The sequence below is a fragment of the Passer montanus genome, unplaced genomic scaffold (assembly GCF_014805655.1).
Source record: "Passer montanus isolate IOZ18808 unplaced genomic scaffold, ASM1480565v1 scaffold18, whole genome shotgun sequence".
Classification (NCBI taxonomy): domain Eukaryota; kingdom Metazoa; phylum Chordata; class Aves; order Passeriformes; family Passeridae; genus Passer; species Passer montanus.
In genome coordinates this window covers 6,496,459-6,781,172 of record NW_024365381.1, presented here as the reverse complement: position 1 = coordinate 6,781,172, position 284,714 = coordinate 6,496,459, and the positions used below count along the sequence as shown (strand labels likewise).

General features: G+C 39.5%; 5 protein-coding genes across 6 annotated transcripts; 3 read left to right on the top strand and 2 right to left on the bottom strand.

Moving 5' to 3' along the window:
* The first annotated feature begins 58,111 nt into the window (after nt 1–58,111).
* Nucleotides 58,112–61,659, top strand: SRP14 (signal recognition particle 14). Its single transcript, XM_039704834.1, has 5 exons — nt 58,112–58,199; nt 58,652–58,724; nt 59,411–59,523; nt 60,067–60,099; nt 60,439–61,659. The coding sequence occupies exons 1-5, from the start codon at nt 58,176–58,178 to the stop codon at nt 60,526–60,528; spliced, it is 333 nt and encodes a 110-aa protein (XP_039560768.1). The 5' UTR covers nt 58,112–58,175; the 3' UTR covers nt 60,529–61,659.
* A 923-nt stretch (nt 61,660–62,582) lies between these two features.
* Nucleotides 62,583–100,458, bottom strand: EIF2AK4 (eukaryotic translation initiation factor 2 alpha kinase 4). The gene is made up of 39 exons (XM_039704920.1): nt 100,318–100,458; nt 98,538–98,653; nt 97,282–97,384; nt 94,546–94,719; nt 93,621–93,701; nt 93,018–93,166; nt 92,584–92,699; nt 91,776–91,933; nt 90,812–91,347; nt 90,360–90,469; nt 89,680–89,837; nt 88,934–89,337; nt 88,153–88,222; nt 86,943–87,026; nt 85,633–85,755; nt 85,076–85,180; nt 84,774–84,831; nt 84,007–84,086; nt 82,145–82,246; nt 81,540–81,590; nt 80,304–80,540; nt 79,625–79,700; nt 77,897–78,018; nt 77,442–77,491; nt 77,182–77,350; nt 76,568–76,684; nt 76,088–76,153; nt 75,415–75,585; nt 74,688–74,822; nt 74,481–74,588; nt 73,609–73,737; nt 72,185–72,271; nt 70,782–70,894; nt 69,223–69,281; nt 68,065–68,162; nt 65,983–66,051; nt 65,322–65,366; nt 64,115–64,239; nt 62,583–62,901 (listed from the first exon to the last, which is right to left on the bottom strand). The coding sequence occupies exons 1-39, from the start codon at nt 100,456–100,458 to the stop codon at nt 62,847–62,849; spliced, it is 4,950 nt and encodes a 1,649-aa protein (XP_039560854.1). The 3' UTR covers nt 62,583–62,846.
* Nucleotides 100,459–104,662: 4,204 nt separating this feature from the next.
* Nucleotides 104,663–141,947, top strand: GPR176 (G protein-coupled receptor 176). 2 transcript variants are annotated; one of them, XM_039705584.1, is made up of 4 exons: nt 105,511–105,571; nt 131,094–131,161; nt 137,858–138,110; nt 139,016–141,947. In XM_039705584.1, the coding sequence occupies exons 3-4, from the start codon at nt 137,866–137,868 to the stop codon at nt 140,121–140,123; spliced, it is 1,353 nt and encodes a 450-aa protein (XP_039561518.1). In that variant the 5' UTR covers nt 105,511–105,571; nt 131,094–131,161; nt 137,858–137,865; the 3' UTR covers nt 140,124–141,947. The 2 variants fall into 2 exon arrangements, with proteins under 2 accessions (XP_039561517.1, XP_039561518.1); XM_039705583.1 differs by lacking the exon at nt 131,094–131,161 and having other exon boundaries at nt 104,663–105,571.
* A 2,992-nt stretch (nt 141,948–144,939) lies between these two features.
* Nucleotides 144,940–214,277, top strand: FSIP1 (fibrous sheath interacting protein 1). The gene is made up of 13 exons (XM_039705289.1): nt 144,940–144,957; nt 145,859–145,982; nt 146,322–146,508; nt 147,335–147,484; nt 148,871–149,043; nt 149,906–149,990; nt 151,421–151,519; nt 154,411–154,502; nt 155,195–155,302; nt 158,751–158,918; nt 162,917–163,054; nt 210,660–211,206; nt 214,129–214,277. The coding sequence occupies exons 2-13, from the start codon at nt 145,890–145,892 to the stop codon at nt 214,149–214,151; spliced, it is 1,863 nt and encodes a 620-aa protein (XP_039561223.1). The 5' UTR covers nt 144,940–144,957; nt 145,859–145,889; the 3' UTR covers nt 214,152–214,277.
* Nucleotides 214,278–221,124: 6,847 nt separating this feature from the next.
* THBS1 (thrombospondin 1) lies at nt 221,125–237,032 on the bottom strand. The gene is made up of 22 exons (XM_039705027.1): nt 236,874–237,032; nt 236,618–236,712; nt 235,320–235,897; nt 234,770–234,845; nt 234,326–234,522; nt 234,028–234,153; nt 232,387–232,480; nt 231,863–232,036; nt 231,315–231,491; nt 230,841–231,014; nt 230,541–230,668; nt 230,272–230,424; nt 229,555–229,773; nt 228,959–229,066; nt 228,414–228,573; nt 227,906–228,024; nt 225,988–226,222; nt 225,379–225,606; nt 224,903–225,174; nt 224,344–224,441; nt 224,094–224,233; nt 221,125–223,462 (listed from the first exon to the last, which is right to left on the bottom strand). The coding sequence occupies exons 2-22, from the start codon at nt 236,685–236,687 to the stop codon at nt 223,455–223,457; spliced, it is 3,534 nt and encodes a 1,177-aa protein (XP_039560961.1). The 5' UTR covers nt 236,688–236,712; nt 236,874–237,032; the 3' UTR covers nt 221,125–223,454.
* Nucleotides 237,033–284,714: the final 47,682 nt, after the last annotated feature.

Below are 284,714 nucleotides of genomic sequence, written 5' to 3'. Positions count from 1 at the left end.
CTCTTTTTCATCCAGCCTCTACTGTGGCAAGATGTACTTTAGCTCCCTGAAAGAGGTTCCCAAGCCTTTTTCACCCTCATATATTCACAGTCACTCTCTTCTAACATAAGGAGAGAGTTTATGTGAGAAAAGCTTTTTTTTCTCTCCTTTTGTGTTATTTTTCTAGCTAGAGCTAGAGTAATATGTTTGTCCATGATGGTTAATTCATATAAATGAATCTCAAGTAATATTTTTGGGGGTGGGTTTTATGGAGAGGGAGGGTGGGAGGTTTGTTTTAGGAAGGGGAATTGTTTTTGGTTTTGTGTTGTTCCTTTAAGCATGTGCACTACAGAGTTACCCAGAGTGATCTAAGTGATAGCTGACTGCTGCAGCAGGGTGGAAGCTGCTCTCTGCCCATGCTGGCAGAGACAAGGCTTTCCATACTTTGCTTTGCACAGTCTGCTTGATGTAAACGCTGGTCATTGGAGAAAGAGGACTTAAATGGTGGGGAAAGACTGAGGTGTAGTGCAAGCACAGATTGAGCTGGGGACTCCTGAGAAGCCAAATGTTAACGAGAAGACTCTTAAATAAGAAGCTTTTTAAGAGGCAGAAGTGGAAGTGTGGAGGCTCAGGAAGCAAGGCAGCAATGATGCCTCCCCATGTGGCATGCCATGGATGTGATGCTTGCATTTGCCTCTCTTTGCCAGGACCCTTTTATCAAGAACAGTCAATGTTACATCATAACAGCCCTGCAAACTGTGAAAAAATCAGCAACTGCTTCTGACATTTAAAAATCATTGTGAGCTTTCCCCTTTCCCTCTGCCTTGACTTGATGGCCAAACAGGCCAGTAAGGCCTGTTTTCTGGATGCATAAGCTGGAAAGATAAGTCTGGTACTGCCACTTTTAGTGTTAAGACCCGACCAGTTTATCTAGGACAAGAGTCTTCTTACATGGAGAAACAAGTACCTGAAATGGTTCCTCAGTCAGGCTGCTGGCCTCAGTAAAGTCATTTGGCTCAGGGAAAGACACATCTTTGCCAGTCCGTATTTCCCACTGCAACAACAGACTTATCAAAATTGGTCATGCCAGGGTCTCAAAACCTCCTTGAACAACAATACTTCATTGGAGACATAGAGCTAATGCTAGACAAAGGCCGACTTCCTGCAATCTGTGTGTTGGTTACTGGTGCCAGAGATTTACAACCACTGATAATATATTTTAATTATATTCCATATCTGCGTATCTCAGAGAAAGGAAATATGCTCTGTCAACCCAAAAGTCTTACTTTGCTTCACGTAGATTTGGAGGGACAGGCTGGTTATTCGCTTAGGGAAAAGCAACTACTTCATACTTAAAGTCTCACCTACTTGGGGAAATAGTGGGAAGGTTTCACACATTCATCAACAAACACATGCACAGCACTCATGTATGTGTCACCCATTCTGTGTTTGTAAGGCCCCTTGAACACCTGCTGGGGAGATCTCCCCTGCAGAGTAGATACTGCAGCGTTGCCAGTGACATTTGTCGATTTTTTTGAGAAATGGTTTCAAAGAACATGGTTTAAATCCTGTGCTGAAGGATTATGCTCAGGTTTTTAGATATGAGTTTGTTCTGGTGTAAAGAATGGGACGCTTTCTCTCTGTGCTGTAAAACTAGAGTCTAACAATTTAGAAAGAAGAGTTGGATCTTTCTCATAAAACAAATTCCTGTTTTTAATGAGCAGCTCTTAAGAAAACCTTGAGCTGCTGCTGATGGTGCCAGCAACCTTTAAATATCTTACTTGCCTTCTCCAGATCTCCAAAATGGCTTCAGAACTCAACTGTCCTTACTTGAGGGATGGAGTTCTTCCTATCCCTTCCCAGCTTCCTACTCTTTTGATTATCTTGTAACCTGCCCATCCTAGGATCCAGCAAGCCTGGTGCTAGTAGCGAATAGTTAGCTTTACTTTTGTTTCCTGCAATTCTTGAAAGCTGAGCCAGTAATCACAAAGTGACTGCCCAGGGATAGCTGCAAACTGCTGCAAATAGGATACAAAAAAGGCAGGAGAGGATGAAATTGCATGGAAAGTGCTGCTGCTGGATCTGTATACAGCTGCAGCCTTTTCTCAAGGTGCTGATGATCCCTGGTAGCATTGAATTCCTGCATAACTGATCACATATTTCAGTTTAAATAGGTTGTTACTAAATATTTGTTGGCTGAACTCTTGTTTGAGGAGTCCTGAAAGAAACTTCCTTGTCAGCCTTTGTTTTGGAGCTGTGTGTCAGCAAAGAAATAGAGGTGAGGAACTCAGTCTTCCTTGGCATAGGAAGTGTGATTGCAAAGACATCTTTCTTTCTTTCTACTGGCTGTTTATTTTGTCCCCTCAAGCCTGGATTAAAGGTATAGGCAATGTGTGTATGTGAAGTTACTACAGTCCTGGAGTTGCTCCATAGCAGTCACCAGACCTGTACCCAAGGTGGAACTTCATTTGGTGTGGCACTCTTCTGGGAAACAGCAGATCCTGACCATTAGTAGACTAGGAAGACTGGTTTATTGGTTTTGTTTCTTTTTTTTTTTGGGTTTTTTTTAAGAAAAAGCAAAATTACTTGAGGCAGTTATTACAATGTGACCCTAGCAACTGTTCAATGAATTCCACCCTTCTACTGCTGGTCCTGACCCATATCTCTGCTGAAGCTGTGGGAATGGTGAGACTGTGACATGCTGAATGGTGTGATATTGAGGGTATTTTTAAAGGGAAAAATAGGGAAAGCACTCCGTGTATGTGCTAGAATCAAACAAGAATGCAAATTTGTGGAGGTCTTGCCTTGTTTTACCAGCAGTATTTACTGTGGGATCATAAATAAAATAATGGAATGCTGGTTCATATTAATGGGAGGTCTGCCCATGAACCGAGCACTGTTGAGTATTAGCATAATTTGACAACAAAGGTTTTAATAATGTCCTTCAAAAGAGTCTGTCTTTCAAACTGGCATTTGTGATCATTTGCCTACCTGTTGCCTTTGATTGTTTTAGCAAGAAGAAATACCTCAAGGAATTGATAAAAGATCCTAGGACAATCTTTTACAGTTCCTAAAGACTTCAGTGGTCTCTGTTTCTTTGGTTTGCATGTGTTCACACAGGTGTTACACAGCTCAGCTCTTCTCCACCAGGAAAAGCAGAAAAGACCAAACACATCAAATGCACTGGAATGTAATTGTGTGTGTGTGCGTGTGTATGTGTGTGAGTGTGTGTGTGTTCTTGAACTGAATGCAGTCTGACACCCCTTACCCCTTCTTTCTTCCATGTGCCTCACCTTCCCCCTTAGCCACAGAAAGGAGGGTCTCTTCCTGCGAATCCCATGCTGGAAGTTGGTTTCTGGGAAGCGAAACCTAATGTCTGTGGGCTGTTTTTTAAAGCCATGTTTCAGTTCTGTCTTCAGACTTTTTGCTGCCTTTGGGGAACAGAGGGGTGGGAAGGGTAGATTGTTAAACTGTTTTTAAAATCTGTTATGGAAATTTTGCATGTATAAAGTTATTCTTAAATCTAAAGGAGTCTCCCCAATTTGTGGACATGGCTCCAGGAGAGCATCATCACAGATTCCTCAACTCAGTTTTAGATGAGACCATCTATGCTCAAATAGTCTGTACTCCTGAAAGGAGTATTTGGTGACAAAAGGAGGAGGGATTGGTGTGATGGAAGGACAACATTGTCAGTATGTCCTTAAATGCATGTCAGAAGTTAGGCTTGTAAAAGGGAAATTTTAAAACAATCCAGGATATGTATGTCTGTTTCTACTGGGTGCATTTGAAAATCCTGCCACTAAATTTGAGTTTGGTATGTAAATGTTGGGGGTTTTTTTGGTTAAAATAATCGTGGCTCTCTTGTGTTCTCTTCCTTGGTATGTAGTACAGTCTCCCATGTTTCTAGGTGAAATTCACTGGTAAGAATACTGTGAAATGTGGATTCACATTTTCTTCCCCTCCTTCTCCCCCTGATTTCTGCATGACTGTTCTTCAGTGGGAAATTTAAAAAAAAACAAAAACAACAAAGTTGTTCAGAGTCCTTCATCTGGAAAACAAAAAGGGTAAGATGAGCTAGAATTTGCAATGTACTTAATAAATTTCCTCTCAGTGGAGGGTTTCCCCATGACTTCTGATTTTCACCAGAATATGATACTGTCCTGCTGCAGAAGTAAACCTGATGCTCTCCTGTGAGATTTCTGTCTGGATTAGTCCTGAAGTGCACACACCTTCTTTGCCATGGACTGAGACCCAGTGAGAATGTAGCATTTTGTTTATCCTGGTTGTGTGCCTCCAGGACTCCTGCCTGTACCAATGGTGACTGGGCAGAGCTCCTTTTTTGTATCTGTGCAGTATATTTGCTTTGTGCTTTCTTCTTTGGTGCTTTTTAATACTTTAATACTTGGATTTTTTTTTCTAATAACTGGTACAATTTTTAATAAAATTGTTAAATTTGTCTGTGTTCCTTGATTTATTTTTTAAGGGATGAAGGGCATTTACACAGCTGACCTATTCTGGAGTTACCTAAATCAGTGATACTATTTGGGTTGTTCAACCTTGAAAATATCCGGTAGGTCATTTAATGTGCACCCTAATATCAGGCTCTGCGGCAAGGACAAGATCTGCTTTTGAGATTGGACTGCTTTCCTTGGGCATAATTTGATTTATAAAATAGTCTTTCAAGAAGATATATTTCCGTGCTTGGACAGAGAACTGCTGCTGCTTGGAACTGCACAGTTAACCCACTTCAAATCAGGAAGATCTTGTTAAAATATATGAGGTACATCCTTCAAATTTGCAAAACCACTGCACAGTTAACCCACTTCAAATCAGGAAGATACATGACGTACATCCTCCAAATTTGCAAAACACAATCTTTGATTGATGACCACTTACCTACTGCCTACAAAGGTACATTCAAAGGCACAGAGGCCTTAAGCATAAAGACTTATTGCTAGATAATCCTGTTAAAGAAATATGGTTCTCACTGGTCTTCTGAGGCAGCAGAGGAAGGTGGGAGTGCTTGTAGGGTGGTAATGACTCCCTCAAACACAGGCTTGTGAATGTCTTGGCCATCCCAAGCACAGCAATCATCAGGCCTGTCTTCAAGTTTTCCTCTGTTCCTATTAGGAAAAACTACCTCCACTAAGTAAAGGTAGCTAACCTGGGTGGAGCAGCAATAATGATATGCATATTGTGAATTATTTGTAATATAGCTGGTCAAATTCCTTCAACCCCATTGTTTCTCCAGTGCAATACTGCTGCAGTGTGCCTGGGAGGCTTAGGGACCAAGTTAACAATCCTACCCGATGTTAAGTTGCCTTGACTGGTGTCTGCGTGTTACAAAAGGGCCTTTCATTCCAAGAACACATGATGTGTGTGGTATGAAAAGCCACATGTGCATCTAAGACCACAGGGGGAAAAAGACAGTTTTTCTTTTCATTGTATTAGATCTAGTGAGAAGTGTGTCCCCTGGTCAGCCTCATGTGACCGTGAAAGAGCCTGTTGTAACACACTGATACGAGGGACAGACGTGAGATGGACTTCGATGGGTGGGTTTGCTCAGAGTTTCCTCATTTTCATGTGGTTAAATTGTCACCGTTAATTAAACTCTCACTCTTAGAAGCTTTAATAATTCTTGTACCAAAGAGAAGAATGGCTTTTAAAAATGAATGGTTTGTAATGCTACCCCAGAAGCATTTGCCAAAGCAGCAGCATGCACTGCACCTTGCTCAAAGCAAAGGCAAGCATGCGGATGTATGATCAGCCTCCCTTCCTCTGAGACCTGCTAAATTACTCTTGACTCTTTGGTTTGGCTCTGTCATGACCTACTGGCCTTACTTGCCTGTGGCAAAGTAGACTCAGGGTGCATGGAAACATTTTCAGGGTTAGGCATCAGGACCAAATAGTACAAGCTGGAACATTCCGATTGCACATTAATACTTCTTAAATTATTTTTATTTTATTGTTAGTTTGAAAGACATTTGATATCCTAGAAAATGTGCTTTGGAAAACTTCTTAAAGTACTAAGCCTGCATACTAACAGGGCAAGTTTCCAGCCATGGCCCCTTTCATGACAATCACATGTCCCTCACTTTCTGTACTAACATGACTAGCACTTTAAAGGAAAATGAGTTCTGTTATTAACTTCCTAGCTGCATGCTGTAGGGACAAGGTAAAAAGTTTAAGTAGGATTACTGCTTCAAGGAAAAAATGTTTATCAAGAAGTGCTCAGCCTGTCTCGTTAAAAATAATAAAGCACTCTGAGGACAAGAAAGTTCTTTGGTTGCGCAAGCTACTGCACAAAGCACTCTATTTTCATGACTCTGGCTGCTGAAGTTGAGAAGCCACTATAGTGTATTGATTGGGGAATATTTTTCAAGCACTCATAACATTGTTTTATGGTGCAGTAAATGTGCTTGTCCTTGGTATATGCAGCCTTGGAAGCAGCTCTACTAACCAGCTTTCTCCTTGTGCTCTCATACTTGAGTAATTCAGACATGATACAGCCCCATTTCCTCATTTTGTTTTCACCCCACTGCCTCCTGTTTCTGGTTATGAAGAGATGGGGTTTGGGGAGGAAAAAGTGTCCTGAAAGCTTTTGACAGCGTTGGGAGGTTGGTGTTAAAATGCAAGAGCTACAGTTCTTTCATTATTCATATTACTGGTTTCTGTCAAGAGGCTTGAACTGAAAGAAACCTGTTTCCAACAGGAATCTATAAAGGAGGTGACAATAATTTCTGATAGTGGGTTGCCTTCCACCTGACATGATGCCTGGTGCCCTAACACAGCTAGAGAGCCTGACAACAAACCACCAGGCGTGACACACTGACATCAGTATTCATATTGCCCTCTATAAGTCCTTTAAATCTTGATTTCTCTTAAATGAATTATGTTCTCTGTAACGTTCATAATGGACTCTTTTCTTTCTCCATTAAAGTCTGTGTCAGCATTCTCCTTCTCTGTGTTTTGCCTCAGGGCTCTTGATGTATACAAAGACTCCTCTGTTTTCTACTCTTAGTCACACGCTTTCACTCTTAACCTCAGCGCTATAAACTAAACATCCACCCACTATGGCTGGAGATGACCCTGTTTACGTCTGCTGCTCAAATCACGACAGCAGCAGTCATGAAACATTGTTTTCATGCAGACAGTTAGCTCTTAGTAAGAGGACAATGAGGCTTGACTTCTTTCAACACTGCAAGTTTTTGAAAAAATTTCAACAGAAATAAATAGCTAGGAAAGATTAATGGAATATGTAAATTAATTGGTTGTTTCAATCATTTTACATCACCCTCTTTTAAAATTACCGTATATGATTTGTTGTAGCAAGTCCACTATGGTATTGGAACACAGCAACTCAATGTGAAACGCTGAGGGCACAAGCAGGAGAATGGGACTTATGTTTACATTTCAGGGCTGGTTATGATGATCAGCCTGAACCATGACTCTCTGCAATCCAGCAGTGAGTGTAGAACATCAGGGTCACCCCCACCACTGAGAAATTCCCATTTTCAGACACCTTTGCTACCAGACTTACTGCCATGACGACTGAACAGGGAGCTGTTTGGGAGGATGGCTCTTCCTAAGGAGACCTTAGTAAACAGGGTGATGAGTGACCAGTTTGAGAATCTGAAGGAAAGTGTCAGGAGCACTGCTAACTCACAGTGGAGTATCCCCTCCCTTCACCTGCTGGCCATGCTCTTCCCAATGCAGCTCAGGATCCCGTTGGCCTTCTTGGCCACCAGGACACACTGCTGGCACAGGGAGAGTTTGTTGTCCATCAGCACCTCCAGTCCTTCTCCCCAGAGCTGCTTCCCAGCAGCTCAGCCCTCAGCCTGTGCTGGCCCAAGGACCCTGCACTTGCCTTTGTTGAATCCCAGGCAGTTTCTTCTCTGCCCATCTCTCCAGCCTGCTGAGGCCCTTCTGAAGGGCTGCACAGCCCTCTGGGGTATTGGCCACTGCTCTCAGCTTTGTGTGCTCAGTGACATTGCTGTCATAATTTAGCAAGAAGGTGTTGAGATGCTCTCAATATAAAACATATTTCAATGTCTTCCAATGAGTCTTCCCTGTGACCCTGCCCAACATTTCCACTACTGGGGCAGCAGCTTCCCAGAGCTCTCCACACTACTCCCCTTCACACAGGGAGGCTCAGGGCTCTGCAGCTGGCAACCAGCTTGCCCAGTCTCTTAGGCATTTGCACAAAGCCCTCCTTCGACAGGACAGGGTCACAGAGCTCATTTTGCCTCAGTACAAGCATGCTCCCCATGGAATCTTTGCTGGCACTTTCATTAGTCTAATTTTAAATATCCCAAGTGAATGGCTCTCTACTATTTCCCTTGAGAGACTGCTGTACCTACTAATAAATCTTACTGACAAAAGGTTTTTCCCAATATCCATCCTAACTTCTTTCTCTCTTAATTATATTCCAATACCCTAGTTGTATGTCCTTGTGTCACTTTGCAAGGAAACCTTACCAAAGTCATTTCTATAACTAACACAGAGCTCTCTGAACTCCTTGGCAAAAACTCCTGCTGACTTCAATGTACTTGCAGCCAGCTTTTGGTCAAAGCTCTGTGTTTCTCCTCAGTGCAAGCCTGTAATCCTAGAGCCAGCATGGTGTGGCATAGCAAGGCTCAGTTAGTGTTGCTACCCGGCCCTTTCACTGCTGCACTCAGTCTTTCTGCCTGGGACCACCAAAGACTTCAGTGAGGGTGGGAAAGTGGACAAGACATATAACCCAGGATATTCTTCAGGTTTTCTGAGGTGCATAACTCCCCTGCTTGCTGGCACTGCCCCCCTCAGTGGGGCTGGCAGCCTGTGGGATTCAGGACGGAGGCTCCAGTAGGATGATTTGGTATGTGTATCTTGGGAGCAGCTCACCTGGGAACAGAAACGTGGCTGCACCACCCAAGTACTGCTGGTCTGGCAGCCTGGCTGTGTCCCTGCATGGCAATATCCCTGCCTGGGGTTACAATAGTAACAACAACATGACATTCATTCCTGCAGTGTTGGATGTAGTAAAGCATTTCCCCTTCACTTCCTTCCCCGCATGATTGTGAGTCATGGTTCTTGGGAGCTGATAACATGGGAATCCAAACGGTGCTTCAAGTTGTGCCCAAACACGAACAAATACTTAATCAGTCAGGGATTTATCAGAAAAAGTAATGTTTGTTGATGTAAGCTGTTATTTGGAGCTGATGTGCTCATGTCATGTTATGTGGTCTTTATGCCTCCATCTGAACTAGGCACTTTTCATTCAGGTAAAGTATCCTTCCTTATCCAGAGAAACAGAACCAGTCCCCTCCTCACTCCTGCTGCAGTAGTTTGCTTGCCCTTTACAAAAGGAAAACCAAAGCAGAATATCCAGCTTTGTACCAGCTGCCTGTGAGGTTGGCCAGGGGAAGTTTCCCTTGCTGGAGAAGGGGTTACCCCAGGCCACACCTACAGCTGAACTCTCCTTAACATGGTAGATGTGGCCTGTCATTGCGAACATTCCACTCTGCTGTGATCTTTAGTTAAAGGTGTGTGGAGTCAGTCAACCAATTTGACACTATATCAGAGTAGATAAAACAGATGATGATGGAAGGTGGGCAAATGGATTATTGCTCCTGGGTGTTAAGTTCTCTTGTAACATAAGGCACAAAATCAGAACCAGGCAAGGTGTATTGGTGCTTACCTATCCCTTTTGAAACCAAAGTCCAACCCCACAATCTCATCCAGCTGCTGCCTAACCCTGGAAGGGGTTTTCACATTCCCCACCATCCTAAAATTCTGCTGGAGGCACTGAACATCTCAGGACCAATCTCATGCCACAGTCCTGTGTGATCTACCAAGCTGGTGCTTTCCTGACTCTCTCATTTGAGATAGCTTTTGTTGGCAGCCTGTTTCAGAGAGTGCCACCAAAACAAGGTTCACAAAAGATGCAGAGGAGAGTGATCCTTCCTCTGCTGTCAACCAATAACTCTCATTTGAACTCTCACCCAGAGTTACTGTCTAATGCCAGAGAGGATCTGAGCCTGGTGCTCTCTGTTCCCAGGAGGGCCCAACATATGCAAGGATGAGCTCTAAGCTCCTTCTGTCACATCTATAAAATATCACAGATATTTTGGAGTCCAAAGAGTGGGGAAAGAGAGTGAATGCAACCATCTTAGGGCTAGCAAAAGCATGGTGTGACTGTAAAATCTGTGTTTCTGTTTACAATCAGTTGAATTTGAGGGTTCAATTTTTGAACCAGGTTGAGAGAGGTTCTGAATACCAAGGTTTTGAATACCTTGTGAGGTATTCAAAATCTGGAGAGAAGTGTTTTATTGACACTCTTCTCATGAACTCTATGCCTCAATGGCTCTCCCAGCTGTCTCCCTGCTGTGGGTACCAGTGGATGTTCTCTGCTCTTAGACATCTGCTGCTTCCTACATTGCCTGAGGGGCAGCTCAGGCACCTGGCTCAGGGCAGTGGAGCTGATGGAGACAACTAAGAGCTGGGGCTGCAGAATTCAAAGTTAAGATGTTAACAGCCTTTTATGCTTCTCCGTGCTCATTATGGTGGAAAACAGGGTAGTGCATTTTGTTAATCTCAGAATAGACACAGTTCTATAATGGGACATTACTTCTGTGCATTGCACTTCTTTGTCTGAGATAAGATATGGTCTCTAATGTCTCTTTTTTTTTTCTTTTTTCGACTTGGTACTTGTCCAAAGCACTTCTTCATCTTGCCAACTAGTGATTAATTGGCTGTACTGAAAGGTTCAACACTTTTCTGTACGTTTACCAGAGGAGGTAGAGGAATGTGTGCTCTATCTAGAGTAAAAGCATGCCCTAAGTGGATTCAAAAATGGGTCATCATTTGCTCATTTTAGAACCTGTGCCCTTAAAGCACATAAGCAAAGGTGCCCTACCTTTTTGATACCATTTAAAAAAAAATTCATGGTGAGTGGGAATGTCAGTGGGAAGTTCCAAGACTTCTGTTTATCTTCAGTCAAACACTGTACAGGCAGCTCAATCACAGACTTCTTTGTGCTATGCTGGCGTTGTCAGCTGTCACATAGAATGTGGTTTTGTGCCTTGCTGCTGGAATTTCTATGCTGATTATACAGTTTTACCTCCTGACAGTCCAGGAGGAAAAAGTTGTTAAAAGACATCGGCCTAGGCAGGGCCTTGTCAGCTGTAGTTTCAGTTCCTGCACCTGGTGTCTTTCAGCATTTCCAGCCCTACAGTAAGGCTTTGGAGGGTTAATGGTCCACTTAACAGAGAGACTTGAGAATGCTTTGAGCAAAGCTTGGAATGGGACTCAGCTCTCTGTTTCACAGAACTGCATCTCAGCTACTTGATACATATCCTTTTGAAAGGAAATCCCAAATTAGGGCCTTCTACAATTCGTGTTGTCACCCTTCTGCAAAAGAACTTCATGAAGCAATTTGACCTTGTTCCTACTTCTGTGTTAGCATCTGATTCATTCGCCCTTAAGTTGGAAATTCATGCTCTTGCAACCAGACATCCATGGTTCATGTCTTACAGATGACCCAAACATGGGTGTGTTTCAGCTGGCCATGATGCTTGTAACCACCAGACCACAATCTACTCCCAGAGCCAAGAATAGCAGCAGGATTTCTGATGTTCAATTTTCAACAAAGCTGTCTCCCTTGCAAGACATTTTGGAGTATTGGCAATGTTGGTAAACAGACAAGACCCAGGAGTGGGCAGGTTGAATTGGAAATGAAAGGACAGAACAAAACCAAAATAGTATTTTTTAAAACATTCTCTAGTCTTGTTTTTAGTGTTTCGGTTTTGTTTTGATTTTTTTTTTTTTTGAGTGACTCACAATTTTTAAATTTGTGGTAGGTTATAGTGTTGCCAAACCTAATATATCTTACCCTTCATCTAAACCTCTCTCCAAAGTTTTCATGCTTATTCAGTCCTTGATCTGTCTTTTGGGATGGCTTCTAAGGACACCAACTGGTAGCAGATGTGATAGTATTTTTTTTATTGTGGACATCTCCTGAAAGTATTTTACCAAAATAACAAAACAGCAACAGCTTTTGGGGGCTACCAAACAGTCTCCAGACAGTCACTTCTTTCGGTCCTTGCCAGCCTAATGTGATTTGAACAGAGAACTGATAAAGAAATGTTGTCAAGCCCAGGCAAGTCGTGTTTCTGCTTCTCCATCTGAATCATTTCTTGACTGCCTGTTGAATGCTTGAGAGCAAGTTGGGTGCCTTCCAAAACAAAGCAAAGATAGCCTCCCTGTCCCAGAGAGGTTACCGTGCAAACAGAGACTACCCAGCATGTAACAGCAGCCTTGTGTGCATACGGGAAGCAGTGGAGGCAGTTGATCATATGGACTGTGTAGACAGGACTTAAAGAAAGATGTGAAGCCATATTAGTTGCCTGTGTGTGCTATTGGCCTGCTGGAGCTCCCAGGGCACAGCTCTGGGCATCCCTTCCTCCCAGGGGCAGGAGGGACGCAGCCCAGGCAGGTCACTGGGCCCACTGGGCACACTGTGCTCATGTGTAATGCTTTAAACTGAGCTTAAAGGGGTTTGCACGGATATCCCAAGTGATCCAAGTGACCAAGACTAAATTACCAAGCTTTTCAACAGGAAAGCAGGCTTCTAGATCAAAAATTATAATGTTTCACCATACATAAATTACAGGTTCATTTCTCTACATACTGACAGTTATAAACAACACTATTTTGGCCCTAGGTCAGAGGTATGGCTTTGACCATAATTGCATTCTTTGTAGATAACTTATTTTTGTTTTGGTTACCAGAGCTTTTGCAATGGATCAGGCCCTTGCATTACTGTTTGTGTCCCATGCTCCCAATTTTCTGCTGTGACAGCCACCTCCTGTCACCAACACCACCTGGGTGCTGGGCACAAAGGTGGGGCAGCATGGGTCATCATCAAGGGGAGGGGAGCTCAGCAGAGAAAAGCTCTTGAGTTTTGAGTAGGACCCATGGTGGCAGAGCAGTGAAAAACCCTGGTGTGGTGGTGTGTAGTGCAAGGTGCTTTGCCCCGCCAAACGAGGAGGAGGAGGAGGAGGAGGAGAAGGAGGAAGCAGTGTTCTTTATCACTTTTGTTTCCCACTGTCCTGCAGTCAGATTTTCTGCTTGTTTTTCACTGTGCCCTTCATGTGTTTTCTATCTCTCCAGAAATCACTGGCTTTGTTTAAAATAGACTTCGAGTGGCTGCCAAGACTTTATCCAGAGAGGGAGAAAAATGCACAGACGCCAAGTTCCTATAGAGTTATCAAAAGCTTTCACTCCCCATCAAGAATACACCAGAAGCCTGGTCTTCTCAAGGAGAGTTCTGAATACCCACTACAGGTCATCCTGCAAGAGCCACCAAAGCATTTCTGCCCAGGAGAGCAATCCTCAGATCCCTGAGGATTGGTGGTGTCTCCTAAGATCTGCTTGCAAGTGCTCTCACAAACCTCTCACATCCCTGGGATCCTGGCCTTTCTTTGCAATGTATTGAATCTACATAGAAATATCACATCACAAAGTTAGAGGAAAATGGCTTGAGGATGTTTGACTCAAAAACATTTAAGGGTACCCTGCTCATAAAGCAATAGATTTCATCAAAGCACAACTTTGTGCTGTAGGCTTGCAGCCAAGGAAGATTCACCTTGGAGGGGTTTTTCTGGCTGTATTTGCTTTCTCTTTATGCTTTACCACCTTTTTCTAACCCAACCCTAAAGGGATTTCCTGCTCTGTCTCCAAAAGGAGATGCTATTGTTAAATAATTCCCAGCTCAGAGCTTAGCATCTCCTTCTCTCTGCAACAGTTCAAGTCAGCAAGATAAGTGTGTGTAAAATTGAAAACAGGATCAGCTCCTTCATCACCAGGGCAAAAGGTATTGAAATAGAGACAAAAACAGATATTCTTCGCTTTTAGGTAGAGCAGTGTGATGTAACTCTGGCTTTTGGGCTTGTTTCCTAAATTTCTTGATTAGAAAAGCTTACTGAAGATACTTGAGATGGCTGATGGGGAGAGACTTTCCTGACAGAAGCAGCTTTCTGACAGAAGGTAAACAATCGCAGAGCAGGCTTCATGAACAGCACTCCTCCCACCAGGAGCGAAAACACACCAGCTCAAAGCCAGCAGCTCTGATGCTTTGGTTGATACAAAAAGCCGTGGTGTATAAAAGATACCAGGAGCAAAGTGTTGTCCTTGCACCCTTTGGTTTCCAAGGGGCAGCAAGGTCTCATTTTGACTAAGGCATGCAACAGCCTCTTGTCACCTGCTCTTTTACCTTGCAAAACTGCATCAGGGAGGGAAAGCTGCCTTGGCTGAAAGAAGTGTGTAGTGGATGCCAGACTTCCTGATGTTTTAAAGGAGGGGGAGACTTACAATTTTAGATGAAGTGAAAAATTATGATCTCCTGTTTCTCCTGTTGCTCATCTCCCTGCTCCTCTTAGAGGCTGTCCTCTGCTCTCTGCTTTGTCACAGGTAGTCTTGGTTTGCTGCAGCTGCTTTTGTTATGTTCTTCCTCTTACTCTTCCTAGGAAAATAGCATCAACTCATCACATTTTTTCCTGCATGTTGAAAGAGACTGATACAAGCAAAGTCTTCTGCAAATCCTGGCCGTAGATTAGTGAAAGCCATGTAAGTCTTCCGTGAGGCCTGAGGGAGCTGGATGCTGAGGTCCTTCCTCGCATCACCACCAGCAGTGATGCAGTGTTTTCAGGGAAAATGGAGTGTCCCCGACTATGCTACCCCTGTACACAGGGGTATCCCTACTGTGATTAAGTCTGCAATTATGGTAAGCAAACAGGGAACTCAATACACAAAATATGAACTTGTTTTGAAAGTCTGGGCAACAACATCTTGATGACTCACTTTATCTCTGTAAAGAATGACTGAAAAATACTTATTTCTCCATAGTATTGTGACAAATCAGAATACTCTAGAAAGCATCTTGGAGGAAATTGCTGCTCCTAGTAATATTGTAAATTAAATATTTGGTCATTCACCTCATTCATGGTGCTAATGCTCCATAGGAAAGGAGTAGTACTTTCACTGCTTTTTTCCTGTTTTACTGCCACTTCCTATGTATGCAGGGAATGCTCATACAGCCCAAAGCAATCCTGCATTACAAAACATCTTTCCATCTAACCTGGTTCACTGAATCCCAGAAAGCTGAGTTTCCACTGCAGGAATTAGCCTTAGCTGTTGTTAAGACACACAGCTACTCCTCAGTTCATAGTGGGGAGGGGGGAAGGAAGGGGGAGACCGAGTAACAGAAAACCCCTGGTGCTGTGAAAAATGGAGTGAGGTGTAAGAGGAAAGAGATACAGCACATGCAGCACCCAAGTAACCAGCAAGAACAAAGGACAAATTCAGCCTTTGCACAGCAAGCAGAAATTTATAAAAAGGCATCAGACCAGGATGCTTCTTGCTTAGTTCTTTTCGAACAGCTCTGAAAATGAAGCGAATTAATAGTTTCCAAACCTAAAAGGTAAGTTTGCAGCAATCAGAAACATGAGAATAAAAAGGGTGGTGAAGCAATATTGAGAAAGAAGATTACATACTGGAAATTGGGCTCTGTGCAAAATCTTTTTTCTGTCTTTTTTTTTTTTTTAAGTTACTGTAACTATAAGCAAGAAATGTGTGCCAGAGGAAATGAGAATTTAAGAATATATAGACAGTTTGGCAGGGCCACAAAATGAAAGCTTTAAGGAAAGAACATTTAGAGAACAGAAGGAAATATTAGTGGGAGAAATGATAGCAGCATAAAAATATCACCTTTTGAAAGATATCATTTTGCACCCAACTTTTTAACATCATTTAACATGCATATGGTAAGTTTTATCATATTGATGCTTGGACAGGAAATTATGAGTGTGTGTTTTTTTAACCTGAAGGGAGAAAAAAGTGCATACAGAAAGGCAGGGAAAGAAGAAAGCATTTCCAGCAACTTAATAGTTAAGCTGTTGGAATAGTTACCAGACACTGTTTCTGTAGGAATGATGAAGCTGAGATTTAGAAGACGTTGAAAGAATTGTGATTCTGAATGGCCAAATACACATTAGTGCCCCCACCTTGACACAAATAAACCACAGCTGCCTGGACAGCATAATTCCCTTTTGGCTTGAAACTGTATATGTTATTTAGAAGGCTCTTTGAGAATAGAAGTAGCCCAGTGAGAGATTCATAGAGAAGCCAGGGATCTAAAGCTGACCCAGCAAATAACTGCTTCTTGCTGTCTGTGCTAGAAAACTAAGTCAGTTGGATCCCTAGCAAAGGTAGCTGGAAAGACAGAAAAATAAGCCCTGATCCTTTCCTCTAAGAAGATAACAAAGAGATAGCAGGTGCTTGGAAGCTGTGGCGAAAAACCTCGTTTTGAATCCTTGTGAGCATGGAGCTTGTGCTGCCATGTTTGCCTAGTTGGATGTCAGCAAAGAATGGAATTTGGCTCCTCTTCATTCTGCAGTGTGTAGTTTTTATCTCTCCAATATGTGAAGTCACCAAACCTTCTGACCTGTTTACTGGGTGCTTCCAGAGGCACTGTTCATTTCAAAACATTACCACATTACAGGTACGTGGAGTCCTCAGTTCAACCCTTTATAGTAGTTATTTATTACTCTGGTTTGGTCTGTGATTGCTGAAACCACAGTTTTTTCTGCCTCAGCTGGCCCACTGCAGGGCTTCACCCTCTGCCTTTGCCACCCAAAACCCCCTGGTCCTTGTGCAAGAGTAGCTTCAGCAATCCATTCAGCCAGCTGGTCCTGGTTCCACAGCCCTCAGCCTGCACATCCATATGCAAACAACGTGCTGGCCAGACAGGAGTATCCATGGAAGGCATCATGTACATCATGCCAGAGGTGTGGACGTCAAATGTTCCACAAGGCCAAGGATGGAAAGGGCAGCCTGCCTGTGGTTGCTTTTCATGAAACTTCACCAAAAGTTCCTGTGGAGCATACTCAAGAAAAAAGGGGAAGAGCTTGGTGGCGTGGTGGGAATTTTGGATTGCTTTGTACTTGTTCACATACCAGCTTCCAATCATTGATTGAGAAGTGAAAAACTGAACAGCCCTTCTGTCCCAGGACAGTGGTGGAGTTTGTTTAGGCAGGGTCTGTCAGAACTTGCAGTCTACCCATAGTGATGTGAGACTCAGCCTTGGATGGAAAACTGGCCCAAGAAAACTAAATATTTGAGCAGCTAATCTGTGCTGCATTATCAGCACCTGAGATAGGTAATTAAAGCTAGCTCTTGCAGAGCTACAAACTCTCTGGCCTTGCCTTTATGTTGCAGTGTTGGCATCCTCTCAGGTGCCTGAGAGTCTTTGCTTCCAGCCTCCCTTTGGAATTACTTAGTGCTAGATGCATCAAATATATGGTGGTGTTTATTTAGTCAAACATAAATATCCCTGTGGATATCGTGGTGGAAACCCTTGATGCAAATCACTGCCATTCATGCTTTGTGATATTATGCTCCAAGATGCTGCATGTGCTGAGACAAGCAGGTCACTGCTTTCCAGAAGGAAGCAACCACAAATGCACTGCACTCGCCATTTGTCCCTTTTGTTTGCCCTTCAGGCTGCCAAGTGCTTTGGTAGCCTTACAACTGCAGGCATCACATGAGCAAATCTTTGGATGTTTGCTCCTGTCAGGCCTGTTGGTTAAATATTTGGGAAAGGTGGCTACAGTGTGCAGGTCACTGAAATGCAGGAAGGGTCCCGAAGTGCTTTACAAATGGTGTTTAACTCATGGTTCATCCCATCTAATGTAAGGGTTTTGTCTGGAATACTGAAATTGAAGCTTTGTCACTTTGGCTTAGTTTCTGTCATCCAGAGAAGCCTTCTAGTTCCCAGCAATTTATAACTGATGGGGTGCTGAAAACCCAGCCCAAAACACCACCTGCATTGTGCGCGAAGAGGATGAGGACCAGGAGACACCCATCTTCATCCCACTGGGAATTCTCTTGCTTGCAGAAGCGTGGGTGGAGGAGGGAGGTGGTGTCTCATGGAATACCCAGGGTATGGGCAAACCCCTGTGGCCTTTCTGTTTCACATCCCTGTCAGGTGTGACCTAGGACACAATAGTGTATATTCCTTGAAATAGTGTATATTCCTGGCAGATCTTACAGCTGAAAACTCCCTGGGATGTTGGCTTGCTTAGCCACAGCTGGGAGAGCAAGTTGCTCTTTCACAGAAAGACAGGAAAACCTCTGACTGCAGAGGGAAGGGTCAGAGGTGCTGCCAGTGGAAGCTACAGAGATGAGCCTGGGTCAGGTAAACCCACTGGCCCCTGCAGGAAGGTTAGAAAAATGAGTCAGGAAGTGAGGAACATGCTCATGTAAGCTGTGGCACCAGTGTACAGAAAGGCTCTGTGATTCACAGGACAAACTACAAACTTTTGGAAACAGGTTCTGGACCTTCTCCTTCTGCCTGAGCCCAGCTCAGAGCTTCTTCTGCAGTGTAGTGGAGCCAAGGTGGGGAAATGCTGGTGACATTCACTACTGTCACCAAGGTCTACATATTGTGCTGTCACTTGTTTTAAGGTGCTGGGGAAGGTCTGCACACTATGTGCTGTATTCAGTGTGTGCTCTGTGAACATTTAAACCATCCTGTGACACAAGCCTGGAGGTTTGGGGCAGGGTGTGCTGGAGATACCACAGTCTCTCGAAAGTTGGACTGGTCCTTGAGGCTTAGGGCAACTGGAGGTACCAGACTTTTTGCCTGGAAAAGGGGAAGAGATAGAAAAGTGAAGGCACAAACAGTGCTGTGGCCATTTAAATCACAGGATTCTTAGATGAATGGATTACAGACCAATACAGCCACCAGGCCCCCTTCTGGTCTTACTGCAGCAGCAGTGCACACCAAGCATGCCTTGCTCAAGAGAAGTGACTCCTCTGTGCTCTTTTATATGGAGCTTGATGGCTGCTTTGGGAATGCCAGTCCTGGTGGACACACAAGGGATGCCCTGTGCTTTCTGACCCTACTGGTCTGGCAAAATGCCCAGAGTTTGGCATTGTGTCTGCACATCTCTCCTGAGTGTCTGTGCCTCAGGAGGGATGGAGGTGACTTTAGTGCTGTGGTGGCAGTCCATTTTCACCACTCCACTGCTGGTCCAGTGGTATGCTGGGCCACCTAAGCACTGCCTTCATTTTTCAGATACAGTATGAAATTAATCAGCAGACTTACTGCCACATAACTGTGTCCAAGAGTGAGTAAATGAAGCTAGATGGTCCTGTGCAAGAACATTGACTTGCAACATTAAATTAGAGATGTGATATGAAAAACATAAATCAAACTCTTGCTATTGGTAACAGAGAAGCCGTATTCTCCAGGACAGATCACTATAGAAGATTTCTTGCATCTTCTGGAAAAAGAAATGTTGGCTGCTGCCAGAAAGATGATATGAATAAACAGACTGTGAACAGGTATGGCAGTTCAGGCCCATGAGTGAATGGGCCACAGTGCCATCGAACGGCTCCCACCCACTGCACTGCCAAACACGCTTCCTCAAGTGAGAACCAAATACCATTGCCTGTGTCACCAAACTCAGAGGTAATAAAGATCAGCTGGCCAAGTGAAAAGCCACGCTTGTTTTGTCCTTCCCCTATCTGCAGCAAACAGCCTGGGCTACTTTCACAGGAGGGCAACAAGCCCCCTGTTCCTCATCACGGCTGCTGGGGTCCCCTTGCCCCCAGGCTGCCTCCTGCCCCATGGCCAGGCTGCCTCCCCTGGGGAGGGGGAAGCTCAGCTGTGTGTAATCTTTGATGTGATACAGCTACAGGCTCAGTTAGCAGGTACCAGCAGTGAAGGTGAATATTAAGAGCTGCTTAGAGGATTGACTTTTCATTAAGATGAATCTATTGTAATTAAGCCTAACAGAGATGTTTGTGCTAATGCTGCATTATTAATTGCCTGAATTCAATCCTTCTTTTTTTAAAAAGTTTTTAAGCACATGAAGTTTCTTTACCTTTTTTTTCTTTCAGTCTTGTATTACTTCTCCTTCTCCCTCTAGAATATATATTGGTGTGCCTTTTCTTCTTTCAATGTCTGTTTTCTCTCAAGACCAATTTTTTTTCTGTTGTGTTTAATTGTTTTTCTCCTGATTTATTATTCCAAGCCCATGCTAGGCAGTCTGTTTATTTATAATTTGGATTATTTTAAAATGGATACAGAGCTCTAGGTCAGTGTTTAAAAATTAACTAAAAAAATACACAAATGAGGCCCAATGGTCAACATAAGATTACACATCCTCTAGCATTCACATGCTACTCCAAATAAACCACTGGGGAATACCAGCCCCCCCAAAATTAGTGGAAAATCCACTAATCTGGACTGAAGTGGGCTGGTATAGAACTTATAGATGGGAACCCTTCACGAAAAACACCAGGCCACTCTTCTTAAAATTGAACCAGCAGGTGTTAGTATGAGTCCTTGGGACGAGTGACAGTGATGGTGTGCTATGGCAGAGAAATGCTGGGCTCTGCCCAGCCCAGTACCCACTTCCCAAGAGCTGATCCTCTCACTTCTAGGCATTCTGGGAGAATGCAGCTCCCAGAAGAATAACATGGCCCTCACAATAGTAATCAGAAGACCAGAGCATCCTGAACTTCTACTGCACCTTGCTCCTTCCACCATGGAGGCTGCCAATTCCCAGTGGAAAGGAAAACCCAGGGAAGGTGATGGGTGTTGTTCTGCACAGAGACAGAGCCCACCCCTCAGCTCCGCCCTGCAGTGGCACTACCCCACCTGTGGTACCCTGAGGTTGTATCCCTCTCCTCACACTCCATTGCAAAGCTTCTCCAGTAAACAAACGGTGTCAGCCACTGCGTGCACTTGAGAGGCAGCGCTGCCTGTGGAGGAGGAGGAGCAGCCCGGGCTGGCAGGGCAAACGAGCAGTGCAAGCGGCCCCGCTGGCAGAGGCAGAAGGGGCGGCCATGCCGCAGCCGGGCTGGGCCGCAAGTGGCACGGCAGGGAGAGGGCCCAGGCATCGCACCCCCGAAGGGAAACGGTGCCGTGGTCAGCTGGCCACATAAACACCATCACCCCCAGGGAACATGGTTTCGGACACATGGTGCCATCAGTGCCCTGAGGTCCCTCGTCCCTGCATAACGAGTGCGGCGCGCTGAGGGGCGGCCTGAGGCAGCCGGGAGGAGGCAGTGCCCTTGTTCATGCCCAGAGAGGCCTCGCTGGCAAGGCCAAAGGGAGAAGCACTTTGGGCTTTCCCATGCTGGCTTTACAACTGGGCACATTTACTTGGTTTGCATAAAGGTATGAAGCAGTAGCATGGGGTAGCCAGTGCAGTGTGTGCCGCTCATCCCCCTGCAAAGGTGGGGGCATGTCCACCAAAGACAAGAAAACTGGAGATGCAGGAACTAAATCCACCTGCTGTGTCGGTCACAGCCTGGGCTGCTGCTGAAGACACCCGGATCTTTCACAGCGGTGCAGAGGGAGTGGAACCTTCCCGGGGAGGGCTGTACCGTGTGCCCTGGCAGAGCAGGGCCCGTGTGTGGGGATGCTGGTGCTGGACACGAAACCAGCACCGCTCCCGCTGCAGCACGAGGGTGATTTAGCTGCTGCCCCAATGAAAACAAGATCGGGCTTTTTAGTGCGGTGTTAACAGCTATGTTAAAATCCTCACACTTTCCAACAAAAGAAAGGCCCTCAGAGAAACCCAAACAAACACTCATACAAGCAACACTGGAAGTTGGCTTGAGTTACAAACACAGGAAATTAAATACAAAACCATGTTACAATAGCATTGAGGATCTGACTTAAAACAAGCCAGACTAGAGCATGCACTGTTCAGATGGCCGTATTTTTCCCTACCCCCACTCCCAGGGGGATTGTCTCTATAAATACATACATGCATGTAAGTAGTTGTATGTTTGTATATGCACATACATGCATGCACAATTCCTACCACATTGAATAAAGCAGGGAATTAAAGGAATACAGTAGCCTTTTCCTGGACTGAGTTGGCCCAGTATGCGAGTACATGAAGGTGTTTCAGCCAAGACTGCAAATATAGTATATTATGGGGAGAAAGTTTGTTTGGCTTTTTTTTTTTTTTTCTTCATTCCCAAATAGAGATTCTTGCAAAGATTCGGTTCACAGCACAATTTCACAACAAATGAAGGTGCAACTGAGAGCAGTGTGAAGGTAAGAGCAAGAACAAGAATACAAGAGTTCCTTAAACAGGTTTTATTGCTGAAGAAAACATCGTCAGTTTCAAGTGCATTATCAGAAAACACGTTTATTCCAAGAGAAATTCACCCCACGGGTTATGCCAGTACAGGAGGATTACCTGGAAAAAATACTCTCCTGACTGACAAAGCTTTAATGGGCTTTACAATTGGTCCTCTTGTGTGCCCCTCGGTATGACAGCCAGCACGCTGCCATCGGGTGCCACTACATGTCCTCAGCAGGAGGCTCTTCTCACCTCCAGTTGCAGCCTCACGCTGCTGGAGGCCAGTGGAAAGGGGAGGGTGGCCTCAGGTTAACATGTCTTGACTTGTCCCTTTCTGTAGGCAAAGCCCTTTCCCTTTGCTGCAAATCCCTATCTCGTGGCCTCAGTCCTAAGGTACATGCTTGTTTTTCTGCTTTTATCTTCAAAACACTCACAAATGTATTTCAAATGAGAACTCTATTATGTTTTCCTTTCCTTTATTACACTTTGCTACAGTTTGTCAATACTGGCTACCGGTGTTATTTGAGGCCACACTTGGAAAAAAAATAAAAGGTCCTTCCCGAGCTCTGCACATTTATCTGAAGTTCTGCATAAGGTCACATGTCTCCTCCAGCAGAAGGTCTTGCAAAGTTAAACAAAGTCCCCTCGCTTGCTCTGTCTGAGTAAATACAGACCATATTGGAGTAAATAAACAGCCAGGCAGTGTCCCAGACAATGGGCCTTGGCGATGAATTAATAAACTCTGCCTCTCGCATTAGTAGAGTGTGACTGGAACTGGCAGGAGGCCCTGGCGGGACTCCAGAAACGATTATTACTAGACAGAGCCAAAGGAGACTTGGCACGGCGCGGAGCCCACAGCTGGAGATTAGGTAACAGAGCCCGCCCGCTCGCCAGGCTGCCAGGGCGTTGGTTACCCTGCCTGAGGAGAGGGTCAGGGCTCTGTTTTTGTAGCTCACATTCATGTAGGTGCCTATCTCTGAAACTCACGCTGCTCCGATCTGTAATCCATGGCTTTATTCTGCAGGATCAAACTACCATCCCAGACCCTGGCAGCTGACCAAAATGCCTGTCTGGTGAAACTGCAGGGGATGAGCCTGCACCATCCCTGTCCTGTGCAGCACCCAGAGAGTCTGGTACCCGTGGGGAAAAGGGCTTGGTGGCACTGCACAGCAACACAGCAGGGCAGCGCTGTTCTGGGTGAGGTAGCAAGAATTGCTTCTGTGGAGAGAAGACGTATCTGGGCTTGTCTTCTGAGCTGGGGGTTGACTCCAGAGGCAGGAGGTCTGCTGAGGATGTAAGGTCCTAATGATGGCTTGCTCTGGGGGTTGGCTGAAATGCATAGGGAGCCACTGCTCTTCCTGAGCTAGACAAAATTGTCACCCAGACACACTGATGAAGGAGGTGTAAATAGGAAGGGACCTATTCCCTCTGTTCCCACCTCCAAAGAAAAGGTGTCTGTGTTGCTTCATGAGCTGTGGTGTTGCAGCCCCTGAGCTCTCTCCCAAACCCAAAGAACCATTGCCTTGGAGCTTGGAAGCCTGGCAGACACGTTGGATGAGCAACCTCAGGTAGCAGGTTTATCATCTGGGCTACCTCCAGCATGGATGCCCTGCTGGCACAGCTCTTCTGCTTCCAAGAGCTGAGCTACTTTCTGCACCCAGTGTTACCCTGGTCTATTTAGACCTGCTTCTTGGATCTCTGACATGGGGCTGCTCATTGCCATGCACAGACATGCCTGTGTTTGCAACTCACATCCCCACAATCAGCTGTAAACCTGGTAGCAATCCATCAGGTAGGATTGGCACTTGTGTGCTGCAGTATAGGTGGAGGGGGAAGTGATGCCTACTCCTGCTGTGAAGCAGTTTGAGAAGTATGACTGCAAAACTCAAACTTTGTCAGTGTCTGCTGATCAAGAGAGGCTGTATGCTAAACCACTCTCATTCATATATCCATGGTGAGAAGATGGTGGTCTGAACTCCATCCCTGAGGGCCCCACACTATTCTGATGACCCTAATTTCAGGAACATCTCTTTTTGGTGCCCATGTCTTTTATATCTCAATGACTGCAGCTCTGAAAATGAAAAAGTAGAAATCAGCCTTTCTGAGAGCCATTAGCATGAATAGAACTACCTGGATTACCTCAGAAATACGCTTCGCCAAATATAAGGTGGTAAGAAAAGTTACCAAAATTAAGATAATTAAGTCTTTATTTCACATATATGCTATGGTAAATGGCATTTTCTTATCCTCATTTACTGCTGAATCTCCAACCTGTCCTGGACTGAATGCCCCCAGAGAAGAACAATAATAGTTCCCAGCTCTGAATACTGCCTTTTGTCATCAGGTTTGAAAGCCTTTCACAAAGGAGAGGAATCTCATTTTCTGTGTATTTCCACAGGGAGAAAAGGGGTCACGCAGGCAGAGCCGGAGCACCGCTGCACTCAATGCCAGCCCGCTGTTGTGCCTCCTTCCCAGGACACGACCGTGCCCTCGGCTGCCACCCCGCTCCGGGGGCTGCAATGCTGCAATGCTGCAATGCTGCAATGCTGCAATGCCCCTTGCGTGGGCACAGACATTGGGTCTGTGCGGGAGGCTGCGAATGCCCCCGGTGTGACTGACTAGCTGGTGCTTGAATCAAACGGAGGAGTTTCCACTGAATGCGGACCAGGGCTAATGTAAAACCGACTCCGCAGCCCTTTGCTCGCTCTCCAAGCTCCTCCTTCCTCAGCAAGCAAGCGGGTTTTTTCTTTCGTAACAAAACTTGTAGCGAAGAATTGCTTTCCATTACCTAAAGCGCAGATCTTGTCCTTCTCCTTAAATCACCTTCAGCTTGATGAGCGTGGGCACTCCTTGCTGGTGCCTCTAAACATCGCCTGGAGAGAAAACCTCTGCGGAAAGTGAAATTCAGAAGAGCTAATAAAACATTTTCTGAAGAGTTTGAATCTCTCATTCCAAAGAAAACAAAAAGGTCGGCTGACCTTTCAACCTGACCCTTTTCTCTTTTTTTCTAAGGCATTAAGAAAAACATTCTGCAAACAATGAGTGCTCGTGGTAATTGTCCCTCCCCTGTGCCCCAGTTCTTGCCAAAAGCAACATTTCAATGGCTATGGGGGGTGGAGGTTGAAAGCAAATGGGTGAGCAAGCAAATGCTGGCTTTCACACATCAGTGGCTGGCTACGCCCTGACCACATCCAAGGAGGTTCAAGGTGAGGGAGTCAAGCTCTCAGGCTGCTCCTCACTGAGTTTTACAGTTGCAGTGTCTGAAATATTGCGATTCAAGTATGGAAATCTGTGTCGGAAGCATTCAGAAAGTCCAGTCAAAGGGTAAGAAAAAGGGTCATACATCCTTAAAGTGAAGTATAATTTAGATCAACATCTCTTCCATCAGCACCTTCATGTCACGTGCCACATCTACTCATTCTTCAGCCTGTCACAGTCCTTCTAGTGTTAGGGAGAGGCCTGTGTGAAAACAATTTCATGTTAGAAAAGAAAAAAGTGTGGTTTTTATATGAGAAAAGCCTTCTTGTACCATTTATCTCCATTGTTTTCCAGCACTAGGACCTGCAGTGGATCCTGCTGTGACATGTTTCCAGCTGCAAAAGGAATCAAAAGATTTAGGGTTGAGTTCCCTCCTGATTCTGGAACATGTTCCACTGTGCAATCTTTTGTAATATCTCTCTGCAATAAAAGCACTAATGCTCTCCAAGAGGCCTCCCCCTTTCACTTTCCTCATAAGAGGTGATGACAAGCTCCCAGCCCAATTGTCTGCACACATCCTTAACTGTGTGAGCCAGAGATTTAGCTACCTTTCCTGGTTCTGATACTAACCTGCACACTGGTCTAGGGCAAACCATTTAATCCTTACCCCACCCAGGCAAAATGTCTATAGAAATCCCTTCTTACTAGTTCCAGAGCAGAAGCATTAGCACTGCTGGGAGATGGTTTTAAACAGGGGGACTTTCAGCTGCCTTTGGGACTCAGCTGCCAGGAAAGCAGACCTGCCTATGCCAGGGCTCATCTTGCTAATTCTGAGGCAGCTGAATCCATTCTGTAAAAGCACACTGGTAGTGTCAAGGTCCTGCTTTTGAACGTGTTTCTCCAGCTGTAAAATGTGGATAGAAGCACTGAGCGAGCTCTGTAAAGGTCTGCTGAGATTTCAGCTATGTTGGCATTCTGCTCTTCAGTGTTAGTAGAACTGGCAAACACAAGGAGAGAGCAGGAGGGTTTCTACTTTTCCTTGAATCGTACTGTAAATCTTCACAGCCCTGAGAACAGACCTTGTAATCTCCAACAAGAACACAAATGGGTTGAGGTGCTGGTGTGGGAGGAAAGAGGTTGAGGGGGGTGGTGGTGGGGTTGGGGGGGTGTGTGTGTCACGACATGGTAAGTAAACAGTGCATCCAGAATCTCTTTGTTACCCTTCAGATTTACTTCTCCTCTTCAGTAGGGGTTTGTACAGCAAAGTACAGTTTTGTGGCTCTTCTTCAAGACCATTAACTCAATATAAAAATATCAGCACTGTTTTTATTATCTGAAAAAAAAGAGCTCAGAGCTGAGTTTTTGTGAGCAATGCTTGGTTCATTATACAATGACTCAGACTAGGTTTTGTGGTGGAGGATTCAGCTCTTCCTTAGTGGTAGGATCAAGATGTTCTGTTTCCATGATAATCTACCTTTCATCTCTCTCATGTTGCAAAATTCATTTTTACCTTGATCCCACACAAACGTCTTAGTTTCTTGCCTTTGTTATTGTAAATTATTTACTTTAGAAATGCTGAATCATGACACTGAGGTTAGAGAAAATTGCACTTGTATTTAAAGTAAGAATTGTTCCCACATCTTCTGAAGATTCCTGGACTATTATTTTTGTGTGTCCTTACATTTTATGGTTCAAAAAAGTTCAAGTGGCACTCGGCTTGACCCCCCTCAGAGAGGTCCAAACCTGAACTTTTTACCCTGGTGGGATATTTAATTCTAGCAAATGATGCCTCCCCAGTGCTACGTGGGAGAAACTGTGCCTGTGTATCAGCAGGAGAGCTGCATGCCCAGTGACAGTACTGACTTCCTTCAGGCTTCCTCGAAGCCTGGGTGGCACAGCACCACCCAGGTGGGTCCTCGGGCAGCTGTGTGGGCCTGTTTCTGTGAATGGTGTGGCACCTGAACAAAGGCAGCCTGCAATTCAGAGAAGTGCTCCAGAGTTTGTGTGCACACCTGACGCTTACGGTAACACCTTAGGCCTGCAAAGATGGGCTACAATTCTCCTGAAGAAAAAGATGATCATAGTTCTTGGGTTTTATTTGAACAGAAACAGGGAAAAGGAGCCAGAGCCCCAGCCCCAAGCATGCACTCCAGCCCATCAAGCAGCCTGAAAATACATCACAGTGTGATGCCATGGCTTGGTTATTGGCCCACAAGTGGCAGGGCCATCTCTTGCCTCTCCATAAGCTGTGTTCCACTGGCTGCATGACAGCCAGTGAGCAGACATGCTGCTTCCCATCCTCCAGTGGCACACAGCTCCAAGGCTCCCTCCACTGCGGTCACCAATGGCACTGAGAACTCGTTTGTGTGTCACATCCTGCAGTGGATGTGAATGCTGGGACAGGCTGCCGTGTGGTGTGTGCTGCCTGCCGTACTGCAGTGAGTGGGTACCAGCAGCTAACAGCCAGTCTGACCCAATAACCTTGCTTTTCCCATTTTTAATAGGTTTTTATGAATGCGAGGAGGAGATGCAGGAGAGTGATTAGAAGACAGTGTGCATAATTTTCAATTTTCTTTTCAATTTTTTTTAAAGCCATATTTCACATGTTCCTGTGCTCCATATACTTACAGGTGTCTGTTTTACCACCCTGTGCATTTTCTATAGGGTTACTGCAACAGCGGCAGTGCTTTGAGAGTAAACTCTGATGAGATACAGCCAGTGGGGTGGGGCCCGTGGCCTGGGGCTGGCATGCAGGGCTCCTGCCCTCTCTCCTCTGAGCCAGCTGGTTGCCCACTGCCTCTACCAGCGGCCGCCACCTCCGCTCCACTGAGCACTGGCTGGCGCGCAGAGAGCCAGACAGGGGCCACCTCGTCAGTCATTTAATGAGTAAACAAACCATTTCTCCAGCCTTCTCCAGGATCATTCAGCCTGAGCCAGAAAGCCAGCCTGGCAGAAAAGGGTCTCTTGTTCTGGCCCCCTCTGCAGCAGGTGACGAGGGGCTTCTCCCACGAAGTGGAGCAGGGCTGCCACACAAGCAAGCCCACTGTACACAGCACACAGGACCACCCGTGCCAATGACTTCTTCCAGAGGCCAGCTCAATCTGCATCAGTTAATCCATGTTTTCTGTGCATTAGATCTCAGATTCTTTTATATTCCCACTGATAATTGAATTCTCCATTTTAATGGCTCTCATCTTCTGTAGATGTCAGCAGTGCTCTGTAACTGTGGATTATTTAAGCCTCAGCACATCTTTAAGGCAGGTTTAATACCCTCCATTTACAGAAGGGCTGGGCGAGGCCAGGCAGCAGTCAGAGGGTACGTGCCAAACTGCACCATGGCCAGGGATAAAGACCCATTTTCCTCTGCTTCTGAAATGGGATGTTGTCTGTTTAATCTAGGCAACTCTGTCAAAGGATGGGGTTTCTCATCAGGATGGTAGGATGGTTTCTGTGCATGTGAGAGCCCAAGCCAAAGTCCAAAGCTGAAGTGCTTTTGGTTTCTCCAGTATCAAAATAACTATTTAACCTGTTAGTTGCCTTGCATTTTACAACCATTCACATCCTGTGTGACCTCACGACTTCATGGACGGGCTCTCAGAAAGTGCTAGCCTGCTTACAGGCACAGCTATAGGGCAGCCACTGTTTCAGCTCAGGCTGGAAGGAGAGGTGTTGGGGTGCAGAGCTGTGGGGAGTTGTAGGACAGCAGGAACATCACCCGTCTTCTTTCCTCCCAGGGTTTATCAGGATGCCATGAAGGCACTCGATGCTTGCTCTTGCTTCATGCGTGAGGCTTTGCCACCCTGTGCAGGAGTCACATGGGTGCTGTCCCTGCCAGCTGGGAGGCAGCGCTGCAGGCAGGCAGACCTCCCTGCCCTGCCACCCGCTCTCTGGAGGGGTGGTGAGGGGAGAACTGTGTGCTGGAGGATTGGAAACAATGCAGGATGGGGGGGAGAGCATAGGACTCGTGAAGCAGGAACATTTGGGTCGCGTGTTAGCACTAGAAACCTGCCAGAAATGGGACAAATGCAGGAGTGCAATTAGTGACCCGTATTCCTGGCTGTTTCCAGGGAGCGTTCATTCCCCTTCCCAGCTGTGCTGGGGTGGAGGTGAATTTGCAGTGCAGCGGGAGCACTAACAAGTTAATGTTTAACATTATTATTACCTCATCTTCCAGAGGCTCCTTCTAAACATAACAATTGACGACAGGCTCCTGATAGTTCGGAGAAGACCGACCTCAGCCCTAAGACTATGATGAATATGATTTCCCTTCCCCCTCTGTTTTGATTTTCTGCTCTGTTACTCCAGAGCATTGGCTGGCCATGACCCCTGGCTGCTTTTTCTGTAATTACCAGCTCCTGCCAGATTTACTGTGGAAGTTAATGTCTGTTCCAGCCAAGTCAGCCCCACTGTTATATTGTACGAGACAGTAACCCCTTCAGTACAGGCAGAGCTCTGGTGAAGCAAAACAAAGAGTCGGGAACAGGGCTTCTTGGGGCCCTGGGGAAAGTTTCACGTGCTTGACAGGGGTGCTGCATTAACAGGAGCACTTTCATTGTGCAATGTTCCTCAGGGGCTTTCAAATCCTTTGGAGCACAAGGGGTGTACGGTGTGGAAACAACAAGAAAGCAACTTGTACAAGAGTTTACTCTGACAAGCTCTCAGCATTTGCTCTCAGTCCACTGTGCGCCTCTGGGCCATTTCTTCAGAGCCTGTGCATGGTCTGGTGGGACTTGCTTTAATAAATTAACATGCTGGACATTTACCCTTAAAACTGGAAGGATTTTTTTCAGATGTTGTTTTTGCAAGCAATTTTTTACATGCTCAAACGAAGCATGCTAAAAAGGGCAAGCCTCAGGCTCAGATGGCTGTCCAGCAGACGCACAGGTCTCAGCTTTGGTCCAGCCATCAGAAACACCCAGTTCTGCACCGACACGTTCTGCCCTGCTGATCAGAGCAGCTCCTGGGCTGCACTCACTGCAGCAGTGTGCAAGTGCAAGGGCATTTTAAATGTCTGTGGAAGGTGAAACATAATTGAAACATAGTCAGGGGCTAAATGTGGTTAAAATACAGTCCAGATTCTGATAGAAATTATATTCAGCTATGTCTGGAACAATTCCATCTAAGCCATTGGAGCTGTGGGGTGCAAATCCTGTGCCATGAGGTCATGGGGAAATTAGATGAGTAGCCTTCCTACGGTGTGCACCACAGGAACAAGAAGTGGCCACCACAGCAGTGAACAATGTCAGAAACTTCTGCTTCAGACACAGTTGGGAGATAATAATGAGGAATCAAAGAGATCACGCAAGTACCAGTCTGTTAACATGACCCATTACTGTGGAGGGGAAGACACTAAGAATAGACCAAGTAGGCTTGAGTAACGCATTTGCAACAAATTCTGCTCTAGGGCTCCCATATTTCTTTTTAAGATTTTGCAGACAGATGCACAGCATGTGTGTGTCCTGTTATTCTTTGCATTTTAGACTGATACTTACATGTTTGGGGCAGTACACACGCATTAGCTCTGTGCATTGGACTTATTGGGGTGACTCCTGGACACCTGTCTGAGACTCTTGAGATGTGCTGCAGCACAGTAAGGGGCTTTGACCTCCTGGGCCAACCAAATATTTAGAAAATCATGAGAAATCTATAAAGTTTAAAGAAAAGAAAAATATACAAAAATATCCTACTGGAGATATTTATCCATAGAAAAAGAGGACACATCTGAAAATGTGTAGGTATGGGCACCCCTAGTCTTCACCATAATTTAAATCTGTGGTTCATGGCAGATAGCCCATTCTTGAGGGAAAACCAGCACTCTCTTCTTCACCAACGCCATCAGAGCCCACTTTTGGGTTTGTGGGGCTGTGAGTGGGACTGGGCACCAGAGCTGCTTAAAAGGAGAGGCTGTCTGCTTTATTCCTACTGTGGAAGCTGGGACTAGAGCCATGGCAGGACAGTGGGGCTGGAAGGAGCACTTTGATGTGGGGAACTCACAGAACGCAGCTTTTGAGTAAAAGATCACCAGTGACTACAGGCACAGCTGAGGTATAAAGAGCCACTGGCTATCTGCATCCAGATTTGAAAAGAGCTCACCTGCACCACTGTCCCAATGGGTGGGTCAGTGTGGGTCCTGGGCTCTCCTGGGCTGGCTGCCTTTTTGCACTGATGGAAAAGGGAAGGTCCCTGGTGATGTTGGAAGTGGATTGCAAAACAGAAAAAACAGTAAATGCAGAGTATCCCTATCAGAAACATGGGGAGATGAAAATCATCTGCAGCACCCTGGGCACCAATTCTTAACCAGAACCAGGAGAAGGCTCACCCACCAACCTCTCCATACCCCAGCCTGAGTGAGGACAGTGAAGGGGACCCTGCATGGGCCTCTCAGTGATGAAGCAGACCTTCTCCAATCTTTTCTAGCCTGTGAAACAACCCAGTGGCCTGTCACGCGACGAGGGGACGTGTCTGGCAGGCTGGCCCTGCGAGATGCAGGGTCTGTGGCAGGAGGCCACGGCGTCCTGGCTGCCCGCCAGCCCGCGAGGCTCTCCTCCTCCAGCAACCTGCCAATCTGCCGCCCCTGGACGTGCTGTCGGGGAGCTGAGAGCAGCCTGGCCCCACGCTGTGCTCAGGCGTGAGGTATTTATTATCCCAGCAGTGAGAAGGTGGGAGTTGGATTTGTGAGGAAGGCAGGGATTGGCTCTGCCCTTGGCACAGGGGATGCCTGAACTGGGGACAGGAGGGTGCTGCAGGAGCCATGGGTAGCACTGTGGATGGAGGTGTCTGTCTTCTCAAGGTACTCCAGTGTGCACAGGTGCCTGTTGTGAGTTGGCTAAAATAATCCATGACACCTCAGCTTAGTTCCCAGGAGATCACCCCACAGCTCCTGCCCTCGCCCCCCAGGCTGGCAAGATCTACAGCACTGCCTGCAACATGCTGCGTGCAGTGTGCAGGACACGCTCAGGCACATTTGCCTGCCCTCTGGATGCCACCACAGGTGTTTGGGAGCGCCCCAGGCTGCCACTGTGGGAGGCTGTGCAGACATGAAGAGAGACCATCAGTGTCCCTGGGTGAGCTGTGAATGGGGTCATGCTCCCCCTTGCTGCTTTGCAGATGCAGAAGCCCTGCATGGATGAGCATGAGCTCAGTTGTTTTGAGGCACGCTTGTGAAGCACCCCGCAGGATGTCAGGCATCACCAGGGCAGGGCTGATCACTTGTCTGGTGCAGCTGGCTGGGTACCTGCCCCTGGCTGTGGCTTGTACCCACACTGCTGAGAGGAAGGAAGATCTGGCTCCTGCATCAGGGCAGTGATGCTGTGCTGGACTTTGCAGGCAGGGAGCACCCCAGGGTGCTGTCCACCTTGTGAGGGAACAGGGCTATTGCTTCTATGCTTCATCCCCTCTCCCTTTGGTATGAGGTACATTGCTGGACATGTGGGAATCTTTCAGGTATTTCCATGTGAGGAACAGCACAGGATAGATAAACGTGTTACAGGCCATTTGCAACATCTTCACTTTACCAGTGCAGAGTTTGAGAGCCTCAACAGCTGCAGCCTGGCATCCTCTTGGGTCCTCAGTTTCAAACCTTCAGCTTCACAATACTGAGAGAGCTGGATTGGCAAAAAATTAGTTAGGCTGTCTTGATTTTATATCACTCTCTGATTTTTAAAATATATTTTCAACCAATATTGAAATATGAAATATATTGTCAGTATCTTCTTAAGTGTCTTCAGGTGCAAGTAAACATGACTGGAAGCCCTTGAACAAGGGCAGGAGTGGGAGGTAGTTCTGTCAGTACTATTTATGATGTTGACTGGGATTTGCTTAATTTGTTGAGTTTGACTGCATTTTTCCTGCCATTTTGGGGTGGGTACATTTTTTGTTTGAGTAACTATATTAATAGTTACAACCTAGGATAAGAACTTTCTGTGTCTGTAAGTGAATGGTATAGATGGGCAATTTGTCAGCTTGAAACACTGAAGAATTACACCTACACTGCTGTGCTGATATATACAAATACCTGTATGCAGACTATTTATTGTTTATTATTGGCAATTACACATCCTGGAAAGCCTGTGTAGTGAAACCCTTGCTGTCATAAACACACTCAGCTATCTGGTCATCAGGCTGTGGGGTTTTTCTTGTTGGGTTGGAGGCTGACACCAAACCCAGCAACAGAACAAAAGCTTGGTCAGAGGGTTTGCTGTGTATGAAGTAAGTTTTGATTCATTCCCAAGCTCAGATGTTGCTTTGGGAAATATATTCTCTTCAGGCCTCTCGCTGTGACTCTATAAACAGAGGCAGCAACGGGCATTTGGAGGCACTAAAAGTGATTTAAATGATCCAGCCTGGGACTTTTGCCAAGCAGCACCTCCTTCTGTTTGCTGCAGAGGCTTTTCTGCCCTCCCCCTTGCTGGTGGGTTGGTTGTTGTTTTTTGGGTTTTTTTTTCTTCTTGCATGCAAAATTTTTTGAGACTATCCTTTGAGACAATCTCTTTCTCCTAAAAGAAGAAGAAGAAGGAAAAAAAAAAGCTTGCTTCTCCAGATGGACAGCTGCTCCCTGCTCCTTTTGATGTTGCTTTTATCTGCCAGGCCAGTGCTCTCTCACCCTCTCCCCTCCCCCGGAGGCAGTTTCCATGGGGGTCTCAGGGGAGCTTTGTCTCTCACATGTGTTTAAAGAGAAATGTGGAGCTGACACAAAGGCTCCACAGCTCGACCTTTCGCCCTCCAGAGTTATGAGGGCCATAAAGCTCGAGTCCCTGGTAACAGTGCCGATGACCAGGGCAGTTCTGGACACAGACAGAGCTTTTTTGGCAGAAAATTGTTTAACTAAAAATAGTTCTAGGAAAGAAAATAAAAGGTTGTGCAAACTAAGCAATGTCTTTTATTGCCTTATTTGGTGTTACTGCTAATAACATGAATTTCTTTGGTATGGCCAGAGGCAGATGGCTTCACTGCATTTAGTACCAGTTTTGAAATGTGTGGGGCACGGATAAAAAGTGGCACCTGCTGAGGTGCTGGGGACCGAGCCTGAGCTCGCTGCCCTGCAGATGTAAGAGGTGAAGGTGGCTCTGCTGCAGCACCTGACGCCAGGCAGAGCTCAGTGGAGGCCCTGGCTGAGGCAAAACCTCCAGGCATTTCTCTACCAGGCCATGGGAGAGCTGCTGGAGAGGATGGGCCAGATATGGAATGAATGGGAGAAAAATTCCTATGCACGAGTTATATCAAGTGGAGAAGCTTGGAAGCTCACAGGTGAATGACTTCCCCAGCTGGAGCCTAATGACAAAGCTGCTCTCCTCAGAGCTGCTGAACACCAGAAGAGAAATTCAGAGGTGGATCCTTCAATTCCTTAAGGGAAACTCTAATGCTTGGAAGTGAAAAAGGGTTTGTGACAATGAAGTCCTGTTGCCCCAGTTTTCTCTCCTCCAATCAAACTTGCTGCAATGTGGCCTGGCCTTTCAGGCAGGGTTTTGACAGCATACATGAAGATGGAGAAGGAGTTAAAAGATGTTTATGGAATCTAAATATTGTGAGAAAATGCCTCACTGTCTTTTGGTAGCAGGTTGTTTGGGAGCAGTGGCCACCTGTTACATTTGTATGTGTGGGTGTATCAGCTTGATGGAGTTCTTATCAAAGCTTAGAGCTATAGCAGTAATAAGACATTTGCCAGGAATCTTTCCTATAACTTTTGTTCTTCTAAACCAGATAAAGTGGGGGTCAGTTGCTGTGCAACTTGCTTTTCCTACTCACAAATAAAATTCAGGAGGCTTTTATTTTAGATTAAATAAAGCGAAGCCAAGAAGCAGGGGGGAAGGGAGGAAACCAAGTCTCCAAAAGAAGGAAAAACTTCAGTGATTTATGCCGAGACATTTTGTGTTTTTAACCTAAATACAGCTACTGTTAAAGCAGACAGGGAGAATTTTTACACCAAAAGGTACACACACAAAAAAAAGGCAGCATCTCTTCCACTTGCATGATCTCTCACCCTGGTAGTTTTTTGCTTGAAATGAGTAGCTTTGTGCTTCAACATAAGTAAAACTCCCTGTGCAACCATGCACCAACAACCACATGCAGTAATTCTTCATGTAGCCACGTTTGTCTGCCTGTCTTGCATGATAAGGTGCACATATGCACTATCATATTTCTTCCATAAATCTCCTTTTCTTTTCAGAAAGTTGTAAACCTAAAGATAACAGCACACACTCTCTTAAAAGCAAGGTTGACATTGAAATCCTTGGCTTAAAAATGTTGCCTGGGGGAAAAAAGTCTCCATCAGTCCAAAAGCAGCAGATTTGGCTCATGAGCCAATTGTCACTCTCCCACCACACCACGGGGAGCATGCTGGGGGAAGGAATGGTGCAGAAAAGGAGTGTGAAGGGCAAGCAGTCCTTCAACTCTGGCGATCCTTCAGTGGTATATGAGCCTTGAGGGGATCACATGATGGGAATAGAGCAAAACAACCATCTAGCTCCTCTAAATCACATCACCTTGTGGAATCAGTGAACACAATCTCTTCCCTCCCATATATCACCCTCACACCAGACAGATCTCGAATGCAGAGGAGAACTGAGCACTTCTGCTCCAAAGCATGCGTCTGTGGTTAATAACAGATGATCCTAATCACTGCTCCTGGAGCCCAGGGCTAGCTGATAACTCTCTCTTCTGACTACTGACCCCCATAATCATCTCATTCCTGAGAGGGAGCAGATATTGTGAATGATGGGTTTTACCAATTGGGACAAAAATAGTCCTCCTTTTGCTCAAGGAATTCAGATATCAGCAAACTAAGGGAGAAGCCAAGAGGATGAACAGCCACACTACAGGGCTGGGAAAGATCTTCATCATGTATCTGGATCTGTCACAGGTTTGCTCTCAGTGACCCTAGGCAAATTAGTTAGTCTCACAGCCTCATTTTTTTCCTCTGGAAAAATCAAGATAATAATAGACAGCAGCTCCAGAATGGCATTGTGAGGATACATCATTAATTGGTATATTTATAAGAAGTGTTGAATTTTCCAGAGATATTACATTAACAGCTGAGAAACACACTTTGCTGAAGCCACTTCTTTCCTCAGAGAGTGGTTTCAGTGCTTCTGCAGCAGCCCTTGAGGCTGCAGTGCCACTGAAGGGCAGCCTTACCAGCTCTCCATTTACACTTTAAAACCTCTGTGCAGGCAGCAGCAGTCACAGATGCAGCTGCAAGAAGAAACCACACACCACACTTGTGCAGGTGCATGTGGGCCCCAGTGGGGAAGAATATTAACTATTTCCTGGTAATAGGGACACAGAGATCCTTCACACGGCTCAGATAATCTCAGCACAGTTCCAGGACACGGCCCGTGTGGGAAGCTGCTATCCAAATGAATGCACAACTGTGCTTAACAGATCCTGGCTTCTTAACTGCACACTGTATTCTGGATTCTCTTTCAAATTCATCTAGGTTTGTGCACTGTGCCTTCTATCTTCAGTGTGGCAGGGAAAGCTTTCATCCTATGGCTTCCATTAGTGTTAGTTTCAAGCTTAACTTTTAGAAGGCATAGTTGATATTTACCCAGTATTTCGATCAGATCCATTTTTGTGTAGCAGGCTAATCATGTTATTGCATCTCTGCTTGACAAAAAGTTGCAGCAGGATCATTCTTTGTTTCCACTCAGTACATGGGAACTAGAAGAAAAATTTATAATTGATGCTTTTTAAGAATAGTTTTATGTCTTTAGGAGAAAATAGTTTAATTATATTCTTCTAATATTTTCTTTAATTGTAATTATTATATGAAATGAAAACTGCATGCTTATTTGCAAAAGTAACTAGGCAAGTTTCCCTTCTCTGAAAAGACTGAAGTGAGGATGAGGCCTCCACTATGAATGTATGCAGCTACATTTAAAAATAATTTTCTATGAAATTGCTTCCAGTTATCTGGTTTTCTAGAATATTAAGATGCAAATCTAGGCAAAGTAGATTTTTTTTTATACACTAAATATCTGTGAACCTATTAGGATTGGCTGAGCTGAAGCTGCTAGAGGAGATAATGATGTTCTGTTGAAACACAGCAATGCTTCAGTGAACCCTGATGATGACAATACATTGAAATAACAACATGTGGCATTGCAATCCACCCACACATCATCATGCATCACACCAAAAATGTCACATTATGCTGATGGTAAAGTTTCGCTTCTAAAATCACAAAGCTGGCAGTTCTAGCTGCAATGCTCACAACAAACTGTCCCTTTTCACTTCATGTCTTGCTGGTTTCAACTATACCCAGGATTTTTCTTGTTGATGGTGGATGCCTCAGAGCATTTAAAAATGGGGTTCAGAAAAATACTTAACCATCCATGTTTCTACTCTTACAGAGCCCCACCTGAACAGTAGGAGGCTATAAATGAGGCAGAAAAGCTAGCAAGAAAGAAGTCTGGCACCAGATTTCCATGCTGTCTTGCTTTCAAGCAAGAAGTGATCTCTATCTTTCAATTCTACTTGAAATATAACTTCTTCAGGTGTTCCAAATGCCTTTGCACTTAAAAATGTTTGAAAGCTGAGATTTGGCATGAATTTCAGAAAAGGATTCAGGGTGGTAGTTATTGCTATGATGGCAAAAATGGGATTTTATCTTTCATCTATGCCATCATAACAATTTCAGAAAAGGATTCAGGGTGGTAGTTATTGCTATGATGGCAAAAATGGGATTTTATCTTTCATCTATGCCATCATAACAAACTAGTTAAGAAAACTTCTTTTTGTTTGCCTCCTTGTCTGGTAAATAAGACAACACATTTTTTCGCAACCACCTTCAACATTTTACCACTGATGGAGCTAAAGATGAAAGATTTTAGGAAAAAAATGCTGAAATGGATCAGGCAAAATCCAAAGAGGGCCTGCCTGTATTAAGGTTGAGATCTGGATGGAGTTTTGGTTTCCATACCATAAATTTTAACATTGATAACCTTACTTATACTTAACTCTGCAAATACCTCCAAATACCTTTCAATAGGTGTTTCAAGTCTTAACATCCACAGAAAAAAACCTATTTAAGCACTCTTACAGTGATTACTAGCACTTCAGTGTTTGCAGGCCGGAGAACTGTGACTTCTACTCCATATTGACAGTAGCGGAGATCCAGACACAAAATATTTCTTCTCTCTGCCATTCCCTCCTTTCCCCTGTTGGGCTGGATGATGATGCTTGCTGGTTTTTGTTGGGGATTTTTTCCCCCCAAAACAACACTGATGATGGTGATGGTGATGATGAACCTGTGTTTTTACAGCAGAGCTTGGCAGTTATGAGTCATCCCAGGATATACATTAGATGCCACAAAGTAATTGACAGTGTTAAACATGGTTGAGTCCATTAGACTTTTTCCATTTAACCAAGGAGAGAGATCTCATTTTATATTTTTAAGGTACTGTGGAGATGGACATAATTCCCTTTAAAAAGGGTTTACAATTCACATTTCCCACCTCCCTAGAAAGTGTGACAGCGATCAGGGGAGAGACTGGGGTGGGACATTCCTTCTCTTGGAGGTCTTCAGCTGGGAAGGAAAAGAAAATTGGATATGTCAGAGAGAGTTATGGTTATGATGCCTACTGGCTAGGACACACACTAGCCAGAACCGTGGCTTCCCTGCCCTGCTCAGGATTGCTTATGTATTTCCCTTACCATCTGACTACAAACTAGACAGCTATACACTTTCCTTAAGGTCCAGCTATTATCTAATCCTTTCCTAAACCTGGCTTTCCCACAAGAGAGTTTAGGAATACTCCCAGTCTTGTCTGGTGGCCAGAGTACTGTAAGAAGCTGTGGCTTTATTTGCAGGGTAGGAAAGGGCAATAAGGAGGCTTCACTGCATTTCACACCTCTGTCCTGCTGGGATATCACACACACGAATTACATGATGTGACAGTGGCTATGTGACTGACTGTGTGCTACATATTTCCTGCTGCACTTAGATCCAGGTTGTGTCTACCCCTGACTCCTAGAAGGTCTGAACCTCCTCTGGGTCCTGGCTTCTGCTCAATGGGACTGAAAATTAGGTATCACACAGCCTTGCCCTGCAGCGACAACGTTTCTCTTTTGGACTCAGAAATTATAGTCTGTGAGTGAAGCCTAATTATATTTTAGTGCCATTCAGCCCTCAGTCTTTTAGGTGATACTGCCAGTAATATTTGCAGTGATTTAGTTAGGGCAGTGATATTTTGTTATGGGAACTCCCATCCACTGGCACTTCAAAGGCAAGAAGCAGTTCCTCAGCAGAAAGAGCTTTGGATGGCTATTGTGCACAGATAGATTTAGAAACAGGGAAGAGTCTTATGGACCCCATTACTGATCAATAGAGCCACTGTTTCCTCAGATATGGCATGGCATACATATAAAATAAAAGGTAGTAAAAAAAAAGTAAAAAAGAAAGTAAAAAAAAAAAAAAATATGTGACACAGTACATGGACTTCTTAGCAAAAGGACTTTGGGTTCGGGAACTTCCTGTACAGATACATGCTGCATCTTCTCCTTGTTCATATGGCAGGGGAAATGAAAGACGAGAAACACCAAGGGTGGGAATTAAGACTGTTTTCATTTCCTCTTTCTTGTTTGTTACTTGGTCTTTCTCTAGTAAAAGAAAAAAAAAAACAAAAACAACCCGACAACAAAAAACCCAGCTGCACCTGGGGTTTTACATAAATGTTCTCTTGCACTTCAACTCGTTCACCTCCTGGCAACACTGAACTCCAGCAAAATACGGTGTACTCTCTCTTTAAGAGAGACTGCTCCCTGCCCAGCTGTTGACTTGCCTGAAGGTGAGACCTCTGCTTAAATTCATGGCTCCAGCTGTCAAAAGCAAAGAAAAGCAGCTTTTCCTTGGCGGCTCTCTGCTTTGGGTAGAATTTGACATCTTCCTCAGTCAGCAGAATTTAATCAGCATCAAGTGCCCACAGCCACTCAGCTCCACCACTGCTGGGGCTGGGGCTGGGGAACCAGACCTGCGAAGGAGAAGAGGGGGAGAGTCTTCAACACAGGCACAAAGACACAGGCACAATCACGCGTTTCTTTGGGAAATCCAAAGCTTGTCACCATCTAGGGAGAGCCCCATTATCCTATTTGACTTAAGAATTGCTGTTATCATGCAGTAACCTTACCCGGCTCAGAGTCTGCCATGTCCTCCTGAGCAGCTGAGAGCAGTAAATGGAGTGCGTTATTGACAGCCAACAATTATACTGATTTCCAAAGTAAAGCTGGTGAAATGGGCTCAGGGATATGTTTTCCCAGACCTGAGCTGACAAGTAAAGCCAAGGGAGCGACTTTTGATATTGTTATGCCTTGTTTGCCTTTCTCCTGGGGAAAAGAGCACCTTAAGTTATTGTAACGTAGATGCCAACAAACTAAATGATCCAGCATATGTCAGAAAACTGTTAATTTTCTGAGTTTAATTTCCAAGTGCCTAACCTATAAAGCCCAGCATCTGATCCATTCATGAACCTCCAAGGATCAGATCAGACCAGTGTGTGCACACGTAGGTACCCTCAGGCTTGCCTAAGGACATATTACAGCAGGAGGGCATTTGCCTTTCTTGGTACTGTCACCTGCTTCCCACAACCAAAGCCCCACATCCTGCAGAGGGAAACACACTGGGGAGACATCAGAATAAAGTGAGGTGAGAGAGTGGCAGTTCCCAGTCCAAGAAAGAAGAAACTCTTTACTATGAGGGTGTTGAGACACTGGAACAGGTTGCCCAGAGAAACTGTGGATGTCCCATCCCTGGAAGTGGTTAAGACCAGGTTAAATGGGACTCGGAGCAACCTGGTCTAGTGGAAGGTGTCCCTGCCCATGGCAGAAGGTTGGGACGAGATGATCTTTAAGGACCCTTCCAACCCAAACCATCCTATGATGTTGGGGCCTCAGAGCAAGACAACTGCTGTTACAGCAGAAGTGTGCATGGGGTGCTTTGTCAAAGAGACCTTGCATTAGTGCTTACCTATTTAGAACAACCTATTCACAGTAAAAGTTATTTGTCTGTATATTTTTGACACTCAAACTCCAGGCATTCTTATACATGTAGTTCATTTTCTAGCACCTGCAGCTATTACCCATTTCCTGACAATATCACTGAGGAGAGGAAGGACACGTTGGGTTGCTCAGAGGGGTTTTTTTATAAATGTTTACCCCTTCCACCTGTTTGATATTAGCCTGCATAATAACCAGAGTTAAAGCAAAGGAGGTGGCTGCTAGGAGCAAACAGGAAATGAGGCAATACCAAGGTAAGGCAGGCAAGGGCAGCAGAGAAACAAGCCTGTGGGGGTATTAACTGGTGAATATCCACATGCCTCTAGGCAGAGGGGTGATTTGGCTCTCCCTAGACACAACCTGGATATCAGAGGGACACTAAAGATCAGAATGCCCTCAGCTAGGAAAGTAGAGGAGTAGGAAAGAAGGAGATGGGTGGGTGGGGGGAAGATGCTGCGAATGCAGGTGGGAGTGCAGGTAAAGGCTTGCTGCTCGGGAGTGGGGGAGAGCTCGCAGGTGCATTGCAGCTAGCAGCTTGACAGTGATCAATGGAGAGCTCCGGCTGTGAACTGTGCACTCTCGCAGCCTGTAGCCATGAATGTGGTGGGTTTTTTTCCCCGTCCCTTTGTATTTGGGGAATGAACTTCATAAAACCTGCATTCATCGTTTCTGCTCAGCCACATGATAAACTTCTACTGAACTGTGTCCTGGAGGGGTGATGCAGCCACAATAACAAGATCCCTCCTGCTCCAGTCATTAAGAACATTGCATTTCTCATGTCACAGAGCTGGGGGAGGGGACCGAGCGCAGCCGAGGAAGCAAATCCCGCTGAGGATACTGTTTCAATATGAAAGAGACCATTAACCCAGTGTATTTACCTACAGAACTCATCCAGGGCCCTAACCAAAAGACATACTTTTAATCTTATCATAATATCGCTCATCTTTCTCAACATTTACCTTCCAAAAAAGCTGTTACTGATAAGCAAACTTAATCTTGCTCCCCTCTTTAAACCTCTTCAAAACGTTGCAGTGCTAAAGGCACAATGCTGATCTTGTGTAGTGTCTGGAACGTCTTCTTCTCAAATGATCTTGCCTGTATAGAGCAGCTAATTGAACACATCTGTTGAATGTAATTTGAATGCTGCATGTTTGTTCTATATGTATTATCTTCTATATAACTTGGACATAATGGGTCTAATTTTTTTTTAAATGATGATATTATTTGTGAAGGTGATTTTCTACTGTCAGCCAAGTTCAGTGAGTGGTCAAACACTGTTTGCATTTTTTTTAGTAAAATTTTGTTATTGATTGTGTATGTATATGTGTATGTTTAATTCTTTTAATAGTTCTTATATATATGTATAGAATATATATGTGTGTGTTCTTACATATATGTAGATGTGTATGTTTAATTATTTTAATAGTTTTTCCCTGCCTCCTATAACTAGAAGAGGTGATATGCTCATTGACAAGCAGATCCACAGTTATCATTCACTATAATGCAGTTTTATGGAAGAGATGAACTGTGACAAGCTTTGTGTCTGCAGGATTACCTGCTGTACAGCATTCTGCTTGTGGGAAATGGCCAACTAATAATGTTGGATTAGAGAATAGATGGAAATGACTGAAATGTATTTTCTTTTGGGATCAGGAATATTTTGCCAGAAGTCTTAGAACTTTCATTAAATTTAGTGACAGCAACTGGCATGGACTATTTTAAAAAGTACACATTCAGCAAATGTCTGCTGAGAACTTTTCTCTACCAACTCCATTTTATCTGTTTTCTAAAAGAGGTCCTATAGACTCTGACACAGCCAAATTGCTGTGGCATGCAAAAATACTAGTGTTAGCTGAACCCTGGTAATTGTACAAACATGTGCTTTTAACTGGGGCAAACACAGGATAAATGACATTAACACTTCTCTTGGGTATAGACTAAACATACTTCTCCTCTCAGGAGGAAGCCTGATTGCAGGTCCAGCAGGGCAGCCTGGCTAATGGGCAGTAACTATCTGAGCTTAGCCTGAAGATGTGTCCCAGCTCGATGTGAAGCCCAGCTCCTTCCCAGCAATGACAACAAGGGGCCTTCCCTCGTGCCTGACCTGGTGAATAGAGAGGGAAAGTGCATTGTAAGTGTTATTTAATTTGAATTACTGTGATACTTAGGAGCTCTGGTTTGGATTAAGGACTCTGTTGTGCTAGGCTCTGTTTAAACACACATAAAAACATGACACTGTCCTCAAGAGCTGCCTGCCTTACACTAACACACGTGGAAGTCAGGTATGGCTTCCCCCTGTGGTTGAGCTTTGTCTTCTTTAGTGCCTTGTGCTGTGCCAAACATATTGCCAGTTGTTGCAGGCCCTGCATGTCTCAGAGCCCACACCTCTGCCTGCTCCTGGCTGAACTGGTAACTCAGAGAGTGCCTGTGTTTGTGTAGTATGCAGTGGGGTACCCAGAAAGATACTTGAGGCCAAGTGGGACAGTCCTCCTATTTCAAGGGTAGCTACAAGAAGACCCCAAGTACTGCAGTTCTGATTGGGAAGAGCTTGAACTGGCTCAGCATGGAAAACAAGCACCTAGCACTAGGTAACTCAGGGGTCAGAGAAGGAAGAGCTGATCTGGCATGGGCAGTACTACAGCACCTCTTGGGAGTGCTGCATGCTTGATGCTTGCAGGATGACTAAAGGGCTGCAGGGCTTGTCATCCCATGGGAAGTATCTCTCCATCAACTCTGAGGCAATCTGTTGAAAAACAACAACAAAACTGCCTTTGGAGGCAGCAACCAAAGTAGGACCAGTAAGAAGCAGTTAGTTTACCCTGTGAGAAATGTGTATTTGTTTTGCCTGTAGGCTGTTCATAGGACTTCTGGCTTTGGCAGAAGTATCATAGAATGTTAAGGGTTGGAAGTGACCTTAAAGATCACCCAATCCCAACCCCTGCCTTCCATGGGTAGGGACACCTCCCACTAGACCAGGTTGCTCAAGGCCTTAGAAATCCTACCTTGTTCCCTAAAGCTTCCTCAGTAAAGGTGAGTTATAAGCAATATCTGTCTTTCAAAGCAGCAATCCTTCCTTTGTGAAGGAATGGTGGCATAATTTCTGAGAAGGAACTGGATAAAAACCTCTGTGGGTAATACCAAAGAGTGTTCAGTGTCCTGTAGTGACAGACTCATAGTGGTGTGCATCCAAATGGTACTTGGATTTACCATTTTCTAAAATTAAACAAAGACTTCTCTTTGCAGTAATCTTCTAATTCCCCCTCTTTCTCTCAACATTAAAGAGCTGACTATATTCCTTCTCATAAACCTAGAACTCATAGAATATGCTGAGTTGAAAGGGATCCACTAGAATCATCCAAGTTCAACTCCTGGTCCTGTGCACAACACCCCAAGAATCACACTATATGCCTGAGGGCACTGTCCACAAGCCTCTAGAAGTTTGCCTGGCTGGTGCTGTGACCATTTCCTTGGGGACCCTGTTCCAGTGCCCAAACACCCTCTGGGTGAAGAACCTTTTCCTAATATCCTCAGGCCATTCCCTCAGGTTGTGTCATTGGTCACCAGAGAGAAGAGATCAGTGCAGTGCCTGCCCCTCCAATTCTCCTGATGAGGAAGCTGCAGGCAGCTATGAGGTCTTCTCTCAGTCTCCTCCTGGATGCAGACCAAGTGATCCCATTCACTATTTTTCTGGTTTCCCATCTAGACTCTTACCCATCTTTGTTGCTGTCCTTTGGATGCTCTCGAACACTTTATATCTTTGTTATACTGTGGCACCCAAAACTGCCCCCAGCACTGGAGGTGAGGCTGCCCCAGAGCAGAGCAGAGCAGGACAATGCCCTCCCTTGCCTGGCTGTGATGCTGTGCCTGGTGCCCCCCAGAACACAGGTGGCCTCCTGGCTGCCAGGGCACTGCTGACTCCTGTTCAACTTGCCATAACCAGGACCCCAGGTCCCTTTCCACAGCATTGCTCTCAAGTGTCTCGTTACCCCATCTGTATGTACACCTAGTTTTGTCCTGTCCCAGGTACAGACCTGTCTTTGTTGAACTTAATTAGAAAACTTATTTAGAAAAGCTATATTGCTTTTTATAGATAGCCAGCCAGTTTGGTTGTGTTCAAGATCTAGAGTGCCCATCTGGATGAAGTTCATTAATATGGCTGCAGAATCATTTACATTAAGTTGTATGTGATGTGCTGCTTGCAACTACTCTGTCTTGTAGGTTAAACAGGTTCTGTGGGCAGACTGATTCCAAGAAAGCATTTACATATCAAAAGATGTCAGAATTCTCAAAACTGGTATAAGCTTAATAAACAAGTGTCCTCAGGTGTTGTTCAAGATGGTTTGGTTTTGTTCAGAAGGAAGGATGCAATGCAGTCAAGGTATTGTGGTCTGACTGATAAACCAATTCTGGTCAAGATGGGGCACAGAGTCTACACCACTTAGCTAACCTCACAGAAGTGAAGCAACTTGCCTTTTCTTTAATGTATTGCACTCTGGCTCACTCCTGTGATCAGTCACTCCCCAATAAAAATACACATTTTTACTCTTGTAGACAAAATGTATAAACATTTGACCCCTGGAAATATGATATACAGCTGGAGACAGCCCTTGAAAAACCTGGAGTATGTACGTGCATTATAAATTTCCCCTATCTCACAGGACAGCATGGTAGAAAAAAAGATAACCAGTTGTCTCTCTTGGTCTCCCTCTCCATCCTGCTCCCTCACGCCCTTGCACTCCCCCTCCCTTTTACTGCGGGATGTGCCAACTTGTCTTGGCAAAAGCCAGTCTTGGGTCTTAAAACTGAAGAAAGTTCCAGTGTGTTTGTGACTAGCTCAGCCTTTACCAGGCCTCTTGTCCTCCTGCCCCACAAGCAAAGTGCGAGGTGGTGAGTGCACTCTTGGGAGATGCAAGGGACTTCTCTGGGCTCAGGCCAGGTAACATCAGCTGATGGCTGTGTGATTTCCACCCAGCACTCTCCACTGCACTGCACACAGATACTGCTTGTTTGTTCTCCTTGTCCAGGCAATCTTTGGCATTGCTAGAAAGATTGCCTGTAAATCTTACCGCCATCCCCACTTTTGGCAGTGGTGATTTCATGATATAGAAAACTGCCCATTTGGAGCTGCAAAGCGGCTCATTTTCCAAAGAAGCTACCAACCAACAGATGGGTGTTTCTCCTTCAGCCAGACTCAGTTTGGTCTGAATTTCAAGCAGGAACCAAGATATGACAGCTTCCCATTCTCACTAGTACCTCACAGTGTCCTGTCCTGATCATTAAAAATTAAATCACCCTGTGACGAAAAAGGTCTGGTGGGACCTTATGCATCATAATATGTTAGTAATTTGTGAAGCTCCATCCTAAGCTTGCTCTCTCTATTTTTTCCTTGTTAAATTTAATGGAAATTTTTCATATAATCTTGTTCCTCTGGTCATTATTTCATATACCATCTTGTTCTTGTGTTAAGGTCATGATTTAGTTTAAATTACTAATTCTCTCTCCCCATTGTTTTCTGACATATTTAAATACTCCTGTCCCTGCTGTCCATTCTTGTTTTGTTGCTTTCAAATCAGTTTCTTTTACAGTCTTCTAGGACAGTTTTCATTTTCCTGATCATCAGGAGTTATGGTCTGTTTTTTTAGTAAATATGGGTGACAAGGGCTGGGTGCATTGTTCTGGATGAAGTTTTGATACTGCCTTACACAATGGTGGTAAATGCTTTTCTAATCAGCTGCAGTATCTTGTCTAATTATCCATGGCTGTGTCACACCGGTGGCTCAGTTAATCTGTGTCCAGTGCATGGACAAGTTTTGGTCTCTGTTCACTACTGTTACAAATACTGTGTCTTTGCAGCAGGAGTTTCTGCTGCCTAGGTGTATGACCTTCTATGCTGTGAATTTCAGAAGTTATCACATTTTTCCTGATATTCTACTCATCCTCTCTGTTGATGTGCCATCTCACCTTCAGTAAATTTCAGTAGCACACTATTATTATTAATTTTGTGCCTCCATCAGCTCTGCTTAAGACAAGTAATAAATAACATCTCCTTAACTTTTGTCTTATGTTGTTCCTGGTGGGAATCTCATCCTTAAAGCTGTAACACAAACCTCTGTTGCAGCACCTTTTCATCAATGGCTTAAGTTGTGCATGTGCCTTTGCCCATCTATTTCTGCTTTTCTCCAGTGCAAGAAAGGCAGGAGGAAAGCAGACTTTTCATCATGCAGAACATAACAGAAGCGTGCTGTGATAGGATCAGCCCTGAGCAGTGCTGAGGGTGGGATCCCTAGAAATACTTGGCAAAGCAGTTGACATAGTGATGGAGGGGGACAGAAAAGGATTTCTGCTGCTTGTAAAATATTTCCAAATATGCTTTGGGAGCCACTGAGAAGGCACATTTTACTAGTGCTCTGCAATACAGAGCTGTGGCCTTTACTCCATGCACAGAAGAGGCTAGAAAAAACCAAAAACAGTCTCAAGTTTGTGTGGCAGCTCGTCTTCAGTCTGGTCAGTTCCATGGAAGAAGTCTCAGGGCTTTGAGTGCAGCATTTCCAAACACTGAGAACAAACCCTGTGCATCTGCAAAAACCGCAGAGTGTACAGTTAATACACCCAGATGTGCTGTCAGCTCCACAGCACTGCACTGGAGTGGATGGAGTGTGTAAATCTTGGAAAGGTTAAAGCTGAGAGACCAGTGATATGCATAAAGACTCATGTTCCTTCCAGGAGAAGGAGGAGGGGGGTGAGGTGTTATCATTCTCCATTAATCACTTACATCTCCAACCTGCCTAAATCCTCTGAAAAGAACCAGCAAAGAAAACACCAGCTGCTGTAGCTCCTACTTTTTCCTCTGTAACCACCGGTCTCCCTCCCTCCTCCCTGCTTTCCCCAGACTGTTTATTTTTACTGCTCGTGAATCAGCCAGGAACTTGCTCCCTGCAACAGGATCAGCTGAGAACAAGCTGCAGATTGAATGTTCCCTGGAATCCTGGGTTTGTTTTGTAGCTTAGGACCAGGAGCAAAACAGTGGAGAAAGGGAGAGAAAGTGATACCTGTCTTCTTCCTCACCCAGAGACTTTCATTCTGCAGAGAGTGGGACTTTCCCAACTTGCTCTTCAAATGCACTGCAGCTTTCACTAGAGATTCTGAGCATGCTAAGCTTATGAAAGTCACTTAAGCTATGGGTGCATTGGGTAGGGAACCATTGTTTGATACTGATGTGCCCAGGTCCTACAGCAGCCTGAACTGCTGCACCAGAATACCATGCCACAAGCAGCACAACGCTCTCCCTTTGGACACGGCTGTGCTGGGATGTGAGAACTGCTCTGTCTTGAATAGCAAAAAGATTCACCTTCCAAGCTCGACTGCTCCATGGCTACTCCAGCTCTGACATTAGTGCCTCAGCTTGCATCAGAGGCAGGGGCAGGGAAGTCCCCACATTAGTGAGGTCACTGCCCCTCTTAGTGAAAGCCATCCTGGGTGACAGCCAGGTATATGACTGTGGTAGAGAAGAATGGCAAGACAGAGAATGGTGAAGAGTGGTGACAAAGAAGTGACTGATAGGGAAGAAAAAGCTGAGACAGAGAGAAACAAGAGGGGAAAACTGAAGGAAGGAAAAAAGGAACTGAAACAATCCCCCCAAAAATTTTGTGCGAATGGAGGAAAAGAAAAGGTAAAGTCATTCTTGGGAGAATGAGTGTCTTCCTCAGCCAGGATGGGGTTGTCTCTCTGATGCCTCTCTGAACCCACACCAACCACAGCACCCATGAGTGCAAGACCTGTGCATTCTCCTGCCACACTGCAGTCCTAGTCCCTAGGAGGATGACACTACTGATCCACTAGCAGTAGAATTTGGGGAATCAGTTTGGAGTCCTGTCCTCCACAGAGCAAAAAAACCAAGGAAAACCTTATTTACACAGCCCCCCCAAGTATTAGCTTTCTCCAGACTGTTGTGTTCAAATAGTCCAAAGGCCACCCTGACATTTGCCATCTGACACATCATGTAATCCAATTTAAATCCAGCATTTCAATTTGTACTCCTCTGAAAGGCATGAAGGCATTCCCTTGTCACCAAGTGGAATGGAGCAGCACTTGACTTGTGCAGAGGGGTGCATCCCCCCATGCAGCACTGCCACTGCATGCACCCAGAGGCTGAGCTGTCACTCGGCCTCTGGCCTGGTGCAGAACTGCTAATCTCACACCGAAGAGGCTACTTGCTGCCAAGACTTCTCTGCCAAAAGATAACTTTACAATACTGATAATCAGGTGCCCTGTGATGATTGAATGCCTGTTGCTTGCCCCTGTATGAGGAGTTTCTTGCTGACATGCTGTTTATTACAGCAAACCACATCAATTACAGAAAAAAGCAGTCTTTTACTGAAAAGAGGCAACAAAATCTTATCTTAGCCTAGAAGTGGAGAAAGTGCAATTAATTAATTTGTTTCTGAGTCTAACCTCTAGACATAATAGATTTTCTAGCACGGCTATATATTGTAATTACAGGATGGAGCAAGTCTATACTGTAGCTTGTATTTGAGTGTGTAATGAGGAGTGAAAGATTGATGTTCACTGTGGTCAGATGACTAATACACTGTTAAGAGCTGAACTGGTCGAGCAAGAGTAACAGGCACCAGAGATAGCATTTGATGTCTTGCTGAATAATGATGTTGTTTCCTATGTTAATTATCTTCCTCTAACCTGATAATTAACTTGTCCTAAGAGTACTGAGTGCAACACAACACTGAAGACACTGCTGTTCCATGGGTAGCTGGTGTCATGCCACTGCTCATCCCTGTGGTCTTTATTCTCCCTCAAGAACACTAGGGGATTTTCCCAGACTGCACACAGTAGGCATGGATATATAAACACATGTGACAGATGACAGATGCCTTCTGAGAAATTGCGTTAATGATACTCTTCAGTCTTGTCTGGGAAAACAGCGAAAGGAAAGACCAGGGTGAGAGAACACCATACCTTGATTGCAAAACAATGTTAGGTAAACCTTTAGCATAGACAAAGTCACTTTCATCCTAGGATTTGTGGGGGCTTTTTTTTTTTTTTTTTGCAAACATATCCCTTTTGTAATGTTCATCATAAAGACCTAGAGTACTCTTCCTCCAATGGAGTTCAGTGGGGTTTTAGCTCTCCTGCTGTGTTCAAATGATCATAAAACAATGTTGGGTCATTATAAGGTTTAAGCATAATAGATGCCCTACATTTACTGTGTCTCACTGGCTGAGTTCTCTAAAACTTCTCTCTGTGCTTGGCAGTTTAAGTCCTGGAGATTTTACTGCTTTTTTTACTAGCTTTGAAACCCAATCATAACTTCTCTGAAAAAAAAATCCCATACCAAAACCAACAGGTGGGATTGAGGTTTCACTGCAAAAGCAGACAAACACACAAAACTTTTAACGAAATAAATTCTTCGATAAGGAGGTTTCTGGCACAGTATTCTGTAAATTTAGCACAATACTTGCACACTGTATCTTCAAGCAATGCCACTCCTGAACTTTGAAAGCTGTAGGGGTCAGTTGTCGCAGAAGTTTTTAAGGCTACAGGCAGTAACAAAGGAACTGCGTTTGTAATATCTGCATTGCTGCTGACAATTTCCTTGTCAGGATTGCATTTAAGGCTCTGTGAGCTTGATTGGCAATGTCTAGGTTACCCGCTCCTGCAAGCAGGGGTGACTCACCTGGGATTTCTATAGCCTGAGCACTAACAAAGAGCCTGTGACTTCCAATCTGCCTGGGGCTCCTGTCTGCTGCCCTGTGTGCCTTTGAAGACAACATGTATTCAGAAACAGAGGGGGAGGCAGAAATAAAGGGACAGGGAGAGCAACAAACCCAGATTTTGGTTTGGGCACCTGTGCCTCCTGTTTCTGAGTAGCTCCACTCAGAGTTACAGTGCTTAGATTCTTCTGCTTTACAGAGACAGTTCCCCCTGCAACCCTTAATCCCAGAAGAAGCTTTTGATAAACAAAGCCAATAAGTAAGGTTGGATTTGGATATGGAGAGACATCACCAGAACCAAATTATGTCAGGGTTAGCAAGGGATGTTGCCTGAGTGTGTAGGCAAGTAGGAGAGTAAAAACACTCCATGCGCTGATAAGAGTGGATTAAGGATTTGGCACTGAGCAAATCACTAGAGAAGAAGGACATGTTTCAGAAAGGCAGAATGAGAAATCACGGCCAGTGCTGTTCCTGCCCCAATGAACTGACCACTGCTGGAAATGGTTATCACAGGATGGTGTTGAAAACCATCTACTATGATGGACGAGATGTTTTAGGTGTTGTAAGAAGGCACGAGTGATGCTTGCTGACACTGAAGCTCCAGAAGCACTGCACATGATTCTGATTTTCTCTCTGACAGGAGGCAGAAGAAAATACACAAACTAGTAATATCCAGCCTGCTGTTTCAGACTCATTTACATGGGGTCCAGGCTGTTTATACGGCAGAGATACCTTCAAGCCCTTGTCACCTCAGCCTCGAGTGTCTCTGCCTCCTCTGCTGCGCTGCCATCCACCGGGGGATGGGCGTGTGAGGTGGGGGCGTCCGGAGCACAGGGGGAAGGCAGGCGCACAGCTCATGTAGAAAACAGCTTTGCAATGCCTAGATCCTGCAGTTTTTTCTTTCCCCCTATTGTTAAGTGGCATTGAGCACCAGCAAAACAGGAAACGGCTTCCTCCAGCCGCTGACCCAGCCAACCCAGGGCAGCTGGCTGTGCAGCAGCCTCCCCACACCACCCTGTTCCTAGAAAGTGTCGGGACATTTGCAGGAGTGTTTAAGGAAGAGCAAAATGTGCCACTGTGCCACTAAATCTTGAAGAAGTAGGTGTGTTGGGCAACTCTTACAAGAAAGGAATCATACTGGAAATATCTGATTAAAACAGTTAAAAAAACCTCTCTGCTTTTCCAAAACTGGGGCTTATGGAAGTGAGAGCAATGATATCTAAGCCAGTCTCTGTCATCTCACTCATCTGGTAACTAACTTGACTGTCTTTTCTTTGTGATGTGCAGATCTTGTATTGGACATCATTACTTGAGCTATGAAGAAACTATTGTTTTACAGGCACTGCAGCTTTTGTTGTGATTCTTAAACCTCAGAAGTTCAGCCAGGTCTCACTTTGCTGGGCATCCTCAACAGAGGCAGGAAATAGTGCTGGCGAGGTGATAGGTGACCCTTTTCTTCCTGAGACAGCAACACCCCATGGTATCAAGAGAATACATGCTGCTGGGGTTTCTGTCCTTCTGATGAGACTGCAAATGGAGGATAGCAGTGACATTGTGGCTCCCTTTCTAATTACACATCCCCAGGTGATCTCTGGTATCAAGATCAAGATTATCCTCCCTGGTGCCATTCTGCTGATCTAAATTCCCGTTGATTTGTTTTAGTTTAGTTTTTGGGGTTTTTTTTGTTTTTTTTTTTCTATGTTGTGATATTTTTCATTTGGTCTTTTAAAAACTTATATAGTTTAAGAAAATTCCTTTAACTTCACTGGGAATGTCTGGTGGAAATTTTTTACAAGTGCACTTCTGTCTTTCTGAAAGTAGGACACATTGATGTGAAAGAAATGATGCTCAATCTAATCTCTGTCACCTCATTACTCTTGAGCTTCAACTTAATTACCTCCCTGATGCTTTGCACAGCTCTTAACCACCCATTTTGTGTCATTCATACTAAATGAAGTGATGACTAGATATACTCTTCCCACTGGAGAGAGGAGATGTGAGGTTTGGTTGAGGTTTGAAACACCATTTCTAGAGCACCCAGAAGGAGCGTCATATGGTACAGGCTTGATCCTGCATTCTGGAGTTCACAGATGACTCACACAGACCCACTGAAACCATGCTGAGCGCTTATGTCACAAACCCACTCATGGCCACACCGTCTCTGGCTGATGTCTGTATGTGCAGAGCAGTGTCACTGCAGTGCTGGCAGCAGCCACAGGCCGAGGCCCGAGAGGAGGAGGGGACAGGCAGGACAGCTCAGCTGTGCCACCTCACAGGTGCACTCCTTCAGCACAGGCTGTTCTCGCACTCTGCTCTGCTCTACTCACAGCTGAAAGTTACCAGGACCAATCAAAACACAGGGTGGATGTTCAAATTGCATTTCTCTCCTTTTTTATCTGACCATTTTCCTCCAGTGTTTTGCATTGGATTTGGAGGTATGTGAGATTGTCTTTTGCTTGTTCTGTCCTTCATGCTAAACACATATGATTGACATGTGCTTCTTGTCCCTCGGCCCTTCCTCACACCTTGGGAGTTAAATGAATTGGCTCTTTAATTTTCTTGTTCCCAGAAGTATGTCGAGCACTACAGCAGTATTCATGGACTCAGGCCATTGCAGGGTCTTACAGAGCACAGATGACACCATCACTTGTACAGATGGACAGCTCTGCATCTGTGCTTTTCTTCCAGCTTTTTCCTCCCCATTTTTTGTGAGATGGGGGCTTGCCACAAAACCCCTTCAAGCATGTGTGAGACACTTAATAATAGGGTAAATACACATCCCTTATCTTCTTTGACAGGGAAGCTTTCTAAAATCTGGATGGTACTTCAAAACCATGTAGGTCTCTTCCAAAAAAAATCTTCTTGTGCCTCACTCCGATAGGTTTTGATTTGCACTACAATAGTAATGTGGTGCATTGGAGTTTTAAGAACTGTATCCATATCTATTTCCTGGTCTCCCTCACAAAATATAAATCACTGTTAACATTGCTATTACACAATGAAAGTCAGTGCCTGTTGATCTCAAGGTTACACTTAACCTATCTTGAAACTCATTAGGCGTTAATATGACATGATAATAAATAGAATAGGAAGGATTCACTAAAATGAACAGAAATGCTTAGGGAAGAGCTTAGGGTAAATGAATCAGTTCAGGCTTTCTCACCAGGAGAAGCTTCTCACTCAGCAGCTTTCTGGTGGCATAATGTGGTCTCAGAAAGATCTTTCTAAAATGCCTCGTTTACTTCTCTGTTGGAATCTATAAGGTATTCAGAATCTTTTTCTTTCTCTACCAGCTGATGAGGTGAATAACACTGCTTTGTACCTCTGTATCTACCTTGATCAAGAGGTCTCTGTCATTGTCCCCTTGCATGTCCTTTATTTCTTTTCACAAGGGCCACTTATAAAGAAGGTTAAGACCCAATCTCAGGACTGACATTCACCTGTACAAATGTAACCAACTGATTGCTTTGTTGGAAATCCACCTAATATCAGAAAGAAAGAATAAGTGTTCCTTCCTCTTGTTAAAATTTTTCTTCTCTATTCCCCTGGCACAGAGCTTAGAGATGTTATATGGTAGCTCTTCCAGGGTTAAGAGTCTTTCTGCCCAACCAGCCTCTGTTAAATGTTGGCTCTAGAAGGCTTTTCCTTTGCCTATTAATCTCAGATCTGGTGAGGCCAGTAAGGCAGTGAGGTGTGCATCTCTGTTTTTACAGTGCTAATGATAGATCTGTAAAGGGTGGGGAGGCTGTTACTGGGCTCTTGCTCTAACACTGACTCTTTTTCCTGTGCATATACTTTGACATGGTATTCTTGAACTTAGAGATCAAAGAGAATTACCAGAATGATCCACTTGTGAATTGTGGGCCATTATCTGTTATTAACTCATCTTGAGCACTGTGGTGAGCAAACTGTAATTTACAGTATGTTATTACATTTCTGCTCACTGTGGTGCACAGCAGCTGAATATGTGTGAATATGTGTGCTAGTCCATAACTAGTAGTAATCCTTGCTGGCTAATTCAAATAGATCTTTGCCAACCTCTACTAAGGCTGATCAAGAATTTAATTTACTTCTAATAGTTTTGTTTTTCTGCTTCCTGCCACTCCCACCACATTTAGGAGCGATTTCACCTTCTTCTTTTCTCTTCTTTTGCTTCCAGGAAAACTTGGAAGTGCAGCAACAACCGCCTCCAGTTCTCTGCCAGATTTCCTTCAGGATTTAATGATTCAGGTGGCTTCATTTGCTAAATTTTTGCCAAAAAAAAAAAAAGAAGAAAAAAAAAATCTCCACTGACACCATATAATAAAGTTGAGCAAACAGGAGGGCTGGTAGGAGACTTATTTTTATTGCCTGGCCCTGGTCACATGACAGATCAGGTTACAAAATACTAATACCCCTGCCAACTCTCAGGATCCACCAATTCCTCTTGCTACTGTTTTAATCCAACCTGCCTTTTCTTATTTTTTCTTTTTTTTCCCCCCCTATTTTTTTCTATTTCCCCCCCCTTTTTCTTCTTTTTTTTTTCTTTTTTTTTTCTTTTTTTTTGTGTGTGTGAGGGCATGGGGTGAGGGGAAAGACATCAGACTGGGGCAAGAGATACAGTGAAAAGCGAGTATATCATGATTGGGAGTATCCCTTTAGCTCCTTCAGTGTTTGTTCAGCACTTTTTCGCCAGCTGAATAGCTTATTCCCTCAGAGTGTTGGCAGCCTTTGGCAAAAGTAAAGCAATGTCAGCATTCCCCTGTTCCATCTACTTTTTGGAAAGCAATCGTTAAAAATGTTCCATTTTCACCTTGTTTGCAAGTTGTGATTAAGGCTTCTCCCCCAATTAAATTGTGACATTCTGGCTTGAAAAACAGCTTCAAGATCGGGAAGATAAGCTAACACACATGCACACATGAAAAAAAAAATCCTCCTCCTTTCTTGTGGAAAGAAATTCAGCAGTTCAGTGGAGCCACTTCTTTTATTAGCAGTGAGACAAATATATTTTCCAAAAAATTGCTGATAAAACAACAGATTTGGAAAACATAAACTTCATGCAACTCTCTGGAGTTCTTCACAGCAGTTTCCTCTTTGTCCCTTCTTCCAGCATACAGCAGAACCAAAGCTTTAGTGTCACAGATTCCTGCAAGGAATCTGCCTGGAGAGGTGGATGCCCTGTATCTTTGCACAGTCTCTGATGTGGCAGCTACACTGCTACTGCCACCTCGGCTACACCAAGTGGGCACCACTACAGCTGGGGAAGGTGCACCTCAGCAACAGAGGCAGCGCCTTACAGAGGGGGAGATTCAGGGAAAAAGCCTCTGTGGTGTCCTTCCGACAGACACTGACAGTTTTGGTTGTGTCAAAGGTTTGAGAGGATAACTACATATAATGTTTCTCCACCTTTATAATGAAGAGCTGTGGCGCAGAGAAGTTAGGAGAGCAGTTCATGGCAACACGAGATTTCTCTAGTGAACTCAACAGTGAGAATTCAGGTGACAGTGGTAGTCCCTGTGTTTCAGCTATGAGACCACCCATCTTCTCTTTTGGCAAGCGTGAGTGGAAATGTACTTCTGCCTTCCAGTGCCTGTGACCAGGGTAGTTTCCAAGGGGGAGTGTGTTGCAATTGTTTTAGTTTTTCCATTTCTGCTCTTCTTTCACAAGTTGCCTATAAAAACCTGCAACACTCTTACACTGACCATGTTCTGGACTCTCTTGAAAACACAACCCTACTCTGATTTCTGACAAAACAACCCCTTTAAGTCAGGAGTGTGGTACGACTTCTCCAGCAAGCAGGCAGGGTTAGAGGAAGAAGTGTCAGCAATGACTCCATGCACGCACCCATGTTCGCTTGGCATGCCCACTGACTGCAAGCTGGCAGGGGCAGGGACCATCACTTACGGCACTGCTACAGGGCTTTGGCCTCTCAGTACTTCCAACCACAGCACTGATGGGGTCCCCTTACAATGCCTGTTTTCAGGAGGCTTCAATAACACATATTCCTCTTTTTTCATATGATTTTTAATGCCATGAGAAACACTGGAATTTATTTTACTGAAGTCTTCCTCCTCAACTGCAAATAGTACAAGTGCAAAAGCAGCAGGAGGATGATATCATCCATGATTGTGGGGAAAGTAGTGCTGGATCTCTACACTTCCCTTGTGGAGTTACCTTAATAATCGGGTAGATTTTCATAAACCATGGCCGTGTTGTAATGACCTGCTTGTTGGGCATTTGTTTCCTTGTCCTTTAGGCAGCTTCAGTTTGTGTGTGCAATCACAGCACCCTCTACTGCCTCCCGCTGAACCTGCAAAGGGACCTTTGGAGTGACTAGGCTTTGTCATTATCACGTGCTGTTTCATATACGAAACAACACCCCCACCAAGAGAACAATAATGCAGGAGGGCACTTCAGTTCTGTCTAGAACGCAGAGCAGAGCCCATAAATGAACAGTATGATTTCCCCAGGGACTCCAGCACCTATCAGCCTGAGAGAGAGCAGTTTTTTTAATCTGTCAGGCATTATCTTCCACTTTTGTTATGTCCATGGAGGAAAAATAGATTATTTCCTAGCGATAAACACGAAGAGGCATTGGATTACGTGCTGCTGCTTCTGTGTGCTCCTGCTACGGGCCTGACAGAAAAGTCCCATTAGAGTCCAGCCCTCAGGAGCTTCAAGTGTCAGGCGTGAAGTGCTCTCCCGGCCCTGCCAGGAGCAGGTTTTCGCTCTGCTGTTTTTGCACAAATCGAGGGGTTCGTTTGGTCTCACATCCCGCCCTTCACAGCCAGCCGCGCTCAGCGGGGCCCTCTGCACCAGCCCCGCCACACGGGGGGCGACGGGCCGGTCCCAGGTGAGCCCTCACAGCGACTCCCGGGGTCCGGGCACGGACACCGCGGCACGTGGGCCAGGCAAAGCGGTCCCGGGCCGGTCCCAGGTGAGCCCTCACAGCGACTCCCGGGGCCCGGGCACGGACACCGCGGCACGTGGGCCGGGCAAAGCGGTCTCCGGGCCGGGCCGCGGGCGCGGCCGCAGGAATTGCGGTCTCCGGGCGCTGTCAGCGGGCGGGGCCGCCCGGTCCCTCCCACCCCGGCGGCTGACGTGGCGCTGCCCCCGCGCTGCGCGTGCGCGCGCGGCCCTTCCGGAGCGGAGCAGGATGGTGCTGCTGGAGAGCGAGCAGGTGCGGGGAGCGGCCCGCCGGCAATGGGGGCGAGCCCCGTGTGCCCCGCGGAGCGGGGAGCGAGCGGGAGAGAGGGGGGGGCCCGCAAAGCCTCGCGGAGATGCCGGGCCCGCGCCGGCCCCGGCGGTGTGGGAGCCGCTGCGGGGGAGGGGAGCGGAGCGGAGCGGGCGTCGCGGCTCCCGGGCACTCTCCCGGCGGGGCCGAAGCGCCGGGGCCGCGAGAGGTGCGGGGGTCTCAGAGCTTGTGCTCGGAGTCAGAACCGCAGGCCGAGCCGCCCCCGGCTGGGACTTGGTGTGCTGCAGCTTCAGCGTGGGGGAGGCGAGAGTTCGTCGTTCCTCGGTGCTGCTGGGCGGGGGGGAGAGCCCGGGCCCGGGCCCGGCCGGCGCCGCGGGGAGCGGAGCTCGCTGCTCGCGTGGTGGCCCCAGCCACGGGCGCGTCTCTTTCTCTTGCAGTTCCTGACGGAGCTTACCAGGCTCTTCCAGAAGTGCAGGACTTCCGGGAGCGTTTTCATAACGCTGAAGAAATGTAAGTTTTGCGTCTGTTACTGGGTTAAAGAGGTGTTCCTATAAACCTGACTGTTGTCACCAGGTATTTTAAGTGATAAGAGTTACAATCCAGGGTATCCGAAGACAAGAGTGGTCATAGGGACAAACCCGTCAGCGGGAGCACTGATGGTACCACTTTTACTATTAGTCCTACAACTATGAGCTGTAGGACTAATAGTACTAGTAGTATCAGTAGTAATAACCTTTTGAGTCAGACTGTATTTCAAACTGCAGGACTTTCAAACTGGGACTTTCTGATTGTTAAACAGTAAGTTAAAACCGTTTGTTTTCTATAAAAGGAGAGTTCTGGTGTTGCTTTTGTGTGTTCATGTTCCTCTGGTTCCTGGCTAGCTGGCACCACCGGAGAGGCCATGTAGTGAGTCAGGAGGCAGCAGGGTGATGTGCATTTAAAGCATGCTGCTGCTCGAGCAGGCAGGGCATACAGCACGTTGAGGGGAGGATTTACTTCATTTATTCTGGCAGATATTACAGAACAGGTCTTTCTGGGGTTCTAGAGTAAGAGCAATTTGGCAGCGGTATTAGTTCACTTGGCCTGAAATTCCAAGGTGTTTCACAGATTGGCTCATAAGCAGTTTTTAACATCTCATATCAGAAGGCATCTGTTGTTTTTAATGAAATAAGAATAAAAATTCTTTTTCAATACAGACGATGGCCGAACAAAACCAGTTCCACGCAAAGGCCACGTAGAAAGTTTCGAACCAGCAGACAATAAGTGTCTCCTGAGAGCGACTGATGGAAAGAAGAAAATCAGCACAGTGGTAAGTGACAACTTTTAAGTTAGAAAGGCCAGTTGCTCTGTGTGTTTTTGATTTAATGCTCCATGTTTTAAGTGAAACTTGAGAAAACGTTAACTGGTAGTTGAAAACCTGATGTGTGTTTACTTTGAATGGGGGATTGGGAAAGACTTTAGCTGACTTTAGCTCTGCGCTGTGATAGGACACAAGGAAAAACTTACTTAAGAGAAATAGCTGAGAATGTGAACTGCAGCATTTTTATGGCTCCACAAGTGAATCAAACCTTTCTTTGAATGCTTTTACACATTCTTCCCAAGTGAAAGCATGTGACTTAGGGATGAATGGCGTGTGGAGGGTTTTGTTAATCGAGGAGTGTTTTCAGTTTTCTAAATCAGTGAAGTCCTGTGCCATACCAGTACAGCACATTGACCACTGAATATTTTAAGTTGATCCAACTGGTGCTAAAAAGACCAGATGGTAACTGGTGGGTAAACATGTACTGACTGATACTTGGTCTGTAATAGAAGCCAGAGTTTTCATGGTTAACCTCCAGTATTACTTTTGTAGGTGAGCTCAAAGGAAGTAAATAAATTCCAGATGGTAAGTTTTTTATGTTTTTTATCGTCCTTTTCTGTAAGTAGTAGAAGTGGTCTATTGGAAGCACTGGACAGCTATGAACTGGTTGATTTCTTGCTGAACTGACACAGAAACTAACTTAGAGTACCCATTTATCTTAATCTGTTTTAAAAAATCTTGGTTTATTTTATCTAACCTTGTACATTGGTTTAGAAACTGTATTTTCCTGGTGCAGGGTGTAAGAGCATGGTTATCTGGGAAAAGACTGATAATTGGCTGTGTGTAATACGTATAATGTTACCTCTTGCATATTGTCATTTAAGTATTTGGGGTTCTTCTAAATGGTTCTAATTATTCTTTCAGGCATATTCAAATTTGCTAAGAGCTAACATGGATGGCTTGAAGAAGAAAGACAAGAAAAGCAAGGCCAAGAAGAGTAAAGCAACACAGTGATGGGACAGTGTGCTACCATCACTATAATAGACTTGCCCTTGCTCAAAGCAAAGTCCATTTCTTTTTGAGTTACTACTTGTCTTTGGCTTTCCTTCCAGCAGGAAACTGGGATGTGATCAGTACTTTTGTTTAAACTGAGAGCAGAGGTGCTTTCTTTGGGTTGTCGTATGGCAGGAGTATGTACAGCATTCTACTGAAATAGCTTTACACTCAGCTGGTTTGTACTTACACTGCTGCTGTGTTCTCTGCAGTGTAAAACCTGTCTGGAGGGTGGCACAGGGTGAAGAGAAATGCACTGTACCAGAAGCAAAACAAGACTGGAGCAGGTGCCTCAGTGACAGATGCCCAGTTTTATAGATGAGCCTCAGTAATTCTAGGGAAAGCAGGTGCCAACGTATTATCAGGAACAGCTGCTTTCCTGTTTCTGTCTTAATCTGAGGGCCACGTCTACATGATGCAGTGCAGATATCCCCAAGGCAGCCAGCACAGTGCTCAAGTTCTTGCAGAGCTTTCACTCCATGCAGATGCAGCTGTTCTGACCTGGGCTCAGGGTGGGGGGAGGTAGGACTGCATCATGTTCCCTTCAGACATAGCTTAAAAATGGTCATGTCACCTAAACTTTTTTTTTTAAAAAACATCATCCTTCAGTCTATTCAGGGATCTGAATTTTCCTTCCTTCATATGAACAGATGTAAAAAGTAAATATGTAATTGCTCCTATTAAACATAATGAGAAATGGATTGGGTGTAATGGCTGATGTGACTTGTCATGGTGAATTGCTAGGAATGGCACAGTTATCTGTGTTTTTAGGGTTGCCTGCTGCTTTGGACATTGCTGTTGGAACCTTCACAGTTCTCAAAGTTTTGTGGTTTGTCTTGCAAGTTAGCTCTACATGTTTTAACTTAGCCACCTTCTTTGCTACAAGAAGGGTAGATTAAGTAAGTAGGTATTTATTAATATAATGAGCCTACAAATGGCAATCATTTGCCTTAGAGAAAGTTTTTAAACAAAAGGTACCAAGAGGGAGGGAGGGTAAGCACCAGTGTAGTTTCAGAAATCCTTAATGTTTCTGCATTTTCCTCCAGTGTTTGATGTGAAATATAATATGTAGTTAACTATGACTGCTGTAAATCATAATTTCTCAGCTTCATTCTTCCTGCTGGGGTTGTGTTACAGTATAGCTACAAGAAGGTAAATATGATACTTGCATCATTACTGTGACTTTAACTTCAAACCTAATCTGACAACTCGGGTAAAGAAAGTTAGTTCAAAACTCTGGTTGTGCCTCAAGCACATGCCGGTTACTGTTTGTCTTTGAAGTCTTTGGTTTGGGCTCTGCAGGTCTAGAACAAGCGGTTTATTTTATCAGGTCTTCAGCTCACAGAAGCTGCTACTTGATTCAAATACAAAAGTACAGACAGGATGAGCACAGGCAGCCAGGCTTGTAACAACTCAGCCTGAAATCTACCATATTTTATACATAAATTAAAATAGTAAGTTAAAAATACGCAAATGAAAACGGCACACAAAAGGCTTGTAATGAGTATCTCAATAAGGCTCAGCAGTTTTTATTACATAAAAACAATTTTTTAAAGGTAATTCATTCTTTCATAATTCTAGAACTGACATTTCTTGTTGCAGTACTATTGTTGCATAAAAGGCATTCTGAAACTATTTTGTAAAAAAGTAGTTTTACATCTGTACAGCTGATTTGTGTAGCATAAGGGGCAAGAAATACATGGTAATACATATCTGTGGCTCTAGTCAGACTTGCTCCTTAATTGCCTATAAAACAACTACTTCCACATTTTGAAAGCATTTAGTTTTCTATCTGTCGTGGTTTAGGAATGTCATTCTCTAGGTTAGTGCTCCAGCTGACTCCACATGCCACCCACTCGCCCCTCCCCCTGCTGTGGCTGGAGAGGAGAATGGGGAGGCACAGAAGATCCAGAGCTCAAGTTGAGGTAAGAATTTACTGGAAACAGTAACAGCAACAATACCAGTGGCAGAGAGTACAGGAAAGGTGAACGAGTCCAGAGAAACAACAGGACCCAACTGCTCTCTGCCACGCTGTGCCCACCTGGGAGGCCCCCAGCAATGGTGTGAGATCAACCACTGGGTCCTGGCCATGCCTCCTCCTAGCTACAGCAAGTATTAACCTTGTCCTGAGCAGAACCAGGACAATATTATACATGAAATGCAATCTGGACACAAAGGCACTAGTTGCCTGTCTTGCATTGTTACAGCTTTTTGAAATTCCTTTTGACGAAACGCTGTTGTCCATTTGTAGAAGCATCCCATAAAAGATGCTTTAAGTACTAAAACAAAACCTTGTACTCATCTCGGTAACTGTACAGGATAAGTGCAGGAACCCTGCAGAGGGAAGGAAAAATGAGTTTTAGTATTTTGAAACTGCAGGTTTGAGAGCTGCAATTCCTGTGACAAATCCTCACAATAAGATAGCAGCAAAGATTTAGCAGAAAATCAGTAAATTTTAGTTTGTTTGGCTGTGACTGCAATTTTGCCCTCATCCTCTTTCTATTGGTCTTGCCTGTTCAGTTTTCACTCCCGTGATCTGAAGGCTTATGACTCAATAATGCTCAGGCCCCAGCTGGGATGGGAAGATAGTGAGGTACTGTGTTATATTCATACCCAGCATTGCATGGAGTATTGTTTGGGTTCTGTTGCTCACAGCCTTGCAAGCCCCATGAAGACAAAAAATTATTCACTTGCTAATGTAGCTGTCTTAGTAAACAGCAAACCTGGAGCAATTTTGATGCTTCTGAGAAAAGGGAACCAAAATTTTAGTCTTATTTAAAGGTTAAGTAGTACTTTCAAGTGGAACAAAGATTTAAGAAAATGAAAACAAAATGAAACCCATTAGGCATAAATACCCAGGGTCTTAAATGGACCAGTACATGCAGCATTTAACAATTTGAGGTTTTAAACTGGACATAGTGGATGTGTCCAGACTATCAGCCAGAATCCAACAGGCAGACTGTGAGTTCAACATAAACATTTTTATGCTTACAAAACAGAAATGGGCTCTACTGTACTTTCTGGGAGAGCATACATCATGTTTGCATGGAACTGAGCACTCTCCCACCTGTGCCTGACTGCCATGGTATTTCAAAGCACGAGGAATTAAATGTGCTCATGAGTTTTCAAAAGACAAGCTGAGTCCCTCTCATCAGAAAAGAGGGCTTTTATGTAGCAGTATAGATGTATATATTATACATCCATGTATACTTACATATATAGAAGTATATGTACTATGTATGGCAGGATACCTGACTGTTCATAACTGTCTGCTATTCATTTTTATTAACACAGCAAGTGAGATAAAGTGGCAATATATTCTAGAGCTTCTTGAAAAGACTTCTAAAATGTAAATTCTTCATTTTTCTCAGTGAGGGTTAGTGACAGTCCTATAGTTCTGAAGGAACTACACATTTCCTGAGTATTTTTCGTCAGAGAGAGGGGAAAGTGAAAGACAAGTTAGGAGCAGCTTATCTTCTAGTTTGAATACAGAAAAAAAATGAAAAAAAATCTAGTTTATGTACCTATAAGAGCTTAACAAATTTACCTCTTTTCCATTTTGAGACTGTAAATTTCATCACAAATTGCTTGTAAATATGAAGATCTCTGCTTGGGCCATCGTGACATCAGTTGTCTCACAGTAGCATCAAAGGCTTGTCTATCTCCATCAAGCTAAGAAAAAAAAATTGACAAGGAACTACGCTAGTCTCATATTCTTATATGAAGGAAATACTTCTGGTAGGATGCAGCCTTCTGAATACTGTGTAATGTCAATGCTCTTTAATTGAACAGCTTTGAAACATGATAAATGTCAACAACTGAGCAACTTTATTTTTTAAAGAAAATAAAGTTAATTTAACGATCAGTTTCTTAACACATTTCAGCACAAGCAATGAAAAGGGCTATGTCAGCTTGGCAGTGCTGGAGAGAATACAATAACTGTGATGTAATGGTGATCAAAAGTGAATGATGCAAGCTGATCATGTGCACATGTATTTAAATTTTTTTTTAAGCAAAAAGTGATAAAGTACCTCCATGATTTATACAGACTGGATGAACTAAGTATTTTGAAAATGTTTTGAAATGTTTCACTGGGTTTTGGGTACCAGACAAGCACTGCTTCAGAGCAGCAGACAAAAGGTATGAAAGTACTACATGCACTTCTAGTACAATGCCATTCTTGAATTTGAGTTTTTAGGGGGTAGAGAGGCATCCACCTCTCTAGCAAGCTAGTGCTTGGAGAAAGGAAGAAAGCTTTCTTTGGTGTTGTCATCTTTCATGCACCATTGACCAGCTCCTGAGTTGTTAAAGGTGTTGATATAATAAACATCCCCTTTATATCTTGGCTTCACTAAGGGATCTTTCAGCTACTCTATTTGAAATAATTGCCTCTTTATTTTGGGTTCTCCTTCATTAAGGGCTTCAAGGAACACCTTTGTTGAAACTGCTATTAATACATAACTGCTCTTTTTCAGAAACTAACACGATTTAATTTTAGATAACTATTCTTGGGGGGAAAAAAACCTCAGAGCTTTGGATTAGGACTTCCTAATGTTGTCTTGTGTAACTTGGACATTTGACAAGAAGTTTTTCTCAGTCAAGCTTCCTAGGTAAAAAAGATCCTTTTAAATTTTAAACCTAATTCAGACTTGAAAGAGAAATCTGGAATGGGTGAATTTTACACTTCATTGGGAACAGAATTTATCATCTATTGTGTTCAGTTAGAGTTTTAACAACAATACTTAATTGCTTACCTCTAACGATAAGAAGTGTGTCACAGTTGCTTTTGGCAGATCAACCTGCAAAAATACCAATAAATCAATACTTAACCGTTCTCTGTTACCAGTTTGCCAACTAGAGATGAGCTATACTGAAGGGAGCCAGATTTTTTGATTTCCAGAGAAGTACTCATGCTGCTAAAACTGTGAACTTAGTTTAAAATTATTAAAACATTTTAAACTATTAATGACAGACCCCATTATGGAAGGTTGCATGTAGGTGCAGGCAAACAGGCATTTATGTTTCCTGAAAAGCATACACCATTTTAAACTCCTTTGGACATGGTCAGTGAAGTCTAAAAGCTACATACAGACGAGCTATGTTTACTTAAATGGAAGTGCAAATCCAGCAGGAACAAGTTACTACATCCACCACAATAGTTGGTGCAATTACAGCTTAAGAACTTACAACTAAATGCTTGTTAAATTTTATTCCATGCAGCTGTCCCATACACACAGTATGAGATACTTTTTAAGTATCAGAGAAACAGACCAGGGGTCTTATTTAACCTCAAGTTTGATTCATTTGGGTATCACTAAAGTGAGGCAATTAGCAGTTGTTTGTTCCAGATAGGAAGGGCATCATCCACTGCAAATAAGAATTCAGAATTAGTTCAGGCTTCTGCCAAATACTTACTGCTAAAATCTCAATGTCACTTGTTTTCTGTTGTAGGCTAGAAATGAATGTCTGAAGTCTTGTTTGTACCTGGAAACAAAAGATGGGCAAAAGTAAAATACACAGCTTGTGGGTCACAAGCTGGGAACACTGATTTCATATGGCATAGATGAGAACAAAAGAGGCTGCTTCTAACAAGATGTAGAACTACATCATATTTAATCTCTAATATAATTTTCAGTAAAAAATTCACAATAATCCTTGATGAGCAGAGAGGAAAGGGACTGGAGCTGAGACACTCTTGACTCAATGGTACACACTTGACAATACTGGTTCTAAAGCAGACAGAACAACATGGATGCTTGCATAACTAGTGAAAACTGCCCTCTGTTTCTGGGTGTTAGATAACTTTCAAAGGAACATGAGAACCTGTGACTGGATGCAGTGAATCACCTCCAGCTAAAGAAGGAGGATGGCTTTTGAGAGCCAAACCAAAATATGGGTCATGCCTTGTAACGCTTTTTCTCAGAGCAATCTAGTGGTCCTGCAAAGGTAGCACTTTACAAATGTAGTTGCAGGCTTGCATTATGTTGTCTTTGTACCTTGGAAAAGTTGCTTTTACATATTCAAAACCTGAGAACAGTAAGTTTGTTTAGCTCAGAGAGTAACATCCATTTCTTTATTTGGGTTCCCAGAACTATTAATTGGGGAGATTTTTTTGTTGCACATCCTAGTTTGGACTGAAAAGGGGATAAGATGACAGTTCTGTTTTACCATGTACTCTAAATATCTTGACCCTAATAATGCTAAACAAGAAAATTCTGACATTTGTTTCTAGCATTCCTGAATGTTTTCTACATTACTATAGTATCATGCTTTAGGCGGGCTGTAGGGGTTTTTTTTTGGTTATTGTTTTAGTTTGGGGTTTTTTGTGTGTTTTTTTAAAGCCACAATTTTTTCTTAGGCCTTTACTTTGAGACAACTTAATGAAATAAATATCAAGTACCTTTTACAGACATACTACAAATCAAAAGTATGATGAACTTCGTGCAGGTTTTGTCTCGGGTAGAGTTAGCCTTCTTCACAGTGGCTGTTATGGGGCTATGTTTTGGATTTTTGCTGAACCCAGGATTGATAACAGATGTTTTTGTTATTGCTGAGCAGTTAATCACTGATAAAGATAAGTAAGGAAGCAACAGATGGTACAAGACTATTAGCCACAGATGTAGGGATCAAACACTATTGTAGTAAAGGAATTTTCCAACATCTTCCCCCACTGCTGCACAGACTGCTTCTTTTAAAACAATGTAACTTGTTTGATAACAGAGCCAAGGCCCTTTCTGCTTTTCATACAGCCATGCTGGTGGGGAAGCTCGGGGTGCATGGGAGGCTGGCAGGTGACACAGCCAGGGCAGGTGGCCCCAGGTGACCAGAGGGACATTCCAGACCATGTGACATCATGCTCAGTATATAAAGTTGGGGGAAGAAGGAAGAAGGGGGGACATTTGGAGTGATGGTGTTTGTCTTCCATTCACCATTACAGGTGATGGAGCCCTGCTCTCCTGGGGATGGCTGAGCACCTGCCTGCCCATGGGCAGCACTGAATTCATTCCTTGTTTTGCTTTGCTGGTGTGCACAGCTTTTGCTTTCCCTATTAAACTGTCTTTGTCTCAATCCAGGCATTTTCTGGCTTTTACCCTTCTGATTCTCTCCCTGATCCCACTGGTGGGGGAGAGACCAAGTGGCTGCATGGGGCTTGGGTGCTGGCTGGGGTTAAACCACAACAACCTTTAACACACTTCAGCATTTAGAGAGGAAGAAAAACGAAAGGGAAGCTCCAGAATCAGCAGTGCCTAGGAAAGTAAGATTTCTATTATGCATGCACAATGGTAGCTGAGCCACAATGTCACAGATAATCCCTAAGATCCAAACTGTTAAAAAGGATGGTCTTTGCCTTGAACAATTTGTGTTGTTCCTAGTCTAGTTTATGCATAAAGAACAAACAGGATGAATTTGTTTAAGTTAAGTGGTTATCAAATATGAATTCTACCATTTCTTAGCTTCTAAGGATCACTTCTGAATACTTATTTGATATGTGTGTACCTGAATTTCTTGACGACGCCTGGCACTGGCAGATAATTTTTCAGGAGCTATAACACTAACGTTAGGCACTACAAGAGTTCCATGTGCTTCAAACACACCTAAAATGCAAACACATCATTTTAGTTTGTAGTATTTCTTTATACAACAAGTATCAAGAAACAAAATTCACAAATATTAATATGCTAAAATCAGTGTAGTACAGTGATTAAAAGGCTATGAAAACCTCCAGAATCTGACAGGATAATAAGACATGCACATAAATTCTCAAACACTGACTTATGACATTGAAGGACTGGCTGTTAAGACTAAGAAATTTTGTATTTTACATAACTTTTCCCTGAAACTAAGAAAATGTTCCAAATGACTTGCAAAATTTCACAAAGGAATGCAGTTCACCTAATATCAAATAAAGAAAAGCCATTACAAGAATGAGGTGACTAATGCTCAGTCCCATAGCAGAATCACTGACAAAACAAACAGTACACCCCAGCTTCCCCAAATAACAATAATTAAAATTTGAAATGGCTTATTTCAAAATGCAAATTTCCACTTGTGGTAGTCACAAACACCCCCCAAGTTAAACATGGCCTCTCTCCCTCCCTATTATGCAAAAGTGTGTGTGTGTGTGTGTGAAGTGTTTCTTGAAGAATCACCACCACCACACACTGTATCAGTGCTCAATAAAACAAGTATCAAAAATGCCAAACTTCAGCCACAAAGTAAGCACTTAATAGTATTCTTTAGATACAAACTTATATTATCAGAATACGCAAATCCACAGCTAGAAATGTAAAGGCATTTTCATTTGGTCTCAATACTCTAACAATCACAGATGAAGTTATTTTTCATCAAGATGACATTTAAATTTCTCAACTAGGAAAAACTGGTGCATTTTGGCTTTCCCAGCCTCTTGGATTACTGCATCAATGAATGCTTGTATCGAGAATATTCTGCCCATTGGTCTGGGCACTTAGTTTGGAGAAAAGGTCAGTTTTAAATCACTTGGAACAATCTGAGATTAAGAGGCAATGCCTCTAATCAGAGCTCTGCTATAAAACATTTTCTTACTTTGCCTTTGGTACTATTCTCCTGCAAATCAGTTTTTGAGCAGAAAGAGGAACAGTTAGTTTGTATGTTCTGTAACTAGATATTAAATACCTGAAATATTAGTAAATGATCCTTTTTGATTTGGTATTGAAAGATTATCTGCGGTTTCTCTAAAAATAAACAAAGACAGTTAAGGAATTTACAATTATAAAGAAATACTGTAACATGACAGTAGTTCAGATTATCATAGATACTTAAACTTGGTTCCAACAGACAAAGATGCCTGCAGATACTCCCCAGCACACATTTATTATTAATGAATCAATTCTATTCACAAATTGACAAGAAATGATACAAAATTACATTTAAAAGTGAGGTCTAGAAGCAACGTTCCCTATGGATACAAAAAATGTCCTCCCTATCATACAAGAGTGATTTATATCCTAATATAAAAATATATTGTGAGAGTATTCACTCTAATTATTAATTTAATCTGCTTCTCACAGGTTTCTGTGACATAATACTGAAGTATAAAAGTAGTATTTATACTTAAGAGCACACATATTCAAAGAAGTCTTCAATAATTAGTTTGGATACCTTTACTTTCCACATTCAGTAATTAATTACAAAAGAAATTTGCCAGGGCTATTACAGTCAGCTATTGCATTTCTCTGTTTAGTGGTACCATGCAAGAGTTTTTCTATTCTGTTTTTGGGATTTAAAAACTTTTTCTAAATGATTTTAAAAAATCATCTAGAATGATTTTTCTTTCACAGCTTCTAGTAAATCTGTCACAAAGCACCTGAGGATGAGGTTAGTTGCAAAATTAAATACTAAGACTGGCTGAGGCCATAAAAATGAGAATGAGAAGTGAATAGCAGGAGCCATCAACTGCTTGTATAAACAACTGCTTGACTTCAGCATTGTTAAGCCTAGTCAGAAAAACTGGATGGCAAATCTGTTACCATTCTGAATTCTACTTTGTGTGACTAATGCATGTCTATTCCTGCTGTCAATGCACACATATAAATATATCTGGGTGCACGTATAACTACAGACTTACAGTGGGCTGTGTGTAAGTAACAGCTGTACTGCTTAAGCACACAGATATGACTAGCCTCTCTTGTCATTTCTGTACTAAATTCCACTGGTGACAGTAAATAGTAATTTCAATGAAGCCAGGGTGAAGGGGTTTTCCTGTGTACCTCAAGTCTTTGCCAGGTGTTACTTTCACTTGTGCCACCGGAGCATACAGAAGTGCAAGACTTCCACTTTCATTTCACCATACCAGTACTGCCTCAGAATGAAAGGGATTTGCTGCTTTAATTCTTTGATTACACACTACACACATGCAGTGGACTTCTGCTCAGTAACAGGAACTTGCAGGCAGCCAGACAAACACTATTGCTGTTCTAGCAGCTTTGGGATAACTGTGAGGCCTTGTAATTTATGAAGCTCTATGGATGTGTGAATGCAGCAGCAGCTAGGGAAATCAGTTTCTTTCTTAATCTCAATACAATTCTATAACAAAGCCTTTTGCTTTCTTTTCTCCTCAAAAGAAATTCAGCACTTTCTTTACCAAATAAAATTAAGGTGTAACTCAGCACATGCAAACATATATTCACTTCTGATTTTGACTACCCACATTATTGACATGTTATGCTGCTTACCTGCTACATCTTTCGTCACCAATTTTCATTTTCAGTTTCTGGATCAGGTGATCTACTAAGTCAGATTCCAAAATCCTTTTCTCTGTCTGCCTGTCTTTCTCAAAGGATTTCACCTATGATGTAGTTCAATGGTTCTTAAGATTATTGAGTCTTAAAATGACATCTTATCAAACTTATCAAACTTAATCAAAACCAAACTGTTTCACCCATTAAAGGTGAAAGAGTCAAAGGTAGGAAGCTATCATACCAAATACCATTACCAATCAATCACTGCCAATTAAATATTTGATTAGATTTTTCTTCTGCCAACTACTTATTCTGCATTCCCAAAGCAAGCTTGGCTCCCTGCATCTAATGTGATAATTAAGTTCTAAACAATAGTTTATAATTGTAAGTACCATATTGTTAATATTTTTTGTAAAGCAATTATATTAGAATAAGGCTTGCCTTTCAATTTGCAAGCATTAACTCAAACATTCAAAACTTAGGAATCTGCACCATCTTTATTGGCAAGAGGTCAATCAGCAACAACACCGTTCACCTCATTAACATCTCCTTTATTGGTTTTGCTTCAATAAAGCTATATTTAAAAGAACACTCACAGTAGGCTTGTAGAGGACTTTGTAATATCACATTGTCATCATCAAGATTTACTTATTCTTGCAATTATTGTTGTTACAGTAACAGAGTGAATAAGAAGTGAAAAATGTTTTAGTAAGGCACGTTGGCTGTCCTTGCCATATGCTGTCAAATGGTTAGTAATTTTTTCAGTCAAATAATGAATCTTTATTAAAAAAATAATGACTTTTTTCTACAATGACCCAGAATATTTTAAAACTTTCAACTTCAAAAAACCAAAGGTACCAGAACCACAGGCTGCAAGAGCACAGAAGTACAGAGAACTTTCATGTTGTGACACAGTCCAGCTTTTGCATCCTAATCTGAGTTTACAGAGGTGAAGAGTGTGGCTCTGACTGTCTGCTGGAATTACTCTGAATTTTTTATATTTACATTTTAGTTGTACTTATTTGTAACATGAAAAGGTGCCAACTGCAAAGATCATTAAGTCAACTCATTCATTTGGTAGATTTAAAGAAGTCAGAGACAAGAGAAACCTTTTTCCACGCTAAGCCATCGATGGCACTGTCAAGCAATGTTTGCACTAGTTTTTGGACTTTCCTAGAGGGAAGGATGTCTGTGAATAACAGTGTTATGCAGGGATCAAAAATATTTAAAGTGTTGAAATTGTTCAGAATAACATTTCTACGACTTAACAACCAAAACTGTATTTACTTCAACTCCACTTACTTAATTTACATTGTATTAATAATGACCTTAAAAAATGTAGAACAACAGAGTACAAATCTGAAACACCATGAAGCGTCCCCTGCTCCCATGCTTACCTTTACATGACTTCCTTCTTTCTCTGACACCAGAGCCACATATGTAATCCCAGAGCATCTGCAGTATTCCTGTAGTTCTTCCTGGGACTGAAGTGAGAACAAAAGAAGGGGAATGAGACATTAATTTGACAGCTTATAAAATGACCAATTAAGTAATCAGTCTCCCGTCTTTATTAAAGTAACTTGATATACAACAGTCACACAGCTTCAGAGAGAGAAAAGCTTTATTAACAACTTACAACTTTAGCAGATGAAACTTCATTTTTATGCATGTATTTATCCACCCAAGGCTTGCTAAAATTCAATTCAAAGTCTATGCTTAGAGAGAGAGAATGCCTAGGTCCTGCAGCCCAAGTTCCCACACAGAAGGGCTACCTATACCTAGAAGTGCAGAGTCCAAGTAACTGTAAAAATGGGCAGTGTAACATCAGGTTCAGTCACCACCCTGATGCCTGCAGCTTTCAGTCCTGCATGGCTGGAGGTCTGCTACTAAAGCTGACTCCAGCTGGCTTCCTGTATAACCAAGGCTATGCTGACTTACTCAGCACTGGCTTGCAGGACAGCATTAGACAGAGGCAAGAACTATCCAAATCTTCATTCCTTATGAATCAAACAAACAAGCCCCAAATCAAGAACCTACAGCCTAGGTGCTCATAGGAAAAGTATATAATCTGGGGTTTTTTTGGTCCCAAGGGATTGAAACTGTTAGAAATGTTATGTCAAAAAATTACAAAAAGGTCAGACAATAAACTGAATGAGCTCAAAACCTCCTGCCCTGCAGCACATGATGTGCAAGGGGCAACTGCAGAGTCTCTTTTGTTAGTCACTGGGAACTGGGACACTTGAAGGTGAAGCAGACTCATAATCCTTAAGTAAGTGCCACCACCTCTAAAAGGAACTTGAGTGTTGTCATGTAGCTCACTGCACTTTAGTGAAGTAGTGCTGGCTACAGCTGTTTGCTTTCAGCTGGACATAAAAAGGCAGAGCTCAGCTTGCCACTCTCTCTTCCCCTCCTACTACACATCTCTTCAAGGACTGCATGGGGACCCATCTAGTAGCTCAGCTTGCTAAACTGTATTTCTAACAGTAGAATAATGTCAACATTCCCTCTGTACCTGGGTGTCTTTGGCCATCTGGCTATTTAAAAGTTGATGCTACTGTTCTGTTCTTGATGTACCCCCGTTAAAGTATTAAATTTATTGATAGGAGGGATCCTTCCTCACACTTTTAAATACTCTGGAAGAATGCTGCAAAGCCAGTGAGATTTTCTCAACATTTTTGTATCTGAAGAGCACCCTACATGCTCAGTATTATGACTCTCCACCTCCATAAAAACAGAAAAATACCCCAAAAAAGTATGGTTTCAGTCTGCACTGATCTTGGAAAACAATAATACAGTAAACACATGGAGATAAAAATTCTACCTGGGACCAGTCATACATTATTTCAGCTGGAATTCCTGCAGTCCAGAATTTCTGAACAATGTTGATAGCTCTACCCATTGACATCTGACCAACACTTACAACCAGCAGGTCACAGGAGCTGACAGACACCTGAAGGGAAAGTAAAATCAAGGAGACAATATTAGTCACAAGACCACTTTCATAAGGCAGTTAAAGTAATGAAGATGGACAAATATGCCAACATTTGTCAAAATGCATCAAGCTAAAAAGCAAGAAAGGGATTATATCCACCTCTTTTGAGAGCTACAATCCACCTAAGCCTGTCTGAAAGTCACTGAAACTCAATCTTTGATGCAAAGCACCTCCACAGCCTCATCTTGCCAAGTATCCCTGCCTACTCTGTTCTTTCCTTCCCAATCTCCTTGGCAATGTTAATTTATTCTTATAGAGAAAAGAGAATAAAATACACATTTCACAACTAAGTGAAGGTGTGTGACACTGTACAAAGTAGTCAATATTCTTAAAGTTTCTTTCCATGTCTATCTTCTATCCTTTGATAAAGGGAGAAGTAGTAGGAGAAAAATAACACTAAGTACCTACAGTTGTACTCTTGCACCTGAAAGAATACACAAGCTGATAAAAATATCCCATTCAAATTGAAAATAAAATGGTGTAAGCCTGAAGATCCTGTCTTCCCTTAATTCTCATGTAATAAATAGTTCTATGTAAAGAAACACAAAAGGAAAGAGGTCATCTTGATGTCTGTCTTCTATTTCAGTATGGTATTATATTGGAACACATCTGAACATCTTATTTTTTGTCCATCTCTAGCTACAAGTAGGTTATTGAACTGTCAGAAGTAAACAAATTCCCCACTTCCCAAAAACACTTACAGAATCCTCCACACTGGAAACAGCAGCAGTTATTTTATCTATAGCTATGCTGACTCCAACAGCTGAAGGAACTGGTCCTACTGTCTGTGGCCCTCTAAACTGTGGAATCTCAAGACAAGAAAAAACAGAATGGAAGACCAGTTAGTTATCTTGGCAAAATGGGTTAGAAAAAATAATCAAAATTTACTAGAAGAGATAAGTACATACCAGATGATCATATCTGCCTCCTGCAGCAAGAATTTCAGGCACAGTTCTTTGTCTTCTTTTGATGTATGCTATAAACTGAAAGATAATACCATTGTGCTGCTGTATTTTGTAAACTAGTCCCAGATTTATAGAGATCTGTAAAATAAAAATGAATATGTGCACATATATAATTAATTTCCTGTTAGCAACATGGATTTAAAACACTGTTTTTACCTAAGGAAGATATATGGAAACACTTCTTATCTCCAAATATTTAAAATACAGTGAAAAATAGGAAATTAAAGGTGCTTTAATCTTACAGCATCTCAAGAAACCTGTAGCACAAAACCCAACAGCAAGTTTCAAGGAAGGTGGAGGCCTTTAGTAGTCATTAGATTTCTGTTTTTTTTTTTAATATTTCAGTTTGTTTCAAAATTTATTAAACCCTCTCTTTCATGCTGTAAGTAATGCCTCCAGTCTTGGGTGGAGAAAGGAAAAAAGTCTGAGTGTCACTAGATAGAAGTTAAGCCAGAGACTTTTGACTGGAAGAGGTCTCATTTTTAAAATGCATCTTTAATAAAGAAAAAGGGGAAAAAAGGAAGAAGTATAAATTCGGTACTATTATTTGCCATCAAAAAAGCACACTTGCATGTGCTTTTTTATTGTAAAATATCTTTATTTCTTGGCATATTACAATGCACAGCAGCCCTGTAATTCCATTAATTTATTAGCAGAGCATTTTACAAACCTGGAGTTTTATTCCCAGTTGCTTTAATAGACCAATGATTTCCTCTAAATCCTTCATGCCATGCTTCAACAGCTGAGTGACACTTGGCTTTTGTTTTATCATTGAGTTTAGAAAGGGAAATACATTACTTGCTTCTCCCTTCTGCTCAATGAATTTATAGAGTCGAGAAAGCTAAAACCAAAAAAAACGAAATAAGCACACATAGCAACACAGACAACATTCATCATAGGTCCCATCTAAAAAAAAGAAAAATATCTGACTTTATATTTGTGGGAGTAAGACATCTGCCTTTTTTGGCTAGCAGGCTGTTTTTACCTAGTAGAGTTGAGTAAAGAATAGACAGATAAGTCTGTCAGAAGTTAAAGTTAACTATATGCACATTCAACATTTGCAGAGAAGTTTCTTTTAGAGTTTCTCTCAGTTTTCTGTATTAAATACCTTTCTCAGTATTCCATTTACCCTTTATTAGTTTCCACACGTTTAAAGAACAAGCTGCAATACCAGAGAGAACAGAGAACAAAGTCAGACCACTTGCAAAGGGACTGACCTATTCTGAGCAGCACATGTAACAGGTTATTTTTCTTACTCTGGTTGATTAAATTACAAAGAAAATAAAATATTACTGAGTTATGGCAAATAACAGGGAAATCAGCTCTGAATTAAGATCACTTACACTAGATGATGTGAGAGAAAGATTACAGAACTTGGCTTCTACTTCTCTTTTAGTCAGCTTTTCAGTCTACAACAAAAACAGATTAAAACAGTATTTGATTGTGTTTAATGCTTTACTGTAATTATTCAAATTAATTTCAACTATATTCTATGCTTGTAAAGTAGAAAAGACCTAACTGATATTAAAAGACATTTTAAATTTAATTTTTAAAATGTTTTTATTGACTAACCTGTCAGTTATTGATTAGACAGGTGAATAATTCTCTCATAAATACACATTCAAGAATCATCTTAAACAGAAGTAATAAGAAAGTAATTAATCTACATTTACTGCCCTAAGATAGCCAACCTTTTTATGTATCAAGAGCATACTCCTAGTTAGGCTGGCAATGGGCTGTCATTCATTTTTAGAGATAGCTCCACAAAATAGAATATTCTGCAGAGATGATTACAGAGGATAGGTTAATAACTAATGCCTTACCACAGCATCATAGAGAATGACATAGACTTGATTGAGTTTGTCCTCTGGTATCCCACAGTGCAAAAGTATAGCTTTCAGTAAGGCAGTGTGGTTCAGATAAATACTGTAATTTCTTTCCTAGCAAAGCATAAATAAAAAAAAAGGGAAGAAAGAATGAAAAAGCCAAATTTTACTTGCATTCTGTTTTCTTAAAAAAACCCCAACCCCCACAAAACAAAGAAGCTTCCAAAACATTTAATAGTAAAAATAGTTCAAAATTAACTTCAAACCTCTTCTTTCACTACCTTACCTTTCATCTCTAACTAAAGAATGGCAAGTCTTGTCCCATTCTACAGTAATCATTTATGTGACAGAAGAAAGACATTACTTCAATGGTACTACAAAAAAATTCAGTCATTTCCTTTGCACATAAACCTATGCCTCATTTTGAGTTTACCTAGGAAACGCATTTTTTATGACAGTGGTCTATAAGTGACTACAGATTAAATGTGAAAATAGCTCTCTCCTGGTTAAAGTTAAAGGAAGTATCCTTTTACAACACATCAAACTAAATATTTAGTTAAACTAAAATTTTGGGTGGAAAAGAGAGGAAAGGGGCTGATTAGAGAATCTACCTGTAGCACTGAAAACTCTTGAATGATTTCTGAAATTGCATAAATTGTTTCTGCTATAGGCAAAAAGCTATTTCCAGTAGATGTAATGATGTCAAATGCACATTCTAGGAGTTCTTTGGGATGACAGCGGTCTAACTTCCGAGGTCTGAAAACTCGCTCTATACAGTATCTAAAGGAAACATTGAAGAATGAATCAGCCTCTTCACAAGTCACTGTCAAAGCACAGTATCAGTGCAAAGTATCACCTCTATGTCTCTTACCTTTTCAGGTTTGATATGTTATTTCTAGCTACAAATCTTGCAAAAGGAATCTGAAAAACAGAATAATTGTTGAAACAGAACAGTTGGTCTGACTGAGCTCTGCAACTAGAGATAAATTATCCTGTGTAGTTACACTTGTACTCTCCCAAGTGTAACATAATGCCCAAAACACCTGACATAGCCAAGTAATATTAATCTAACCATCCTTGCCACAAGTTTTAAATAAAAACATTATTTTCACCTATGTCAAAACAAAAACAAACAAACGCTATTTCTTCAATACTTGGTCAGGTCTCCAGCTGTCAAGACGAGGAGTACAGAACTCAGGAGAGCAAGAATAGACATTGAAAGATACACTGCTTCAGCAGCCAAAAGAAGCGCAAGCCTAAACCAAATTCCACCACAGCACCCTTCAAACCCTCTAAAGTTTTGCCTGCGGAGATAATGCTACTTACTCTGAGGTCGTAAGGAAGCATTACCAGCATCCCACTGTGATCCATGAAATATGAGGCTTCATTATGTTCATATAGTTTTTTATTTCTGGGCATCAGAAGTGGAGTATGCAGCTTGATGGCTCCTGCACAAAACCAGAAAACACTATTATCTCTCATTTCAGAAGTAACACTTGCTCTTTACAAGCTCACGAACACCCTTACAAGGCATAATTATGTCAACCCATAAGTTCAAAAATTACATTAAATGTCCTTAATAGACTTTCCTCTTCCATATTTAAAAAAAGAATGTCAAAGTTTTTTTTATGCCTATGTTGCATGCTTCCTGGACTCAGCAGGGAAGCCATAGAAGAGGGACCTGCCAATTCCACAGCCCAGCAGAATCCTTACCTTGCCCTCCCTCTTTAAACACCACCTTTCACAAAGCAGGCATATGAAACAGATGAGAAACTCTGCAGTCACCAATAGTAAATACTGCTTTGGTCTAGAGACATTTCCATATAGAATATATTTTGTTCAGACATGTTGCATCCTCTGTCTCAAAAACATACCAGAAGTGTTTGTGTTTCATTTTAAAACCTAATGAATACCTTTTTTTTCCCTGGCTACATTTTGTCACCATCTACCTGTATGAATCCAATCTTCATTGAAACCTTAATATTAAAAATACCACTTATTACTGAAAAATAGTTTCCTGTTTTAATATTTGATTGAGAATCACTGGAAAATTTATTTAAGCTTAACTCAATTTGATTTTAACTCAACATTAACTTTTAAATGAGAGAAGAAGTGCCTCAGATAGAAAGAAATTCTTCTAGCCATTACACATGTCAGATACAATCTAAAGGAAAAAATTAATATCCAATCCCCATTTTTTTTTCCAAAAGTATGAAAACATTTCAGTCTCTAAAATTTCCCAAATCTGTCAAGGTTTAGAGTGGCAGGAGAGGTAAACTCATTCTTGACTTTATTTCTCAGCTTCTCACTCTTTTGTATTACCAAATTTTGATCACGCTTAATTAGATTATTATTTACTTGGAAAATGCAAAGTTTCTATTTCAAAATTCAGTATTTTTATATAAAATAGTATCATGAACACCTGGATGACAACACAATTTATAACAATTCAAGTGTAACAGTGGCTACATAAATTTCCTTCCCAAAAAATAATTTTAAGCAAATACTATTATTAATGACTGGATACATTCCTGGAAATGAAAATGAAAGACTATTAAATATCATGGCATTAGCTTTGGCTCAGGAAGTTCCTGAACAGCATAGCATTTCCAAGAATACATCACTGGAAGTACCACTACATGCCTGCTTTGTTTCCATGCTCTCCCTTATGCTCTTCCCATTCTGGCTGTTCAAAGAGAAGTTACTGTGGCCATGGATGCCTGATCTCCCACTGCAGAGCTAGCCTTGTATTCAGATCCAGATTTTGTGTAACAGACTGTGCCTCTAAAACCCCATATGGATTTATCAGAACAACCATATACATTCAAAAATATAATTCAGATTTTCACTCTTCTTTCTGTAGAAAATGTAAATCATTCATATTTGATGCTAGTAGCTAGAATGACAATAACAGAATAAAACATCATAAAAACTTCAAATGATCAACTAGTTAACATGTTTTCTGATTTCTCTTATAGCAGTAAATCCATTCAATTCTTTTAAATCCATTCAATCACAAAAAAGGAAATTAATGACTTTTGTAAACACACCCACCGTGTCTTTTAAATATCCGGCTGACAATGTCACATACATGCTGCTGTATCTTGGCTGCCCAAATAGAAAAACTACCCTGAAACCATCACAAATAAAAAGTACATATATAATTCATGTGTGATGAACACTCCATGTAGGTAATCATTCCATGTAATACAGGCAATAAACATTCTACTATCTCATCCCACTACAAAAAACTGCAATGCTTACATAATAAAAAATAACTATAGCTATATGAAGCATTATTGTACTGTGTTGCCTTGAATTTATTTAAATTTAGAAAGATTCAAGAGCTGATAAACCAAGAAAAATCACATCAATTAAAAAGAGAAGAAAGCATCCAGAGGCAATACTTTCTGCTGACAACCAGTCAACCATTAATTTGACAGGAATTCAGAGTAAAGAAAGTCATCACCTGGACATAAGCTTAAAGCTTTAGCTGCTACAAACACACACTACTGGTTTCTCCACTGAAGAATGAACGTAAGGCTCAAATGGGAAGTGGCTATTGAAACCCACAGAGCAGAGACTGTAGTTTTAAGTGGGAACCAATGTGAGGGTGAATCTTGATAATGCAATTCACTCAGAAATGCTACAGGTTTACCCATATAAGCATATTTTTAAAAAATTCAACACAGGGTAAAAGCCAAACCCACACCTCCCCTCAACACCTACAAACCTTCAGCAGATCACTGTCATAAGTATAGTCTATTGCTGGAGATATGCGCTGGGCAAATATCTGACTCATCATCGTCCGGTAGGCCTTGCCGTCCACGTTGGCCAAGGTGTGGTGGAGGACTTCATGGAGTTCAGACTCTTCCATTTGTGGTGGTGGAAGATGCTCACTTTTTAACAGCTCCACAGCTGTTGGTCGTGCTGCAGGATCATGGTTCAGGAGCCACGTAATAACCAGTCTCTACAAATTAAATCAAAATTTTACAGATTAGAAACATTTTGAAAGTTAACAGCTTTTGCAACAAACTTGGTAGTTATACCAATTCAGTAACAAACTGGGGAAAAACCAGAAGAATCTCAATCTTTGGGATGGACATTATTTGCTTACTAAATGATGAATGTCTTTTTTATAATCTGAAAAAATTTACTCAACCACACAAATTATTAGAAATGTGCCTCCTGGGATGACAAAATATGTAGTATCCTTTTCCTTTCTTGTTCCATGGTATGCTAGCTCTTGCATCTCTCTATTAACAAAATTAAGAGAAAGTTAAGAGAAAAAGCAGAATTGCATGCATGAAATGAAAGATTTGAGAGGCACAAGTGTTAGAGTAGGGGGAATCTTCCTGGTGTATTTCAGTGAAACGTACAAAATAGAAATGTTTTGCGGTACTAGTAACATGCAGATTGCTGTTTTACAAGCATAACACACTAAAAGTTAATACTAATGGTTAACAAAAGAGTTGATTAGCACAAAGACACCTAGATGGTCCAGAAAAGATAACACTGATCCTTATCACTTCTTTACTCTGCCATGGAGGCCTCCAGAACAGCTCTTGGCAGCTCTGTGAAGCTCTGAGCAGCCAACTGAGCTTTTTTACATCTCTCTCTGTTGTGTGGCACGTATTTCTTTCAAAAAGTTTAAGTAAAAAGTTAAACAACTGAGCCATTTCTCTGAGCATGAAAAATTAAAATTGTCCCTCTGAGCTTTAAAGACGTGCCAGTGAACTCTTAATTTGTTCATGACTGTGCTCAGAGAATTTTGTGGGTAAATATATTTCCATATCAACTTAAGAGTATTCTTTTGAGGTTTTATTTCCTTACTTTGTTCTAATATCATGTAATAAGAACTTGGCAGAGAATACGAGGTGGGGAATTAAGTGGGAAATTAAGGGGCAAAAATTATAATCAATGTTTTCTGAGAAGGAATACCTAATAGTTAAAATATCTTCAAAATTACCTGCTTTGCATGCTTGACTTCATCAAAGTCCTTAGGAAATACAATTGCAGGCTAACAAAACAAAAACCAAAATCCACATTTGAATTTTAACAAGCAGTCCAGATTGCTCAGATTAGTCTTACTTTTAAGTTCTACGTATTAAACAGAGAAACAAAGCATTTCCATTGCCCATGAAAAAAACAAACAAACAAACCAACCCCCACATAGCGATTTAAATTTATTTGAGGAGCTAAAAGGAAGACAAATGCTTTGATGTTGTTTTGTACAACGAAAGTACAACCCACAATCACAAGCATTTACCAACTACAAATACCAACTGATTCCTGAGAAAGGCCCACCAGGCCTAAACCGAAGTACACTAAAGGGATTATTCCTTTATTTGACATGCAATAATTAATTTCACAGACAGAACACAGACTGATGGCAATACCATTAGAATCCACAGTGCATTAGTGGAATGTATTCTTCATTTTTCATTATATGTTTTACAAACCTTGTTTTTGAGCACTCCCTATGGCAACATTTTTTGCTGTATTTTGCATCCTTTTGCTTCTCTTAAACTATTTGATGCATAGAATTAGTATGTTTCATATCTGTGTACTTACCAGCCTTAGCTGACCAAGAACAAAGATCCTTTCTGATGCAGTATTCATAGGATGGTAACACATTTCAAAGAATATTATACCTAGGCTGAACAGGTCCACTTTCTAAGACAGAAAAAAAATGAAAACTTGTGTGTAGTACCTATCAATTCTCTGAAGACAAAATTAGCAGAAGAAAAAAAAAAACCCTAACAAACATTTAGGTTAAATGTAACAGTATATTAAAGCTGGAGAGAAGGCTGGGTTTTTTTCTGTGTCTTTTTGTGTGTTTTTATTATTATTTGTTTTTAAAGCTTTTTTGTTAGAAGACACAATCCATTAAGATTTGGTAGACTTGAAAGCCTTCTATCATCACAGCATTGCTATGACATAAATGATGGTTGCACTCGAGTTGTGGTCAGCAGCTTAACAGCAAAGTGAGGAGCTGATGTTCCTCAGGGTTGGCACTGGGACTGGCTCTGTTTAACATCTTTGTTGGTGACATGGACAGTGGGACTGAGAGCAGCCCCAGCAAGTTTGCTGGTGACACTGAGCTCTGTGGTGCAGTTGACATGCTGGAGGGAAGGGATGCCCTCAAAAGGGATCTTGACAGGCTGGAGAGGTGGGTTTATGTGTGAACCTCGTGAAGTGGCCCAAGTGCAAGGTCCTGCACATGGGTTGGGGCAATTCCAAGCACAAATACAGGCTGGGCAGAGAATGGATTGAGAGCAGCCATGAGAAGAACCTGAGGATATTGGCTGACAAGACTCTCAACATGATCTGTCAGTGCACTCATAGCCCAGAAAGCCAAACATGCTTTTGCTGCATCAAAAGCAGTGTGATCAACAAGTTTAAGGAGGTGATTCTCCCAGTCTACTCCACTCTCATGCTATCCCACCTGGAGTGACGCATCCAGCTCTGGGGCCCCCAACATAAGGAGAACTTAGATCTGCTAGAGCAAGTACATGGAACAAGTCCAGAGGAGGGCCACAAAGATGACTAAAGGAACTGAGCAGCCCTCACATGAAAGGCTGAGAGAATTGGAATTGTTTAGCCTGCAAAGAAGACTCCATGGAGTCCTCAGATCAGCATTTCAGTACCTCAAGGGGACTACAAGAATGCCAGAGAGGGACTTTTTACAAGGTCATTGAGTAACAGGCCAAGGGATAATGGCTTAAAAATGAAAGAGGGTAGGTTTAGACTGAATATTAGAAAAAAACTCTTTACTGTGAGGGTGGAACAGGTTGCCCAGGGAAGTTGTGGATGCCCCATTTCTGGAAGTGGACAAGGCCAGGTTGGATGGGGCTTGAAGCAACCTGGTCTAGTGGAAGGTGTCCCTGCCCATGGCAGGATGTTGGAACTGGATAAGCTTTGGGGTCCCTTTCAACCTAAACCATTCTATAACTCTACGACTCCCACTTTGAAATTATTTCCTTGCTTTGAAATACAGTTTGTCTCTGCATATATACAGGGTTCTCTTTGATGGAAAAAATACACCCTCACCTCCCACAATCACAGTCTAGAAATCCAGAACAGCAGTTTACACTGTATTACCTTAAGTAATATTGTGTGTAAGTAAGTGTATATTATATAAAAGGTAAGATTTCTATCCTATTCAGTTACAAAGGTCCTCTATGATTACATGCTTTCAGCTTGAAGTTGCTTGCATCTAGTCATGATCAAGCATAGGCAGAAAAATTAACTTGCCCACATGGTTCTATCCTTGGTTTCCTCCAGAAGGAATGTTGAATTCCCCTGATTAGCACAGGAGTCACCGACATGCTGTTCCACACTGAATTCATCTTGTCAAGGAGGAACGACCCAAATCGTACCTGCTACATCTTAGACTCCATGCTACCTTTTCATGAAGTCTACTCCAATCATACCTGGTTGTATGTAGATTTAGTGCTTCCTTGGACCTCTGGGCTGACGTACAGCGCGGTGCCAACCATTCCTGTCAAGTTACCTATGTGGAAAAAAGACAAGAATGCCAGTTTCAAGAAAGCCAGAGAGAAATGCAGCATCCATGTCAATAAAAAACTTGTTCTTGTTCTCTTTCTTCTATGTGGGAGTGCAGTCCTTACTGAGAGAAGCCCAGCTGAGAGTACTTTGACAAACAGACAGTTCTTACCCTCACAGGTCAAGTATCCATGTCTATCTGTAGTAACTAAAGCTATCTATTGCTTTACAGATTTGTAGTAGGTCAGCACACAAATGTTACAACTAAATTTCTCTACCATTACATTTGCCTTTAAACAGTACAAAACAAAACACCATATTCAGACTCTAGCAAAAAATCAAACCAATCAACCAAGGACACAAGTCTTGAAATTGTCCTATAGACAAGAGAACACAAGTGCAGATGGAACAAATATAGAGGCTCTCTATATACCTCACCATGAGGAAAGCATTGATCTAAGGCAGAAGACTAGCAGAGGAAGCTAATTAACTCTTAAATAAGAGGCAAACCTGCCAGATCATAATATAACTACCCAACTTGGTGGCTGCAGGGGGTCCCACCCCTGGCTTTAATAAAGAGAAATTTTACTTTCAAAGAACAAATGGAAATTTTACCAGCCCATACAAGACCACAGAATAAATGGTTGCTTAAAATAATTTATAACAAGTTTATAACAAAAAATTTATAACTAACCTGATGGGTCAGACTGAGCAGAACCACCCGAGAGATTCTCCTCTTGTTTAGAGACCACCTGAAACCAGCAAAACAGTCATATTGTAAATGACACGTGAAATACTTCTGTTGGCTGTTCTTGTCACTTGGGTTGGCAGTGCATGGTTTAATTGCAGAACCGTAGACATTTAAAAGAAGTTTATAGCATTCTCAATATATAAGCATTGTGGTCATTTAACTTATGGGTTTGTTTTTTGGTATTTTTCCAAGTAACTACATCACCAAATTCAACAGTCTTTTCATCCACTTTAAGCTGTACTTACTGCATTTGCTGGGTAATCTGTAGCTAAACCAAAATCACCAATTTTCACATGATCATCTGAATCTAAAAAAATGTTCACAGGTTTCAAGTCTCTGTGGATCATTCCCTGTTACAGGAAGAGAATAAAAAAGACCCACAGAATATTAAACAATAAAAATTATTCAAAACAGAAGTCCTTATAATGGACTGGAAAATCATATTACATACTTTTAATACAGTGGGAGACCTACTGCATTAAGTCACTGAAGATCAGTCTTGAAGACAGACTATCATTTGTAGCCCAGAAGCTAGAAACAATTTTCAGTGCTATCAGACACCTAACAGAATATTTTTAAAAGATGGTCAAATTTTTATGATTAATGGGTAAAATCTTAAGTAGTTTATTATAAAATTCATGTTCATGACAAAATATAATAAACCTCAGGAATAGACTAGTAACAGAAAGGGCAAAGAGAGGAAACTTGCTAATGCCTGCCCCAAAATGAATATGACGAACCCACAGAGAAAGAGGCATAACACAGATATTATGTACAGGTCATGACTATCCTATTTACTAACCTTTTCATGGATGTAAGCTAGTCCATCCAAAATTTCTCGGAAAAGCCTCCAAAGCCGACTGGTATCTTCATATAACCCTTGGTCAATAGTGTCCCTTAATGTGCTCTTTTCACAATATTCCATCTTCAGTTGTGCATACACAGGGAAGAAAGAACAGTTAAGAAAAGACACTATCAGAAACTTGTATCTGTACACATACTACTGCCTGGGCACAGGAGCATATAGTATCACCAAAAAAATCAGCTATTTGGAATTCTCCTGAGAGCTGTCTTTTACCTACAAACATGCATTCACTTCTGGGTCCTACCTCATTTTCTGGGACAATGGTATGAGCCTGCAGAGTAGCATATTCTCTAACATAAACATTAACAACAAAGTGAAACCAGCCAAGCTGTAATATGTGATAAAGCCAAACCACAAAGAATCTCTGGCTTTATTGCACTTGGTGTCTTAACTGCTTTTATTATGAATATACACAACACATACAAACAAGCTTATTAAAATCTAATTCCATCTACTTGTAACTTCCTTCCAGACAAGCCCTAGCATTAAGCACATTATAAAAATTGCACATCACCACAGAATAGTTAACTATGATATATAGCTATAAACAGTTTCTGGGAGAAGTTGACTAACTCCTAACACAAAGGAGGTGTCAGTAGAATAGCCTGAAGTTGCAACCCTGCAGGAGTTTAATTGTGTCTATTGTTAGAGTCATACAATGGCTTTACAGATTACTGATTTCTATTAAAATAAAGTGCATACACAATACTGTGCTTTTGAAGAGAATGAGGAAGTTTCACATCTGTGAAAGACAACTTCCCCTCTGCAATTTAGCATGGCAGACTTCAACTCGGAAATTGACACCAATTAGCAACCAAGGCTGAGGAACACCACCAGCTATGGTGTTGGGGATTGGGACAGATAGTCTCAACAAAAAAGCACAAGGCAAAAGAATGCTTTGAAAGGCATGGACTCAAAGGTTGGCAGGTTGGGTTGTTCTGTGGTTAGATCAAGAATTGCCAACTTCTACTTGTGCATGAGCAAAACCAGTTATCCCATTATGCACTATGGCATTGCAAAACTTTGTTCTCTTCAGGCACAAATATAGAGCCTTGGAAAGCACAACAAACCACGTGCACTGCACCTTCCACCAGCCAAGCCTTCAGAAAACCAGTCTAATGCAAAAACAGCACTGAACTTGTTTGCATTTTAAAAGGTCATTACTTTTCTCATGAAAACCAGCAACTAGTCTCTGCAGGTTGAAATAAACTGTATCCTTTCATGTGAACACAGGAGCACATTTGTACCTGAATGTACAGATAATGCACTGTCTGAATGACTGGTGTCCTGTCCTCTCCTCCATGGCCATTCTTTTCATTGCCTTCTTCATTCTTTATCACAATGAAAGTAACAGAACAGTTAGCTACAGGAAGATGTGCTGACTTCTTTATTACACATATTTTTAATGGCTGGAATACATCGATGAGAACTCTGCTTATATAGACAGTTTGAAAAAGAGCAAAATAATACAATGACATTTTGTAATACCACTGCATCTAAATAAACTAGAAAAAAAGGTGTGACCAACTCTCAAAGTTGAAAATAAATAGCATTTTACCATCATTAGACTCTGAAGGAAAAGAATTCTGGAAGAACTAGATGAATTCTAAATCTCAAGCTGTGTCATATTAAAAAAAGGAGAAAGATAAGATTTGAAAACTAGAAGATAGAAAGCTTTCTTGATAAACAATGCAACCCCCACCTTCAACCAACAATTTTGGTATGGTGTGTATACATATATGTATATATAATGAGAAAAGAATGCACTGCCATATTATTAAATTATATACTGAAAACCTTTTCTTGTCAATGTACATTATAACAGAAAGAGGAAGGAGATGCAGCTTTAAATAAAAGCATGCTACAGATCATCAGGGTTGGCAGTGACATAGTGTAGATTCTGTAGAATAGTGTGCATTAGCTTTCTAGTGATACAGGACTGACTGTTCACAGTAAGTGCTGCGATACAAGCATAAAATCAACTAACACCTTAGTCTAAATCAAGGAAAACCTTACTGACTTCCCCCCTCTTTCAGACTGCTAGCAGTATGTATTTCATCTGTTTTAAAAAGTGGCATCTGAACACATACAGTGGTTAAAATCATCTAAAGGCAGAACAGAATTTCAACTGTGAGAGGTGTAAGACCATGTAATCCATATGGCAAACTGTTACATCATAAACACACTGACGAACTTGCAATAACCTGGGTCATGACTAAAAACCCCCTCATATTTAGCTCAATAAACACCTTAGGAAACAGAATCCAGATTAGCTGCACCAGACTGATTTCTATGGGATGCAGCTCACAGTGGCACAACACTTACTCTAACAGACAGGTAAGGTTATGTTTCTGTTATACCAGCAGAAGTGAAGTAAAACTTCTCAACTGACCTGTTTACTTGTCATAGACTATTTTATAATGTTTTCATTTTCACTCACTTTATCTTTACACTTACTGGAGAATGACCTTTACTATTTTCATCTTCGTTTTCAAAAACTATTTCACTTTCAGAATCTGTGGTTGGCCTGTTTAAAAACACAGAAAGAAAAAAAATCTCAAAAGTTCTGCATACCAAGAAATACTTACTAAAGAATTTGGAAATTATTTTGGGGGAAAAAAAATCCAAGCTTCTGCTGAAAACTTGGTATACACTTTGAACAAAAAAGCAAAACAATACCCAGAAAAACATCCTGCTTCCTTTGACAGTCCAGTTCTAAAAGGGAAGGTGTGTATTTGCCATCAGTAAAATTTACTTGCTATATCCAGTAAGCAAAACTGAGATAAATTTACTTACTTGCTTACACAAAAAAGCCACTGAGTGAGAGAATTGAACCATACACAGAGGAAGGTATGGAATACACTAATAAAAACCAAAAGAAAAAAGGGCAAGTTTGATATTTTTCAAGATCTTTAATATTTCTGTTATTCTTTATTAAAAAACTTTATTCTCAAGGCTGGAAAAGACAGTCAAACAAAGTAAGCAGTCATGCATTCTGGCACAAATAAGCAGCTTCAAGAAACCTACACCAAAAAATTTTCCACACAGATTGACAATCCTTAGCTAGAAAATTTCCTCTTCCTGGCTATCTGCTGGGAAATATACTGGTTTTGAACAAGGGGACAGAATAAAAATGCAGTGAACTACTTCTGACAAAAGAAACAAGAATGGTAAGACAAACTTGGAAGAACTAACTCTGCTCAGGCTCCCTACAGTGCCAGTACTGAAGCCTACTTACAAAATTGAATGCGAGAACACGCCATCACCGTCATCATCGTCATCACTGGACTCCTGATCAGCTCCACTGAATTTGTTGCTGGAGGATCTTTCACATGAAGTACTCCACTCAACTGAACTTGTCAAACACGGAGGAGGAGCATTAGTTTCCACATCATTTGTCTCCTCAGTGGAAAGGATGAAGAGACCAGCTTTGGGGGGCATTCTTCTCTCGTCGGTCATTGACACAGTGGGAACAGGACTTTCATGTTTTTCTATCCAAGCATTGTAATACCTCACAATGTTCTCATGGTTCAAACGGGAAAGCAATGTCACTTCCCCCTTAATCCTCCGAAACTGCTTGCTGCTGGGGTTTATGCGAATACGTTTCACAGCATAATAGCAACCATCAAGCTTATTTCTCACCTGCAAAATTCAAATTCATCTAAAGTCAAATGCTTACAAATGTCTTACCAAGCAGAGCCAGAAGAATTATTTCATGAAACAGGAAGTCTTCCTTTCACCTGGAAAATGACTACAATTCAAATGCAAGGTTCCCAATACTGTCAGGCTTCTCCCCAGTCTCCCAGGAACCTCTCACAAGAAACTTTTCAGACTATTCCATTCTAGATAAAAACCTCAACACAGGCACAGCACTAGCAGACAGTAAATAAAACCATGCAAACATTGAATATATTTTTCTGCTTCAGAGAAAACAAACATATCCTCAATAGTGTTTCCATAGAGGAAACAATTTTTATACCATACCTTGATGACTGCTCCAAAAGCCCCTTTACCAAGTAATTTTAGCTCTTCAAATTCATTGTAGTATCGTGAAAATTGTCTCTGTGTTTCTGTGAAGAACGAAGCACTGGATATCTGACTGCTGGGTACAACTGTCTCCATGCAATCTATACCTGCTGAATCTGCAATGAAGACAAAGTTACCATAACTGGCAATATGGGGGTAAGGCTCTAGGGACTGTCAAATAAGGAACAAGGAGGAGATAAAACCTAAATAACTTCAAGTGCAACTAAACCCTAAAATACATAAGTGCTCTGCTGTGTAAAGTTCTAATACAAACATAAATCTTAATACTGCTTAAATTACTAACGTGAATTATGCTGGACAAAGGAATGATTTTAACAAGAACATAAGAAGGCAAAGTCTCATTGGAACACCATCTTCCAAGGAAAAAGTTAAATCTGTATTTACACCATGTAGAAGGGATGAGTTTACAGGTTTCTTTAAAACATGAGCTGCTTCTGGAGTAGTCAGTCCACCTCAGCCAGTCTTGCACAGAGAAGTTAAAGATCACACTACCTTTTAAGTCAGTTAATGTAACATACTTTTACAGTCTTGTGAAGCTGTAGCACAGCTCAATTCTTCTTACTGCAGGCATGTAGTCCATTTACTTAACAGTATACAGGAAGAACCAAGTTGCTTACCATCTAGATTTTCTTCAGCTACAGGTATTTTTATTCGTGGAATGTTTATAAAACTATGTTGTAGCAGCTGCTGAGGAGTCCATCTTTCTTTATCTTCCAAGCAAACACACCTGTTAGCAAACCACAGAGAGAACTATTTCATGTCTGACATAAAATGCTAGAAGAGTTCTTATTTGGATGGGAATCAGAGGCAAAGACAGACTAAATGGCTTATCACAATGATATACAGTTGGTGGCAGAGCAGAGAAAAAGAGAGCACCAAACCTGCTCTCCCAAATCTCAGATTACCAGCCTGAGCCATAAGATCAGCCTCTTCTATAAAAACTATAACTAGCAACACAGGAACTGTGTAGCAACACAGTAAGACCTATCTATTATTTAAAAAACTATTAAAATATTTTAAAAAAAAGGAAAATCAAATACAAAAATATACAGGAATGTGACAAACATACTTTTCTAGAAAGTCTTGAAAGTCAGCAGGTAAATTGGTAGGCACAGCAACTGGGAATTCCTTGGTTACTTGGCCCTGGCTGAGTGAAAGCAGAAGCAAGCCCAGACGCCACACGTCTCCTTTTTTTCCAGGTTTGTTGGGAAGACCATCCTCACTAAAACGAACCTTGGTTTGCTCAAAAACATCAGCTTTGCAGATGTCAGCTAAGCGCTTGGAAATGCTGTAGTCTGTGACCTTGATGTTTCCTTCAGCATCCACCAGGACACTGGAAGCACAAAGGACCTTGTGCACTACTGAATTATTGTGCAAGTAGTCGAGAGCTGACAAGATCTGGATCACATAATGGCGCAACTGCTCAACTGGAACTGGAGTCTCTTTGTCTAGGTATGTAGAAAGGCTGCAGCCACTTATGTGCTCCACTAAAATATCCACCACAATTGAGTTGTCCCGTTCTTGGAGGTTCATACATTTGTAATGTACTATGTTTGGGTGACTTAGCTTCACCAGTGAGTTGAACTCTGTTTCTGCTCCCTGAAGCTGGTAGAGAAACACAACATAGCATGGATTTTGTCATATCTTGGGACACACTACTAATAAAATATGTAACAAACAAAATACTTATAAAATATTTGACAGACTCATACTTTTCTAAAAAGGAAGTACTGTGCACTGGAGGAAGTACAGCTTTGATTTTAACAGGTAAGCTTGATTCATTCTTTCTTCAGAATTTCAATATTTTATTTATGCATACTTGCAAACATGCTTTCTTGCATTTGTATTATTGTAAAGGCACCCCTGAATACCCCAATACACTCATCTTCATTCATGCTTAGATACTCTAAAAGATTAGCATTTTCAAGTGCATTACAACCCTCTCAGCTTAATATAAACTAGCAGCCTAAAGAAAAGCACTGAACCTCACCTAATGTTTGTTTATTAAGCCAAATGCAAAATACAGGCTTTACCTGTTTCTTAGACTTCTCAATCTTTTCTATTTCCTGAGTTGTAAGAAACTTTCCCATCTTTTTTTGCCAGTGCAGAACCCACTCATATATTAGAACAAAGTCTCCACTGTGAATTTCCAAGGCATTGTAGACAGATTTACCAAGCTGTTCATCTTTGCCTATACACAAAGGGACAGAAGAGGAACATGGCTTATTTTGTTTCTAAGGATTTGACAAAACCTCCTGCAAATGCTAAATAAATACCAGTAAGCCTGTTTTCTAAAGTCAGAAACAAACCTACTTACAACTAGACAAGACATGTATCTATCTAGTATGTATGGAAAATATCAGGCTTGATGAGACTGAATGCTATGTAACAGTACTCAAATGAAAGCAATTACATGTTGACAAAAAACTGCTGCACATTTTCAAGAATTTCCATTTTTAATAAAGGAACAACTTTCCTGCTTAGCAAATGCCAAGTTCTACACCTAGTAACACAATTGTTCATCCTCAAACTGCAAAATAATAAAATTTTACATTCTCAAGAGACTTTCAGGCTGTTCATCCATCCACTGAGGAAGTGCTATGTTGAAAACATCTGATGGTCTGTCCATGTGGGCACTCCATGGAGGTTTTCCAACTCAGTTTCCTGTCATGTCCTCTGTTAATGTTTCTGCTAAACCTGCTGGTTTTATGCCATTGCTATCAGCAGCAATGGAAGGGGAGTAAGTATCCATTTCCAGCCCTGTGCTTACCAGTGGTTTCACATGTTACTGAAAGCATCCCAAACCTCAGCATTTCAAGTTGCAATTGTAATTTTGCTTACCTAGACATTTTCCTTTATGGACAGTAAGTTGTCCAGCACCACTTGTGCTGAAGTTCAGAACTTCGTGATTTCCAGGGGACTCTTCATTATTACTAACAGAAAGCTGGCGTTCTCGTCTGCAATGTGAAGAGAACATTTTCCTCCAGCTCAGAAAGATAGTATATTTAAAGTCAGGAGTTGAATACAAACCTTAAGAATTGGAAAGTTCCCAAGTAATCCACAGAACATAGCTTAATTAAACCATGACAAATGAAGGTAAGGGGGAAGGTGGCAGGGAAGAGACCAAAATGAACTATTCAACAACATGGCACACTATTCTATTGCCTTCAAATTTCACTTTGTAATCTAATGTTTGCAACAACCACAACAAAAATCAACCAAATAAACAAACATAAATAAATAAATCTAAAAAATCCACATGCAAACTGACATACTTCGAACGTCCAGCTGAATTTGGTCGGTGTTTATTATTCATCCCATGTTCCAAAGAGCTCCCATTTAAGCGTGAAGCAACTCTATGTCCTGCAGTATCTCTCCTGTGAGAATCCTCTTGATTTGTCAGAGCAGCTATTTCCAAACGTTCCTATAAATCAGGAAAAACACCAAGTAAGTGCAGAAACCATTCCTATCATCAAAATATGCAAGTACTCAGTTATTATTCTATGAAGTCATGCAGATAACAGAAGAAATATGTTTTCATAATAAAAGTATGCATGAGGCCAAAGAAAAAGTGCTAAGATTTCAGAAAGTACATTTTGGCACTGTCCATGGCAAGGATGCAAAGAAACTGGAAACATTAAATATCAGTTTTTTTCTATGTCTGTTTGAAAACATCCATCTTAGTACACTCAAGATGCTAGTATATTCAAGAAATAAACCCCAGAAATAATCAAGAACCCATTTTAATTTAGATCTACTACTAGAAGCCCTGAAAAAGCAAAGATGTCCAAGAAAATTTCAAATTTTTGCAAGCACTGTTACAGTACTGGGAAGAACTTACTGCAAAGTTTGTTTGCATGTCTGCTTAGAAAGAATACCTGTTTGGCAATCTCCTTCTTTTTTCTTTCTTCCCTCTTCTCTTCCTCCCTTCTCTGAATCTCATTAAGGATTTCACGTTGCTGAAATAAATTTCAGTTGTTAGAGATGCAACAGCACATGCAATGCAACTGCTAAAATCTTATCCTGATTTAAAAGTAAAGAAGTTGCAATGCCGATTTTTTGGAAGTGTTGAAAGAAGACTTAGAAGATGTCACAAGTAAAAAAATAGAAGTCAAATTAGCTCTCCTGAGGAAGTTAATAGCATCAATCGCATGATACAGGAGAATGAAATTGTAAATTACTTCTACTGCCAGACCCAACAATAAACTTTCATGCACACACACAAAAAAAAAAAGACGGAGATAAATCCAAATGATCTTTTAAAAGTCAGAGCTATCCATATTCCCCACACAGTGGAGACTTTACACTACTAGCCCCTGTGAGACTTGGATGAATCCCCTCATTTCTACTGAAGGATGTTGGTGGTCTGACATCTCTTTAGATTAAATTTGCTGCTCTCTAGAAGTGCCTGTCACAGTGAATGTTCCAGTCACCCTAAGAGTGAAAGAAGGTATGATTACCTGTCTTCCTGGCTAACACTTCCTAATTTATGATGGAATGCACTTAATATGTACATTTACTTTCACTTTTGGATAAGGTCCTCTTGATAGGGGACTTTTTTTAGGACCAGGAATCAACATTTAGGTTTGTTTCAGGCATAATATTTCCCTGGGTTAAAACTGCATCATTAAAATATTACAATTACAGCAGCAGATAGTTAATATAATACACATTGGTCAACTCATACTGGCAGGTCTGACAAGTTAATAATTCATTAAAACTCACCATTACGCAGAGTGAGTTTAAAATCCTGATGATGTTATTTTAAGAATATATGGTTATTCACACTTTGGTTTCTCTTACCTCCTGCTCCTCTCTTCTCTTAACTTCTTGTGCCTTACGCAATTCCTCCTGAGCCAATCTTTCCTGTTCTTTCTGATGATTTTTTAGCATTTCTTCATGAAAAGACTTGGAAGGCGGTTTATTATACTCACTGAGAAATGACTGTACATGGTCAGCAAGTTCAAATATCATCACCTGAAAGAAAATAAGTATGAAAGACATGCAGAGTCAAATGACAGCCTCCCCAAAAAGCAACACAGCAGAAGCATGACTGCCAATTTTGTTATTTATTAGGGAGAATTTACCATACTTCACTATTTTTTGACAGAACTATTTATTAATAAATTGTAACAGGAAAAATCCCTGACCACAGTAGCGACAATGGCAAAAATTACTGAAAGACAGACAGCCTAAGCCATCTTATTTTTCTAACAGAAAAGTGAAATTTAAAAATAATTTTCTCATCTTCTTTTAGGTATAATTTTTCTACTCCCACACATATGGGTTTATGACACACAACCTACAAAAGAACAAATCCTTTGCATTTATCTGTTACTGTACCTACTGCTAAGAAAGTTATTATTTCACTGCTAACCACAAATCCAACCCTTCCTCTAGTAGTCTCCCTGTTAGAGCTGTAAATTCACATAAAGTGCTCCATATTCATATAGCCACAACTACTAAAATAAGAACTGCACTGAAGACTCTGCTACACGGCTTGCCAGGTTGGAGTCAATTTTCAGTTACTGTCTACTTGAACTGTGTATGTATTGATGAACTATCAACCTTTCAGGGCTTAAGCTTTCAGCAGTCTAGTAGCATCCCCTTATTAATTCAAGCACTCCACAGTGCTAAGAGACCATTTTAGCTCTAAAATTAAAGAATAGTACAGGACAAACATGCAGTCCTGTTTGTCAGCAGCACCACTGAGCAGGATTTGCATGTACAGGTGGGAGATCAGCCAAATTAAATTGTACCACCTGCCTATAATGGGGTGACATTTAGAAGATGCTCAAACACTGAATCCTCTGCTTGAAAGTAAGAATGAAGCCAGGAGGCAATTCAAAATAGAAAGAACAGCACAATATGCATAATTCTGACACGTGCAACTAGAATATTGCACTATTGTTACTATTCAGAAGGCAAGGTAATCATTGCATGTACACCTATGTATTTAAAACCACCAAAAACCAGACAAAACTCAATAATTAAAAAAACACTTAAAGTTTGTGTTCAGTTTCAATAGGTGGTTGAGATATTGTCAAACTTTCTGTATCACAGAATACAACTTAATAAGGAAAACTCTTCTCTCTACCTTGATAGGTAATCTCCCTTTTTGCTGCAGATAAAGTAATTGAGGATAGCACTGCATATGCCATTCATACAAAATGCGTACCATACATGTAACTCACAACCACATCTACACATTGCTGGAGCAAGCATGACTCTCTCTTTGGAAAATCAACACTAGCAACATGTATGACATATATTTAGGTCCTTTCAATGAGATCGGAAGTCAAACTGGGACTTGGAAGCCCTACAGGCTAACAATCCTTGTGGTCACTTGTGAGCAAAGTATATGTTGCATGGTTTTGTGGGTACTTAGAGAATTTAACCCTTGTACTTCCTATGAATTGTCCATAGCACTGTCGTTAGGAAAAAACCAAACAGCAAACAACCTCCCTAAATTCCAGAATACTTTATTAAACTGCTAATTTCCAAAGATACTGAAAATTTTGAGGAAATTTTTGGCTACTGAACAGAATATATCTAGCTAAAACAATTATTTTGAAAGTATCTACAGAAAAATTTGCAATCAAAATACAAGTATGGTATTCAAATGGAAAAAAGGCTTGATGTGGCAGGAGTGAATGACAGATAACTTTATAGATTTAGCAAGAGCTAACAGGCTTGGGAAACTGAAAGCAAAATATTACCTACTTCAGCCTATTATAATGTCCACAGCTGTGTAATATTCACTTTTAAAAAAACAAATGGAGCTATTCAAACGTATTCACTTGCAAAATTTCCAAATAGTGATAAGAATCATACCAAACCCCTGCTTTCACCAAGAAATCTTTGTTTGCTTGCAGTTCTTTGAATCACTTCAGTCCTCAACAACAGAAAGGTATTGTTAATACTAAACATAGCCAAGGATGTATAAAATCCTTTAAAATAGATAAAAGGTCTAAGTTTCCCATGTTTCTCCATCCTTCCTTTTTTACCCAGTTCCAGGGAAATTCAAGTATCACTACTCCTAAACACAGAAAAAAAAGGGCACAGTGGCATGGAGTGACTGTACTACAAAGTGTTGGGCTGGTGTTGGAACAAAGGCCTCTTGCCCTCCAGTTCAGCATTAGGTGAACAACATCACATGGAAAAACTCCCCAGCTAACCACTGTTTGCTTAAACAGATAGAGCCTCATATGATATTCAATTAATCTGAATTGTGCAGAAAGCTCTCAGTTTTACAGTCAACACTGCTTTTCATACTGGCAAATAACTCAGAACCTTTAAACCTAATAATGAGAACCTTTAAACAGGAATAAAGCTTGCAGTATTTATACATGGATTTTGAGAGCATCCATAGTCTCAACTTCCATTAATTAGAAACATTCCTAAGAAAGACAGTCCCTCCTTCCTTAAAAGCAATGCAACTTACCCTTCCATGTGGATGTACTCCACTGTATTATACCATACACCTTTAGAACTATTTAGGCCCAGAGTATATTTCTCAAGGAAGTGAAAAGCTCTTACCTCGCCACAGCGCTGTTTTGCTAATTCAGCTAGTCTGGATTTTAGTTCATTTATTTTCTCATTTGACAAACCTTTTGAATTTTTTAGTTGTATTTCAGGAACTCTGTGGGACAGCAACAAAACATAAAAAAGTCCTCATTAGTAAAACTGAGTGTAAAAAGCAACAGATTGTTGATAAAAACTGTGTGAGGGAAAAGGAGTGGAGTTCATAGTCACTTGGCAATTAGTCAACACTCAGATAAGCAGATAAATGTTACATATACAAGATAAAGTCAGAAATACTGTATTATATTCCCTATCATCAAATTTTCTGGTTGCAGATTACCTCTTGGTAACACTTAACAGCAGAACTACCGAAGAAACCCAGCAGACTCTAATACTTCAGCTCTTAACCACTAACTTACTGAACAAGCCATTTAAAACATTACTAACATAACATTTAGATGTTTAAAATCTATTTATCACCACTATACAGGTAACACAAACCCTAAGAAACAAATACAATAAATAAATATCAGCTATATTTAAAAAATATTTAAAGTAAACAAGCAAAATGTCTGTAGGTGTGATATTTTAAACTAAAACAAACAAAAAAAAGAAGAGAGCAGCTGTTACATCCTTGTATTAGGGTACAACTGAGCTACCACTTAGTAAGGAATAGCATTTCCCTCCTACAGCACTCATGTCACAGCAGAAATGGATGGACTGAAGGGAGTTATGTTTTGGACCATCAGTGGTATATGGACTGAACAAAATAGGACACAGAGCAACATTTAACCCAGAAATCACTTGCCAACACAAAATGCTGGACTAGGCTGGTCACCTGCAACTCCTTCTACACTCTCTATGGAGAACTCTTCCAAAAGCTAATCCAGCAGAAAACAGAACAACAGATGGCTTTAAACAGAAAGGAGATTGAGTCTATCTCAGGTGAAAGAGTCAGGAATTCAGGAAGTTTAACAAGGGCACTAAGATGGTGGCAGGTGCACCTCTGGTTATCATCTCCAAACCACAAACTGGGGCTGCAGTTCTGCACTGACAAACTCATCCCCATTATTCTCCATTGCACAAAAGACTAAATCCAATTCAGATTGGCGCCAAAGTTTGGAGTTGCATATTATAAAATACCCCAGGCTTAATAAATACTGACATGCAGAAAGCAAGACTAAGAGTGATGAATAAAACTACATGTCTTTTCAACTCACACTTTGCTACAAAAAGCAGAGAAAAAAGATTATAAGTTAATGTTCACTTACGTATCGGGGTAAGTATGTGGACACTTGACCCACAGGTCAACTTTGGCATACACTTCATTAGCACCAGTCAATCCCTGAGGACGCAGAACTAAATTAATTTCAGGAGGCTGTCGCACCTGAAACACAAACCAAAACTTCTGATTGAAAAGGATTGTTTGGTTTTGCTTTAATGAAAACACATAACTCTCAATCTATATTATACTAGAATACAGCTCAGACCATCCAAAATATGAAAAAAATACATTAATGTGTTGACATTGCTCAGTAGGAGTGAACTAGTCCACTGACTATCATGGTTTATCCAGTATATTTTTACAACTTCTTCAGATAAGTCTAGTTACAGTCATTAGAAAGATGATTCAGACTGAGCAAAAATGAGATTCTATAATAAAACTTTTGAATTCTGCTTACTGTAAGACAGCACTAGAAAAAAACTAAAGAAACTTAACACAGGTTATATATATCACAAGATAAAGCATTCATTATAAGAACAGCATTTTTCTTTAGTGTTTAGATTACTAACCCAGGCATTATTTTATTTTCCAACAGGGCAACAGACCATAATGTCACACTGATATACACCTTACATGGCCAAATCAATGGACAGTATTTTTTTTCTGTAGTTATATTTAGCATTTTGCCATAAACCAGAATTTTAAGAAGCAGTGCCTTCCCCATCCCTACCCTGTTCACCTACTCAAAATCAGAATAAAGTAAAATATGCCCATATAAGTATTCCCAACTTTTTCTTTTCAATTAGGTTTAAAAACAAACAACAAAAACCAACAAAACAACAGTAACATGAAAAACAGGGAGGGAAGTAAGACCATATGGAATAACAAACACTGAAACAGATGGCAGCTATCCCCTTTGCTTTTCTAGCAAGGAGAACATATCAAGTGAGGAGGATATCAGATATGACCTTCAATACAGAGGGAACACATCTGGAAACCCAACAAATTACTAAGAGTTGTCTTACCAAACTTTATACAAAGCGAAAAAAAGTTGTAAGTTGCTGCAAAAAAATTAAGTTCAAGTCTCTGGCACAAAAGAAAGCTGAGGATATATAGTAGACATTCAAGATGAAAGAATGCAAAAAGAAACAACAGAAAAAGTGAACCTGTGGAACAGAACAGTGATCATTACCTCCAGATACAGGAAAACAGAATCATGGACACACTGGAAAGGAAATGTCAAATTGATGGGGACACGAAAGACAAATGGAAGAGAGTCATGAGTACCAGGCCTGCCTGAGCACCAACTAGCTGTAATTAAAAAACCTCACACCTATGAAAATGAAAGCAAAACTATTATCATGGAAATAGGTGCACTGTGACAAAACCACAACATATAATTACTATGTAATTATCATCATGTATACTGACAAAATGAATTAATTAAGCATGTATGTAATTGCCAGGTTAAGGAATGAATAAAGCAGCAATTTTAGAAAAGCCTGACAATTATTTAGAATGCAATTTATGAGCACAGCACTGATTATCGAGCGAGCGCTTCTATCTCGAGAATCAATCGCAAAGGTGGCCGGTGGCAGGGCTGAGGGAAGGACCACGGGCACGCAGCGAGAGCCGCGACACGTCAGGCAAGGGAGACCGGGAGCGGCCCCAGCGGCAGCGCCAGCCGCGCCCCCGCCGCTGTCCGGTCCGGTCCGGCCCCGCTCCGCACCGGTACCCGGCCCGGCCCCGCTCCGCTCCGCTCCGCCCCGCACCGGCACCCGGCCCGGCCCGCCGCGCCTCCGCCCCACGCGGACCCCGCTCGCTACCTTCCAGGCCTGGCTCTGCCGCAGGTCCTGGAAGTCCTGCCCGTAAATGGACTCCAGCACCTGGAGCTCGTTCTCCTGCCGCAGCTGGTAACTCTCCGGCGGCTCCGCAGCGAGCTCCGCCGGCAGCTGCCCAGCGGCCATGGCGGGCCCCGCGCTGCCGCCGGGCCTGGAGCCCGAGCGCGCCCGGCACCGCCTCCGCCGCGGCGGCAGGAGGAGGAGCCGGGGGCCCGGTGGCTCGTCCGCAGGAATGTGTCGAGTTGGAATAATCCCATAAGGATCCCGCTCCTCACGGGACTCCCTAAACTAAACAGTGTGACTGAGAGCACTTGGTGCCATGGCCACTTCCCTGGGAACCTGTTCCTGTGACCAACCACGCTTTGGGTGAAGAACCTTTTCTAATGTCCAGTCTGAACTCCCTCAAGATATGCCTCCAAGTATATCTGCATTACAGAGATACACAGCAAAGACAGTTGGATACTGTGTAGATATTTTTTTAAACTGACCTTGAGGAAGAGTCACAAAAGGGAAAAAACAACCAAGAATTTCAGTACAGATTTCATGCAGAGCTGGGGCAGGATACAAGTCCCTGTGAAAACTGTAGAAAGGTTCCCACTGACAATTGCTGTAGTGAGTAATAGCAGGGGGAGGGCGAACAGTCCTTGGGTGAACTGAAAACAAAAAAGTGAGGCCGGCTGTCCTTGGTGGGACCTGCCAGAGAGAGGCAGCTGGGGGTTGTCAGGAGAGCAGCGACAACCAGAAAAACAAATGAGCTTCGGTCATTTCACAGGGCAACTGCTGAAAAGGACTGCCACAAGAGGGAGCCTTTAAAGTTTTGGGATGTTCATAAAGAAACCCCAAGTAAATTCATACATACAAGCTTACCTATTAGGTGAGTAATCACCAGACAAAGAAAAATGTTACAGTAGTCGGCATCTTGCTACCACGCACCCAGATATAGGAATGGAGTTTTGGTGACTTTGACTTTACTCCCTGACCTTTGAGTACAGGCTTTTTGTTATAAAGAGACCAATCATTTACACGAATGATCGGTTTCTATAGCCCTCAATTTGTACTTCTGAAATTGAAAGCTTGTTCCACGCATACTTTATCTTTCAGTTCCACTTAAATAAGGTCGTTAGTATCAAGCGAAAACCAAGCGTTAAATTGTATCACTGTTGTGACGCTGGTCTCTGTTCTTCACCATTCCTAGAATGTGTCTTTAGTGGCAGGGTATTTCTATCTCATCTGCTTTTCGGTGGGAAATGGTCTGGAAACAGACCAAAGCTGTTTAGTGTTTATCTAGAAACAACAGAGACATCCTTTTTGCTCAGTCATCTGTGACCTAGGGCAGTGTAACTCATCCTGGAGTTTCCTCTGGTACAGTTGGGTATGCTCATTATCAATTTGCATATAATAAAAATGATTTTCCCTGTGTTAAAGACTGGAAATAAAAGTGTCTAGGCTACAGTTTCATGTTCTCTCCCACACAAATACACAGCAAGAATGCCTTGGTGATGCAGTAAGTAATTAAGAAATGTCAGCAAAATTTCCTTTAACAGCAATTATGGGTTTGTACTTCCCAAGCATGTGGTGTGGGACACACATGGGAAATTTCTCTCCTGTTACACTGTATAGCAGTGGGTGAACCAGATAACAGTATGCCTTTTAAAGCTGCCCTACTTTTCCCTACTTTGTGACTTGGCAAAATTTTAACCAGTTAAGATGAAGTAGTCTAGACCAGATGTCTACCTCAAGCTATTTTTTCCCCTTAATTACTTCTATAATGATTCATTGTTTCTAAGAAGAAAGCCAGAGTAAAATAACATAATCATACAAACATTCTAAGAATTTGTTTTTAAAAGTCTTGTACTCCAGCAGGAGTGTGAAAATTTGAGGAGGAAGAGACAACCTTTTTTCAGTGCTGTGGCTTTGCTAGCTAACCTTCTGAAAACCTGCACAAACTAAACCAAATTACATTACTGCAGGGAGACTTCACATGCTCAGCACAGATTTACTGGAATAAAATGAACATCCACCTGCCTCAAACATGTGCCAGACTGCATGTGGACAAAAGCTTCCCTTCCAAGATTTAAGGCAAAATTTGAAACTCTCTCCCACAACATTAAAATTTAATTCTAGCAAATAAAATTTAAGTGATTTGTGAGAATGTGCTTTCACTTCCCCATGTGCATGGTGAGGGGGAACTCAGTCTTCCTATGAAGTGCAAGAGGGAGGGAAAAGGTTCTGAGTGTTAAGAGTAAGAAATTTGGCAGAAAATAAAAACTCTTGCATTCCAGCTGGTCTCCAGAGATCAGAGGAGCTGTGTGCAGCTGGGCTTATTCTGATTATAACCAAATTGGCATTACACGTCTGGTCATGTTCAATGGGAACTTCCATGAGCACAGATTCACAAATAATGTGATTTATTGAAGCAACAGAAATACAAAGTCTGAATAAATGCACAAGCTGTGATAGAGCTCCAATGATAACCATGGTGTTATTATGGGTAATAATAATAATAGCAGGTTACCAAGTTTTTTACCAATTTTATTTTTACCAATAATAATAATACACGCTTACCAAGACAGCATCTCCACTTGGATGGAGTTAGAGGAGAGTAGCCTCAGAGCTGTCTCTGAGGTCTTTAAGAGTCTTTCTCCTAACAGACCTGCCCTCCTTACATACAGCACAGTCTGATCCCCCTCCTTCTATGTTATCTGTAGCATGGTCTAGGCAGAGTGCTAAGTTGAGTAATACAGTAATTTATGTGGTAGCATGTACTTCCTTAAGCTTATTAGCATATGCAGGTGTATTTTACTATTTAAATTACTTTTAATCAGGCAAAGATTTCTTTTTTTGGCCACATTGTCCTTCAAAGTTCCAGTCGTACAACTTACTTCTGTTCTGTTCCATTCCTAAGTAAAACCCAGACCATCCTATGCCCACAGGACCTCTTCCTTTAGCCAACTCAGTCTTTCTTGACTATGCAGATCGGTGCACAGACAATGCAGAGGGTACACGGTGTAGGCTGTAGATAGTAAGCATTAAGTCTTGCCTGGCTCCTTGGTCGTCATTCCATATGGATGGAGGAACTGAAGAAAGGGACAGCTGGGTGAGGAAAAGCACCTTGCAGGTGACTGGGAGGTGAAGGGACTGAGGTGAGACTCTGGTTAAAGACACTGGTCACAAGAATGCTGGAGGCCAAAAGGATGAAGAAGCTTGTTCAGGAAAGGAAAGGTAAGGGGAAAGCATGGTGAAAGCTTCTGATTATTACCTGGAAAGTGGGGAAGAATGGGACTGCGTGGACAAAGTGAATGAGTTGTGGGTGAGAGGAAAAGGTAGGAGGGCGAGTGAGTCTGAGGCCACAATCAGAGTGAGTCAGAGACGTGAATTACTAGAAAAGTGGCTGGAGCAATGAACTCCCAGAGGAATGAGAGGAGGCTGCAAATGGCTGGGCCCAAACACATGGAGGTACAAGCAGAGGCTTGTACAGCCTCCAGGATCTGTGGTGGGATGGGACAATGGCAGTCCCCTATTCCTGTGGTCAGCAAATGCCTTTGAACCCACGGCACAGCACCTAGCTCTGTCCTGGATCACTAAAGTTCACATCGCAGGAGACCGGGCGAATGTCACTGGAACACATCTCGTGGGCTTTGGGTCCCTGAGGAAGCCTTGCTGTGCAGGGGATGAGGTCATGGATAGATCCTCTTCCCGGGGCACTTCCAGACTGGCCGCCAGTGGATGAAAAAACCTTTTTGGCTTAATTTTTAACTAGCACTAACCCCCGCCGCCAATGTCTCCAAATTAAAGGCTAATCCATCCACTGTATGGATGCACACCATCAGTAGAATCAATGCCGAAACTCATTACACCCACCGAATTGCTTTTCTGGAAAATTACACATTTAGTAAAATATTTATTTTAACAATAACACGCGTATCTGGAACCCAGCACCGTCTTTTGAAAGTCTATAACCAGAACCAGGGACCTGTTTGAAAACACCGGTTTAAAGCGCGCCCTCCCGCTCCCACAGCCCCGAGCGAAATGGCGGCGCCGCCGCGGCTGTGTGATGGCGGCGCGCCCGCCTGGGCAGCGAGGCGGGCCGGCGGCTCCTGCTTCGGCCCGGCTCGGGATGGCCGCAGGGTTTGGGAGTGCGGGCCCGCAGCGGCTCGGGATGTGGGAGCACGAAGGAGCAGGGGTGTCGCTGCCCGCCGCGCTCAGTGCGGGGCGCGCAGCGATCGCACGGAGCCGCCTCGGTTCGCTGGACTCTCGAGCGCCCCCGCCTTGCGATTTAAACCCCAGCTCATTTCCCCGAGAAACAGCGGAGCGCCGGGGCAGCCGCTGAGCACTCGCTGGCCTCTCTGGACGCTGTGTGCGAGGGTTTTCGCGGCGTCCAGCGCCGCGCAGAGCCCGCCGAGGGACGGGAGGGAGCCGTGTCTCGCCACGGGCGGAGCGGGCAGGAGCAGAGGAGAGAGCGGGAGCAGGTGTGCCACGGGGAAAGCCATGCTCTTCCTCTCTCAGGGCTGTGAGCAAAGCCAGAGCCAACGCTGAGAGTGCAGTGAGGGGACAGAGTTGGTGGCCCCCCAGTTCTGCAGGCCGGCTTTGCTGTGCAGCGAGCCCTGGCCCTGCGAGCGTGTGCGCGACCCTCGGCACGGAGGGAGGATGAGCCGCGGTGCGGGGTGCGATTCTGGGGACCGTGGTTCCTTCTCTCTCGCGTATTGCGGTAAAACATGCTGAGACGACCTGTGGCAGTGTGAAGGAAAAACTATGGCACAGCTGATCGGAAGGAGAAGCCTGGCTTGTTTTCTGCTTTTGTTTACTGGCTGTCATGACTTACAAGGTGAAAACGCGAACAGCCAGCCCTGTTTCTCGGGACACAGGCATGTGGTGAAGATGCCTCCGAGAGGCAGAGACCGGGCTTTATCCTCAGAAGCATCCTTTTGCCTGTGGGCTCCATTCCTTCACTAAAGACAAGGGCTGCACAACCTGTATTATTAGGTGGCAGCAAGGCAGGCGAACTTCGCCATGGGGTACGACAGAAGCTGGGTGTTGGTGAATGAAAGCGACCATGCCCCGTCCCAGGCTGTCACCGGGGCTCTGGAGACGGGGAACGCCTCGGCCGGGCGGATGGTGTGGCAGGGCGGGAATGTCAGCGAGGCGGGCGCCGTGGAGAGCGAGGAGCACGGCGAGGAGCAGAGCTACCGGCACTTCACCACCACCGTGCAGGTTGTCATCTTTGTGGGCTCTCTGCTGGGTGAGTGAGAGTTGCTGGAGTTCTTTGTTGATTTTTGTTTTTTTTTTTAATCCTTGCGGTCAGGGACTGCAGACCAAAAGGTGATTGGCATCACTGGTTGCCTTCGTGACTCTTCTTACTGCATTTCTGGTCCTCAGGTGTATGATTTCAAGTTCCTTGTAGGTTTTGATGGGTAAAAGCTGTTTCTATAAAATGTATTCGTCCCGGATAAGAACTTGTACATTAGATGTATGTATTACTTAGTAACCTTTTCTACCAGAACTTAAACGGGCAAAAATCAGATGGGTTGATGACATGCTTATTTTCAGCTGCAACGGGATCTGTTCTCTTTAACATAAACAAGGGTGTGGAGTGTTTTGAACAAGTTTTGCTGAATTTCTGTTTCACTCTGCAGTAATTTGGTATTTGTGTCCTGCAGATTTTAAATAAATCCTTTGGAAGTACTTTATATTGTAAATATGTATAACTATGTACAATCTTGTCTACTTACAGCAGGAATCATAGATTAGATATATAGTAGTAAGGTACTGCTATATAATTTTACGAATGTGTGTACATTTGCTTTCTTGATGCTTATACCACATTTTGTTAGGAATATGTGCACATTTCTTAGCAAAAAATAAACCAAAAAAAAACCAAAACAAGGCAAAATAAGCCTTAAGGTGAGTCAAGTTAGCACTGTTCGGGCGACAAGCTGGATTTCAGTAAAATGTCACTACTATCTCAATCATTCAAGACTTTACACACAGGGCATCACTGAGAAAACACCCAGCTTTCTTAAGGGAGTTCATCAGGAATATGCTGATGGTCATTGGCTCATTTTATCGAGGATTTGTTTTGGATTTTTTGGATTTTCCTGATCTTGAGTAATGCTAAAGTCCATTTTTGTGATCATGGTAATAAATTCTAATATCTATCTCATTTTGATAATATGTAATATCACTTCAATAATTTCTAAGAAGATGGTAAGCATAGGCATGGAACAGTGTTGAGTCCCAGTCAACAATGCACCTACTGGCTATTACTGTAAATCACTGAGTCTTTTGGCATCAATTATTCCTCTGTGCAGTGGAGATAATCCTCATGATTCTTGCTTTTTTTCTACTTCGCATATAGTGTGGGGAAAGGATACTTTAAATATCATAGGTACTCTGTGTTGTTCTGTATGTTGGATAGTACCTGGCACAAAGCAATAGCCAGCAGTGTCCTAAAATAACAAGACTAGATGAGGAAAGTCAGAATTTTAATTCTTTTTCGTGTTTTGAATCTTACAGAGAATAAATTTGAGTCGTATGTCCAGATTTAGTTTCATGAGCATCGATCCTCCAAAATTATTTGAAGAAAAAATCAGACATTATCATGTAATCATTCCTTCAGCAGCTAGGACTTTAAAAAAAACCAACCAAACAGAAAATGCCATAGGTATAAATATTGCAAGATTAATGTAAGTTATGGTTTGGCCCTCCTGCAATTTGTTTTCAGGAGGTGGACTGAGAAAACATTTAAACATTTCAGCATGTCACAAGAGGTTTATTTGCTGATTGGATGGCTGGGAGGCTGATGAAACTTCCAGATCAATAACTTTTCCAGGCCTATCAAAGAGCTAAACAGGGGAGGAAATAATATACTTTTTAAATTATGAAAATGCACTACTCCAATGACAAATGTTAGCAGGGGGCCTCACTCATTTACCGTGATGGAAACCAATTTAAACTATTTTTTTAAACTAGTAGCCTTTACTGCTAGTCTCCCTGTATCCCTGAAGTGCTAATTTGAAACATTGATGATATGCACTATCATAACAGCTGAAAACTTTGGGGTCTTTAAAAAATGTCTTCCCATATCAACCCAATGAATGTACTACTATTTCTTCTTTACTGGAAAGAAAGCCACATCTCTCATATGTGCCAGAAATTTTGTATGTTCACATGCTGGACAGTATCTCTGCATCAGCAAGGGGTAACAGCTGGGTATTTGCCTCACACCTAATGCTCGCAGAAATGCTGTTAATTAAGTTATCATTTATCCTCTGTCATGGTCCTTAGAGCGTGAGTGGCATCCATCAGGTGAGCCCCCCAGTTAAGCTGCAGAATAGCAGTTCCTTGTTCTAGTGAGTCCCAGGTTCCTCTTTGCAGCGGGCAGCCCTTCAGTAGGTGGATAAGACTATTCTTCTCCCTAAAGCCTGAGAAGGGGATCACACCCCTCCGGGATAGGATGTGGGTGTTTGAATCCTTTCTGGTTTGGGTGGATGTGCAGCTTGTGCATTTCACATCATCAGTGCGTGCCTAAGGCACTTTGCTGTTGATAAAATAGCATTAGTTACCCTTTTAAAGGAAGAAATTAGTTTCAGCTTGAAATGGAACAAACCTATATGACTCAGTCTTGATAATGATTACAGGGGTCTGACATTAGCAGGAGTCTACAGCTTGGAGAAATCCAGGTCCTGCAAGAGGGAAGAATCACAGTCGGTGTTGTGAATTTAATTTAGGTCCCTGCTGCACAGAAGAATGTTGTCAGCTGTGAGAGAGATGCATGTTATGGTTTTCTTTTCTCCCATTTAAGACCTCTATTTGAGTCCTGTGGGAAGTCTGGGACACTAGGATAAATTCTTGTGTTAGTTCTCACTGTGATATGACAGAAAGTGCTGTTTTGAGTGTTTCATTATATCTGCTGAAGGCAAGGAAGAGTCAAATTTGTTTTTCTTTTTCTTTATTTTAAGCTTGGAATGACATAGGGCTCCCTTTACAAGTGACTAAATTTTTAATAGCTTTCTTTTTATCAAAGACTCTTGAGATCAGTTTTGTGGTGAATATAGGAGTACAGCAATACTGATCTGCAAGGTGTATTTTCCTCTTGCCATTAGAAGGAATCAGTATGCAGAGAATAATCATTACTTCAGCTTTGAAGGAAGAAAGAGAGTGTATAATTTTTGAGTTTTGGTGGGGAGAGGTCACTAGAGGTGGCTGCAGCCTCTTTCAGTTGAGTGCGAGCAGTAGGGTGAGATCTGGAAAATGAAGAGGGTCTCCAAAGAGCTCTTGGAACCAGTGTGCACAGTGAGCTTAGTTTGAAAGGGAGATAAATATGATGGGTGAAAGGCAGTGGACAATAGCACCTTCTCAGGAAAAGGGAAAAGAAGACCAGAAACAACAGTTTTGAGGTAGATGAGGATGTGGGCTCTCTCCCTGAACATGGGCTTTCCCACAGTTTACTTACTCACATATAAAGTCACAGCAGGTAAGTGGAGGAACTTATGAGTTGTGCTTGTACTGACAGGCATAACTGAATGCTCATGTCCTGTCAGGTTTAGGTGAGATTAATCCCATTGTAGAATAGATAGCAAAAGGGACCTTAAAGATCATCTCGTTCCAGCACCCCTGCCATGGGCAGGGACACCTTTAGTTAGAGCAGGCTGCTCAATGCCCCATCTAACCTAGCCTTGAACACTTCCAGGAACAGGACATCTACACTGTTTCAGTGTTTCACCACCCTCACAGTTTATTTTTCATATATCTAACTGAAATTTCCCCTTTACTGGTTTGGGGTGTCTGTTCTTTTCATATTTCCAAGGTTTAAGAATCAACATTTGTTCCTGAGGCTGAGTATGTTCACAATTTTCATGTTGTATAAAACTGAATTTCTTCTTTAAAAAATAATTATTGTCAGTCGTTTAGGAAAAAGAATCCACACACACAAAATTGATGCAATTTACAATAAGAAAGAGATGTCCTCAGTGCTAATGTCTATTTTATATGCATTTTACTTTCTATGCATTTTTTACTGGCTGTATCCCACATAATCCCAAATCCAGGAAACTTTCCCAGACCTTTTAGATCAGTGCCTTATTTGAGGTTTGGGGAATTAGGCTCTACGTTACTTGCTCTTTTGGCTTCCTAAATCTGTCCTGTACAGAAGGAAATTTAACTGGAAAGGCTGAGGATGCTCTGCTAAGGTTTCAACTCTATTTCAGTGTTATAGCACTTTTTGGAAAGCCATGGGTTAGATTGGTTACCTCCTGGTTTTTAGCCATGCTTTGAAGGAGAATGATGTGCTTTGAAAGAGGTATCCAATATCACAGTGCAAGTGAACCTCTGCTGCCTTCCCAGCGTCCTGTAGGACAGGCTTGCCCCTTTTCATGAGGATTTCCCAGTCCCTCTCTGTCCCTGAAACTGATCTTCTTCTCCTTGTCTTGTTATCTGTGCAGAGAGATGTAAAACAGTATTGCAGCAACTAATTTTTAAAGGGATAGGTCTCTTACGGGGTACAAACCTGAAGTAAGACAGCCTAGGTCACAAGCATTTACCTAATGTTTGTAAAGGCAAATGTATGTCAGCATAAGGAATAAAATACCAGTTTTGAATAGCTACCAGTAAAGATTGCCATAGGCATCTTCTGTAAAGAATGGAAAAGGGAATCTTGAAGTAAAAAATACTGCAGATATATGAGTCAAGGCTAGACTGGGAGAATTTTGAAAGAATCAGGGTCATGTCTGCAAGAGCTCCAGCCAAAATTTATAGCTATGCCCACAAAAAGGGTAGTGCCATCTGAGGGTAAGAAGCAAAAAGGTTTGGGGATGGGAATTATGATGTTTTGTTTCACTGGTATCACACTTCTAAGCAGTGTCTTAGATGAAATCTCCTAAACCAGGCACTTTGGATAGATTAATTTACTTGCCGATTAGCTGAAATAAAGTTTGGCAAAGCAAAAAGTGACTGAAAATCAAGTCTAAAAAGAAGCATCAGGCAAATGATGATATGAGTGGTGGTTGCATGTAATGCTAACTGCACAGTAATACCATCCTGCAGTACCATAACACTGTAGTAATAATTTTCCCCTGCGGTTTTGTATGGGTGGTTCTGAGCCCCAGGAGCCATGGACTGTGCAGCAGTTAAGCTCAGTTCAGGATGCACCTTGGAAAAGCCTGCCTGGAATAGATGTTATGCTTTTGTTTTTTATGTGTGTTCAGTTGAACTGCTAAGCAATTCTCTTTGGAAGAAAAATTGAGTTTGAGGAAAGGATGAAGAAGAGGGGTTGTGAGAGTGCTGGGGCCCCTGTTGCCATGGAGACCTCTCATCTCCCCGAGCTTCAGCAGAGGCGCCGTGTCTGGCTTTGGCTGAGGGGCCCTTCAGGTAGCACTGCCGCTGCCTTTTAAAAGAGAGGCTTTGGGAAAACAGCCCTTTACCTAGCCTGCAAGTGTGAGATGCAATGATTTATGCCTGATACTGTGGGGATACTGTGTGATGAAGAGTTCCTCAGACATGTGTTGGGGGGTAACCAATGTCTCTAAAGATCATGTGTGTCAAGGATGTTAAACCGACCCCATTTATCCTGGAATCACAGAATATCTTGAGTTGGAAGGGATCCACAAGGATCATTGAGTCTGACTCCTGGTCTTACACATAACAGCCCCAGGAATCACACCATGTGCCTGAGAGTATTGTCCAAATGCTTCTTGAGCTCTGCTGCTGTGTCCAACAGGGAGCCTGTTCCAGTACCCAAGCATCCTCTGGATATCAGAACATTTTCCTGATATCCAGTCTACACCTTCCCTGACAGCTTCAGGCTCTCAGATCCTGTCTCTGGTGGTCACAGAGATCAGTGCCTGCCCCTCTGCCTCCCCTTGTGAGGAAGTTGCAGACTGCTACTATTTAGGGACAAACTGATTAATACCAGTCATTTTACTGTCTGTACTCCCCTGTGAACACTTTAATGAGAGCTATGAACCAGCTCTTTAACTAAGTGACTGGATGTCATGTTTTGCTTTTTATTGTTAGTTACAGTTGCTGAAACACCTGCTGGTGTGTATCACTTGATTGTTTTGAACTTCAGTGAAAATCTAGATACGAGATTTTGTATTGATGCCATGGGCAGTAAGTTAGTATTTCAGGCATGAATGAGCCCACGCACTTAGCAAGAATTTTAAATAGTGTTAGTTCTGTTACAGATTTCATTTAGTGGCTTGCTATTAGGCAGGCATCATGAGCTCTTAAGTGAGGGTTTTTTCTATTCTGTTCATCTTTAATTTCTTATTTATGTGATGTTGGAAAAAGTACATTTGCCACTGAGGAACATTTTTCAAGATCTAGGAAATTGTACACATCTCCACAAAAGGTGCTGGCTGTGCTGCAGAATCCTGTGGGCCAGTAGAGATGTTCCTGCTGCAGCTCCATGTCCAGAATGAGCAGTAGCAAGGCTGAGCATGCATTCCCAAGAGGCGCACATGCACACAATACATCTATACCTCTTACCCATGAGCAGCCACACTGACACAGAAAGCAAATGCAGCATTCAGGCAGACACAAGGAGTATCAATGGCCTCATCCTCTTCCCCTCTCTGGCTGCTCAGGATGAAAGCCCATTAGTATAAAATATATAAGTATACAGATATATAAGCCAACATGGATCACTCTGTAGCAGCTGGTCCTAGACTCCCACTCTGCCCAGTAGCTGGCCTGGGATCCTCGTGTCTCCTGGTTGCCTCACACACAGACACGCAGATGTAGATGGCACTCTCCAGTAGCTGGTTTGGAGCTCCTCATCCTCTGCTGGCCAACTTTCAGAGCCCTCTTGTCCCCCCGTGATTACCTGGATCACACCTATGGCCACACCAACACTCTCCTGAGCATCTCCTTCTTGCTGGCTGGTCTGGCTTGATGTTCAGTCGTGATCATGCACTGGCACACACCCAGACAAATGCTCACTCCCTGTCTCTCCAGGCATTGCCATCCTGATGCATCAGCCCTGATGTCCCATGGTCTTTCCCCAGTTACTGTACCTGCATTTCTCTTTGCTCACATGTCCACAGAGGAGAGAGTCCCTCATCCATGAGAAGAGTTGGCAATGGAGTTTAATGAGAAGGTGGGACAGACTGCACTGATCAGGTGCAGGGTATGGCCAGAGCAGTGTATGAACCAAATGTCAATTTATAGATGCCTTTTATCTCATTTCCCCTCTGGTCTCTTGCACTTTTTCCTACTCAAACCACCATGGCTGGGTTTCTGGAGCTTGGACTGTAAGATAAGCCACCACAGTGGGAACTTGAGATAAGATAAAGGGGATACTATTGTTCAGGTGTTATCTCAGACCTAGGGGCATGTTAGGAACGCTTGGGGAGAAGAATCTGTCACTGGTAATGGACACAAATAATGCTGGATTTATAAGCCACAAGGAAAGTCAACTCGGCAACTGTGCTGAAATGAGCTCAGATTCCCTAAAGAGTGATTCTGGCAGGGGCACATCGCAATCACCGACTCACCAGCTCAAAAGAAGAGAAAGAATAAGCATGTGGACTTATTAGCCTTAGAGGTGAGGAATAATTTAGCCAACAGAATGAGAGAACTGTAGTCAATGAGCATTAATTCCTTTGTTTGTTAGGATGAATAAATAGCAAAAAGTTTTAAATGACCTTGGGACCCCCACCACTGAGAAGCCCAGGATGAAGAAGGACCAACAGAATATCACTGGATCCACAGGTGGTAGCTATTTTCTACTTGATTTATCCACTGCCCTCCCTCCCTTTTCTATTTCTTTCTACCTCACATTCATTGTTAAATAAAATCCATATTACCAGCTTTGGCATATAGTCTAATTTTCTGGGGAGGGTTTGGGGCAGGGGCTCCTTTCTCTGAGTAGGATTTTGAAATTCCCACACTTGCTGTCTCCCTGCCTCTTCATGGAGGTGAATATTTTCCAAGACACTTCTTTTTGATATTTGGTTAAGATGAGATTCTGAGATCATATAGGAGATGTATACTAGTGGAAATATCAATGTGAAGTGCTTTGCAGAGAAAAAAAAAAAGGATTTTATATACATCCTGTATATATTTAAGGAAAAAACTTCCATATTCCCAAAGTAATGTTTTGTTTTCTTGTTGTACTTCTTTTTGATCCCATCACAGAATTTGTAAATTACTCTAAATAGTCTTGGGTGTCCACTATGAGAGGTCACTATGCAATACCTAAATTGGTTGCCCAAAGAGTTGGGATTTCTCCATGTTATGTTTCCTATACTTGCTGTCTCAATATCCAACAAGGAGAGAGTTGTCAAAATGTTTTGATAGTGGGGTAGGTACTGCTAGAAAGTTTGCAAATGGCAGAAATACTAGTGAAACAATTATTGTATTGTACCTTTGTTCATCTCACTGCTGATTAAATGCTCTCCCTGCAGGAAATACAGCCTCTTGTTTTCTGAACAGTACTGTTACATGTAAGCCTTTTTTATTTTTAGCATCTTTAAATTAGATTTAGCTGCTGGAAGCAGGGAGAAGAACTGGTGCCTTGTAGTCAGCCAGCTTCCACGGAAACATTGCAATAAGGAAAATATCCTGGACTGGAAGGCTGGCTGGATAAGAAATTGTGTAACCTCTCATGGTAAGGCATGAGTGACAAAGCAAATGGCAATTATGGTAGTAAGGAAAGCTGTAGTGAAGCTGAAATGGTGATGGCAGGGAAAGCTCTGATTGTCTTATTCTCTGCTCATGGTCTTGCTGTCATTGGCAGTTGCTGGGAGATTGCTGTGGACTGCAGCCTTTTGAAATGGTTTATTAGTTATGATATTCTATGATGAAATTGACATTCCTTTCCATCACGAATAGTCTGGCATCCTGAGAAACACAGTCCTTCCTTCTGTTCTGCCAGTTCTCTTGGGAGGGGGCAAAAAAGCCTCTAGTTGTTTGGGAGACAGAGACTATTTTTAGTCTGCTTTTTTCTACCACCTCTGACTTATTTTCTTGTCTATCAAAGCAATTCCGTACAAAGACTCATGAATTTCTTTCAGAAGACTGGTAAAATACAAAGTGGTCTTGCTTCTTGTGTAACCTCTTGTATCTTTGTCCACAAACCTTGTGTCACTTGACATGTTTCCAGACCCCAACAGGCCTTACTTTTGTTGTACCTGTATTTTGTGTGGCACAACTAGATAATTTCTTTGATACCATAGAACAAACAAAAAAGTCAGTCATAAAAGGGGCTAAAATACATTTTCTTCTGCTGTTGCCTGAATTAATTGGAACAAGTGGAAAACACTGAGGTAGGATGTGGTTTTTTTTTTGTTTCAGTTTAATATCTGTAATTTTTAGGAGTATCTAGAACAAAAAGAGTTGTCTGGTTTGCCTTTTCCATTTGTAGTATTAGTCTGTTTATTTCCCATTTCCTTTTCAGAGGAGTATTAGCTACAAGCCTTTTGGATTGTGTCAGTCTGAATTAGGAACTTCTCTGCCCCTGAGCAGGTAGTCACATTTCTTGTGCTCTGGCCAGTAGCATTATTTCTTTCTGGAATTTGGCTGGCACATTGAGCTTAACATGTTAGTTTTTAAAAGTTTTATTAGTTTAGCTTGTCTTTTGCTTCAGTGAGTAAGGTTGCTGTCCTCCTGCTGAGTGTAGGATGGTACCTTTGTAAGGTTCTTAGCAGTGAATTAAGATGCAGTTGCTTGGCAAATGCTTGGAGTAACCTCACCAAACTCCCACTTACCCAAAGCACGGAGCCCTCTAAGGAAGCAGGCCAGTCCCAAACTCACCAGTCTTGCTTGGCCTCCCCCCTGCTCCTGTCTTTCCTGGCAAAACAGCTGTGCCACCTGCCCTGTGTACCCCCAGCACAGAGAGATAAGCATTCATCCTATTTTCTTTGGCATGCACAGATACCCCGTGATGGCTGGACACAGCATCCATCCTTTTTTAATTATTGACACGTTGTGTCTCCATCTTGCCCAAGTTCAGCCTGGGAAACGACCTGCACGTGTACAGTAACACTGTGTCTATGACTGCTAACCATCAGGGAATGATAGGGAGATGTTGCCACATACAACATACTGTTCTCTGACCTGTCCATGGCTTTTTTTGAGTACATATTTTAAAAGATAGAGGCTTATTTTGTCCAGTCCACACAAACATTGATGCATTAATAGAAAATGAGGACATTGAAAGGAACATCATGTACAGGTCAGCAGAATTATTATTATACTTACAGAAAAAGCTGCAGAACTCAATAGGCTATTACAGAATGTTCTTTTACTTCACTTATAAAAATTGTTATCTGTTATCCTTATTTTCATCCACTGCAGTTCTCTAGTGTTCATATGAGATTTGGTTACGTATTCTATTAAGTATTCAGTATTCTATGTCTGCACTTTAATTTGAAAAAAAGAATAAATTGCCACCACACTAAAATTTTTCTGACTGTAACAAGCCTTTGTAATAGGACAGCAGACAACCATTTTTTTTATTAATTTGTTTTTTTTTAAAACACAGTCAGTATAAAAAAAGAGATGCTAAAGTCCAGAGGGCAAAGGAAAGTGTAAAAGAAGCCAGAGTATGTGAAGGTAGCAGAAGGAGCAATGGTTGTGATGTGCATAGAGATTCATACAGCTGAAACTGTTCAGAATTATGAGTGAGTTTTGGCTGTCTGTCCTGAGAAGCCATGCAGATAGATGGTCACCATCTACTGAGTATCAGGCTTGGGATGTCACCTAAAGAATCATCCTCTGCTTTTGCAAAATTGGGCCACAAGTGACTTCCAAAGGTAACATGGCTTCTTAGGGAATACTGTGATCTTATCTCAATACTCCTCCTATTTGTGGTCTCTCATTGTAGACTATGGCCAGGTTGTACCTTTGGAAGCTCTAGAAAGAAAATATTAATATACTTTTAATTTTAGAAACCCCCCCCTCTCCACACCCACATCCCTCCTCTCCCTCCTACACACTTCTACCATGTTTCAGTCAACGTATTTTTATAATAAATTTTTATTTGAAAAATTATTCACTACACTGGAAGAGTCTTAATTAGAAAATCCCTGCTGGTTGTTGAGTGCTTTTTGTTATTCTGATTAATCAGACACTACCACTATGTGGAATAATTCTGCCATGATATGGAAAGTCTTTTAAACAATTTGCTGCTGCTTAGGAGTTCCCTAAGATTGATTATAAACTGACATCATCACAGGAGCATGCAATAAAAAAAATAAATCTGTGCTTTTTTAAACTCTGTTGTAAAACCTGTAAAGAACTGGAATAGAGACTGAAATCTCACTGTAGATATGAAGGTGAGTTGCACAAAATTACCTTGATCTATGGAAAAGACAGCACACAGACCAAAGAGTTTTCTTACATCTCCTTTTTCCTGCAGCCTTTTTACTGTTTTGGTGCTAAACCTACTGAGTGCAATCAGATTTTTTTTTTGAGATTTGTTGTTTTTGGCATGGTAACTGCTGCAACAGCAGCATGTAATTGGAGTCTCAGACTAGTAGTATGTTAGATAGTTATTGAGGAGTATGCTTTGGTTTTCCTTGCACAAAGGAGTAGGTGTCAGGAAGCTCAGTGCCATGTCTGGAGCAGTGACTGCTCCAGAACTGCTCTGTCCCATCTGTGTAGACTAGAGGTAGAGTGGAAATATGCTCAAGTGCTTTAAAGCACTTGAAAGAAAGTGGATTTAGAGAAAAAAATTGCCACTAATATCTTAAGTAGCCAACAAATACAGCATGAAAATAGTCTTTGAGAATCTTCATGTTTTTAAATGTCATAAAGAATGCTTAGAAATAAAAAAAAAATACCCTAAAATGACCCTATATATGTGGACCAAGAGGCAGAGCTGCACATTTCTTTTTCAACAATTGTCCTGTTTCTCAGTAATGTAGAATTGGTAAAAAAAATCAGTTAATGTACGTTAGAATAGAGTAAGGAAATAATTTCAGTGCCATTTGCATTGAATGACAGTTTTTATATTTTTTTCAGAGCAGTGGAAATCTGGTAATTCTACTATCAATGTACATCATTAATCTAAATGTGGTGCTTGAAAGAAATGGAATTTAAGCAGACAATGCCTTGTGATTCCTCTGGTGTGGAGAGGAACACTGGGGTCTGTCAATGCTGATCACACTGGGGGCATGTTAGGTGATGTAAGGAGTGAATTGTTGACACAAGAAACATCTGCTGGCAGCTTGGATTAGGTCCTTTGATGCAGAGAGAATTAAAAATAGTGATCAGAATAATACAGAGCAGCCTCTGACTTTGTGTCTCTGTCAGGCTAACACTCTCTTAATATTCCCAGCAGAGCTTGGACTTGTCATGTGTGAGATGCATTCCTCTCTCCCTTTCCTCCCACTTTTGTATTCCAAAGAAAAACACCTGCCTCCTTCTTCTATGGGTTGCATTACTTTGATTTATTAACCCAATGATAGAGGAAAACTGCCCATCCTCTCTTCATTCTGTTGTCCATAGCAGGGAGAACCAGAGATGACCTGCAAGTCCTGCTCTCCTGTCAGGACTTGTGTCACAGGCTTAGCATGTTTGAGGGGGCATAAGGCTTTATGATCACATTCCTCTAAGTAAGTAGTGGGACAGCCAAATCCATTGGCAGTGCTTGCTTCAAGGATCAAAAGTGGCTTCAGGTCTCAGTTTTACATTTTGTGATGGTTGTATCTTTTCTAAGAGAAATGTAAATTTATATTGTAAATCTTCTTGCATTTCCTACAGACACACTATCATCTCAGCAAAGGAAAGCTAGTTATGAAATATTTTACTACTGCTTCATACATTAGGCATCCTGGGATCAGTGGGATAGCCAAAAGAGGATATCTAAAAATGCTTCGCAATTAAATCTCCTCATTTCCAATAAATGAAAATAGTCCATTGGTTCATTCCCCAATTCTCTTAGTGTATGGCAATATAAAATTTACTTTTCATTTCCATTTTCTTTGCATATTATCAAGTCACATTAAAAACATACAGCCTTGAGAGAGTAGTGGCTTCTACTGACACCTATAAGGGAGCTTTCTGTACCCAGGCAGGTACATCTGTGGTCTGTGTGTTTCAAAACATTGTAAAAAATAAAGCTAAATGACTGCCATCATATTGTAGTAGCCCCTGTAGTAGAAATCACTAGCCATGTGTTTGATCTACTTTTCTTAAAACAAACCAAAATAAACAAACAAACCAAAAAGCCACAAACAAAAAAAATCTAAATTCTCAGACATGTTGTGAATTAGATGTGAAATAATGGATGCATTGTTTAGTTTAACCATTCTGTACTGTCAGATTAAGACTGTTATAAGTAGGCTATTAATCAGGAATTTAAAACCAGTAATGTATATACAACTCAAACACTGATAGTTCAATACTTTTTTTTGATTGATGCATACACTAGACGCTTTCTGAAAAATTTATATAGCCATTGTAGTTGTCAGTTCCATCCCTATTAGCATATTTTGCCAATAAAGCTTGAAACAGTAAATTAACTTTTCTGTCCTTAAAATACCAGCAGTTTTTGATTGATTGCTGTTGGAACAGTGAGGCATGAAGAAAGAAATTAATAATCTCCACTAAAAACAATTTTAGAGGAATCAGGGAAGTCATGTAAATCCTGCTTGAGGATGCAGGTTGGGATGCCTTGCTCTCCTCAGGGTGCAGGTTCCACTGTGCTCTGTTGAGCAGCTCAGACAAGCAATGGTTGAACAAGTCAGGGTTTAACAATGCCTTTGAGTTCTGATGCAGTGATTTTTTTTGCAGCTTTACAGTGCTAATTTCTGAAGTTAATTTTTCATTGAGTAGTCTCTGGAGGCAACTGTAGGACACTGTGGGCCCTTTGTTTTTTCTTTCTTTATTTTCTGTCTAGATCACATACTATTTAAATTTCAAGCTTGGTACTTGACTGCTGAAGGCTTCCTTTACTGTGCTCTTCGAAAAGAGGTTGCTTCTGAATGCACTTCTCATAAATTAAAGCTTTTAAAGCACTCTGACAGTATTAGCACAAAGATCCAAGTGGATCTTGGATATGGAGCACTCACAGGTTTCTGTGTACCTAGGCGTGGATTGTCAGGACAGGGCAGAGGGTTGTCATATGGTTTCCTGTGCAGAATATTTTTCTAGGAAAGCTCTGGAGTGTTGCAATCTGATGGTAATAAATACCTTTCTTAAAAAAAAAAAAAAGAAAAAAGAAAAAGAAAGGATCGCTTCAACAGAATCGAAAAGAAATCTATATGCTACTTTGCTAAAATGAAAGCATCTTATAAGATATTATTATTCTCTTATCATATAGAAGCAGCTATTTTTCCTGCTGTATTTATATAATTTTCAAAATATGACAGATTATTACAATTATGCAATCTAAAATTCCTATCACAGTGAAGCCTTCTGTTTGCTTGTATTAAACTTACCCTTGAAGTTTACACAGTGATTCTCATGTGGTTTTTCCCAGTACACGTCCAGAAGCTAATTGTTTTGAGCAGTTACTGACAATGGGTTGTCTCCCACTGGCAAATCAGAAAGAGTTGAGGTAACCTCTGACAGTGGATTGTGCTGTTCTTTGAGTGTCTCCTCATTAAGCATTACTGATGCTCGTATTGGCACTTCAATAACTGAATGGTTTATTACAATGTCTCTTAGGTAAAGAGAGTTTCTGGAATGCCTTTTTCTTGATAAGTTTTTTGAATAAGATGTCCTAGTTTGAAGTAACATGAGAAACACAAGTCATACTCATTTGTTTGTATTTAAGAATAATTCACAGTATTTTCTTAGTGTAAGCTTGGTGATGGTTTGATTTTGGAACTTCAATGATAACAAACCTGAGAGTTTGTTAACAAAACCTGAGAGTAATTTAATTATGTAACATTGTTCACCATATACACTACTGTTTGTTGGGTTTTTAAAAACTCTTCTGCTTGTTTCTTTTTCAATTCATTTATCATATGTTTTTGATGAGATTTGCTCATTTCCAGTGCTAGTTTTATGTCTAGTAACTTATTTTAATAAAACAACCCAAACACATTCCAAATCCAAATAATACAACTGTGTTGTTTTATTATGAAGTGATTTTACTTTTGCATTCGTGAATGTATTAAGTTGTTTTTGTGGTCATTGCTGATACAAATGAGTATAATGGTGAAATAAAAGTGATCTAAAGATTCAAGTAATCTTCATCACAAATGAATCAAGAGGGTATGTTTGAAAATATGTTTTATCAGTGCATATAAATATCTTAAGGGCAGATGTCAAGAGGATGGGGCCAGATTCTTTTTAGTGGTACCCAATGACAGGAGAAGGGGCACTACTTGAAACACAGGATATTCCATCTGAATATGTGGCAAAACTCCTTTACTTCGAGGATGACAGAACACTGGAACATTCTGCCATGAGAGAATGTGGAGTCTTCTCCTCTGGAGATATTCAAAACCTGTCTGGATGTGATCCTCTGCAACCTGCTCTGGGTGAACCTGCCTTACCAGGGGGTTGGACTGGATGATCTCCAGAGGTCTCTTCCAACTCCAGCCACTCTGTGAAACAACTGAAATGTTGTGCATATCAAAAATAATGTGTAGTTAAGAAAAACTAAATCTTTGATCGCTTCTGAAAGACTTCATCTGAAAATTATCAAAACCACTCTGATAAGGAAAGATTTAGTCATTCATGTGCAACAGCTTAAATTGACCAAGACCAAGAAAAAAAGCAGAACTGGTTTGTACTGCCTCTGATGTAATATTGTTACTGTGGTCTTAGAATTAGTCAGTAGTGTCCTTGTTTTATCCATACATTACATTCTTTTAACATTCTTTTAATAAAGCATTCTTGCTTTATTGTTTCTGCTGATGCTTTCACACTTGTTTGCTTCTGTTTGCATTTCATTCAGACTGATCTTGGTATTTCTGTTGCAGGTCTCCACAGACAAATCCCTAAATGGCTCAGGAAAGGATCCACTACTCTTTCTTGTATTAAGGTCACAAGTTGAAGTATGCCAAACCCCCTGTAGTTAAATAAACAAGGGTTTTTTCTTTGTCTCTGCTATTTTGGAAGACCTTTTGGATTTGTCATAGTGATTTTTGAGGGACTATTAAAATATGGGATCCTTATCTTGCTCTTCATATTCCATACCCTGAAGGTACAAAGTGTGTCCATGTTTGTTTTTAAGGTAACAAAACAAATTATATAGTTATTAGTGAAAATATGCATCCAGGTAATGGCAGTACATTAAGATGTACTTGAAGAGTTTTCATGTGTTAATGACACATTTTAGTCCCTTAATGGAAGAGCTGAAATCACTATAGATATTTGGAATATGTTTTTGTTGCTACTTTGTCTGCTGAAGTCAAGAAAAATTGCTGGATTGTTTTTACTTTTTGCTTGTTTCCATATGGCATAGAGAGATACTAAACATTTTCACCTGCTGACAGTGCGTGACTCTGCGAAAGAGGAGCAATTACATAAATGTGTCATCCAAACATTCCCAACCAGTGTGACATGGTGGTTTTTGTAGGACAGCAAAAGGGGAAAAGTGTGTGAGGAATGTAAAAATACAAAATATGAAATATAAGTAACACATGCCTTGGTTTGTATCAGTAAATTGGTTGAATGTTTAATAAGCAGAGGACAATCATACAGCAGCTAATATCTTGGTTATTTGTGGATTTACTGCCTGTGTCACAACAAGAGATGTTTCAGAGATGGCTGCAGAGAACAGATGCAAGAACCATGGAAAGCTTTGCTAATGAGCATGTATTTGTATATGTGTGTTGGAAAACACAGCAAGCTCTAAGTGATTTGATGCACCCACTTGCTGATTTGCCCCAAGTCACTGCCTGTGTGCTGTGTATCCTCTTTGGTGAAAGAGGTAGGACTTGCATATATGGAGCCTCCCTCTCATTTCTGCTGGAGGCTGCTGTCCTTTACAGGGTTTGCTGTGTGCTGCATGTGTCTTAGGTTCATTTAATCTTTACATGCATATGGGTAATTAATATATGATTTACTTATCAGGTCATATATATATAGAAAGACATTGAAATATTTTTTTTAATTTCAGAAAATAAAGCTAGAAACTAAGTTTATATCATTCCAGCTTTTTATAATTTTGTCATATTGAAATCAGCTTGATTTTAATATGCTAAGAGGCCCAAAAATTCCTTTTGCCAGCAAAGATATTCTGTTCAGCTGCATCTATCAGCAAAACACAAGTTTAAAATTATATACTGCATGCAGATGATTGATGAGGGAGTTGGTGTCATCAGTACATGGTAAGTCCTGCACTGCTGCACTAGTGCAACGTAAGACACAGCAAAGTACTGGCAATGTTATGGCAGGTTTCAGGGTACCTTATCTTCTGCTGTGTCCAGCAATTTATGAAGTTCAAATATGGATGTCTACTTGTATTTCTAACATTAGGGAAGAAAAGGAGATTTAAAGCAAAAATGACCATGCTCTCTACCTTTGCCAGTATGGCACTCATCTGGATTATTGGAAGGTTAAAGAAAAGTTAAAACTCTGCACATCAGGGGTGTATTTGGGGTGGCTGTTAGGCAGTTTTACAGCTTATCTTACTATCAGAACTATTGTGCTGCTACAGTGTCCAGACCTAGAATTTAAAAAAAAAAAATCATATTCTTACAGTAAAGAAAAATTTCAATATTTCTCCAGTTTTTGAATCTTAATCTGGTTCCATTTACTACAGTCAATCCTGGGCACTTGCATGTTGCACTGGATTCTATGCCATCAGTCTTAATGAGCTGCATTCCTGGCTTTTTTAAATTGAATGGAAGTGTTAAGTACTAATTTTTTTTCAGAGTTTCCTGTGAAGGCATTTGAAGATTGAAAAGTTGAGGCCCATTTCACTAAACCCGGTGTTATTCTGAGTTTAACAGTGCTGTCTTACAGATAATGGACCTGTGAACTGTGTCTCACTGGGAGGATTTTGAGCTAAGAAAAGGGAACTCAGTTATAAAAAGAGTAAAAGAAAGCAGATTGGGAGTGGACAATACAGAAGTCCAATCGTTGAGTTCTGTGGGAGACTGTAAAAAATAAGGGAGAAGAAATCTGGAAAGAGTCTCTGTCAACAATTTATTCTGTAAGTGAAATGCTCGATCAAAAAAATCTAAAATTATGTTTCAGGACTCTATAGCTTTTAAGAAAAAACCAAACCAAATCAAACTAACCCCACTTCTTCCAGTGAAGCATCTTGCCTGCCCAGAGTATCCCATGGGAACACTTCCCTTTGACAGATGGGGTAAATCTTATTTGGTTCCATAAATTCATATTTCTTCAGAGAAATGCCACATTTTGGTAACTAAACAGAAAGTTTTTCCAGGGTCATACTGATTTTTTTTATAACTCCTGTTTTCTCAGATGTCTGTCAGAGTCCCCAGATCTACTTTCTTATTCCTAGTATTACTTCAGTACATTTATAGGGCTGAGAGAAGTTGAGAGAACCATTCATTACAGTCAGCTGGCAGGGAAGGAAAAAAGCTTGTTTCTAAATATAATGTAAATTAATCCCACTGCACAGGATGTATTAGGCATATGTAATTCCTGTCTGAAGACATCTGTGTTTGAAAAATTAAGAGCAAATATGCCCAGCTGGTGATCTGGTGAATGGTTGCATGGCAAAACTATATAAAAAATAAAATTTTGTTTCTAGTAAACTGGCACTTGGAGAAAGGGAAGCACTGGCAAATTAATGCAGGAATGATGTCAGATCTTTCTGGAGCAAAAATAAGTCACAGGACTGTAGGGTAGGTCCAGAAATAATTTCTGCAGTATGAAATAGCTGTTGGTGTGATATCTTTCAGCTACAAACTCCCTAATTTCAGCTGAAATGGGGGATGAAAATTGGTGCTAATGGGTAGGAATTTCTTTTAACCAAGAGTGCAAGATAGCCTCAATTTCTAAAAGAAAAAAGATAAAGTCTGTTTTCCAGCTACTAGTAATTACCACAGGCTTTTAAAATTTTGTTCTCTGTTAAGTGTCATTGATTTTAAATTGCATATATGTCTCATTTTTTCCTCAATAAGCAATCCAGAGAAAACCAGCTACCCAGTAATTTAGTAAAATTAAAATTGTCCAGTTGGTTGTATAGGCTGTATAGATCTCATATATCTGCTATACTGCAATATAGCATAGCAACTAATTTCTTTTATAAGTTTTGTCTGAAAATCTTGAATGAACAACTAGAAAAGGACTGGATGCAGAAGAAATAATTTTGCATAAGCATGATATTGTTGGACTGTATCTGCATTGCGTTGTGGTCTGGTAGCATTTTGTGTAAAAGTGGATATAAGGGTGAAGGCAGGAGAGAATAAGGTTCTGAACAGCACAGGAGGTAATCATGTTGAGTGTGGAAGGTGGGAAGTTGCTCCTGTCAGCTGTTGATGGTGGAGCAGCTTAAAGCCCAGGCTAAATGCTGGAGTTGCTCTAAAGCACAATTTTTTTTTGCAGCCTTGCAAGTGGAAAGCTGTCAGTCTCCTCCTGGATCTGCCCTTGGCATGTCACGCAGAGATGCCAGGGGTCCTGCAGGTTCCTCCTAAAAGAACCTTGTTAGGGACTAGGGCTGGTTTCTAAATGAAACATCCGTGATGTGAGAAGTCACATCTGTGTGACCTTACGTCCTTAATGGCACCAACATACCTGCCTATGAATTGCAGGTGCTTGTGGGAAGCCAGACAAAAAAGGTGCATTTGAAGACCCATGTCTGCACTTACACAAGGAGGTTACCAACAAAAGGGACTGCAGGCTCTCTGCAAACAGAGGTACAAAGAGGCTGATAGCAGTGTTATTTAAAAACAAATCCTTAAACTTGCTTGTTTCCTGTGTTGACTGCTATTTCCAATTAGATTCAGCACAGTGGTCAGGGTTGCTCAAGTAAATCACCCTGCTGCTTGACACAGTCCTCTCATGACAATACAGGTTCAAAACAGCCCTTTTCTGATTGCCTTATAAAACAAAGGGACAATGGCTATTTCTCTTGTGCCAAGGATGCTGAAGAACAGACAGATTGTCCGTTCAGGATGATTACTGGCCAGGCCTTGTGGTGTTTCACTGGCAACATCAGATTTGCTCTCTGAGGCATGAAGCCTTGTGTAAGGTAGCCAGGGGTTTCACTAGATATGTTGGAAAAGGAGATTCAGGATCCCAGACTTGTGCTAATGATTTCACATATGTTGATAATGTGGGCATCCAATATTTTTACCTCTTCTAGATCTGTTCCTTGTATTTTCTTTCTCTGTAGAAACGGTCAAAACATTGGTTCCTGTGTCATGGGGAACTCATGTGGGGATCATGTAAAATCCTTGGTTTAAAAAATTTGGCAACATTTTTGTACTGAGGCTGGTCCCTTATGCACTGTGATTTAAAAAATTACTAACTTTGAAAAGACTTTATTTTCCTGTTATTGTTAGAATAGTACATCTGGACAATCTTTTTTCAGTTTTTCAATTTCATAGCTTAGGTTTGAAAGGTAATGCTACACTTTGCTGCCATATATTCCTGACATGGGAACAGTCTATGGTTCTGAAGTTGCAGATGCAATATTCTCTAAACTTTTTTTCCTTCCAAGGATCTTGAAGAGTTTCAGATTCTTTGAGGAGATTGCTTTTAAAATAGAGGCCAGGAATTCAGGCAAGGCAAGTGTAGTTTAGTAAAATAAGTAGGTTTGTAGGTTTGCTTGTTTTCTTGATGGGCTGAAATGATCTTGATGGCTGTTGAAGGACCGTAGTTTATCACAAGGGAGAAAATGATTGCTCCTGTCTAGAAATTCTTTCCATTTAGTGGGATAGCAAATACAAAAGGTGAGGCAGGAAAAAGTGGCAGGGGGTATGAAGAACTGGAAGATTATCAGTGCAATGCTTTTTTACCTTCTTTCAAATAAGCCTATCTGAAAGAACTACAAGTGGGAATACAAGACCATTAGCAGGATGCAGTTACTTTAGAATCTCCCTATAGACAATAAACATATCAAATACTAACAAAAGCAGTAAATGGAAATACATTAATGGAAATTTTACATAGTGATTTTGACATTAAATATGCCATCATATTACATAACATATGCTTGCTGTAAGTATAATATAAATTTCCTCATATATGTTTTCTACTTTTGCTCTACCCTCAGAGCAAGTCACAGTAGCAGCTGCCTGTGGATTATGTAGGCAGGTTGTGGCCTTGGACTAATTCTAAGTGGTGCTGCAACAAAAGCCAATGACACACTTGTTTCTGCAAGGAAATCTTCGTTCACTTTTTGAGACTAAGCTGCTATGAACTAGCTCCTTTCCTAAAACCTTGAACTATACATTGCTGGGAACAGAAACCACGTAGACAAATATCACATTTCAAATGAAAGGGTTTCCAATATATATTAAATTGTTGCTGAAACACTCTGCAGGGAACTACCCCATGCTGGGCAAATTCCTGCTTTGTGTAGTTCACTGCACCTGATAAATCTCTTACATAATAATACTTCTGAATCAATAGTTAGGATGAAAGTAGGAATCTGTGAATGAGAATTCTAAGAGTAGGAGTGAGAAACATCTTAAAATTAGGGAGTTCATCTGTTTTATGAAGGGAAAAGAAGTTTTGGCATACAGCAAACCTTGTTCCAAGGTAGTTCATTTGCAGCAGACACTTCATTTTGGATAGAAAACATTTGGTTGCACATATGCACAAACTGAAATTGAAAGAAATATACTAAAATGACAAATTAAATACTTTCCCACTATTTTTAACTAGACTGCAATTGTTATTTTATCACCAAATTTTGAGGTTTGTAGCAAAAATATTAGAAAAGGTTGGAGTTGGCTTCAGGAAATTTACTTTTTGGTTTAGTTTTATGGTCTTCTTTCATCTATAAAGGTTATTCTATCAGTCTCATGGCTATACTTCTTCAAACTAATATAAAAAGAATGATAAAGACTTATAAAGAATTGCAAGAATTTATCCATGCTTGAGCAGGGTTTGGCCAACATGATCTTCAGAGGTCTCTTTCAGCCTCAACCATTCTGTGATTCTGTGATAAATTTACACATTTCTTCAAGCTGTGTAAGGCAAAATGTATCCTGACATATCCATATTCTTTCTGGAAATTAATAGGTAAGTATACATATTAATAAGAAGAGTATTTGATAGCTACCTATCATGGGTGCCAGAAATGTTTCCAATTAACCACTTTTTTGGAGTGTGGTTTGTCAGAGTAAGGTCTGTGAAAAACACCCTCCTCAAAATACTTCGAAAAACAATCATAAATAGTATTGGAGAGTTGGGAATTTAGTCAGTCTGGGGTTTCAACATGAGAATTTTTCCCATTCATCATGTTCACAGAAACTGTGGCTTTTTCAGTTAGTTTTAACTTAATGATTTTAATGGCTAAAGCCTAGTTTCTAACCTTTTTTGTGACTTCCTGATTTGTTTTTCCATAAAGAAGGCTGCCAGCTCCTTCCCTGTGACAATGCAGGGAGCGTGGGTGGGGTACACAGAGGCTCACTTCTAGGAAGGATGGCTGGATTCCTGGAACTCTGCTCTGGAGGGAAGTGAGCAAGCAGAGGACATCAGGTTGTGAGGAGGAGGATTTTGCTGGAGTGCAGACTGTTTTGATTCAGTTGTGTGCTGATTAAAGTTAACAAAAATGTAAGATGGATGTCATACCCAGCTAATGGATTGAGTTCCATGAATTAGTTGACAAAGAGCAGTATTTTATTTTTTTTTTTGACTGCATGGCAAATGCATTTCTTCAGATAACTGTCTCTGGTTTCCATGGCAATCTTACTTCTGCTTGTTAAAGGTATTTTTATGACTTTTTCACATTATTTGAAGTACTGCTAAAAGCTAGTACTTCAGGACTATCTCAGCTGCTGATGCCTGCATTTGGCAGCGAAATTCAAGGAGTACAAATTGGAACAGGAGCAAAAGTAATTTTTGCTGCTCTGAATGAGACTAATGTACTCTGATAACATTTCGTGGTCAGAAAATGTTACTGTTTGCAGATTCAGTGAACTTGAACCACAGTAAAGGCTAGAAGGACTTTGGGGCAGCATGCTATGGTGAACCACTGTATTTTCTTTCTCAGTGTACTGTGCAACTTAATGTACGATGTAGTTGCTTATCTGTGATGTTTTTCAATTAAAAAAAAGTAGAGAATGACTGGAAACAATCATCTTTTCAATCTCATACAATAGAGTTGGTATATAGTACATGGAGATTTATTGAATGTTGGTAGTTATGATCACTAATAACAGGATAAAATTAACTCTGACTTGGCAGGTGGTTACCTTTAATATTTCACATTTCTTTTTTACTTGGACAATTGGTCAAAGGCACAGACAAGCTACTTACAGGGAGCAGCTGAGGACACTTGGTCAGCTTGGAGGAGAGAAGGCAGAGGGTGACCCCATTTCAGTCTGCACCTTCCTCAAGGAGGGGTAGCAGAATGGGAGGTGGTGATTTCCTCTCTCTGGTGGCCAGAAATGGGAACACAAGGAAATGGAATCAAGCTGGAATCAATCAGGGGAAGCTCAGATGAGGCATTAGGAAGAGGTTCTTCACTGAGAGGGTGATTGGTCACTGGAACAGGCTCCCCAGAGATGTGGTTGCAGCACCAACCCTGACAGGGTTCAGTGAGTTTCTGCATGATGCTCTTAGTTACAGGGTTTAGTTGTAGGTAGTCCTGAGAGAGTCAATGAACCTCACTGGGCCCCTTCCAACTTCAGCTATTCTATTCTAAGCATGATTCTTCTGTCCTGCTCAGTCAGTCTGTGTACTGAGAAGGTTGTCCAATAATGTCAGGTGTCATAAGGGTTTTATATAGACACGGCTCACTCTCTGGGAGGACCAAAGATGTGCTTTTCCTTTTTATATTAAAAACACTTCATCTTTCTGCATTAGTGGTGGAACTTGGCAATATGGGATATGCTTTGTGACATGTGATTGTTTATCTCATGTTCCTGACAGTATTGACTTATAGAAAATTGCAAGATGCTGCATTTTCCAGCTGTTTGTTCATTCCCATTTTTCTTGGATGCCTCTCAGCTAACCAGTACAAACCCCATGGGAAGTTTGGGTTCAAGGTTATGTTGGTTTAGACCAGTTATCCAGCAGAAACTCTTCTGAAACTAATCTATGGTAGAAAATGACAGCTTTGCCCACTGTGAGGATGTGCAACGCTCCAGTACACTTGTAACCTAAGGAGAATAAATTTTTCCCAGGTTCATCAGTGAATGACTAATACTTGGAGAGGGAAAAGAGCCTCTAGACTTTGTGAAAAGATTCAGAGCACAATTGGTATTCAGAGCACAATTGTTTATTGAATTGCCTTGTTGCCTGGAGCAGTGTTATCCTCCTCCTTTGCTGGGGAAAACTGAGGAACAATGAAATGGGAAATGTTTGTAGTTTTGTTCCGAAGCTTCTTATATTTAATGCCATGCAAAGTTTCTGGTATAATTTTTCCTCTGCTTTGGGATGTATGAAGGGAAAGACTTGATTTGAAGGCATCAGCACAAAGATCTACCAGTCCATAGTAAAGCTGATCTGGTTCATTAGAGCAGTTTATTAATAGATAAATCATAGTTGCAAATGAAAAAATAATGTTTCCCTGAGGCATATTCCATTATTCCATAATTTTCCAGTGTCCCAAGTGGACACTTCTGTCTGCTTATCCTTTTTTGCCTTTCAGGCTCTGATTTTATTTTATCTGCTTAAAGAGTTGTTTTTGAACCAGTACTTTTTTATACTTCATTCTTCCCATTTAGGATCAGTCAGAACAGAGCTAATTTCATTTCCTTGTGACTCTCTGATATATAAATGACAATTTGACATAATTTACAGAAGTAATTCAACAACTGATAATATGGAGTCTTGCATGAAGCTCCTCTGCAGGACCCTGAAGGGAAGCTTAGTAGTTCTCTAGAGGCTTCTGAAGTATTAATGAAAACACTTCTGATTTCTTTTAGTTTTCCATTCTTCATCTATATTAATTCTAATGAAGGTGAAACTTGCTTGGGAATTAGTGTTATAAAATCAATGCAACTGAAACTAGATGAAAGATCTAAATTAATTTTAAACAAACAAACAAAAACACACAAAAGAGCCTGTTTTCTCCCCTCTCCAGGGCATTGTAAAAATATATTATTACTGTTAGAAGTATTTTCTAATAGCTGGAGAGTTGGAGATATTTTTGAAAGCAAGTGGTTTGATTGACTGAGTATCTCTTAGCAACTTAGAAGGCTTCAAATACAACTGATTGAATACTGCCTGAGGAATACATTGTTGGGCCCAAAGCACCTGCCAAAAACCAGGTGATGATTCCTTTCTTCAAAATACATTAGATATTAGAGATGTAACTCAATATTTTGTCAGTATCAAAAGGAATTTGCATAAGACACATGACACAATATATAGAAAATTGAATCCCAAATGACATTCAGGTACTGCAGACTGAAATAGGAGGTGTGTGAGATAGATTTTAAAGTTAATATTGGATGCTTCCGTTGAAACAGTGCTGTTTTATCAAGAAGCAGAAGTAGACTTTTTGCTAATTATTGGCACTTGCCACTTGGTACAGACATTGGCCATGTGAACAAGAATATGGTCTTGCTGGTATTTTACATGGACAGCCATTGGAATACTCTACTTGGCATGTAAAAGCTTTGGGGGTTTTTACTGATTGGAGGAGAAATCAAGGCAAAGAATGATAAAGTCAGCAGAGGGAAGTGTTGGGGGACTGCAGCTGCTTTTTCATATCTCAATCAGCAGCTTAAGATGCTGTTTTCTCTCATTATGTCTATTTGTAGGTAACCTACAAAAACGCTAACAAATCTGCCACATAAATCAATTACACTTCAACTCAAAAGAACTTCTGGTAAGTGTCAACAATACAGAGTATCCACAATGTGGCTGTTGATATGGTCTGCAGTAAGAACAGTTTAACTTTGCTTGGAGTTGGGAAGCTAAACTCCACTTTGAACACTGTCCAGCTGCAGAGAATAAATGGAGTTGTCTTGTCAAACAGTATTTGTATGCTGGTAGCTATGCTTTGACTGATCTAGTGGTACTGCACAGTACAGCTTTGGGAGAAATAAAATAAAGGAGAAAAAGAATGTCTGTGAGGTCAGGGCAGGAAAGCTGTGACCAGGTTACATGATGTGTTACATGATGCTGTTACATGATGTTACATGAGTGTGCCCCACTCAGCTGTGCTAGCAGAGATAGTTGGGTTGTTAAGCCTGGAGAAGAAAAGGCTCCAGGGAGACCTCTGCAGCCTTCCAGTACTTAAAGGGGGCTACAAGAGAGCTGGCTGGAAAGGGATTTTTTACAAGGCCATGTAGTGATAGGACATGGGGAAATGGCTTTAAGCTGAGAGAGGGCAGGTTTAGATTAGATATTAGTAAGAAATTCTTTACTATGAGGGTGGTGAGGCACTGGAACAGGTTTGCCCGCAGACATTGTGGATACCTCATCCCTGGATGTGTTCAAGGCCAGGTTGAATAGGACTTTGAGCAGCCTGGTCTAGTGGAAGTTGTCCCTGCCCATGGCAGCAGGGTTGGAACAAGATGATCTTTCAGGTCCCTTTCAACCCGAACTATTCTATGATTCTGTGATCTTTTAAAGACAGATTTTTAAAGGAGAGAGAAAATCCTGTGAATTTTATGGTATCTTGATATGCATTAGAAGGGGCCTATGCTATAAGAACAGATCACTTAATTTACTCCTGTGCTGTTGCTGTGTAAGGTAGAATCATATGGAAATTTATGATGGAGAACTTGTGTCTGTCATATGGTTATTCTATCAGTCTCATGGCTATACTTCTTCAAACTAATATAAAAAGAATGATAAAGACTTATAAAGAATTGCAAGAATTTATCCATGCTTGAGCAGGGTTTGGCCAACATGATCTTCAGAGGTCTCTTTCAGCCTCAACCATTCTGTGATTCTGTGATAAATTTACACATTTCTTCAAGCTGTGTAAGGCAAAATGTATCCTGACATATCCATATTCTTTCTGGAAATGAATAGGTAAATATACATATTAATAAGAAGAGTATTTGATAGCTACCTATCATGGGTGCCAGAAATGTTTCCAATTAACCACTTTTTTGGAGTGTGGTTTGTCAGAGTAAGGTCTGTGAAAAACACCCTCCTCAAAATACTTTGAAAAACAATCATAAATAGTATTGGAGAGTTGGGAATTTAGTCAGTCTGGGGTTTCAACATGAGAATTTTTCCCATTCATCATGTTCACAGAAACTGTGGCTTTTTCAGTTAGTTTTAACTTAATGATTTTAATGGCTAAAGCCTAGTTTCTAACCTTTTTTGTGACTTCCTGATTTGTTTTTCCATAAAGAAGGCTGCCAGCTCCTTCCCTGTGACAATGCAGGGAGCGTGGGTGGGGTACACAGAGGCTTTCTTCTAGGAAGGATGGCTGGATTCCTGGAACTCTGCTCTGGAGGGAAGTGAGCAAGCAGAGGACATCAGGTTGTGAGGAGGAGGATTTTGCTGGAGTGCAGACTGTTTTGATTCAGTTGTGTGCTGATTAAAGTTAACAAAAATGTAAGATGGATGTCATACCCAGCTAATGGATTGAGTTCCATGAATTAGTTGACAAAGAGCAGTATTTTATTTTTTTTTTTGACTGCATGGCAAATGCATTTCTTCAGATAACTGTCTCTGGTTTCCATGGCGATCTTACTTCTGCTTGTTAAAGGTATTTTTATGACTTTTTCACATTATTTGAAGTACTGCTAAAAGCTAGTACTTCAGGACTATCTCAGCTGCTGATGCCTGCATTTGGCAGCGAAATTCAAGGAGTACAAATTGGAACAGGAGCAAAAGTAATTTTTGCTGCTCTGAATGAGACTAATGTACTCTGATAACATTTCGTGGTCAGAAAATGTTACTGTTTGCAGATTCAGTGAACTTGAACCACAGTAAAGGCTAGAAGGACTTTGGGGCAGCATGCTATGGTGAACCACTGTATTTACTTTCTCAGTGTACTGTGCAACTTAATGTACGATGTAGTTGCTTATCTGTGATGTTTTTCAATTAAAAAAAAGTAGAGAATGACTGGAAACAATCATCTTTTCAATCTCATACAATAGAGTTGGTATATACTACATGGAGATTTATTGAATGTTGATAGTTATGATCACTAATAACAAGATAAAATTAACTCTGACTTGGCAGGTGGTTACCTTTAATATTTCACATTTCTTTTTTACTTGGACAATTGGTCAAAGGCACAGACAAGCTACTTACAGGGAGCAGCTGAGGACACTTGGTCAGCTTGGAGGAGAGAAGGCAGAGGGTGACCCCATTTCAGTCTGCACCTTCCTCAAGGAGGGGTAGCAGAATGGGAGGTGGTGATTTCCTCTCTCTGGTGGCCAGAAATGGGAACACAAGGAAATGGAATCAAGCTGGAATCAATCAGGGGAAGCTCAGATGAGGCATTAGGAAGAGGTTCTTCACTGAGAGGGTGATTGGTCACTGGAACAGGCTCCCCAGAGATGTGGTTGCAGCACCAACCCTGACAGGGTTCAGTGAGTTTTCTGCATGATGCTCTTAGTTACAGGGTTTAGTTGTAGGTAGTCCTGAGAGAGTCAATGAACCTCACTGGGCCCCTTCCAACTTCAGCTATTCTATTCTAAGCATGATTCTTCTGTCCTGCTCAGTCAGTCTGTGTACTGAGAAGGTTGTCCAATAATGTCAGGTGTCATAAGGGTTTTATATAGACACGGCTCACTCTCTGGGAGGACCAAAGATGTGCTTTTCCTTTTTATATTAAAAACACTTCATCTTTCTGCATTAGTGGTGGAACTTGGCAATATGGGATATGCTTTGTGACATGTGATTGTTTATCTCATGTTCCTGACAGTATTGACTTATAGAAAATTGCAAGATGCTGCATTTTCCAGCTGTTTGTTCATTCCCATTTTTCTTGGATGCCTCTCAGCTAACCAGTACAAACCCCATGGGAAGTTTGGGTTCAAGGTTATGTTGGTTTAGACCAGTTATCCAGCAGAAACTCTTCTGAAACTAATCTATGGTAGAAAATGACAGCTTTGCCCACTGTGAGGATGTGCAACGCTCCAGTACACTTGTAACCTAAGGAGAATAAATTTTTCCCAGGTTCATCAGTGAATGACTAATACTTGGAGAGGGAAAAGAGCCTCTAGACTTTGTGAAAAGATTCAGAGCACAATTGGTATTCAGAGCACAATTGTTTATTGAATTGCCTTGTTGCCTGGAGCAGTGTTATCCTCCTCCTTTGCTGGGGAAAACTGAGGAACAATGAAATGGGAAATGTTTGTAGTTTTGTTCCGAAGCTTCTTATATTTAATGCCATGCAAAGTTTCTGGTATAATTTTTCCTCTGCTTTGGGATGTATGAAGGGAAAGACTTGATTTGAAGGCATCAGCACAAAGATCTACCAGTCCATAGTAAAGCTGATCTGGTTCATTAGAGCAGTTTATTAATAGATAAATCATAGTTGCAAATGAAAAAATAATGTTTCCCTGAGGCATATTCCATTATTCCATAATTTTCCAGTGTCCCAAGTGGACACTTCTGTCTGCTTATCCTTTTTTGCCTTTCAGGCTCTGATTTTATTTTATCTGCTTAAAGAGTTGTTTTTGAACCAGTACTTTTTTATACTTCATTCTTCCCATTTAGGATCAGTCAGAACAGAGCTAATTTCATTTCCTTGTGACTCTCTGATATATAAATGACAATTTGACATAATTTACAGAAGTAATTCAACAACTGATAATATGGAGTCTTGCATGAAGCTCCTCTGCAGGACCCTGAAGGGAAGCTTAGTAGTTCTCTAGAGGCTTCTGAAGTATTAATGAAAACACTTCTGATTTCTTTTAGTTTTCCATTCTTCATTTATATTAATTCTAATGAAGGTGAAACTTGCTTGGGAATTAGTGTTATAAAATCAATGCAACTGAAACTAGATGAAAGATCTAAATTAATTTTAAACAAACAAACAAAAACACACAAAAGAGCCTGTTTTCTCCCCTCTCCAGGGCATTGTAAAAATATATTATTACTGTTAGAAGTATTTTCTAATAGCTGGAGAGTTGGAGATATTTTTGAAAGCAAGTGGTTTGATTGACTGAGTATCTCTTAGCAACTTAGAAGGCTTCAAATACAACTGATTGAATACTGCCTGAGGAATACATTGTTGGGCCCAAAGCACCTGCCAAAAACCAGGTGATGATTCCTTTCTTCAAAATACATTAGATATTAGAGATGTAACTCAATATTTTGTCAGTATCAAAAGGAATTTGCATAAGACACATGACACAATATATAGAAAATTGAATCCCAAATGACATTCAGGTACTGCAGACTGAAATAGGAGGTGTGTGAGATAGATTTTAAAGTTAATATTGGATGCTTCCGTTGAAACAGTGCTGTTTTATCAAGAAGCAGAAGTAGACTTTTTGCTAATTATTGGCACTTGCCACTTGGTACAGACATTGGCCATGTGAACAAGAATATGGTCTTGCTGGTATTTTACATGGACAGCCATTGGAATACTCTACTTGGCATGTAAAAGCTTTGGGGGTTTTTACTGATTGGAGGAGAAATCAAGGCAAAGAATGATAAAGTCAGCAGAGGGAAGTGTTGGGGGACTGCAGCTGCTTTTTCATATCTCAATCAGCAGCTTAAGATGCTGTTTTCTCTCATTATGTCTATTTGTAGGTAACCTACAAAAACGCTAACAAATCTGCCACATAAATCAATTACACTTCAACTCAAAAGAACTTCTGGTAAGTGTCAACAATACAGAGTATCCACAATGTGGCTGTTGATATGGTCTGCAGTAAGAACAGTTTAACTTTGCTTGGAGTTGGGAAGCTAAACTCCACTTTGAACACTGTCCAGCTGCAGAGAATAAATGGAGTTGTCTTGTCAAACAGTATTTGTATGCTGGTAGCTATGCTTTGACTGATCTAGTGGTACTGCACAGTACAGCTTTGGGAGAAATAAAATAAAGGAGAAAAAGAATGTCTGTGAGGTCAGGGCAGGAAAGCTGTGACCAGGTTACATGATGTGTTACATGATGCTGTTACATGATGTTACATGAGTGTGCCCCACTCAGCTGTGCTAGCAGAGATAGTTGGGTTGTTAAGCCTGGAGAAGAAAAGGCTCCAGGGAGACCTCTGCAGCCTTCCAGTACTTAAAGGGGGCTACAAGAGAGCTGGCTGGAAAGGGATTTTTTACAAGGCCATGTAGTGATAGGACATGGGGAAATGGCTTTAAGCTGAGAGAGGGCAGGTTTAGATTAGATATTAGTAAGAAATTCTTTACTATGAGGGTGGTGAGGCACTGGAACAGGTTTGCCCGCAGACATTGTGGATACCTCATCCCTGGATGTGTTCAAGGCCAGGTTGAATAGGACTTTGAGCAGCCTGGTCTAGTGGAAGTTGTCCCTGCCCATGGCAGCAGGGTTGGAACAAGATGATCTTTCAGGTCCCTTTCAACCCGAACTATTCTATGATTCTGTGATCTTTTAAAGACAGATTTTTAAAGGAGAGAGAAAATCCTGTGAATTTTATGGTATCTTGATATGCATTAGAAAGGGGCCCATGCTATAAGAAGAGATCACTTAATTTACTCTTGTGCTGTTGCTGTGTAAGGTAGAATCATATGGAAATTTATGATGGAGAACTTGTGTCTGTCATATGATATTTCTTTCTGAGATTTGGATGGAATGCAATGATAAGGGAAAAATACTGTCATGGCTAATCCTGTTTTGTTTTTTTTTCCTGTACTTCAGCTTCACTGCTATCCATCCACTCTATTAGAAACAAATGTGTAGAGCTTGAATATCTGAATCAGCAGGTTGCATTCTGTGTGTACTTCTGTGAAGTCATGTGCAGCAAGTCTTTTTTTTCTGTTCTGCTTGTCCTATTTGTTTTGTTATTATGTACATAGAGAATGTCTTGGGGGAGGGGGGGAAGGTAGATTTCTTCTGGATGACTTTACACAGGCCTGTCTGTGCCATTGAAGTGGTTAATGAAAAGAAAAAAAAAGTAAGCTGCTGTAATCCATTTACAAACTACGTACTTATATTTTAATTGTATCTGTATTTATGTAGTGTAAATTTGTAATAATGTAAATTTTTATCTTAAAAAAATAATTCTGTACTATTTATTAAAATATGAACACTTTAGCCAGTTTCTGTATTTGAATAGTCAGGATAGACCATTTAATACAGGAATCAACATAAGTATCTAAAAATATGTTTTTGATAGTTTTCTTAGGCATTTGCCTCTGAAATCCCCTAATTCATTTATTACCAGAAGCTGAGAGGGGATAGCTGGAGTGTAATCTGTTTTCAGCCTTCTGATTCATGAAGCCACTAGCCCTTACTGACTTCCTAATTTGAGCAGCATCATGATCCAAATCAGTGATACCTGGCAAACTCCAAACAATTATTCTCATTTGCAGTACTAGGGAACATTCAAATCTGTTAAGATTATTGTTATTGGGGCCTGGGGTTAGTTGTTTGTTTTCCTATTTTTATGTTTCCCGTCTCTACTCACAGGTAACATCATGGTGCTGTGGTCAACTTGCAGAACATCGTTACTGAAATCGGTAACAAACCGGTTCATTAAGAATTTGGCCTGCTCGGGGATCTGTGCCAGCCTGGTCTGTGTGCCTTTTGACATTGCTCTTAGTGCCAGTCCACACTGCTGCTGGTGGATCTATACAATGCTCTTCTGCAGAATTGCCAAGTTTCTGCACAAAGTCTTCTGCTCAGTGACCATCCTTAGTTTTCCAGCCATTGCTCTTGACAGGTAATGGGGAAAATTTGCCATGATCCTGGATTTTTCTTTCTTCTTTCTCCCCTTGTCTTGGTAAATGTGGTATCACTATCTGTAATGCACACCAATATTGCAAATGGAACAGCGTATCAGTTCAAAACTTGTGATCTGCTGCAGAAAAACCACAAATTCCTACTGCTTATATTGATAAGTGTGAAAAGTTAGGTCTGTCATGAAAACTGTGTGAGCTTAAAAGTCCAGAGGAGTACTCCAGTAGTAAGCAAACAATCAACGTCTGAAATTTGAAGTGCATGTCAGAGATGCACTTTTTTTTTAAAATGCACACAGAATGTTCAGTGTTCAGCAGTGCCTTTGCTCAGGGCTTGCCAACCACAGCTTGTACAAAAAAAACGATCATTGTACTTCCAACAGTTGTAATGTAATAACATGTAATTTGTGACCAACATCTTTTTCCAAATATCCAGAAAAAAAATCTGGATTTTGTTATAAAAGTTGTTATAAAGCAACTTCTAAAACTATGACTCTGGCTATTGAATGTGACACATGCCTTCATAATGCCTTTTGAAATTTTGAGTGTGTGCAATGTTCTGTCTAGTTTACAAGCGAGTTAATGGTGAAATCTTCAAAACAATATTCATATGCATCAGCCAAAGTGATGTTTCGAAAGAAATTTTCACCACAAAAAATGTGGTCTTGATATTACAGACAGACCTGCAAAGGCAGACCTTTGGTTTGTTTTTTTTTCTTTTTTTTCTTTTCTTTTCCCTTGCATAAACAGGTAGTCAGTTGGCAACCCAGTTAGGAATTTAGAGCGTTATGCTCAGATGGCTCCTGAGAGGTTTCTTTCTCATAAGCAGTATGGCCATGAAAATAATTAATTTCTTTTTTTTTTCTTTTCTTTTTTTTTTTTTTGACAGATACTACTCTGTTTTATATCCTCTGGAAAGAAAAATATCTGATGCAAAATCCCGAGACCTGGTTATCTATATCTGGGCCCATGCAATAGTGGCCAGCATTCCAGTATTTGCTGTGACCAATGTGTCTGATATTTATGCCATGTCCACTTGCTCTGAATCTTGGAGTTACTCCCTTGGCCACCTGATATATGTTATCATCTACAATATCACCACTGTGATTGTACCAGTGGCTGTGGTATTTCTCTTTATGATTCTTATTCGCAGAGCACTGAGTGCCAGCCAGAAGAAAAAAGTCATCATAGCTGCACTAAGGACCCCTCAGAATACAGTTTCTATCCCTTATGCCTCCCAGCGGGAAGCTGAGCTCCACGTCATGCTGCTTTCTATGGTTATGGTATTTATCTTCTGCAGTGTGCCCTACGTGACTCTGGTGATTTACCGCACCATACTCAATATTTCAGATATTTCAGTCTTCTTGCTCCTCACTGCTATTTGGTTGCCCAAAGTCTCTTTGCTGGCCAACCCTTTGTTATTTTTAACTGTTAACAAATCGGTACGGAAGTGCTTGGTGGGGACAATAGTGCAGCTGCACCGAAGGTTCAGCAGGAGAAACATTGTCAGCTCGGGTGGCATTGCAGATGATAATCGGGAGCCCAGTGTCCATTCAGGAAGCCAGCTTCTGGAGATGTTTCACATTGGGCAACAACAAATCTTCAAGCCTATGGAAGATGAGGAGAATGAGACCAAATCCATTGGCTCTAGTGACTTTCAACGGAAAGAAATTCCTAGCACCAGTTTAGAGCTAGGACAGACTTCAGTTCACAGGTTTATACCACAGACAATTGCAGACTCTGCAGGTCAGGTGGCCCCAGCTGTGCCCACAGAGGCTGATACAGTAAATGACAAGTATTCCATGCAGTTTGGTTTTGGACCCTTTGAGCTGCCTCCACAGTGGCTCTCAGAAAACCGAAACAATAAGAAGCGACTCCTGCCTCCTTTGGGGAATACCCCTGAGGAGCTAATCCAGACAAAACAGCCTAAGTGTAAAGCAGAAAGAAAAGTCAGCAGAAACAATAAAGTCAGTATCTTTCCCAAGGTGGATTCTTAGTAAGAGCAGGAGCTTTAAGTGACAGAGGAAGGTCACTTTCTATTACATTTTTGATCCCATGGATCTTTATTATGTTGAAATTTGTTACAACCTGATTTTTTTTTGCCAAATATAAGTTAAATGAACAAACAAAAGAAAAACATATATACAAGTGTTCCTTATTAATATGAAATACTTAATGAAAATAATTTATCAAATATATATGAAAATTTGTAGTTTGATCTCTGAAATCCCTACAATGATACCTTGTTATTAACTTTCAAAAGTACATATGAATTTGGGAACTATTTTTATGGCTGAATAATGGAAATACAGCAGTTGGTTTTATGGGAAACGTTACATTGTATTAAAATGGACTGGGCATTAAAGTAACTTAACAGGAATGGCTGTAGAGAGCAGAAGATGTGCAGCATGGTAAGTCCTACTCTCCCACAAACAGACACAGCAAGATTCTGCACATTGCATTAATGAAGTAGGATGGACTATTATGTGCATTTGTTTTCTGTTATGTGCATTTATTTGATCAGTGTTAAAACTTGCTGGATTTTTTTGCACAAATTAGTTACCAAGCATCTGCCAAACATCTAAAATATTTTGAAACCTAATCCACTGGTTTTTGGCTTAAAACATCCACAAAGCCAAGAATACCCAAATCATCATGTGTGTTAAACCCAAGAAAGACCTCTTTTTATAAAGATCCCACATATATTCTTGTAGATTTAAGTAAAAAATGGATTGGAGACTATACAGGACAAATTCTGACTCCAATAAACAAATATGTATGTGCTAAGAATCCTGTGATAAAGGGCATATACAAAATGTCCTTAAAGTGTAATGTATGTATTAAGTAACTACGGGGTAAGCCTTGAAATAAACTTAGCTGCTGGTGCACTCTGCTGTTTTCTTATGGAAAAGCAAGCAAATGAAAGAAATGGATGTGAAATGCTAGTGGCCTTTCTCTGAGTATGACAGTCTCGATTTCTGAGTCTGTCTCACTCTCATACAGAGAGAGAGAGAGACTCACAGAGAGGGATTCTGAGTGTTGCAGTGACAGCAGAACTGTTGGGTGAAGAAGCTGGCAACAGACCTAAAAAGGCAAAGTTTAATTGGTGCTGTTGCTCAATATTGCCAGAGGTAGAGAAGTTTTCCTTCTATCTTCACAGATACAGATATCAACCCTCCAGCTCCACTCATCTTGCAGAGCAGACCATCCAGTGTATGAACACAAGACTTTCAAATCTGGTGCCTAATTCCTGAGTGAGTCAGTCATGCCAACCCTGCTATCAGCTCAGCAGCCTTTCTCTGAGAGTTCAGGTGTTGTGCTGCAACTTGTCGCTCTGCATAATCACAGGCACACTGTCTCATTTATACTGAATGTGAACTTTAAACTCTAGCTGGATGTTAGGTGACCTAAAACTATTGCAACCCTGACATTTTAGCTCTTGTTGAGTTTCAAGCAGTCTTTCATCTGCACTCACTGTTGTCTCTGTGGGTAGTTTCTTAAAAGCACAATCTTTGTAACACCTGTTTGTTCCTTGTGGTTTTCCTGTACTTCACTTTGCTGCATGCTGAACCTTTATCTGTGATTACTGTCTGTTTGTGAAAGTAGTTTTCTTTAAAGCATACTTTAAAAGGGACAAGGTGAAGAATCTTGTCAAGTTCAAAGAAACTTACTAAATCCAACCAGTTAATCTTAAAAGTAAGAAGAAATTCTGCTAAAGCAGAATGTACCTTTTCTTCCTTCAACATTATTGAAGGAAGTCACCAGCTTCTGATGGTTCCAAGGTTGTGGATTTCTACAAGTCAAAAGCATATGTTTTAATAAAAATGTATTTAAAGTGTATAAATTACTGAGTAAAATATGTTTTTCTCCATTTCCTCTTTGGTTTCAGTGCATTTCATTTCTTGCTAGTTCAAGAGCTTCTCAGTTTGGGAGTGAGGAACAGTCTTCAAGGGGTCCACATGGGTGGTGGAAGCCTGAGCTGCCCTTCTTACATACAGAGATGAAAAGACAGACATAGCTTGCCTGAAATCAGAAAAAATTGTTTCTTCTGTGGCAGAGGTAGAGAAGTACTACAGCATGCATTTTTAAAAAGTGCCAATAAAAAGTAATTTAATGGAGTGTTTGTTTTTCCAAAATTAGTGAAAGAACAGATGCCATTGAGAAAATCTTGAAAACCTAAGAATCAAAGTAGGAGTTGTAGTTTCCTTAAGAATTTTGACTAAGTTTAACAATCACGTCTCACATATAGGTACTGCTCAAAATCTCTGTGATTTCTGAATGTGGATAAATGTTTACTCAGATCTGAACTCCTTTCAAGAAAGCAAACCTGCTTTTGTCCTTTTCAACTGTCATGTTGTACAAAACACCAAAGTTACATTTAAAGAGTTAAATTGTCTATAATTTCATGTTATATCTGGAAAGCAAAGGGTTTGTGATGGGTTTTTACTGTTGAGACAAAAATCTTTCTTTCAAAAAGAATACATGTAAACACTTGATTGTACTTTTTTATCAGATTATATCCAAAGACATTGAAATCCTTCACAAAGAAATTAACTACAGTGGTTTTTCATACCTCAGGAATTACTTGAGAATGTTTTTAGTTCATCTTTCAGCAATTCATCCATGTGGAAAAAATACACAAAGCACATCTTGTTATAGAAAGAAAACCCAACCTGTGTAAAAACCAACCTGTTTAATTTGTGTAAAATTCACAGACCAGCCTCTATGCTAGAATTGCCATCAGAAAACAGTAATTCAGGAAATAATTTATGCAAGATGGAATATTTGACTTGTTTCATTTTTAACTCCATTTAAGACTGTAGTACCTTTGAGTCATTACTGTTGTTGCTTGGATTGTTGCTCAAATTGTTCACCTGGGCAAAATGTTTTCCAGTGTCCAACCTGAAGAAAAAATCAACAAACAAGTCTTGTTATAACATCACACTAAAGTGACACAGAACTGAGTTACGGGGATTTTTTTGGTCTTTTTTACATAATCACTTTTTCCTTTGCAAGATAGGAGTCTGTTTATTGCCATATCCTTTAGAGGAATTAATACAGTGAATATTAGCTGTGCTTCTCCTAACCTGAGTACTGGAACTGTTACAGTCTGCCTTAGAAATATTGCCTATGGTGAGTAAAAGGTACTTCAGGCGAGTACACAGAAAGATATGAAAAATAATCTAAGGCACATAACTAATGAGCATTAAAAAAATACTAGTTTTTTTTCCTCCAGCATGTATGAGACAATGAAATAAAAGTGTTTTGGCTACCTATTTGTGTATTAAAAGGCTTTTCAGAAGAGGAGTATGAAGGTAAGCAATAGTAATTGGGAACAAGTTCCCTCTATGTCCCTGTTGCTTGTATTTCTTTTTGATTGGATCAGGAAGAAAAGGATAAATAAATTCTGTTACTATGACAACTGTGTTCTGAGTATCAAGACAGCGTGTCTAAATGTGATTTCATCATGTTATAACCTATTTTGAGGATGAAAAGGACATCTTGGAGTGTTTTTCTATCCAGAGATGGATGTCTCCTTTCAAAGGCTCTTGTGAGGCTGTAGGCAGTTCATAATAGGAAAATTGATAAGACAAACTCTGTCAGCTGTTCAGCATACGCGTTGTACTGTAGGAAAAAAAAAAAATTGGCCAGTTACACCCAGGTCCTTGACATACCTCGTTATGCATAGCTAATGTAATTCCTAATACCCTCATATTTTGATATAGCCAGTGTGGAATGATACTGTCCATTCTACTGCTGCACCACAGGTTCCAAACACCACTATGGTATTGCTTTAGCAGTCAGAAGATGTTAAAATTTTAACATAGCAGAGCTCAGCATGCTTGGGGAGGAGGCAAAACCACACAGGGTCCCCTAGAGCATTTTCTGTTTATCTGCAGTTCTTAACTGGGAGCCACATTGCATCGTGACTACACTAAATACCAGGGAAAATGGTTCTCTTAGTGGCACATGTGACAGTAAATGCAATATACTGTAAGCATCAACAAAAGTGCTACTTCAGACCTCAATACATAACACCACTAGCTAAGTATATTTATTTTGGAACAAAAAATATGTCAATCAAAACCTTAATTTGAATGAGATGCACTTTGTTTCTTTAGACGAAACTGTTTCTTGTGAATTTTTACTGCCAATGAAAACCTGATTTTAACACACATGAGTATCAAAGGAAGCAGTAGGAGCCCGGAATTGTCTCTGTAGTTTTGGGGTTTTTTTAAGTTAATCGGACCATGGGAATGGTCCTCACATTTTGTTTAAATGCAGGAAAGATAGAAAGGGATGGGATTATGAAGGCAATCACGCTCCCCTTATTAATAGTCAATTCCTTATTAGCGGTGAGTGTTCACGTAGAAGCAGTGACGCCGGTAACAATTTGAACTTTTGACGGGTTTATTGCAGAGCGATTCAACCTCGCTCGTGTGCGAGCACGACACAACCGGTGCCGCAGCCAAGGCCGGGCAGGGAACACCCGCAGCCCACAGCACGGGCACCGCTCCCAAGGGACAGCGCGGCGCCTGTCCCGCAGCTCACACGGCTGCGGAACGGGGGGCTCGGAGAAGGAGCCGCCCTGCAGGCAGCGCTCCTCTCCACCAGGACGGGGAGGGCAGAGCTCCAGCGGGGCACAGGGAGCTCGGTCCCGTCGGGATCGCTGCGAACGGAGCGGCACCGCAGCGGGAGCGGAGGCGCAGGGGAGCGGAACCGGCACCGCCACCGACGGGGCCGCGCCGCCACGGCCGCAGCTATCGCGAGACTTCGCCGGCCTGGTCGTCACGGCAACGGCGGCGGCGCCCGCGCTGCTGCCCTCCCGCGGTGAGGACGGGGCTGCTGCCTCCCTGCCGGCCTCTCTGCCTTCTTCTCTGCCTTCTTCTCTGCCTCCCTGCCGGCCTCTCTGCCTGCCTCTCTGCCTCTCTGCCTCCCTGCCCACCTCTCTGCCGGCCCCTCTGCCTCCCTGCCTGTGCTCCCTGCCTGCCTCCTTCCCACCCTGCCTGCCTCCCTGCCTCCCTCTCTGCTTTCCTGTCTTCCTTCTTTTCTGCCCTTGTTCCTCCCTCCCTGCCTGCTTTCCTCCCTCCCTCCCTCCCTCCCTCCCTTCCTCTCTCCCTGCCTCCCTGCCTCCCTTATACTGTAATAAAGGCTTTCATTCATTTGAGCCCTCGCTCCCTCTCCCTCCCTCCCTCTCTCTCTCCCTCCCTCTCTACCTGCTTTCCTCCCCCCCTTCCTCTCTCCCTGCCTCCCTTCCTCTCTCCCTGCCTCCCTTATACTGTAATAAAGACTTTCATTCATTTGAGCCCTCTGAGAATTTCCAGCACGTGTCACGATGCTCTGAGATGTCGAATTCCTGTGAATTCACACAGTTTTGTTGTTGTCTTTTTCAGAGAAACGCGTGTGTCTGTACTTTAAACTACAGCCGCGATAATTCCTCTGTTGTGAGATTATTTGTAAGATGTATGCTATTCGAAATATCTTTGATTATAAGCATGTTTGAATACTTTGGTTGGCTTGATGATATATATTTTTATGTATATTAAAAAGAAAAGCACATACTTGAGTGGCAAGCCAGTCTGAATTAGAAAAACCTTGCAACATGAAGTTGCTAGAAAGCATTTGAAACTTACATGATCTATATCTGAAATATTGCAGGGCTTGTAGTGCTTTATTTTGAAACTGTTCATTTAAAATGTTGTTTTTGCTGTTTTTTCCCCCCCGAATTTAGGTAACAGTGGATATTACAAGTAGGAGCTTGGATGAAATTTCAAGGTCTGCATCTAGCTCGACCTAATTGTAGATTTTTAAATACATCTATGGAGTTAACGACACCAGAACCATGTTTGCAAGAGGTAATTTTTCTCTCCTTCAGCAGCTTAAAACCTCCATGCCTAATTCCTCATAGTAGAATGCTAAAGAAGTAGTATTCTGCTTTTTTAGTACCCTAGCCTGACAAGCCCAAATCTGACAGTCTAGGGAATGATGAGCTGGAGAATCAATGTGAAATCTAAGAAAAAGAGCTCTTTCCTAGTATCAGTATCAGAGCTGAAAATGGTTCTTTTATTTAAGAAGTTCTCTGCAGCATTGTACAGAATTGTTGTTGTCCTTTGTGATAGCACGTGAGTATTGTGGTTATCTTCTTCACCCAAAACATCCCTGTTTTCAGGATGGCAGTAATTTGCATTTCATAGGTTGATTCACCTGTCAGTTTGGCTGATGATTATCAGAGTGGCAGTCTAGAAGATGGCTGTCCAGCAGAAGACAAAGGTGATGACAGAGATAAATCTGATCTCCAGGAAGTAAGAACTGATCAGCAAACAGTGGAGAGCATGATCATCTCTCTTCACAAGTGTCTGTGGAATCCCGACAAGTTGTCAGGTGGGAATGACTAATACTTTCTTGTGTTGTGTCTAGACCAAATATCAAGTTTTTATAGTTCAGGTGAAATTCTGCGGATTGAGGGAACAGAGGTTGCGAATAGGCAGAATTCTGGAAAAGAAGATCTCAAAATCCATACCTTCATTTCTCTTCACTATTTGAAATCCACCTTTGAAAGAAATGTGTTATTACTGTCAGTACAGTACAGTAAATGTCTTGTGGCATCATAAACTGTGATCTGGCCTAAAAGATCATTAAAACCCATCTGTGTGTGTTCCATGGAATCATGTTAGAAAGTGTTTTCATTAAGATGTTTTTATCAAACTTTTCAGAGTAATCATGATCCTATTTTAGAAACATTGTATCCTAATAATGGTCCACCTGTCCAAAAACCTGGAATTTATGGTTATAAATGACAGCATTTAACAAATGAACAACGTTAATACTAATAAAATACTTTAAATATAAGTATGCAGTGTATAACTTTAATTGAAACACTTGCAGAAGTGTTTAATGGAATTCTTCTGTCATTCTGTAAATGATAATGGATTAATGTTCTGGGGTGTCCAACTGCTTACAAATAGAGGTGAAAAGGCCAGTGAATGAAGCAGATGTTTGGATACTGTCTTGAAATTTAATTAAGAATTCATGACAGAATTGGGGTCAAAAGAAATCCCTTGATTCCTGATCCTGTTTTTAACATGAGTTCTGGTGTACTAGTATATGCTGTTTTTAAAATTAATTCATTGCAAGGGCTCTGTGGTGATCCCTAATTGACAAAAATGTATCTGGTTTATTGTGAAAGGCTTTTCCCTGTGTTTTTCAGGATGTAGCTCTACTTCAGGTTCTCGAGATGAAAGCACTGAAACACACATGTTGAAATTCTGTGAACCTTCCCCAGGACAACCAAGTAATGCAAAGTCAGATACTAGTCCACAAACCTTGAAATCTTGTGAACCTTCCCCAGGAAAACCAGGTAATGCAAAATCAGATAGTACTTTTCAGGTTTATGGAATGAGCATGTGCAATAAAACCCTTTCCTTTTCTTATTATTGCTTCTAAGAGAGTTTGTAATGGTTGTGTATTTGTGTGTATATTCTACAGTTATAAAAGAATACTGCAAATTGAACATGTATATGAATTGTGCTTTGCAAGTGGTATTGGATGAATTCTTTATTTAGAGAATTGCTTTATTAATGGATATTAATTTTCTTTAGCACTATAATAGAATTTGAGTTTTCCGTAGATTCAATCAGTCTAATAAGGCAGAATTCAGTGGTTATCATATCCAGTGCAGCATTGTTGGTCACCAAACCTGATATTAATATCTACAGAACAGAAATTCGATAGAACTCAACCTAAAGCTTCACTCAGTACTTTAAGGTTTATATCAATCTGCTGAGTTCAGACCAGTTGAAATAAGTGCTCTTTTTTTTACCATCTGTCCTTTGGTCCATCTGTCCTCAGCAGCTCACTTAGATTTTCATAGCTCTCCCCTTGTTGTATCCATCTTATTTTTATGGCATAAAGTAGACCAATGCATCACAGTCAATGCTTGGATCAATGGCTATGTAAAGCATTTGACCTCAAAAGATTAGAAAATTAAATAGAGTGTTGCAGGGTTCCAAAATTTGTAAGTCTATGGGATCAGGGACAGTGCTACAAGTGTTTCCTCTACTCTTAATGTGGAAGCCATAGAAGAGGACAGAGCATGAGGATGCTATAGGAAGGGGAAAAGGTAAAAGTTGTAATTACAATCTGCATATTTAGGAAAAAAAAGGAGAAAATGTAGAAATTTGCTTTAATTAAGTGATGGTAGTTTCCATCATGTTTCACAGTTTTTCATTTTTTATAGCAATATTTTTCTAGAACCAGTATTGGAATCTGGTTTTGCTAAGACATAAGACTGAAAATTCTCTAATATTTAAAGGCAGAGATATTGCAGAGTCTCTCTTAACCCCCTAAAAAGTCTATCTTTTGAATTATTAATTTCAAAATGTTTTCTACAAGTCAGGCTGAAAAAATTGTCTTATATTTTTAAGGTCAGTGTTTTTTTGCCGATATTGTGGAGATGTTGTCACTCTGCCGTTATAAATTTTAATCAAATCATTTGCTCAAAATAGGTGACTTTTCCTCTCCCACACCTCCATATCCAACTGCTGCAGCTCAGAGTTTGATTCAGCACTCTTTTGCAAAGACTTCTGTATTTTTCCCTCTACAAACAGGTTTAGAAATTAACATGTGTTTGAGAATGTTGTACTCTCGTCTATGGGCATTGCCAAATTACTTGAACTGCTTTTTAATGTTTGTTTGGTTTTTTGACTTGCTTCAAGCCAACATTAATTTTAAATATATTCTCCAGCAGACTCTTCTGACTTGGAATGTTCTGAAGACATGGACATAAATACTCGGATTCAAGCAGCTATAAAGAAAATGAATAAACTTGATGCAATACTTGAAAAACAGTGTTTTAAGGAAAAAGCAGTTAAAAAGCGAGGCAGAGAAATGAGGGCAATGCTCTGGGAAGAACTTCAGGTTAGAAGTGTTCTGCTTATTTTGTGACTGATATATCTCAGAGTACCGTCTTACAGAATTGTTGTATTTCAGAGAAGCCTTATTATTAAAAAACTCACAGTTGGCTAACTAAAATTAAGAAATGGATCTTAAAAAGTAAGATTAGAGAGTTTTTAATACATATTGGCTAGGCATGCTTTGAAAGAGGGAGATGGTCCTTAAATATTGATAAGACAAATTGCCAAATACCCAGCTGTCTGGGAGTGGTTTATTAGCATAGTATTATGCTTGAGTTCTCTGCTTGCAGGGAGGGTAAGGTGTGTCAGGAGGTAACGTCAGGCTGAAAAGCATTTATTCTGCTCAAGTGGGATCCTTCCTAGGCCCAGCTGTTTCAGTACTGTCTGTTGTTGAAGAAATTAAAGATGCTGCCTGAAGAAGGCATAAGAATGCTACAACACAAATTCCTTTATCCTAGCCCTGTCCTGGCCTCTAGCAGTTAAATGCCTTGAAACAAGTTAGTATTTCCTCTGTTTTACATGAATAGAAATGGGAGTTGTGAAAAAACATGATTGGTTTGACTGCATTTCATAACTTAATTGGATTTGGATTTGGAGCTGCATAGACATTACAGAACTTCTTTGTCTGGTGAAGTCTTCACATAAAAGGCAATATGTAACTGAGGCATTAAAGTTTCACCATACTTTTGTCATAACTTCAGGAGATATTCTGATAGCTTCAAGATGAAAATAAATTGAGAAGAGTAATTTTTAATAGAGTCTGAAGTTCATTAGATCTGATAAGCAGACAATGTATTTCCCTTTAAAGAATTTACTTTAAATGCATGCATGTATCTCTACATACACAGTTTATTTCTTTTGAATAGTGTATCAGAACCACAGGAAGCAATGAGGAGGTGGAAAACATAAACAAGTTTTTAGCTGTGTTCTCATCATGGCATAATACAGCTGGTAAGTAAAGAGAAACAGAATTGTGATACATCCTATCTTTTTTCTTTTTGGGAAGAGAATAAGGATTTGAGATCTGAATGGTTATTGTTGAGTAAAAATCTCATCTTGAATGTTGGAAGTACATGTATAATAATGGTAGCAGTGTGTAGTTAAAATATTTAAACAAAACTTACTATTTACAATGTAACCTGCTTTTATTTCTATGCTAAAGTTTGGGTTACTAAGGAAAGAAACAATTTGATATGGGTGATATTTAGACAGCCTCCAGTAGATGTCAGGATATATTAAAATAACACTAGACAAACAAGACTATATAACTGCTAACTCTTATCTCAAAAGTAACGCCTGTAGAGACCATGTGCATCACATAGTTTCTGGTGTACTACACTGAAAAACTGCATAGTTTAGATTTATAGCTTTCCTCCAACTTTATATTTTCTGTATCCTGCTAGTGCCTTACTTTTAGGTCTTACTTATTTTGGTATTTATTTAATTAAACAAATGTCTTGGTGGCTGTCCTGGTTGATACTGAAATTGAACACATTTAATATATTTTGCTTTTCAGAACTTGAATTTCATAGAGCTTTATTAAGTAAATTATATATGAGAGCTATTATAGTTTTTAATGTAGCTATGAAACCAAGCACAAGTTCGGGTACAAAATCATTAATAACTTTAAGTGTTCCAAGCCTTTCAGGCACAAGAAAAACTTCTGACACACAGCAGAAATCAGGGTTAATTAAACAGCCCTAAATTCCTTACCCAATGCTCTGTTTAACAAAATCATTTGTTCAGTTGAATCCATTACACTTCATTATTACTGATTATTGTATGTTTTTTTTCATTGTGAAAATCACATATAATTAGTTTGGTTCTTTGCAATATGAGTCGTTTTCTGTAAGTGCTACGTGTGTAAACTGTGTCTTACTGCTCTAACCTGTATTTCCAGCTGGCACATATGAATACTTCAACTGATGTATTTTTTTCTTTGAGTAACCGAAACAACTAGGATGTTTTAACACTGTTTTTCAAGACTATGCCCTTGACCTAAGCTGCTTGGAAGTCTAATAATTCATGCACAGGCAGACACCAGCTGTGAAAACCTGGATGCCTTACTCTCATTCAAAGTTTTAGATGACTTGCCACATGGTGTCTGCAGAGGCATTTGAGTTTAGTGCCTTAGGCTATGTCTTGGAGAATGTGATGAATTGTCTTCCAAGGGCAGTAGTTGTTAAAAACATGAACACAGCCATAAGAAACTGCATGAATATGACTCACACTTTACACTTTCCCCCTTCTTTATTTTTTGAGAAATACAGTGCTTATGTCATTTATCCAAGTGAATTTCTTTGCTTTCTGAGTGTATGATACACGACGTTAGATCTTTAAATATATTTCAGTTAAATTTTACTGGAAAAAATTTGTTGCAGATCTCTCCCATACTAAAGAAGATGAAATATGTACTTCCGTATCTCACCCACACACGAATCCTGAAGATTATGATTGCCATAAAGCCCAAGAAAACCAGGGTAAGCTTTATTAATGGTAGAGTTTGTATTGTTAGAAATGGGAAAATGACATGTATAATGGGTGGGTAATGAAGACTCAGCCTTTTGGCAAGGCCAGTGAAATGGGAAAAAGCAAGGTTACTTACTGGAATAGTGACAATTCTTACCTTTATTGCAAATGGAAGAAGAGAACAGCTGTGTGACTTATCTAAGACGTTTTACTCAACATGCTAAGAAATTTTTTACTGCTGGGTTTATAAAGCCATTTTTCTATAATTTCAAAAGGAAGAGGTGTGTAACTGGTATATTGTAAAATGTATCATTGATTCTTCATGGCAATTCTTTAAAAACTTATCTCTGCTGTTACTCTAAGGTACTGTAGCTTTTATTAATAGGCTTATATTCAAGAAAGCATGTAAAAATGACAGGTGGTGCTGAATCTGACTGCAACTGTTCTGTATTTTTTTTGGTTTTCAGCAGAAATCGTACAGATTTGTGTCAAGCAAAATCTTCAGACAACTTATTTTATATTTGGTATCCTGATTATTGTAAAGTCTGTGTTGCTTTTATGAAATAAGTACTTTCTGACAAAACTCAAACACGTGCCGATTCTTTTAGGGATCATGTGATATCATGCATTGTACAGACATTTCAAATGCTGTTAGTGGTGTAGTGTGTCCATCATGTACTGTGTCCATCCACAATTCCATCAAAATAGATGGAATTGTGCTTGTATGCCTCTATTCTTTTCCTATTTGAAATTCAAATTTCTGTGGTTAGTAACTTTTCACATGTGTTGTAATAAAAGAACAATAGCTTCAACTGCCATTGCTATCGGCTGCAGTTGTTTATTTCTTTGTCAACCACCCTTCTATGTAAACAGAAGGAATCGATCTTCCTGGTGACTGAGATGACAAAGATTTAATATAAGTGCATTCCTTAAGGCTGAAGCATTGATGGCAGCAATACCTCTGCAGTTTGTAGAATGTGACTGCATGTTTTAATTTTAACATGGAACTCAGCTCCTTTATCATTTTAGCACTTGTCTTAGTTCCCCAGTATGTGACCTTATCTTTCTGGGCTAGAGCTTTTAATTTCTCTGTTTTTCTACCATGTATTTTCTTTCCTCCCTTAAAATAAAGCTTGACCCTCAGCTTCTTGCTCCAAAATTTCTGAGTTGTGCTGGAGTGCCCTTGAATAACAATGGCAGGTTTCATTACCAGTATTCAATACAGCACTGACTTCTGGAGCTCCCAGTACAGGCATGGTTGGGAGTTGCTATCACTTGCACTATTTTGAGATGTTCTGCACATTCCTACTTTGGGAATGCATGAAGTAGAGATCACTTACAGCTTCTGAGCAATATATATTGCTTTAAATGACTTTAACTATTTCTGCTGGAGGCTTTTCATGTGGTGTCTGAATAGCTAAGAATTACTGTTTTAGTTTCTTTTGGATTTCTGTGTCACAGCTGTCATAAAAGCAGACCAAGAACAAGAGGAGCTTGTGAAGAAGAATGTATGCACTAGTTTTATGCTGTTACTTCATCAGTCTCATCAAGATTTATACCAAATCTTTGAAATATATGCCAAATCTATCAAAATGCACATGCAAAATTTGTTTAGCTGCAATCTCTCTTTTAATTACCCTTGGCAGTCTTCAGTGTATTCTTTGTCTCAGTGATCCATGTCTTTCCCTTCTTTCTTCAATGTTCTGAGATGTTCTGTATGATAGCTCCCACTCAAAAATGCTATTCTACAGTAAAGTGAAAGATATAGCTTAAAAGTAAGGTTATGTTGGTGTTTGGTATGTTCTGCTCATTTCAGGATGCAACTTGTCATCTTTATATTGATGCTTACATTGCTATATGATCCATTTCCTTGACACATGGTGTTGCCTGGTAATGGTAAAGAAAGCTTAGGATACTTTCAGAAAACAGTTACACATTTGAGCTGTGAGGGGATTTCTTGGTCAGATCCACCACCTCAGTCCTTTAAGGTTTGCGTGTAAAGGATGCATGGAATTTATTTCTTACCTTTGGGAGCTTGCTTTCATTCTGTTCCCTCTGAAAAACAGTTACTTCCATATAGCCTATCTTTTATTATCTAACATGTCAAATTCATTTTTTTGTAGGGAAATAACCCACACATTTTTCAAATTTCTGCTTCCAGAAAAGCAAAAAGTACCATGGCTGCTTTTGAAGTAGTTCTTGAGATTTAGAAGTTGATTATATTTGCTTAGGCTTGTTATTTAATGTGACAAATATTTGCTGTTTGTAAAGGAATTGTTATTTTAAGCATGGTAAAAGTCTCTGAAAAACAGAATCATGCCTTTTTTTTTGGTCATGGACAGAAACCTATTGTTATTAGAATATCATGTGTGTGTTTAATAGATTTACAGCTCTATGATGAGTTTTATTTTTTAACAATGTTTGTTTTATAAACTGTTATAATAATATCAACTATATCATCTGTTTTTCAGCTGTTTTATTTAGAAAAATGTACTTGATATGTCTCCAGATAGTTCTGTGGTTTTCAAAAAAATGATTGTCTGGTTTTGTAATGATGAGAAAACTGTAATGATGATAGGGTTTAAAGGAATGCTGTGGCTTTTAAGGCCACCATGTTTAACATTTTTGAGGTCAGAAATCCAAAAGTATTTCAGCCTTTGTAACATTGAGTGATTTCATATAATAAAAAGTTGAAAATGAAATTAGATTTTGGCAATAGTATGTTTTAAATGCAATAATACATACTACTATTTACATAAATAATGAAAACATCATACAAAAAGTTTGTCTACTGACTCTATATATTTGCTAAACGTTTGAATGGGATTGATGTTATTACAGTTCTTGGAGAATCAAAATAGGAATGATTTTAATGTAGCAACTTTTCTTCCTCAAACATCAGATTATCCAAGTGAATTAGAAACAGAAAAAACAGCAGAAAAAACGCATAGCAAAAATAAAACCAACCAGCATTTCATTAAAAAGAACATTGAGGTAAGCACTGAAGCATAAAACCAGTAATATTTTTAAAATGTTAGCTAGAAAATAGGCAATAAATACTTTTGAAGACAGTTTTCTTTTAAAATCAGGAACTTCAGAATCTAGTTAGGCATAAATGAAGATATTACCTTTTTGTTAAAACTGCTGTTTATGTCAGAGTACTGTATTAGACAGTTCTCAACTTGGATGTTCATATTGGTTAGGATAATGCAGCTTCTATGCATTTGATAAATAGTACTGGAAACTGAATTGTGCTTGTGCTTGGACATAGTTTTTTTTTAAGGGCAATATCCTAAGACTTTAAAAAAATTTATTTACTGTTAAATAAACTTAACTTTATTTACTGTTAACCTGATGCATAAATAAGGGATAGATATACACATTGTTCATGTGTAGCGTGGATGGGACCACGTTTTGTCAGAAAATACATCCCTTGATTTTCTGCTTTTTTTCCTGTGAGGACCTAGTAGGTATCATGATTTTTCATCTAATGAAAAATATTTGCTTCCCCACTATGTTAAAGACTAAGATAGGATTATAAATTAAATATGTAGGCTGCTGTATTTTTCTGTCAGAGTGATGATTTGTATTATTGAAATAAACAGAGTCTAAAAGCTTTGTTTTGGAGGTGTTTGAGTTAGTGGAATTCTTAAGCATGGGTTTTTTTCTTGTTGCAAATATTTCAGCTAGCAAGGGATTCAGGAAACCAATTTGTTATGCTTGAGGGAGAAAGGAAAAGGCTAACTGAACTATTGAAAGATACAGAAAATGGAACTGAATTGCAAGATCTTGAGGTATGACAAATTTACACTGTACTGTTCTATTGTATTTCATTTATTTTTACAGTAAATCTAAATTTTATCTTAATTCTACCATGAAATACCCTACTGAGATATGAGAGAAAATATGATAGATCCTGTTGAATTTGTCTCCAAAAATGAATTCCCATTGGTTTCTTTGTTAATTTTACTAATGTCAGAACTTAAAAGAAAAGTTGGGCACAGGAAGAGGAAACCTTATAACAACACTTGAAGAAAATTACCTTTTTTTTGCATAAAATGTGAAGTTGTGGAGTATCAGTCTGAATGGTTAGTGCTGTAGTCTCAGGCAGGAAGGCCAGCAACTACTTGCAAAAACCTCCCAACAACAGTTTTTTGATGACTGATAAATGGACTTAAAAATGCAGTAACTGGGGAAATAACATTTATGAAGGTTCTGTGTCCATTTAGCCACAATCTTTTTGTGGCTTCCAGCATATTTCTGTAGCTTCCAACTCAGTCTGTCTTAAAAGTACATAGTTTGCTTAAGCATTAGACATGTATGCTTTAACATAATATTGTTAAACAGTGCACAGTCTGCATACTTCAGTGAATAGCAGGTGTTGAAGTGAGTAAAAATTAGTCTCATGGAGAGTAACATTTGTTTGTCCCATCAATCACCGTTTCTAGGAGATGGTCTTTAGTTTGATAAATGCCATAATTTAAAGATCTGAAGATGTTTTAAACAACCTTCTGTTAGTAAATGTAGCTTTCTGACCTAGGGAATAGTGGCTTTTAAAAATTATTTATTTTACTGATTGCAAAAATGTTCTCTCAAAACATGTAGTTACTAGGTTTTCTTTCTCTTTAAGCTAGTGTCTGTCATGGAATTTAGAGGCATTTATGCAGAGTAGCTAATGCAAATTCCAACTAACAGTTGTACTTTTTTTGGCTTCAATTCTCAAGGCATCAAGGCAATGGAAAAGTATAACATTTGTCTACATTTTGCATTTGGCACATGTCACTATCATGTTGTTGTTTATCTATAGAGATTTCACTGCTAATATTAGATATGAAATAGATCATCTCACAGGACACGTGTGTTGCTGTATGTTCTTGATACCATGGACAAGAATGGTAGTTTGTGTGTTACTCTAGTCTGTACTAGATAATTTCTTTAGAGGACAAAGCTCTTAACTGTCCTATCAAAGTACAGTGAAAGCAAGGATAATAGTTACTTAGGTCTGTCTAGTCTAGTGATGGATTCTTCCACATTGAATTTTTTTGTGGGTGAAGCATTTCTGTGGCTACTTCATAACAAAAATCATGAGGAAATTATCAGCCAATGAGTAATCTAGACAACTTCAAGCTGGCCCAGGTAACTATCCAGCTAGTGGCCTCTTTCATCTTATTTTATTCTGACTTTTAAAAAGTTGGTGCAATCACATTGGCTGGAGTAATGTTTTGGAGGCTGCCAATCAAGGCAGATCTGGTTATGAATGTTGTATGAATGCATCTGTATGGTGTAATGTGGATTAGATAACCTTATTTGACTTGTACTACTATATATGCCAAATATCCAAACAGCACTTCTCACTTTTTGAAAGAATGTTTTTTGAATGTTTAAGATATTTTAGAAGTACACATATTCATGCTAATTTAATTGTCAAAGCTGGAGCTGCAGATAATTGTTTCAGATGTTCCACAGAAAGTACTGACTGTGCTGTTATGAAAGTATTGTTCTGAGTTAACACAAAGGAAACATTGACAGGACAGAAGCTTATTTTCCAAGCAAAGCTATCTTGAAAATACAAAAGAGGATGTGTGATTCCATTTCATCCTGGAATAAAATGACTGCTGGGGTAATTTGGATGTTTGGAGTATGGGATACAGAAACTGAGCTGTAACTCATGAGTCCCGTTACATCTTAATGTACTCCTGTGAAGTCATTTCTGTGTTTTTGCTCTGTGATTTTCATTCTCTGATTAGGAGGTGGTTGACATGACACAAATATAGTACCGTGCTGGATACTTATGTTTTTGTGGTCACTGTCTCACCTGAACATATGTTTCTACAAAGCTGGCAAGCATCTAAGAGTTTGTGAGTGGCTATTTTGGAGTCAGCTCAGGTCTGGTCAGGCTCATTAGTTGTGTCTCATCATGCTTGTATGATAAAGCATTAGAACTGATTTGTTTCACAAAAAAGATTGCTCTCTCGACTCTCTTTTTTTCTTTCTTTTTTTTTTTCATTTATTATGGAGGTAATTTATGACAGGTGTTTGGGGTATGCTTATTTTTTCTTTTTGCAACTCATATGCTTTAGGGTAATGGGGTTGAACCACAAATGACCTCATAGCAGTGGTATTGTAATTGGAAGCTGTTATTTCCTCCTCTTGTATGGATGCAACTGCTTGAATAGCTAGGGGACTAATCTGGAAGCTGGAAACAAACGGTGGACATGGATTTCTTGCAAGGCAGATGTTAGAGTCTTAGGACAAACAACTGCTTGAATAGCTAGGGGACTAATCTGGAAGCTGGAAACGGTGGACATGGATTTCTTGCATGGCAGATGTTAGAGTCTTAGGACAAGGTGCTGGTCCTATTCAGGTAGGAAGAAGAAAGGAAACCAGCACTACGCTGTCCTTTGACACATCCTTTCTCTTCTAAGGTCCTATCTACTGCTTCATTCTGCTGTGGTCAGGACAGAGATGTAATCTGCTACTCTGATACCCAGTGGATGGGGGTTGTGCAGGCTTGGTTCCCTGAGTGTGAGGCAGGGAGTGCCAAGTTGCTGTGGAAAACCTGCATCTGTCTGTGGGTATGAGCTCATTGGCTTGGCTTAAGTGGCCTAGCTCACTGACAACATGCAGCTGTATGTAGTATGAGTATATATTCATATGTGTTATTCAGGTGTTAACTGCTATCAAGAGGAAAATGTCATGTAAATCATGATTTACTCTCTGCTTTGTGTCTCTCCCAGAGTTTCTGATATAACACGTAGGGGCTCTAGAAGGATGGCAGCTACTGACCTCAGAGCAGTTCCTTTGATTCCCTGTGAATGCTTTTTTACTTCATGGGTGGTACCTTGCAAGTGTCACATTACATCTCATACCCTCTGATTTGGCTCCAGGTGGTTTCTGCTGTAGTATCAACCTCTGCAGTTTCATTCCAAACCAAGTTTTGGTTAGGCTTTCTCACTTTTTGACTCCTTTCTCAGATGGAAAGTGGCTGTCCATTTAAGTTGCTCCTTGGTTATTTTTAAAAGTGATAAATGTATGAATGTCTCTACTTGTTCTGTCCATAGTTGCTCTCGAGTGTGCTAGGGACATGAATATTGAGATTTCAGCTGTATACTGAGATGGATGAAAATGTACATTTTATTATTAAGTATGGTTTATCTGAAAAATAAATACACTTGATATGCAACTGCCCTTAAAAGTCTGTTTCCTTTGTGAATGAAGCATAAGTATTTTCTGTACATCCAGCAGGAGAATGTACCTGTCTGGCAGGCACCAGGAGAAGGATACACACCTGAACTGGTGGAATTTCATCTCCTGAATGAGATTGACAGTAAGCTTCAACTTCTACTATCTGATGGGGAGCTTCCTGCTCTTTCCAGCTCTAGCTCAAAATGTCCAAGCCAGATGTATCAGGTAGGTTACAGATCGGAGCTCATTTGCATATATTTTATATGAAGTGTGTGCTGAGATCAATACTGCATATGGCTGTATTTGTATCTTTTGCATTTTTCTTTAGGATCCTCTATTTATTCATAAAGTTTATGTATTTAGGAGTGAAGTGAGAAATTTTAGCTGTAGAAAACAATGGAAAAATAATTTGTTGCTGTTTTGAGTCATATGTAATTCGAGAACTGACTTGTTTTTAAGAGTTGTTGATTCCACACTTCCAAGATACATGTTCAGAAATTGGTAACTTGTACATTTTTATCTGCATGAGGGTGGTTTTTTTCATCATAGAAACAAATTATGCATTTAATTTACCTTTGGGAGTTAGAATTAGGTTTCTTCTTATCTCAGGATACCAAAAGTGCCTGTTCCCTTATGATCTGAAAGATAAGGCAGTGACTGATAAGCAATAAAGACTGTAGAAGATAGATTGAAATTGTGTGTCCCTTGTTTTTCATGGCCTTTGTCTTTTTGTCTTGCCAGCAATATTGAGATTTGAAGATTAAAAATCAAGGTCTCAGCCTTGAGAAATGATTGTTTGAATTTTGTACTTAGAAGACTCTGATTTATCCCATGCCCTGATACGGTTGTCTCTGCTATAATGGAGTTTAAAACAAAACCCCCTAATTCTTATTTTTCATTTATTTGCACAAAGCTTGTTTACTTCTGTAATATTTTCATTTTATGGCTAGAACTGAAGTATCAGAGAATATCTGTAAAAATGTTCATTCACAAAACTGTTTTCATTTACCAGTGTATGAGAAACATCCTCTCTTTGAAAGACTAAAATACCTGTGGGCTTGTTTTTTTCTCCTTTTGTAAGGGCACTTTAATGTAATTTTTTTTTTATGGGCTTCTTTCTGAACGTGAGGTTTTGTTTTACTTCTAGCAATACTCCTCTGTAGCTCAGTTCCAGAGGAGTCACATTTTGATGTTGATCATTTACCAGCTGGGATCTAATGTGTGAAAAAGCACCTCCCTCTTGTTGGTAATCACATAACAAATGCAGTTGTTACCCTGAGCTTGCCAGTGATTGCCTGATCTTGTGTTCAGTGTTGCAAGACATCAGCTTGAAGTTAATGTGACTTGCCTGGGATAATGAGTGCTCTGTTTGGAAATGTTTGTCCAAGTTATTGTTGTTGCTTCCTTTCAGGTAATAGCCCAGAAATAGTTGAATAGAAACTTGAATTTAGGTGTATGCTAATTAAAGAGTAATGTATTATCTTTTTTGAGTAATATTAAACCTAACAACCAAAACCAGGTAGCTAATTCCTTGTTACTTTTCATTAGTGAAAAGCAGTTCCCTTCAGTTTTGTTTGACAGCATGTAAAAAGCTTTCAGACCTTGTAGTTCTCTGATTTTAATTTAGAATTAGCTTGGAGTTGCATGTGATGAAGCTGCACATTCTTTTCTTCCAAGAATTATGTTACATATAGCTTCCAAAATGCAAACACTTAATCACTGTTGCCTCTGTGGGAGATGTCCTTTTAGTCACTGATGGATCCTTTGCCAGGATACAGGAACTACTTTCTCACTCTGAAATCTTTAATAATGGGCTTCAATTATCCTGCAATACCATAGCTGAGCTGTAACAGAGGAGCAGACATGTTCATCTTTTTGTGCAAGAAGTCCAGTGGGATTAAGAATGCTTTTCCATGACTAATGTTCTCTTTTACATGGAAATGTTTCTCATCAAAACTGCATTTCTCTCAGAACTGTTTCTTTGCTTTGGTGCCAAATCAACTAAATATTTAAAAAAGTTTCTGTCTTACTTAATATTTTTGGGGAAGAATAAATGAAGTTGAATTTGATCCCAAAAGAAACAGGAAAATGATAGGCTGAAGAATATGAAATGTAAGATTGTGTGTGATGAGTACAGTTACCAGCTTGAAAAATTGAAAAATTACCTGAAAACGAAACCAAATTAAGATGGTATATAAAGAAATAATAATATCTGTAGGCTTGGTTGTTCTGGAAGATAACTAATGTGTATTATCATGAGGAGTTCTTTTGTAACTGATTGGGGGCTTTTTTAATCAAGAAAATATTCCCTTTTTCTATTATAGCAGTGGTCTACAGTTAGCAGTTTAAGATTAAATAAATACTCAAAATTCAGAAGATACACTAATTTTTCAATGAATGAAGTCCTTGATAGTTTATACTCTATGCCTGTGCTTTGCCAAAACAGATGAATTTCACAGATTATGATGATCTGTTTCAGAGCATGGCTAGAAGCAGGTTAATAAACTGATCAGCCAGTTTTATGCCTCAAGATGATTGTATGACCCTAATATGCTTCATTAGGTGGGATTTTGTTGTTATTTATGTATAAAATTCGGAGGAGAGAAAGCTCAACAAATAATTATGGGTACTTCAAATAATGCATATTTCTCTTTAGCGTTATGTTTGTTTCAGCTTTGGCTCTTGCTTAATATTTGTATTTTCCCTTATGTAAAATGTTTAAAAATTTTCTACAGATCTAAAAATATGAAAAACAAAGTAATCTTAAATGGACTTCTCTACTATGTACATGTGCTATATAATTGAAACAAAACGTATTCTGAAGTGTGCAAAACATTGATAATAAAATGTTTTCCTTGATATAATACTTTATACACTTCTTTAATGATATTTTGAGAATAATGTTAAAACATTAGTAAGTGGGGAAAAGCCTTGACTTTACTCATATTGTGTGAGTTTCTATCAGTTACTATTCAGGGATGAGAGAAGTGAGGCTGAAAGAACTACTTATGAGGAAGCAGCAGCTTAATGCTCCAGAGTGGTCAAATATAAAATAGATTATTGTGAATAATTATGAAAGCAACATTTAATGAAGCAGAAAATATGCTTGTTACAGGAAAGTTTACTGTCATTATGGTACTGCCAACTATTACTGATTGGAAATAAATATTAAACAATTTTTACTGTATTAAAGTAAGTTTATTTTCAAGCAACTAATATTTTGCTTTAAATGTCAGAACTCATAGATTTCCTTGATGTTTAGAAAAAGTTGTTTACAGATACAGTTTTTCATAAATAGTAGCTGAGGAATTTACTGTTGAATGTTGAATTGTGAAGGTTGTTTTTCTTTCCAATTAGTCATGCTACTTGGAATTATTTTCCTTGTGTGTCTATTAAAATTTCTTGAGCTGCTTCTGAAAGTAAGAATGAATAGAGTATTTTTTTGTTGTATGGCTGCTCATGCCCCTTTGTGTTGAATTGATTATCAAGATAGGGGAAGGTTTTTTGTTTAGGCTTTTTACCTTTGCCATTATTGAATTTTTCGATAGAATCTATGGTTTGCAAGAGAAAGCTCTGGGTTTTTTTCTGATTACAACATAACTTTGTAGCTTTGCCAACACTTGTCATTCTCAATGAACTGAATTACATGTAATACTAAAACCTGACTGTATTTGGGACTGATACAAACTTCAGAATCTAGTCCAAACCTATTGAAGGATGTGAGAATGTGTAACCCAAATCTTTAATAAAGGCTGGGAAATTAACTCCAAGTTACAGAAAGAGGGTTTTTCCTCGTTTACCATGATACCAAGTAAACAAAACCTGTTGTCATTTTGGCTCAGTTTTTCCCTTTTCCTTCTGGCTTAATTCTGATCCCAGTATGGTTAAGAGGAGCAAACTTTGAACCAGTAATTCAGTCACCCCTATTCTCAGAGCGTTTTTATTGTTGTAGTAGAAATTAATCATCCAGGTGTTAGATCTGGAGACTAAGAAATTAGTCTTAAAATGCAAAGAGTAAGAATCCTATGATTGAAATATGTTTTGACTGATATTTAGCTATTGTATTTGAAAATATACATAATGAAAACTGCATTTGCAGAATTTGACATTGATGTATTATTCTAAGCAATTCACTATTTTCTTAGTAGGAATCAGAAGAACCCTCATCTGTCTACAAAGCAATATAAAGTTATGTGGTTAACTTCTATCAATTATTTTCTCAGGAGCCTCTGGTTTATGCAAGCAGAAGCCTAGAAACCATTCCAGGTGAAAAAGTTCTGCGGGAGAATAAGGAAAAACGTGATCAACAGAATCGTCTGAAAGAAATAGATTATCAACTGGAATCCCTAGAGAGAAGTCTTGTAAGTTTTCTACTTTTTGTCATATTTTTATTCCTTCAGTCTGGGAATGTTGGAATTTATCATCCCTTGTATCTTCAAATAAAATCAAGTTCTTTAAACTTATGTAAATTTCTGAAGGAATCCCCAAAGAAATATGCAGGCAAAAGCCTCAAATAATTATTCTTAGTCTGGGAAATCTTTTTTTTTCATTTGTAATGCATACTTACCTTTAATATAGGATCTTTCAAAGACATTATCCTCCTCTCTTCTTCCTCAGAGGTGCATAGCATAAACAATAATATATAAATGCATCCTAAAAAGGATTTTTTAATGGCTCATATACTTCAGTGTTCTTTGAAGGACCAGATCTGATGAGAATATTGTATACACTAAGTTATTGTGGTAATCTTTCTTTATTTTCACTAAATTGAAAGAAAAATAGCATTGTTATATCTGTGCATTGTAGTAATTTGTTTCTTGTGTGTAGCTGATTTTAGAGTTTTTCACTTAGTAAGAAAAAATAAATATCTAAGTTTGTTGTGACTGACCAAAGATCCATGTAGCCTACCTGTTTGTCTTGGAGGTCTTTGTTCAGCAGTAGGTTTACTCTCCACAATAACCAGAGTTAGGAAATGTATTATTCCTGTTATCTTTTATAACACTCAAAAAAGGATCTCTAGTGCAGATCAAAAGCTTTGTGGTTTAGGTGGCAGCATAACCACAGTGCTATAATCTCAATTACTTATAGCATCGTTGCTATAGTTGCAAAAGCTCCAGCCACTCAACATAAGCAAGGTTTATTCTGGCAGTGCTGGAGTATACATGAAATATGAGAACAAAGACTTCAGACAAGGAAACAGTGATTGTTTTAGAAGCTGTTCACTTGGGTGTGTGTGACTACAGTAAGGAAGCATATTTACTTCTTATTTATTCACAGTACCAAAACAATAGTAGAACTTCATTTTAATACACTATTATGTTGTATTAAACAGTTAAAAGAGAGAGACAAATAAATAGGGGAAATCTGTGAGCTTTAGTATATTGAGTAGGTTAATGGGTAATCAGATAAAGTAAGTCTGCATATTGTAGTATTTTTCTGCTCATTGGCCTTTATATCACTTTTTGTTGCTACTGACCTTGCTCATGAGGCAAGCACAATCTGAGGAAGTGTGTCTGGGGATTGTATGATAGTCTACAGCAGGCCTGGGAAATGCAGTGGGCTGCTGACTCATTCAAATATTTTGTTTATAAATGGGTCAGTTCCAAAACTTGGTTGGGTTATAGCAGTTTTGTTTGGTATTACATTACATGCAGACTCTTGCAATATACCACCCATTCTTCCTTGACTAGATTGTGTGTATTTAAAACTCTAAATTGATAGACTGTAATGCCAATTTACACTGTTTATAAATACAGAATGTCACCTACACCAATGTGTAGCATTGTTGCTTGCATTGCAGCACCTGGCAGGGCTTCTTTAGGGGGACACACTGTCCTCTGATCATTGCTGCTCTGGAGCATGACTGAGATCATGGCATATGGATGTCAAATATGTGAGTAGTAGGTCCTCTGTGAGATACTTCAGATGTCAGTGAAGGTAAAGAAGTGTTGAGGTCTGAATGCAAGTAGGTTTTTCCTTCTAACAATAAAGTTAAATTTATAGAAAGATACATTTTCTTGAGTGAAAAAGAACAGCCTTAAAAAATAATGTTTTTTTTTCCTTTTTAATAAAACACATATAATAGAATTTTTTTTTCTTAAATCAGATAATTTCTATGCAGTTTTGTTTCAACCTTGTTTCTATACCAAAGTAATATTTTGGCAAATCTGGTCTCTGCCAAGACACTGCATGATGAAAAACTTGGGTTGAGGAAGGGAGTACATAGATTGCATGTTTCCAGAATAATTTAATAATTTCTGGAAATACTGGTTTTTATTCAATAGGTGGCACTCTTCACTGTATGTCAGAAGAGGAATGCCTAGGCATGGTTATAGGGAATATTTTGACTGGTAATAAAGTTGTCATTTCTGCTTTATAAAATGCAGGTTGTGAGAGATTTACCTCTCACTAATGGCAAGAGTCCATGTGTGCAGCTTTTAGCATTGTTATTTTTCTACTTTTTAAAAAATTGTGTATTTAAAATCCGTGTTTTTAAAATTCACATTGCATTTCAAGTTCTCCTTTACTCTTTCCTAAACCACTGTAATTTGCTGTGTAAAATTATAAACAAATTCTCTGCTCTGAGTAGAGGAGGTGATTTCCCATCAGTTAGGGGTGTTATTTCTGAATGCATAGATATACTTCATAATTGTAAAACACAGTATTTTACAAACATAGTATCTGAGAGAACTTATGTTAAAATGTATTTTGAAAAGTCCCTTGGACAAGATATTTGTGGTTTTCGCTTCCTAGGTGAAAATGATGAATAGCTTAACTAAACAGAATTTAGCTCTGTGTGTTAGGATGTTACTTGCAGTAGGTATAAAGTTAGCTCTATTAGCTTTTTTTTGGTGTATATGGTAGAATGCTGTATTTTCGCCACTACTGTAAAATGGATTATTTAAATTTATTTGTATCATGGTAAAGACCTTCTCTTCAAGGGGAATGAATACATTAATTGTATTTCTGGAGAAGGCTATTTAGTAGGTGCTGGCTTCTGAAATGATAACATTTATGGATTCCTCCACTACAGTTAACCTAATATATCATGTAAGACTTCATGGTCTCAGCTAAATCTGGGAGTAAACTCACAAAACAAAGACAGAAGATAAAACTTTAATCTACTTTACATTTGATATAAACACATAGAATCTGCTAAATATTACATTTGAATTAGTGAAACTAAGGGCTTTGGAATCTGAGTTCCTCCTTTACTTTGAAAAAAATTGTCCCTAGTGAATTAATATACCAAAGAACTTATTGTATGCATTGTTGAAATGCATTGTGAAATTTCAATCCAACTGAAATGTATCTGTACCGTGGTATCTGGGCCCTTGCTGAATTTCTTTTAGGTTTCAGTTTGACCTTAGTTCACTTGTTCTTCATCTGAAACCATGTCTGACTCTCTCCGCATTCTTTCATCTTTCAGTTTCCTGGAAACCACTGAGCTTATCTTTGTTTTGTGGATTGCATTGTTAACTGCTGCTTCAAAAAAATACCCAGTTCAGCTGCCAAATGCGTGTTGCTGAGCATTAATGAAAAGAATTTTATATAGAAAGAAAAATAAATGTAGTTATTTTTCAATTGTGGCTTTGTATCCTTGGCCGTTTGTGATAATCCAGTGGCACGTTTGATGATGTGTTGAATTTCTTCATGGCAGATAGTAGATTTAAATGCACATCAAAGCAAGTTATTATTATAGCTTTACCTTTGCTGCCTATATTTGTGTTGATTTTTAATGTATTACACTGGAAGCTGATTAATTCCTGCCAAAAGTCTATCTACACGTCTCTTTTTGGATTTTGGTTAAATATATAAAATCATAAATACTTCAAATGCATATGGAATATATATGCAAGTAATAGTGTGTATGCACACATATAAATACCAATTACCTCTTGGCACACTGATACCTACTTGAAAAAAAGGTGTCCTCTTACTTCTAGTAAGTGCTTTTAAAACAGAAGCTCTATGTAGTTACCCTAGTCTTAAATTTAAATTTATCAGATATCTGTACACATCTAGGAATTATTTTTTCCAAGTTCATGCAGTCTCATGGCCAAATGCATTGTATGATTGTTAATTATTGTTGTTTTTTTTTTAAACGCAAAGTAGTGTTAGGAAAATATACATTTGGTTATTAGAATAGCTAAAATTTGCAGAAAGGTGTGCAGCCAGGGAGGATGATGAAGAACAAAAATAATAAATGTGGCAATGCTCTCAGGAGCTTTGATTACCTGTAGGAGCTTACTGCAAAAAGCATAGTTCTTATCTTTTTGATGCAAAATAAAGTGTATCTGTGGGGAAATCTCAGGGTAAAATTAATTACTATTTGGTCCTGGAGAAGGTCTTACATCACTTGCATCATTTACTGTGCATCAGGGTGATGATGGGGTTTGTTGTTACACATAGTCTTGTTCCAGTTTTAGCCTGGTACTGATTGAATTCAGTGTACCTGATCCCGAGTCTGTATTAGGCAGCTTCCAGAAAAGAAGAATAATTTCTTCCTGACCTCTGCCATAGTTCCTTTCCTTCCTTCTAAAGGGAAGAAGAAAGTAACATATGGCCCTACCACATATCTGGAAAGTAATTTGTCAACTGTAATATGTTGTATCACAGTCTCTCCAGAAATTAACAACTAATACTGTAAAACACAGAAACCTGGCCATATTTTTAACTATTCTGTGCATTGGTAGTCCTTGTAGATTACGGCAGATAAATAGCAAACATCTTTATTTTAATTCATGTGATATCATGTGGTGTCTGGCTTCTAAATATGCATGTTTTTGTCCATAAAAGTAGAAATTGTTTCATAAAACATTGTACCAAGTAAAGGGAAAAAGACAGGCTATCTAAATAAAGTTGAGATATGCCATTTTCTATGTTATTTCTTCAAAAAGTATCTACCAGGTGCTAAAGTCACTTGTCAAGCTGTTGTCGATCTTCAAACAAATCTTGTTTATTCAGGTTTTTCAAGACTTCATTCTAATTGTGCAATTGTACAGGGTTGTTTCAGAGCGAAATGTGGTGGCATTTCCACCTGGGAAAATATCAGTGTGAAAATCTTACTTTCTTCATTTAACAGCTACTACATATGAGAAGAGAGAAATAAGATTAATAGTAGACTGACAAAATGTAAACATTTCACTCATGATTTAAATAAATTTACTGTGTATTGATTGTTTTCCATGTACTGTGGATAAGAATGGAGTGGCTGCTTAAAGGATTTGTAAAAAATATTTTAAAACTACATGTTGCATTAAGATTTAATAAAACTAAATAATTTTTGTACACATGTTGAATTTTAAAAACTAAATTATATTAAAATATTGATAAGCTAAACCCTTAATGATGCTTCTAGTTTATATGGAAAATTAAGATGATATTTATGTACATGCCTGTTAAATTGAACTGCATCCATATGGTGGTGATAAGTAATATTGCCAGTTGCATCATAAGTATTAGTTATGTGTTGATACTGTATATGAGAAATCATTGCTGGAATTTGGTACCTGTAATGGGACCTGTTTTAAATATAATGGATTTCTAGGTAACAATGATCAAATTTTCTCTCCATTCAATGTAGTGATCCTCCTTCTCCCAAAATGTAATTTCCAGTTGAGACAACTCTGCTGGTTTACAACTCTGCTATATTGTGGTGTTTGTAATCATAAAATAACAAAGCATCTCTGAGTACACACCCATCTCTAAATTCATGTAGTGCTACTTATAGTCATTGTTTGATCTCCTCCCGTTTTGTGTCTCTAACATAGCTTAAGTGTAACTGCACTGCTTTCTTAATTTTGTTTATTTAACGCCATCAAACAGATTATTGTTGGAAATGTGCTTTTTCTTAGACAGTGAAAGAGTCCATGAAAACTGACTTGCTTCTGTGCTCCTGTGTTACTTATTCCGTGTATCTTTGTCACACTGCTGTCCTCTCTGAACTCAACAGTGTTGTTGTATTTGCCTATTACTTTTTTTCAGTATGTCATCAATTTTTCTGCCTCCTGACCTCTCATCATCTCCAACCTGGGTTCCATATATCTACTCAAAATGCTCTTTTTCCTTCTTTCTAAACTCCCCTTTCAACCTGTTATCCTTAGTTCATGGTTGAGATAAATACATGCCTTCAAAGCAGGAGGGTTCCCTTCATCCAATGGCTGTATTTGAAAAGAATTACTCAATGCTGTGCTCATGGCTGAAGCCTTCTGGTTAAAGACAGTCAAGCGTATTGAGCACTGGATTTTGGTGTTTCCCAGGTACTTGACTGTGTACATGTACCTTTTGTATGGATATACTTAACAAGTTTATTTGGGCTTTTAATTTCTCCTGCCTCTTCCCTGTTTGTACAACATGTAGCTTCACATTTCAATGCAATAACTGTGGTTTCTAGCTGTGGTAATATTGAAGTAATGCTTAAAAATTCTCTGGTTAGTAGGTGTCGACACTGTAAAATTTTCATGATTGAAGTGTGCATGTCCCTCTGAGGCAAGGAGAAGGTTTTTACCTGTTGTCACACATCTCTACTGGCAAATGCAGGACTTCCTCGTTCCTTGCTGCAAGTTAGCACTGTTCTTTAATCTCTGTAGGAAAGAGGAATTATTTTTGTTGGCCTGCTTGCACTCTGTACTCTAAGTGAAATAGTCAGGAAAAAGCCCTTGTTATTCTGCAAGTTTTGTTGGGGAAGGCTGTTCTGCTTTTCCCCAGGATGTCCCATTCAAATTAGAAATAAAAAACAACAGGGCTGCTGTGGAGGAAACCTTCTGCAATTAGAAATAAAAAACAACAGGGCTGCTGTGGAGGAAACCTTCTCTTAGGAAACCTGTACTTAGGTGTAACTTATCCTTTGTGGGTCAGCATCTTAATCTTTTGAAAAGTAGTATATGAATGCATCTCTCCATCTTATAATTGATGGCTGTGTGATTTTGAGTCTGTGATAAATGTCAATATAGGAAATTTTGGAAATTTATCTCATACCTGTGTGTGTCTGTAAGTCTGCATGTACGAGCTCTGTAGTAGAGCTTTGGTTTTATTCCTGAGACACTTTGGCTTACTAGGCCAGGATGGAAGTGTAATCTTACAGCATCTCTAAGACTGAAAGATATAAAGCATATAGCAGATGCACAGGTTGGAAATACTCCTGTAAACTACATCAAACTATTTGAAAGCCACATGGAGTTCCTAGGCCAAAACCTTCTTAAATGTCCTAGCTATATGTGACTTCTATAAATATTTTTAATATTTTATTGTTGTTGGCATGTTGTTTATTTCAGTTTAAGCTATACAATATTTTATGTATTTTCACCTATGAAAGGCAGTAGTGGTAAACAAAAAGTTATTTTCAGTATGATTCCTAAGAATTTTAAAAAATCCCATTCAATTTATAGATAAGAGAGATACTGCAATGAATGTTTTCAAACAAACTGATAGCATACTGTGATAAATCTGATAATCACAGTTTTATAACAAAGCTTAGTTGAAAGCTTGAAGTATTTCCAACAGAATTTTGGCTTCTAGAAAGTCTTCTGTGATGACAACAGCAGTATTTCTAGCATGAATGTAGTAATTTTATTTTCAGAAACAGAGTAATCCTGTTTACAGAGTCAAACAGAGTTGGATGGAGTAAAGATTTGGAAGTTTTTTCTCATATATCTAAATAGTCTAATTAGACATAATATTTTTTAGTTGTGCTGCTCAGCACAGGTCAGTATCAAAAAATACATAGGAGTCTGGGATGTCCTCTTTCCAGAAAATCTACACTTAAAATATTCCCTCTCATTAGAGCTAAGGGCATATAAACCTTTGATGGAAAAAATAGGTAAATACCTGACATTCTGCTACTGAGTATTAGTACTGGTTGCCAGTTTGGCAGGGTTGGACACCTCGTGGCTTGTCTCATGCTTAAGTCAGTTTTTTGATGCTGGACTGAGCATTTCTTTGTCTATGGCCTCTGTTTGGTACACACGCTCAGAGCATGCCAATACACCCAAGAAGCCATAGGTACAAAGCGTGTTATCAGGCATGTTCAAAATGATGCCTCTTTTCTTTCAGAAACATAACCTGGCTTAGAGTACACCCCCACTCTATTCAACCTAAACAATTTCATCTCAGTAGCTTTCTCTCCATTCTGCTTCAGGCAAGAGAGTGACCTAACTCTACACAGAAATATTTTTCTAAGATTTAGAGGAGGAAGGACATCATCTTTCCCATGGTGCTATTACGATATTCATCAAGGAACAAAGTATTCAGGGGAAAACCAGCATAAATTAGAAGGACCATATTTCTCTGGCCTGGTGATGGGTGGAATATTGAGCATTGGTTGTATCTCTCATGCAAAATTCATGAAGAGATTGTTGGACAAGAAACTTCCCTTTTCTCATGACAGTCTCATAATTGATCTAGATTAATGGTTTTCTAACACCATTACTTTTTTTTTTTTTTTTTAGTCCTAGTGCTTTGTTTCAGGGCTGTGATGAAAATTTTTGAGACTTGCTTACGTCCTAGCCATTGAAGTCTCTCCTCATAAAAAGAGAAATTAGGCTGAGACTTAGAAATGGCTTTCTGGGCACGTACTTCTGTAACTATGAGGGCAAGTGTAATTGTCACCACACAGATTGATTGTGTCCCTGTAAGAAGCATGGCCACATACTTTGTGATAAATCCTAACATTTAACAGTCCTCCAGTTCTTAAAGAAGCACGGTTGTAGGATCATCTCCTTCACTAATTTTTCTTTTGTCTGGATTGGTTTTGGTTTTGATTTCCCCTCAGAGCAGGGTGCTAATAACACCAAGGGTACAGATGCAAGCCATTGACTTCAGATTGGACTTGGTCATCCTTGTGGGTCCTTTCCAACTCAGAATATTCTGTGTGATTTGCCTCCTTTTTTCTTCATTTGGGCACTGTTTTGCTTAGAGAGTTTGAGGAGTGTACATTGGTACATAATACTGCATGGTAATGACCACTTTTTATATGTTCTGTACTACTTATTTATGGACAAATGCTTTCTACATAGGGTGTTACCTTTACTTTCAACTATTCAGGTAGTACCAAAACAAGAAACCCACTGTAATAAGTTGATATTGGAAGACAGAAGATACTGACTGGACTTTGTAAGAAATGCTTCTTCATATGACCCATTTTTATTTTTCTATTCTGTCAGTTTTTTGGGCTGAATGGGTGTATTTGAATTCCTTCTGTAAAAGAGGTTACACATTTCTAAATTATTCCTTCAAGAGTATTTCAAGAGTAATAATTTCAAGAGTATTCTTTCAAGAGTATTGCTTCATAGGCTCTTTTCCCCCTCCTCTTCATTATAATTTCAAGAGTAAATAAGTTGTGCAGTTAGTTGTATTTCCCAAATGCAAAATCCAGTCAAAATTAAATACACCTCCATACTAGTAATCATTTCCCTTTGTATGTGCTCTGTCACTGCCCTTTTTTTTAGAACAATTCCCTATTCCTTATGTGGTTGTCTTAATTTTCTGACATGCAGAGAACTCCCTGTTCCATTCTGGTGGGATCCAGTCATTATTCATATCATATAGTCTTTTCTGCCTGGACTATTGATGTTCTTTTTTTTAAAACTATATATTTTTCTTTTGATTGCATTTATCTTCCCTAGTGCCTCAATACAAAATGTAATCATACTGTGGTATATATATCTGTTGAACACTAAACAGTATTTGTTGCTAAGAAGAGTATTCAAATGTTCTGAATGCTTCCACTTCTTGAGATGTTAGTGGAAAAGAAGATTAAAACTGAATAACTGCTTCTACAAACATAAGCATGTGGTTGTAGCAGTTCTTTTTTTCTTCCTAGCTGCTTTTCTTTCTGTAAATCAAAGCCTTCCTTCAAAGAAATATCAAGGAAGAGTGGTGTCTCTCAGCAGGGAGTCTTCATTCTGCAGGAAACAAACATTTTGTGCCTGTCCTCTGCTATTGGCTTAAATGTAATAGAAGCCTATTAAGAGTGTGCTGGAAGTTTCTGGTTTGTGACGAGCAGTCTACAGAGCCTTTTTTTGTTGAAGCCGTGTATATTAGTTTGTCAGTGTAATTGCATATAAATAGAACACAATGCTACAGTTTTTTGATTTATTATTTAACAGGTATATGTATGTAACTGGGAAAGTAATTAGAGTTGTTTATGGTTAGAATTTCACTCATATACAATATCTTGTACTTATTTTTTGTTTAGGATAATTGATTGAGGAAACAAAATCCAATTATAAGTGCCAACAAGTGTTTTTATTGCTAGTATTTTTAGAGGCAAAGCTAGAAAGCAGTATTGAGGTAAATGACTGATAAGTGATAGCAATAACCAGCTAAGAATTTTTAATTTAGTAAAGGAGCAAAAGAATGGTGATCTTTTTGGTACTGTATGCAAAGGAAGGCATTGTAACCTATATTTGTGTGAGAAATTTCAAGTATAGCATGATGGTGGTCCTTCTCAGAAAGACATGTCTGTGAACTTATATAAAAATAAATTATGTTAATTCAAGGAATGACAGAATTAGTCACTCTATAGAATTTGGTGAGTTTGCACATATTTGTGGAGAAAAATTAGAAATTGTCATCACGCATACATTATTCAGACTCTTTATAAGCCACTTAGACTGTAACCTGTAAATATTTTTGGTATGAAGTATGGAGATAAATTAGGGATGTCTAGTGAATTCATGCCAACAGTCATTATGCAAACAAATGCCTTTCCACCTGAATGGTACAAAAATGGAATTATCAGTGTTTGAAATTACTGTTTGAGTAATTTTGATTAGTTTTTCAGTCTCTGTCTCATTACCTAGTGACTTCCAGTTACTTTGTAGTTTTCTCAAGGTGTAACAGTGTTTCTTCCTTTTTAATCAATCCACCTGTCAAACACTTTTTGATTGGAGAAGAGTGAACACTATCCTGTAATACAAGTTCCAGTACAGAAATGGCCTTTTGTCTTTGTATTCTTTATTTTAAATTATCTGTAGTTCCTTATCTGACAGTTTGCTTTTTAAAGTGTTTATAGTATAATAGTTTTAGTTATTTTATGAAATTTTTGTACTGTCACTAGGAGTTTCAGGTGAAATATATGTAAGCTAAAAAACTAAAGCATAGTATTGGAAACAGAATTGGTATGTAAGCAGGAAAATCAGCTGCAAATTTAGATTCCTTATGTTAATGACTTGTTTTTATTTTAATAAAAATGAATGAAGACTAATTAGATTAAATCTGTTTTACTGTTGCATGCTGAAGAAATTGCCTTTTTTTCCCTAAATGCAAGTGTTGCTTAATAAGAGGATGATCATAGTAGGAAAAATAATATCTGTATCTTGCTTGTTTTTATAACAGGGGTTCATAACAGCATTTAGCTACAGAGTGAAGTGAGTGGACAAATCTTTTAATTAACCTCCGTCATGATGCATCATGCCCTCTTCATTAAATAGATGTAACAGGGAGAAAAGCCAGTTGTTTCTAATAATTTTCTAGTGCTTTTGTGGTTTGTATACTTCAGTGTTCTGAAGGTCGGATAGAACTACCAGACCATAAAATCCAGCCAGCGAGAGATCTGGAGCTAAGAGAGCTCAAGGATTTATTAAGTGATGTGAAACTCTATTGTTTTGTGCATGTGTTACATAATTGCTGTCAGTGCAAGGCTGTTAAAATTCCCTGCTAGTAATAACACGAATACCATTTTATAGCTTCAAGAGGAGATAAAAGAAGTTTCTTAGTCAGCACTTCAACAATATCACAGCACATGTCAGTTTTATTATTCTGGGGCCTTCAGATTTGGCAGATGCTCTCCATTCTGGCTGTGGTGTGGTAATTACCATATAAATTAAGCAGTGAAATAAGCTGAGTGCAGCCTTATCCCTGCTGCCTGTAACCAGGTTGCAAGTATCACAGTGTGAAACAGGCATAATTCAGGCTGATTATATTTAGAAGGCCACGTTTTGAAATCCTGGACCTTTATCCCAGTTTGAGTCAATTTTAAAAGTAAATTGAAGCTGTTTAGTTGCTGTGCAAACAGAGGGATCATTCTTTCTCCACAAGGTACTCTCCATAATAGCATTCCAGGAATTAGTTCAATCCATCCTGGTTTGATTCATAGCCACTAATTATATTTCAGCATGCATTCTAATGCTTCAAATTATATGTGTCCCTACTTTAATGAGTTGTAACTAGTCCTTAAATGGGGAGCTTTGCACTTTTCTTTTATATCTAACAGGCTTTACTTTGGATTTTATGGGATTAAGCTACTATGGAAAATCTAGGAAAGTAAGCTGAAATTAGAGGTTTTGTTTTATTTTGTTTTGTGCTTTTTTCCCCCCCTAATACAATTAATTCTGCTCATTTGGGAAGCTTTGGAAATTGTTAAATCAATTGAGTCGAAATGCAAGTTTCTCAGATCATAGTGGTAACCAAGTATTTTTCTCCATGTGATAAGTAGTCGTATGTGTCAAGACTGGACAAAAAAGATAAAGATGATGTGGGTGACTAATGCTTTTTAAAATCAGAAAAGTTGTGTTGGAAAGTAAAAGCCTCAAAAGAAAAATAGTCTATTACGTAATTTTTTTTTCTGGTGTTGCATTACAGAAGTCAAAGCATTTTAGAGAACTGGATATGTTATGAATGGTGTAATAGGCACAAAAAAACATGGCCAGGGTTTCAGTGGGCAAGTGACAAAGCTAATGATGTAACTGCAATCTTTTGATTTAAATTTTTCTTTTAAATTCAGTGTCATGGAAAGAACAAGAGCAGAAACTTGTGCCATCAGTGTTAGGCTACAGTTAATTGTCTTTTGCTTTACTGGACTATTTTTTCTACATTAAAATGTGAATCCACAAAACTGATACATTAGAGATAACCTCTGATCTTTTAATAGGATGGAAAGTAAAATTTGCTTGCTTTCCACCTCTGAGGGATAATGTGCAGGATATTTAAGTTACTAAATTTAAAAGAAGTATCTTTGCATTCAAAAGATACTGAAATTCCTGTCTTCTCAGTTTACGAGTACTTTTGGAATAAAAACTGTTTTCCTTGTTTTGTTGATTTTCTTCAATTACAGCAGATGGATTTCCTTTTGCATTCTTGACATGAAACCGGCAGTGTAAACAGTGAGACAAAACTGAAATAATAGGAATTTTAATCGTTAAATATCAGAATTGTACTTAACTATTGTAGAAATAAACACTAGTGTCAGAACCAATTTCAATTCAGCTAATTTTATTATTCCTACTTCAACTCCTCTTTGGTGTAAGGTAATTCTTTTTTCTGCTCTGTTATGTTGTTTGGTTGGGATCCTTTTCCTCTTTTCCCTTGTCCTTCTGTAAGCTTTTGTCAACAGCAGATTGGCTTATTTTTCTAACTGATGATTTAGATAGTTTCATGCAGCACTTCAGTTTCCTTTAGAAACAAAGGTGGTACATAAAAATGAGCTCTTATTTGAATGGCTTGATTTTGAATTACTAAGGACTCGTACTGTTAAATACTGGGGTAACCTTTCTATGAGCATATTGAATGCATTTTGATATGGTTAAAGAGGCACCTCCCCTCTGCCAGGTGGATGGTACATCACATTTAATGACTTTTTCTCTTTTGAAGAATCCTATTTCTTTCTCAATTTTGTAAACCTTTTCTGAAGATAGTATTAGGTAAACCATTTAAATAAAACCCACATTTTCTGTGTATGTATCTACTCTATGCATTGTTACTAATTCTTGCTATATAATTACCTTCATTAGGGCTCTTCTGTTTGCATTTTCTTAAAAGATTACATCAATTAAGACCTGCCATAATCCCACAAACTTTTGAGAAGTCACAGAGTAGTATGACTGCTGTAGAGATCTGGTTGGGCAGAATAATTTTAATATTGAATGTTGAAGTTTTGATACTCAGACCTTTCAGTAAATGCTTCATTTGGTAAGACCTTCATGGGAGTATTTTCTGTGCTTGACAGATATGATCTGAGAACACAGGTAACAGTGGATAAAAACAATAATTGGTGCTGAGAATATGGGAAGGAAAGAGCTTGGTTAATCAGTAGAGATGTGTTACAGTTAAAGTTTGATAAACTGCTGAGCTCGCTTCATAAGCAAATACATACAACAAAACAATTCCAAGCTACTAATTATATTATACTACATGACTTCTTATCTGGATTTTTGCCAGGTAGAAAATGATTAGGCCAAATCTTACTTGTACTTTCACAGTTGACCTCCCAGTAATCCCACAGAGGAGGAAAAAAAACCAAAAAACAAACCCAAAACTCAACCAAAACCCATGGGAAGTAATATTTTGTGGGGGGAAATGTGCTTAAGTGTTGTCCAACTTCATATTGCTTCTTGAAAAATTTAATTCTACTTCCATCCATTGCTCCCATTCATTCACAACTTTACCTATTCCGTTACAAAAAAACAGTTTCAAATAAAAGTGAAATGCTTCTTTTTTGTAGGTATCTAAGACATTTGTAGAACCTGTTACAGTAACTCCACATACTGAATTATGTGTTTGGATGGAGCTCTTGACTCTCTAGCTTTTCCTTCTCTACTGTCTCTCAGGCTTCCTGTTTGTATTCTGTTTGCTATTATTTGTAGTGTTTTCCTTTGAGTTTCATGGACTAACCATGTTAAGCAGGGCAATGTAGATCACAGCTGTTTCTCTTATGCTTAGCTAGTTTTGAATGCAGAGTTTACTTTTATAAATTCCATTGAGCAGGCAGGTAACAGAAAACAAAATACACTGTGAGAACAACATATTTTAATGTGCAATTTTAATTGTGATTTATAATTTTCTCTCATTTTGGTTTTGGAACACAGCATGCAGCAAACGCTTTCTAATTCAATTTGTTCTTAATCTTCTTAATTTAAAACAATTTCTGTGGTTTACCACACAATTATGTATTTGAAACTATAAACTGCCAGGTGATGTGCAGATTTGCTAACTACAAATAAATATAAAGTTTAGGTAAGGTTAAATTAAGTAGTGTTGGTTTGTAGTTTTAGTACAGGATACCAGAGTCTCTTGCAGAAATATTTTTTATGTTCTGGTGAAAGCTAGAGAGAGCAGTGAAGTTATCTTAATTAATCTCCATGTATCATTAAGCCTTACTAGGTTGGTTTTTTTCACTAAAAGGGAAAAATTGCTGCCTGAAAAAGCCTATGCTCTTCTTCTAAAGGTGTCCAAATGTGATGTAGAAAAAGGAAACAAACTAAACAGGGTACAGTTAGGAATGACTTCCAGCTCTTTGATTCAATAGAACTGCTAATGTCCTTAACAGAAGTTTGAGAAGTGTGTAAAAGCTAATAAAATAATATAATATAAGAACAATATAATGTGCAAGACTGAAAATCCTGTCTGTGAGGGATTTATGGTATAGCAAGCTAAATTTTGAATTTAGTGATTTTAACAATCTGTCTGGCTTGAACTAGCTAAGCATTCTCTGTAGGAGAACATTTAAAGTACAGTCTAATTAATCATTAATACAGTTTAGTGAAATGAATGTCCCCTGCAATGAGTTTGCTCTATCTGCATAACAGCCAGTTTCAGCCACGGCTGAAAATTGCAAATGCTTTCTGCTCTGAAGAAAAGCATTCAGTTTTTGGATACTTGTTATTGTAAGAAAATGCAAGGAAATAAAATAAAGGTACGCTAGATTTGAAGTGAAATTGTATGAATGTACTCGAAATCATTCTTGTATAGCTGCCTAGTTCAAAATGCCTGAAGACAATTAACATGTATTTCAGCTTCATGGGCTATTAAGTGTTACTTTGACCCCAAAAAATGCAGTCTTCAAATAATTACACAATAATTTTAAAAATGCTCTGTTTTTGTTAGTTATAACATCATAATTTTGGAAGCTGGTGGAAGCTTTCAGTCTTTTGAGTTTCTTTTTGTTAAGAAAGGGGAACTCTGCCCAAAATACTGTGTGCTGCCAGATTCTTCACAGATTGCCTGCATACAAGGTTTTAACTGTAGGTGCAGTTAGGCAGGTGTCAGATAAATTCGGAGAGGGAGATTACTTGTTTAAGTTAATTTATAAGTCCAATATTAATTTTTTTTGTCTAAGTAACTAAGATTTTTTCCCCAGAATAATCTGCTAATTCATATTCTATTCGATCACTGCATCTCTGTCAGATAAGATACATGTAAGAACTTAAATCATTGCAAGACCAGTCACTTTAGAAACTCTTGATGTTATATAAACAAGTGTACACTACAAGAAAGGCTGCATTCAACTAAATGAAATCCACTTAGTCCTGCATGTGCATTCAAGTGCTCTCTGTGAATGCTGTTTTTACTTGGGTGTCAGCTTGCTTCAAACATATTTAAAATAGCCCCTCATGCAGTTTCTTAGATTGTACTTGAAATGTTTAAGGAGTCTGCTGAAGTCTTAAGTCAGTTCAAGGTTCTAAGCTAAAGCTAGTCATAATCTGTGCTCGTGATTGCCATTAGTAAAATTGAAAAGTCTGTTAGACTGGTTTTTACTAGTTTACCTTCTGAAAAACTAGAAAGTAGACAGATGTCCTTTCATTTTGAGCAGAATACTGTTATTCTGTATTTTGAGTACAGGATGAGTATAATAGCTTGGATAAAATAAGAAGTCTTTCATTCTCAGGCCCGTCTAGTTTCAAGGAATGTCATTTATGTGGTAATTTCTTTCAGCATTTATTTCCTGTCCTAAATCTTGAATGAATCAAATGGAATATATTACCTGTGGCATAGATTTTCAAGTAGTATCATCTTGACTGTCTCTTTGCAAGGAGGAAGAATAGCCTTATACTGTGCTGCTTCTTAGGTTTTTGTACAACTCTGTAAATTAGTTATTCAGAATGATTGCTTCTTTTGAACATTTTATTTATATGTGAATATACATGCATGGTAGTCTTTACAGGTAAACTAGGCAATTGTTTAATGAGCCGTAACATTTATGGCTTTTGGAACAGAGTTTATCACAAATGTTCAAGAGCTGTATTCTTTGTTATGTTTTTGTAATGTGACAGAGAAAGAGCAGAACACCTATTTAAAGAAGAACAGTTGAAAGGGAATTCATTTTCTTTAACACATTACTCTTCTTCCTCTTTGTAGATATTTGTGTTTTAGCACAGTAACCTTAACAAAGAATTCTGGAATAGGAAACTGGTGGTAATAGAAACCATGGTCTTGTATCTCAGACTTCTGTTGTGTTGATAGTGTACAAGTTGTTCAAAACATTTATCTAAACATCACAAATATTCTCACTTAACCTAGTGACATAGTTCTGAAATAAATGGAAATAATTTTTAAAAAATTGTTTTTCTGCCACATATAGTATGGTTTTGGCTAAGAAGGTTTACACAGAATCATTTAGTTTAAAAAAGATGTTTAATGTCATTGAGTCCAATCCAGCACTGCCAAGTCCACCTCTAAGCTATGTCCCTGAAGTGCCACACCTACACATATTTAAATACCTCCAGGGGTGATGACTCAACCACTTCCCTGGGCAGCCTGCTCCAATGCCTGACCACCCTTTCAGTGAAGAAATATCCAATCTAATCCTCCTGTGGTGTAACATGAGGCCATATCCTGTGTCCTGTCACTTGTTAAGTGGCAGAATGCCCATCTGCCTGCAATCTTCTTGTGGGCAGTTGTAGGGAGCAATGAAGTCCCCCCTGAGCCTCCTCTTCTCCAGGCTAAACGAGCCCAGCTCCCCCAGCAGCTCCAGCAGGACTTGTGCTCCAGATCCTTCTCCCCCTTCATTTTTGTTCTTTGATTCTGAATTACTTTTTTTAACTAGTAAAGTTATCAATAAAATAAAATAAAATACTGTGGTAAGTCAAAAGTGTATTTAGTGTTTGCACATTAGTAATATGTAAGTTGTGCAAAGCAGTAAGAAAAAGGAACTAGGTATTCAAAATATAATACTTAGGCTGAGAGACAGACCATAATGAGTGATATCTTTAGGTCAGAACCTGTTTTGTATATTTTCATTTTTTCAGAATTAAAACTTAGATTGCTGGGTTTGTTGGAAAAAGTGAATATTGGTCAAAGAACTGTTAAAACTATTACTATAGAGACAATGCTAGAGATAGTTTTCATCTCGAGTTACTGTGTTTATTTTTCCATTCTGACAGATTTATCAGGACTGTTCATATAAGAAATGAAATAGTAGGAAATGTCTTAGGCTTATTTTCTGTGAAAGTGGAATGTATACACATAACAAATGTTACTCTTGCATACTCTTACATTACAGTTTATAATAGCAGTGTGATAGTTTGGCTTAGGGTGTCCAAAATGTCAGTAGCTTATCACTAACTTTTGGCATCCTTTAATAATGATTATGCTTTATTGGCATATACCTGCACAACTATCTTTAATAAAATGGGAAACCTTGCTATGAGTGGGGTTTTGTTAGTGTGACAAGTAGACTAAACAGTAAAGGTGATTAAGTGTCAAGAATTCATATTGGATTTCAAAGTCTCTTATTTCAGCCATGCTATTGAGTTCTCTTCCATACCATACATGAAAGACATATAATAATATTGCTAGACATAACCATCTCCTCACTTTTGGTTTCAATTGTTTTCCCTCTCCAGAACCAACATAATAGTTCTGTTTAAAAGATGAAGTCAGTATTTGTGTATTTAGATGCTTCTATGGTGGTGAAGTTTCATAGATGTTTTAATTATATACTTGAATTTACTGTCAAGGGGTAAATTCAGTGGCTTTGTCATAATTATGTGTACATGCTTAAGGGTGTTGAAGTACGAAGAGTCTACTTATTTAATATTTTATGATTTTTTCAGTCTGTCTTCACTACTTAAATTCATATTATAAATGTCTGATCCTGCAAATCCATGCTTGTAATGTGAATTAAAAGAACTATCTATAATTTTTGTTAGGTTTTTATGAGATTTTTTTTGAGTTTATTTAGGATGACACCTGTAATTTGCATTACTGGAAATTATGGAAGTGGCAGAAAAGTAACATAGCTCATTATTCTGGCCTATGCCTATGAGATATCTAGACCATTTCAGAGATTTCATAACATAGCAAAAAATGCATGTTTTTAGGATAAAAGTGCAATTTTCTGTTAAGTGGAATGCTTTTTTGCATTTTCTTTATGGCAATAGCAACTATGAACCTCCTTCAGCTACACTAAAAGGTGGGCAGAAATATTATGGTAGTCCTATCTGTGAAGTTTGACTTCTATGTGATTTTTAAATTATTGCTAGATGAGGTTTGTACATGGGTATTCAGTTGTGCATGCTTGCTTAGGTGCTGTGTTGCCAAGTCGGGCCATAGAAAGCAGGGCTAAATTTTCAAAACACTGTGGCATCAGTAAACTCTGCATAGTGCACATAGGCTGTGTGCAGAGTCATTTTCTCATGCAAATTATTCCTTGCATATCTACTTGCTGCTTTTACCATAGTAACGTGGAGATTTGCTTTCACAATACCAAAGTGCCCATTGTGTGCACATAATAAATTAGATGCATAACTCTAATCATGTGAAAAGAGTTTTTTGCATGACCAGATGAGACATTGCAAGGTAGCTATTTTGCCTTGAGATGGCTGGCTGTGAAAAGAGCCAATGGAAAAAAGGACAGATATTCCTTTCTTCCATCTTGGTAGTTGTCTCTTATATTTAATCATTTTGTAAAATTGGTTTTAAAAACTTTGTTTTGTCTCTTTACTGGTTAGGAAATATTAATCTTCTAATATGTAAATAATATCATTGTTTAAGCAATGGTTCATATGCATGAATTTTGCATAAAGGATAAAACTTTTTTGCTATGTTGTGTGCTTTGGCTTGATGTGGTTTCTATCTACACTTTTTAAGTGCACGATTACTGATCTACTTAAAGACCAACTATTTTCTGCTTTTATGGGAAACAGACGGAATGTCTGGAATTCCACTTACAAAAAGGAATCTGTATCCTGCTGAGTAATAGCAAGACGGTTGTCTTTTTTTCCTAGCTGCAGATATAAAATTCAATACCCAAAGGCATGCAAAATATTGAAAGTGATTTATGGTTAAGATTTAATATTGTTCCTTAAATTACATAGCTATAAGGAGTATATCTGGCTGCAGGATTAATTTCAAGAGATGTAGCTTAATGTTTTATTGGAGAAATATATTTCTTAAAGGAAAAATAAAAGTAATAGATTTAAGTGTTTCAATTGTTCATATTATTTGTATTTTTTATTTCATGTATTTGTTGCTGTTTGTAAGCATTTGTTACATGCATGTGTACTTCCTATAACTTTACCAAGTTTAAATACACAGAGCAACTAAAATTCAATGCATCATTGAATGTGTTTTGCTTACTTTGATGACAGCAGAAACAGGAGGTGTTCAGAAACTTGAAAGATATAGCTTTATATATTATTAAGAAATTTAAATACATTATTCTTAAGACTTAAATATCATCCACTTCTGACAACAGCAATGAACCAAAATGTTGCTTCACTTCCATCAATAACTGTAATACAGATAAGCAGTGCAAGTATATTCTTCTTTTATGGACTGGACATGTATCATTATTTTAAGAAGATGATAATTTGCATTTGCCCAGAAAAGTTCCTGACATTTCTTTCATTGCTAACATTTTGTAATTATTTTCTAGTTATCAGCCTTTTTTCTGAGGAAAAGTATTGTAATAAGGTGAAGACATGAGAAATGATAAATGTGAAGAACCTCAAGCCTTTACTCAGTTTGAAGCAGATATGTGGGGATAAAATAGCAATTACCCTCTTTCTTTATTTGTGTGGATTTTGAATAATGCAAACTATGTGGCTGCATTCCTCAGATTTGAAGATTTTAGCAAATCATTGTTATTTTTATAATAAATTAACTCTTAATTTTCTTCTTCAATAAAATACTAAAATACTGGGGTTAGCAGGTGAAGAAATGTCACCAGTTTCTATCTTAAAAAGATTGAATTGAACATAATTTTTATGCTAACGGAAATCCAATTTTAAATTTGAAGTCCTAGATAACGACTTTTGAGCACTTGTTTGTGGCAAACAGAGGCAAAAAAAAAAAAAAGACTGGCAAGTTGTGTTGTTGACCACTCTTCAGAAGTGCACCATGTAAATATACAACTCATAAAGGTATTTTTTAAAATTTAGAATGAAACTGTCAAAAGCAACTTAGAATTTGGATAAGAGCAAAAATCTTCACTCTCATTTTTTCTGCAACCCTCTGGTTGTTGAAATCACAGTGCTAATCTGTATGGACATCTAGTAATTGGAAAAATTCCACATGTCTAGGAAAGAGAATGAACAGCTCCTTTTTTTACATGTTGGGAGAACTAATTGTTACAAACATCCAGAGTAGAAGTGTGGGAGAGAAATATTTAAGTTGTGCCAGTTGTATGTTTGAAGTGAAACACTTCATGCCTCTGATGAAGTAGCAGTGAGATGTATGCACTGTTTCAAAGGGGGAAATAGGATTTTGGGGGCTAGAGATTTTTTGGTGTAATCACAGGACTCATGCTGAAGTAATTTGAATTCAGTCTCCTAATTAGGTTTCATAAATCTCATTTTATAGGGTTAAAATACTTGGTTTCTTCACCTGTTTTTTGTGTAATTGATAGTGATAGTTCTGTTGATGAGTCATCAAGACCGCTATATACAGATCAGAACGTGGGTGCCTGACTTTTTACCAGTTTGCCTCCTCTTTCTAGTTTGATTTATCCTCTTTTGATTGTTTCCATAGATTTTGAGGTTCGGCTTTTTAGACTATTTCAAGGAAGTAAGTTTATTTTAGTATTTTATTTCTGCCTTTGAACAATGAGTATATTACCATGTCCATAAATTGTGATCAGTATATTAATGTGCTTTAATTCCAGAAAGAGGAGTACTTCGCAGGTTCTCTTAAATAAAGGACAAGACTTTTGGAGAGAATGCTGTGGTACTGGGGGGGAAAAAACTGCACAGTCCACCACATTTTCCTTTGACAAGTTCTCTGTGACTGAGGACACACTCTTACTGAACATTTTAGAAGTCATTCTAGGTGTGAAATGTCTATGAGTATGTTGTGATGGGAAGTCATCCAAGAAACAATGTGCCATAAATGAAGAAATAACATAGTTATACTACTGTCTCTGCTTATAAAATATAACTTTATCATATTAAAAGCATTGTAATACTAGCCAGAGTAAAGGGAATACAAATACACCTCCATCCACTTGTCATGTTATTTCTTATTCTATGTAGAGCACACCATTAATGAGAGGCTCAAAGCATTTATTCGGAGGAGATGAACTGTTAAGGGAACATTCAGCATTCATACTGTTTTCTGAAAATCTGGATTTTGCTGTTTGTTTTTAGCATGAGTTGCGTTTTTAGTGCAAGGTGGTTTTGTGTGTGCTTTTTTCCCCTAGATGATTTCAGGTGGTAATGTAGCAGGGCAGTTGATATGATGTTTGGAGGTGTGGCTGATTTGTTGCTGTTGATAGAATTTTGAGGCAAATCAACTGTTTTGATGAAGCAGAAAATTGTCTTTTTTGCTCGGTTCTTGTTTCTCAAATTTTGGTTGTGTTGTATTTCTCGCATCTACTTTTGTTTGCCTTTTCTGGTATCATAGTCCTTTTCTCTTCCTTTCTTTCTCTGCTTTCCCCATAATAGAGATGGCCCCTTTTGGGCTGTTATTGAACCACTATGATCACTGCAACTCTCTCATCCCTTCATTTCTTACAAAATCTTTCTGTCATTAGTGCTGTCTCATGCTTTGTGTTTTCTCCTTTAGTTTATGTAGCTTCCTTCTTTGACCCCTGTGTGTTCCTTCTGTTTTGTATCTCCTGCAAGAAATTTCTGATTTTTAGTCACTTTACCCTTTGTCAAGAAAACAGAGAGGGGAGTATAAGAATCTCTTTTAAGATCTTTTTCTCCTTTTCTTGATGAGAAGAAGGTAGAATGGGAAATTCTTTTCTGTACTCTCAGTACCTTTTTGGAAGCACTTCTCTCCCCTACTAGGGAAAGTGTGTAAGGCTTTTAAATTCAGGAAGCTTCTGGTTGCTGTAAGTAAGACTGGATTCAAAACCAGGTGGCAGAGACAATGTCTATTAACAGTGCTGTGTTGAATTCTACATCACAATGCCTACCCTGATGAGATTCTTTTCTTCATACTGAAATAAGAATTTTAATAGTGCACAGTGGATCACTGAAAAATGCTTTAAGAAATATTAAAAAAAAAAAAAAGTATAGCTATTGTTTTGGTTTCTTTGTCTGCTTCTTTGTTGTCTAAATTCAAACTGTTTTTAATCCTTCAACCCCTGTTGTTTCTTGCATTATTGCTCTGAATGCACCATACATTGTTATTTCTGCCCAAGTTCCCTTCAATGAGACAGGGTTGATCCATTGTCCCTTCTAACCTCATATTGTGGGGAAGTGTTGAGAGTGTGAACTACAGAGATATATTTTGGGGTATTTGGAGTACCACTATGATTATTAATATAGCTGTATTTTTTCTTGTTCTCTTCAGTCTTTATTGCCATGAGCATGTAAGTGGGTACTGAATTTGGTATTTGTCCTGAATGCTCTCCTCTCTAGAATATGTGACTCCAGGGGAGGAAAATTCTTCTACTGTGACTTCAATTAATGGTATTGTGTTGTATAGTAGGCATGAATGGCAGAAACCCAGCCAGTCAGAGGAGGCTTGTAACTTCAGGTTCTTTTGTTGAAATATTCAGAGTTGGTTTAAGCTGAATTAGTGCATAAAGCTTTGATTAGTGCATAAAATCCCATCACTCTGAAAAATTTAAACACACTTTAGCTACTGACTGAAGATGGGAGGGGATATGGATGATTTATTGAGATTTTACTTAGTCATGAGATTCATAGCTTGGATAATGATTTCCATAGAATAGGATGAAAATAGGAGGCATTATTTATATAGGTGTTTATAAAGTACAGTGTTCTTGTTCAAGTCTGAAAGTGATACCAGACTGGGGAAGGGCAGAGAGGGTGATGCAACTCTCAGCTCAGTACACTTTAGAGCAGGGCTGATGTCCAGAGAAACTTCAGCAAGCTGGAGGAATGGGCCAACAGAAACTTCATGAAATTCAGCAAGGGTAAAAGTAAAGCCCTTCACCTGGGAAAGAGGAACTGCCAACAACAGTTCTGGGGACCTAGAGGCTGGAAAGCAGTTCTGCTGAAAAGTGCCTGGGGTTCCTGGTGGATGGGGGGGTCTAGCTGCATGGGAACCAGCAATGTGCCTTGGCAGCAGAGCAGGCTAACAGCATCTTGGACAGTATTTACAGGAGCAGAGGCTCCATATGATTACTTATAGTCTATTGTTTAATATTTATCCTAATTCCCTATCATGTTTTTGTATTTGTAAGCAATGAGCCCATTGTCTTCTACTATTTCTGTTACTGTCCTTTTTACAGATTTTCACTTCTTCAACTTTGGGAAAATTTCCTTTCTTTTTGAGGGCAAACTTGTATATATGTGAAATGTCTTGCTTCATCTCAGCATGTTGACTGGAAGCTGGGAATTCTTCACATGAAATTATTGCCATTCTCACAGAAATAGTTCCTGTTATTCTAAATGCCTATATCTTAAATGAAGGGGGAAATATGTTTACATTATGTTAGTCCATTATGGTGGACATTTTGTGTTTTGAAAAGAAAAACCTTCATGTTTGGATGCTTGTCCATCTCTTAATAAGTAGCTGCTGCGGAATTCTGCAAGGCTCTGCCGCCAGTGCTTTTTATAATCATGAAGGATTGTGCAGGTATTTAAAATCTGTAGTGGCTATTCTCCATTTTAATCAACTCCTACTTTAAATAAAGTCAAATCAAACTTGCTAGTTGACCAGGTAGTGAGTATCAGCCTGGAGCATTATGAAGGTAGAAACATATCTAACAAATGGGAGCCAAGTTATACAGGACTGGCTTTCCTCACATTACTGAATTCATATGTTTATCAGCGTGTTTTAAATATAAAGATTTACCCCCTACTTTCAATTTTTAAATAGTGATAAGCCCTACTGACATCTGTCTTGCTTAGGCTTAATGCCTGGCACTTCTAAATCACTTTTATTGTCACTTACAGCGTTTAAGAAAAAATCCAAACCAACCAGTAAATGTAACCCTGCACAGATGTTAGCAGGTTTATAGCCAGTTGTTTTAATATAGCACAGTAACAGCTTTGTTGCAGGAAATGTGAGCAAATATCTCTTTCAGCAGAAAATATGGGAAGAATTTAAAGAGAGAGACTATTTGGGCACTTCAGGTGCTAAAAGTAAAACCTATATGCTTGAAGTGCTGAGGGATCTCTCTGGAGCAGTTATTAAACACCCCAGTTTTAGATCTAATTCCTGTTGAGGCTGGTTGTCCCATAGAATCCCCATATGTCTGTAGGACAGGGGGAAAATAGGGCATTTTATTCAAAAAGCCAACTGAGTTGTAAAATTGAAGTTAATCAGATCTCTCTTGTACAAATTCTGAGTGGAATCAGGTTCTGCTTTTATAGCATGCAAGATTGCTGCCCAGCAAGGCTGTGGAGCAGGTCATATTGAGTGTGGTCACACAGCACATGCAGGACAGCAAGGGATCAGACCCAGCCAGAAGGGGTTTAGGAAAGCCAGGTTCTGCCTGATCAGCCTCATCTCCTTTTGTGACCAGGTGACCCCCGTGGTGGATGAGGGAAAGGCTGTGGATGCAGCCTGTCTGACTTCAGTAAAGCCTTTGACACTGGCTCCCATGGCCTTCTCCTGGAAAAGCTGGCAGCCCACATCTTGGACAGGAGCACTCTTTGCTGGGTTCAGAACTGGCTGGATAGTCAGGCGCAGAGAGAGTGGTGCTGAGTGCTGCTGCCTCCCATTGCAGCCAGCCACCAGCAGTGCACCCTCATGATCAGTGTTGGGCTGAGACCTGTTTAATATCTTTATTGATGATCTGGGTGGGGGGATTGAGTCTACTATTAGCAAATATGCAGATAACACCAAGCTGAATTAAAGTATTGATCTGTTGGAGGGGTAGCAGTTCTCTGCGGAGGAACAGATGGGCTGAGACCAACAGCATGAGGTTCAACAAAACCAAGTGCCAGGTCCTGCAATAACCCATGCAGTGTTGCAGGCTGCGGGAAGAGTGGCTGGAAGGCTGCCCAGTGGAAAGGAATCTGGGGATGTTGGTCAACAGCTGGCTGAACATAATCCAGGATGTGCCCAGGTGGCCAAGAAGGCCAGCAGCACTCTGGCCTGTGTCAAAAATAGTGTAGCCAGCAGGAGCAGGGAAATGATTCTCCCACTTTACTCAGCACTGGTGAGGGCACACCTTGAGGGCTGTGTCCAGTTCTGGGCCCTCCAGTTCAGAAGGGCCATTGGGATGCTGGAGTGTATCTGAGGAAGGGCAGCAAAGAGATGGGGTACTATAAATGGGGTATAGCCTTTTCCAGGTCAGGCCAAAGAATCAGAAGAGAAAAGCATGCACATCAAAAATTTAGGGGAATCTTGAGTCATTGAATGAATTATTAAGGTCTGAAGGGAAAATTAGATGAACTCAAAATGAGCAGATCAGCACAGAAGATCAATAAATGTATTCAGACTTTTGTAAGCAGTTAACAAAACAATCTAGGATTAGGTGGTATGACAAAATGTTTAATTACCCAGATATCCTTTGAGAAAGGTATAATAGAGTAAGTTTAACAAGCATTCACTGGTGACTTTTTTCCTTTTAGCAATGTCACAGTGTTTTGGTTTTTCTTTCTTTAGAAGGAAAATGAAAGCAACTTGCTGGAAAGTTTTTATAGATGTAGTTTTAAATAGTGAGAAACCAGCTAAAAATGGCTAAGTGAAAGGCAACTTGATTGATGTGACAGTGCCATGATGGTACTCACAATGTTTAGTGAAGAAAACAAAATAGAAAAAGTGGATGTCAAGAAGCAGACTCTGAGAACTAATAGGACTAAACTTCTCAAGGTTGAAAGGAAAGCTTTTTAAAAAACAACAAACCTCCCACCCCCCCTAACTTTCAAACTCATTTTTTAAAAGTGAAAGGTCAGAAGTGAAGGTAATCCAGTTGCAAAAGAGGCTTGGAACTAATTTTTTTATTTCAAATACACTAAGAGAGTATATGAAAAGGGAAAATGATCTTGCATTCATAAGGTAATATGGATAAATAGAAAAGAAAAATATCAGGTTAGAGAGAGAATTTCGTAAAGGCTAAGACTCATAGGCTCTGAAATCAGCAAAGTATGTCAAAGAAAGAAACATTGTATGTTAGAAAATCCTACTAAAAGGGGGACCAAACATGTTTTAAGTCATGCTAGGGACAAAATTTTAATTTTAAATTTTTTTTTACATCACGCCTTGCTAAAAAAATTGTATACAAGTGTAAACCTTATTATTTCTAATATCAGTGAGTCACCATTTCTATCCGTAGGGAAAAATCCCCCCAAAAGTAAGATAGATTCTCTGTGCAGACTGATTGTTTTCAAATTATCTGGTTGATGATCAGACTTAAATTACTGCAAGATGAAATCTCAGAAATACTCTTAACCAAAATTAAAAATGGCCCAAGAGTGGTTATTGAAGACTGCAAATGGGAAAAAAGCACTTAGTTTTTAAAAATAAGGAAAAATAATGAGAATGAAGCAGCAAACAGATTTCTCAAGAAAAACAGTTTCACAAAAAAGGACTTTTTCCTATGCCAGTATGGCTTTAGATAGAAGCAGTAGATTGAAGTTGGGTTCAAATCAATTTATATGTGCAGGCTAGAAACATTAAATGTTCATTGTGGAAAAGTCAGTGAAACTTGACTGTGACAGGATTTCTCTTTGGCTCAGTTTTATTTTGAATTTTTATATGACCTGGAAATTGAAATTAACAGTATGCTTATTAATTTTTTGGTAGCATGCAGTTGACAGATATGTCAGTATCTTTTAAAAAATGAGTAATGTATAAAAATGGTCCAAAAATAGTTAGGATGCAGTTCATCAAGGTGCTGTGGTTAGAAATAACAGCACAAATACAAAGGACAATACCTGTTTAGGTGGAAGGTTTCTAAGGTTTATGGCAGATCCTGAACTGCCTGAGTCATGTGGCATGATGAACCATCATACTGCAATGTACAAAGAAGATATATTTCTGTTCTGTGCAGGTTTGTTAGATCTCAGTTAGAATCCCATATTCTGTTATGCAAACCTTAGTGAAAGAGCAGTAGACTGTTTGGTGAGAGAGTGAAGGAGATCATCAGCCATGTCTAGATGCCTAGATCACTGATCTAGAAGACAACTACACCAATAGGGAAAGACCTGGGGTGAGTTGGAATGGAGAGAAGTCTTGGGAGGATGTGATAGCAGTATTCATGTATGCACTTCTGCAAAGTGGAATGAATGGAATAGTTTCTGTTGTGAAAAGTCAAAAGCAAAATTGTGTTTCATTTGAAGAACAACAACAACAACCAAAAAAAAAAAACCAAACCCAAAAAAACCAGCCAAAAAACCCAAAACCCAGATGAGCTATTAAGAAAACAATAAATAGCTTGGTATTTTAAGTAACCTACATCCACTAGGGGTGTGAAAACAGATTAGACAAAAGCTGAATTGGAAATGGCATGAGGATAATTAAATATTTCTAAAGGACTTGGAATAGGAGATTTTTCATAGCCTCTTCTAGGTAATTTTTCATGTTTCTTTTCAAAATGTCTAATTTTTTATATAGCCAAGAAAAGATGTCACAGAATTTGATGGAAGAGCTAAATGCAGTGATAGACAGCAGTAATAGGGAAACTGCAGTCCTCAAAAGAATTGGTTATTGCAGGGCCTAGAGTGGATATGTTGAGTAAGACATTATGGGGAAGGTGCAGTTTTCCTAGATTATCTGTACCTGTGAAATGCTGAATACAAACTAGAAGGTAGTCTAGTAACAGGCATCTGTGAAATGCCTGTAAAACATCCTCAGTTAATAAAGAAGAGAATTGAGATAAGCATTCAGTCATGAAAAGAAGGTAGATCAAGAAGTACTGTGGTAATTTATTTTTTGTTGTGTATCTACATTGCCAAGAAAATGTTTTGTTTGATATATTTCATCTTACATTTTTAATTCTGTTCATTTGAAAGCATTAAGTATGGATTTGATTCTTTGAACAGTCATGAAGCCTCAATAAAAGATAAAAATGCTTTGCATCTCAGATTATGCAGTATTAACTTAACCTGAGACCTGGAACTGTTTTCGTAATGTGAACACCTTATTGTTATAGAGTGAATCACTTAGGAAAAAATGTAACTCTGGTACAAAAGAGTATTTCCTCAATCACTAAATCCAATTGTTGGTCTACTAAGGCACATCTAGTAAATTTCTCATTGTAAGTGAAAACTCACAGACTTAGTAATCAGTGAAGCAGACATCTCATTTTTGTACTAATATTTGGAAAAGGAGATAGCAAGAAAAGCAAAAGGGACAATGAAGAAGTTGATTGAGTATTAATTTATAGTGTCATGAATAAAGTAAGAGTTTTTAGCCAAGATTGAGAGGCCTGAAATAGTCTTTGAGCTCTGTTGTTCACTTGGATTTCGTGATGGGATATAGCAAGCATCAATTTAGTTTTATTGCACAGATGTTGTATGTCTAGACTCTCATACTAAAAAACTCTGGAGTTTTTCCTAACTTGCAATCTGGGGCTTGTTCTTTGTGGTTGAAGAAAGAAACACTGTGAACTGGAGGAGGTTGTGGCCCTTTAGTCACTTGCCTCTATGCTGTGGGAACAGAGATAATTAGCACAAGTCCAGTAAGTACTTGGTGAATCTGCTGCCCCTTAAACAATATGGAAAAAAAAAGTATATTTGAAAGTAGTGATCAGCAAGACTGGAAGAGAGGGTGGGGAGATAAAGCTGGAAAAAAAAAGTATATTTGAAAGTAGTGATCAGCAAGACTGGAAGAGAGGACTCCTTGTCCCAAGAGGGTGGGGAGATAAAGTAGAAATACACAATTTCTGTAGGGGTTAATACAACATCAAGAATATAAGTATTGTATCAGTTGACATCAAGAATATCAGTGCAACAGCGGCATTAGTACTGATAGTGGAGCTGTCGAGTAGAAATACACAATTTCTGTAGGGGTTAATATAACATCAAGAATATAAGTATTGTATCACCCTCTGCCATCTCAGTTGACATCAAGAATATCAGTGTAACAGCGGCGTTAGTACTGATAGTGGAGCTGTCATTGGAATGGATTCACCTTGGACTGCACATGGTCTCTGGAGAGCATGAGTAGATTCCATGATAGTTGGCTTACATGGAGTTCTCTCTTGCCATGGTTTTCCTTCTAACAGCTGTTTTCAAGATAGCTTATGTATGGTCTCACAAACAGCCATCACATTGGATGGCAATCCATGCACAGCTTTAGACTCAGACATTTATTTTATATATTTGACAAAGAACAGTTGTGTACTAAAAAGTTCTTGGTAAATGCTTGACTTGACAACAAATTCCAGTGTAGAACTCAGACTAATTTAATCCATTCTTTCATGTTTGTCCGGTTTTTTTGAACCTTTGTGTTGTTAGGCTGTCGTATGAAACCCAGCAACTGGCTGATGATTTTAGCTTTTTTACAACCATCAAGTAAATTGTGACTTTAGCAAGCCCAGAAGATGATGTTCATGAACAATGTGTTGTTAAACTGTTATGATGATTTACCGAGACTGTTAAAGGAAAATTAATTAACTTGGTGTTAGAAGATGAAATGTGAGATAGAGAGTCTTCCTAGTACTTATTGATGGTGGCACATATTGTTTGAGTTTTCTAAGAAAGAGTGTTAAAATCTTGTGCTGGTTAAGAGTATTAAATTCCTGGCATAGTGTGAATGTTTTTCGGACACTCCTTTGTAAGTATTTAGGGTTATTGAAGTTTAACTAGACTCAGAAATCAATTGGTGGAAACTAGCTCACAAATCATGCTTCATAAACATTATTTTCATATATTTTCCTTCAGAAAAAAACCAACATGGATACAAACTGGAATACAAGATATTCCTTTTAAACATGAGGGGGAAAAACCCAAGCCTCTGAGAGTGATTGAACACTAGTATCGGTGACTAAGAGGTTGTGGAGTCTTCATCCCCAAAGAGAGTTGGAATCTGACTGGACACAGCCTGATCAACCTACGGTAGCTGATTCTGCTTTAAGCAGAGTTTTCAGACTAGGCAATCTGCAGAGGTCCCTTCCAATCTCAGTTATGCTATGACCTTATGATTCTATATTTAATAAAATGAGTTTGTGTCTTTGAAGAAATCTAAGTATTTGATACCTGCTCATACTAGCTTCTTTCAACCTAATGATTTTTCTTTTTTATTATTTTATTGGATATACTGTATTGATTGACTGTTTCATTCTGAACAAAATCAGTAATTTTAATGTTTATGAAGAAAGGAGGAAATCCATTTGAAGCATATGAATATGCTTTTATGAATATGAAGTTTTTGGTTACCATGTGTATGAACACCATGCTTCACATGGTACAACTTACGTGATAGTAGCCCTTGACTTTTGGCAAGGTTGGGATAAGGTACATGTCTGAAAATTTAAACGAGTGGCATTTTGGTTAGATATATTTATCTTGTTTTTCGAAAACACCATGGGTAAAGGTGCTAGAGGATATAGATGAACTCTAAAAGTCTTGTTATTTACGGGAAGAAAATGCTCTGAAGCAGGGAAATACAAACAAGTGTTTAATACTGCATTACAAGAATTTCTGTTATATTTAGATGCCAAGGAGAGTGATGAGCAGGAGAATTAAACTACAGTGGACCACCCTGAAGTGGTTTTGAAGCACCTTGGCCCAGAGCAACCCTTTTAACAAGCCAAAATTTAAAAGGAAAGGAAATTTAAAAATCCTTTTGCCCTTTACCTTCTGTAGGCTGTGAGTTCCTTGGTACTATTAAAAGATGTGTCAGATAATCTCACATCTGGATATTGTCTGTGGCTTAACTCAAACTCCTTGTAGTTATATGACAGGACCATAGAAATATGCAGGTGCAAAGAGCATATCAGTATGCCTTGGCTTTACCTTGTGATATTTTCTATTTTCCTGAAATGTTCATATGCTTGAAATGTAATGTTCTCATCAGGTAGTGCTGTAGAATGTCCTAGCTAATCCCCCTCAGAAAGCTACCTTTGGCACTCATCTTTAGCAATGGTGTTAGCATGTTTAGTAATGCTGTAATTCAATTACAGTTCAGTACTTTTGTAGTGCCAGACATACTGTGCAATAGGTGCTGTGCAGATAGTTGGCAATTGTAGGATATATAGCAGTCAGGATTAAATAGCAATAAAGGAGTCACTGAACTGCACTAATAAACCAGCCATGATTACAGTCTGTGGCAATGCATAGGCAGAGATTAGAAGATGTGTGCTGATGAATAGACCACAGACTTTCTGCTCATGGTATTTTTCTTTGTGTTAGGTAAGTGAAGAGCAAATGGTAGAGTATGGTCCTAAATTACATTAAATATGTAATGAAGGCAGTAATAATTGAGGAGGTTGAATTAAACATTCCTTCAGTTTTGTGAGGTATGTCACCTCCTGTTTTTAGTTCTGTTCATCCATGTTTTCCTCTTTTCAATATTTTATAGTAATCTTACTGTTCAAATAAACTAAAATTTAACCACTTGAGGTGTCATGCAGTGTCCAATTTCAGAAGAAATATAAAATGCAATTTTCCCTTCATTGTTGGATGTTTTTTGTTCTTACCTTTCTCAAATTCTAATTTTTTTTTGCTGTAATCTCAGTTTTGTGATTGCTTGTGTGAGCAAAGACACAGCATTGTTCTAAAAGATTTGTAGGTCGGATTTCTGATTTTTAGCATATGCAATATTGCATAGTTTGCCCATATTAATATTCTGTCATGCATCATATAATATATTTTATTCAGGGAATTCAGAGTTCTTCAGTCAAGCTTTTGACTGAACTATTTTGTCCTTTTAATAGTAATTTTTTCAAACAAATTAAAGTGAGATACAGTAAGTGGCTGAACGGAAAAAAATTGTATAGTAAAACCAGGAATAGAATTTGTATTGTAAGCAAAATTTATCCTTTTATAGGTACAGTATCTTTGGTCTTTATTTTCTTCATGATAGTATGTAGAACTTCTAGTAGCAATTGAAGTTTATCAGGTTAAACTCCTCTGGTTTACTTTGCAGCAGCTTCAGAATAATCACAGGTTTTTCTTAAATTTAGGATAAGGTTCACTTTTGTTTTAGGATGAGAGATTGAATAAGATGTATCATTAGATCCTTGACTGCATAACTGTTCTTGTCTCAGGATGTCTTGGCACCTTTTCTGCAGTGCTGTAACGTCAGACAGGCGTGTCTTTGTACTGCAGCTGTAACCAGATGTAAGCACCAGGAGCATGGCAAGGCTTTCACTCCTCCTCTTTGTCACACTGTTCCTCTTTTTGCATGGGCAATACAGTTCTGGCCCCTCCCAGCTGTCCAAAAGCCAGGAGATTGCCTCCTGGTAAAACTCTCAACCAAATTCTGCTCACCTGTTATAAAGAGGCCTCATTTGAAGAAGGAAAGATGTCCTTTTATTTCTTATTATATTTGTTTTTTATAACCAAATATCCACCACTTATTGTTTGTTTTCTTCTTTTCCCAGAGTAGCCTTTTAAAGATTTTAGCATGAACTTTTTTCCTGTGTCATGAGAAGAATAAATCTTAAGTTTCTCATTATAGAAATTATTAGAATTCTTTGATGAGTCTTGTTAAAAATATTCCTGAATATTTTAAAGGTTTATTTTATTTTTCCATATGGTTTGTTTCATGAGCATATGGGTCTGGTTTGTGGTTTTGGAAGATACAGTGATCCAGATTTTTTTTGCATGTCCTAGTGTCAAATACTGGAATTTTACAAAATTCTTTAATTACATACTGCAGAGCAGGAATTTGCATTGTACACATTCACTTCACTTACTAATTTATACTTAATACTTTATTATTTGCAGCCTTTTCCTGTGTCTGTCCCAATATTTCTGGTTTTGCAAATAAGCCCATAAATTATTTAATTAATTCATTAGGGTGCCTAGTGGGTATGTGCATACGTACTTGTACATCCTTACACAATTCCACATACAGAGTATGTGGAATAAATTGAAAGAGAGAGAGAGACTCAAATCACTGGTTCATTTTCATTACTGAGCCTTTCTTGTTTGTTTTTTCAACAAGATGTGAATTTCTATCCTAGGAACATCATGAAAGACAGGTAGGTACAGTGGCTTAGCACATTCTGCCCTCCCACCTTGGGCAAGTCAGTTAAAGCTGTATTGAGTGAATGTATGTTAATTCCTGGGCTTTCTCTGCAGTTCAGGGTGAGGATTATGTGGGTTTAGAATAATATTCAGAGCAGCCAGTTTACTGAGCTGGGAACAGCCTAAGGCTAATTTATAAGAGGAAAAAAAACCTGAACTCAGAACCCAAATGTCTGTGGACTCACCCTTTCTGGAGTCTGGGGCTTTTTAATGTGGGCTCCGGTCAGGTGCCTTTGTCTTCTTAAGATCTAAAACCTAGAGGAATTTTGTAAAGCTAGGCACTTTTAAAACATTTTTGTTTCAAACAAGGACAAGCTCTTCTAATTACTCAATTTATCTCATGGTTCAAACATTCACTTGGCAATAGGGGAATTAAATTTAGTTCTTTGTAAGCCCACTGTTTCAAACTAGAAGTGTGGTCTTCTAAGAGAAACCTATCCATCCTTGGCAGAATGCTGCAGAATAGATTTGGTGCGTTACTGTTCATGGCTATTGATGAAACTGCTCTGTCATGTCAGAAAGCCAAGCCAAAGAGAGTGTGCCTGAAAAGGTGCAAGATGTTGTGACACAGTGCTTCCAGCTCTGAGCAGGGAGACCAAAGTGCCTTAATCCTCTTTCCCAAGAGTGACTTGAGGATAAAATGCAGAAGTACCTATGTCATGTCCCTTGCCTTGTTATTTTCTCCATATTCCATTTTACGGCTTTTCACTCTGGTGCCTGACAGCCTATAACTCCCAGAAGCCAATATTAAACTGGCTCACATAAAGCTACAAATGACTCACCCATGGAAGGAATACTTTTCCAATAATGCATAAAATAAAACATAGACTGTGTCAAATGCATCAAGTGCATTTAAATAATTCCTGTATGAATTCATACAGGACAGTATGAATAAGTACAGTAAGGGGATACATGTGTGAATAGATTCCATAAGGCAAGAACAAGCTGATGGTGCCTCCTGCCAGGCAGACCAGTGAGATCCACAACAATTCATGCTTAAAATTCCAGAAGGAATGAATTTCTGATGTCTCTGGAAAGGATACAATATCATTGTGTGGCTCAGATCCCTTGTGTGTCTTTCTTAATTAAAACTCATTCATTTTAAGAATTAAATATAACTCTCAAATAGTGCCAGCCAGGCTGGTATACATACATGTAGTCACATTGTAAAGGCTATACTAATACACAGCATCATCATTCCAGACTATAGCTGTAGCCATCCTTGACATTTACATACACTTCTATGTCTGAAACAACATGTTAGGTTTTATGTATATTTTTCTTTTTACCATTAGCATAAAAAAATCAGATACATGGAACTTTCATCTCTTCTGATTTCCTTTTATTGTGTCTTATGCAGTATGTTAGTGCTGGAAACTGCAGCTGCTCTGCTTTCAGAGATGTATATCTTTCTAAGAACATGTACTTGTCTTATTTTTGATACAGAAACTGTTTTTCAATCTGGACCTTGGTACATTTTATTTGAATAATTTGGAATAATTTGAATAAAACTGGAAGTCTTTTAAAAGTTTGAACTTCTAATAAACCTAATGGAAAATCATGTTAACCTAAGCAGTGAGTGTCCTTGATTAAAGAAGTTAGGATTTTTAAATATTTGTCATTCACTCTAACTTCCTATGTTTTGTTTCAAAAAATATGGTCAGTTCTTTTCTCAATGTTTTTCAAAAGGAACTCTCTATCTGAATTAACCTAATGAATAAGTAGTTTTCTCCTAACTGCCTGGAAGAAGCAAATAAAACCCTTGACTCTGTCACTGCCTAGTGATTCAGTAGCTGTGATTCCACATAACTGAGAGTAGTATAGTGTCCTCTAAAACCAACAATGTCATCATTAATTCATCAGAAACACAGCTGTGAACTTTGGTTTTTCTTTTTTACCAAAGCAACTGGGCAAAAACATTCCAATGTGCAGTAAAGAAAGTTCCAAGCAACTGGGGTGCACAGTGCTTTGTGTTTAAGCCATTGACCTTGTAATGTGATCACAGAGACTTTTTGTAAATTAATCTTTCAGATCTTATGAGTGACACGTGAACTTTGACTTTATGGGCAAAAGACAGACTCCAGCTTCAGCAGAGTCACCTGTATCCCAAATGCATGATAAATTTACATAACTTTCTTTTGAAAAACATGAGCCTTTCGATGCTTTCATGTCTTTTACTACAGGAAATAGTATACTGGTTTTTTTCCTTTTTGTGGTGTGGTGTACATCACTGAGTATAAATGGGATTGTTAAAAGCTTAATTTAAAATATATTTTGTATTCTATTGCAAGTATACACTTCAAACTGCAAAATATAAACTTTTCCCCGAGTTACATGCATCTGTATCATTTTGTGTTTTTGTAATTTGTTTGTTGTTTCTAGAATTGTTTTAATTTCTCTAAAAGCAAAATTTCTTAGCATCAATATTTACTCAGCTGTTTTGTATTGCATTTTACGTATGAGCACATTCTGCAGAAAATGGTTGAAAAATTCAAACACTAAAATATTCTCCTATCATCAAGACATTTTTAAACCATGAGTCTTTTTACTATAAAGCCTTCTACATGAGTGTAATTATATTTTCTCGCTGGTGCAGGAAAGCTGGTATGCTTATGCTTAGTGTATGATGTTTGGGCTATCTGATTTCCTGTACCTCTGTCATTTGGCTTGTGGCATGCTCCTTGGTTATGAGGAGGAAATACAGGAACCTGCCCAGTGTGATGGTGTGACCTGTTGAATGCTGGTTTTGCTTCTAGTTACAGACACTCAGCCATCTCTTATCTACCAGGCATGGATTTACCAGGAAAAGTGAGTGGAGACGAGGAGAAGTGTACTACAGTGATGTGTTGTGTACCTTCTGGTCTATGGCTTCCATTGTCAAATCAACTGACTGCCTCTCTAAACTTAGAAAAGGATTTCTTGCTTTTTATCTGTGTGCAGATACCTGTGCTTCAGATTATGTGAACCAGGATAATAACAATAAGGAGCCACAGCACTTGGAATGCATGGACTTCTTCAGTTGTCCTTGCCACAGGACATGAGGAAGAGAACAAACAAAGATGTTGAAAGTGGTTTTTATTGCTAAGGCCTAGGGAATTGAAAACTATTATAGTTAGTGGCAGAAAGTAGCTGAGGTTTTCACTCATTGCCTCAGAAGAAAAATAGAGAGGCTTGTTCTCTTACCTGTTCTTAAAATGTTTGTGCTATTTCTGGTTTGGCAAAGACATAAAATACATGGGTTTTTATTATAATAATATATGAAATTTATCATGCCAGCCAGAATGTAGACATTAGTACTGTTGCATATTTACTTTCCTAGGCAAGCCTGAGGAAAAAGTGTGTTTTAATAAATAATCAAAACTGAAGTTCACTTTAACAACTAGATTTTCTGTGCAGTGTCTTTTGTAGTTAGGAAAAAAAAAAGAAATAATGTTATAATTTTGCTTTTTTATGTGTCTTCATAAAAACAGCTGCCAAACATCAAGTGGTAACAATAGATTAGCACTCATTATCTTAGTCTCAGCTTTTTTAATGTTATTGTTATGTGGTAAATGAGAATTTTCTGATAATATATATTTGAATGTTTCAGGCTTTAACTCCTGCTCTTGTACTTACTGAAAGGTTTTGTGCCCTGCCCCCTATCCAAAATCAAGAACGGGTGCAGGAAGGCTTGAAACTCCAAATAAAATGTTTTGCCTGGGGCAGTATTGTTCATCACATTCTTCCTAAAGGCTTTTGGGTTTTCCTTTTGAATGGAAATACAAGAGCCAGATGCAGTTACCTCATTTCAAAATACCCTTCCATTCTTCAGTAAAGAAAAAGCTTCTTATTATTCTCATTCTTTTTAAAAAAAAGTTATTTCAACATATGCCCACATTGACAAACACAGCTACAACCTGATGTTCCCTGTAGAAGCTTTGCACTTCCCTTGTGGCAACAGGCCCCACCAAACAGAACTGACTAATTTTCTTTCTCTGGCCTCTCACAAGCAGAGACAGAGATATTACACAACTATCCATACCCTTACTCATTTATCTATGCTTATGTACAGGGATCTTTCCCTTAAAAGACAATGACCGTTTCATAGATTTTACCTTTATGAGTGTAATTATCCATGCCATGAATTGAAGAGTACAGAAACATTACAGAAGCAGTGAATGGGTACTTGATATTTTTGTGAATGGGTACTTGATTTTTTTTCTTTTCTTAAAGACACTTCATAGTCCTGAAACTGTGAGGTAGGATTCCATATTTGCAATTCACACAGCTACAAAGATTAACAACTTCTCTTTTTTATTCCCCTAAGTTGTGCAATTTTGGGTACTGTTAATGTTCTAGATTTTAGCAGTGTTTGAATCTTGCAGTTTCTCGTACATGGCAATACTGTACATGCTGTTATATCAAGCTTGTGGGAGCAAGACAATGAAATGCTAAACTAGTGTAATACATTATGGGTCTTGTTACTTAAATGTAGATAATAGATTTATCTATATTTCAGCATATTTCTTCTCAACAAGTTTCTGAAAAGTAGTATATTTTATTGCTTTTTCTGTGACTTGTTGAATTTATTTTTTAATATTGATTTCTACTTCTTCCCATTTATTCTCTTTTGGTTGAATAGCCTTTTAAATGTTTTGTCAGAAAGGCTTCAGTTTTACAAAAGTAATTATTAAGCAAAATCCTAAATGTTCTGTCCTTAAATTTTAGCTGGGTTGAATTACAATTCCCAGTGCTGTTGTCTCTCTGCTGCCTGTGAGGACCTTGGGGAGCTACAGCTGACATTAGCACTTGGCTGAGGCTCTTGATTTAGGTAGTGTGAATGTGAAACAAAGAGAGGATGTCAAAAACTCTGTAAGAAAACCACATTCATAAAAGAGAATTTGATCAACCTTAACTTGGATAACTGAGATTGTACCCTACCTGTATTACTTCACTGGAGAACCCCGTGGGTTTCTGTATCTTCTTATTCCACATATAGCAGACCTTCCTTCATATAATACTTCTGCTATCAGAAGAGAATATTAACACCTTCAAAATATGTACTGCAGGTCAGGCTTACCATATACATTAATATGTTATTTAGAAAAAGTCAGTATTTAGAGGTGTCTGTTGCTATTGATACACAAGGCCAACCAGTTAAGAAGATATCGCTGAAGAGTATCAGAAAATTGAGTCTGAAGCTCCTGTCTGTAGTTGCTTTAGATGAGTCTTTATGGCCTGCTGCTCCTTGGGCCAGTCCTTTCCATATTTTGTAAAGACTAAAGTACTCTTAATTGCATAAGTCACCTAGTTCATGTGTTTGTGGCTTCTCTGTTTTCACAGAATTATAAAAGGATAGAATGGTTGCGTTGGAAGGGATTTGAACCTCATCTAGTTCCAACTGCCCTGCTGTGGCTAGGGACACCTTCCACTAGACCAGGTTGCTCAGAGCCACATCTAACCTGGCCTTGAACACTTCTGTTCTTGAACATTTTCTGTTCCTCCAGTAGATATAGACCTGTAAGCATTCTTAAAATCTCTGGATAGTTAATTGCAGTATTGCAGTTTAAAAAATGCTGTATGTGAGCGTGATCCCATTATGCTACACTATTTCTCGGAGAAAAATACTAAGCCAATTTGACAAAAAAAAAAAGAAAAAAAGAAATGGGGTTTTGTAACAGAAAACAGCTGCAACCACATCAAGGCATTTTTGTCTGCTCTACTGGCTTTACTGAAAATTAAAGCCACAACTTAATATTCAAGGAAGAGATTTCTATGGAATGAAATCTGTTAAATGCTTAATAACAAACAGTTAAAAACACAAAATAGGATATTTAAGAAACTGGGTTTGAATGCTAAATAGTCTAGATTGCAGAAGTTCAGCTTCTTCAGGAGAGGCTAGAAAATGAGTCTTATTCTGTGTAATGGATTGTAAAGACCAGTTCAGAAATTTGTGTCTTATGTTTTCACACACCGTCAGTGTGTTTAGTTAAAACCAGCTTCAAATGTAAAAACTCTTGAAACGGTATGAAATCAAGTGCTCTAAAAACAGGGAGCTATCCATTTGTTGAGAAAGGTTTTAGAAATGAAAATTTTTATAATGGCTCATATATGGAAAAATACTTCGATTTTTTTTTCTATCTGCAAACACAGTAGATTAGAAGAGATAAGTTTTGAACTAATCTGGAGTTAGAAGAGCTGAATTCCTGCAAAACGTCTGTTGACAGCCTTGGAGTAGATGGATTTTCAAATTCAAAGGGATTTAAATCAGACACTTTTCTCATAGTTCAGTGTTTAAATGAAGAGGAATTTACATCATGATTTATGCAGCTTTTGAAATTCTTAAACTTTGGAATTACATTCTCTAAGGAATACTCAACTCTTTTTGTTTAGTGACTAGTAGGATATCCAGTTAAACAGGCTCTTTACATCAAGTCAGTACCTCTTTGCCCTAGCCAGGAAAATATACTCTTTGCATATTTAATTACACAATTTAATATATATTTATTTAGAATTTTAGTTCTTATTTTCAATTAAAGGTGCTGAATAAAATTGCTTCCTTTATTAATTCCTGCTTACTTGAAATTTGTGCCCTGCTGCTAATGATGGAAGCCGGAGTAAAATTGAGTAACAGGACAATGTTGAAACTTCACTAAAGAAAATTTTTATTATACAATATATACAAAAGTCAAATATGCTGTACAAACTGGTGTTTGGACCTTAGGGGAAATGGTACAATACAACATGATGCATAAGCCTTATATTAACTCCAAAATGTCAGAAAAAGCCAACATGCTAATGGAAATACATATTTTAATGAGTTATATTTAATATTTTAATTGTTTATGTCAAATCCAATACTGCTTAGGGTCTAAAGGTTAAAAATACCCTATTGGTTCAGATAATGAAAATGGAGCTTCAAAGTCATATGTACTTATTTGAGGAAAATGATGATGCAGAGTAATTTTCAGTTACTTGAAAAATACTTATTTTTTATTACAATATGTGCCTGATAAAATGTTAGAAAATTTAAGCCTGCATGACGTTTTCATGTTCTGTTTCCTAAAGTTCCCTTCTTAAAACTTGGTGAGAACATACAAATTCAGATTTTAGTGCCCATGGCTGAGAACCTGGTAATAGGTAAGTATCTAGAAAATGTTATGCAGCCTGTAAATCAAAAGCTAAAATGAAATTAAGTTAAAATTGAAAGTTAGGCAAAAAGTACAGCTTGTAGCAATTCAGAAATACAGCTTTTTGGGTCTTTAAAAGCAATGGAAACATTTCCATAGGGTTCTAAGAAATAATTCCCACTTACAAGCCTCTTAATTATACCCTTGTACAGTGCCATGTATTCTTCACAGCTGTAAGCAATGTAGTGTAGTGTCTATAGGATCAAATGAAAAGGAAGTTATTGCAAAAGATCTTTTGCCTTCCTTTCTTTTCCTCTCCAACTTCTGTTACCTCTAGCAGCCAGTTTCTTTCTCTTTGTAAAGTTTACATAGCTGATGAAACACACTTTTCTTCTATTGGCACATTCAAGCCCAAAGCAATTGACTTGATGTTTTTGAGAAAGGCAAAATTAGGCATGTTTATGACAAATTCTTGGAGGCAAAATTGATATAATTGTTCTTACGTCTATAACCTATAGGTTGCCTTTAAAAAACTCCTTCAACTATCATGTCTTGTCTCCACAGTTTTCACCTACTTTGCTACTCTAAATAAGATCAAAATTGTATAAACTCATGTCTCCTTCTGATTTCTGTTAAAATTTCTCTTTGTCAGAGAAAGAAGGGGAAAAAATTCTAGTTTTTTATTTTCAATTTCTCAGTGAAGTTAATTTTATCTTCTAAAATTCTGATTTTTATTTTTTTAGTGGAGGTTTTATATAATTCCACAAGGCTGATAATCACTTTGATGTTGAAGTTCTGGTGGCTCATAATGTTACAAGTTGAATTTTCTTTTCAGACAGTGATGTTGAAATGCCTAATAATGCCTAATAATTTCCTCCTCTTTTTGTCTGGTACTTCTGGTTTTTTTGCCAAGATACTTCTGTCCTTTCTATGTTTTGGCTCTTAGCAGCAGCAGCTACCAAAAATTCACTAGTAGACCTGTGCATTTTGCCCTTATACAAACAGAAACAGTGGAAAAAACAAGAGAAGGGAAAATTTAACTAACAGAAGTAAATACAACAGGAGGGAAAAACAGAAGCAGGAAGTGTTCTCCTATGGCTTAGGAATCCTGTTCACTCTTGAAGATGTATGTCATTGCTGAAGCACTACAGAAGTCCCCAAGCCCACTAGACATAAGCATAGAACCACCAGATGGTAAATCATGATTGTAAGGAGCTCTTAATTTCTGAGTCTATTATTCAGCTTTCAGTCTCGATTTTTAACACCTTCAAATCCACACACATTACTGGCCTCTCCAAAAACTTCTCATTGAGTTGTGAGCATGTTTCTGCTCTACTCCCTTTAATATTTTCTGTCGTTACATTCTGAGCCAACCCCTATGAAGCAGCTGTACAGAGGAAAGATTAACTTTTTTCTCTTACATTCATTAAGCTTTTTCACTTAGCACAGTGTTTATAAAACAAACATGCAACTACTAGAAGCAGTAAAGTGACATGCTGAACACTTAATTTCTTTGTGAAAGCAGATGTGTGGGTCTCTGTACTGGCTTTGGCTGGAATGTTAATGTTTTCTTAGCAGCCTGTAGGGTGCTGTGTTTTGAATTTGTGATCAAGTAGTGCTGATAATTCACCTATGCTTTAGCTATTGCTGAACAGCCTTTGCACAGCATCAGGGCCTTCTCTGGCTCTCAGTCTGCCCTCACAGTGAGGAGACTGGGGATGTGCAGCAGGCTGGGATCAAGCTGATGACCCAAACGAAACAAAAAGGCATTCCATGCCAATGCATATAATCTTACGCACAGTAATAAAAAGGGAGACGAGAGGGTTCTTCAAAGTTAACAGTGTTTTGCTCAGAACTGGCTGGATGTTTGTCTACCCATGGGAGATGCTGAGTGATTGCCTTTGCATTGCTTTTTTTGTTATTTTTCTCTCTCTTTGCTTATTAAACAATTTTTATCTCAATCCACAAGTTTTAATGTTTGTGCTCTTCCTTTCCTTTACTCTTTTTGCTCTTCCTGTCCTCTTACCCTTCCCCACTGGGAAGTAAGCAAGCATCTGGGTGGTGCTTAGATGCCTGCTGAGGTTAATCTACAATGGACATATTACATTAATTTAAATCAGTTTACAGGTTATGGGCACCATACTGACTTCTGTGATGTAAAAGAACTTTGGGCTTTCAACATGTCTGGAAATTGTAAGAAGCTCTTCCACAATGACATGATGTGTGTGGTTTGTATGCAGCATATTAATAATATTTCGCAGTTGCACTGACCAGTACTGTTAATAGACAAGAACACGATGCTTGGGTGTGATGCAGAAAGTGAGACCTTGGTGATGGTCCACATTGAGTTATGTGGAGATAGAAGGCAAGGACTGCCTTTTCAAAACAGAATAGAGCTGTTTGAGAAACTGTCAATAAGTTATTGAATAACTAAAACTTACAAAACTTTCCTGGGCTGATCTGCCAAAAATCTGAACTTTGTCTCAATAGATCAGTATTCTCTTAAAATTGAGTTGTTTTATCAGGAAGAAAGCAGTTACCTCAGAATTGACTGTTGCAGTCTCACACACTAGTAAAAATGTCAGCAAATTAAGCATCAAAGTCAATTATTTCAGACAAATACACTATCATGTGAACTATTGAGTGCAGCACTTTCAGACTTAGGAACAAAATTTCCATGTTTATAGATGTGCCAGCTACATAAGTCTTTGAATATCCTGACTTTGTAGTGCTTACTCATTTACTGTATGTCATTTTTTTGATTATTTACTATCATTAGAAATAATCCTGACATGTTAGCTTTCTCCCCATGGTAAAATCTGATATGGGCTTTCAGTGTTATTCTGTTTTTGTTACTGTACAGATGTAGAAAGAAAACCTAAAGATTCAAACTTGAAAACTTGTAGTCACAGCAGGGCTGTCCTCAGCAAACCAGAAGTTTGCATTCCTACCACATGCAGTAAGGTTTTCTCTATAGACTCCTGTCACGGAGGAATTCAGCAAGGAACAAGAAATCTTCAGTCAGAGGAGGGCCACAAGTGTGTGAAAAGCTAACCACACATAAACAGTAAAGGTCATTAGCAGGCTCCTAAACTCCTGGCTAGGAATTGGTTTTTTGGATCATTAACGGTAAAAAAGCCTAGGAAATGAATAGGACTCAGTGTCCTATTAAAAATTAGCCAGAACAATTAAAAGGTTTTCTAGTTTTTAATGGAAACCAGACCTGATACCTCATTTTCCCTTGTCTAGTGGGCTATTTCTGCATTTTGAATGACACTCATTTTATGTCCTTGTATTTAAAAAAAATGGTCTTGAAGTATTTATTCTGTATAGGAGTTGTAAATTATTTACAATGAGGGGAATGAAAGCTTGGGAGATGTAGAATCAAGTGTCTCCCTGACACTGTGTTTCTGATTCCAGGTCATGGCTCTGAACTGTTACAGTTGGTTGTGACTGGATTGCTTCTGATGTGTGCAAATATATACTCTGCAGACTCCTAATACAGTGGTAGTATTATGCAATTCCATGAGTTCAAATGCTCATTTGTTTGCAAATGCACAGCTTTTTTGCTGTGAGATGTCTTTCCCAACGGTGTTTCCCTAAACTGTTTCCTGATTTTAACAGCAGCCTTTCTGCTTTCATTTCAATGTAAATTCCTGGCTGCTGAGTGGATGACTGGTGGCTGTTTATCTTCTCCACTGTGTATTTTTCCTTAAGCCTATAGTCATCTCTTCAGTTTCGCAAAAGAAAATAACACTGCACCTTTAGTATTTTAAAACGTAATTTTTGGAGAGGTTTATTAAATGCTTTCCTTATCTTTACATGTATGTTTTACAAAAAATCCAAAGGGAGAAAAAGAGAAAGAGAGAGAATGAAAAAGGAAGGAACAAAGAAATGTTTTACACTGTCTGCTTTGGCTGCAGGCCTGCCACTCTGGAGAAAAACAAGTTCCCAAACTTTTTTACTCCATTGTTATTATATTAATTTCCCTTCCCATATGCCTTACCCTCTGGTAATAATCTATGAATACAAGCCATATGATTTTCCTGAAACATAAAAAAAGAAGAAAAAGAATTGGTTGAGGGAAAATGGACTGCAGATAAATGGGGTGGGGATAGGGGAAATAAAAGGACCAAAGAAAGGCAGGACAAGATGATCTTCCTCACAATGTTAGTTTTGTACTGATCATTCATTTGCTTCATATACACAATTCCTTTCTGCAGTGAGTGACTTGCGCTGTCATTAACATAAAACTAGCTCCAAATGATCTTGGCCAAGAGCTTTGAAATATGTTAGTATAGAACCACGCACTCAAAACCATGTGGGAATCCATGTGGGTTTCCAGATGTGAGAATCTTCTATGTTACAAATATAGTTGTGTTTACACAGTATAATCTGCTCTGGGGATATACTCTCTATGCAGCTGTGCTTCCAGTAGTGGTCTTCCTGTGTGGATGCTGTTGTTTCTTACAGTGAATCTATTCTGATAATCACTGCTTGGAAACAAATGTTATCCTGCAAATTAAAATACTTTTCCAAGAAATTGAAGGACTTCAGCATGGGCTAGTAGTTTAGATTAGAAGTGAAAATTTCAAACATTTCATGTTTTATTTTTGATTCATCATAATGTTTTGTTACTAATTTTTTTTCCATTAGTTTTTTTTTACCAGTGAGTACTTTCTACGCTAGGATTAAAATTTAGAAGACTAAGTAAAGTTTGAACATGTTGTAATACTTTGCATGTTTAATGTGTAAGTACTTAAGCTTGTGGTTTGATTTCAGTTAATATTATCAAAAATACATGAATTGATACTAAGATTACGTGAATATCAATATAATTACCTGATGATGTGTTCATCTAAATAAAGATCTCTACCCATAATAAGAGTCTGTCGATGCTCATTGTTTTTCTCCTTTTTTTTTTTTTGTGTGTTTAAAAGCCCTTAACATCTTGACTTCTTTAATGCAGTTGGGGTTTTATGTGCAAGAAAGAAACTTGGAGTATCTTTGGAAAGGAAATTGATATCTGCAGGAAAAGACTGTTGGGTTAAATAACTCTATAGAGCTGAGCTTTTGCACATCAGCTAGTGCCTGAAGTGTACAGGATTTGGTCTGTAGCAATGATTATTAGTATTAATGTTTAACTAAGTACAGAATGGTGACTGAAGGTAATTTAAAATGTCATTCTTGTTCACTTTTTAGTGTCATTTTGTAATTTTAATAGCCACAAGTTTTTCAAAGAAATCTTCTTTCCTTCCTGACTGAAAACTGTCCCCATTGATGAACTTGAGTAATCAGTTTTCAGGCATAATCCATACACCGTGTGGTACCTTGGCTGTAGCCAAGTCATGTCATATATATCAAACAGGATAATATGACTCCTGTAGTTGGATCAGAGACCTTCAGGGAAAAAAATATCAGCTAAACATCTGATGTTGATCTCTCCTCTGAAATGACAGTAGCTCCATCCTCTAGCACAATGTAAAGTAAATTCTCTGTAGAAGTCATTACACAATGAATAAAATTTTTGTTTTACATAAATCACTGTAGCCTAAGGGTTCATTAATGTGTCAGCTGATCCTTTGTGTCTTGGAGGTTGTGTAAAACTGAGATTTTGATTGCACTTTTCTCCATTAAGTTGCATAGCATTTCCCACATTTAAAGTATATATTATGATATCTTCTATAGCTCCTATTTAATGGGCAAATGTATTACACATATCTAAAAACAGTCTTGTCCTTATCATTGTAATCTTTAAATTGTCAGGGAAAATTGTTAAAGGGGATTGTAAAAGCTGGAAGTAACTCCCTATTGCTAACCTCTTTAAGCAAAATATCCTTTGCTATTCTTCACCATAATCAACCAGTATCAGTCATTATCTTTAATATCTAATTTTAAGAAATGTCCTGTGTGATAAAAATGATGGGAGTGTGCCTGTCTCTGAATAAGAAATTAACTGAAAAGATACATCTGTGAGCTATGCGAGCAGTGACAGCTTGAAGGAAGCACTAAAACTGTCCTACAGAAGACAAAGCTTTCTTCTGTCACTTGCCATGGGTCATGTTTGCCATGGTAGGTAAGTGATGTGTTTTGTGTCACATGGTTGAGAGAGAGACTATGTGGCATTTCTGCTGTGAGAGGCTGGGAATATTTCAGTCAGCATGTGACTGTCTTTGTGGGCTGGTGCTTCCAAAACCATTTCTAACCCCAGCTGCATTGCCCCAGCACTCCTTTTGGAACGTGCTATTTTGCTTTCAGTAGCTAAAATCTTAAAGAGTGTGTATGTGTGCATGTCTGTAGGTATTTACAGCAAACCAAGAAATATGAAAAAGTGCATGCTTTGGTAATTAAAAACCAGTCAGATCTCATGGAAGACTATGCAAAAATCAAAGGCCTCTCAGTACCTTGTGGACATCAGGCTTGTTTCCTAACTTTCATCACAGAATCTATCTAGAACCTAGTGAGGATGCTGCATAAATTTTGTGATTATGGAACTGTATATTTAAATTCAGCTGAATTGAAAGACTGATATTTGTTTAAGGATTCTGTCAATGTATCTCTCAAGCTGTTTTTATGGCACTGCTTTTCATTAATTATATTTTGACAGAAGAAATTCTTGCCTTTTTTTTTTTCAGACTGAAGAACAAACGAGCCTCTCTGAAGAGCAGCTTAAGACCCTTCTGGAAGAATGTATGCAGCCTCAGAGAACAATAAGTAACGTTACCATGCCACAGTCTCAGGAATCTCTTTCTTTTGGATTAAGTCCCCCTTGTTACACAAGTCAAGACTCCACTCTTCACTCTACATCTAGTCTTTCCAAAATGTTAGTTGAAGACCATATTGTAGGGATGTTAATGGCTCAGGAAAAGGCTGGACTCGAAGACAAAAGCTTATGTGTTAATGCAGAGAGCAAAATCCCTGGCTACTATACCAGCAAAGCATTGGCTGGTAGTCACTTATCAAAGGATTCACTGGCCCAAACAGAGGAACCTGATGACCTAGAAGGTTTACAGAAGATGGAAGATAAGAGTATTACTGAAGGTTACTTTATGTCAAGAGCACTCAACACAAAAAGATTGAAGAAACCTTCTTTCTTGGGTGAACCATTATATTGCATCAGCATGAACAATGAGCCATCCACAGAGGCTGACATTCTCAGCATACCACTGCAAACCAAAGGAGGTGAGACTCTTAACAACCCTTTAGAATAGGCTTTTGATTATAATGAAAAAACCTAAGCAGGTTCTCACCAAAGGTATGCACCAATACACACTGATTATTACGGTGGGACAAGAATGTTCTTTAGAAAACATAAAACTGTGCCAAAAGTAATACACACAAAATAACAGAATGTTTATTAAAATTCTTACCCTGAAATAATTGACTAGGAGTTTTATGAAATATATCACTGATGTTGATTAATTCTGTCAGCTAGAAAACAGTGTTGAAAACACATATGGATTACCTTTTTGGTAGTAGAAAGTCATGTTCACTGTTCTGTGGAGAGCAAATATTCTTGCAGTAGCTGGTACAAAAATTCACATGAAAATCCAAGTGTTTCATTAAAGTTTTTTGTAAGGTAAACTCGGTCATATAGAAACAAACATGAACTGGCTATATTAAAGATAATAAACTGCTTTTAGGGAGTTCAAATTTACACACATAAGATACCAAAATTAATAATACCGAACAAATATTTTTAGTTTGGTAAAAGAAAGAATAGACTTTAACCAGCAAAAAAAAAAAAATCATTCTGTCTGGTATAAAACAATTGTGGAAATGTCTCTTGGGTTTTTTTAATGTTCTTTACTTATATGTAATTACATAGTGATACTGTAAGCTAAATCTATATTTAGATTGTTAACCTAAGACTAGTTCTCTTTCTAGAAGGCCAACTGTTCAAATAAGTCAGATTTTAGGCAGCTAAACCTTTTATTTTTTTCATAACAGTTTTGACAGTATGAAATTTGTGATTATAGTGCTAGAATCTAATCTTACTAGAAATCATACATTTTTCTATGTTTGTCAATTGGTCTTTGTTATACTGGCAATTTGTTCGGGATTTAAAGAAACTGGCTTTTTCACATACATCAGTAATTAAGAGGAACATTCTAATATCCCTCTGCTATATTATAATTTCATAATTATAATGAATTATAATAATTATATTATATATAATTATGATCACAACACTTTCTTTGATGTTTGTACTTACTCTTTCTACAATGATGGGAATTCTAATATTTTTCAAAGTGATTCTGCCTGAATTCAGTATGCAGGAAGTCCTGGTATGGCTATTTTTACACTGCCAGACAAAGCTGATATCCATACTTACCTGCACCACTTTCCCCTTAGGAGATTAAAGTGCTAGCTTCTACATGAAGAAGACAGAAATAGTACCTGTAGAAAAGGTTGGGTGGTTTTGGTGCTTTCTTTTTCCTGGCAGGTTACTTACCAGCTACCTTCACAAGCTGTCTTTGCTCTTCATGTAGATGCAGGCATCAGAGGAGCAGAGTGAGGGAAGAGAGTGGTCTGCCCAGAGGAGAGCAGGGTGGCAGTGGTGCTCATGGGGAGCATCACAGAGGTCAGCTCTGCCGGGGGCAGCCTGATCTCGTGCAGGAGCAACATGATTCCATACTGCACCACCAGGCTTCTTTGGCAACCAACAGTGAGAAAAACTCAGTGATTTGCTGCCTTCTCTTGAGTTAAAATTCTCCTTTAGTCCAAAGAGATGTAGCGTGGTCAGAGGCAAGTGTGACTCAGCCCCAACTACCAGCTCCCATTATGAGTGTGTTTTAAGAAGGAATGTGTTAAATCAAGGAAAGCACTTTGCACTGTGGCCACTGGGTAGTGAAGTGAGCAGGTAACTGTAGATGTAGTCACTGTGAGGTCATTTTATTGCACAAGAGAGGAAGGAGATTTTCAATATTAAGTGGATTTCCATATGGGACATCTCATTGTAGAAGTCTACAAGGTGAATGGGTTAACATTTATCGACATAATAATTTAAATATATTTGAGTCAAAATCGTGTGTTTCAGAGTAATGTAATGGGATATTTCAATTACCTGTTTTCACTAGTGACTGAAACAGATGATGAGTAATGTTTAATCCTGTAGAGCTCAAATCCATGTGCTTAATAAGAATCTTGGTTTTATGATGTTTTTGCATACAAATTCTTTTTTTGAGAGGGGAAGTATTCTGAATTTTCAGTCCCTGATTTTTTTCATTTTTTACTGAGAAGCTAATTAATTTGTTTCCTACAAAGGTGACTCAGTTCTGTCTGAAGCAATTAGTTCTGGACATAAGCCAAAGGGTGTGTTATTTATTGAATTTGTAAACTTTCTTAACGCATTCTGTAGATAATTTGCTTGTTAGTTCAGACATGATTAAATGTGCTAATTGTATTGAGAAATAGAGATCCCAGTGCAATCGAGTTTAAGGCAAATATATCTGCAGATGAAAGTATGAGAAATGTCATGTGTCATTTTAATTTGTAAGAGATATTTGCATAGTTGCATTTTGTTATTGTCTTAATTCTAAAGGACGTTTAAATAAGTATTCATCATCTTCTGCAAGTAGTTTGATTTTTTTGCCCACTACATACAGTTTAAATTCTTTGTAATGCTGACTAAGGAAATAAAGTAGTGTGAAAGTGGTTTAGCACAATTTCACTTTTGTATTCCTTATGGTACTGTAGTCTGTGATAGAGATTTACTGCAATACATTAAATTATATATATTTTCAGGAAAGCGTAATTATTAGTATAACACATATATATGTATATATATGAAGGATACTCTCGTGTGCCTTCAAAGATAAGTAATGATTATTTCTTGAAAGAAGCACTAATCTATACCCAGCTCATATGTATGTAAACAGAGATGATGTTTACTGAGGTTAACAGAATCCAGACTTGCCCACATGCAGATATGAAAAGGCTGTTATTTCTCATAGTTGTATGAGCCAGTAAATTATCATTTCCAGCTCCATTTTGAGGGGCTATATTAAGTTTTAAGTAGAATGAACCGTTTTTATATTTTGTTTTTGCAAATAATATTGTGCTTACAGCAGCTCAGCACCTTTTTCTTTTCTTTTTTTTCAGATCATATGAACATAGAAAATTGAGGGGAGAGTGACTCTATGCTTCTCTGCACAACTGTTTTCTGCAAGTGTAGCTAAACCTCTATCAGTGATATTGCACTGATACAGTATCATACCAAACAACCTGATGGGAATAAATTATTATAATTGAAAGTGTTCCATGAGTTGATTTTTTCTTTAGAGATAATTATTATTGTCATTGTCATGTATTGTTGTGTTTTGGTTTCAAAATAAACTCTTGCATTTCATTAAGTTTCCTGGGAGCTTTCTGTCTTATAAAGAAATGTACACAGATATTGTGTAGCTGTGTGTCAGATAAGACATGTATGTTTTTGTTAGTAAAAACAAACAAAAAAAAAAACCAAACAAAAAAAAAAAACCAAAACCAAAAAACCAACCAAACTTGAAAAGTTTAGTATTTACTGATGGGGCTTTATTAGAGAAGGTGTGAAAAAATATAATAATTTCATTTTACTTCACAGACACACACAGTCTAACTTTTTCATAGAGTTAGCTAAATCGTGTCTTCTGTTATCTCACTGCAGTGTGCTGGAGCTTGCAGCCTGTCTGACTCAGAGTCCTGACTCAGTGAAGCATCCCATTAGTCAGTTTTTGCCCCGGGGCTGTCTGTTGGCTGGACCCCTGGTTTGCCTGGAATTGCACAAGTGCTCTGCTGGATCAGGACATCAGCACTAGTCTGCTCAGGTCTGCCTGAATCCTGTCTGGGAAAACGGTAACCACACAGCAAATATTCATATCTTTGAGTTAGGAAATGCAATTAAATGAGGAAGGATGGCAGCCCCTGGTGAAGGCTTAGAGGGAGTAAAAGCGGAGGCATTCAGAAGTTTGCCCTACTGGGTTGTAAAACCTTATAGTGATGGGGGAAGGGTAATGCAGCTGGTTTGGGTTTGAGAGAATAGTAACAATTCATTACAGGTCTTTGATTGTCTAGTCTTTATCTAGTATTTTTTCCTGATTTTTGGCTTATTTACTCAGCTGATGATCAGTTTCCCATTTCATGTGCAGCAATGTCAGAATAAGAAAACATTATTAAAAAAGCATGGTTCATTTTTAAAAGTTTTTTTGAGTGGGGAGAGATACTCTAGCAAAGAAGACTCAATAGGTTTATCCCATTGACAAGCTCTCTTGTGACTTCTTGACCTAAAAGGACAAAATATTTCTCAGATCCTATACCTATAGTCATTTAACATTCAGCAAGAAAGCATGCAGGAATAGAATATTTACTATACATGGGATTTTATTGCATAGGGTTTACTTGATCTAATATGAATGTTTAATGCACATATTAATCCAGATTTTAATCTAATTTACAGAGTTGCCAGTAGGATTGGATGCACACTTCTGGGGAAGTTGTAAGTGTGTGGATATAACAGAGATCAGAATGTAACCGACTTGCTTTCAGTTAAAAATCTGAATGGAACATGGTATTTGCAACAAGCAGTTGCTATTTATTTTTTTACTTTCTGATGTTTTTACTTGTTCTCCAACAGCAATAACAAACCTTTGCATAGCGGATGTTCTGCATAGGATTGCTGTAATCACATTTTAAGGAACTTTTCAAATCTCACCTACATTTATTTCTTACCATAAAAATATTAAGCCTGTGTCATAATCTTTTTAGCATAAATATAACTAAAGCTATACTGACAAGTGTTTTTAAGAGTATTTTCTGTGCCTGTATGATATTCATTCAGAACTGTCTGCTAGCTCTAATCTTTTTGCAGTCCAGTTATTTTCATATGGAACTTGTGTTTTATAGAGACCTTCTCAAAAACAGTGTTTCAAGTGCTTGGGCAGTTTTTGAAGAAATCTAAATTATATTTAAAGATTGTATGTATAATATCTAGAGAACATTAAGAAAAATTCCCGATTTTCCTGGTCTTTTTTCTTATCTTGAATCTCTTGCTGCTATAAAAAAGTTTTTGCTAGCACCCTTAAGGCAGGGTTGATGTTGCTAACAAAGATTTTCAACATTCCTGAAGTCATGTATCTTTTTATTTGCGTCTGGTATTTCAGGGATAAGCAGCTATGTTTGGCTGGATATTTACTTGAAATGTATATTCGAACAGGAGTTCTGCAACTTAACTTTTAATCGTGGGAAGTGCTGAGCACCCTGCACCAGTTGCAGTCGCTCCAAGCCACAGGGACCTAGTGTTCATGGCTTGCTATTCCAGAGGTGTGTTGGGTCAGTACCCAAAGCTCAGAGACTATAAAAAATGAGTGACCTAAGTTTTATCTGTGCTTGGTTTCTACTGCATTATATTAAACAACAGGTTGTTTGGGAATATTTTATTTCTTGCTTGAAGTTACAGGTGAAATATCAATTCAAGCCCTCCTTTCTTTTTGTATTCTCAGTTTTAAGTAAAACTTTTGAAAAAGGAAAAATATGGTCCTGGTGAGAGGTGGACAATAACAGAGATATTATATAAAATATAGTGACAAGGTCATTTGCTAAAACATCACCAATAGCAGGGTGAAAAGAAAGTTGAGCCCAGGAGGCTTCATGGGTTTTTCTTTGTTTTTCCTGTGACTCTGTGTTGTGACCTGCAATAACCCCTCCATTGGGGCCGCCACTTGAATTCCAGCTGCACTGGAATGTGGCAGCTTCTCCTCAGGGAGTGATGCAGCAGTGATGATTAAGACATTTAAATTAATTTTCTTTTGCAGCCTAACTTGGGATTTGGGAACAGGTTTTTTGAAATACATAGCTTCAAAGTTATACAAAGCATAACTTTTATTTGGCAAAAGATTCTGATAACTAACTTCTTTAATGTCCTCTCTAGCTCCTTTAATCCAAAACATAGCAGAGCACAGGAGACTGATTTTTAAAGTTATCCTTCTGATTTTTGGGCTTTGAAGTGTTTGAGGAACAAGAAGTTTCATGTGTGCATGTAAATTTATGCTGTTTGTTCTCCTTATCTCTTTTCACACAACAATTTTACAGCACAGATAGATGCTTTGTTCCAAAAGTTTAGTATTGATGAAGGCAACATAACCATGAAGAAAAGATTCTGGTGTGATTGCATCTAATTGCTGAACAATACATGACCAAATCATTCTGTCTTTGTCACTGAGACCCCTCAGTGATACACATACAGTGCTGGTGTTTGTGGTGGCCAGTGCTCAGTTGTTGATACTGATTTTCTCCAGTGGGTATGTTCTGATGCTGCCATGGTTTTCTCTCTTAAATGACAAAATGCATATTTTTTTTTCTCTGAAAGTGGAAACTTAAGGTGGTTCAATCAATTTCATTAACATTATGTATGTGTGTGTGTGTGTGTGTATATATATATATGCATATATACATTGTATGTATTAATTGAATATGTAATATAGAAAATATACTATGCATTTGAGTGGGATATTTTAAAGGATTACAGCAGTAATTTCAGTATACTCTCATGGTGTCAGAAGTTCACTCCAGCTTTACAGTTATTGTGCAGACTTAGAGTGGTTGAGGGATTTTCATTTTGAAGAGTAGTGTCAAAATAAATATCCTGATTAAAAAAAACAAAAAAAAAATGTTTCCTGAACCTGGACAACAATAAAATGAGTGAAATTATTCTTTTATGTCCAGAATTCAAGTTTAAATTAAGGTAGTTCTACCAAGTGGTGAAAAAACTTTCATTTTTTTCATTTAAAAAAAGAAAGAAGAAAACGCCCACAAAAATGCTCAGCCTAATGCCTTTTTCCAAGACACGTGGGCTGTGTCTGCTTAGTGGAGCTGTGGTGCATGCTTTCCTTCTCACTTCCCCAGCAGAACTCCTGCAGAGCCAGTGGGCATGCTGAGCGCAGAGTGAAAACAGGCTGTGCAAAAATTATCTGCTGCACAGATCAGAGAGGAAAGGGCTGCTTAAACATGTCATCAGAGTAACAAGGACTAGTCTAGAAATGTAAAAAAGTATGCCAGTAAATTGATGTGCTGGCAAGGGTGCCTTTTTACCTCCATATCAGGGATGGATAAGTGAGAGGCAGTTGTTTGCAACTCAATTTCTGTGATTTCAGTGACTGCAAGAATTTTTATATTTTATTAAAACCCTGCACTTGCTGGATAAAATTTACAAGTTTGAAATTTAAAATTTACAAGGAAATAATGGAAGAATGCACCTTTGTGTTATGCTTCTTAAAAAGGCTTTCTAAGCACAGCTTTGAAAAATATCTCCTCTCTCTTGCTTTTTACATGAAAAATTTGCCAGAGTTTACAATTCCAAGCATGTTTCCTCCCCCACTTATGAAGAGAGAGCCTCACCTCTGGGAGTCTCACAGTGTGAAGGATAGATACAAGACAAGGTGGTTTGGCAGATCCTCAGGAAGCTGACAAGTTAGGAGGGTTTATGAAAGCTAGGAAAAATATTAATTGATTTTTTCTTTAATTTAATTTTCGACAGATGTGCTTATTGAGAAATAATTGCTCCTTTTTTTGTAGTGAGATTTAAAGGTCAGAAAAACTGTTTCCTTTTCAAATAGAATAGAGGCACTTGAATACTACTAATGCCATAACCTACATTTATCCAATTATACGTTTCATTGAGGGATTGGCTAGAATCCAGATGCAGTAGTTGGAATAAAAGGCTCCCTGTCATTTATGTCTATGTGAAATAGCTCACTGCTTGCAATTGAATCTGCAATACCTCTTATGCTTAAAAAAACCCAGTAAACTGGAATATTCTGGAGTATGCAGTAACTTGCAGAGTGTTAAAGTGCATGAAAAAATTTGCTTTTTAGGCAGGTATTCTGTATTCAGAACTTTTTTTTTCCCTTAAAAATATGCTGTTTTCTTGTGGAAATACTGGTCTGTGCCATTGTATTTTATTGTTTGCTTTGTGTATTTGGTATGCATAGTTTTGATGGGAAGGGCATTGCTGGAGGCATTCTACCCTAATTTTACAATAACACTAAAATGGTCTCTCCATACACATTGTGTGAGCAGAGCCATCGAGGGACATGGACACAGAGTCTCAGCAGCCCTCAGTTTAGCCTTGTATGTTTTGCCTAGGCTAGCTGTTCTTCACTTTGAAGGCAGGTTAAAAATAAAAGACAAATGATGTCTGGGCTTCCCGGAATTTGTTTAAATTTGAAAATCAAAGTTCCTCTATGATACTTGTCTAATTTTATGGATTTGCTATGGAAGATTTCTTCTTTAAGACTACTGCTTTCCAAGCACTTTTTAAAATGAGTTCTCTCCCTCTTGTCATAACTCTGCTTAAATATTCATACAACTTTGTGCACCAGTTTTTTTTCTCTTCAGAAAAGGTGAGAAATAAGAACCAGAACTCCCCTTGTAGGTACTTTATGTTTACTTCTGCAATCTCAACAGTCCTATCCAAAATTAATTTATGTTGAAAATCTACCACTTACTGTGGACTTCACTGCAAAAATCATACCAATATCAGTAAAAAATGCACTATTGTCATTAAGATGCAGATCTTTCTACACTTACCTCAGTCATTATCCCCATAGCTTATGAATACCTACTGGTAAAACTACCACACCTGTTGAATGTAGATTTGATGCAAATGACCACTTTAAAAGTTAAGGTGCTGCACTTGCACGGGCTCTGAGAAGACCATGTTGTGGAAGGAAAACATTGTCTTCTCTACAATAGCATGAAATTAAAAGATTACTTATGCAAAAATAGTTGGCCAATACCAAGTAATTCTAGAAGTGGCATGCATTGGTTGGTACTCTGACATGTTCCACTGATGAGTCTCCAGGGAGGCTGGGAATAGCAAATTTCCCACAGGCTTCTCTGCTCTGTGGAGTGTGGCCACCTGCCATGCTCTTCCTGTTTAGTTTTTCTTTAATAGTTGTTTCTTTGGACAAGGCCTAACTTACCTCAACTATAGCTCTTTCTTGTGTCCTACTGTATTCACACCCACCAAGCAAAAAGTGGGTGGACTTAGGCTATGGGTTAACACAAAGCATATGGCTTGCCTTTTTATTCTAATGACAAGAAAAGCTGCAAAAATGCATGCAATAAATTAGCATGAAAGTATGGCATGGCTAAGACAAGATCATTGGAATGGGCTGCCAAGGCTGTCTTCCCCACAGCAGCAGCAGTTCTCTGTTTCAAACTTTCGGTTAGACCTACATATATTCATATATAGGTATGTCCAGATATAGATACATGCTCAGAAAACTGTTGGCTTTAAGGTATCTCCTTCTTCCTGCAAGTAAATGAAGGGATTTCTCCAGGTTGGAACCATCTTTGTTTTTTATAGTTGTCAGTCTTCTCGGTGTTTTTGGGAGGCCAGAAGAGTTAGGATACCAAACCTGCAGGACATACAGTACTGCAGGCCCGGGTAAGATCAGATGGGGTACAGTGACAGTGCACTCCCACTACCCCATCTCATGCCAGGGAGGTCAAGCAGTCCTGTAACTGATGAGGGCAGAAATTCCTGGCCCCTCTAAGAGGCCAGGAGTTCTTTGTTTGCTCTCCTTATTTTCAGTGGGAAAAAAATTCAAATATAGAGGACTGCCCTCAGAAGAGTAGTGACATAGAACAGGAGTCTTCATCCTCGGGAAAAGAAGATGTAAAGATGAATTTTCTTCACCAGCAGGATGCCCTCACTATCATTCCTGTTACAGCACCTGCCTTTGCTAAGGGGTGCACAAAACAAGCTGCTGCTGCAAGTAGAGATCAAGGAGCCAGTCTTGACCATTCTTAAGTTTTAGCAGCATGTTCCAGAAGCTGATTGAATGCCCTGGCACCAGCTCTTTGATCACACTAGCAGTTTCAGTTGTGAGAGTCTTGCACCAGGCCCTGCAAATAGCCAATGTGCTGCCTCTGTTCATGTGAAAGGGAGCAGGCCTGGCTGGGCATGGCTGCAGTCACTCAGACTGTTCTGCCTCCTGGCTGTGTCAAGGGCAGCATGGCTTGAAGTCCTCAAGTGAAGACTTCAGATTTGACACAAATAACACATCAGTGATCCAGAGATGTATGACAAAACATGAACAAAACCAGAGCACAAAGGTATAAATATAAATGTCCTTGGTGGTTTATTGTTCTTTGTATGTAAGAAGCTTTATTGTACAACTTACACAACTTTAGAATGGAAAAATGGTTAAAAATGTTTACAAAAAAAGCATGTTCTTAGAAAATTATGCTAGCAAAAACATTGGGAGAAGGGAAGCAAAAAAATCTTCAGTGTGCAAACTTTTTATAAAAATAGAAATACTAACTCTACAGGTAGCATTTCATGATAAATTATTTAAATAGCCTATCTACACAATTATGTGATTAACTATTACAATGGCAATGAGAAAAATAATTTATAAAAATACAAGCAATGGTATACAAGATGACAGGAAAAAATATAATACAACATTAGAAATTGTATTTGACTTTTTTTTTCCAATGCCATTTCCTTTCTGGGAATACATTTTCTGCAAAGAAATTTTTACTATGTACAGCATTAACTTTTTAGTACTACAGTAGCTTTAAAATTTGTTAGACATTTGAACTCTGCTTGCTCCAAAAGTTTTTCTCAGTCACACAACAATGAGGTAATATTTGTACGTAAAACTTTCACCATGTTCATTTCTTTTTGCTTTTTGAAAAGACAAGGAAATATTATAGGTATAAGGATGCTGCCCCTTCTGTTGGGGAAAACAGTCTTTTAATGTACATCAAGGCCTCTCCCTCTTTTGCAAGGAGCTCCTGAAATTGTCGAGTCTGTGATGAATTCCTTCTCTTGTAGCTGCATGTCACTAGTTCCAATCTGAGCATGCAGCAGCCCAGAGAGCCTCTTACAGGGTTATTGAGGGCTGTCCTCGTGCCTCCCACTGCCATCTCCTCAGGACAGCTCTCCTGACTCTGCTAGGCCACTGACCAGAGGTAAAGCATCACAGACATTTCTCAGCACCAGAGAACACTGAGAGGGTGAATGGCATTCCCTCACCTCTAGTGCTATGGATGGGACAGAAACTGCTACTATCTAAAAGGACTTGAATTTTAGCACTGCAGAACAGTTGCCTGCCAGGCTACCAACTGCCTTGCACAAAGAAAGGAAAAGCCAGCATTGAGCTCAGACTGAGAAAAACAAACATCCCATTGCCCACACCCTCACTTTTCCTTGTGCCTCAAAGCCTTTATGGGAAAATTGCTCTTTGTAACAAATACATCACCACTATCTGCTCCAGACAAGACTTTTTTCTCAACTAAACCCTCTCTAGTTTCAGTATAGAACAGAGACAATAAATAATCTGTATTTACAATCTTACAGTCATGAAGACTTGTAACAATGATTAGGTGGATAGTCTTGACGCATTTCTTGTTGTTTTAATCAATAATCCCTCAGTCATTATAACATCAAGAATAGGCAAAAATAAATATTTTACAATTTTATCTACAGGCCCCTTTTCCTCCCCTCTAAAGAAGCGAGGGGTTTAAAACACCTATGGCATGTAGAAAAGGAATGTTTTCATTACATTATTTTTGTGCCTCTTTAACCATAGAAAGTGAAGCATGTGCTGGTTTCCTGAAGGACAGCACAGTGCTAGCTGAGATGGTGGTGCTTTCTGGCACCATATCTGAAAGAACACATTTGAAGGTAAGCAAGGCCAGCATCTAAATCAGGAAAAAACAGAATCTAATCATAAATCCCAGTTCTCCCAAAGCTGGTGTGATCCAGTGTACCAGTTTTTATCCTCCTTCCCTCCTGCCATGACAGAAATCAGTTTTAGGATCTCTGTTTTGTCCTGTGTAGTACAGCAGCTGATCTAGCTCACCACAGAGTAAGGCTATGTTTTATCTGAAAGGTATGACATAGAAAACAGTTTCTCCAAGTTAAATGGATGTAAACCAAAGTAGCACAGCCTTCCTTAAAAAAATTCTCTACCCCATAAAGAAAGACCTAGAGTTCCCCCTCCCACCCAAACTCCCTCGTCCCCACACAATGAAAGGTCTTCAGTTTAAGTAGTCCACAGCACATCCAAAGATGTTCTTTTACAAAATGCTACTCCATGGGACCTCCAGTTAGAGAGGCAGTGACTCTGCACTGTGAAAAACAGCAAACAAATGTCTTTCCTACTGAAAGAAGTGTGCTTGTTCAGTGACGACAATTCTCATTTGCAAGACACATTTGTTTCCTTCCACTTCAGCAGAGGTCAGATACCAAGTATGTTCTCACTTTCATTCTCTCAAAAGCATTCTCTTGAGGCAGGTCATGTGTTTCGAGTCCGCATTTATGCAGAAAGAAGAAAGGAAGGAATAATATAATGGTCCCAGGATTTTTAAGGCTAAACGTTTCAAAAGGTGCAATTACCAGCATTTTTAAATAGTCTCTGAATCCAACAATCTTGTGATTATGAATCTGTGAAAAAAGGAAAATATATTATTTAAATATTTCTGTGTATTATGCATTATTATGTCCAAGTCATTAATGCCCAGAGACATTTGTAGAGAAATTTGAAAGTACTTTCAATTAGGTACTTCCCTGAGTTACGACTTCATAATCTAATCTATGAAACCATTACATAATGAAGTGACAATTCAGAAGACTAGGACAGCCGGAACTAGTTGTATGCACTTACTTCCACTAAACTTCAAGACTGCAATACATGGACAACCTTCTGCTTTGCTTACTTCTAAGCAAATCAGCTTTTTACTTGCTAAAGTCAGTATATTGCATTTCTACCTTAGATTTTGTCAGATGTGCTCATTCATTCTAACCAGCACTTCAAAGAAAAGTCAAGATGTATTTAATTTCAGGAATTCAACATGGATTTCTGATACTTTGAAATAACTTAATAGAAATATACTTAGATTTTATATATTTAAATTTTTAACTGTGAAGAGTTTATCATGGTGTCCTGTTCCTGCCTGCAGAACTTGTTCAAACCTTAATAATGAAAGATCACAGTTCAACTTTCCCCCTTGGCTCTTATGTCTTATGTCCTTGAACCAACTCATATAGGATCTCTTAAATGCAATGTCATCCTTACCTCTGCATTCATATTTAAGGTCTGAGAAGAACACCATTTCTTGAGAGAAGACAAATAATCCTAGCCGACCACCAGCATAGGTTTTATCGTAGATTGGTCCTGAGTCCGCCATGATTTTCTTCCCTTCATACATTACAACCCTACAAAGAGACAACAGCTCAGCCATCTTTCACAAGGTCCTGTGAGGTTTATTTTCACAGACATCCACTTCTCCTGTGATATTTACTTCAGATAAAAGGATGATGCTCACCTGATGTAGCCAGTCTTTGGTCTATGGCTAAGTCGCCATCTGTATGCAGTGAAGTCTTTCCAGCCTATGTGACGAGGATCATGCCACAAAGTTCTCACCTGTGAAAGAATGTTTTTTTATCAACCAAAGGCCAGAGATAACACAGCAGTTATTTTGACATGAAGGTGCCTTATTATTAAAGGCTGCAAATAAGTAATTAGGCTCTGTAATAGCCTAAAAATAGAAATAATAGAAGTCAACTGCATTTAAATTTACTTTTAAAAAATGTAAACGGGAAGCTACAACACAATCCCACATACAATTGATTCACTGCTGCTGGGAAGTCTGTCTGCAGCAAGCAATCCTGTTAATTGTGTATAATATATTACTTGATTAGGAAAAATTAGGAAGTTATTGGTATTTGCCAAGAAGCCTACATGATCAGCATGTGCAGGCCCCCTCTAAGTATCTAATTTGCTGGAAGAACAGCCTGCCTTATGCAGCGGAGTATGTTATTGCACTGGAATACTCATGTTATCATACTAAGAGTACTTCAGCATCTAGTAGGTGCCACTCTTACCTGGCCAGGAGTGTTTCCTGTGTGCCACAGAGCATTACGAAGGTGTTCTCCTGGACCAGTAGTGGAATTCACAACTTTGATGGAGAGACCTGAATAGCCTTGAGCTTTGGTTGGTGTGGAGTCCCAGTAAGACTGGGTGATCTGCTTCCACATGACAACATAGAAACGACTGCTAGATTGGTAGCCAAATACAAAGCCAGCATAATCATCATCCCTTTCTGTATTGATAAAGAAGGTACCACTGAAGTCCACAGCATTGAATTCATCAAAACCTATGGGGACATCAAAGAATAAAGTTTTAGGTGCTACTTTTTTACAATTCTTAAACAACAACTTAATAGTTACTTAGGTCCTCTTCCTCTCCCACTAAAAAAAAACCCCAACAAAACCCCCCTCACCCCCACTAACAAACAAATAAACAAAACAAAAAATCCAACCACTCCAAACAACAGTGCCTGTTACATTTTTTCCCTTACCAACTGCAAGGCCAGGGTCACAGTTGACTGTCTGAACCAGTTCTTTACCCTGGTGACGAACAACCCAGTTTGGATCATTTTGGGATGTTCCTTTGGGATCCAGAGGAATCATCTGAAATTTTCGGAAATCAGTCTCACTAATTTCCACATTTTCAGGGCAGATATCGTCAATATCTGGCACATTGTCTTGGTCAAAGTCATCTTTGCAAGCATCTCCACGTCCATCACCTGTAGGATGAAAGTAATTTTACTATTTTATTACCACCACTGTTTGCTTTTGAGTCATACAGCTTGGGAGTCAAGTCTGAATTGCAGATCTCTGACTGCTCAGGTACTTGGCAGACAGATGACAGAAGCCACAGCAGCTACTGTATAAATGCCCTTTCACTCCAGCCTGAGAGTGCCTTAAGAGTAAGTTTGATATGTGGTCATTTTTATATTGATCTTTACTCCTGAGAAGCAGTATAACAACATTCTGAGTTTTTTTCTGGTACAGACATTCTGTTTTTTTGTAACTTAGTTTTACCCAATATTAAATAGTGTGAAAAAAATAGCATCAAACTATTGCAAGAAACTCTTAAAATGTCATTATGATACTGGCTCTCTTACCATCAGAATCAGCTTGATCTGGGTTGGCAACCAATCTGCAGTTGTCTTTGTCATCAGGGATACCATCATTGTCATCATCATGGTCACAGGCATCACCTTTTCCATCCTTGTCATGGTCAGCTTGATTGGCATTGGGCACATAGGGGCAGTTATCAAGGTTATTTTGATGACCATCTTCATCTATGTCCTGGTTGTTGTCACACTGATCACCTATGAGATCAGAATCGGTGTCTTCCTATCAGAGGAGGAAAAAAAAAAACCATTTTAAAAGGCCACTTAAAGAAGGTTGAGATAGGAGTGTTTGAAAGAGGAGTCTTAATACATAGAATTAATTGGGATTTCTGCTTGCTTTATCAACAGCTAAGACGGATGGGTGGAGCTAAGTGGGTGGATTAATACACACTTAAAACTGCCTGTGCTAACTGGTTTTATGCTACTTTAGTCTTGTTCTGGTTTTAATTTGAATTCACAGCATCACAAAGCAGTATTGTCATCAGCTATCTTGTGCCTTTGCCACATGCCTCTTCTGCCACTAGTCTAACATACTGGGTGCAGGGTGCTTTATCTCCTACCTTCCCTGGCAGCAATGTGGTTTCAAGGGCCAGTTCAGGGCAGGACTACTCTGTACTTAGTCAGCAGAGACTCTAATATTAAAACAGTCTACCTATGCTTGGTGTTACATCCTCTACACTACAGCTTAATTTTCTCTATCATGAATGCTCTTCATGCACCCTGATTCATCAGTCAAGACAATTGTTCCCATGGTGGTGACAGACAGCATTAACTAACTGGTGTGCTTGCTGATCACATATTTTAGGCAGTCATTTGCATAATCAACTCCTGAACTAAGAAAAACAATCCCGTCATCCCTGAGATTGCCTCACATTTAGCCCAGTAGTCTTGTGAACACAGGTGGGTGACCCTGGTGTGGACAGAAGGCATACCATACACTGTTGGATTAGCTACTAATTCTGGCACTTGAAATCTAATATCTCCACTTCTAGAACTTGATTAGGATAGTGTTTGGAAAGCCAATAGTGTCTCATATTAAAATTTCAAAGTCACAAGAGAAAGGATCTTCCTGAAAGCAGCTGCCTCAAAAGATCTTCAGGCAATTCCCTCCCTCAAGTGGGGAAGTAATAAAGCAAGTGACAATGACTAAGACATTTTATATTATCTGTTTAAATCCTTCAAGTAACACTGCTTTTAGACTACATGGACACACTACACTATATTCCACTGATTTGCAACTGCTTTTCTAACCCTTCAAGCAGTCCAGTTATATCCTTGAAGCTATTAAACTTAATCTTTTAACTGACAGGATATCACAGGCTTATCTACTTCTGCCTTCAGTTTTTGAATCAGTAAGTCATCTGAGAGTCTGGATCGCCCTGGATTTTTATGAAGGTGAATTTTACAAGTGTCAGAATATGCCTTTTTCTTAGAGAAAAGCAACTTGTGCTGCCTTCTACTTACTGCTAGAAAAGTTATCTTATGAAATGCAGTTGGCTTCAAGCTTAGGGACAAAGTTTAAAGAACAACTTTGTGTCTAAGTGAACACAGCACTACAGGCTATGAAGAGAGTAGTTCAACTACCCACATTTTACACAATGTTCCCAACTTATTTCATATTCTCGTTGTGAGCATCACCGCAACTGACAAACCTAAGAAATGTTTGGGCAACAAACACATGCAGTAGTCTCACAGATCTTCACTACAGCTACTTTTCAGAAAATACCTAGCAGCTGTTCAAACTTTGAGGGCATATTATTTGATAAAGGCACCAAATGGGAAAGTAGTAAGAATGATTTGTGACAAGTCAAATTTCAGGTGTAACCTGTTCCAATATTTTTTACAGCACAACCTGCTGTATTTTTTAGCACACCAGTCCTCAGCTTATATCATTCAAATCCTTTACCTGGTCAGGGTTGTGTTCCAGTGGGCAGTTATCACACTGATCTCCAACACCATCCAAGTCTGTATCCCTCTGGTCTACATTGTAGACATACTGGCAGTTGTCCCTTTCATTAAGCACCCCTGTAAAAGTTCATGAATGAAAGTCAGACATCTAAATGCTGCAAAGGACTGTAAAAAGCCACTACACACTTGATATTTTTTTAAACCATTTTGAGCAGCATTTAAAAGCTTTGAAACATGAATCATCACTAGGTCTGTCACACAATTCTCCTCCTACTGCCTTGTGGGAATGGAGCTAGAGTTGAACTGTGCCAAAATGTACATATTCCAAAGTGAATTTCCATTAGCTCTAACTGTTCCTTCAGTAGTCTTCATGTCCTGAAAACACCACAAGGGATCTTTCATGCATTCAGGGATGAAATTTTGGTAGGAAACTAGGATTACATTGTGTTGATTTGATTTATGGCTGATTAGAAAACCATCTAAAGGAGTGATCAGAGGCCACCTACCATCTCCATCAATATCTATTGCACATGCATCTCCTTCTCCGTTGTTGTCAGTGTCAGTTTGATCAGGGTTGTGATTGTAGGGACAGTTGTCACAGCGGTCACCAACATCATCCCTGTCATAGTCATACTGCTGTGGGTTGTAGATGAATGGACAGTTGTCCTGCAAAAATGAGAAAAGCCAAGTTTTAAAAAGAGTCAACTTAAAGCTTTAACCAGATTCTACTTACACTTTTACTGCTACATGAAAGAAGAAATGAAAGGTGGGGAAACAGTTAAAACTCAGATGCTACTATCTCAAAACACCCTGTTGCTGGCATGAGTGTATGAATGGCTGATTGAAAAACGAAAATTCACTTCCACAGCTCAAACAGCTGCAGAAAGTTTCCCTGCATGGTTATGCATATCTAAGGTTTCTAGGATAGCTGTCAGTGCCAACAATTTCCTATGGTCCTCTCTTAAGATTAAGGTCAGAAGCTAGACCCCAGCTTTGGGAAGGGGAGTGGGAAAGCCACATTCTCAAAAGCTGTTTTTTTCTGTTTCCTTACCCGGTCATCAGGAATGCCATCGTCATCATCATCACTGTCACAGGCATCACCAATCCCATCCTTATCATAGTCTTCCTGCCCTGAGTTAGGCAGATTGGGGCAGTTATCCTACAAAGAAAGAAGTACACAGAGATGTTCACTCCTGATATATTTACAATATGGATTTGAGCAGGTAAAATCTAATAATTAGGCAAAATTGTAACACCTCAATCAGGTAGGAGTAACCTTACTGTAATTCTCTCAACTCAAGCTAGTCATTACAGTGATAAGTCTTAGAAAGCCACAGTTAAATAATTTTTAACTTGCTTTGGAGAATTTTACCCTGCTGCTCTTCCCTTGGAGACTGCTATCAGAACAAAGCTGATATAGGTATGGCCTAAATTAGAATCTTCCTAGAACATTTACATCAATCAGGCTTAATTTTTTCCCATAACTCAAGAATATATAAAGCAATACAGCAACAGCAAGAACCTCCTAGAAATGCCTTGACAATGGTATCCCTACACCTCCTCTATCCCTAGAAGGTTATTTGCAGAGAAAATAATTCAATAGCTTAGGCTGTTAGAATGGCAGATGGTAAAAGAGGATAAACTTACTTTTTTACAGTGATAAGTAGCATTGGCAACACAAACCAGGTTCTCATTTGGCCATCCATCCAGGTCAGTATCTTCTCCACAGATTATGCCATTGCCAGCATAGCCTGGTTTACATTCACAGCGATACATGGGGTCACTAAAGTGGCCAAGGTAATTGCATTTGGCATTCTTGTTGCAGTCATGTGTTCCATCCGTGCATGGATTACGTGGCTTGCAGACCTAGAAGACCACAAAGAAATTAAACCCACTGAAAACATTGTTCATCCCTCACTTTTCCCCCAAAGATTCAAATACAATTCCTAATCAATCAGGCAAAAAAAAGCCTCATACATGGCTTTCTTCCAGTCCTCAGCTCCAGTACCACTCTGCACTAATTGTTTTTCTTGCTCAAACCTTATGTATTATCAAATGGAACCAAGCACTAAGATATGAGGCACATACTTTTGTATCATTAGTGAATACTGATTTACTCCTGAGTTACTCCTAAAATTATGTGTAACCTCTGAACCCTGCATGGTTGAGGAGGATAATGATATTTAAAACTCATTTTGATCTTCAAAATAAATTGGTCAATGCTTCTTCTGTTCTGAACCACAGAAGATAGTGTTTTATTAAATGCTCCAAGTCTCTTTTGCCTAGAACATATAGGTGTTTTCTGTTTTTTTTAGAAACTTTGTGAGCTTTTGTAAGCCAGAACAATTCTCAAATTGACAATACCTGTTTGTTACTCATGGCATCCTCAACACTGCGGCCAAATGGCTGTGTTCCAGTGAAACGTGGTGGGCAGGGCAGACAGTTGTACCCAGGTTCAGTATTCTCACACCTGTGCACTCCGTTGAAGACAAAGCAGGCATCAGGAACCTCTTTGCACTGAAATAGAGTTTGAGATAAAGGAGAACAACAGTTAGCATTATAAAACAGTGATTCTGTCCTCCCTTTCAGTTTTCTTTTGTTCCCTTTCAAGGAGCAAAGTACAGTTTTCTTACCTCATCAATATCTTGGCAGTGAATACCATCACCATGGTAGCCAGCAGGACAGGCACCACACTTCCAGGAACCATCAGGGGCACTGGTGCACACAGCCCCCGCAAAGCAGGGATTAGACAGACACCCATCTGTGGAACAAGCAAGGAAATGTTGTGATGAAGGACGCTTTACCATGATGCTACACTAGTGTATTTGGCTGATATCCTGGTCTAAAATGCTAGCACTTGAGGTTTGCAGGCTTTACACTGGTATTTTCAAGATTATCAACAACCTTCAGATGTTCATGGGCAGGGTACTCACCAATTGGACAGTCCTGTTTGTTGCAGACCTGAGTCCCTCTAGCTTCACCTACACAAGTCTTCCCACCATACTGAGGCTCAGGATTATTGCAGAGACGGCTTCGCTTCTGAAGTCCTCCTCCACATGTCACTGTGCAAGCATCCCATGGAGACCATGGTCCCCAGTTGCCATTAACTAAAGGGAAAAGAAGATAGAAAACATGTATAGCTTTAAATTCAGTGCTACAACTAGTTTCTACCTGACTAAGGACTTTTGTAGGGAGAGCAGTTCAGACATTGTTCTGACATAAATGACAGAATTAATGGACTCTGTGGAAGAGGCATAAAAATAGCTTCATCAAACTAACCTGTGAAGTTTTACATAGTCCACCTCTAAGTTTAAAGAGAAAAATAATAGAACAAGCTTACTTAATAACTACTCAGGATGTTCGCTATTTAAGATATCAATTACTAGTTACCACCAGGACACACTTACTTGGGCAAGGATCTTTCTGGCAGGCTTTGTTTTCTCTTGCTTCACCCTCACAAGGTTTGCCATTCAGCTGTGGTACTGGAGAGTTGCAAAGACGAATTCTGGTAATGATGCCCGTGCCACAAGTGACAGAACATGATGACCATGGCGACCAGTGACTCCAGCCACCATCCTGTTTAACTACAAGACAGATTTCTGTTATTCATAATTTCTGAACACTTCAGCTGTACAGCACCTAGGATACAGCCAGTACCAGGACCAAAGACTCCATGTGTAATGGATAGCCTCCTGACTGTCACAGATAAAGTTTTGCAACTAGGGAAATTTCATACCTAAACTGGCATCACATTTCATCCTGGGAGCAGTGCCCAAACATGCCTGTTTACTGCATTAACTATCTGCTCCCCTCCACCTTGTTAATACAAGTCCTTAAAGCTAGAAGCCAAGGATCCATGCCAGTGGCAGAGCTACATGGTAATCCTTGCTTTCAACATTCAGCCAATAAAAGCAGCCTCTGTTTTACTACCAGCATGAGCAGATTAAGTACTTACATCTCTTATCACACTCCTGAAGGTGGCAAGTCCGAGTCTGTACAGAGGAGCCTTCACAGCGGTTATTGAGACTGTCACAGGAGCGGCCTCTCTGCTGAATCCCATTCCCACAGGTCACAGAACATGAGGTCCATTCAGACCAAGGAGACCATCCATCGTCTGCGTAGTCGCTAGCTGCAGAGGCATACATCTCTTGGTAAGACTCCAGGTAGATGCTTTTCCATATCTTTTCTCCCACCCCTCTCTCCGCAAACAAGGACACAACTGTCCTCAGAAGCCACATGCAACTTCTTTCTTTGTTTAAGATAAAGGCCATGAACTCAAACATTTCAGTATGTTTCATATTGTAGAAAATATTTGAACTTGTACCATGTAAGTGATTAGCCTCAAAGACACATCAGAGTAACCTACTCCAGAAGTACAAGGTTACCCTTGGATATCTAGTTCTGGTATACTGCAGAACAGCATGTGTCTAGTTAGATGTGAACAACTCCTACAGGACTGTGAAAGTATTAAGCACTTACGCCAGCACCGAGGGCAGCACTCCCCATCAGGCACGGTGGCATTGGAACAAGGCATGAGAGGACAGGACACTTTCCGGCATATAGTGGCAGAGTTCTATAAAGAGTTGTGAGAATTACAGTTACCAAGTGGAATATAAACAATGTCTGGAGTCTGGGTAAGTAATAGGGACTTTTTCTGCAGAACTTTTAAGACCCAGTAGCATATCTAAAGCAGAGACCCTTGTATTTAGAGCTAAAATACAACCCAAGGGGTAGTCCCAGGTATTTTCAGGCAAACCTCATCTAGTTTCTATTCTCACCCATTATTTTTTAGTCAAATGCAGAAATATTTTTGTTCTGCAGAAGTTTATCAGTAGTAGCTAGCAGATGCCGGCTCAAGTGAATGACTATTATGTGATACCCAAAGTACAAGGTCAGATTTCAAAGAAATGTAAGAAGAATGAGAAGCCAACTTTCTTTTCAGTTAATATGGATTTAAGCTGATTATATGGTAAAGATAAAATGAGTTTAGTGGACTCTGCTAAAGTGCTGTGCAATCTGTAACTCATAATTAGAGGTTTTTGATCTGTAAGCCGAACAGGCAGGTTAAGAACACCCACCCCCAATCTCAATAAGAGGTAAAGGGCAGTCTGTAGTTTTGCTTCTTGAAGGTAGCAGTTTGGTCATGAAGAGAATGCTTACTGTCATGATTACTATTTTGATCTCCCCAAGCAAATTACTAGATTAAGGCAATTACAGCCAATATTGAGTAAACAGGTTGGTAGAAACAAGGCAAATGCAAAAGTCACAGTACCATTTGCTGGCTACAAGACAAAAGACATAGCGAGCTAAAGAAGTAGACAGAATTTGAGTTGCCTTGTATTGCACATATACAAATATTTGACTTTTAGTTTCTAAAGAGTGGCATGCTAATTAACCACTCTTTGGTAGACTGGTACCCCAAAAATGCTTTTGCTAAGGTATACTTAAATGGAACAAGCAAATAATTTAAAGAAATCCTGAAACTGTATATGTTTTGTGTATATTTACAACATTCAGTGGAAGTGAAACACAAAGCTTAAGTATCTTGCCAGGTGATCTGGGAATTTAAACAGCTAAACTGAAATCCAAAAGGGATTGCTGTTCCATATAATCTGTAAAAGCTAATAGGACACACCTAGAAGCATTTTCTAGATTAAAAAACCCACAAAGTTTAAGCGCCTTTACTTAGTACTAGAATGTCTTCTTCTACTAAGTCAGCAGGAGGTTCAGTGACAACAGAAGGTAGATCTAGAAAAGCTGATAGTACCATACATTTGTTGCATTGGTACTGACTTTTAGTTTACTGATGGACTTACATAAAAAACACAGGCACTCCCCAAATTAAGGAACTAAAACCATTAATGGCTGTATCAGAGTGATACATATAATTTCAGAGTTTCATGTAATTTTTAGAATACTGCTTTGAGACAAGGTATGGAAACTGCCTTTATAGCAGAGATCTAGTAGAATTAAATAAACTGAGTAATCCTATGGCTTCTCTAGTATGCTCAGTTCTGTGTATGATTCACTTTTTCCAACAAATAATGCAGTTTATAAATATCTATTAATTCCAGCTTATGAGTTTATATTCAGGTGATTTGTGAACGTGAGGAATCTTACCTGGCAAGTACATTCTGTGCAGCTGTCAATAGTCCACTCCTCTTTATTTTTGTGCAAGACTCCATTATGAATGCACGCTCCAGGAGTGATCTGGACTACTTTGGCAATGATTTCGTTTTCTTCAGTCTTGGGGGTGAGAAGCAAAAATAAGATATTTAGGATTTAATACAGAAATACCCTTTTTCACAAAGGTCAAAGTAAATATTTTGCTGTTTACACAGGCTCTCAAAAGTCAGGTTATAATTAATTCACTAAGTGCTAGTTAATCAAAGGTGCCATGAAGCTGACCATCACTTACCACTTTTCGAACTCTGTCTTGAAGTGTTGTAACCATGGAACGTAGCCCTTGCAGTTCCACAAACATATTTGTCAGCTCATCACAGGAAAATCCACAGACTGCTTGGATGTCCTTTGTTTTATGGCCAATGTAATTAGTGCGGATAGCTGGGCTGGAACCATTGATGGGGTTGTCCAAAGTAATGATTGCACTAGTGGCTAAGAGAAAAAACCAGACATGAAGTAAATGCATTTTATACCAGATGCATTTATCATTCCAGGCTAACACCTGCTAAACAGCTGCCACCAGATTCATTAGGGTGCCTGCAGAAATATAATCTTATTTCTTATGCAATGTGGATTTGCATGTCAGCATACTCCTGAGTTCTGTTTCAACTTGTCTTTCTAACGTAACGAGAAATCTTATTTTGAATAGGTCATTGGACTCAGAAGATTGTAAACTTACAGCTGGAGCAGCCTTTGTTCCGCAGGATAGTTTCCAGAGTTGTTCCAAACACAAACCGCACATTCTGCAGCAGACCCTGTGGACAGAGGAAGAATTACAGTTACTCGCAGCAACTGCAAGGGAAAGAAGTACCCTTGGAGAGACTGAAGGTCATGCAAGATCTTACAGAGCAATTTCATGACAGACAGAGAAGTGAAACATATTGCTCTATTCTCCTTAATAAAAACCAGCCCTGCTTCCTAACGGTCTTATCCTTGAGCATAAGGACTTGGCGACTCTCCAAGCAGGAAGGAAAAAACCCATGGATTTCTGAATCTCCTATAAGAAGCTGAGCAGTGAAGCTGCAACTACCTGTCTGGAAGCTTCAGTGCCTTCTTATTGCTGCAGAATATTCCATCCCTGCAAATCTAATGCTTTACCCTTGAAACTGCTTTAGTAAAATTTAGTAGATTTAGAGGTCTTGGTTGCTATTTAGGCTCGTTGAGTAGGTAATGCACTTTCAAAACAGATGACTGAAAATTCTAGGCAAAAACATAAGGGAAAGTCTTACCTGGAAGTTGTCATTGACTCCCCCTTTGGCAATACGGAGCCTGGCACTGCTGGCCAGGTCCCTAGTGAAGATGTTCTGGATGGGAATGTCCAGTTCAGCGTTCTCCATTTTCTCACACCCCACATAGAGCTGAGCTCGGTCCTCCTGCACAAACAGGGTGATATTCTTCCAGTGTCCTGTAGCTAGCAAGACATCCTCTACTGACACTAATTGCTGCTTGCCATCAACAGAAAGGCTCAGGTCCAGGGAGCCTGCCTTGCCATTTGATACTAGACTGAAGACATGACCAGAGCCATCTTTCTGTTCCACGGAGAGCAGTGTGCCTCTGCTCTTCTTGGCTTGCCGGAGAGTGGCCAGGAGAATGAAGCCCTTCTCAGCATGGATGGCATCTAATAAGTCTTGGAACTTCGAGTCAGGGACAGCAGGGATGCGACTGGCATCTTCAATGCGGTAAGCAGGGCTGGAGGATTCTGGTCCCTTCACCAGGTACACCCCGGGGGCCCGGCGCCCGGCTCCCTTCCGCATGAAGCCAATGAGCTCAAAGAGATCGAAGACGCTGTTATCATCATTCCTGGACTCTGCAGAGAGAGATCAGGACAAACATCATGAGAAACGGACAAGAGGCTGAGTAGGTGCAAATCTCCCAGGATTACTTAACATTTTGACTCCTGGTGCACATCGTGCAAGGCACAGTGCCTCACACCAGAGCACAGACAGTAGCTCTGATGGTGCAGCACTCCCACCGGGAGCTGCTGTGCAGCAGTACATGTGCATTCTTGTACAGGAGCCAGTCGGCACAGGAGTGCCAGGTACCCGCTGACTGACACACAAAGGTAGCAGCCGTTCCGGCACCTCATTACACTCTAGGAGCACAGAAATAGACAGCAATGCCCAGTCTGCAATATTCTTCTGCTAAGACATGTAAAAGTGAGTTTGTATAATCTAGCTGAGCGACAGCAGCACAGTAGCAGCTTCTCTGTCACCAAGACAGCAGTCTACCTACCCCATTCCTTCTTCAGGCTGTTCCTACATCATGTCCCTCCTTTGCTCTGCTCATCGCAGAGGTAGACAAGCTACATGCTCGAGTTCTGGAGACTCTGCGTTCCTATTTCCGAAGGCTACACAAATTCCACACCAGAGAGAACTTTCCTGTTCCCAACTAGCTGATGCTCAGGTTAAAACGCTTTTGTTCATTGAGAGCTTTGGAGCTCTTTACCACCGAGCACAACTTCATCTGCCTACACAGGCACCAAAGTTTTTTATTTTTGCCCCCGGTACCAGCACAGAGCTGGCCTTACCTGCAGTGCGCTTGGTCTCTGAGCCGCCGAGCACGAGCAGAAGGAGGCAGAGCGCAGTCGCTGGCCCCATGGCAAAGGTCTGTCTCTGAACCAGCCTGGGGACACACACGAGGAAGGTCACCGCGCTGCCGTCGCACCCACGACCGGCGCCAGCGAGGCTCCCTCGGGCAGGGAGGCTGCGCAGCGGGCACGGCGCAGGTGTCCCGGCCGCCCTCGGACGGACAGCGAGCGCGGCGGGAGCCGCTCCAGCACTTACCTGCGGGAAGCGCGATCCGGGCGGTCAGCGCCGGCCTCTCGGTACCGGCAATATCCGCGGGCGGCCCCGACTGTCCCGGCGCGGGAGGGCGAGCAGCGAAGGGCAGCTATAGCGGCGCTGCCGGGACTCTGCGGGCGCCGGCCGCCGCGCCCGGCTATAAAGGGATGGCTCGCATTCCTGGGCGCACGGCGGGCCAATCGGCGGCGGCGGGGCAGGAAGCGGGAGGCGGGAGCCGGGTGGCTCCGGGGCCAGGGACAACTTTCCGCAGGGGCCGGGGGGCGGGGGCGGGCGCGCCCGCGGCAGCGGGAGCCGCGGCGAGGCCGCCGGGGGCCCTCGTTCCCTCAGCCGGCCGTGAACCCCGCCTGGCAGCCGCTCCCGCCTGACCCGCCGCCCGCTCGGCGTGCCGGCCCTGCTCTCCGACCCCGGGGCAGGCCGCGCACCGGCGCGGGGAGAGCGCTGGGGGCGCGACCCGCCACCCGCACCTGGCGGGGCCCTGGAGCAGAGGGGCGCCCAGACGGCACTGCCTCCGGCTGCCCTGGTCTGCTGAAAGCATCCTTCGCTTAATTAACGCAGTTCACGTAATGAGACCTTCTCTGCCTGCCCACTGGTTCCAATACACAGCACACAGGACACTGGGTTCACAAAAGGGCAATAGCGTGAATTCTCGTCAGCCCTTCCTGCCCAGCTTTGGTAGAGCCGGGCCCTGTGGGGGCAGAGAGGACACAGGACGGCAGGCTGGAGCAGCCGGGACCTGCTGTCTCCTTTCCACTCCTTGTCACTGGGGAAAAGTGTATGGGGATGACCCTCAAACAAGTTGGCCTTAGGAACGAAATGACTATCGCTGTAGTGCAGCTGAGACTCTCCCATAGCAGCTTTGTTTAATGAACAAACTGACTAGCACTACTTCAGCTAAGCATTTCCCACGTAGTGTGAATTCCAGGTAACAGGAAATCGAAAGGTTAAAAGGTAGGCTCCTTACATCATGTCATATTCAGAATGACCAAAAGTGACTTGAGCGTGTGAAACAGCTTTGAAGTAATTGAATTCCAAAAATGGTTAATTCCTCTGCATTCCCTGGCTCTTGTATGCTTGGCATGTGCTCCCATGGAAAGTGGAGTGTCAGTGAACGAGAAGGACCTAGTCAGGCAATTGCGTATGTGGTGAGGGAAAATTGGAGTGAGCAGTGACTGAGCTGGACTCTGAACTGTGTAAAATGCATCACACAATTGTGCTGGCTAATGTATGAGGAGGAATTACTGCACTACGGATTATCCTAGGAAATGCTCTGGGAAATTCTTGACCCAAAGAATGAGATAGCTTCAGAATTGTGTATATTAGGGCAAAGCCAAAATTATTGTCTGCCCTTTTAACTTAGAGTGTACCATCTGAAGTAGGCCTCAGGTCTTTTTACTGTACAGTGATTCATAGAAGAAAAACCTCAACTGTCTCAAGATAAAGAACAGAGAGAAGAGAAATGATGATGATGATGAGAGCTGTGCCAGTAAAAAAACCCTAAAATATCAGCAAGAGCAAAGATACATGGACTGCTCTAACCTGTATTGGTTTAACTCTTTATGCTAGTTGAGATAATTTTTCCCCCTTCTTGCAATCAGTATTATCAGCATAAAGCTGAGGAGCACAGTGAATTCAGTATCATATATCACAGAGTATTTCACTTCTGTAACTGTAATGGTACAAAAAAGAACAGCTTATCTGTTAACTGTTTGCTGGATAAGGAATTGGTTGGTCACATCCAGTGGGTGGTGGTTAAGGGCTCCGAGTCCTGATGGACACGAGTCCCTCAGGGGTCTGTACTGGGACCAGTTCTATTCAATGTCTTTCTCAGTTACATAGGTGAAGGGATCATCAAGTTTGCAGATGACACCAAGCTGAGTGGTGGAGTTGACACACCTGAAGAATGCAATACCATCCAGATGGACTGGGACAAGCTCAGGAACCAGTCCATGGAAATCTCACAAGATTTAACAAGGCCAAGTGCAGCGTGCTGCACCCAGGTCAGGCAAGCCCCAGTATCAGCACAGGCTGGGGATGAGCAGGTCGGGAGCAGCCCTGCCCAGAAGGACTTGGGGGTGCTGGTGGGTGAGAGGCTGGACATGCCCCAGCCATGGGCACTCCCAGCCCAGAGAGCCAAACGTGTCCTGGGCTGCATCCAGAGCAGCGTGGGCAGCAGGGGAGGGAGGGGATTCTGCCCCTCTGCTCTGCTCTGCTGAGCCTCCACTGCAGGGCTGCATCAGGTCTGGGAGGACATGGACATGCTGGAGTGACTCCAGAGGAGGGCCACCAAGTTGATTAGAGGGATGGAGCACCTCTCCCACAAGGAAAGGCTTAAAGAATTGGGATTGTTCAGCCTGTAGAAGGCTGTGGATTGACTTTATTGTGGCCTTTCACTACCTGAAGGGAGCCTACAAGAGAGCTGGAGAGGAACTTTTCACAAGGGCATGTAGGGGCAGGAAAAGGGGTAATGCCTTTGCACTGAAAGAGAGTAGATACTAGGATGAAATTCTTTATTCCATCTCCGTAAGGCGAGGCCGGATGGGGCTCTGAGCAACTCAGTCTAGTGGGAGGTGTACCTGCCCATGATAGAGGGAAAGTAAAGCAATACTGGAGTGTTTTGCCCACCATTTCTCCCTCTGAGGGCAATCCAGTCCCTGGAAATTGATGTGAGATGGTATTGAATAACATAAGGGTCAGGCCACCCTCCCTTCTGGCTACTGTAAAGAATTAACCCTGTCCTGGCTGAAACTAGGACAGTGGCTAAAGTCAGATGAGAAGGATCTCGCCATTTATGACTTTCTGTGGGCTGCCCTCTGTTGATGTGTATTGTCCTGACAGTAAGGAGGCTAATGGTTGCCTACCAAGGGGAGGTAGAGAGCTGCTGGGGGAGTGTGGATTTCAATGCAGGGCATAACCTTTCCCCCTGGGGTAGAATCCAGGACATTGCTGTTTGGCAAATCTGTGCCATATCTGTGAAAGAGTCATTCTACATAATTTGGAGTAAAAAAATACTTTGGTGCTTATGTTCTTGACAAGAATACCTTGCTTATTGTTCTTTCTTTTTTTTTTTTTCCCCCGGCATATCTGTGTGCTAATCACAGCTGTAATCTGCCTGCATGCACAAGGCAGATTGGCTGTTTTTGGTTTTTGAAGATCTTCCATCAAAATTAGACCTTCTCCCATACCAAAAAAAGTGTGGGGAATTGCAGTGTCTGATTAATGGATATCTACCTCATTGAGCTGAGCCCTTACCCCTTAAAAAAAACAGAAGTGTTTTAATTTCTTCTCAACTGTATGGGTGTGCAGCACGTTTGTTTACTAAGAGTCAGATTTTGGGGTTTTCAAAATGTACTACAATGTACTACAAGAAGAATATACTTTAAAGGGATTGACCGAGTGATAAAATTTTGTTGCAGAGTTGCATATAGTTTTGTACCAGTGTAAGGCCAGTAGCACTTTTTTCTTCAGAAAAAGTGAAGCCATTCAGTAATTTTTAAGCCTTTTTCCCCCTAGAAGTAGAAAACATTTATTTTAAAGAAATATTTAGAATTTGCATCATTAACCAAAAAACACTCCTGAACTCTATTCCTGAAACTAAAACCAAGTTGGTTTCTTTTGTCTGTGCGGGCATAAAGAGGAAAACCCTAGTATTCTGTATCAAAAGGCTTTTTCATGTACTTCTTTTGTAAGTAGCAGATGAGAAGTAACTGTAGATATATGCATGTAGTCTCTGCCTCAGTGAAGTATTTCTAGTCAGTGAATCATTAGAGCATGTATTCAAATTCAAGCACATGGTAGAGTTTCCTTGGTTTTCATTAGAATTCTTGTGGACATACTTGTGGACCTGCGTTTTCAGATGTTTTATTCAGCAGAGGTGACCATAAGTACATGTTTGTGCATTTATATACTGGGACCTTTGATCCTCTGAATTGAAAGAGAGCTGTTCATTTACATCCGTTAGCAATCTGTGTCCCAGTGTGTTTTTGTGAGTTGTAAACAGGCAGCTGCAGAGCTTATATTCCTCACAACATAATCACAGACAAAGTGAAAAAGAGATTTAACTTTTTGTTACCTATCAGAGCATCTCCTGTCTCCATTAATTTCATATGACACAATCAGGCAGGATTGATTATGTGCAAGACAGAACATACACATTTTGCCACAACATGAAACCTCACTTGAGCAAAATACCATATCACATACAAATCTTTACCCTCTTCTTTCCTTCTTTTAATTAGGCAGAAGCAATCAATTATTTGCAGATCCAATAGAACACTCTTAAAAATGCTGTTAATTACTTAATATTGCATAATATCTTCCAATCATCAGGAAAAAAAAACATTGAAAGATCTGAGCAATACATAGCTGGGTGTTGCTGGCAGTCATGTGGTAGAAAAAACAAATAACTTGTATATTAAAAAAGTACTGTTCTGTCATTACACAACTTGAAAGATATGTGTTTAAAATAACTAAGAGAATTGATGAATAAACAGTAATGTGCTTATGAGAGGGAAGATTAACTTTGTGCTAGGAAATGGTGTGCCTGGAGTTTCTTAAAGGCCAGTTGCTTAAAATGGAGTGCCTAGAAGGGACAGAGAAATATAAAATAGAAAGCCTGGTTGGTAATTTCCAGTGTCCTCTCTGTTTTATCGCCATATGTGTAGTTCTCTGCTTTTTCTCTACTTGCACAAAAACTGTTAGTGCAATCTATCTGTATTACAGTCTGTCTTAGGAACTTGGTCTAGAGTTAAGATTTAGACAAAGGATGAACTTCACAACTGAGCTGTAAAATAAATACTGGCATTTGGTCATTCCCTTATTCTGCACAAGTTTCTGTGCAGTTTGATGCAGCAGCACATTAGGAAGAACACAGACAAAGAGATTCCATTTCATCTTGAAGAAGGAGACTGAATAACAAAATTGCCTGGTATAGTTATTTTCAGGCTTTTATTGCAAACAATGCCTTGGGGGCAGGGAAGTAAGATGTCTTGCCAAGAGATTATTTTGAGCAAATAAAATGATCTATGAAATTTATGACTAAGACTCCTTGACACGCCCCAGCTGAAACTCCCAAGCAGTCTGCTCCTTAGTGGAACTGAAAGCCACATAATGTATATACATGAGGTGAAAAGTGCATAGAAAGTATGGGTACATATTATGTCTAGCCTTTTCTTTATCCCAGAAGTCATAATTGCTGTGTTGAATACTGCAAAGCCTTTCCCATTCCTGTAGATTTCAGATACATAATTAGCCCTGTTGACCTGCTTACACAAAGTAAAAAATTCTACAGAATCAGGTTCTTACATGGCTTTATTAGAAGTTATCCTGATTTTGTCTGGGACAGAGTTAATTTCTTCCTATTAGCTGGTACAGTGCTGTGTTTTGAAATTAGGATGAGAATAATGTTGATGACACCCTGCTGTTTTAGCTGTTGCTAGGTAGTATTTATATTGAGCCAAAGACTTTTCAGCTTCTCACCCCACTCTACCAGTGAGTAGTCTGGGGGGGATGAGAAGCTGGAAAGGGATACAGCCAGGACAGCTGGCACTAACTGGCCGGGGAATGCTCCATACTATGTGGTGTCATGCTTTATGGTAAAACTGGGGAATTGGCATGGGAATGGTGTCTCACTGTTTGGGAACTGGTCGGGCATTGGTCGGTGAGTGGTAAGCAATTACATTGGGTATCATTGTATCTTTTAATTCTTATAAAAGTAATAACAAATAGCAGTATTGTTGTTATTATTTCTCCTTTCTTTTCCTGTCCTTTTAGTCTTTATCTTAACTCATAGATTTTATTTGTTTTTCTTCTGCTTCTCTACCCCATCCCACTGATGGGGGGAGTGAGTGTTGTGTGGTGTTAAGGTGCCTGCTGGGTTAATCCATGACAGAAATACAGCCTGCTGTGAGTCATGCTTAATAAATTCAAATCACATATAGCATTATATCTATATAAATTATAGTTGTCTCTCAAATTGTGTCACTTTAATTACTTTAACTGTTGGGAATGGAAGGAAATTTTGAGAAAGTTGCAGTTTGCTTGATACTATAGCATTGCCAAGTTGCACAGCACATGGAGTAGAGTAAGCTGTTCTGAAGAGAGTCATGCAGGACTGAAGAAGTCTGACGTTTAGCACATACTTCCCTCTTTCCCCTGAAAGTATAAAACTAATATTTTCCACTATCCAGACACCTTGACATTCTCTGAAATAAAACCTCTTATAATATCTGAAATAGGACAGTCTGACAGCTCCAGTAACATTAGAGACATCAAATAATTTGATCCTTACTGAGGAATAATTCTTATGGCCCTTTTGAGGCTTCAGACTTGGCCTCCAAAATAGAATGAAAGCACAAGCAGTGGTCTGCAACAGTTCAGCCTAGGCATACTTTCACTCAATATTTGGAAGTTCTCTAGGAAATTACTCTGGGACACATGGGCTTTGAAGTTACAGCCTAGTAGTAGCCTGTACAGCCTTCTTTTAGTAGCCTTACTTTTTTAGCAAGCACTTTAACCTAACAAACACATCAGTGAAAATAGTTCCTAGGAACTGAGAATGTATACATAAAAAGTTACTTTGTCTATGATTTGAATGGGGGTAGATTTTTTTTTAGCCAAATTTTGCAAGCAGATGAGACATCTGTGATTATGCTCTGTGTCTGTTTGTATATGTCTGTGTAACAAATTACTCTCTTCCTACTCCCCAGGTAAGTTTAAAACTGTTTTCAAGTACAGTCACACAAATTCAGCAGAGGAGCAGCATTTTAAAGGAAGTTCTACCAGGTCTTAGGAAAATTGGCATCTGAGTAAAGAAAGACGATCCAAATTGGGATGCCACTCGGAGGGATCTTGACAAACTTGGAAGGTTGGCCTATGCAACCCTCATGAAGTTCAACAAGGCCAGGTGCAAGGTCCTGCACCAGTTTTAGCGCAATCCCAAGCATGAATGCAGGTTGGGCAGAGGACAGATTGAAAGTAATCCTGAGGAGAAGGACTTGGGAGTGTTGATGGCTGAGAAGCTCAGCATGACCCACCGATGTGCACTTGCAACCCAGAGAGCCAGTCACATCCTGGGCTGCATCAAGAGAAACATGGTCAGCAGGTTGAGGGAGGAGTTTCCTCATCTCTGCTCTGCCCTTGTAAGATCCCACCAAATACTGTATCCAGCTCCGGTACTTCCAGCATAAGTAGTTTGTGGACCTGCCGGAGGAAGCCCAGAGGTGGGTCATGAAGATGATGCGAGGGCTGGAGCACCTCTCCTATGTAAACAGGCTGAGAGTTGGCATGTTTGTCCTGGAGAAGAGTTGGCTCCAAGGAGACCTCATAACTCCTTCCAGTACTTAAAGAGAGCTTAAAGATGCTCAAGTACAGCAGACTATTTCCAATTGTCCAACATATTTTTGTAAACCTTTTGTTCAGTTTAGTTCCACAGCTTCCCCATGCAGCTTGCTTACACCTCTCTTCTTGTAGAGTTGCTTCTGTTCGCAGTATATTTTTGTAAACCTTTTGTTCAGTTTAGTTCCACAGCTTCCCCATGCAGCTTGCTTACACCTCTCTTCTTGTACAGTTGCTTTTGCAGTACAGTTTTCTGTATTGGAAATTACTCTGATTTCTTCTTGTCCTTCCTTCAGGAGGCATACAGATTGGTTGCTGTCCCCTTACAAGCAATCTTGTACACATGAAAGACTCCTATCATGTCTTTCCTCAGTCTTCTAGACTAAACAAAGCCAATTTCTTTAATCTCTCTTCATAGTTCATATTTTCTGAACCTCTTCATCTCCACTTTGGACTTTTTCCAGCTTTTCTTTAGCTTTTTTGAAAAAAGCATGGTTATAAAAACTCTTATGCAATGCAATTCTCCATCTAAAGCCCTAATAAGACTTAGGGAAAAAAATTAGTCTCTTATGTATAGAATATTTCTGGTAGCATGTATTGGCATGACAGTGGTCTCCTCTTTCTTTCCTTAGATGTTAGTTTTGTAAAGTGTCATAGCATTAATTTTTATGCTGCCTGCGGTTTAATACAGGCCTCCAGTCCTGTCAATGTTTTTTGTTGTCTTGCCAGTTATTTTTGCATTATATTTAACTTCTTGTTCATATATACAGGAGCTGGTCTTCGCTGTGATGAATTTCAACTTAGTTTTTTGTATACAAGACTGTTTATAAGGTAGAGCATTTTGCATCTTAACATGGTTTAGGCCAAGTTTACTAAGGTAAGTGAAGACCAAGAATCTGATATAACTGCATAGAGCAAGCCAGCAAGTCTTTGAGGTTACTGTCAGTATTAGAGCATTTATTACAGAAGTACTCAAGAATATTCTTCAAATATTTGTAGACTTATATTATTCAATTACGGGGCTGGAAAACAGAGGCATGAAGGAAGGCCTTGACAGTAAGATTTTTAAAAACTGCAAGTCTAAATTTGGTGTCCCTGCAGAACAGCCTTGGATGTATTGGCCAAATGTAAACTATTTGCTTCCTAAGAATGTCTGATTTCCTGCAACGGTAAAGGCGTCCAAACTTGAAGGCTGTTTGGAAAATTTTGTCCAAAGGAACCTATCTGAAAACATCAAGCCAAGGCATAAACAAGGCATAAGCTGGAATGTAATTTGAGTGTCTGTATCTAGGAGTACATACGATCTTATGTCTTGGCAACTGGTCTGAAGTAAAATATACAGCCTTGCAGCTATGCTTAGCTCTGGCACAGCACTAACCGGCAGCCTCTCTGTACCACAGCTGTGCATGCCTAGCTGGCTCAGTCTGTGGCTAGAGTTAATGCAAGACTATCTCCATTGTTCATTTAGACAAACACTGAACCTTTGTTTTCAGTCTTTTCCTCAACAGGTAGACAAAGCACTGTACTGCCTCACATTGGCAGCCTAACATTTTTTGTTGATAAAATTAAAGATTTGAGGATACCAGCTGCAATTTTCTCTCAGAAATTTTTAACTACCTGTAGTTTCCCAGTGCAAAGTGGTGCCAAATGTACTTACTGAAAGTATAATTCATCAATGCAGAATCTCCTTTAGATTGCTGACCGCTGTATGCAATTGTGCACATCCAATGTCTTTGCACACATTCTCAAGCATGTACTGATTTAAATGATACCATTCTTAATCAAAAGTACCTGTGCTTTCTGGACACTGTGGATTCTATCTTTCTGCTTTTCTCTTTCACCGCTAAATTACTGATTGAGAAACAACACTCCAACTTTACAAAGTTTATCTCTGGGAAAGTGTGAATTTCAGTGTGTGTATTCTCCTCTTATGGCTCTTCCTGCAAACATGCTCTGTATGCTAAAGAGGCCTAAAAAAACAAATGCTGGCTTTGTAGCTCTGAACAACTATTTTATCATGCTAAAGACAGGATAGTATTCAACATACAGGTGCAAGAAAACTGAAACTGCTAGAACATGTTTCAGAGTATGACCAAAAGACACCAAAGCCAGGAAAAAGTACAGCCTCCAATTGACTTGTAGAAACATAAGCGGGTAAAATATATGCATTTTCATTTAATAATGTATACATCCTCAGGCAGAGATAAACAGTATTTCTGCTTTTAGATAAAAATAGACAAAAAAATCAGGAAGATATTTTGTTTCTGGAGTTCATAACTCTGCATGTAGTTTTTCAGTTCATCATATGCTAGAAACTTGCTCCTGTGTTGCTGAATAAATCACTCTATGTTGCTTTGTGTTTGAGGTTTTATTTCTGAGCCAGTGATACCCCACACAAAATAGCCATTCTACAAACAAGTAGGAAGACATTTTTAATAGAGCTTTCAGGAGTTAGAAACTAAAAAGGCAGTGGAATGTGGTATGTGGATTGGCATGAAAAAGTAGGCAACTTCCTTTTTTTTTTGTTGGAAGGTGTTATTTGAGGTCAGGTAGCCCATGTAGGCTGAAGGGGAAAAAAGAAAAAAAAAAGGCTAAATCCAATCCCCATTGCCTATAATACGTTAAGGAATGGGGTGTTTGTGGAGCAATTTTCCAGGCAGTGCAGGTCATGATTTTGGAGGCAAGCATTTAAATTTATTAACTTAAACTAGAAACAGGACTTTCTGCATGGTTTTCTGCACCCCAACATGCCTGACCATAAGGTTGTGAGAGAGGGTTAGCTTTAACAGATTAGAATGTGCCAGTAGTCAGAGGTTGCTCTGTCCCAGTTATGACCATGATTTTGGGACCTAGCCCTGAATGAGCTAGCTGCTGTTGACTGCATTATGATCCGCATATTTTTCATGTCTAGTAGATTTCAGTCAAAACACTCTGGCTCTTCTTTAAGAACATTCTCAATAAGGGGAATATTGGTAGCCACATCATGTTTTGATGGAGAGGAAACACGAGTCTTCTTCATTCAAAAGAGATATCCTGTGTCTTGAACTTCTTCATATATAAACAGGATACTATCATATTAATAGGTTAAAGAGGACTGTATAACTGAATACATAAAATAAAATTCAGAAAGTGTGTATATAAAGGTTATGGGGTTTTTAATTGGCATATCAATTCTGACCACCAAAAGGAAATTCTGACAGGGTTTATAATACATATATTGATATGTTTATGGAGGGAATGCTAGCTGATGTATGGTAATCCACCTGCTTTTAGAATTTGTTGGCTTATTTCTTTCTCCTGTAAATGATGCTTTAAAGACACTAGCTTGTAGTTGTTTCATCATGCAAGGATGTTAGCGACACCATGAATATCTTCATTTATTTCCTTTTTATAACTAAAGCAATTTTATAATTGCAAAACTCCTTTTTAATTACCATTGTTATTTCAACAGTTGGAAGCTCACCCTGTTGTGGAATGTTGGTTTTGTTCTTGATACTTTGCCTTCCCAGCTTGTATAATTCTGCATAAGCAATTATCAAAATGTAAACTTGTCTAGCAACAAAACAACCACAGAGGCTTCAACATAAAGATGGGTAACTGTAGAGTCAAGTAGGAAGTGAAAAACTTGAACCTGGAAGGGAAAAAGGAAAGGAAGAGAACATTTATAAGTACACTTGGTGGGAGTACAAAGGATGAACAGCCTTCCTATTTGGCCCTTGTTCTTCACTTGCTTTGATTGCCCTGTAGAAGTCAAATCAATTTTTCATTCCTCAGATCACCCATCAATGATGTCCGCACCACAAATGGTAGGATAGCTATGAAATAAATACAGCATATCAAAGATACAATACTGTTATGAATTTAGAGCATTAAAAAAATTATATCTCTGTCAAATAATACATTGCTTAGATAGATTCCATCAGACTTTAATTTATGCATTTCAGTCAGAAGCCAGAAGGAAATAGGAGGTAATGTGTTGTACTAGTTCACTGGAAAAGTGCTTCAAAATAATTTAAGGAAATGCACAAGGAAAATGTAGTGATTTTTTTTCTGACAGATAGGTTTTGCCCTTCTTTTAGAACTGTATTGTTACTCTTTTCTGGTCCATTCATGCCTGCAGTCCTAGACTCAATTTATTGAAACTATGAAGAAATACATATTTTCTCAGGATTTGCAACCAAACAGAATACATTCCCAAGAGTTTCAAAGAGGTTTCACATAGAAAATGTTCAAATAAATCTCTAGTCATAAGAATGCATAACCAAAATACCGTAAAGGCTATTTTACTAAAGAAAAAAATCAAAACTGAAGTTTTGAGAAGTGGAGATTCTTCACAGTGGTGAGAGTTGGCACATGCAGTGGTATTAGGAAAGGAAAATAAGCATGGACAGTATAAAGAATTTAGAATGACTAGGCTTTTAATTTTGTTTGTAATTTCAAAAAATAGCTAATCTTCACACAGAGAGGAAAAGAAAAGCCATAATTTTTTCATTAAATTATTTTGGGAAAAACAACTACTTTAAACTTTCTTCCTTTCTGTTCCTGAGTACAAATAAATACCTGGCTGTATAGGTAGTCTGAGAATGGTACAAGTACAGCATGTGCTTACAGGGTGTGCGTGGTAAAAATGCACTTTATGAACTGTCTGTAGGCACAGTATTGATTTAATGAATACTGTCAGCTAGAGTGTTAAGTGCAGTCTGCTTACTGAAACATTTGGAATCTGCACTGCTGAGAATGTGACCTAAAAATGTTGCTTTTAAACTTTTATATAACCTCATCTTGACCTGGCTGCATTTCAGCTGAAGTTTTCAACAGTCAGTAACTTACACTGTTTCATGTGAGCAGCAGGGAAGACTTCAGACTGAGGGACAGCAAGTTGAGAAATTAATTGTCTAAAAAAGGGAGGAGGAAAATGATGGAATGAGGAAAACATGAGAACAGAATTGCTGCGAAACTTGGTGACGATGACAATAAGATTATTCTTATTGTTTGGTTTTACCCTGTGCCCCATAAAACTTTAATCCAATCATGTGGGGAAAGGAAAGTAGATTACTGTACAAATTATTCATGCAAAAGAACATACACTAGAACACACTTTTTTAGCAAAAGTGTTTGGGATCAGCACTCAGGATGTGCAGAATAGGAACACATATTTGGTTTTGTAAAAGACCTCAGAAAGAAATACTAAATAATCCTCTTGAGATGGGAGGAGAATCACTGTTAGAATGAGTGTGTCATATCATCTGAAGAGTAGTGGTTATTTGTGTGTTGCAATGGCCAGAAAAATGAACAGTTGCTCTCTTGCTGGAGAACAATACTGGTAATTTTTCCTCTGATGGTGGTCTTCTAAAATTTTTTTTCTCCTGTCTGGTTTAGAATATGGTACCGTCTCTGATAATTTTGAGGGGTAAATGTATCTGCAAAGATCAAGACTCTGCAGTCATATGAAATCATTAACAGTTTTTTTCTACAAAAACCCTCAACCAACCCAGATTTTCATGTTGGCACAAATTCAATCATTAATTGGGTTTTGTTGCCGTTAGTAAATTGAGCAAGATAGTATTATGCTTTTTGAGGCAGGGTTATTGTTCCAAATAAAAGTCTGTTTTGAAGTTCTATTTGGGTCAGAATTTGGTAACCGTTCAAAGGAGATGGGAACACATAAAATGAGGAAAGATTGTAAGAGTAAAAATCTCTGAAATTATTGAAGTACCTTAGGATGACAAGGGGTTTGTCTAAGAGAAACTTTCTATAACTTTTTCATCTGTACCTTTTGGTAAAATAAGACTTCAAACATTGGTCAACCTCAGGTTTTTTGGGGGCATTTTGCTGTAGCATTGATGGTCTAATGTGATTTACAGCTGTATTCCAGTGACTTTCAAAAACATAGAGAAACTTGGTTGACATATTTGGTTGTCAAACTAAAGGTTGACATATTTTCTGGAGACGAAAATTTTGGCTCTAAAGTTCTTTTAGGTAGTTTTGGCAAATGTTTTCCGTGGTCTAGAGTGCCACACTTATCTATGTTATTTTTATGAACGAGATAATAAAGGGAGGCCTTTGCTGTGTCTTTTACAATGTCATTGACCTTGGTTAGCCAGAAATACACTGAAAAATACACACTGACAAATATTATTTATCACTCCATATGACAAGATAAATGATCTTTTATTTTTTTCTTCAGCATGTAGTTTTGGATAGCCTTGTGATGGGATAATCAATGGACAAAATGCCATACTTCAGTTAAGTCATCACATTGCCACTGGAAAATCATCTTGCAGCAAAAGCCCTTCCTAAGTGCTGCTCACTTAGAAATGTCTAAGTGTGTTAACTAGCAAATACTTCTTGGAAGTATCTTCTTTATGTGAATTAAGACAAGATGTCTTGCTTAATGTCTTTCCTAGACTGGATTTTAGAGCAGAAGCCCAGTGTGACAGTCTGAACCAGCCAAGCATTTCTTCTTTAAGCGCGTGACAATTACATGTGACTTTTGACATTGAACAGCAAGGAAACTTGGCTTTTATCCCTATTAAAGATATATTCTGATGATAGACTCAGATGTAAAACAACCACAACTAGGTATTTAGATGGGCAGGGAAGACTGGTACAAGATCTTACCCTGGTCAAAATTAAGTTTAAATAATTAGGATCACAAAATGCCATGTAAAGTAAAGGTTTTCTTGGTGAGGTGCCAAAGATATAATGGCTGAGAGTTCCAGAAAAAAGGCAAAATTTTGTCCTGTGGCTTCCCCCCCCTGTTTTCAGCATATATATATAATTTATGGTGGCACTTCTGTAACCTTAAATGTTCTGTGTTCTAGAATTCTTAAGGATGTTCTCAAACACACACATATGCACAACTGCCTACTCACCCTCCAGAGGAATCAACACAGCATGTTGCATTAGTCTGGCAGGATTACGTTCATTAGATGTTCATTTTTGCTCCTGACCTTTACCTACCCCCTCTCCTTTAATTTTCATTGTGAAGAAACAGCTTTAATAGTGGAATTATTTCTGGACTAGTTTACCTCTTTAGCATATTGTCTATGGACCTGTTTACCTTGCAAGAATCAATGAGTCCCATAACAATGTCACAGAGCACAATGGCCTGGAATGAGCAGTAGACAGAGAAACTCAGGACTATTAGCCTGGCATAGGGAATAGCAATGGTCAAAGACTTGGCAGCTTATTTGAGCTGGCAAGAGATTGAGAGCTGCTGCCAAAAAACCCCGCCGAGACCAATTTCTGAAAAAAAATCAGAATGGCCTGCCTGAGGAAACTACTGTGTCCATCTGTCCTGTGTTAGATACTGAGAGTAATCCCAATGTCTACTCCAAATGGTTTTAAAAAGCAGAAGAAAATCACTTTCCAAGATGCAATGTCCAGTTTTTGAACCTGGATGATGGGAGATGTGGTCTTCAGCACAACTGAGATTGATGTAAAACTGTTAGGCAAATCCCCTCCTGATCTGCCAGATCCCAGCTTCTGGGCCTGGAGGACCTCACTGGAAATTTATATAATGGGTAGTTTTCAATGTGGAGACCTCAATATGGAGAGAAGCTTATTTTAAGTTTTGATAACAACTGCAGAAATATATATGTATTAATTTGACACGTTTATCCCATTTCTTTTCTGGGTGGCTGTTTAAATTTTTAGGCTGAATCATTTCCTGTACTCGTTGTGTGGGTCTTTTTTACTTTTTTTTTTTCTTACTGGGAAATGTGCAAAAGGCCTACAGCTCAGTCAGGATCTTGCATCTTTCCTCCCTTCTGTCTTTGAAGGCTTACTCCAAGTGTTGTGATTTGTCAGCTAATTTAAAGTCAGATTCTAATGTTTAAACTCAGAACCAACTTCCCCCTCAAAATAGTCACTTGCAGTCATGAGTAAGAGCCTCATATCAGCCTATTGTTTTTTATCTTGGGAAGTGAAAATACCGATTTCTAGCATGGCAGATGGCAATTGTTAGTTATGCACTGAATTTTCTTTTGCTTTTTTCTGTCCAAATGTCAAACAAACCAAACTTATTTCATTTTTTCCCAGTGTGGATTTTTTCGGAGAGGCTATTTGGACTTGCCTTTGACCACAGTACTCTTGGCAGGCTTATAATAGACCTATAAACTCTCCAGTTGTGAGCGGCTGTTGGATGAAAGCATCAGTTTAAAGAATAGTTTCAGGGTATTCGTAGGAAATTCTGAAAGTCCTCTAACCCGATAGATTTTCACACAGTGGTTTTTGCATCACTGTCACATTTTCTCTCATGATTTCCCCATTTAGTCCATTTGAGTATGAATCTTATTAACATATCTTTGTTTATAATTGTATTCAAGGCAAGAATGTGGAAGAATTGCAATTCCAGAATGTTTTAAATCCAAATTACATCAGCAAAGAAAAGTCTGGAAAACATGGAGGAAAATCAACACTGAGGAAGAATGGGAAACTGTTAACAAGATGGGGGAGAGGACTAGACTCTCAGAGAGCTTTTGCTAAGCCTTCCAGTCCCAGCCTGCTCCTCTGGACTTCCTCAACATGACTCTTTGCTGATATGCAGGTGTGGAGGAAGGATGAGGAGTATTTAAAGCACAGAGTGGAATTCATCACTCCCAGCCACTTGAAATCTCCCACTCATTATTATGAGCTTTTAGAGAGGATCCGGCTCTATTGCAGGCTCCTGAGTGAACTTCCACTTCTGAACAGAATAGGAGGCTTTGTTTTAGGCCAGCACATTGTAGTGAATCACTCTTCCATTTTTTGCAGTATGCACAGTAGAACTGTTTGTTCTAGAAATGAGCCTAAACACTAAATGCCAAATTCAAATTCAGCCTTTCCTAAGGTTCAGTGGTGTTCTTCTCTGATGGATGCACCAAATCCCTTCCTTTATGCCATAACTATTATCTGTCCCTCTCTGTCTCTGGAAAAGTGAAGCTCTTGATTAGCACTGCCATTGTTCCTATCACAGAGAAATTCAAAAGTCAAATTTTAAAAAGTGTTCATTTTTTTCCCAAGGAAATGAAAACCACCCTTTACCCCTTCCTTCTGTGGCTAAAAAATCTAATTATGAACTGCTGTCTTAAATTGATTTCAATCCTGTATGAGGGACATTATCAGGCAGGACTTTGGGGCATTTTCACTTTGCAGGCTAATTGTTTACTAAATTTTACAGTGTTTGCCTTTTCTTTGAGAACAAGCTAAAGCTAGGAATGCAAGTGTACTGGAAATTTATTGCATCTGGCAGCTGCAAAACAGTGATTCTCAGCCAATGTGTTTATGAAAGAAGGAGGAGAAGAGAAAGATACCAAGTGTATGGTAATAAATAGCATGGTTCCAGTGTTGTCCTTTGTCAATAAACTGCTACAGTATATGGCATACATGAACAAACCTTTACATGAACAAACCTTTAGTTGGTATTAAACTTTTGCAAAAGGTTTGACAGATCTGTCTGTTCTTGCACTTTTCTGACCTTATGTGTCGCTGGCTTGATTAATTTCTTGTTCATTTGTGATTTTGCTCTAGCAACTAGATAATGTATTTTATTTCAGTGAATCTGCAAATTTTGCTTCTTGGCAAAGTAACAGAAAATTACCCTCAGAGTTTCTGAAGAGATAACATTTTTGTGTGACAGGATCAAGGCACATTGCCCCTTTGAGCCAAGTCTGCCAGTGGCAGAAATACAATCTGGCCCATCTGCACCAACATATCTCTTGTGCTGATTTTGTGTGCAGGTACCAAAATCAAAGCAAGAGCTTGATTTCCAAACAAAACTAAAGAAAACTTTCTACAGACAGAATCTCATAAACCTCTAGTGAGTCCCTGGCATCTTTAAGGCACTTCAGTCAGACTCCAAAGGGAACCAGTGCGTCTCACTTCAGGCATTTCTTTTTCTCCTTGATTATCAACTCATCAGACTTCAATGATCTTTCAAAAAGTCAAACTTGCACATTCCTTGAGAGTGGGGCTGGAGGACAGGATTTGCACAGTGTGGTTGTCCTGGTTCCATCCAGGATGGGGTTAATTTTTGCTGTAGCCAGGAGGGGCATGGCCAGGACCCAGAGGTGATTCTGCACCACCTCTGGGGACATCACTGCCGTGGCAGGAGTCTCTTATGAGGAGCAGGGGATAGTTCCAGTCAGGTAAGTGGCAGAGGGAGCATTTGGGTAGTGCAGGGTGGCGCTGGAGGGAGAGGTCAGGGTGGTGTGGCTGTGGTCAGGTCAGGCTCCACACCAAGCATTGTGCATGTGAATCACTCTATCACTTTTGTACAATTTTTAAATTAATTTTGCTGCTCTTACCATTAATTTTTTTATCCTGTTGCTGTTTCCAGTAAGTTATTCTTATCTAAACCCATGATCTTTACCTTTTGTGCCTCTAACTCTTCTCTCCATCCTGCCACAGGGCACATGGGGAGGGGAAGTAAGTGAGCAGCAGCAAGGTTGGGAGAAGCTCAATGGGAGCAGTAAATGGGGGAGTCCCATTTCTAAACCATGGCAATAGTCCATTTGTAATTTAGTTGCTGAGATGGTATAGGGAGAAGAAATGTTGTAATTGAAAATAACGTGATAAAATTTATTTTTTAATTTCCTTTCATTTATGCAATGCCAGATATATACATTTCAAATCCTTTGCAAATCATCAGTAACCTAGTGTCTACACCAAACACGGGCTGAAGGTTTAAATAAATAAGCAATTGCTCTGAAATGCTGCTTGTCATGTTTTTCTTTCTTGCGCAGTTTTATGGTAACTTGCAGGTTAGATTATCACTCAGGATATTTTTTTCTGTTTCCCAATCTATGGTATGTGTCTGCTTACTTTTAAACAAATGTTAAAGCTGTTAACGATCAGTCAGACGCCAGTGCAAAAGTTCAAGTCCTGAAATGTTAATTTCTTTTTCTCTGTCTATTGTCACTTTAAGTGGACTGAGGAAGTCTATAGTTAGTGATTGCTGTTTCTCAGTGAAACTTTAAAAGCCTAATTGCATTCAGCTTCATTGAGTGAGGCTCAGAAGAAATGATGTCCTGACAGGGTTTTAGATGGAAGCTATTTTAAAGTTAATTGGCTCCTTGGCTTGCTAAGGTTAAATGTATATACATTGACATATATGAATCAGGATTGTCATATCCGGAACTGAAAGGATCATCTCTTCATTGTAGCAGAACTGAGTACTGGGAAATTATGAGCTCATTGCAAAATCTCTGCAATTATAAAAAGTAGATGAAGTTTATAAAAGATTATAAAATATTAATTAATGTTATTCCATTCTGATATATAAAATGTAACTTACATTTTTAGTATCCTGGAGGAAAGAATGTTTTTCTTTTTGTGTCATTCAAAAGGACTTCTAGAATGCATTAATGCAAATCTTTAGAATTAATTAATACAAGTCGTCAACATGTATTAATGAATCTTTGCTCCCCAAAGAGTTAATAAAACTGGATTACATTCTCTTTGTATGACAGCAACATTTTAATTTCATGGCACAAAATCATCTTTCAACATCACCATAATGCTAAGATTATTAATTTTCTCTGTTTTAGGGTACTGGATTATATATCTATTAAAAATCAGGCAATTTACTCTCTTAAGCTCAACAGGTATCCCTGTTGAATTCTGGTACTCACTTGACTAGGGACAAGCCTTTGGAAAACCAAATGAACACCACAAAACTGAGCTTTCTGAAAACAGAAATTTTTCAACAAGTCTGCTGACTAAAAGAACTTTACTTAAACCCCCTAAAGTCCTCCTGCCTGCCAAAAATCCTCCCAGATCTGATTCTCACAAACTTAAAGTATGAAATTTCAAAATTTTTTATCTATAAGAAACTTTACTGATTTACTTAAATGTTGCAGAGCCAAATATCCTTCCAATACAAATGAAAGGACATGTAAAAATATTTTCTATTAAAATCCACACTAAATGGATAGCTGTGCCTGCTTCCCAGCATGATGCAAAGCCTTACTTACTTCTGGGTTTACTTTTAAAATTCCTAATCCTCTAAAACATGACAATTCAAGTCCAATTATTATTTTATGCCTAAGACGGAAAACGCACAGGCATCACTTCACCTTTTAATGCAGCGTGGTTTAAAGCAAAAATAAAATAATTTGCTTTGCCCTCTGAAAGTCAGTGATGACTTCCCAGATGACTGATTCACTTAATAACTTTGGGGACCACAAGTATGAAACTAAAATGGAGAAGAATCCAGTGGATGCTGGCCTATCCTTTAACACTGCTTTAAAACAGTGCTTTCTGTATGGCTAACACATTTTTCCCTTGGAGTTAAAAGAATTTTTCTTCTGATTTTAAACAAAAGCATGATCTCAATTATTTGGCAAGTCCTTTAAGATGTTATTCTGCACTTAAGAAGAAGAGAGTAATGATTTTGGTGGCCTTTGGGTTTTTTTTTTCCCCACAGTTTACTATTACTAACTCATGAGCACAATCCCTTAATGAAATATTAAGGCTCAGTAAAATGAATTATTTAATACAATTGTATAATGGAAAATGTCCTTACTGTGTAATGATAGACGTTGCTACTATCTTCCATCTGTCTGCCTCCCCCTACTTAATAAACCAATTCTTGAATGATTAAAAGATACTTTATAGAAAAGCCTGAGCCATCTTAGAAGAAATATAAGTTGATAATATCAGAAGTTATTTTGCCTTAATTAGTTGATATATGCTTAAAATTACTTTTAGAAAATCAAAGTAAACCCCAGCTTTGGATTTTCCTTACTACTCAGGTCACATATAATTTCTAAAAGTGATCCAGAATATTTCTGAACAAAGGAAGAATCACTAAAATCTGCATGATAAAGGATACTGGAAAACTATTCTCATCTGAAGGATGGAAAAAACCCAGTGCAAGAAAACCATGCTTTTTGCCTGCTTAGCATCCCATCATCTGCAGAGCATGTCAGTAATCTGTGAAGCAGCTGACCTTGTCCCATGGTGCACTATGGAGCTTGGTGGAACTGCAGTCCAAGGCTCTGCTCTTTGCTCCTAGGCTGGCTTTGTGCTCGGTCTCTTGGTGCTCTGCATTACATCCTTGGCCAATTCAGCAGCAATATTACACATGCTCATGAGGGAACCTCTGAGTAGCCTTTCTTGCTGGGAAGGATAAGCTGCCTCATATGGGACCTTGCATGTGGGAGGAGTACACAAAAGAATAGGATGATTCAGAGTCCTTAGAGAACCAAAATATAGCAGCAGACTGACTATTGAGGCTCTGTCTGGGCAAACTGGGTTTGATTCCTGATGTGGCAGTGCAAAACTGCAGCAAGCACGTTGATGATCTTCCCACCAGGCTTGCATTTTACCTTCAGCCTTTACACTACTAAGAGGCTGCGAGGCTGTTTTGGTTGGAGGGCAGAAGATCAGAACAAACAAGCCAAAGCCAAATTTGGTGCAATCCAATTACCATAGTAGCTGCTTGTTTTATGGTAAAAAGTTTGGGTTAGTTGTGTCTTTTTTTTTTTTGGAAGACTATTTTTAAAACAAAAACATCTATATATTTTTAATTAAAAAAAGTACTAATAAGACATGTAAATCTTTTCATGTAATGCTTTGACATTTGCAGTTCAACCTCAGCCCTGTGTCAGTTCACACTTCCAAGACATTAATATCTATACTACCATGAAAAAGTAGGTAAAGTTGTATATTTCCTTGAGGACATTCAATGTCAAGAGGCTTATTTAAAGTTCAGACAGGAATTTCAGGAAAACCCAACTCTCTTCTGGCCCAGTAAACTCCTACTTGCTCTTAAATCAACCCGACCTTTTGTAATGCTTCATATTTCTGAAAAAAGCTATCAATGAACAATGTCTGCTTGCACCAGTAGTCATTTTCTGTAAAGAACTTCTGTTTGTTGCTTTATGGCCTCCCCATACACATCCCATGTCTAGAGCAGAAGGATTACTGGAGGGATCCCAGTGCCTGTCCCGCAGTATATTAACACCAGAAAGCTACATGGCTCCAGCTGAGATGTATGACTTTAGATTCACTTATAACTGCAGTAACCATTTTGGAGGTTATAATTTTTTCATTGGTGCATATAAAAATAAGTGCAGATATATTTTTCTATACTTGTCACCATTTCCTCCATTAAGTCAGACTATAGCAGAAGGCAGGTCAACATTTTCCTCATGATATTTTGATCAAAAGATGTTCATATAAGCCAATAAGTCAAAACACTTTTTTCCTTGCAGTGGATCTAGGCTGCTGCAGTTTTCACTGAGAAAACCCTTGAATCAATTGAGAGTAAAACACACACTGCTAATACTACAATTTTGCACATGGATTTAATTTTTAGGCATAATATAGAGGATGTGTGATGTGTGATGTGAGTTCAGTCTTTTCTGAATTGATAACTTATTTAAGGCAGGAGATACCTTTTGTGTTCCTTGAAGTAGTAAATGTAGGACTAAACCAGCCCACTGTGATTCTCAAATTATTAAACATTTAAGTAGTTTAAAATTTAATATTAGGTTATGCTAGAGCAGTTGCTCATAGTGATGCTAGATGTTTTAAGGGGTCTAATGAGATCTACTGGTCTGGCTCTATATTAATTAAATACTTCCACTCACAAACTAAAAACTGTGACAAAACTATGCAAATAATTTAGAAAATAAAAGAGTGACAAGCTAGACAATGGTAAAAAAAACATTGGTTTTAGCATGTGATTAAATACTTGATGAAGGAAAATTCCACTGCATTTGTTCTCATTGATTTATTTTGCCTGTTTTAAGCCAAAGATTTGGAGTCCAGGAGTTTTGATGTTTGCTTAAGATCACAGACCTTAGCATTACTAATTCCTTCATGCTATGGGAATGTGCCTGCTTGTCAGAGGTGTAATTTCACCTGATGGTGTGAGAGTATTCAGGGTACACATTCTGAGCTTCCTCAGGAATCCTCATCCAGCTCTTTTTCTTGTCCTAAGGCAAGCAGTTGATGCCAGAAGGGAAAGCATCCGAAGAAAAAGAAAACTAACTCAGGTGTCTTCTAATCTACTGGATTTCACCCAAGAAGGAGCTTTCAGACCCTTCAGTAACATCAGCACCATCACAACATCAGACTTGTAGCTTGTGAACCAGATGTCAAGGTCAAGAAGGAAAAGCTCAGGGCAGGAGTGTGTTGTGTGGTGTCAATGAGTTTATTTGTCAACCCAAGGGATAGGTAAGGATTTCTGCAGGGAAATCTGCCTGTTCCTGCCTTCTGCCCCAGAGATTTACATGCAAAACTTTACTATGGTCAGCTTGGCATGTTCTTAGATACATTAGGAACTTGGAGAGACATTAAGTTTGTGAATTCAAACTCACTGCATTGTTGTGTTTTTCTGGCAAGTCTTTTTTTTCAACAGTCTAAACGATTTCCATCTACAGCAGAATTTAATCCAGACCAGAACAGAGGATCTCAGTCTGCTCATTCTGTGGGAGGGTGCACATTGGGATGTGGTTCCAGTCTCTCTGGCTTAAGACCATTTCTTGTCTCTGTTGTGGTTTTATGAGTTGATATAGCAAATATGTGACATTTGCTCTCCTTTTTTCTTCTCTTGGAGTTTTTAGAGTCATAAGAGTTCCCACTGTAGTGTAAGGCAGAAAACAACAGAAGAAGAAGAAGTCTGAATAATAATGGTATTCTGTGCAGAAATCTCCATGCCTGGAGAACGGCGATTATTTGGAACCTCCTAAAGGTTAAGGACATATTGGATGTACAGACATTTGTGGATCGTGAAAAAGTCCCTTTTGAGGAAGAGCAGAGACACAAACATAATTTTCCCCAGCGGATGCTAACAAACTATGAAGTCTCTTTCTCTATCTCAGGAATTTCTAAAGGAATAGCATTACTAGGACAAAGATGCAGTCTTACTAAATATTTTCAGTACAGTAATATGAATGTTCAGACTTCAGAGAAGTTCTTTCTGATAGTTATTTGGAATCTAATCTAGCTGCCTGAACATCTCTTCTACTGAGTAGAGAGAAATGGACACTTCCAACAAGTGTTTCATTTCTGAAATCATGGTGCCTAAAATTGCTGGAGGAGTGGTTCTGAGTGGTTCTGTCACTTTCCAGTAGTAATGGAGGTAACATGGGATAGACACCTATATTTTAGATTACCTGAATCCCTCCCTGTATTTCTTCCCATTGTGGTGTGAAGAGGCAGTGCCTTAATAACAATGGTGTGGAAGGTATTAAGTTGACCCACTTTAGTCAAGAGTGGTAGTTAAATGTTTGTGCAACAAAGTCTGTAACACTTTGGTGTATTCCACTTAAAAAGTCAAGACAGTGCCCTAGTATGAAACACACTGTTTCATAAAAAAATGGTGATCAGATAAAATTGCTGTCTTACCCCTAGAAACTTTATCTGACCACTAAAAATTCCTCAGAGCTGTGCAGCCATTGGAAGTGTAATGACTAAAAGCCATGTAACTGAAGACTAATAAAGAGCATTAGGTATCCTAATTTCTAAACCTACCTGCAATATTTGTGTGTTTTGCTTTTGATGTTTAGAAGTTTTTCTGTTAAATATGTAGCATTTTCAAGTGTGTGCCCTTGGTGGACACTCATAGGTCCCAACTTTAGGGCCTATCCACAGTGTTGCCTCAATAAACAGGGCATCGATGTAGAACTCGGGCCTTTGTGCTGGGCCTTTGTGCAGCTTTGGACTGTAAGGAACAAGAAAAGATGGCTACTGAAGAGACTGATGTTCTTGATTTTTTGTGTTTCTTGGTAGTAAGTAATGGGGGAGAATTCATCCCTTCCTTTCTCCTCAATTTGAAATGTAACCAGATTCAACATTTTCTCTTTTAAAATATTTTTTCCAGAATGCTTTTCTCTGTTGTTCTATTTCCTTCATGACATGTCAGGAGCAATTAAAAAGAAGAGAGATTGGAACAGTTCCTTTTTGGCCAGAGCCAACTTCACTCATGCTACAATGACCTGGCTCTAATTGATACTTCCTTTGCTGCCAAATATTCTAGATAACCCTCTAAATTCAGCAAAGGAGTGCTATGGTGTGTGTTATAGGCCTCTTATAGTTTTCTGGTTTCATATTTTGCACTATGCTTATGCTAAGGAAATAATTTTTCCCCCTCATATTGACTGTGTCTATTTTTTAGGATAGGGTATAAAAGGCAGTGGATAAATATGCACTGATAATTTTGCATTTAGATTTCTGTGTACAGAATTCTGGCCAGACATTCTGCTACCACTGGCATATAGGAATTGAATAGTCTCTGCTCTGTTTAGGCAGCTAAAGTTTCCTGCTGGCAAATGCAGAAATTTGAGATAGAAAGTAAAATTTCGCAGTTAAAACAATTGTGAGTGCATTAAAGTCCCTGAGGTATCACACGTGCATAGATTGTTCTGTCCAGATGGACAATATTAAGAATGAGAGGTAAATATGTCCTGATTTAAAAGGAATAGTTTATTCTAAGTGCAATTAGATAGTTCACCAGTGTCAAGGAAATGTTTTCATATACAAAATATCCATGTGGAAAAGGTAGGAAATGATAGTGACACATTGTTTTGTTACCATTTTTACCCCTAGAAAATATTTTGCTTTTCCTCCTATCAAGTTGATAGGAAGCCAATGGCTTGGCCTTCACCTAGGAGATGGCTTCTGTACACCAGTTTTGTGCATATAAAGAAAATAATGATATGGCAGAGTCATCAGAGTGGGTCCAACCAAATTTTCCTCTATTGATGTATTCAGTATGCTATAGCTGACCTCATCAGAGGTCATAACAACAGCAGATGTGGGTTATTCTTTAGAATGTCCTTTAGTTCCACTTGTTTTTATCCAGAAGCCTAAATGCAGGATCAATATGTTGTAAGTTATCTAAAGAGCTCTTGCATTTCAGGTACCATACAGAACTTTCTGTTTATTGCCCAGCACTTTACTGTAGACTACTCAAGAGGAAGGTAAGCTTATGTGAATTTCGTGCACTCCCCCCTCAAATAATTTCTGATTGTTTTTCCTGCAAAGACTGGGACTCGGTAAATAGCAGCATGTGGTATGTTCTGTAGCTGGATCCGGACTGCCTCCTCAGCAGTGCTCCTGTGTACATATCTCAAATGTTATATCTTAGCTATGTGGTAGGTAGGCAGAATTTCAAGGCAAAAGGAATTGCATGCCAATGTCTGAGGAAAGACAGTAATGCTCTGCTTGCTGTCACTGGATGTTTCTCAATCTCACATACCTATTTCAGAGGTAGCTATTTCCCTTTAGAGAATTTCCAGTAGGAAAGTAAAAATAAGACTATAATTATTTTTGTTTCTTTTATTATTTACACAAATGTTTCCAATGAAGATGTAATTTCTCAGTCTACAATTTATTGTTTCACCTGCCTTTAAATAAGAATGCCAGCACTTTGCCACTGAGCAGTGGGGTGCTTTGTTTAATTTTAACTTGTACAGCATGCTAGCTGTGGTAGCCTCCAGTGAAAATCTTTTGGCTTTCTGCAGTAATATTTTGCCACACCTACCTGACAGATACACCTGTGTCTCCTCTAGGAGCTCGAATTCAGAAAATGCACTACTTTTCCCTTTAGTGGCATAGATGGTACAGCTGTTTCTCTCTACACTGAATTTTTTACATTTAGTGCTGAATCAAAGTGCCTTTTCCCTTTAAAATAAGGCATATGGTAAAGATTTCCATGATGGAAAAGTGAGGGAAGAATGGAAGTGATTTGTTTTCATGTCTGTAAGAACATGACTCATCCACAGGTTAGCTGATTTTTGTGTATAACTTCCTTTTGCCCATATGTTGACACTGTTAGATTTAGAAAATTGAACACCTGTTAGGAAAGCCCAGAGCTTAGGTGGCTCTCTAGTCTTAATATCTGCTTATCTGCTTTTTTTGGTGTATGCATTTCCAAAGCTTTACATAATTTATAATTACCCTTCAATTTTATTGTTAGCAGAATAATCAATAAAAAGAACTTGAATAATATTGCAGAGAAGAAAATATACAATGTTGTTTCTGACACAAATGTAAATAGCATATACTTTTTCAGTAGCTGATAAAAAAAAGAATTTTAGTCCTTTCTGTAATGGAAAACATAATTATAAGTCATTAATTTAGTTAGAGCTAGATTTAATTTTTGTATTTAAAAGATTATTAAAAAAATTTATAAACCAGCAAATTCTGATTTTGACTAAGTGGGAATATTTTTTGTCTTAATTTAGTTTGTACTTTTTAGCTTTCACAGTAGAAAATATTTCTTTAATTTCTCACATAATTTTGAGGAAAATTTTCCTTTCCTGACTTACATTTTGAGGGCTCCAAAGAGATTAAAATGTGACCAGAATGTCTATTAAAGTGTTTGGATTCCAGATTGGTGCTATACAATTACTGTGCTATTGCTACTTTGCAAAAATATAGCATTTGTTGAAAGTTACTCCTGTGTAGTGTTTCCAAACCACTAGATTTGAGGGCTTTTTATAACATTAAGGATATATTTTTATTGTTACTTAATCTGCAGGAGGGGGTTAACACAGTAGCAAAATTATATAACAAAGTAAGAGTATCATCTGAAGTAATTTAAAAAGGAGATCAGGATTTTCTTGTCCACCCTAGCAAGAGAAAAGCCAAAGGAAAGGAACAGTAAAATAATATTTATGTGTCAAAAGTACTCTTGGCATCTGTTTTTTATTGATGAGGACAATATTTATTGCCATCTGGATTTCCTAATTCATTTTGCTGATATTGCTTATCTGGGGTTGCCATAGGACACAAACAGCTGGATTAAATTCCATCACATTGCATCACTCTGACTCATTTATTTTTTCTTATCTATGAAAATTACTTGTTGTAAATAACTTCTCAGTCTTTCCCCTTCTGAAGTGCTTTGCTCTCGTGCAGAATTCATGTGGTCTCTCTCAGTGTTTCTCTCTCTCTTCCCTTCCTCTTTTCTATTCCTGCTTTTTATTTTTATCTCCATCTCTCTCAGATTCATTTTTCCTTTTCCTCTTTTTCTACCCTGTTTCTTAGGTCAACAAACGATAAGTAGCACTATAGGTATGTTTTAGCCTCATCAGTGGGATCTAAATGTAAGTTTAATATTGCCTGAATAATGTAAGATGTTAGTTAAAGTTCATCTAATCTTCCCAACTGAAATTTCAGTCTACCTAATTTAGAAATTTTGACCTGATGTAATAGGGACAGGGCCTTATGGCTGATTCCCTGGAACTGTTTTGCTGCTTTACAATATGCAAACCTTTTATAGTTATGAAGATGCCTAATATATTGGCTGTCTTCAAGCTTTTGTAGAGTGTCTGAAGCCCACTAGTTCTGCATAAGATTGTAGTACCTCTATGCAAAACAAATAATTGCAAAAATATGATTTACCAATGTACGCCACACTTCTTTGGAAGCTGTGGTGGTTTTTTTTTTGTTGTTGTTGTTGTTTTTTTTTTTTTAACAAACGGGACATTTTAGGAGTATCAATTCAGATGTAGCTGGAAGTCTTTCAAAAATGCAGATTCAAATCTGCCTCAGATTTTGGGTAAAGCCACAGTGTGGCCATTTTGTGCATATTTATTTGAAAAATGCTATTTTTTCATTGCCAGTGGCAAAAGCTAAAAAGAGATTATTTGTTTTGTGAGAAGGGACTTCTGATGATGAAAATGATCGTTGTTCCACTTTAGAATCTTAGTGTTGCACAGATATTTTGCTTTCAAAGTTTTACTCAATTTTTTGTATTTTTAGTCTTTTAAAGCAGCATGCAGCATATTGCTGCAAACGTAATAGATCTTTAACAACCCATGACTAATTTCTTAATATAACACTGAGCAAAGAGACATTCCTTTATGTCAGCTACAAAACAATAAGAAGAATCTGAATTCAGGGCAGAAATTGTAGTTTATCTCCCATCCACACCTAAGGAGGTGCAGCTCTTTTGTGGTCTCTAAAATCCATCTGAAGTTCATCCAACCTACCCTGTACCACCTCCTTCTCTGGAAGTGGCCCATATAGGCATAAGTGCACCTATTGCAGATCCAGTAGCTCTGCAAGGTGTTTCTCCACAGGCTGGGATGGGATCTGGGTGTTACCACAGCATTGTAAGGGCAGTGAGTGAAATTTGTGAACACAGAGGGAGAGCAGGATGCAGGACCAGCTCTGGTTCAAAGAGCTCAAAGTTCAGGCACATAGGATGTGGACTAATTCTGGGCAAAGACAGCCTGAATCTCAGTTTCTAGGGAACACATGAAGGAACAGGCTGGGGTGACAAACAGATCAAGCAAGTCACACCTTATTATGCCCATGAGAACAGATGGCATTTATGTATGCCATTGTAAAGGGATGAACAAGCAAACGAGGTGACAGAACCATTGCTGCATCCTAGGTGCAAGCCAAGAAGGATTTCTCTTGGGAAAAAATAAACATAAGCATGCTTTCAGGTATCTATAGTAGTAGTCTACTGCATTTATAGAAATCTGGTATTGCATCTGGAAACTAAATTTTGTCATCAGCTGTGGAACAGGAAAGGGAAACAAGAGGACTTGTGAAAATTCGTTCACATTGGTGTGCTGCATCTTAAGCATTGAAGTGTCTTCAGCAAAAGATATCACTGGCTAGGAAATATTTTCTGCGTGGGTTGTGACAACATTTAGTTAACTTGCAAAGTCTATTGAAAATATGGGTCCAGCATGTAGCTACCATGGATGGAAAAGTGGAAGGAGTGTTACGAAGACCAATCAGTGGTGGTTCTATGCAGGTTGGTTGAGCACCACATTTATACTGGCCTGAATTTCACTCCTTTTTGGGGAAATGGTGCTAGAGAACATCTCTAGCAGCATGAAGCAGGAACTTGAATCACTCCGTTAGGTTTCTCACCAGTGTAAACTTCCCTTTTGTCATGCTCTTGCTGGTTGCTTATTATCGTGTTCAGTCATGAATCCCTACAAGTTGCAAGATGATTCAGTAACTCCCTTTAGAATGATGCTTTCATATGGGCCATTTTGTTCTTCTTGGCTCTGTAACAGGTAGGGTTGCATGAGAAAAATCTGGAAATGAAAAATCTGCATGAAATTAATAATAGTCCTTCCTTAGTGAAACAGCTGGATTGGGGTTAGGTTGTTAAATGATATAAACTGAGCTACAATCTATGGCATACAGTTTTCTCCTGTGCAGACAGCCCACATTATACAAGACCTTTTTTGTTTTGCTGCTTCACTCAGATGTTAATGATACATATCCCATTGATCACAGACATGCATGCATTTTGAGAACCTAAGAACCATGCTGAATTAATTTTTCGAGTTGGTTTTGTGTGTATCTGTTGAGGTTTGGGGTTTTTTTGAGTGGTTTTGTGCTGATTGAAAGAGCAAATATTTCTTCTTACTAAAATCTATTAACTTCTAGGCTAGAGAGTAGAGGAAAATTCTTACTGACAGTTGTTCATACATGGAGCTGCCTAGGTTCTTTCAAAAAAATTATCTTTCCTCAGAAGATAAATACACATAAACAGTGAAAGAAGCAGTGACTGGCCCACCCAGGTGCACTTACCTATTTTTTTATTGTCATGGTATATTCTAAGATGAATTGAAATATGTGCTCTTTGCTGTGGTTACTATGGGGAGGGGATGATTGCTTATTGGTTAGGGTGACTTTTGGCTGTTTCTGAGAGTCAGCAAAGTAAACAGAAAGGGCAATTAATATAGGCTCATTTAATAAGTTTATTGTGTAAGGGTACAGCAAAGAAAGAAAGAAAGAAAGAAAGAAAGAAAGAAAGAAAGAAAGAAAGAAAGAAAGAAAGAAAAAGAAAGAAAAAGAAAGAAAAAGAAAGAAAAAGAAAGAAAGCTTTTTTTCCTGTAGTATCATTACAGTCGCAGACCTGGATGGGGACCATTTTGCTTGCAGCCTCTTGTGAAGCCTGGGACAAAGCTGCTGTGACAATTCCACACTGGAGACAGTCACTACAACATGTCATGCTTGACATGAGAACCAACATAAGAATTTCACTCAGGAGATTCAGAGATCTGTAATTAACATGTGCTGATGGGTACCTGTCTGCATAAGGGATAGAAACAGGCACCATAGCATTTACTCAGTTTGGCAGCCAGCAGAAGGAAACATAATGTCTTATTTCTTTAATTTCAAAAAGATAAAAACATTCTGGAGGGTTCCAAGCCCTACATTCTGCTACATTCAAGCTCTGCTTTCAGTTTTAAGTGCTGCTTGTCTTTACAACCTGAGTACAGCCCTTAAACTGTGCTTGGAAGCATTCTTCTCTAAGCATCAGGTGCACTGAAAGAACAGACAGCAGAAAAGAGGAAAATGCCCCTCAGTAAACTGATATTATATTTCTTTTAAGCCTTAATTTATGAGAAAACCTGTTTCACAAATTAAGCTTGAAGAAAATCAAGCCTTTTTAAAGATCTTTCTAACAGATCTTAGTAAAATAAGCAAAAAGCAAGTTTTCAGTTGTCTTAACATTTCTCTTTTCTACTTATAAAAGTATAATTTGCCATTCTATATCATGTCGCAAAACAAAGACAAATTCAGATGTAGAGTTATTATACACTGAATTTTCCTCTTAATAAAATTTGAGCAGAATTAATTACAAGGAACTTTCCATAATGACAGGCTAAGGATGTGCTCAACTCACTGTCATTGTGTGGGATCTTGATAGAGACATTTCAAGAATATTTCTGTGAACTAATTCTGTTCTTTCACAAAAATATGTAGGATGAAGAAAGGAAACGTACAGGAATCAATTGTGTGCAAAAATAGCAGCAGCGGATGTTGCAAGTAAGAGTTCTTGTCTAGTCTTTTGTATTATAACTACATATGATGTGCCAGATTTATTGCTGCTGGAACTGAATTGCAGTATTCTGTCAGATCATTTTAGTGTCAAGTCACATTGGATTTTAGTATGAAATCCTAAAGTGCTTGAAGATATTAGAAAGAAAGGTACTGTATCTTATAATTACCAACTAGTTGTAGTATTTTGAGATTATTTCAGAAGTTTTTCTTAGGACCTTAGAGATTAAAAGCTCATATTGACACCAGGTTCTACTTTTATGATGACACCAGCAACAGCAGCAGCAGGACTTTCTGATGGATAAGCAGGATCAGATGAAAAAGAATCTAACATTAGAATTAACACCCCTTTCAGCTCTCCCTCCCACTGCCTTCCCCACCATAAAAAAAAATCTTCTTGCTCACTTCCTAGAATTTCAAAAACATAAGCAACTTCGCCTTCCCCACCATAAAAAAAAATCTTCTTGCTCACTTCCTAGAATTTAAAAAACATAAGCAACTTCTTTTTTTTTTTTCTTTTCTTTTTTCTTTCCTTTTTTCTTTTAAATTCTATATTTTTTTTCAAATTGAACTATTGGAAATACTGAGCTGGCATGAAAACATTCCTCTTAACATTATTTCTAGCTTGGTTTTGCAAAGTTCCTATTTCAAGAAAGTGTGTTCTTATCACACTGGATTTGTTAGGCTGTGCTTGGAACTCCCAGCCATGAGCCAAACACAAAGCTATATACAATGTAGTTCAGACATTAGCAAATAGAAGAACACAAAAATGACCCTAGCCTTGGGTAGCAAAAAATTCCTTTTGGAGTTCAAAGCTGCACTATGATTTTCTGTCTGTTTGTTGCAGTTCAGACATTCCCCTTCCACCAGAGTATCTGCAATGTGTGACTTTGATCATAACTGCAGCTCCTGCTTGCCCTGTGTCTGCTTGTTTTGGCAGTTTGGATGGCAGAGCGCGCCGGGCCCCTTTCATGTGGTTTGTGTCACATGTGCTGCTGTGCGAGACACGCGCGGCTCTTTGGGAGCGCTCGCCGCTTGCTGCTTTGCCTGCTCTGGTGTGCTTCCTCTGCAGATGGCTTTCCTGGCTCCCATGGACCATTTGTTTGTTCAGTTTCTTTTATGGTGTGTACACCCACCCCATGCAGTTCCAATGAAGTATGTGTTGTTTATTTCCTCTTCTGTCCAGCTCTGAAGGTTTAGATCTAAGGAGGCAATCACTGACTGAGTCCAACAACAGTCCTTAACACAACCTGTCTTCTCCTGGGATGCTTAATCTTTTCCCTCTTGGAAATGTGGAAGTCTCCACTTGTCCTTTTTTTAACCCTGTAGTGACTAATTTTAGCTATCTTACCACCAGGCACCCACTGTGGATGAGATACCCTCCTAAGGCAGACCTAAAATAGGCAGACAGATTTGTGTCTCTCAGATGACTTTTGTTTCTCTCCCCATTGACAAGGAGAAAGAGTAGATGACAAACGTGGGCTAATTGGCTCACTTTGAGATAGCAATATCTGTGTGAGATACAACCCCCTTCAGGGATCCAGGCTTTGTGATGGTATGCATGAATGCTCTATGCTTGAAAACTGATCTCTGGCATTTTTTCATCAGCTAATTCTCTTATCAGCACTTTCCATACTGCTTTACTGATGAGGACAGAGTGGAGAGACAGTTGGAGGGGCGTGCAAGTGTAAAAGATAAGGCTAAGAGCCTCTTTTCAAGTGGGTCAGTTCCAGACTCACAGGAGTTATTTATTCACTATATAAAACAGTAACAGACTAGCCTAGGTAAGAAGGGCAGGGACAAACAAAGTGAGAAAGTATTGGTGACAAGGGCAAATCTCAGAACCTGATAAACAGAAAAGCTCTGGAACAGTAGGAGGACAAACCTACTGCGGAATGTTGCAAATGCAGGTGGAAGATCCTTCTAGTCTGAACTAGAAGTGCAAGCTGAGAGAGGTCAGGCTTTCCATGATGTTAATGGTCCCATTGACATACTTCTTGAAAAAGCTGAATCTGTGCCATGTACTTTATTTATACCAAGAGCTATTTATTCCACTATCAAGACTGATGTTTTCATTAACAACTCTGCTGGTTTTATTCAAGAGTAAAACTGTCAGAACCCAGGTAACAATTGCAAGTTTAAAACATTTCTGCTGATCCATCATTTTTCTCCATCAATTTTCAGAATTTTTACAATTTCTATATTTAAAGGTGTGCATTAAGTAAAATGACCAGCCACATCTGGGAGAAATAAAGCTTTCTCACATCAGAAGCAAAAGCTTGCTTACTGGCAGAGCTGTTAAAATAATCCAGTTTTTACATGTGTATCCTGAAATAGCATTGAAAAGATCATGTAAATCATTAGCAGCAGTGAGATTTTTATTTTAATTGTTGTCCAGTAGTAAGAAAAATCTTATAGATATAGACTTCATATTTACCTTAGCAAACTGATCTTGCATGTGAACCACGTGTGATAGTCCCTGTGATGCCGGTGGCAGCTCTGCTCATGGATGACACACACAATCTGTTCCCACATGCAGGCTGCAGGACCTGTGGTGAAGGAGATTTTAAACCAGCAAGGTTATTACCTGGAGAAAAACTGGCATTGCGCTAACTCTGCACATCAGTGTTACTGTTGTAGCAGAAGGCAAAGATCAAAAGGTAATAAATGTGAATCTGGGAGAAATGACAGGGTTCAAAAGGGCTTAATTGCTCTCTTACCAGACAGGTATTATATGTAAGGGCAAACTTCTACTGCTTCATTTCTAGTTTGGTCTTTATCCATGCCTTAGGAGTTTTCTGTACAAAGTTGTTGGAAGAAAGTCCTGCATAATGTGAATTATAGGTAAGGATTCAGTCCTGTGCTCATGAAGCATCCTGTTGTAGTCACTGGAAGTCAAGCCTGCAAAGAAGGCAAGAGTGTGTGTAATCTGCCTTTTAAGATTTTATTATTCCCTTCCCTGAAAATTTATTAAAAATAAAATGAAAATTATGTTCTCTACTACTGGCACAAGTTTTACAAGGCTTCAAAGCAATGGACTGCTCATAATCTCTAGACATTTCCTGACTGCCTGAAAAGGTCATCTTGGAGTGACTGGGGGAAACTGAAAAAGAGTTATCTGAAGGCTAAATAAGGTGAAGGTTGCTGTGCCTAAAGTTCAAGTTTATTTACACAGAATAAAAAGGAGAAGTGAAAAGTTTGCTGACTTATTTTCTAAAGCTTTGGTTCATGTAAAAGACAATGAAAATTAAAAATTAAGGAAGTGGAATGTACAGTGACATAACAGAAATAGCAGTTAATGACTATCCCTGCCAACTTGATTTTTCCTTATTTATCTTATTCTAATCCAGACAGTGTTATCTGTGACATTGCTGTTATTTTCTATCTTGAGAAATCTTTGAGGCTGAGGCCTTGTATTTTTCCCATCTGGAAAAATTGCAAATATCTTGACACCATGGAAGGAACATAAAATTCCTACAAGCAGTGGAAATAAGGAAGAACAGGTTTATGTAGCTGTACATGTTTTTGCTTACGTTTATAACACAATCCTCAACAACAAAATGATGTGTGATTCTTCTGCATTCCTTATAGCATTCCAGAGACTTGTGGCAGAACATTATGGTGACTTGACCTTGGCTGGATGTCAGGTGCCCACCAAAGCCACTTTATTGCTACCCTCCCTCACTGGGACAAGGGAGAAGAAATATAATGAAAGCCACATGATTTGAGATAAGGGCAGGAGAGATCACTCACAGATTACCATCACAGGCAAAACAGACATGGCCTGGAAAAATTAATCAAATTTATCACCAGCGAAAATCAGAGCAGGATAACAAGAAGTAAAACAAATCTTAAAATAACTTTCCTCCCACCCCTCTCTCCTTCCCAGGTGTAACTCCATTCCCAGTTCTCTACCTTCTCCCACCCAGTGGTGCAGGGGTCCTTCCTTCCTTCCTTCCTTCCTTCCTTCCTTCCTTCCTTCCTTCCTTCCTTCCTTCCTTCCTTCCTTCCTTCCTTCCTTCCTTCCTTCCTTCCTTCCTTCCTTCCTTCCTTCCTTCCTTGCTTCCTTCCTTCCTTCCTCCCTCCCTCCCTCCCTCCGGGGTAGGATGATACAACATGTTTGGGAATATGCTTCAGGAGTAAGTACAAATGGAAGGAAATATCTGATCTTATTTCTTGTTTATCTTATTGATAAAAAGCAAGAACAGCCTCTGAACTATATAAATGTGAAGAAAAAGCATGGTAGTAAGAACAAAAAATGAAAGCACAGTTCTGTTGAAATTGTTAAGACCTAGTATTTCTTCAAAGTTAAATTAGACATGAACAGCAGTGGGGATTTTTCCTTCTGTGTAGTTCAATGAATTAGCAAGAGAAGGATCAACAATGTCACTGTCATCCAGGATTCTCATCTGGTGTCACTTTTCACTGGCATGCAGCTGTTAGGAAAGAGAAGGCTATGAAAAAGTGGTGAACATGGGAATGGGGAAAGAAATCATTAGAAAGACTCAAAAGAGAGAGGAGAAAATTAAAATGTAGTTGAAAAGGGGAAAAAAGATCAAATGGAGAAAAAACTCGGTTAAAAAATGGACCCCCAACAATACTGGTCTGCCAAAGCATCCATGTTTTCTAAAGCTATTTTCATCAACATGCTGAACTTGCATCTTGTCTTGGTAGTCCTAACAGCTTTTTGAGTTGTTTCTTGGGGCCTTAGAGGCTTTCTGTAAAGCTCAATGGAGCCATCTGTGGGATGGACACTAGTTGAAGACCCCTCCCACATTCTCAAATGTCTGCACTAGGATTTAATTCTGGGAGGTCATTATAACATGAAAGTGTGCTTTGGAGTCCCCTGGTTCCTCACAGGAAGCTTACTGAAATATTATGTGCATGGGCAGAACTAAAGACAGAAACAGATCAGATATAAGAGAGGTCTTTATTTCTGTATGCCTTCGCTTAAACTTGTAGTGTGCTATTGCAAAATCATAGAACAGAATCACAGAATATTCTGAGTTGGAAGGGACGCACAAGGATCACCGAGTCCAGCTCCTGGCCCTGCACAGAACATCCCAAGTGTCACACCATGTGCCAAAGAGCATTGTCCAAATGCTTGTGAGCTCTGTCAGGCAGGTGGTGTGATCACTTCCCCAGGGAGCCTGTTCCAGTGCCCACCCACCCTCCGGGTAAAGAATTTGTTCTAAACTCCAGCCTAAACCTTCCCTGACACAGCTTCCTGTCATTGCCTTGGAATCACATATAACATGGTGACAAAGCGCATTTCATTGTAGAGTACATAGTAACAGCAGGCCAGCAAACAAAATAAACAATCTAGATGACAAAGCCCCACCTTAAGCTTTAAAGACACACAGTAGCCAAGAATAGGAGTGCTGCACTAAGTGCCAATATCTCCTGTTTCTGACTAAGTTTTTGTGGTTGGCTGCTGTGCATGTGTGCAGTGAGAAGCAAAGAAGGGCTAAGTGGGGAGCCTTGAGGGGTCCTTAGCTGGCTGCTGTGATTGCTGGGGGTCAGGAGGGAGGTGAGCCTGGTGGGAGCTGCTGTGGCCGTGCTTTGAGGGATGAGTTACTGCCCTCTCCAGCAGGGAGGACAGCCAGTGCTCAGGATAGCCTCTCTCTGGGTATGCTGAAGTGGAATGTAGTTTCCAGGGGAAAGAAGAAGTATACCCACACTTGGAAGTCTCCAAGGATATCTGTTTTCTGAGGCTCTACCCCACAGCACCATTTCAGTAGAAAAGCTGCAGTGATGCTTTCACCGAGCCACTGCAGTAGCTTTGCTTGTCTCTTGTGAAAAAAGTTAAATTTGTTACATGACTGCCATGATAGGAGGGAGGTAGATTTTTGTGTAAAAGCAAGTTGCAGTCAGCCCAAATAGTTGAACAGATGAGGAAAGTCATGGGACTTTTGTCTGGTACCGTGCTGAAGCAGGGTTACGTGTCTCACTACAGTAATCAGGGAGCGGCTGTCTGATCTGTTACTGCTTGTAGGTACAACTGATTCAAGCTCTGCCACATATCCTGCTAGGGGCTCAGCAGAGATGAAAACAGCTGCTATCTGCTTTTTGGGTAGGTGTATGGGGCAAGAAGTCCCTGTCCTGCCTTGAACTCTGGGAGGGAGAGGAACAGCAAACCACCTTGGAAGAAAAAGGGAAAATTCTGGTGGTAAACTTTAAAGCCTGATGTTGTCTGAAGTTGGACTCCTGTGCATGTTTGGCTGTGAATCCCCAGATGTATAGCACAGATGTACCCACAGGAGTGGGTACTTGGAATATGAAGAATGCATGTGGCTCCCTGTATGCATCCCTCCCAACATGTTTCTTAATTGCTGATAGTTTTTCATTCAGGTGTCTTTACCATGAACTTTTATAGGCTTGGTTTCACAGGAAATAAGCCCAGAGTGTGACCCAGTAGAGCTGTAATTCCAAGATGCTCTTGTATGATTTGTGGTCCTAGATATTGTACTTCAGCCATGGAGCAGAGGGTGGAATGGCTGCCATACAGCAGAGAAGCCTTGCTGGCCCTGGAGAAAGACTGGTTGTCTCACTTTTACTCTACATGTGTTTCTATATCTTCCTTCCCTGACAAGCTGCTGTTTGGTCCTCCCAAAGCCATCTGTTGAGCAGGCTGAAAAAGGATGGATCCATCAACTTTTCCTTACTGGTCAAGTGCTCCAGCCCCAAACCACCTTGGTACCTCTCTGTTGAACTTAATGCACTTTATTAATGTCTTTCATGTACTGAGGGGCTCGGAACAGAATGCAGCATCCAGATATGGTCCAACAAGTGCTCTGAGTAGAGAGGCTGATTGCTTCCCTTGCTGTTGTACCTCTGCACCTGTGAATGCAGCCCAGGGTGCTTTAGGCCATCAGGAGTGGAGGGCTGGCTCACATGCTGCTCGACCCCTCTCTAGGTACTTCCAGGTACTTCTCAATAGCACTTCTTCCCACTCAGTCCCTACCTCCAGCTGTGCAAGAGTACCTCTGCACCTGTGAATGCAGCCCAGGGTGCTTTAGGCCATCAGGAGTGGAGGGCTGGCTCACATGCTGCTCGACCCCTCTCTAGGTACTTCCAGGTACTTCTCAATAGTACTGCTTCCCACTCAGTCCCTACCTCCAGCCGTGCAAGAGCGTTTTGTTTCCCAGCTGGAGGTCTTGCCATTTGCTGTCACTGAATTTTATGAAGTGTCTGTCAGCCCTTTCCCCCAGCCTGCTGGGCTCTCTGTAAGTGGCAGTCCTGCTCTCAAGTCTGTTAACTGGTTTCTACCAGTTTAGTGCCATCTGCAAACATGGCTAACCTTCATTCTGTTGTGTCCTCCGGATTGTGAGAGGAAGATGTCAAACAGGATGACCCCAGCTGCTATTCACCCAGCTAAGTCACCCACTTGGCCAGTAATGGTCCTTCTTGTGCACAAGATTATTGCAAGAGAGTGCTTGGAAGCCTTGCTAAAGTTGAGGAAACTTTCCCTTATCTGCAAATTTAGTCAGAAATTTTGTCACAGAACACAATGAGATGGGTCAGACATTATTCACCATGAGACAATCTATGCCTTTGCCTGTTCAGTCATTGCCTGCCTGAAACACCTACTTCAAATACCTGAAAGGAGTGTATGTCAGCTTTATGACAGGGAAGAGACTGCTCTTTATGTGTTTTAAACTGCTCAGTCACTTCAGTGCTCCAATTATCCTGTGATGATTGGTTCATAAAGTTATAAATATCATGTAGGGAGTTGTTTTAGGCTTGTTGTAGATTCAGGCAGACAGTAATGAACTGGTTACCTACATTCATAGCAGTAAACCATTAAAAAAAACTTAAATTTCAAAAGTTTGGATTTCTGGGCACAAGGGGTAAATTTCAAAAGTTTGGATTTCTGGGCACAAGGGGTAAATTTCAAAAGTTTGGATTTCTGGGCACAAGGGGAGTCAAGTGCTAAATAACATTTTGCCGGAGTGCTTCTGAAAACAATGGCTTTACAGCCTGCTTTTTTTTTATTATTATTATTTTTTTTTAATATTTTTTTTCTTTTTTTGCAATTGGAAATAGCTCCTCTCTAACATGTAAAAGATAGTTCTTGTATTTTCAGGGAAGTGGTATGTAAGTGCATGCAAGAGAAAGAGAGGTTTCTTTATACTGTTGCATAACCTGAGAAGCTTTGTAGTTAGATACCCTATTTCTGTTCATAATTAGACTGGAATGTGATGTGCTAACCAGAAAGTAATTATCTTCTACCCAAAGAGTTTTCTGGGAGTTTGAACTGTGCCAAATTACTTTGTTCAGGGCTCTCATCATTCAGGTACCTGTGTGCAAAATGAAGGAAAGAGTCACTTCACAGTTTTTTTGAGGTTCTCTTCTCACTCCACTTCAGCCTTTGAAAGTGTGATTCACTAAATATAAGGGAGAGTGCAGTGAGAATCACTGAATGGCATCCAGACAAGGTGGCTCTTGCTTCACAGAAAGTGTACAAACAGAAGTTAATGTCTTTCAGGCCTCATTAAGCATGCCATAGGAATTCTGCTAAATAGCAGAAACGTTTGGGTTGTGTATGCTAAGTAACCTGTCACATGCCTAAAGCAGCCCTACAGTGTTTTTTCTCTTTAACTAGTGCTTTATTGAAATTGTCCTTTGCTTTCTGCTTTAGTACTGCCAGCTTGTCTCTTGTTTCCATACATCAGATTCTGGCTGCTTTAGTTTATCTGCCCAGCTCTGCAGCAACTTTGATTCCTTGTTCTCAACCACTGGCTGCCATCTCAAATAGTCCCTTCAGTATCCAGCCTGAAGGAGCTTAGAGAGAAACAGGCATAATAATCAGTGGTATTACTTTTAAAAATCCTTTCCAGTAATGCTCTTTCTCTCATGTTTTCTGGAATTTGCATGGCTTCTCGAGATCACATTGTGATCTTTTCCTCCCCCTCCCAGGTCTTTCTTTCCTGCTTGGAAATATGGAGAAAAAGGTGCCCTCTCATGTACTTTTCTATTGCTGGACTTGTTTACATCTCTCTCTGTAGGTACAGAGAAAGAAGAAAGACAAAACAACAGGGACTTGTAAGGACAAATCCCATATTTATAGGGTGGTAAGAACAAATCTGATGAAACTCCCTAGTGAGCTCCAGCTGTGGACAGACTGCAAAAATCCAATAGTTGCAGTGTCAGGAAGCCTTGCTGTGTCAATTCCAGTCTGGCAAGCTGGAATCCTCTCTGGTGCAAATTGCCTTCATTTTTTTTTTTGTTAGCACTGCTTTTAGTCAAAATACAAGAGAGATCTCTTGTGCAGAGCTCCCCAGTATTACCTGCCAGTCTTCAGTGACTGAGTGTTATTTAGGTAGATATATGTAGAACCTTTTAGAAATAAAATGGTTTCAATCAAAATTGAAAGTCTAAGGAGGGATTTCTTTAAAAAATCAACTCTGAAATCTTTTCACAATATGATTGATATTTTCATTATTTTTAAAGTGTCTAACTAAAAACAATAAAAGGAAAAGCTTTGATCTTGGATCATCTTATTAAAGCAGCAAAGAAAAGTTTAAAATATTATAAATTTTTTACTTTTTAGGCCTTCTTAAAAATCACCTTTTTGAAATCAGCCACAGAAATAAATCCTAGATTTGAAGGGAAATAAGGTCTTGGCTTTGGTTTGCTGCTACTTGAATCTGAAGAAAGTAGTGAGAGTCCAAATAATGTGGACATGTTGCTTTTGGAATACTGCACTCATTAGCATTGAACAAAACTCTAAAATTTAAGTTGAATATACAGCATTTGCAAAAGATGATATAATGTAATGTTATAAACAATAATCTTAATGTTGTTCAGACAGAGGTAGAGATAACCAAAATAATAAAATCAAGTATTCATTTTAAATAATCACAGGTTTTTCCACTCCACAGCTTATTTGTTCCCGAGTTCATTTGTAGTCATGTTTTTTTCACATTATGGTATTCATATCTGTTTAAATTGGAGAGCAAAATTTTATATTATTGAATTAGCATCAGTAAACATAACTTATACCTTATTAGTTGCTTCTCTTTGATCTCCTATTCTTGTAGTAGGTTTTTAAAACAAATAAACTAATACTATCCCTATAAATAGTGAGGCCAGAGCTCTGTGAAACGGTGGTGGCTGTATTATTAGGTTAAATCTGCAACAGCTGTTTTCTCTCTATGTGAAGTTATGGGGTAAGCTGAACTAGCCTTCACCCTGAGATCCTTTCATCTCTGAAATGCAACCAGGAAGAGAGGTATTTGGGATGGAAATCATAGTGACAATAAATAATAACTATTAATTATTACAATTATCAGATGTGGAGTAAAACTCTGTATGTGTTGATACTTTGAGTTTTTTTACTTTTCCTTCATTGCATTTGACAAACAACTGAGGATCAGGTAGAGAGGTTGGGTTATTGCATTGATTAGTGCCTTCCTCACAAGCAGAAAAAAACAAAGCTGCATTTTCTTCCTTTTTTCACCTGTTTCTGATCAGAAGGACTGTCTTCCTCTAATCTGCTTAATGAAGTTGTTGTAAACCTTCATTCACATTCACAGCTCATTCTCAGCACTTGGGAGACTGCAGTACTTTGCTCTTTTTAGAATAACAAAGATGCTATGAAAGATTGCCTGTTTTTTGTTTTGTCTTGCTAATGTGATATAATCATAGAAGTCATAGCAAAGATTAGAAAGTCAGATTATAGAATAGTGATTTAACAAGGGACACAAGTCAAAGGACTGAATGGTGGAAGATTGTTTGCTTAACAGAGTAGTGCAGGAGTTGCAATATCATGCACTAGGAAATTGAACCTGCAGTCTGGACATAGTAGTCTGGAAATGAAAACAGGTAATTAGGAGACAAATGGATAACTGGTAAGAATCTTGTCTGGGGAGGAAAAAGTGGGTATTGATTTGAGAAACTAACGGTGTGAAGAACCAGTGGCGAAATTTCGTGTGTGTTCTGTTTTCTAGTTCAGTTGTGGAATTTGTTGTACCTTGTTTCTTAAATGTAAATGTCTCTTTTACAGGTTCAGATTTCCAGTAGGATTTTAATTAGCACAGCAAAATTCCAGTGCAGTAACACAGTTTTAAAGTCTGTAGTTTCTCAGCAGTGTTCACTCCTGCTGTGATATCATACTGTAGTAAATTTTTGTATAGGTTACTTATTTAATTTCCTTGTCTTATGAAGTAGATAACAGTTGAATAGTAGATGAATGTTCATCATAGCTTGATTGTTTCTACATTGCATAGAGAGCAAACCACTGAAATGTATTTCTAGAATGTCATTCTTAACATTTATCAAAGCAGAATATGATTAAATATTGCATTTATGATGATAATGAGTGGAGTGAAAATTTTATATGTATTATAGACTTTCTTTGTTACAAATTTCAACCTCTTGATTTTATTTTTAAGAGTTTTCATAACTTGTTTCCTTCTGAAATAATTTGCTCTTCCTGATAGAAGTATCCTAAGCTTCCTTGCATCATAATTTTAGATATAATATGGTCAAGAAGAATCATTCAGAGGCACATACTCTGGGACAGCAGATTGAAAAATGTGGTTAAGACATTAAAAAAAAAAAAAAGCTCTTAGAAACAAAAAACCAAAATTAATAACAATGACAAAAATAGGGAAAAAAAGGAGAAAATTCTTTCTCTTGGCCCAGATTCACAGCAATATTTGCCCAGAGTACACAGTGAAGTGTTAGCCTTTGTAGGTAATATTTGGTGACATCTTGAGCACTGGAATGCATTAGTGTAGTACTGCATGGTGACATTCCTTGGCTGTTCACATCTGAGAGTGAGCAGCAGCCTGGGACATTTGATGAGTTAAGGGGAAAGCATTTATGGTAGTGTGCTGCACGTCATAGGAAGTTACAGCCCAGGTTTCTACATATAAGGCCATTGTTCCGGTGGAAGCAGAGTGTCTGCAGAAAAACATCACAAAAAATAACTTATTGTTGAATCTTTGAGCATTCCCAGATTACATCTGTACATTTTCCAGCAAACAATTGGCCTACATGTTTCCCTGAAATATGGAGATTCTTTCGTTGTGCAGTCATGCATTGGCTGATAGAAGACTTCCTGTGAAATCTGTAAATCATCAGTAGTGAGATAACAAAAATAAAACCTAAAAAGATTATTTAAATTAGTGTTCTCCCAAACAGCATATCTCAGCAGAGCATTAATGCATTTATATACAATGTTACAGCTGTTGTACTGGATCAGAAATTGTTAGTGACTGAGGAACTGGCAAGAAAAAAAGTACAACTGTGATGGTTGGATGACTGCTTGTAAGCAGCAGCTGCATTTCCTTTTTCTTCACTTTTGTGTTGCTTTCCAAATTAATTAGTTAAACACTGTCTTACTGCAGTGTGACCATCTTAAAGGTTTTTTCCCTAAAGCTGAGCTACTCAACTGGTGACCTACCTCTCAGTCTGTTCTGTACTGGAAGTAATTGCTGCTCTTCATTTCACATCAGGAAGGACAGCAGAAGGAAGAATCAGAAGGAGATGACCAAGCAGTTGTTGAACTCTGCTTTTACCCCAGAGGCAAAAGCTGCCTACTTAGAGATGATAAATGCAAGAAGATGTAATGGGGAAACCTTAGTTGTGGCTTGCAATGCTGCCTCTAGAGAGAATTTCATCCTGCGGTGTTGGTATTCAAAAGCCTTTAATTAACAATCAATTAAGAAAGAGATTAGTCATTTAAAACAGAAGAAAATATTAGTTGTGGAGTCCTTTGGATTTAAGTGTTTTAGCTGGAGCCAAATGAATGTACTAGTAGTGGAAATAGACTGCGGTAAGTTCTTGGCCACCACATTTGTCACCCCAAATGTCACAGGAATAAGTGTGTTGACAGATGAACTGGTCAGAAATCTTGCTTGTTGGTTTGAAAAATTAAAACCCATGTGCTCCTATTGCCTGTTGTAAGCTGGTCTTTCCATAATAGGTTCAGTGGGAGAGAATGATCTAGTTCTGCAGCTTGGAGGGAGCAGTCAGACTTTGCACAGGCAAGACTGGAGCGAGTGCTCCTGTTCTGACCCACTGCTTGCTGTGGGAAGAGAATGGTCATGAGGCTGGAGCTCTGTTTGACAGTGCTCATGTACTAGGACTAAGAAACCCTTGCTCTGGTTACTTGGATGTTGTCCTGTGTCAAGGTCTGATCCAGAAAAGCATTCCTGATTAACGCAGTACTCCAGCTAGTACCCTATTATATTTGAATCATTTTGGGTAATATTGTGTGTTTAATCGAAGTCATGCTTAATTGCTTTTCTGACACAGATCCTAAAATTTACCATTGTATGACAGTAATACTACATACAGTGACTAAATAAAGTAAATTTTTCCTCTGGGTAGCACAGCTGCATTGTTTAAAGGTCTCATGGATGTTTTACAATGCAACTTTGCTGGGAAATTGCCCTCTTAAGAGAGAAATCTTACCAAAGATACTAAAAATATAATTCAGTTGGTCAATTTAACATGACTTCAAAGATCTGCAGTGTATAAATGTGCAGCAGCTCAGGATGTAGCGTGACACAGAGCAATAAATATTGCGACTGATCATTTTAAGTTTTAAAATATCCCTCTATATCAACCTTGATTTGAGCAAAACATGCTTCTGTTATATAGCTGTGACATGATTTTCTACTAAAAATTATGATCTTCAGACTGCATTTATCTTTTGTTCTCTCATACTCTATTCCTACCATTTCTGTGCTTTGGAACAGTAGCCTGTTGAACAGAATCTGCTAATTTGTTCAATAGGTATCTCTGCTTCTTGCATAATATTGCTAATGTGGAGTTGCTTGATGAAAAGATTCATACTGGCTTATTGTAAGCTCTTATGGCTTAATAGTAGTAAATTAGTTCTTTCTGTTTGCAGCTTTCTTTAGTAGGGTATTTGCTTTATTCAGTTGATAGATATGATAACATGACCTAGTGAATCCCAGGGACTGGATTATCACAACTGTGATTTTAAAGGAACAAAAATCAAAACCCCTAGAAATCCTGTACCCGAGGCTAAAGTAACGTGCAGACAACATGAACTCAAGAAACCTTTGCTTAATAAATAAATAAAACGACGAGACAGTGAATTGTCACAAACATGTTTCCCTTGGTTCTGCTTATTAGGACTGACTAATGTCAGTCATTAGTGAACAGGAAGAACTTTCCCCATGCGTGGCTTGAGCTGTTGAATATGTTGACTCATATGTTTAGAATGCATCATGCCGTGACTTACCCATGTTATATATAGATGTATATTTGGGATTCCTCATGCATGACTAGGCATCAGTTCCCTCTTCAGTTACCTCTTGTAACTGAAGGCTGTACCTATGAAAGGAAATATCCCGATTGTTACAGAATCACACACAATCACAAAATCACCTATCATTCTATTGTCTGTAGGGCCTGGATTTCACCTGTGAATGACAATATCATAAAAAAATTGGGAATAAATAACAAAGCTGTTTTTGGTAACTTTGCTTTTTTTGTCCAAGAGAGCCCTTGGATAAAAAAGACCCCTTTTCACGCCATGGTTCTCATTCCTTTCCTTCCACTACCTCCTTGCTCCAGGTTGGCTTAGTTCCAACTCATATTGTGAGTAGACTGCAGTTACCTTTTTTATTCTAGTGAGATTAACTGCTAGCAGTGTACACAAGATTCCAGGATCATCATCTTCCTGCATATGAAAAGCCCTTGTGAGACTTTTTGGAGTTAGTAGTTTGGTTTTTGAACTTCAGAGAGACCTTGTGTGGTAATTTGGGTGTTAAGGATGGCTGACCTGCTCCACAGCCAGGTATGTCTGTAGATCTGGTTTATGCTGTAAGATGTAGTGCTCAGTTGCCTGCTCTGAGGTACTTCACATGCTGGCTTACAGCACACAGCCTGGCTATTGGTAACTTCTCCATCCACTGACTGTGCCAGCCTTCTTTGGCTTGACATCATGACAGATGGTTGTATTGACATCTGAGGTGACTGGGGCTTTTGAATGGCTATTCTTGGCTTTGCATGTCTGTAGTTTTAGTCTGTTGATTAGCTGTCTATAAGATCTACTGATAAAACTTCTGAAGGTATAGACAAATGCCAAAATTCTGGAAGGATTTTTGCTATGCAGAAAAGTCTTTTTTTTATCACATAGGAATTTAACATTTTTGACAAGGAAGGGCATGGATAATACCACTCATTCTTTTGTCTGTGACCTGTAGAAACTGAGGATGTGATAAATAGGTCAAACTCTTTTCAGTATCCAACTCCTCCTTGTTTCTTGCCCAATAAAAGAGTAAAATAGCTGTTTCCCAGAAGTGAAATGTTCTTTAATCATTGCGTGAATGACATTATGACTTCATTGCCTTGTTTAAAAGAAATAAATTCCATAAGCAGCTCATTAAAGAAGGTAATTAGAAGAACAGCGCCTTAGCACACTCACTGGAGAACTTTCAGTCCTTCCCTGCTTGCGGTTCATCGCGGTCAGAGGAATCTGGCACGCAGATGGTGTGGCACAGAGCTTTGTCAGACAGATAGCGAGAAGGCCAAGGGAGTCTAGGAAGAATGACAAAGCAGGATGAGCAGGCCAAACATCTTAGAGATGCCTCTCACATGCTCTCACCACAGGAGAGTGTGTCAAATGTTCTCACATGTGCCTTTACGAAATATTTGGTGGAATGGATTATTTGGTGAGACTTTAGGGGAAAATTTTACTCTACAAAAGGATTCTGGAACTTCAGTCCTAACTCTCTTTCTTCATTCTTTTTCTGTTCTATGAGTTTAATTTTTCCGTGTCATTTTAATTCTTCTGTGTTAAGGGCTTTGACTAAAGGTGATGTGAATATGATTCTTGCGAAAGAGTCCAGTCTTTTGAAAAGTAATGAAAGTCATATTTGCTGTGGTGGCAACAGGCCCGGGCTGTGTTTAGTTGAAGTGTTTCTCATTTTGCAATATGAGGGAGAAGTTTCATTTTGCCAGGATTGTTACTAAAACCACATTGATACTGAGGATGTATGTTACCTACTATCTAAGGGGGCTTAAAAAATTTATGAAAATGTTGGACTTGTAGGAAGCTGCTGTGGTCTTTTTTTAATAGGCCCATGAATTATGTGAAATTGATGTTTGAAATGCATAAAGCAGGAAGAAGGAAGATTTAGGTATCTGAGGAAAGCAGAAAGACATGTTTTTGTTGTACTGCATTTTGTATTTAGAATAAATGACAATATATCTGTTTCCGTTCAACTTTCCATCAGTCTGATGACCTAAATGCATATTTAAGAGAGGATTTTAACTTGATCAAGAGAGTTTGTCTCTCCAAATTCAGTGGTAGCACATGTTTAATAGTCATCCGAAGAAAATTTCGCTGTCTTCCCTTTTTGGAAAGCAAATCCAACTATCTGGCATATGCTTGATACATATTTGGGCAATACTGAATGTGTTGCTGGTGCAGTGTGACAACAGCTAAAAATGCAGTTTGTTATGTCTTGTGAAGCTTAGTTATGGCATACTCTAAAATCAGTCAATTCATGCAATCAACTGTTTTCTTGTATAATGTTTTTCATGCTTTCTCTTGCATTGCGTCCCATAGATGGGATGAGTCCAAGGTTACCTTCAATTCTGGCCACAAGACTGTTTTTCCATGACACCCTTCCTCTCCCCACCCCACCCCAATGACCTTCCAGCTTCTAGCTTGATGAAATAAATTTCTTTCACATCTACTAGTCTTATTGCCTTATTGTATTCCTAGCATTCCCCTTGTGT

Excerpts from the sequence above, each read along its gene's own strand:
- SRP14 (XM_039704834.1), top strand. The coding sequence starts at position 58,176 with ATGGTGCTGCTGGAGAGCGAGCAG. Across the intron at positions 58,725-59,410 it reads TTTCATAACGCTGAAGAAAT|ACGATGGCCGAACAAAACCA; the intron begins GTAAGTTTTGCG and ends TTTTCAATACAG. Across the intron at positions 59,524-60,066 it reads AGAAGAAAATCAGCACAGTG|GTGAGCTCAAAGGAAGTAAA; the intron begins GTAAGTGACAAC and ends TTACTTTTGTAG.
- EIF2AK4 (XM_039704920.1), bottom strand. The coding sequence starts at position 100,458 with ATGGCCGCTGGGCAGCTGCCGGCGGAGCTCGCTGCGGAGCCGCCGGAG. Across the intron at positions 89,338-89,679 it reads CTTTTGGAGCAGTCATCAAG|GTGAGAAATAAGCTTGATGG; the intron begins GTATGGTATAAA and ends TGAATTTTGCAG. Across the intron at positions 72,272-73,608 it reads TAATGTATGACTGGTCCCAG|TCCCAGGAAGAACTACAGGA; the intron begins GTAGAATTTTTA and ends TTCTCACTTCAG.
- GPR176 (XM_039705583.1), top strand. The coding sequence starts at position 105,343 with ATGGGGTACGACAGAAGCTGGGTGTTGGTGAATGAAAGCGACCATGCC. Across the intron at positions 105,572-137,857 it reads CTTTGTGGGCTCTCTGCTGG|GTAACATCATGGTGCTGTGG; the intron begins GTGAGTGAGAGT and ends CTCTACTCACAG. Across the intron at positions 138,111-139,015 it reads CCAGCCATTGCTCTTGACAG|ATACTACTCTGTTTTATATC; the intron begins GTAATGGGGAAA and ends TTTTTTTGACAG.
- FSIP1 (XM_039705289.1), top strand. The coding sequence starts at position 145,890 with ATGAAATTTCAAGGTCTGCATCTAGCTCGACCTAATTGTAGATTTTTA. Across the intron at positions 147,485-148,870 it reads ACCTTCCCCAGGAAAACCAG|CAGACTCTTCTGACTTGGAA; the intron begins GTAATGCAAAAT and ends TATATTCTCCAG. Across the intron at positions 158,919-162,916 it reads GTCCAAGCCAGATGTATCAG|GAGCCTCTGGTTTATGCAAG; the intron begins GTAGGTTACAGA and ends TTATTTTCTCAG.
- THBS1 (XM_039705027.1), bottom strand. The coding sequence starts at position 236,687 with ATGGGGCCAGCGACTGCGCTCTGCCTCCTTCTGCTCGTGCTCGGCGGC. Across the intron at positions 231,492-231,862 it reads TCAGGAGTGTGATAAGAGAT|TTAAACAGGATGGTGGCTGG; the intron begins GTAAGTACTTAA and ends TCTGTCTTGTAG. Across the intron at positions 230,425-230,540 it reads ACTGCCAAGATATTGATGAG|TGCAAAGAGGTTCCTGATGC; the intron begins GTAAGAAAACTG and ends ACTCTATTTCAG.